We start from the raw sequence: 288,358 nt of genomic DNA on the forward strand, positions 1-288,358 counted from the left end.
CTACTTCAGGGTTCTCTTGTGCAAAGCTGTGTGTAATTTAAAGAAATAACTGAAATAACGCCTAAGCAAAATTTAGCAATAACTACTATGCAAATCAAGCAGATTTATGAATTGGTAACTGGTGAAAGCAGAGCTTTCCAAACTCTTCATGTTGGTGACACACTCTTTAGACAGGCATCATTTCGTGGCACAGTAATTCAGTTTTACTAGAGAACCAGAGGTTAAACTAGCCCCTTTCCAACCCTGGGAGGAGTGGGTAGCATTCACATGACACTGCAGTTGATGAACTAACGTTGCAACACACAGTTTGGGTTAAAGAAGAGGAAGCGGTGAATGGGCAGTTCTCACAATGGAATAATGTAAGAAGTTGTGTCCCCTAATGTTTTGTATTGGGTCTGTGACTTGCTCATCAATGATCTGGTGAGAAGGGAGTAGCAATGTTTGATGATAATCCAAAGTTATTTAGAAAAATAAAAATAGCTGATGAAGAGCTCCAAAAGGATATTTCCAAACTAGACAAATAGGCAGTATAATGGCAAATTCAATTTAATGGAAGCAAGTGTAAAATGATGTACAATGTGGGAGATTCCTAACTTTTAGACTCAAATGGGGCCTGAGCTGGCAGTTAGTGAGCAGGAAAGGGATCTTGGGGTTGTGATGGGTAGCTCAATAAAAGTGACAACACAATGTTGGAACATTGGGAGAGGTCAAAAATAAAATGACCAATAATAGCTGCCCATTATACCTTTATAGAAGTCTGGTGTGACTTCACTTGAAATATTGTGCACAGTTCTGGTCATAGCAGCTCCAAAGGCTATCTTGGGCAAAAGGTACAGAACTAGCTGCCTTTTGCAGATAGTCTGCAACATTTGAGATGACTATAGTTTGGAGGGTGAAAGGGAAATAAGGGTAGATAGGATAAAAATTCATAAAATTATACACAGTACTGAAAGAAGACCGTCTTCCCACATAATACTAGAACCAGAAGCCATCCAATGAAACTGTCCATGTATGTTGAGAAGTACTTATTTTTGTCTGTCTTTAATCTGCACCCAGAATGGAGTTTGTTAGTGCCTATCACTACATCTCGTGTTATATTGTAAACTGCCCCATGATCTTTGGATGAAGGGTGGTATAGAAATTCAATGATGATGATGATGGAAGGGAAGGGCTTGGTAGTTCTACTGTTCTCAGGATTTTGGGGGCAGCAACCTGGAAGAGGATGAATTTTAATGTTGCACAACAGATGCAACTTCACTATACAGGTTTCTGGGTCTGCTGAAGACAAATCTCTTCACCCTGGCCTCTTGACACTTGAGATGTGTGCTTTCAGGAGCAGCGCTATTCCTGTGACCTAATCTAACGTTTTAATTCTGTACTTTAAATAATTGTAGCCTTCCACGGGACCTGCTGGTTTAATAGCAATAGCAGATACCAGTTGGCCACTGTGAGAACAGAATTGGGCCTTTTGTCTGATTTAGCAGGGCTACACCCGTAAGAACATTTTTCTTAAATTTGCACAACTGAATGCAAAATACTTTATATTGGCATTGCTAAATTTGGCTGCTGCTAATAATGGCCAAAGGATGCAACGTCGGAAACTTTCTGCTCCTTCCAACTGAAAGCATTTTGACAACCCCACTGGTTTTGAAGTTTCAGACTTTGACAGTACACTTTAAAGCATATCTGTGAAACTGCAGTGGTAGGTTTGTTACTTTTTTAAAAAGCTGGTTCTATACAAAAGCTGAACTGTGTCCAGTATCTCACTTTCTGTATAATACAGCTGCATGAGTCATGCTACTTCCACAGCTGAAAATCATCCCTACTTCATGTGATGCAACTTCATTAATACATCTTGGCTGGGGTGGAAATTAACTTCCACGATGCCATTTTCCAGACACTGCTCATTTCCAACTTCTGAAAACTAGGGTTGGGCTGTACCAACCTTTTAGTCTGATCAGATAGCAGGGCTCTTATGCTGAAATAAACATTCCTGTAGGGGTATACTTCTGTATCTGCAATCATTCATCCATTTTTACTGAACAAATAGCTGTTGCTTCTGCCCTTTGAGTGTGTGGCAGCAATAAATATTTCCTCATTCCCTTTTTGTCAAACATATGAACAGTGTGGAATGAGTACTTGAAACTAAGCTTCTATACATAATCCTTGTCTGTGTGTCCCTTAGCATTAACCATGAAAATAGTGTCAACACTTCTCTACTTATCTAAGCTACTGTTCTAGTTATTTGTGACCTCTCCTTCCTTGGGTCTTTCCCCCAAAGAATCCCAGATTATTGAGTTGGTGTTCCTAAATGTGTGATCCTGTTTTGAGAACTGGGTCATATTAAGATAAAGTTAAAAGCTAAGGAAAATCAACCCTTTGTTCATGCAGAGGGAAGAATTCTCATCCTGGTTTTGCATATAGACGTATTTTTTTGTCTTCTAAAGGTATAATTCAGCAGCCTAAGTAGTTTACATTGTAGCACCTTTCAAACATCAAAGTGGACAAATCCATAAAAATCACCTAGGCTACCCACTTTTGATTACTCCAGGGGTGGCAAACCCTTTTCCAGCCAAGGGCTGCATTGATCATGGTCAACCACCTGGGGTCCATATGTCAACATGAGTATGGATTAATTGTTTAAAGTGGGTGTTGCCCTCCTTTTTGTTTTTGAGGACACATTTGGAGGGGGTCACAAAAACCTCTTGACATGACAGAATTGCAGCAGTCATCATTTTTAACCATCATAGAATTGGAAGGGACAACAAGGGTCATCTTAAGTCCAACTTCCTGCAATGCAGGAATCTTTTGCCCAACATGGAGCAAAATGTTTTGCTTTATTTATTTTTAATATTTTGGAGTCCTGAAAAAAATCTAGGGCAAATGCAGCCCATGGCCCACAGGTTAGACTGTCAAGAAGCACCTGCAGCTGAAAGTATTAGGGTCAGTCAGTACCCATGTGGTTTGAAGAAGAGGATTTGGAAGTCTTGGTGCTGCCCATCTTTTAATGGAAGTGACTTCTTGTATAGCAGTGCTCAGTAGCAGCCAGGAAAATGGGCCTCATAGGTAAGAGAAACAGTTTTCTGTTGTGCTGCTGTTTTTTCATTAAAGATTTGTTTATTTTACAAGCTGCATAACATTACTTCCTGTGTTCAAACTTTTCTGAGGTTTTAATTACTGTGCAGCCTTTCTCATAATACTTCCTTTCTTCCCTAATGCTTTGGAATCGAGGTGACCTTGAGGACACATTGAGAAATGGTGCTTTATATAATATGTCCATGTTCTTTTATTAATTGCCAGTGGGCTTTCTGAACAGCTGCTGTGTGTTCCTTCAATCAACGATCCACATTTCTAAGGCCTCTTTCTTCTCAGCGAATCCTTTAATTTTAGAGTGTACTGTCTTGTCTAACGTACATGACAGAAACATGAGAGACACTTAGTTTGTAAAATAATTCTGAAATGGAATGATAGCAGGACAGAAGGGAAAGCACTATTTTCTAAATTTTAAAAGTTCATAGAATCTTAGAGTCAGAAGGAACCCAAGGGCCATCAAGTCCAACCCCCCTGCAATGCAGGAATCTCAGTTGTATCTAATATAGTGCTAAATTAGAGACATTCAGTGGTAATCTTGTTTCACTGGCAAAACACTTTACAGCAGCAGAACCTTAATTGTGTAAGAGATTGCAGGTTTCTGGTAACCGTTGCACACCAGATTTGTGCAATCTGTTGCACAATGAGCACAAATGTTTCAGTGGAATCCTCCGTTGTGCAACATTAAAATTCATCCGTCTGCTAGTACAGTACAGTGGTACCTTGGGTTACATACGCTTCAGGTTACATACGCTTCAGCTTACAGACTCCAATAACCCAGAAATATTACCTTGGGTTAAGAACTCTGCTTCAGGTTAAGAACTTTGCTTCAGGATGAGAACAGAAATCGTGCTCCGGTGGCGTGGCAGCAGCAGGAGGCCCCATTAGCTAAAGAGGTGCTTCAGGTTAAGAACAGTTTCAGGTTAGGTACGGACCTCCGGAATGAATTACCGTATTTTTCGCTCTATAAGACGCACCAGACCACAAGGCGCACCTAGTTTTTGGAGGAGGAAAACAAGCAAAAATATATTCTGAATCTCAGAAGCCAGAACAGCAAGAGGGATCGCTGCGCAGTGAAAGCAGCAATCCCTCTTGCTGTTCTGGCTTCTGGGATAGCTGCGCAGCCTGCATTCGCTCCATAAGACGCACACACATTTCCCCTTACTTTTTAGAAGGAAAAAAGTGAGTCTTATAGAGCAAAAAATACGGTAAATACTTAACCTGAGGTACCGCCGTACATGTCATGGACTGGTTGGACACAGAGGAATGGTGGAAGGAACCAGTTGGGGAACCCCCAGGGGAAGAAGGCTCAAAGCCAGGCGAATGATGGTGAGACAACATAGAGAAGACTGAAAGGAGGAGGTGTCTGAAACTGAAGAGGTAACAGGGCTGTGGCAGAGAGAAGTCCGGAATCAGAAGCAGACGCTGAAGCTGAAGCAGGAAAGTGCAATGAGGGAGGTCAAGAGGCAGAGATGAGTCAGGCTGGTGAAGAGGCATGGGAGTCCACCCTCCCTCCCATCCTGTTGTGACAAGCTCCCCTTCCCTCTGGTCTCCCAGAACAAGAAGAGGCATTAAGAGGGCAGAGGAACCTTCGGTCTCAACAACTGGTTCATGGGGGCAAGACCTAGCAGAGATGAGTTGCTGTGCTCATTAGGCCTGACACTCCTGTGCTGATCATGTTTTTGCTAATAGTTATCTCCAATTGCAACAGTGTGATTTACTGCTGGCTAGCTCCTGACATTGCAAGAGCCCTTATTCTAGCTGCAAGAGACCACCAGATACAGCCCCAAAGTTGCAAAGCAATTTTTTAACAAACCCACTTTACAAGGTGATCGCTCTTTCATGTTCATGATGAACAGTGCAATCCTCTGCATGTCTACCTATAAGCAAATCCTATTGAGTTCAGTGGAACTTAACTGTTGTGCAGTGGAAGTTGTTCCATTTGCACAAAGGGCTACATTGACTGCAACCCATTGTTTCCTACTTGGCCCAGACTGCTTGTTAAATCTTACTGGCAGATAGTTCCACTTCACTATACTATAGGCCTGAAATTATAACCCCTTGTTTGTCATTCAACACACATACAACGTACCACTCATTTTTTGTGAAGGATGTGTCATTCTGTGTTTTACTGGAAACGGGGCTATAAGGTCTGAGATGATTACTGTAAGTCTATCAGAACAGAATGCTTTGTTGTTTCCGTGAACTGAGAACATTGGGGATCTTCCCTACAGAAAATGGGGGAAAGCAATGAGGAAAAAGAAGGATTTAAGCACTTGATAGAAAATAAATACTGTGATGTGTACGTGTTCATGCATACTAGTGAACTATTATTTGGTTTATTAAAAATTACCATGAAACTCTTGATAGCTTCAATTGACTATAGGAACACAGAAGTTGTGTTTAAGCTGCTGAACAGCGTGAAACAAATCTTACAAAGTCAGCAGTTCCACATGTGCATGGGCACCTGTTTGGGGCAGGGAGGTCAACATTTATCAGAGACCGTTCTAGGCCAGGGAGGGGTGGAGAGCCTGTGGCCATCCATACATTATTGGACTCCAGCTCCCATAAATCCCTGGCATCGTGGTCCAAGGTCAGGGATGATGTGAGTTGTAGTCCAGCATCAAATGGGAGGTTTTAGGTTCCCTGCTATAGGGTAACAAAGTAAAATGTATTAAATGCCAACTTGTCAATAGCTCCTATGTTTCTTTCCTTTTACTTTGTATCCTCAGCAGTATTTAACTGAATTTCCACTTGGAAGATTGAGTCTTAAGTAGAATATCTCTTTAATAGTGGGTATACATAAATGATATTTTAGCCAATTACCCGTGAACATATTATTCATCCTATATGCAACAGGGAGTCAAGTTTTTCCCTTTATTTACCCTTGCTTGGGTTTGAAATGCATCGTTAGCCTAATAGCTTATTAGTGCAGCTTGAATCAACGACAGTCTTACTCAACCTTATATCTGAGGATTATCCATATCCGAGTAGCTGAAAGAATTAGAGGAGATCATTCTGTTTTGGATAAATAGCAAATAAAGATATTTTAAAATCCCCTGGATTTCCCTGTTCACGAAACATGCACACGCGCATACCTAATCACAGATTGCTTCCCATAATAACTCCACATTGGGATATAAAGAGTAGTGCAAGGCATATATAACTCCTTTGAGAGAACTCTGTGATTTAAATATGGATTCCAAATATGCACAGCAGAGCATAACTCTGGGCTCCTGGGGAATCGCAGAATGTGCTCACTGCAAATATTACAGCTTTACAGTTAGTGCCATTTCTAAATCGAAATTATTAATAATATTGGTCAGGCACGAGATACATTAAAGGGACTGCTCTAGCACAATCAGAACAATTAAGCCATGTTTTCCTCAGTGTTTATTTTCCTTAATAGCTGCCAGTATTGTGCCGTGTATGTTGCTAACAAATTAACTGATTACAGCAAAAGAATGCAAAACCACTCACTTGCATCTGGTTCCTTATTTCCGCTTTATGTGCTGATTTAAAATGTTTGCGGGTCTATAAAAACAACAGGAGAAAATGCAGCCAAATTGTTCCCTGAGGTGAGGAGCCGTATATTAATGTGTGTGTGTGTGCGTGTGCATCTTTTGCTCAAGTAATGAGAACTCTGGGAAATAAGAACAAAGCACTCAATGTAAAGATAAATGTGTATAATTTTATCTCAGTATCCAGGAAAGGTACGTTGCCTCTTTGTCATGTGACCTTGTCAATCAAAACAGCATTGTCGATAGGATGTGATGCAGCTTGGAAAGCCAATAGCCTTTCTTGCCAGAAGACAGATTGGCCGTGGCTTTGTTACAAGTGATCCCAAGAGTGCTTTATGTAGCTTTGTCCTGTGCATGTTTTTACACTGTGTGTAAGATCTGTTGAAGCCAATGGCACTTCCACCCACATGAATGGGGAGACGGTCCAGTGAGTCCTTTTTTTTGTAAGTCCTAATTTTTAAAGGAGTTAATATAATAGTCAATAATTCATTAGAATATAATTATTAACAAATTCTCAGAATATCAGCAGATAATAATTAAACAGAAATTCACTCTCGACCATTACAATAAATCATTCCTAAATTATAATCAATAAAAATAGCAGCAAAGTTACAGTACATAAAATACCACAATACATTAAAAAAAAAACCACCATGTGGGAAGATTGAATTGAGCAACAAGATCACATAACTTATGAAATTATTAAAAGATTCTGCCTCCTCAAGCCCTCTTCTCTCTTCCCAGAGGCTTTTGCTGCTCTTAAAGCTATGGCCTGGGAGAGGCTGTTGCTCAGCTGGACTTGACTGAGGGTGGGGAGGTGAAGCTCTTTCACTCTTCCCAAGCTGGCAAGACAGTGAGGCAGAGTAACAAGGTGTTACGGCTACTCACATTTCTGGCTTCTCTCTCTAGTTACCCCATCCCACTCTGCCCCTTGAACCCTCCTCAATATTCAACATTTCTGTTGGTTGTGGGATGGGGCTAGGGCTGAAAAGGCCTGGTGCTTGTGCAGGAGGCTCATCATGCAAACTTTTGAATCCAGACCTTAGCCTGAAATGAATTGTTTGTGAATGCTGTTAATGCGGAACAGAAAACAGAAAACAGATGTAACCCGACTGTGCATTCTAGCCAGTGTAGGTGTTACTTCATGTTACGTGTGTGTGTTTTCTTTGTGAAACAGCCTTGATTATCAGGTGCAAAACAAATTTCCTCCTCGAATGATGACTTCATGCATTGCAGTTATATTCATGTTTACTCAGAAGTAAGTTCCACTAAAATGGGACGCGGGTGGCGCTGTGGGTTAAAACACAGAGCCTAGGGCTGGCTGATCAGAAGGTTGGTGGTTCAAATCTCCGTGACGGGGTGAGCTCCTGTTGCTCGGTCCCAACTACTCCCAATCTAGCAGCTCGAAAGCACGTCAAAATGCAAGTAGATAAATAGGTACCGCTCTGGTGGGAAGGTAAACGGCGTTTCCGTGCACTGCTCTGGTTCGCCAGAAGCAGCTTAATTATGCTGGCCACATGACCTGGAAGCTGTCTGTGAACAAACACCGGCTCCCTCAGCCTATAGAGCGAGATGAGCGCCGCAATCCCAGAGTCGTCCATGACTGGACCTAATGGTCAGGGGTACCTTTACCTTTACCTTTAAGTTCCACTAAGTTCAATGGGGCTTACGTGCTAGTAAGTGGGCATAAGGTTGCTGTTCAAGTGATGCAGAACATTTTGTTCAAAGCCCTTTTGCTTAAGAGAATTGAGGCATTCAGGCTACATCCATACTCACTAGATAACTTCTAGTGCCCACCTTTCAAAGAAAGATGAATCAATTATAGGAAGTGAAGGGACACAGCTGAAATTGTTTTCTGGGACTGGAAGTTACAGCTATGTTACATCCCATTTTTTTCTACTATGTCATACAGGGTTCTTCTCCCCAATTTAACTTCACAATGACCCTGTGATGTTTGTTACGTGGATCAATAGTGCAAGGTCGCCCAGGGAGTGTTTTGAACCCAGGTCCTAGGTCCAACACTTTAACCACTACATCACATGGGCTTTCTGTGAAGTGCTCCTTCACATCTTGAAATGACACATGTATGCTCACCTGTAATATTACAGATTGGAGGTATGTTCAGATCATATTTACTTCTTGATAAACAATGCAGGCAGAAATTCAATACACACTTTCCTTGCAGTGAGAAGCGGTTCCATGTTTCAAGGTTACGGCTGCCATATAGCTTTCAAGGACACGCAATAGTCTCTATATAGAAAAGTTTGAGATGATGACTGGTGTCCTTTTCTCACTATGCCTTTTTAAACCAGCAACTCTGTAATAGTTGTGAAGGCATAGTTTCATGTGGACTCTTAGTCTGTAATGCATCACACTGGCCTGCTGAGGGCTGTGCAATAGCAATTCATGACAAATAGTGGATTTGTTCCCCTGAGGGTTTTGTTGAGTTCATTTATCTCCCACTAAAAAATAAAGTAGATCAGGCAAGCCTGAAGTCTGCCTGACAGTGCTGCAGAGGAAGGCTGGACAGATCGACTTAATTTTTATTTTTACGTTACTAGAACCAGAAATCTAAAAGCAGAGTGAGCTGCAAAATAGTGGCTAGCTTGTGAGCAGGGACCTGCTCTAAGAGTTAAAGAATAGGGTGCCTCTGAGCATATGCACAGCCCAGGAATTTGTTTTCAGCATCAGAACTGAATTCATAGTCCTGTCGCACACAAATCCAGTCCTGATTTTCCTCCTAAATTTTATTAATTTCATGCAGCCCTGGGCTCCTTTGGGAAGAAGGGTGACATATACCGGTACATTTAATCAATGAATGAATAAACAGACAAATTTAGAAGGGGGAGGAATTCATTCCTTTTTTTGTAGCTACTGTTGTCAAAGGGTTGGGAGGCAAATTCTACTGCAAATCACTCAGAGATCTACCAGTATATCCCAATATATCTTCTATTGCTCATATTTATTCGTACCCACAAATTAATATATTTATTAGAAGTATGTGTGTGAAAGCACAATTGGGTGTTTGTGGTTGTTTGGGGTTCTGCTTGGCATAAACAAATGTGTCTTCGAGAGCCTGGGAAGACAGGAGAGAACAATTCTCCTTCCCATCAAACGTGGTTTAGTGGACAGAGGACCTGGATTGGGGAAGTCTGGACCTGGATTCAGATTTCACTTTTGCCATGGAGTGATAATGTGGTTTTGGCAAGCCTCTCCCCCTCTCCCTCTGCTTTCCTTCTCTAGATGAAAAAAGAAAGCAACACTGTTCTGATGGTGAATGCTGTTAAGAGAAACGGGAAGCCCTTTTGGAAATCAGAAGTTGTACCTAAATAGTAGTAGTAAAACAAAACAAAACCTCTGCTGTTTTAATTGTTCTATTTTGAGGCTACCTTCATATAGAATTTCACCCTCAGCGTCCTACATTTAAGACTTCATGTCCAGTCTTTGGGAGCCTGTGTGTCTGTACATATTGACATCATAACATTGCCAGAAATTGTGATGGTACTCAATAGCACAGAGAAAGAGGCTTGGGGTTCATGGGCATGTGAATACAAAGTTGAAAACTGAGTGACTTGATTTTTCTGCCTCCCTGTAATATTTTGTATGGAATTGTTATTTTGGAATTATGGGCAGGGTACTTTTTAAGTGTTTAATTGCATTATTTTTATACTCTGTAAGCTGCCCTGGGACCTTCTGGTGAAGGGCAGGCAAAGAACAAAATAAATACTACTACTACTATTATTACTAATAATAATATGAACTGTAAGGCCAGTAGAGGGAGTCAGTGTGGCACCAAGTGAAAACTCGGCATACAAGGACTGGAAGACTTTGAGAAGTACTGTAATGGAAAAATGCATTGCCCTTCACATCAACTTGATTAGACTAGACTGTGATTAGTCTAGTAACAAATTCAATCTGAGCAATCAGTTTGGCTTAATTCAGGCAACACTTTCAGTTGCCGTCACACACAATACTGGGAAGTTGCTATTTTATATAAGAGCTGGCAATATGAAGCTGCCTTAGACCACTGCACTCAGTATTGTCTAACCAGTAGTGGTTCACCAAAATTTCAGGCAGAGGTCTTGACCAGCACCTGCTACCTAATTATTTAGGCTACAGATTAATGCCTTCTGCATTGCCAGGCAGGTGCTCTACCACTGAGCTACAACTCCTCCCTATAAATACTTAAATGCCCATTACATTTTGCAGAGGGCTGACCTCTCTTCCATGTCACCTACCATATGTCAACTACTCCAGTTCTTGCCATCTATTTCCATCACCCACTTACTGCCAGTTTCTCCATCCTGGTGAGCAGAGGCCAATATTTGATCTGGAGAAACAGCGCCAGCCCTCCTTTCACAGTGGCAGAATGAATGCTGGCTGGGGAGGTCGCCAACTCTCCTCCTGCCTAAGTTCCCCTCCCCATCACCATCGCAGATGTTGTTTCCACAAGCAAAGCAGCAGCTGTGGGTACATGCTAGCTTATGTAGGCTTGTTCTTGCGCCAGGTTTAGTGCAAAATGATACACGTGTGCTTTTGATGGTTCAGTAGGGCTAATGGGGCACTGCCCCACCAATCGCAGGATGATCCACCACTTCTACCTGTGAGGCTGCAGAAGTGTATGGCCGTTGTAGTTGCCCACTTCCAAAGCCAGTTACTGAAGAGGGCGGGATGCATTAGAAAACTGCAGTCACTACCCAATTCCTTCCCTATACAAAGATGGATGTTTTCCTGGGGTGGGAGAGGAAGCAATGTGTTGCCTGTGTTTGGCTACCCTACTGGTGCAACTCAACTGATGTCCAGCTTCGTTTTATTTTGACTTGTTTCGAGAGTGACAAGGAGACATAGTGTTGGCAGCTGGCGATTACGCAGATAACAAGTGGGTCAAAACGATGGAGGTGCAGAATGCATTCTGATCGGGGTTCCAGCCGGCCACACTCTTTTTCTCAAGATACTCCAGTTTTCAACCAGCAATAATCGCGCTTCGAATTAACTTCACTAATCCTTCATCCCCCACAATAGTCGGCATTCTACTCACTGCAATCTTCTGAAATCTCCCTCCCCCCGAGGGAGATTATGATGTACTTCTGCAAATCACTGAGGTTCCCCAAACCCGGCGACAACTTTCCTTTCGAAGGTGTATGGTGTCGACTTTTCAGCTACAGGACGACCCACGGTCTGAGAACTTAAGTGTGGTACATAGGATTTATTTTTCTTTCTTAAACCCTGACTGAGAATGAGAACCAGTCACGCCTTTTCAAATTCACTGGGGACAAGGACACCATATTCTGTGAGGCATAAATCTCCCTGCTGTTAAGGGACAGGGAAAAGTCCACGCGTGTGCGTGTGCGTGTTTCACGGCAGCTTTAGGATGGGCTGCAACTCAGAAGCAGGCGCCGGATGTCCTCAGGAAGAAGCCTCCGGGCGCCCCCTTTCCTGCCTCTTCTCTAGGCGCACCAGCTGGTTCCTTCGTGCGCCAACCTCAAGCCCACGAGGCCCACAGAGCTCCTCGCACTTCCGACGAAAGAGGCACAGCAGCCAAGGACAGCCAGGAGGAATGAAGCCTACCTTGCAAATCACAATCTCGTACTCCTGGAGAGTTGTTGTTCATTATTCTGCTCTCCCTCCACAGAGCTCAAAACAGCTTACATGGGTTTCCCCCGTTCCCGCCCTACCCCATCGTCACAACCACCCTGTGAGGTGGACTCTGGCTCCAAGGTCACCCAACAAGCTGGCTGAGGATTTGAATCCTGCCCAGCTGGCCCTTGTCGCCCTATTACCCCTCAGTGGCGAAATGGCGCCCAGGAGGTGAACTCTCCTACCAAGGACCCAACTTGCCCGTGGGCGCGCGCGCGCGTCCTCGCCCTGCGCCCCTCTTAGCGCCAGTGCGCTCTTGGCCGCGCTGCGCTCGGCGGGAGCGCCCTCTTCCGGCTGCCGGCGCCGCCGCTTCTCCATGCCGGCCACTCCCTCCCCAGTCTCCGCCCGCGCGTTGCCAGAGCCGGGCAGCAGCTGAGGCGTCTCCTGCGCCTCGACTTCTTCTCGCCGGGAGCCGGAGGACCGAGACCCGGGCTCTCTTCTCGCCTTCGCCCCGGGAGCCCCCGGGAGCCGCCACCATGCCCCGCGCCGCCCCGCTCCTCCTGCTGCTCCTCAGCCTGGCCCAGCGCCGCGCCTGTCTCGCCGGGCCGACCGCCGCCGCCGCCGCGCCCCTCGACAGCCCCGCCGACCCCTGCCTCAGCCAGCCCTGCCGGAACAACGGCACCTGCTCCTCGGCGCTGGCGAAGCTGCCCGCCGTGCCTCACCGCCTGCCGCTGCTTTTCCTCTCGCCTCAGCCTGCCTATAGCTGCGCCTGCCCGCCGGGGGTCACCGGCAGCGACTGCCAGGTAAGCCCGGCGCGGAGACGTGCCTCGTCTGCGCCTTGCTGGCCGCCTGTCCGAGCCCTTTGGAAGCGCCCTGCCTGGCGAGTCTCCGGCTGCCATTTCTCCTTATCCCCCTCGCGATCTTCTTGCCTGCTCTTTCCGCCCGTCTCATCTCTCGCCCTCCCTTCTCCCACCCGTTTCCCTGGGTTTCCATCTGCTTGTGGATTCGCCGGATCCCCTCCTCCTCCCCTCTTATATCTGTGCAATTTCCCCTCTTAGCACTCGCTGGAGGAGAGATCTCTCTCTCTCCCTCTTCCATCTGATTCGTGCAGTCACGTCTGGTTGCCTTATTAAGCCCCTCCATGCAGATCTCCTCCCTGACCTCCCCTCACTCCCAATTTCCATGTCGATTTGGCTTTAAACAACTGCCTCGATGCCCCGGGCCGTTTCTCTCCAGCCCTCTCTAGTAGCGAGATGGGTCCTCGGGCATCTTGTCTGCGCGCACACGGGCAGACCAGACGGCTGGGGCTCTGTGCGCCTCTTCGTCACTGCGGATGCGGGTGGCGGCGCCGGGAACGAGGGCAAAATGCTCGAGGGCTCACGACGAAGGGCATGATGGGCACCTTGAGGAGGTGCGCCCCCCATGGCTTTCGCGTGTAGGTTGTTAGGCTCGGTAAAGCTGAACTTGGTTTCCCCCTTCAGCGATGATGGGTTTTTGTGGTTGTCAGAATCGTAGGTTTCGTTGGGTGAACCTTTCAAGCATTCTGCTAACTGTTGGTTGACTTAAACCAGATCGATGTTTCTGCCTGTGCTCAAGGTTAAATCTGAAAATTTTAGTGTTGCTTTCTCTCGCCCGCCCCCCCTTCTTTTGGAAAGCCATTTCGGTACTTTTATTTACAGATCCTGCCCCTTTGCTTAATATACCAGTGGGTTTTTTTGCCACTATTGTCAAGATCAGGGTTTGTTCTTAGACTTCAAGTCGTTTTGTGGTTTGACTACCCGTTTAGCGGAATTGTAATGGGTTGGTAAAATATAACTTGAGCAGCTGCGTTTTAAAAAAAAATCAATTTCTTATTTATGAAGAATACAATGAAGGCTGAAAACTGCTTTGAAAGGCTTTACTAATAATCCCCATTTGCTCTGGTTTTTATTTTTTTATTTTTAATATACAGCTTTTAATTTTTGGTAAAAAAAAAAGAAGATTATTACTATGTAGACTTAAAAATGGTGTACTTGCATCCCTTCCATGGGGGGAGAAAAGAAAAGAAAATGTCAGTTTGGTTTTGTTTTATTTCATTGGATACAATCGGTTAGAAGCTTCAGTCCTGTTCATACTTACTTGGAAAGACTCACTGAGCTCTGTTTAAAACATGCTTGGACTATTATGGAGAGGACAAATTTTTCTGCATTTTCTTCTTCTTCTTCATTTTAGGATGAACGGTAGAAGGGTCTGTGACCTTTCTTTTCTTTTCTTTTTCCAGAGGGGTAGCTGTTGCAGTAAAAATATCAAGAGTGTCTTGTGACACCATAAAAACCAACTAATTTATTATGTTACATGCTTCTGTGTGAACTACCTTCCACTTCATCTGATACATGAAGGATTATCCTGAGTCGGGTGCCATGATACTCTTTCTCCTTTATTTATTTATTTATTTAGTTAAAAGAAACACACCAGCACCAAAGCTGTAGGATCTGTGGATGCAGGGAGGATGAAAGCGTTGGAGATTTAAAACAAACAACCCCCTGCAACGCAGATATTGCTTATTGAACTTATTAGGGAATAATTCTTGAGAGAGACTGAAAGAAAGTTACGCGTTTTGTTTTAGAGAGAGCATCTCTTGCCTCCTTTCAGCCATGCAAGTCCACCACATTGTGTCAAATCAATTAGATTTAAGTGAATTAACTGGAATGTTATTATTTTTACCTAGCTTAGCAGTCTCATTAACAAGAGTTTGACTGTTCACAGGGTGTCTTGTGTGCTAGGAGAGAGAGAGACCAGTGTGGCTGGTGCTGCCTGCTGATGGCTATATACTGTAATATGTGTGACACAGATAAATTGTTCTTCTAAATGCCAGAACAGCCTAATGCTGATTTGCAAAGGCCTGGAGCACGGCTGGCCCAAAACATTTTGGCACTGGAGGTGAACTGTGAAGAAGGGATGAGTGAAGATCTACAATGAGAACGGGGTGGGATCAAAGCAACCTTATCCGACAGTTGAAGTGGGGATTGAAGTCCATCACTGCAGGGGAAGGGGCCTGCTCTGAATCATGCCAGGTGGGTGCAGAGCCCAAGAGACTCCAGAGGGCATCCTCTAGCGTTGGGAAAAGACCAGCAGTGCCTGCTATTCACCAAGAGCTCTCTAGAGGTTTCATTCCACAGCAGCCTCTTGGTGAATTGGAGGTACTGCTGATGGTCTCTCCCTGGAGACAAGCAGCATCTCCTATTAGCCAAGAGGCCACTGTAGAGGCAGCATTGTGGAGCTGCCATGGGGAAGCAGATCTGATCTCCAAGGATTGTGCCGTAGTCCTTGCCCCATTGCGGAGGCAGTAGCAGTGGGTGATTCTTTTCTTGGAGGCCTGATCTGTTGCCCCTGTGGCTCCTGCCACCTGAGGCAATTACCTCCCTTTGCCTTGTAGGTGGGCTGTCCCTGGCCTGGAGAAAGAGGCATTGCTTTCAGGAATGTCTGTAAGGGGCCAGAAAGGATTTCCAGGTTAATAAAGTCACAAGTGTTTATGAATCTGAGTTAAGCGTAAAAATATATCGGACTCTTCCCATTGAAACCAGAGACCCTAATCAATGGATGGCAGCAGCTAGTCAGTTGGTGGCCGTAGGTATGGATGCATTTCCCCCCTTTCTTTCAAAGATGCATGTAGCCGGGTCAGCAGCGCTTGGATAAACATCACCATGCAGATGGAACATGGTATTCAGATGCTCACCTATTTCAACAGCATAAGTGATGCTTTTGCCTGTGGATCTCTCTTAAATGCTTTTAACTTTGGCTATATAGGGCCCAATAAGTTGGCTTTTGTTTGCTCAGGCTAAGTTTGTCCATAACTAGTAAATCCATGATTCAGTCATCAGGATAGTTTACTTTTGAAGGTATTGATGGGACAGCAGAAATAATGACAAATTTTTATTTAGAAGAAGATGGAAACTCCAATATAGGAATTACAACCTCATTGCAATAGTTAGATGGCATCTCTAGGACAGATAAATGCTTAAATGCACATCTCTCTCGTCCCACCCCAATATCCGTAATAGTATCACAATAATTGTATCTGATTGCAGTTTACTTTTTGGGAACTGGGGTTCAGAGTAAGAGGCAATTTCATCTAAAAATTTGGTAGCTAAAGCTAAACACTCTGCAGTAGGATTGTTAAAATAGCCACAGTGTATTAACTTTAACAAATTTGGATGCATTTTACAGCACTGTCGGAAGGAGAAACAAGAACGATTCATTCAGTATATATATATATATATTTAATAAAGATTTTTATTGGTTTTCAACAAATTATAATCACAACACAAAGTTCTTCTTTGCGGCTCCCCGCTCCTTTCTGGGACAGATGATAAATTTATCATGCCCTGCCACAACCGTGTTTGTGAACTCTGTGGATGCCAGTTGCTGGAATGTTTGTTAGAAAATCTTATGAACAGCTACCATATATTTCAACAAAGTCATTCGCATCATGTGTGATGTTCCAAGATGTGCACCCTTTTTGTCAGTTTTTCTGATATAGCAGTTGTCCATACAGTCCGCCTCCATCATGTGATTTGTAGATGTTCAAGTCCTTTCCAATTCTGTGTGCCATGTTGGGAGTCGTGCTGCCACTGAAAGAAAAGCAGTAAGTTCCTTGTATTGTAAATTGAGCTGGTCTTCTTTGAATATTGCCGGTAAACCCAGACTTGGATTACAGTGTACCTGCTAGTTTGTAATATTGCTTATTTCTATAAATGCTCTCTCCCAGAATGGCTGCACGTCTTCACATATGTTCACACTTATGGAATGTCATACCAACTGTGTTACACCCTCTTCATCACATTGGCGAGGATGCTTTCTTAACAGAGTAAAATGACATCTATATATGAACTTAAAAGTGTGTTCAGAATATTTAAAAAGTATGCAGCTCTTTTCTACCAGTATGGCCAATCTTGCCTGACTTTTTAAAAAAGTTGCAAGCAATCAGTTGCTGTGGCAACTGGTGTCTGTCTAGAGCAGAAGAAAATCCATGCAACTTGTTGCTGCGCATCATTTTTTGGGGTACATGTATTAGGTAGTGTATCCTTTTTTTTAGCTGTGTGCCATCAAGACAAATCCAGTAATCTATTCTTTGCAGGGGGGGGGCGTGTTACTGTTTTTGTTTGTTATTCTGTTATTCTGTTATACATTTTTGTATTTTTATGTTGTAAACTGCTTTGTGATCCTTGGATGAAGGGTGGTATAGAAATTTAATGAATAATTAAATAAACCTAAACCTATGTTTTACATGGTGACATGTGTGAGGAACAAAGCCACCATTTCCTGCTGTACCAAATTACAGTGGTGCCTCGGTTTACAAACTTAATCTGTTCCAGAAGTCTGTTCTTAAACCAAAACCGTTCTTAAACTGAGGCACATTTTCCCTAATGAGGCCTCCCGCCGCCGGTGCCCTTCCACCTTCTGTTCTTAGACTGAGGTAAAGTTCTCAAACCGGGACACTTTTTCTGTTTGTAAACCAAATTATGTTTGTAAACCAAATTGTTTTTAAACCAGACTGTTCTTAAACTGAGGTACCACTGTATATGTTTAAACTCCAGTGCAATTATTTACACGCATTTCCCTCAGGAGGAATGCTTTTAAAAAACTGCTGCTGTGCAGTTGAGATGAGCAGCCTTAGTGTAAAGGCTGTATCCTGGAGGGAAAAGGCTGTGCTTGAATTGCCCCTAAATGATCCAAAAAAGCAATTATTATATACAGCAGCCAGGCAGCTGTGCATGGAAGCCTTCCTGAGACCAGCCTTTCCAACTCATGGTGTATAGGACAGCAGTCTTAATGTGTTAAGTTGGGTGACCATGGTAGTTTATTGCCAAATTAAAATGAGTTGCATTTTCCTATTTCTCATTTCTTGAAATAATTTGATTAAAAAAATAATCATTCTGTTGCAGTTCGTTTCAGACCCATCACTGAAACGTTCAGATTCATTTTCATGTAGCTGATTTATCAGTTGTGTTTTGATTTTATGCATAGAAATAGGCTGTGCAATTAATTGACATCTTCAGCTTTGTTTTGCTGAATGCCTAAACCCTCTCTGCCTTCTGTGGTTTGGCATTGGTACAGACACTGAGGAACTTGCCTCCTGTTCTGTTTCAGAAATAATGAATTCCTGGAACGGCTTTCTGTGTCACCAGCACTTGTCTTTAAGGCTGCAGTCCTCCAACCACTTACTCCATGCCACTGAAGCTTGGCAATAATATTTCAAGTTAATGGATTTGAGTACTACCATGTATTACCATTCTTATGCCCCACCGCAAAATGTGGCAGCCCCTGTTTCCTGTTTCATTCACTTCTATGTGCCATGTCCTACTGACAGATGGTATGCCATTTCTTTGTAGTGGAATGTGTGTTCTGCCTTGCGCTGTTTGTGAATAAGACTCATATACTACAAATGTCCTTTTTTTAAAAAAAGTTTTACTTTGCCAACCATTTTCCAAGATTTCAACCCAAACATGGTACTCCAGGTTCAAATTTAAATTCTTTCTCCTGTTAGAATTGAAACATTGGTTATCTCTCATGTTGTCAGTAACATGTTAAGTATTCGGCTGTGGTTGCCTTCCCATGGAATACATTTCTGTTGGCAGTATGGATCTTCTTTCCTTCCCTCCCACACAGGCCCCTGTGCACCTGGGAGAAGCATTCATGAGAAGAATGGGAAGTCCCATTGTGGAAATCTGCTTGGACAATGCTTGAAGTCTCCCAATGTACTTAATGCACTGTATATTTAATTCAGGCTTGTTTTATTCTCATTGCCACCCATAATGTAGGGTGGCGCTGTGGGTTAAACCACAGAGCCTAGGACTTGCTGATCAGAAGGTCGGCGGTTCGAATCCCCGTGACGGGGTGAGCTCCGATTTCTCGGTCCCTGCTCCTGCCAACCTAGCAGTTCGAAAGCACGTCAAAGTGCAAGTAGATAAATAGGTACCACTCTGGCGGGAAGGTAAACGGCGTTTTCGTGCGCTGCTCTGGTTCGCCAGAAGTGGCTTAGTCATGCTGGCCACATGACCCGGAAGCTGTACGCCGGCTCCCTCGGTCAATAAAGCGAGATGAGCGCCGCAACCACAGAGTCGGTCACGACTGGACCTAATGCTCAGGGGTCCCTTTACCTTTACCTTACCCATAATGTGTTTTTCTGCTTTCCAGTTTTGATCATTTCTGACTCCTGCTTTCAAGTGCTTGCATTTCCTCATAGGAACATAAGTCCATCTAGCTCAGCATTGTCTATCCTGAATAGCAGTGGCTCCCCAGGGTTTCAGATGGGGACTATCTGGAGATGCTGGAGATTGAACTGTGGACCTTCTGCATACAGTGTAGATCAGGGGTGTCAAACTCAAATTCATCGGGGGCCGCATCAGCAGTTTGATCACCCTCAAAGGGCCGGTTGTATCTGTAGGACTATGTGTCCACTCTTTATTATCATAAATTATTGTCACTGCATTCAATTATTGATAATAATAAACAGCATCATGAAGCAAAAATATTTCCTGTTTGAAAACAAATATATTTACATCACTAAATTCTGAGCACATTAATTCTACATGATATATTGTCAAATTATTATAATGGCCACAGATCTTCAAATTCTAAAAACAAAACTTTGATCCCATGCAAGAAAACAAGGTTAGGGCAACTTTAAAACAATTTTAATGTCCAGTCGTTAAAAATATAGCAAAACAGGAAGGGGATGCACAAAACTAATAATTAAAATGGGGGGAGGGAATGGAAAACCTTAGCATCATGGGTGTAGCCAAGGGGGGCAGAGGGGTAGCTGCCCGTCTCTAAATCAATAAAAATCATTCCCTCACTTTCCTCCGCCATGAATACGGAGAACTTCGTGGCCAGCGAGAGGCTCGTGACGCGGCCTACGTGCGGCAGGGGTCGCAGGGGCGCCGCGCGCATGAGCTCCGCTTGCGGGCCTTACTGGAGCAGATAAAAAGCTGGGCTCGTCATTTCTTTCCCCGCTGAGGGAAAGCGGGAGTGGGGGCGTTGCTTCGTCTCCAGAGGCTCCGCCCACCCGCCTGCCTGCTTTTCAGGCCGCGCATGTGCTGAAGAGGCGGCTTTCTTGTGTAAAAAAAAAAGAAGTGAAAATAAAAGGTGAAGGCTGGCGGCCGGCGGCGGCTACACGGGCCACATGACGAGGTCTGGCGGGCCGGATTTGGCCCGCGGGCCTTGTGTTTGACACCCGTGGTGTAGATGGTCTACCACTGAGCTACGGCCCTTCCCCTTCTTGACCATCAATAATTTCTTTTTATTCCATGTTCCACCTTTTCTTTTTCTTTTTAATATACATTTTTATCAGTTTTTTACATATATTTTCCAAACATCTCATCTCATCTCATCTTATACAACATTTTGGCTATTTTATCCTGAGATTTCCATCAACCGCGTCTAATGATTTTCAAACCTCTTCTCTTAATCTTACATTTGTTATCCTAACTATTACTTTTAATAATCCATAACTTAAAATCTATTCTCATGAATCTTTTCTGCAGTATTTCATATAGTTCTCCTTACAAAACTTCTTGTAGTCCTACAAGCGTAGTCAGTTGGTAACAATTGTCTTTCAAATAACTCATATATTTACTCCAATCTTTCAAGAATTTCTGGTTCCGCTGGTTTTGAATTCTCCCTGTCATCTTATCCAATTCTGTGTAGTCCATCAATTTCATCTGCCATTCCTCTTTCGTTGGTAGTTCTTCCTGCTTCCATTTCTGTGCCAATAATACTCTTGCTGCAGTTGTAGCATATAAAAACAGTTTTTTATTTTGTCTTTTAATGTCAGTGCCTACAATACCAAGTAAAAATGCTTCTGTTTTTTTAATAAATTCCAACAGCAATTTATACATTTTTCACAATGTTTTAAATTTGTTATTTAATATTTCCATTTCAAATTTTGACTTAGTGTAACCAAATCCATTTTTCTTTAAATCGTCTTTAAACATTTCATTAATTTGGCAATAGTGCAACCAATCATTTACATATTCTTTTACCTCTTCATAAGGTTTAATTTTCCATTTATTTCCTTCTTCTCTTACTAACTTTTCATATGTGGCCCAATTTTTACTCATATTTATCTTTCGTACACTCATTGCTTCCAAAGGTGACAACCACCATGGTGTTTTTATATTCTAATAGGTTTTTATACCTATCCCATATTTCATGTAGACATCTTTGGAATATGTGGTTTCCAAATCCTTTATGCACTTTTGTTTTCTCATACCATAAATATGCATGCCAACTAAACCTATTATCAAATCCTTGTTCCACCTTTTCTGTCAGTATCCTTTAACTCACCAACTCATAGGAACATGTTCTGTTTATAGCCATCATCCCTCCACTCTGTGTGTTCCATTCATATGCAATACTCTGCCTTCTGACATATGGATGGCTTTATATTTGGGAAACTTCATTCCCAGGGGCTGAACACAGGCCTCTCTATGCTGCCCCTTGGGATGTACCCTTCCACCGGCCACAACGTCTCACTGGCTATGCTCCATGCCTAGCTTTTGCTTGGCTGGAATGTGTTCCTGGACTGGGATAATTCCTCTTGCTTGCTTGGATGGAAATTTGTGTGTTTGTATATAGAAACTAACAGACATGGTGGAGATGGCAAAATTAACATGTTTAATCAGAGAATAGTCATTGTTAACATTTGTTAAAGACTGGAAACCTCTCATAGATTTTTTGTGTGAAGAAGAAGTTGAAATAAAGGTATCTGGATTTGAGGATTAAAGATAATGTTTATTTATAGAAAGTGGCTTTGTTGGGTGTTGGATTGGATGAAGTGAATATTGTTTTTATATAGCAGACAGATGAAGAAAAGGAAGTTCTTTACTTTCTGAATATTTTTTCTATCTTTCTCTTTTAACTTCTTTTCTACTCTCTCTCTCTCTCTCTCTCTCTCTCTCTCTCATTTCTCTCTCTTATTTCTCTCTCCTCCCCCTTTGTATTGTATTTAGATAAAAATCTTGGTTTGGTTAAAAACGGGAAACAATATTAAGTTTTGTATTTTTCTCTATAAACCTTAATAAAATTTATTTTTTAAAAAAGAAACCTCTGACCTCTTTCACATTGCTGCGCCCACTTTCGCTTTTGGTTACACCCACGTTTTGTATCTGGTTCCTCCCGTCACTGGTATGTGGCCCTTTGAACATCAGCCAAAAGGAAATGCAGCCTTTGGACTGAAAAGATTTCTCAAGTGTTAGTTTAAAATCAGTGTTCTTGGTGGTTGTTTTTTAAAAAGAAGTAGTAGTACTGTATAAATCATCACATACTTTCCCCCTTCTATGGTTCGGTATTGCATCTAGAGATGATTTCTGATAGCGGAGTACTGTTTTCATTATAAACCCTAATTTAATTTTTGGATGATAATGGGCTTCATTTCTATTTGTACTTCAAGGTCAGATTGTATTCAAATATTTACACTCTTGGGCTATTCATGTAGAAACTTCTGCAGACTAATGTTCAAAACCGCTAATAATTTAATCTTATGAGAGAGAGAGAGTGTGCATTTCTGGATTACTCATGCTTTTCTATATATTGTTGGACACATCACACTCCTACCAATTGAGAATAGGAAGGATTTAATTTCCTGTACTGACAGACGGACTGTAATCTAGGGGGCTGCTCATTTAACTCCATGGCACCAGCTTTTAAAATAATTTGCAATGCAGTACAAACAGCTGCTGCCAGTGGAAGAGTCAGAATCCCCACTTTGCATATCTTAGCCCTTATGTATGACTGAAAAGAATCTCATGGCTTAAGAAATTTGACTACATTCCTGAACTTTGATGGCCCATAGAAAGACCATAGATTTATTCGATCTCAAATAGGACCTCTTTTGTTGTTCAGTATCCAGCAGATATTTCCTCATTAGGTCTTTTGCATTATTGAGACCTAAAATTAGTGGTGAAAAGCCAAAATTCTTCTTCTTCTTCTTCTTCTTCTTCTTCTTCTTCTTCTTCTTCTGTGATAACTCATAGCCAAGTAAGATTGTCTTCCATGAACACAGTTTTAACAATGAGTCCGTAAGTGACTGGAGGACAATTCTGGATCCACATGTCCTTCCACAGTGGGGACATAGGTTTCTGGGCGGGAGTTGATCTCGATGAGGGTTTGTCAAGCGTGCCTTCCTCTTAGCACATTTCCAAAATAACATAACCTCATGGCTTTTATTCAGTGGCTTTCATGTGAATCAAGCAAAAATACCAGCCAGCCCGTAGGGTCCAAACTGAACTGTAGCCAGGCCTGTGTGAAAATGGAGTGGAGACCAGCTTCAAAATGCAGACTAGCATTCAAAACACATCCCAGTACAGAGAAAAATTGTCTAAGGAATTTGCATGTTCAGACCCAGAGACCTCCCCCCTAAATAAACACACATTTGACTCAAATTTTAGTTTTGGTTTTTGCCAGAATTTAGGCCACAACTTTATTGATTACAGAAAAGTGAGTGGTTGCATAGGCTCTGGTTCGACTAGCTCCCGGCACCCTTGCAGGTAGCGCTGACCCAGGGCACCAGTATAGGTCAGCCAAGGGTGAACACCTGAGGTAGGTGAAAAGCCCGGGAACAGACTATGTTCACTCCCCAGATACTCCCCTGGACTCAGGCATGGGCACAACCCTCTCTCAGGGGTTGACCAAATCAAGTTGAGTCCCTGGATTCTTCTAACGGAATACCCTTCACATAGGAATGGCGAGACCGTTCTCCCATCCCTATCACCTGAACCAGTGCCTGTCCACAACCTTACAAGTTGTGACGATTTGCTACGCGGCAGGCAAAACCCGAATGGCAACAGCCAATCAGCCAAGTGGGGAAAATTCCTGTCGTGCCCCTGTCCCAATGACAGACAGCACATGACGGCATAGCAAGCTCAGTCGCAAAATGCCCTAAATATAGTGAGAGGTGGGCGGGTGTTCTGATGCACGAGCCGAAAGAGGAAACTCTGGGTCATGTGCATAGGTATATATAGGTCCCTCAGTCCATTTAGACTGCACCCCATTGGCCAGATTAAACCCAGCAACAAGGGACCTACCAATTGGGTGTTGTGGCTGTCCAATATACCCATCCACAACCAGGAGGTCAGTCTCCAGGTCTCACCGCAACACGTGCCGTCTTTAGAGAGGACACGATTTAGATTAGATTACACAACTTCCGGTGGGCTTAAATTGGCATCAACATAGATTTGAATCTTGTAAAACAATTGAGCTAAAATAATTGATCTTAAAAACTTTAGGCACACAGGTCTAAAACTGATCTTTTGCTTGGAAAAGGCACATTAAAGTTGCTTTACACAGTGCCCCCCCCAAATGATTAGTGAATCCAAAGTGTTATGTAACACATGGATAGGAGACATGCTTCAAATAAAGTACTCTGAAATGCTAGACACGTGTGCCATCATAATGATTTGTGATTGTGATCTGCCAGATTGCAATTTTGATGAAAGGCTACTGGGTTTGTCACACTGTAGCAGTACGTTGATCACACGCTTCCAAAGCACTCATTGTCTAGTGGTACCAGGCTTAACAATTAGGTTGAAAATGTGATTCTGATACAGTACATTTACCAGTTCCAGACCAACTTAGATTTAACAAGAAACGCTGTAACTGTTTTGAAAGAAATGTAATACAATTTTAAAGTAACATTCACTTAGGTTTTTTTCTCTTGGGAGTTCATTATATCAGGCGTGCCCAGCATAAACTCAGCTCCCTTAATTCTATTTATTAGTTTACATATTGTTTATTAAACTTATTGTCACCCAAAGGTCTGCATGCAACTTATATAAGAAAAAAGATATGCAAATACATTATACCATGGGGGAGGGGGGAAGCCAGGGCGAAGAAATCATCTAATATGTTAATATTCCATACAATGTATCGGGAAAACAAAAAGAGCACACCAGTTCCATAAACAGTAATAAGAAAAATGTTAGCAATACATAAAAACAAATACAACGATTCTGCTACTCACTAACTAGCAGATAAACAAAAATGCAGTGCCTCTCCCTAGCTCTCAGGCCATTCACATTGACCTGACAAGTCCCCACCTGACCCAAAGGTATGGTGTCAAGACCAGCTGCTGCAAATCAGTGGTGGATGGTGGTTCTAGGGTCCTTCAGGAATGCTCTGACATCTCTCTTCTCCCTTCAGCGGGAGCAGCAGCAAAAGCAGAGCAGATGGTGACAAAAGTTTTACCTGCTCTGCAGTTGTATCTACTCAGTGCCATTAAGTTCACAATGTGGCTTACTCCCAGGTAGGTATGTAGGAACTGTCAGCTCTGTTCTTTTGATATTTTAGTGCAGCTTTCCCCAATCTGGTGCCCTCCAGTTGTTTTGGACCACAGCCATTATGACTAATAATTGGGGATGATGGGAGTTATAGTCCAAAACATCTGGAAGGCATCAGGATGGTGAAGTAGACACTTTCCAGTCTTGTGGAACTATGGTTATATTTTAGTATTGCCTTTCATCTCTGGATAATATTGAATTTCTGTGAATTGTAGCAGTGGCATTTGCTTCAAACTCATTCAATTTTTGTTCAGATTTGTGATCTTACTCATTATTTATAGTTGTCTCAGTCCAGGAAGACCATTTCTGTCATTGTAAGATGGAATTCCGCCCCCTGTGCCTGATTAAATTTTAAATGCACCATTTATAGGGGACAAATGTAACAACTTCTTTGTTTAAATAAATCACCATCTTATAGCACTGTCAATATCATTCCCTCCCATTTCCATCCTTTGTCAAGGTGTGTTAATAGCTAAAGGAAAGCTGTACCCCAAATATGTACTTGCTTAGATTCCTACCCCACCTAGCTTGCAAGATTTAAAACAAAGAGTTTAAAAAGTAAGAGCTGTTCAACAGTGGAATTTGCTGCCAAGGAGTGTGGTGGAGTCTCCTTCTTTGGAGATCTTTAAGCAGAGGCTTGACAACCATATGTCAGGAGTGCTCTGATGGTGTTTCCTGCTTGGCAGGGGGTTGGACTCGATGGCCCTTGTGGTCTCTTCCAACTCTATGATTCTAAAAAATAGGTTCTAAAACCACATTATTTTAAGCGCACAAACTGTTAAAATTTCCCCAAAACACTTTGATCCAATCCATGGGTACCAAAACTCAAAGCAGATTGATTTTATTATGCTCCCGAAGGATTATTGGGCTTGAACGGTAGTGAAGAGAAGGAAATTTCAGCAATGAGGTACAACCATCAGGATCACCTCCCCTAGCAGCAACGCTTCTTCCTCAGGTACTGAGTTTATTTGAGTGGATGCACCCACATGGTATGGATTAGCACAAACTTTAGAGATCAAAACATGGCTTGGGTGAGAAGCAATGTCTTTTGGATATAATGCTCCAAACCTATTACAGCCCTGCCAGTCAAAACTGAGTTGTGCTGGGAAGAACATAAGAAGAGCTTGTTGAATCAAAGGCCCAACTTGCCCAGCATCCTGTTCCCACAATGCCTAAGCAGATGCCTGTGGGAAACCCACAAGCAGCACCTGAGCACAAGACCACTCAACCCATCTGTGGTTTCCAGCAGCTGGTATTCAGAAACATTGCTGCATCCGCTGGTAGAGTCAAAGCATAGTCATCATAGCTAGTAGCCATTGATAGCTTTGTTCTCCATGAATGTATCTAATCCTCTTTTAAAGACATCCAGATTGGTGGCCATCACTGCCTCTTGTTCCACAGATTAACTATGAGCTGTGTTAAGAAGGACATTGAAAAATCCGTCCTGAATCTCTGAACATTCAGCTTCATTGGATATCCATGCTGTTCTAGTATGATGAGAGAGACAAAATGTGTCTTTAGCTCCTTTCTCAATGCCATGCAGAATTCTATAAGCTTACATCATGTCCCCTCTTCCTCACCTTTTCTCCAACTGAAAACTCTCAAACGCCGCAACCGTCAGCCCCTTGATCGTGGATTTGTGTAACTATGGTATCGGCAGTTTTATTTTGAATTTCTTTCCAAATGATCCCTTGCAGGGAATTGGCCTTTTTCACAGCAGCTGCACACCGGGTCAATAGATTCACTGAGCTATCTCCTAAAGCCCCAAGGTCTTGTTCCTGGTCAGTCACCTCCTATTAAGACTACATGGGCCCTGAGATGCATCACTTTACACTTGGCTCAGATACAGATTAAATGTAGATACCTCTCCATTTTTAAGCAAAGTGTTTGAAGTGATATAAAAGGATTGCCAGTTAACCTGCCACAATCACAGAAGGCAGACCCTCACAATTAGCCTGTGACAAGGATGGAAGAATATAATTAATCAGTATTTTTACATATACCCCTGAGGTTCAAGAACCTGTATTCTTATTACAAAGCTTACCATTAAATTAACTTTGATTGAGAAAAAATATTCAGATAAGAGCAGCACCTCTTTATACATGCTGCCCCCTAACAGTTATACTCATAAATGATACCAAAAGAATGAATTTGTAACCATTTGTGGCCATTCATTAGCTGGACAAGAGTCACTAAGGGCTCTTGAGGTTTTTTCCTATTTGATTTTGTAATGTTCATCATTGCTTAATAAATTCTACAAGGGTTGCATGGTAGTTACATATCTATGAGCCAGATATGGTAAACGTGAGAAAGCAATAATTAACGGTATAGAAAATATAATGCTTTTTTGTACTAAGGTAAATAGACTGTATCTTAATGATTAGATAGATTTTGCCAGGCATAACAGATTTATCTAGACAATGAAGGTTAAAGAATGGTTGTTTCTGTGGGCAGGGGGAACAAAGAGAATAGAGCTGAAATAGGGGGCATTATTCCATTCATGTTGGATTGAACCCTGTTCTGGAGGATATCCTACGTTCAGGAGTGGAAAATAAGCTTTTGCAATGTGAAACAGGAGAAAAATCAGAAAAGCTATACAATTGAAAGTTTCACAGGAAGATGTCAGAAGAGGAAGTGAAATGACCAACAAATGGCGCTTCCTACAATGGAAGGTCTAATTTCTGCATAATTCAGTTTAATTTTAAAGTGCAACAGAAAGATTTAAGCATTGTTCTGGCAGCTCAGTAAACCTGTCTTTGCTCTGAAGCAACAATTGTAAATGTAGTGTATATTTGAAATGATAAATATGTATTTATATGAGTCAATATTATACTGCCTAATGGCTTTAAATGAAGTCCTTTCTATATATAAAAAAATGTAGGGAAAGAGGTGGACCAAAGGTGGGTCGTGAGGAGTACAGAGAAATATGCAAGACCATAAGAGTAACCTATAGAAGGGATGCAAATTATGCAGTTTGCTGTAAGAATGCAGTAAATAATTAATGGTAGATTGACTAGTCCATATTGGTAGATGAGATTAAGTGGACCTGAGATGCAATGAATTAAAAATAGCTTAACTTCTTTGTCTAGCCTATAAATCCATCTGTCAGGATGTTTAAAGCTGAAAGGTTAGTAAAAATAAACTCGGCTGAAGATCAGGTTATACTTTTAATTTCATGTATCTGTCCTTTTGTCATGTTACTGCTATTCTCTGGAACTCACTGCTTCCTGAAACATCTGCACCTCTTCCTTGAAAACTAAATGACATTTGAAAATGTACCACCTTCTTATCTCTCTTCTGTCATTTCTCCTTCCACCCATTTCCTTTTATGTCCCCCCCCCCTTTCCTTCTCAAGATTGTAAGGTTGCAGACGAGTTTGTTCTTTAATTAGTATTAAATGCTAAGCTTTTGGAGAAACATTATTTTATCCATGCTTAAAATTATAATTAGTAATTTAAGCATGCATGCTTATACACATCTGATTCTTATTAAATAATATTTTCATTACAAAAATGAATTAAACACATGTTCAAACCATAAGCCAATCACTTCTTCTAGTAGTTTTTATGAGAAAGCATCCTTATTCGTTTTCCTTTAAGAAACACAGAGGCCAAGTTCCCTTAGGCCCAGATTACAGATGCCACACCCCCTTCCCTCTTTTGGACTGGAGGAATAAGAGTTTTCTAAAGGGTAGGCACCAGGTTGCAAGTGGAACACAGAGCAGAGTTTAAAGGAATGTAGGGAGCTGTCTATGGTGCTGAAATAGTGCTGGGGTTCTGTACTGTGAAGGAGGGAGCCACTTCTAACAGAGAATAGTTATGTGCACTCCAGGGCTGGGTTTGGGGAAGAGTGCACAGCTTAGTACTAAAACTGTAAGCATTTAGAAAGGTTTGAAAGAGGAGGAATCCCACCAGCAGCTGAAACGGTGGCTCGTACTTTTGAGAAGTGTGTATGAGGAGTACAGAAGGAAGAGGGGACTTAACTGCTTAAAGAAGAGGAAGTTTAATTCTTTGGGAAGAAGGAAGTGTTTTGAAGTAGTTGGAGCTTGTGTGTTCCAGTATATCAAGATGTTATAGTTCTTGTTTTTGGATTGTAATTTCAAATGTGGTCCTAGCAATATGAAGCCTCTTGGTCAACCCTAGTATTGTTGACTTCTTACCCAAAGAGAGTGCTTGTGCTTTCAGCAAGATGCGTATGAGATATTTCTTCAATTTCTGCCGCATTATGATGGGAAATACTTCTTAATTTATTCTGGCTCCTAGGCTGCTATAGGCACATATGCCCCTTTGGGTCTGGAGCAGACAAATTTTAATCAACCCAGAGGTCTTAAAAACATTTCTGGTGGGCGAGAAGGAATTTTTGCACATTCCCCAATGTAGCAGAAGTAGAAGCTTCCCCAAAAAGGAAATTGCCACACAAGGCATTGAGTGAACAACCCCCCCCCATAATATTAAAAAAGGCTTATTGCAAAAATATTATATATACCAGTTGGGGACTTCACCAGAATGGTAATCTTATGAAAATATAGTAAATGCATGTGCAGATATTTCCCACCCAACTCCTTCAACGCACTATCAGGAGAAATGACAAACAGGCCAACTAGGATATGTATGCCCTGGATTTCTGAATCCCTCATTATGATAAACATGGCATACATTCATCCACTTGAGTCATCTTGATGTCCTAATCTCCACGTACCATATCCTCCATCTGTTGCTCCCAGTGCTGACTCCTGCAGAGTGACATTCTGTACACTACAGGAAAAGGGAAAAAAATATCAAAAGTCAGTAGCCAGTTGGGGAGCAGGTCTTATTGAAAAATACTTATTGACCCCTAGGATGACGATCAGTGACATTGAAGGTCCCTGAGAAGGATTAGCAGGGATTAGTACTGTAAATGTTTAGAGCTCTGTAAATGAGATTGCAGCTGGTTCTCAGGGAGAAATAGAATCCAATTTGTGCTTTGTGATGAGTTCGCTTCTCAGTGCTAATATGGGTACAGGTCAGTGTAAACCTATGCCCATCATTCTGTTCAGCAAATGGGATTCAGTATCAATATCTGCAGAGTAAGTTGTACATTTTATGCGATTATTTTTCTAAAGTGATGTGCATATAAGGGGCGGGGGGAGGGAGAAACAATTCTGTAAAGCAGACTCTTCAAAAGTCCACTCAGAGTTATGTTGCCTGAAAATTGGATGATGCTAGTTATGTAGTCACTGGAATGGACACATCTTTTAAAGACAGTCATCTACCTGAGGCTTAATTTACAGACCCCCCCCCCAAGCTATTGATAGAAGAAAATATAAGGCTGGCATTTAAGATATGTGGGTTTTGACAGAGGCAGGCAGAGCAGTAGAACTCTGTGTGATCACCATGTAGACTGTTGGAAAACCTTGGAATTTGATGAGGCTTTCAGTGGGGAGACTGCCGACTGCCAATAATACAACTAAGCTCCACCCTTTAGACCAGGCTCCATTCAGCTGGGAAAAGGCTGGAGGGAGGAGTTTTTTGCTAGCAGCAGCAAAAGCAAGCACATGTTTTGGAAGAGCTGTGGTGTCTTGCTTGGTCAGCCAGTGTTGCCCATATAACTATCTATTGGTGGGGTTCAAAGCACCCTTGAATGTGCTCCATATATGCAAATTCTACTCTTTCCATAATAATAATAATAATAATAATAATAATTTATTATTTGTACCCCGCCCATCTGGCTGGGTTTCCCCAGCCACTCTGGGCGGCTTCCATAGAAACAAAGAATACAGTAAAATATCACAGATTAAAAACTTCCCTGAACAGGGTTGCCTTAAGATGTCTTCTAAATGTCAGGTAGTTATTTATCGCTTTGACATCTGCTGGGAGGGCGTTCCACAGGGCGGGCGCCACTACCGAGAAGGCCCTCTGCCTGGTTCCCTGTAGCTTTGCTTCTCGCAATGAGGGAACCGCCAGGAGGCCCTCAGAGCTGGACCTCAGTGTCCGGGCAGAACGATGGGGGTGGAGACGCTCCTTCAGGTATACTGGGCCGAGGCCGTTTAGGGCTTTAAAGGTCAACACCAACACTTTGAATTGTGCTCGGAAACGTACTGGGAGCCAATGTAGGTCTTTCAAGACCGGTGTTATGTGGTCTCGGCGGCCGCCCCCAGTCACCAGTCTAGCTGCCGCATTCTGGATTAGTTGTAGTTTCCGAGTCACCTTCAAAGGTAGCCCCACGTAGAGCGCATTGCAGTAGTCCAAGCGGGAGATAACAAGAGCATGCACCACTCTGGCGAGACAGTCCGCGGGCAGGTAGGGTCTCAGCCTGCGTACCAGGTGGAGTTGGTAGACAGCTGCCCTGGATACAGAATTGACCTGTGCCTCCATGGACAGCTGTGAGTCCAAAATGACTCCCAGGCTGCGCACCTGGTCCTTCAGGGGCACAGTTACCCTATTCAGGACCAGGGAGTCCTCCACACCAGCCCGCCTCCTGTCCCCCAAAAACAGTACTTCTGTCTTGTCAGGATTCAACTTCAATCCATTAACCGCCATCCATCCTCCAACCGCCTCCAGGCACTCACACAGGACCTTCACCGCCTTCACTGGTTCTGATTTAAAAGAGAGGTAGAGCTGGGTATCGTCTGCATATTGATGGACACCCAGTCCAAACCTCCTGATGATCTCTCCCAGCGGCTTCATATAGATGTTAAAAAGCATGGGGGAGAGGACGGAACCCTGAGGCACCCCACAAGTGAGGGCCCAGGGGTCTGAACACTCATCCCCCACCACCACTTTCTGAACACGGCCCAGGAGGAAGGAGCGAAACCACTGTATAACAGTGCCCCCAGCTCCCAGCCCCTCTAGACGGTCCAGAAGGATGTTATGGTCGATTGTATCAAAGGCCGCCGAGAGATCCAGCAGAACCAGGAAACAACTCTCACCTTTGTCCCTAGCTCGCCGGAGATCATCAACCAGCGCGACCAAGGCAGTTTCAGTCCCATGGTGAGGCCTGAATCCCGATTGGAAGGGATCCAAATGGTCCGCATCCTCCAGGCGTGCCTGGAGTTGTTCAGCAACCACGCGCTCAATCACCTTGCCCAAGAATGGAAGATTTGAGACTGGGCGATAGTTGGCCATACTGGCCGGGTCTAAAGATGGTTTTTTAAGAAGCGGTTTAATGACCGCCTCTTTCAGCGGATCTGGGAATGTTCCCTCACAGAGGGAAGCATTCACCACCCCGCAGAGCCCATCGCCCAGTCCTTCCCGGCTAGCTTTTATTAGCCAGGATGGGCAAGGATCAAGGAGACAGGTGGTTGGTTTCACGCGTCCAAGCAGCCTGTCCACATCCTCGGGGGTAATGGATTGAAATTGATTCCATGCAGCTTGACCAGACAGAGCTCTAGCACTCTCCCGCACCGGCCCTGCTCCCACGGTGGTGTCTAGCTCCTTCCGAATATGAGTGATTTTATCTGCAAAAAACTTTGCAAAATCGTTGCAGGAGATCTTGGGGTCTTTACAAGGCCCCGGTGGTAAAGGTGGTTCCGTTAAGTTGCGAACCACCTGAAAGAGTCTCCTGCTACTATTTTCTGCAGATGCAATAGAGGCGGTGAAGAAGGTCTTCTTCGCCGTCGCTATCGCCACTTGGTAGGCTCGACGTTGAGCTCTAACCTGTGTCCGGTCAGATTCGGAGTGAGTTTTCCGCCACCGACGCTCTAACCGTCTCAACGATTGTTTCATCGCCCTCAGCTCCGAAGAAAACCACGGGGCTGTCCGGGCTCCATGCAATCGGAGAGGGCGCTTCGGAGCCAGACAGTCGATAGCCCTGGTTAACTCCACATTCCAGCGGGCCACCAGGGAATCAGCTGAAAGGCCATCAACATGGGTTAGAGCATCCCCTACCACTCTCTGGAAACCATTTGGATCCATTAAGTGGCGGGGGCGGACCATCCGAATTGGTCCCACCTCCCTGCAGAGGGGAAGGGTCGCGGAGAAGTCCAGTTGCACCAGGAAGTGATCTGACCATGGCACTTCTTTTGTTTCACTTTTACTTAGTGTCAGATCACCCACGTCACTAGAGGTGAACACCAGGTCTAAGGCATGTCCATGACTATGAGTTGGGCCAAACTTATTCAGGGACAGCCCCATGGAGGCCATGCTTTCCACGAAGTCCCGAGCAGCCCCTTGTAAGGTCGTGTCGGCATGGATGTTGAAATCCCCTAGGACAACCAAACTAGGTGTCTCCAGGAGAAAATCCGCCACGACCTGAAGCAGCTCGGACAGGGAATCCTTGGTGCAGCGGGGAGGTCGGTACACCAAAAGGAATCCTGTACTGCCCCTATTGCCCAACTTCCAGAACATGCACTCAGAGAGCTGGATCTTCCCAGTAGGACGCCTGGTGCAAGCTAGTGACTTCCTAAAAATCACTGCAACCCCCCCTCCCCGCCCACATGACCTGGGTTGCTGTGCGTAAGAGAAACCTGGTGGGCAAGCAGCGGCAAGGACAGGCCCATCTGCTTCCTCCAACCAGGTCTCTGTCACACATGCCAGGTCAAATCCTCCATCCACAATCAAGTCGTGGATGGCAGTGGTTTTATTCATCATTGACCTGGCATTGCACAGCAACACTTTCAGGTCATGTGGGTTTCCCCTGTTGATTCCAGTATCCATCCGGTCAAGGCCAGACCCGGAGGCAGGGATAGTCTTCAAACAACGACTAAACCTGCCTCCTCGGTAATGACATGGTCTGGTCTTAGCGTAACTCCGCCTCCTGCCCATGATCACCGAGATCGGATGTCCCAGTGCTTTCCCCCCTGTGAAACTTGTCCCAGCCATTGTGTTGGCTGGGGAGCCACTCCCAGGCAGCCCTGATCCCACCCCTTAAAAACAAAACACAAACTATACAGAACCAATAAAACAACAACAAAAAGGAACAGAACAATTGTACTAAAATTAATCCCCAACCAACTATCCATCCCACCCACCCACCCCCAACAAAGGAAAAAAGAAAAAAAGGAATAAAAATTTAAATTGCCACCGACTGCTTGAGGACATTTTAAAGCACATTAATCAGCTGGAACAGGGAAGCAATGGCAGAACACTTCCCACACTTCCCCAAAAGTTTGTTCCAGATAAGGGCCTGGGCCACGCCCCCTGGGCCAGTTGGAAAAGGCCCTGGAAGGGAGCAGCTTGTTGTTTGCACACTTTTAATAATTTATTGCATCTCAAACTAAGCTTTGTATATGTGGTCTCTAATTTGTAAATAAAATATGCAATGAAGATGGTTGTTGCATTGGAGAGGGGAAACCATTATTTGGCTGTTCATGAATTTTAATAAGCAAGTTGCCCCTTAAGAATTGGGCAGCACTGTTAATCCTTCCACAAATACGCTATCATCCTTTCCTGCAGTATATGTAATTTTGAAAACAGGATATTTCTTTCCTTGTCTCAGATGGATCAATGTGGCAATAAAGTGTAATGAAAACAATTGGGTTTCTCTGTACTATTCCCTCTTTACATTTTTTTCTATTGCACTTGACAAATGAATAATAGATACCTTGCATTGTTGTCTTTATATGTTTCTTTGGGGAAATTACTAGTGTTAGCTAGCTTCATGGCTGAAAGCTTCTTTGATTTCTTTTTTTTTTGGTATTTTTAAGTAGGGAATGATATTTTTTATAGTTGTTACAGACCAACAATGGCCAAACCTTCAATGTTAAGAGACCTGTGCCTTTAATAAATGCAGAACAGGGAATTTCAATAGGTACAGTGTTTCATGTCAGTGTTGTCAGGATTTTGAAGAGAGTTTTCCTAACTTCCTCTACAGTTAGAGCCTTCACAGTGCAATGGTGGTGAAGTAGGATTTCTTCATGGCTATTACTGGCACATGGTATTCATGATCATGTGCTCCAACCTGCTTCAGCCAGCTTCACTGAGAGTTTTGCACCATTTGTGTTCCAGCCATTACCCAACTTCTTTTATTGCCTGAAGCTCACTGGGAAACCAATGTGAATTCTAGTCTCTATAGCAATGGAGAGAGAACTTAGGAACAATCCTCTTTATGTCCTTTTCATAGAACCATAGTAATGTAGAATTGGAAGGGACCACAGGGGCCATCTAGTCAAACCCCCAGCAATGCTGGAATGTTTTGCCCAACGTGGGGCTCGAACCCACTAGCCTGCTATTAAGAGTCTCATGCTGTAGGGAGACCAGGGCCGCTACAGCAGCTATACCATCTGTAAAATGCCACAGATTATTCAGAAATCTACCAGGGCAGACTATTGCGATAGCCCCCACATTCCTACAAAGAGAAATGCCACCCAATTGAAATATCACCGGAAAATGATCAACCATTGTTACGGAACTATGGAACCATTGCCACAACACTCCATTCAAAAACCAGATCAATTGTGTGCCCTGCAACAGCTATGTATCAGGTCAATGATGTACTGAGGCAGTCCCATGGTTGTCACCGAGACCAGATTCAGTGTTTTTAAGTCTCCCATTAAAATTGTTTTGGGGTCCTCCATCTCCACATTAAGGAACACCTAAACCAGCCCAGGCGAAGAGGCTGTTGGGTAATGGGGTGGGCAGTGTGCAGCACACATAGGATCCCTGTTCTGCCTTTATAACCCAGCCACACCAATGGAACAAGATCATGAACATTTTTACTTACCTGTGTAACTACAAATGTGTTAGTCATCATGTGATGGCATGGAAGACAAGGCACACTCTTCCAGTTAAAAAAAACTACTTTGCCTGTTCATGTAGCAACATTCCTTGCTCTGAACATTCCTTGTTCAGACAACCTATTCTTGGGTGTCGGGTTCCATCTACTGGCCCTGCTTCAGGCCTCCACATGTTCATAACTTTTGGAGTTGTATCCACTGGCTCCATCTTGCACCATCCCATAATCAGGCTTTGTTCAGAAGTTGCAGTGAACGTGTTAAGGACTAGGATTTGTCTCCTCTTAGGCGTATTCATTGTTGTCTGAAGACTGCTTCTGTTGTAGATTTCCTGAAAGCAGAAGAACACTTAAAAATGAAGTTTTGAAATGTTTCTCACCATAAAATACTTGTGAAGGGCTGGCATTATTTGTTGTGCATTGTTATTTAGTGCTAGACTATGGTTCTTGATCAGGACACTGGCTCTGCAAGCTATATATAGTTAAGATTTTTACTTGAACTAACAAGTTGAAAGAGAACAGTATTGCTTTTATTTAAGTAGATTTCCTTTGGCATTTATAGAGCAGGAAACAGTGAGGAAGTCAAGTACTTAGGTTTAAAACCCCCACAATTGTCTGTGACACAAACAGTATAATTAAAGTAGTTGGGTGCAGTTAACTAGAGGTGACAGTCTCCAGGTTTTGCAAATATGCTGAAGTTAATGTGAATTGAGCGGAGAAAGCATTTGTGCACATCTACATTAAGACACTGAAAGCTTGCAAACTGACAGTGTATATTGATGAATCAGTATACATTGCCTCCAAGTGAAGTTGGCGAATGGGATACATACAATGGTTTGGCTGCGTTGCTTGATCAGTAAGTATTGTCTCCAGTCAGAGATGATGCATATGACCGAGTGACATTCGAAATTCCGGTCTTATACAGTAAATTTGTACGCATTCTTCATGCTATCTCACACAGTCACCACCATTTATCTTCATTCAACACACAGCAGCCATACAGCTTGCATTGCAGCTGGATCCCAAAGAAGAATGATTAATTTACCACGGGCCCCTTCATTGCTTGGAATTCCTATTGAATTCCCGTGTTTAATTGATTTTTCTTTTTTACACAGGAGGCTTTCAAGATCTGGCATCTAGCTAAAATGCTGCAAAAGGCATTAGTCAGTTTTGAATGAAGGGCAACAACCTCCCTCCTTTTCTTGATTTTCCTCTTTTTTGGCACACACAAGAACCTTGATGTCTCTGAACAGAGCCTATTAATTAATTGCTGGTTTTCAAACTGACTTATTAGTATTCAGAGAAAAGGCAAGTGATGGTGATCCTAAGGTGACTGGCTGCAATATAGGACACATCACCTTACATTTAATAGTTGTATATAGATTGTATGAAAGTCTTAATTTTCCCTTCACTAGATTTGCATTCATTCCTTTTGATAGTTTGTAGGAGATGAAATTTCAGCAGCTGTAGCCTTTGTTACTGCAGTTCATTCTGACATGACCATCTTCAGTGTAAATTGTACCGAAAACTCTGAACAATGCAAAACACTAGGATTTGAGCTGTGCTTGAATACCAGGCAAGTACTTTCCCCTTTCATTTTATTCTAAGACATCACTGGTTGCTAAGCAACAGAGAGGCTGAGTTCTTAAACCTTCCCCTCCCCTCCTTCATGCTACAGCTACTGTCCCATGGGGACAAGAGAATCTTCAGAGAGATAAAAATATTACCAGACACATTTTGATGGTTACCAATTTTAGTGAATGTTAAGGAATAATTCCCGACTACTCAGCACTGACAAAATATAGGAAGTGAAAGACAATTAAAAACATGCTTTTTCTTTTACTCAGCATGTAATTATACATGAATCGAAGATACAACGGTAAGATAAAAAGCAACTTTGTAAATTACAATGAATGTTGAAAGGCAGAAAATGGCAGCAGATAAACAAAACTTTATTCACAATACAGCTCTGGAAGGACCTATGTTCTGACTTTGTGTAAGACAGTTTCCTATCTTCTCTCCCATATCATTTAGAGCTATCCTGCTGCTGGACTGAGAAACTTGACAGACAAGAGTGGTTGACTTCCTCAGAAATGTCTGCCCAGGTGGTAATAACACATGCCAGATCACTAAGTTATCCAAGGCCATAGCTCAGAGGTAGAGCATCTGCTTTGCATGTAAAGAAATCTCCAGGTAGAACCAGGAACAGTTCCTTGTCTGAACCTTGGAAGGCTGCTGTCCATCAGCAAAGGCAATGCTGAGCTTGATGGACTGTTGGTCTGATGTAGGATGAGACAGCGTCCTATGTTTCAGCTGCTGAAGTTCAACCACACAGTCTCCTTCAGTGGCGCATTTTAATAGGTCAATTAACTGCTTCAGAGTTTACAGCATCTTGGTATATATTTTATACTGGCCATGGTGTGCTGTGAAACCAAAGGGACCAAATGTCTACAGGCACATACAGGATGGCATTTTGCCTATAAAATCTGTTTCACGCATGGACTGCTCGTCATGTAATTAGATACTGGGAGCTGATCTAAGAGAAGTAGATTGTACAGCAGTTTGCAAAAGGTTTATAATGCACAGTCATACCTTGTGTTGCGTTTGCTTCAGGTTGAGCGTTTTCAGGTTGCGTCCCGCGGCGACCCGGAAGTACCAGAAAGGGTTACTTCCAGGTTTTGCCGCTCATGCATGCACAGATGCTCAAAATGACGTTGAGAGCCAGCGTGGTGTAGTGGTTAAGAGCGGTGGACTCGTAATCTGGTGAACCAGGTTCGCGTCCCCGCTCCTCCACATGCACACTTCTGTGAAGTCTCTCAGCCCCATTCAACTCACAGAGTGTTTGTTGTGGGGGAGGAAGGGAAAGGAGAATGTTAGCCGTTTTGAGACTCCTTCGGGTGGTAATAAAGCGGGATATCAAATCCAAACTCTTCTTCACCCGCATGCGCAGAAGCGGCGAATTGCAACCTGCGCACGGGTTGCATTCTGCTCATGTTGCGAATGGGGCTCCGGAATGGATCCCGTTTGCAGCCAGAGGTACCACTGTATGTAAACTTTGGCATTTCATAAGGGTTCCATAGGGGGTTGTATGACACTGCCAACATGGGCTACCAGATTGTCCTGGACATCTCACCCATTTCTACCCTAGACGCTGCTTGCGGTTGCAGTATTCTGGATATGTCTGGGAAATTCTGGACATATGGCAACCCTAGATTAGTTTTGTATGGCATCACTTGGCAGGACTAAAAGCTTTTTCAGAACTAGAAAGCTTGGAGTCCTTATGCTGCCTTTTAACTTCTCTGTGTTGCTGTTGTTGCTTCTTTCACAATATAACGATACCGACTGCGGGTTCAGCAGTAGATCTGAATAGATGTTCCAGAAATTGTGTCATGTTTACTAAAGAATATTTTAGGCTTGATAGACTGTGCACTGGGAAAGCGATGACGAGAGAGTTCTGTAAGTTAATTAGCTGAATAAACAATGTGAATAGCTGCAAGAACCTCAGGTGTTCTGGGTAGAAAGGAAAGGGAATGCAACAAAAGACAAAATATTTAAATAGCTGGTAAGAAGTCTGGAGGAGCTTGTATCCTGCTGCAAAATGATTTGATTATTTCTGCAGCCAGATGCCTTTCCTGAGGTTACAGAAGTAAAATTTAAAATGGGATGGCTTTAATAAAAGGCAACTGAAACCGGAATGTTTTAGCAGTGACTTTACAGCAGCTTTTGTCAACACTAGCTGGGTCATTATTTTTTATTTTATTTTTTTAAAGAGCAAATATAAACCTGATTGCAAAGTAGTTCGGTGTGACATGGAATTCTGTTTTAGCAATATATTTAAGACCAAATCACACAAAGCTAATACAATATGCTGGTATAAAGTAGTATAAGGCTGTGTGAGCCAGTGTGGTATAGTGGTTAAAGTGTCAGGATGGAACCAGGAAGAACCTGGTTTTAAAGTATTGCTTAGCCATGAAGCTAAACTTGATTTCTCTGTGTGGTTTTCAGCCATTGCCGAGTGTGTTAAGTGTAGTGGGTTGTTAACCTGATTTTACTTGAAGGGTGATAGGACACTTGGCCAGTGCCTACTGCCATTACTGCTATATACAGAAATAGTTTATTAAATACAAGGTTGGCTTCATCCACAAAATATGGCTCCTGACCTGGGATGGAAATTTAAATGACTGAGTTAGGCTTGGATTGGACAGGCATTCTGGACCCTTTCAGATGGAAGTCATCATGTACCATCTACTGTTCAGCTAAGAGCATTTTCCATACCTCAGTACTGATAAACCTAGAATGCATCTCTGATTGCCAGGCATACAACTCATACCTAGTGCAACATCTTCTGCTTTCCTGAAAGTATTTTTCCTTTCTCTGGTCAGTTTCACCAATCCCCTAAGGACTGAGTTCTTTGCTATATTCCAAAGCTTCCATTAAAGCATTTCCATAAAACAGGATTAAGCCTATCACATTAATTGATGTAGATATAACTGAGTGAAAGACATTGCTTTAAATGAATAACCTTCTTGCAAAAGTGATAGCAGAAACTAAGAAGCAAGAGTGTGAAGCTCTCCTAAATTCATTTTACGTTGAACAATACTGTGTTGGAGTGTCTTATGGAGAGTACATTCTCATTTTGAGTTATGAGTGGTGTGATAAGATGTTAAATTAGGTTTCACTCCTTAAAAGCATATTTATAGTAAGGTATTCTCAACAGCAATTGATGGTACTGTTGCTGCTGACAACATTCTACATAGGAGGATGTTGTTGAAACACTACCTGTGCTTGTACAGTTTGGAGCACTGTAATTAGAATCCATTTTTTCAGCAGATATAATAACTAGGGGAGTCATCTCAAGATACTGAGCTGGATTTTCTACTTATCTTGTAAGCACAGTGCTGATAATTATTGTCACCACCCAAAGCTTACTTAGCACTGTGTGGGTTTTACAAAGAAGACAACTGCCACCAGTAGGTTTACATTCTAAAATACATGACACAAAAGGATTGGGGAGGGAAGAAAAAAATGTGTGAACTCAGGGCACCAATTCCTAAAATTGCAGAGTTTTTATAATGAGTAGCTTGAATATGAGTGGCTCATGGGGGTGGGACAAACCCTGACTACTTTTGCCTATGCTTGACAAACTACAATATTTCTCGTCCATCACCTGTAGATAAATATGTGAAACTTTTTTCTTTCCTCCACTGTAGTCAGCCAGAATCGTTTTCTGATTTTCCTCATAACTGCAGAACGACTCTTCCTGAGCAACCACATTTCTCTAAATTTAAAGCAACATTGTACATTACTGGCATAAATGGAATTGTTTCTCATGGCACTATTTCAGGTTGTGCTAACAGTGTAAATTAAACATTTAGAGGTCATTTCAGTACCTACTAGTAATAGGACCTTCGTGCCTTGAAGAGCTTTGCAAAAGACTTCCAAAATACCCAGCTTCAGATGTTGTCTCCCCTGCCTCTCAATACCCCATATAGCCATACTTGTTTGGCTATTTTATTTTATTTTTTAGTTGTATAAGAATCTTAAAAACCAAGGATAAATACCTAAATAATATACTAGAAAATGGACAAAAGAGAGGCAGCAATGCTGTTTTATGCCATAGCCCAGTTATGGAATTTCATTTTTATTTAGAATAATTTTAAAGCCCCAATCAAAAATTCCTAAAGCGATGTATATAAAAATATACAACTAAAATCAATAACATACAAATGAAATCAGCAAGATTGAAAGACAAGTATATATAACTAGATTATATGTCCTGGCAGGCTTGTTGAAACAAATAGGTGTTTAGCAGGTACCTGAGACAGTACAGCAGTGGTGTCTGCCTGATAATGTTAATAGGCAGGGAGTTCCAAACCACAGGTGCTGTCTCACTGAAAGTTCGGCTCCTCACAGATGTGGAGCAAATCGGGTCCTCCCTTAAAGAGGGCATGTGTTGTGGTGGGACCTGGCAACCTAACCCTGTGTTGTGGGTGGGTACATTTGGATAGCCACAACACCCGATTAGTAGGTCCCTTGATGCAGGGTTCAATCGGGCCAATGGGACGCAGGCTAAACGGATCAAGGGACCTATATATACTTATGCACATGACCCAGAGCTTTCTCTTTCGGTGTCTGCATCGGAACACCCGCCCTCCTCTCCCTATATTTAGGGCTTGCGTGCTTGACCTTGCTATGCCGTCGTCTGTCATCTGTTATTGGGACAAGGGCACGGCAGGAATTTTCCCCACTCGGCTGATTGGCTGTTGCCATTTGAGTTTCGCCTGCTGCATAGCAAATCGTCACAACTTGTAAGGTTGCGGATAGGCTCTGGTTCAGGTGATAGGGATGGGAGAGGGGGGGGGATTCTCTTATCATGCATGGGAATGAACACCTAGACAGATTTTTAAATGACAGTGTGTGAGGGTGAGAGCCCATCAATCTGAAGCTGTTACGATCCAGCCGTGTGCCTTCTCAGTTTCAGTTTTCCCTCCCTGTATCATGCTATGGACATGCTAGCAGTTATAAATATCTTTACATTAATTATTTGTTATACAAATATATTTATTTACCGTATTTTTTGCTCTATAAGACTCACTTTTTCCCTCCTAAAAAGTAAGGGGAAATGTGTGTACGTCTTATGGAGCGAATGCAGGCTGCGCAGCTATCCCAGAAGCCAGAACAGCAAGAGGGATTGCTGCTTTCACTGCATATCTTGGAATATGCCAGCAAACAGTTCAGTTTAATGACCCAATCTCCCAGTATCTTGAGAATAAGAGAAAGAGAAAGATTTTCTTTCTGTGCGGAACTCTTTAAAAAAATGCTATATTGTTCTACACACAACTCAAAGGGAGAATGAGTGCCTGTGATTTTAAAATGGAATCTTAAGATCTGTGCTATCTGGCATGGTGCAGATTTGAGGCAGGACCCTCCTTAACTGATAGGCCTTAAATAAACAAGGGAAAATAAATAGAAGTTTACCTGTACTAATAATTACTGTTCGGAATCTCAAATCCATTCTGTAGAAGCCAGACACACAAATAGCTTGAAATTCATTGACAGTTGACCAAAAAAGTAATGAAAAATGTGTCTTGACTACCAAGGAGGAATGCAGGCTTTATAGATGGATATTTGGTTCTTACTGAGCAGTGATTTATTGAAGAATGGAATAGATGAAGTTTGTTAAATAAAGGAGAGCCTTTTTGTGAACTCCTACTGCTTAAGAAATGATTTTAAATGACAGAAATGTTTGTGGTGGGGAGCACACACACACATACACACAAACATATTGTTAAATTTTAAAACAATCTGACAGCATTGCTTAGATGGTAACTTAATCCAAAACGAATGGGTTGGTTCTTATTAACTATTTGGTTTTACTTTGTCTTGTGACTGCTTGGATTTTTATAATAATAATGATAATGATGATGATGATAATGATAATAATAACGATAATAATGATGATGATGATGATAATAATAATAATAATTTTATTTTTTGTACCCCGCCCTTCTAGCTGGGTTTCCCCAGCCGCTCTGGGTGGCTTCCAACAAAGATTAAAAATACATTAAAATGTCACACATTAAAAACTTCCCTAACCAGGGCTGCCTTCAGATGTCTTTTACAGTCTTTTAACTGTGTACACACCGTATACTTTAAACACTCACCCCAGGAATCCTGGGAATGGTAGTTTATTCCTCACAGAGCCACTTGTATGGTGTGTACACAGCATATATCTGTGAGAGGGACAGATTTATCTAGAACAAGTTGTTCCTTTATGTATCCAAGTCATGCAGACCTTTAAAGTAAGCATTCTCTGAAGTGTATTCAGGAGAAGCAAAGGCAGCTCTTCATGTATAGATGTGAGATTATCCCAAGATCTGACCCCACTTACTTATATCAGCAGCTGCATTTAGCCAGCAAACAGCATACACACTGCCTTGGGTTCAATGACAGAAGGAAGGCTGAATAGAAATGTACGGAAATAAGGTTTGTACTAATTTCAGTTTCTGGCAGTCTTCAAAATGAGCTCCACTAAGAGTTCAGTAGGTTTTGGGTAGGAGTTAATGGGGGTTGCAAGCTCCTCAAGGTGGTATAAGGATAGAAAGGTTAGTGTTTATGGGTAAGTGATATGGGCTTCTGGAAATAATATGTCCAAAGCTTGAGCTCTGAATAGTGAATAGGGTTATTGACATACGTAAGCTGTTTTGCTGTGAAATGTTGCTGTGAAATGTTTCTCTTGTTGGGGAGAAATAAATCCTATGATTGTGATTGAACTTAGTCTGATAGCTGTAAATGGAGTCTCATAGCTGTAAATGGAATCTTAGTTTGGGGCAGGTGACCTTGAAGTATATGAGTCAGTGAACAAATTGCATACAATACACAATTTTGTTTTACTGCGTTTTACTGCGTCTAAAATTATAAGCTATCTGGAAAGAACTTCTGCACTGTTAGAATACATTTGCTGCTACGCAAGTACATATGCTGATTCATAGTGGGATAGCAAAGGAGATGAATACCACAAAACTGTTAATTTCAGGGCCAGGGATATGAAGGCAATCTCTTAGAAGTTGATGTCTTAGCTAGAGGTTGATGCCTTAGTCATTGACTGGGTCATGCCATTTTCTTATCCACATACTTCCTAGCATGCTATCAAAGCAAAGTAGGGTCACCCCCCATGTTGAGAGCTGTCTGAGAGATTTAAGTGATTCAGATATTTTGTATGGGTAGTAGCAGAAGGTAGGGAAATAGAAGCCAATTTTAAAACCTACCAATCTACTTCAATCATCTTTTAGATTTAGGGGAGCTAGTCTCAAGCCCAACGACACATTCTCAAGATGGAGGGGGAGGGAACAGCTGCAGTTGCCTGCGGTTCCTGCGCAATGTTTGCCATCTTGCCAAAGGTTGCAGGCAGCTTTACGTGCAGCAATTGCATGTTGATTGCCCTCCTAAAAGACAAAGTCCAGCAACTGGAGGAACGTGTAGCTACGCTCCAAAGAATTAGAGAGCTGGAGCTCTTCTTGGAAGCAACAGAGCACACCGTCTCCACCAAGGAGGAGACAGGGGACTCCCCTGAGAAGGAGGCTAGTTCACCAACACAGGAGCCCGATATGTGGAGAAACGTGACTCAAAGAAGTAGGAGGCCCAGGGTTCGCTCTGATTGTCTAGAAATACACAATCGCTTTGAGGTCCTCTCCCCTAGCATGGAAGACGAAGAGCAGACTCCATTTGAGGATCTCTCCCTCATTACAGTCGATCACGTATATGAAGATGAGCAGCAAAGTCAGTCCTCAGGGAATGTGCAGGCGACCTTGGAACGGACCGCTCACGGAAGAACCCTGACCAAACCTAAGAGAAGGCGTGTAGTGGTGATAGGGGATTCCTTACTGAGGGGAACAGAAGCAGTGATCTGTGGGCCTGACAAGATGTCTCGGGAAGTGTGCTGTCTCCCCGGGGCTAAGATCCAAGATGTAACTGAACGACTGCAAGGAATCATAAAACCCACTGACAAATACCCCTTCCTCTTGGTTCATGTGGGAACCAATGACACTGCAAGCAATAGCCTCCAGAAGATCAAAAGAGACTACGAGGCTCTGGGCAGGAAATTGAAGCAATTAAATGCACAAATCGTCATCTCATCTGTCCTCCCAGTTGAACGACGTGGCCCAGGGAGAGAGAGGAAAATAGTGGAAGTAAACAGCTGGCTTCGCAAATGGTGTAAACAGGAACGGTTTGGATTCTTAGATCACGGACTGCAGTTTCTTGAGGATGGACTTCTGGCAAGCGATGGGCTGCACCTCACAACGGTTGGGAGGAATGTTTTTGCCAAAAAACTAAGAAACCTCATCAGGAGGGCTTTAAACTGACTAATGTGGGGGAGGGAGACAGTGCTCCTGAAGGTAGGAGTCTATTAATTGATGAAGATGATCATCCAAATGTCATAGACCAAATGGAGCAAGCAGCAAGCAGACCTAGTGGTGGGAGGAAAAAATCCTTAAATAAGAGACACGGGGAAATGACTAATGGACTTCAATGTCTGTACACTAATGCACAAAGCATGGGAAATAAACAAGATGAGCTTGAGCTCTTGGTACAGCAAACTAAATATGACATAATAGGCATCACTGAAACCTGGTGGGATAAGTCCCACGATTGGAATGTAAAAATGGAGGGATACAATCTATTTCAGAGAAACAGACCAGACAAGAAAGGAGGAGGAGTGGCGTTATATGTCAGGGATGTGTATACCTGTGAAGAGATCCAAGATTTAGAACCTCAAAGCCAAAGTGAGAGCATTTGGGTCAAAATTAAGGGAGAGAAGAATAATAGTGACCTCATTGTGGGAGTTTACTATAGATCCCCAAGCCAAACGGAGGACATAGATGATGCCTTCCTGGAACAGATGGCCAAGCATGCAAAAGGAAGGGAGATAGTAGTAATGGGGGACTTCAATTACCCAGATATTTGTTGGATGTCAAACTCAGCCAAGAGCATAAGGTCAAACAGATTCCTCACTGGCCTTGCAGACAACTTCATTGTCCAGAAAGTGGGAGAAGCAACAAGAGGAACAGCCATTTTAGATCTGGTCCTAACCAATGTCGATGACCTGGTTAATGGGGTAGAAGTGGAAGGATCATTAGGCGCAAGTGATCATGCTCTTCTGAAGTTTACTATACAACGGAAAGGAGCAGCCAAGCATACTAGGACTCAATTTCTTGACTTTAAGAAAGCCGACTTCATAAAACTTAGGGAAGTGCTGGGTGAGATCCCATGGACAGTAATACTAAAAGGAAAGGGAGTTCATGATGGCTGGGAGTTTGTTAAGAGGGAGATAGTAAAAGCACAACTTCAGGCAATACCAATGAGACGGAAACATGGAAGGTGCCTAAAGAAGCCAGGGTGGCTATCTAAAGAACTTTTAACTGAGTTAAGATTAAAAAAGGATGTGTACAAAAAATGGAAAAGGGGGGAAACCACCAAAGAGGAATTCAAACAAATAGCCAGCACGTGTAGACACAAAGTCAGAAAAGCTAAAGCACAGAATGAACTCAGGCTTGCTAGAGAGGTTAAAAGCAACAAAAAAGGCTTCTATGGGTATGTTCGTAGCAAAAGGAAGAACAAAGAAACAGTGGGGTCACTCAGAGGAGAAGATGGTGAAATGCAAACAGGGGACACAGAAAGGGCTGAACTCCTCAATGCCTTCTTTGCCTCAGTCTTCTCCGATAAAGAAAACAATGCCCGACCTGAAGAATTTGGAGGAAATGATTCAGCAGAGGAAACACAGCCCAGAATAACTAAGGAGATAGTACAAGAATACTTGGCTAGTTTAGATGTATTCAAGTCTCCAGGGCCAGATGAACTGCATCCAAGAGTATTAAAAGAACTGGCAGATGTGATCTCAGAACCACTGGCAGTCATCTTTGAGAATTCCTGGAGAACAGGCGAAGTCCCGGCAGACTGGAGGAGGGCAAATGTTGTCCCTATTTTCAAAAAGGGGAAAAGAGAGGACCCAAATAATTACCGCCCAGTCAGTCTAACATCAGTACCAGGGAAGATTCTGGAGCAGATCATTAAGCAAACAATCTGTGAGCACCTCGAAAGGAATGCTGTGATCACCAATAGTCAGCATGGATTTCTGAAAAATAAGTCATGTCAGACTAACCTGATCTCATTTTTTGACAGAATTACAAGCCTGGTAGATGAAGGGAACGCAGTGGATGTAGTCTACCTTGATTTCAGCAAGGCATTTGACAAGGTGCCCCATGATATTCTTGTAAAGAAGCTGGTAAAATGTGGTCTTGACTATGCTACCACTCAGTGGATTTGTAACTGGCTGACTGACCGGACCCAAAGGGTGCTCATCAATGGTTCCTCTTCATCCTGGAGAAGAGTGACTAGTGGGGTGCCACAGGGTTCTGTCTTGGGCCCGGTCTTATTCAACATCTTTATCAACGACTTGGATGATGGACTCAAGGGCATCCTGATCAAATTTGCAGATGACACCAAACTGGGAGGGGTGGCTAACACCCCAGAAGACAGGATCACACTTCAAAACGACCTTGACAGATTAGAGAACTGGGCCAAAACAAACAAGATGAATTTTAACAGGGAGAAATGTAAAGTATTGCACTTGGGCAAAAAAAATGAGAGGCACAAATACAAGATGGGTGACACCTGGCTTGAGAGCAGTACATGTGAAAAGGATCTAGGAGTCTTGGTTGACCACAAACTTAACATGAGCCAACAGTGTGACGCGGCAGCTAAAAAAGCCAATGCAATTCTGGGCTGCATCAATAGGAGTATAGCATCTAGATCAAGGGAAGTTATAGTGCCACTGTATTCTGCTCTGGTCAGACCTCACCTGGAGTACTGTGTCCAGTTCTGGGCACCACAGTTCAAGAAGGACACTGACAAACTAGAACGTGTCCAGAGGAGGGCAACCAAAATGGTCAAAGGCCTGGAAACAATGCCTTATGAGGATCGGCTAAGGGAGCTGGGCATGTTTAGCCTGGAGAAGAGGAGGTTAAGGGGTGATATGATAGCCATGTTCAAATATATAAAAGGATGTCACATAGAGGAGGGAGAAAGGTTGTTTTCTGCTGCTCCAGAGAAGCGGACACGGAGCAATGGATACAAACTACAAGAAAGAAGATTCCACCTAAACATTAGGAAGAACTTCCTGACAGTAAGAGCTGTTCGACAGTGGAATTTGCTGCCAAGGAGTGTGGTGGAGTCTCCTTCTTTGGAGGTCTTTAAGCAGAGGCTTGACAACCATATGTCAGGAGTGCTCTGATGGTGTTTCCTGCTTGGCAGGGGGTTGGACTCGATGACCCTTGTGGTCTCTTCCAACTCTATGATTCTATGATTCTATGATTCTATGATTCATGTCTGTATAGTAGGGTTTCACATTCTCAAACACTCTTTTCAAAGCCCCTAGAAAGGACACCCCATTCTTCTTGCCTTTGCACACAGGAACACATTTCTGTGCAGCTTTCAAACTTCAGGGTGCCTGATGCAGCTATAGTTTCTGTTTATCAATTAACTACACCCTCTGGGTGCTGCAGAATTCTGATAATGAATGTGTCATTTCTACACAGGTCACCACAACCTAAAGAACAAAAATCAGACCTAAGTTAGCCTGGATCACATTTCGCAAAACACACTGGATATTTTTTGTCTGCAGGATGCAAATGGCAACATATGCTTACATTTGATGTCCAGTTGGCAGTACTTGGTACAATACTTTCTCGGATGAAATGACATCAGGTCACTTGTTTCTGTTCTGAAGGAGCGCTGCCTTTTTACATACAGGAAAACCACACAGCACCTTTAATACATGAGATTTGGTTCCAGGCATCAGCTGTTCACATTAAGCAAATGAAAAGGAATGCTGCTGGCTATTTCCAGGGAGCTTCTAAAACTGATTCTACCGAATAGGGAAATACTGGCCATTACAGGAACACCCTGTAGGGAACTGATTTGGTGAACACTGAATGGATTTATATCCATATGCAGAAGTTTTAATCCCCGACCCTGACAGACCGGATAATGCTAAAGCTTCATCCTTCAATAACCCACTCAAGTGTTATTCAGTCTATCTGTGGCTGTTTTCTCAGGATTCTTTCTACCAGAGTTGTAGCATCTATAACTATAGGTTTGGGCTGTATTGTGAGCAGCTACACTCTCAATGCTCAGTTGCTTATTAATAAGGTTGATGGCCTTTTTAACAACGCAGTGAATATCTGCCGATGGTCCAGATGTGCCATCAGATTTTCTTATGAGCTATAGTACAGGGAAAGATAAGCTGTATGCACCCATATGAAGAGCCTCTGCTAGATTAGGCCATTGACCCAACCAACCCAGCATCCTGTTCTCACAGTGGCCAACCACTTCTTTGACCCCCACGCAGTGGGGCTTAGTGGGAGAGTCTGAAGAGAGCCTCTGGCAAGGGAGTGATAGTCAAGTCTCTCTTCTCTGGAAGTTGGTTAGCCAAGCCAGTGAGATATGTACATGTTTCAGGGGGGTATTGAACAGGAATTGAGCTGAAAGAGGAAACAGTCACTCATGCATTGTGGATTTTTGAGGGGACATTTCATAGGCATAATAATGCTGGGCACGCTGGTACCTGTGGGTACCACTATGGCGACTTCTGCAGTCGACTATTAGGCCACAAGAGTCAGGGACTAGACTTTCACCAATGTATAGAAGATAGTATGCAACCTTCATTGCTCCTTTGCATATGCCTACATACTACATGAACACTTTTTGTTAGTTTTCCCTGACAATTTTTTTTTAAAATTGTATAGATAGCATTCCATTTTGTTTGAATTCTTTTTCTTCCTACGTCTTTTTAAAAAATTCATGTTATTCTTCCAACCCTGCCTTCTCTTCTAATCCTGTTTTCTTTCAGCCGAGGCTTTCGCCCTCCTGAATATGATCACTATAGCTGTGTATGCAATATGATGGCTGGCTTTCCCTCTGGGTTAATATTGACTTTACAGAATGTTCTGTTTAATCCGATATTTCACTGGAGGAAGGAAAAGGGCAGTACTAGAAGCAAAACAGAGGCCAAGCTGATAGCTGTGCCTGAACCCATCATTGTCAAGCCCTTGCTGTTTTTCATAGATTTCCTGATCAGTCCATAAATTCTTTTGAAGAGCTACACCACACGGTCTCTTGCTTCCTTGGGGAGCATCACTCATCATCTTTTATTGTTTGTTTGTTTTCTGTTTCATGCTATAGGGGTGTGATCTCTCATATCTTTTATGGCTCAGCAGCCTTACTCCATGTGATTCTGAGTGTGTGGTAATGAAATGATGGTCCCAGGAGTGTCACTGAATCCGCAGATGTGACCATACTCTTTCATTGATACAAAAGGAAAACAACAGCTATAATGAAGTGAAGAAGGAATGTTTGGTGATGTAAGATTTGCCTTTGATCTGCAGCATCTGTTTCCGCCTTTTACACTGTGCTGTTCTGTTTCTCTTCCCTCCCCCAAATAAAAGTGTGATGGAAGTTCTATGAAGTCACTTTTCAAAGTTTGTTAGAGCTGCTGAAGCCAGTTCTAGAGCAGGATTGTGTAATAAGGATGAATCACTACCACGCAATGGAACATGTGCCTGAAGACATAAAGTGGTAGTAAATGCTGTTCTTACACAGAGTACACCCATTGAAATCAGTGGGCACAATTAACTTAGGTTTATTAATTTCAGTTGGTTGACTCGCTGGGACTTTGTTGAATACATTCCATAGTGTCAATAAACCTTTACCATAACTAAATGGAGTGACATATTCTAAAAGAGGATCCATGTTTAATCTGTTTAAGCAAAAATAAAAAGTAATGAGACTTAAAACATCTTAATGGCTTGTTAATTTAGGCATCATCAAGCTGGTGCCTCTGAGTCCACATGTGCCTGCCAGAGCCTTCTGTGGTGCCCATAGTAGCACCCTCCTCCCCTTGTTCCATTGCAATTAGGCTTGGGGGGGGGGGAATCCTATTGTAGCCAATAGAAGGTTTTGTTTGAGTTTCATTGAATGGATGGATCACAGCTGAGGTGGGAAGGGTTAACACTCTCTTTCCAGCTGCATACCCTTTGCCATAAAAAAATACTCCCCTCTTCCACAATGAGGCTTGCCCCTCTGTCTCATATTTGCTGCAATAAATGGTTTCCCCCAAGACTTATTACAAGGGGAGATGGGCAGTATGGGGGCTGGAGCTGCAAATGGCTGTGTCAGCTTACTCATTCCAAGTTGTGCCCCCCACTGCCGAAAACTGCTTTTTATGCTTGAAAAGAATTGGTTACAATATAAGTCTTTTTTCTTTTTTTAAAAAAAGCCTAAAGGTTCATAGCTAGTGGGTGAAACAGTTACCTGTTGCCTCCCCAGTTGCAAATCCTGGAATTGCTGTTCTCTGGCTACAGTTAGGCTTGGGGAAAAAACACATTGGCTACAATAGAATGTTTTTTTAAAATCCTAATTGCTGGAGTAGGAAGCACAGGTGGTGGAAATGTAGGGTGGGTAGCGCCCATTATGGTTTATCAGATTTCCAAATGTACTGATGGGCCCCAAAAGGTTGCCTAATCAATTTTGTCATGAGCTATCATTGGCTGGGCCTACTTTTAATAGTCACAGACACTGAATGAAGTTAGAATATGTGACCTTGAAATTAGCAGTTGTCACAGCTCATCAGTGGGAGTCTGAATTGTTGGCAAAATATTTCCCGGTGACGATAATCACATAAGGTGATTGGTAGATGAGAATTTCAACATTCCTTGGTAAATGGTGGTTGGGTTTTTAATGGTGGCAATACACAACATGCACACAGTGCACAGAAATATGCTTTACTAAGTGAGAAAAAAAGAATTGTGCTTGTAACAAAAATACAATAAATGCATTATCCAATCTGTTGTTGCACATGAAGTCTCTACCCTGATTTCATTTAGATACACTGCCATTTGTTGAATATTTTCACGCATTTTGATTCAGCAGTTCCATCTTCTATCAGACCCCTGACATATTTTTGCTGGGAATAAAAAAAAAGAGGCTGAATTGTTCACCAAATAAGTTTTGTAGGTTGCCAATGTGTGGCTTACGTCTATGACATTAATGTAGAAATGGACTTGGTTAACCTTATAAACTGGAGTAGATCATTGTGGCAGAAAATTGCATTTATGACCTTGAAGAATGTGCCGCTGACTTGAGAGTCTGGCTTTGAATCTCTTGAGCACAGTAAAAGGGTTGCCAGGATAGAAATATTGTCATAGGGATCCTCTCCAAATAAAGAAAGAAAAACCTGTCCAAGTTTAAGTAAAACAAGAAATAATATGGTTCAGCACATCTTGGCAGAAGTCCCAGGTGTACTCTTTCCAGGGACAAGTTGCATGAAAAGCAACAGAGAGCGCGGGCGGAGATGTCCAAAGGAGAGAAGGGATTGACACTCCTCCCTAACAGAATCCGGCTCATGGAGCAGGTATATCACATCAGAGTGTCTGAAGAATCTAGCCTTCCACAAGCTATAACAAAGCACACCTAGCCACAGACTTAAGATATGCATATCATATACAATATTATTTCTTAATATTTTATGTCTCTGTTTTGTTTGTAAATTTGCATCTTCTTTATTTGGTGCTGATGAAAGCAAAACAAAAACAGTAGTATGCTGAGTTGGTCATTTTGTGTTAAGCCTCAAGTTGTTACCTGTAGAAGTATGTTTCCTCTGGGTAAATTAGGCCTACAGTTCTATAAACACTTAAGCTGTAAGTAAGTCCCATTGAGCTCAGTGAGGCTTACCTCGTGCTATAGGATTACACTGTTAAGCACACACAACTCTAAAGAGGGAAGTCAGCATTCTCAGGTGAAGGAGTTTTGTCCATGACAGGGTGGGGGAGGGGGAAGTGAATGCAGTTTGGAGGAGGGGATGGGAAACCTTTTTGCAAACTTCCTCACATTAACTTATCAAAACCACTTGTTCTACTTTGTTCTAGTGTCAAACCAATATGGAACATGCTTTAATCTTTTATTTTAAATTAGGCACCTAGTTTGGATACTGAAAATTCCTGTTTTCAGTCTCCTAATTCCTCACATTGCCTGTCACCCTTAGGTCTTTCTCCTTTTCTTGGTTATTTAATTAATGTTTTCATTGGTGTTATTATAGTTATTTTCTATTTTCATTTACTTATTTTCCTTATTTGGTCTTCATATTGCCATCTTCAAATAAAACAAAATAAGCCCACTAGTCTGAGTTCTGACTAATGACATGTTGGGAAACTGTGCTAACTGGGTGTTTGAGATGCATTCCAACTGAGAATGTGGGAAAGCTATCAGAGGCTTGAAGTACATATACAAACCTTGTTTTGCTAAGCCAGTGGGAGTGAACTTTAATTTGTATGGAGAGGCTACAACTTCTGATAAAGAGCTGTATTAATGAGGGAAGATGCAACATGTCTGTCTGTCTGTGTGTAGGTTGTTGTTGTTGTTGTTGTTGTTGTTTAGTCGTTCAGTCGTGTCCGACTCTTCGTGACCCCATGGACCAGAGCACGCCAGGCACTCCTGTCTTCCACTGCCGCCCGCAGTTTGGTCAGATTCATGTTTGTAGCTTCGAGAACACTGTCTAACCATCTCGTCCTCTGTCGTCCCCTTCTCCTTGTGCCCTCCATCTTTCCCAACATCAGGGTCTTTTCCAGTGAGTCTTCTCTTCTCATGAGGTGGCCAAAGTATTGGAGCCTCAGCTTCACGATCTGTCCTTCCAGTGAGCACTCAGGGCTGATTTCCTTAAGAATGGATGCATTTGATCTTCTTGCAGTCCATGGGACTCTCAAGAGTTTCCTCCAGCACCATAATTCAAAAGCGTCAATTCTTTGGCGATCAGCCTTCTTTATGGTCCATCTCTCACTTCCATACATCACTACTGGGAAAACCATAGCTTTTACTATACAGACCTTTGTTGGCAAGGTGATGTCTCTACTTTTTAAAATGCTGTCTAGGTTTGCCATTGCTTTCCTCCCAAGAAGCAGGCGTCTCTTAATTTCGTGGCTGCTGTCACCATCTGCAGTGATCATGGAGCCCAAGAAAGTAAAATCTCTCACTGCCTCCATTTCCTCCCCTTCTCCTGGCAAATAGATTGTGTAGGTTACACAAGTTAAAACATTTATTTGTAGTCAAACATAATTTTCTCCGGATGGACAAAAATGTAACAAAATCAACTGACTTTGGGAATCCAAGTTAAAACATTTATTTGTAGTCAAACATAATTTTCTCTGGATGGATAAAAATGTAACAAAATCAACTGACTTTGGGAATCCATAACACAGTGATAATCTTTATGGATTTACAGTTGTACCTTGGAAGTTGAACGGAATCCGTTCTGGAAGTCCATTCGACTTCCAAAATGTTCAAAAACCAAAGTGTGGTTTTTGATTGGCTGTAGGAAGCTCCTGCAGCCAATTGGAAGCCCCGGAATCTCCGTCGGACGTTTGGCTTCCAAAAGAACGTTCAAAAACTGGAACAGTCACTTCCGGGTTTCAATCATTCGGGAGACAAAACATTTAAGAACTAGGCTGTTCGACTTCCAAGGTACAACTGTACTGGGCTCTATATAGTCTTCTTAAAAATTTGCTTTGTTTGATTTGGAAGGTAACCTTAATTTTAATATTTCAGAAATGTCCAACAAGGTATTAAGGGCTCATTTGGCCTTTGAAATATTCACTACTTAGATAAGATTTATTTACAGAAATGCGTTTCTGTCCTTTTCAACCGAAATACTTGCTTGCACTTAATTGTGCAGCTGTAGCTCATCTGCATCTTAGTATCACCAACCATTCTTTCCCCAAAAAGGAAATCAGAGAAACATAATGCCTCTAGAGCTAGATAAGCTGGGTTTCAATTTGTGTTTCATTCTTGTTTTATACTGGGAAAATGTTATATTTTATCCTTTAGTATTACTAATCATCGAGCTACTATTTTAGGCTCTTTAAAAAGTTGCTGAAGCAATAAGCTCATTTTTATCTTGATGCGGATATGCAAAAAGCAACTATGAAAGTTTAGGCAGAAGCGTGACTGTCAAGGTTGGCCTGCCCATGAGGCGAGGTGATACAGCTGCCTCAGGCGTGCTCTTTTGCTCCCCGCCCCTCTTCCCCTTGTACCAAATGGGAGAAGGCCAGTTTGGCAGCAACATCTCAAATCTGCGAGGTGATGATAATTGACGCAACTAAGCTAGGGTGGCGCTGTGGTCTAAACCACAGAGCCTAGGGCTTGACAACCGGAAGGTCGGCGGTTCGAATCCCCGCGACGGAGTGAGCTCCCGTTGTTCGGTCCCAGCTCCTGCCCACCTAGCAGTTCGAAAGCACGTCAAAGTGCAAGTAGATAAATAGGTACCGCTCTGGTGGGAAGGCAAATGGCATTTCCATTTGCTGCTCTGGTTCACCAGAAGTGGCTTAGTCATGCTGGCCACATGACCCAGAAGCTGTCTGCAGACAAACGCCAGCTCCCTCAGCCTATAGAACGAGATGAGCGCCGCAACCCCAGAGTCGTCCGCGACTGGACCTAATGGTTGGCGGTACTTGGGATGGTTATAGTTCCCCTTCATGTCTACAAATGCGCTCGTCTGCTCCTAAACTTCCACTTGGCGTTTCTCCCAGTCCTTGCTCTGCCTTCCCCAGCTTCACTTCCTGGGATCTCAAAACAGGAACCCACAAAAGTGCACAAGCCTCATCCCCTCATAAGCTTTCTCTCACTCACACAAATAACTCCCCTCTGGTGCTGGCAGGAGCTTGGGAGCACAGCAGCAGGCAACGTTTGGGTGGTGTCAGTGGGCCCGCGTGGTTCAGACACCAATATCTTAAAACGGTGTGCAGACTAAGATGCTGTTATGAAGAGCAGCATGCAAGCAGTGGCTCGGGCTACAGGAGCAGATGATAATGCCACAACAATCCCTGCAGCCAAAGTGCCAGTTCTGTGAGCAGTGGCAGGTGGTGCTGTTGTGGCCCAGGATGGCATTGTGTTAAAATGGGAGGTGCGTTTTGTGAACATTTCCCCTGCTTTTGGTGAACTTGTATACAATAAAAATGTTTGGGGATAAATTTGCAGAGCAAAAATACACCGCACATGCCCCTGAGCATCTTTTGAGCATCTATCTCCTTGGAACAAGGTATTGTAACAGTGCTCTAGGCTGAACCCACTTGGCTGCTGCTTCAGCACAATTTTTTGTTTTGTTTTGAAATAGCTGCCTTCATAGCAATAGTATCCTGTAGCCAACCAGATTTGGTTGTATGAAGACATCATTGAGGGCAAGCAGAACTATTTCAGAGGGCATTGCTCTCACACTGTTGGCCTTCAGCCAGATCTAAAGGACTAATACATGACAGCATAGTTCAGAGGAAGAAGGCTGCTTTGAAACACAACAAAATGGTGCTGAAGCAGCAGGGAACAGCAAACCAGCACAAAAATGAGTGAGGTTTTTGAGAATTTTTTGGGCCCCTGTTTCATACCCAAAGTAATCACTGCTGAATCTCTGATGCAACCCTACATAATACTCTAGCGAGAAGATTTAAAATTCTGGGGCTCAGGTATGCACATTAATCACCTGAAGGCTTTGCACATCAACTTGCATGTTTGAATTAGCCATGGCAGTTGTAGTGTTGCAGAAAGAATTTTAATGTCACCCAGTGTCACTTAGTTTGTCAACCTCATGGTCTGCTAAAACAGTAATGAGGAACTCAGCCAACTGAAATAAATTGACAGGGTATGTTTAAACTTGGATCAGATCAGTCACTTATAAAGTGATGGGTGACGTTAAGGATAGTATGCTCAGTAGTTTGAGTCCCTGAGTCTCCTGGGATGCGAAAAATCTTGCCACCTAAGACCAGTGTGTTTCTCTCCTTTTCAATTTAAGACTAACAGTGTAGTCTCAACCATATTTATTCAGAATTCTGCTGAGATTAATGGAAATTGTGTGTTCAGAGTTGTGACCTTAAATGCCCTTTAAAAGTGTGTGTACTATGTATGTATCCCAGCAGAACCTGCATTTGTGGGTTGGCATCCTATGGATTTCTTAATTACCCATTACAAGTCCATTAGAGCTGGCTTAAGAAGGAATCACATGTGAACAATTTAAATATGCTACTTTCCCAAAGAGCATTACTACTTCAGAGAGCATGCTCAGAGTAATATTGTTCATTTTTGTTTTGTTAAGGGAAGTAACATTAGCATTTAGTACCTGCTGTGCTGTGCTGTGCTGTGCTGCGTTGCGTGGCGCTGTGGTCTAAACCACAGAGCCTAGGGCTTGCCGATCAGAAGGTTGGCAGTTCGAATCCCTGCGACGGGGTGAGCTCCCGTTGCTCGGTCCCTGCTTCTGCCAACCTAGCAGTTCGAAAGCATGTCAAAGTGCAAGTAGATAAATAGGTACCGCTCCGGCGGGAAGGTAAACAGTGTTTCTGTGCACTGCTCTGGTTCACTAGAAGCGGCTTAGTCATGCTGGCCACATGACCCAGAAGCTGTACGCTGGCTCCCTTGGCCAATGAAGCAAGATGAGCACCGCAACCCCAGAGTCGTCTGCGACTGAACTTAATGGTCAGGGGTCCCTTTACCCTTACCGTGCCATTTTCTTAGGGTGAAAATGATACACATCTAAGCCCCATTGTATTTCCACTGTGACCTTTGTATTCAAATTCTAATTTTCAAGACTCATACTAGTCAGGGCTTGCTAGATAAATTGCATTGGTGTCATTGATAGACGTTCTCTATATCTGCAGCTGGACACAGTGGTTCTGGACCTCTGAAGGCAGGATTATGTAACACAAGCAGCCTTGACCTAGAGACTTCATGCTGCTTATACGTTCAATTCAGTGGCATCTTAAAAATGCTATGCAGTCTTATGCAACACGATGTACAGGATGTGCCACTACTAGGCTTGAAATGCTCTCCGCTCCTTTTGGGAGGAAGGGTGGGGTAAGAATGTAATAAACAAACCAAGATGTCTGTTTTAAGAGCATGATTTCTTTTAAGAGATGAAAGAAGTTGCACTTAATGTGTTGCTTTCTATTCAGCCCTTTTCAGTTTTCGAAAAAGCATCTTTGATTTTGATCACCCCAAACAAGTTTTGACGGTCAGTACCAGGATAAAATATTGATGCTGCACTCATGGATGTACTTTTCCATAGAATCTATAAATAGCTGAGTTCTGAGAGCATGAGCTGCATTATCACGTAGCCCTAAATCGTTCCAAGGTGTCCAGTCTGTATTTATTTTTGAAATCAGATGAGCCCAAGAGAGCCACTTTACTCTACAAAACGTATTGTCTTATGTGAACGAGGAGAAATTGTTATAATGGTTTAGACATCTCCAAATAGGTTGCCATCTTTCTGTCCTTGTGAAGCTAGAGTAAAAAGGCTAAGCTTTTGAATGATGAAGGTCACTTTCTGTAGAGCTATACTACTGACTGTGTTTTGGAGTTATTTGGTCGTATTCTTTTTAAACAGCCCTGTATGGGGTAGCGGTACAACAGAAAGGGGGAAATAAAAAGAAACAATATTAAAAGTCTTTCTGAAAGCATGCAAGCCCAGGTGGTATTTGTGCACAGTTTCTTCATGAGAACAATGGACTTCTGAGTGTGCAGTCAAGTGGATGCATTGCTGCTCCAACATCCCATAAGCTGCTGGTTTCCCCAGTGCAAGTATATGATGAACGGAGATTTTGCAGATATTGGGGCACAGATTGATAAAGAACCTTGCCCTACCCCTGATGGAAAAAGCTCAACCTCTTTGTGCTGTAGTTTGGGATTATGTCTTATACAGAAGAGAGTCTCATACAAAAATGTGCAGGGTGAATTTGTCTACCTTAGGAAAAGAGTTATTAATAATTTGTATATTGTTTAATTGTAAAAACAACTAAGTGCTTTACATAAAATGCACATTAAAACTAAATAAAAAGTCAGAAGCTAAACAAGCAGGCCTAAAAAAATTCAAAACATAAATGAGATCAGGTTTTAAAATATATATATATTTAAAATGATTGTATTAATGGAGTCCATAGCAGTTCCTTATAGCATGGCTGACTCTACCATTGGGCAATGTAAACTGGCTGCCTCAGGCAGCTGATTTTTGATGATATAAAAGGGCAGCAGATTGTTAGTTTTTTAGTTTATTATCATTGTATTTTTACTGCCAATGAGAGGGCAAGGTTCCTCGGCTGCCAAAATAACTTCATCCAGTCTCAAGTACTATGTGCCTTGACTTGGTGGTGGTGTCATTTGATGAACAAAAAAGTTTTGGGCCAGCCCTGCCTTGCTTGGCAGGATATTACCATGCATATGACCAGGGAGTGGTAGCTATTTGTGGCCAAGAAATGCATTTGGACAACCCCACCTCAACATGTGGGCTCTGACCAAACATTAACCTAGATAGAGGTCACCAAGGGTAAGAAATGGATTTAACACAGACCACCCCTCACCTATGCAGTGTGTTCCTGTACATATACTTTAATTTATATAAATGAATTGGTGCCATTCATTCAGCATAATGAGAAGACCAAATACCAACATTTTACAAACAAGTTAGGCTGACTTAGGAGGCATGGACTCCTATTGGCCAGTTTTCATGTGAGCTGCACCACAGATATACCCATTTGAAGTAGAAGGCATTAAGAGTGAGTGACGTCCAGCAGCAGCCAGTTCTGGCTACTGTGCAACACAGGCACAAATCATCATCATAATCATCTGGCTGGATTTCCCCAGCCACTCTGGGCAGCTCCCAACCAAATATTAAAAACCCAATACAGCATTAAACATTAAAACATCCCTAAACAGGGCTGCCTTCAGATGTCTTTTAAAAGTAAGATAGTTGCTTATTACCTTGACAATAAGGGTGTTCCACAGGGCAGGCACTACCCCTGAGATGGCCCTCTGCCAGGTTCCCTGTAACCTCACATCTTGCAGTGAGAGAACCACCAGAAGGCCCTTGGTGCTGGACCTCAGTGTCCAGGCTGAATGATGGGGGTGGAGACGCTCCTTCAGGTATACCTATCATAACTCTCTATTAGTGGTAACTCCTTTAGGCTTTCTTCTGTTTATCAAGCATATATTTTGTCACCTTTGACTGTCTCTTCTGAATTGCTCCAGTTCACATGTCAGCCTTCTTAAAATGTAAGCCAAATTGTGAGGGCCCAGGTGTGCTGAAAGGAGGGGTAAAATGTTTAAAACAAAAGCAAAAACTTGCAAATAGTTATAGTAGCATACTGTGTTTTCTTGGAAGTTTTGAATGGTCCATTAGACTCATTGATTAGGTCATAAGATTGATGGTTGCTGTTTGCTTTTGCTGAATCATACGTGTCTCCAGTAACGTTTGAACCAGCATGGCAGAAGCCCCTCCCGGTGGTTGCAATAGTAAAGGTGGCTAGTATAAGAAGAAAACATATAACCAGTCCCTCTTATATGATCTTCAGGTTCAGATATTACCAGACATGTGTAGGATTGTGCAAAAGGGTAGATGATAATCACATCATCCCTAGATGAGCCTTAAACTAATTCAGTGACGCTGTTCTTAGCAAAATAGTGGAGATTAGAATGGCACTGTTGACATCATGGATTCTTTTGCTAATCCCCCTGAAATTTCTATGATAGAAGAGGCTTAGGTCTAAGGTAATGAAGGCAGATGAATTGGTAGAAGCAAGTCGTGGCATTACTTGAAGGGTAAGGAAATGATAATTCGGTCAAGGCAGTGTAGCAACCATTTGAAAGGAAATAAAATATATTTAAGTAAGTGAAATTAAGAAATTCTTCACAGCTAAGGTGTTACTAAGTCAAATGATTTAAGATAATAGAGGGGTAATTTTGAAACAAGTCTTCCAATTATGGATGGAAGGTCTCTGATATATTTCTTAAGCATAAGAATGTACAAATCCTTAAGAAAGAAGATATTATGACCCAATTGGCAAGATTAGCAATTTTCAAAAGCATTATTCTACAGTGTAGCACAAATGCCGTATACATGAACGAGGGAGATATACCAGGAATCCAATTTTAAATGCTGTAAAACAATTGGATAAGTTGCACCGTATTTTTAAAAAATAGACTCAGGAGTTCCTGTTTAAGGCTCATCTGCTGCACTGCTGTAGGTCTCTCTTGTGCTATAAATGATGCTTCAATTGCAGTACAACAAAAAAGGTGATACATATACCTTTTAAAATGCTTTTCTAATTCCATTATCTGCATCTGAGAAATGGTTTTCTGCTTGAAGAATTGGGCATATCATATTTTGTTGGATCATGCAAATGGATTGTATTCAGGTGAGTCCATATACTCATGTGAGACTCTTTGCTCCAGTGGAGATGTTTGGGAATGGAAGAGGGAGGGAGATGATATTTTGCAAACTCCTCCTTCTTCCTGCAGTCTCCCATGCTGTTCCAAAGGGTCTCCAGGGATGGATCTAGACACATCAAAGAAGCAATTCAGTTAAACGCATTGTAAACTCATACAGGGAAATCCAGTAGGGAAAGACGGGTGTCCACAGCTCCATCTGGTGTCACAGTGTTATATTGCATATACAACACATATAAAACACAGTTTCTTTGCCAATCTAGCTGAGTCCCAGTTCTCTGAAGCAGATCTGGAGGGATGTAGGGGGCTAGAAACATAGAAAGTTCCCTTATACTGAGTCAGACCATTGGTCCATCTTGTTCAGCGTTAATGGACTGAAGAGCCTTCCTAAAATACAGTGGTAGCTTGGTTCTCAAATTTAGTCCGTTCAACTCTCGAAATGGTTCAAAAACCAATCGACGGCTTCCGATTGGCTGCAGGAGCTTCCTGCACTCAATTGGAAGCTGTGGAAGCTGCGTCGAATGTTCGGCTTCTGAAAATCGCCCACAAACCGGAACACTCACTTCCGGGTTTGTGGTGTTTGGGAGCCGATTTGTTCGGGAGCCAAGCCGTTTGCCTACCAAGGTACCACTGTAAAGGATACAATTGAACACATGTGTTTACTTTTGCCACATGCTGCTATGAAACATACAGGGCTGTAGGTTCTGAATACTGTTTTGCATTCATATTTGCACAAAAGTGCTTGAGGATTTTGATGTGTAAGTTGCATAAATATTTTTCTTTTACATACAAACAATGGGGGGAAATCCAGGAAAGTACATCCTGTTAGTGCAACAGCATTTGCTTTGCAATGGAATTTATCCCTTCTATCTACCTCACACATTGCCCAAAATCTGTTCTGGCAGCAAGTTCTACCAGAAGTGGTAGACTCACTTCAGAGTAAAAAGAGGTAAGTTTTAGCTGCAAGGGTTACTTCAAACCTGTGAAGACTTGGTTGCTCTGACCTTCTAGCTTGCTGATGTGAAATTTAAGAACAGTCCTATACATGTCTATTCAGAAGTAAGCCCTGTTGAATTCAGTGCGACTTGCTCCCAGGTAATTGGTATAACATTGCAGCCTCAATGAAGCAGAGCATTTTGCTTGACATGTGTTGAGAAAGACTCTCCTCCTGGAAGAGAGGGGAGTGGTTGTGGGCGGGAGCCGAGCTCCGCCTCTAGCAGGGGGCGTTAGTCCCCTGCCTCCCACTCACCTGGCTGGCGCCCACGCCCATCGGCAGGCACCCAACCAGGTGCCTCCGAGGGGACGTGTACAGCAGCCTAAATGCTGCGGCGCCAGCCCCTCCTCGGCCTCACTCTTTGTCATCCCGTCGCGAGTCACCCACCCTCCACTCCCTTTGAGCTCAGGGTCTTAGTTTTCTTTGCCCTTGCTATGGACCTTAGGTTGGTCGCCCTGGTTGTCCAGGGGGCCTGGTAGGAATTTTTCCATTTGGCATTAGGCTTTTTGGTTTTTTCGCCTACCTCGTAGCAATCGTCACAACTTTCGTGGTATTGGTGGGTAGGTTAGGCATTGGAATAATGTGTTGTGGTATGTCGAAGGGCTAGGTGTGGCCATCGCCTATGCCTTCAATTTTGGGGTATTCCGTTAAAGGAATCTGGCGGTCGTGTATTCTGTCTGATGCCTGCTTGGTGGGAGGCCATGGCACGACCCTCGGTGACATCAGGGGAGAGCCTATAGTTGGATTAGCATCAACAGGCTCCACCTACTGGTGAATAAACCCCCCTTGTTTTAGACTCACCCCTCTCTGAGGGGGTGGAGTCAGCTGACGTAATCCAATGCCTAAGCCAATACCTTTTCACTTGCTGTAATCAATAAAGTTGTGGCCTTTTCTTGCCCATTAACCTTATATCACGTGTCCTTGTGTGTTCATTCCACTTTGCGGGGAGCGGGTCCTCGAACCACAACTGATGTCATGCCAATAAATCCTTGTTCTCCCACCTCCTTGTCAACCATCCATATTGCCCTTGTGTCATGAGATTTAATTACAGTTTCTAAATATTTCATCCGCCCCTTTTTGTCTACAAGTCTAGAGACTTCTAATGATGTGAATATGGCACATGAAGTGAAAGCAAACAATAATAGCCAAGCATACAAAACTATTTTTGGAAGGAAAACAAACATCTAGTGAACTTTAATAATTTCTTCCTTATTGATGGCTGTGCACTTTTGGAGACAACTATCCGGTGACGCAAACCATGCTCAGCGTAAGGATTCAGAGGCATAAACATCCACCTCCCCATGTACTTTAAATGTAGGCGGTGGTACTCACTAGGGATGCCTGGGAAATTTCCTCTTTGTGAATTCCCCTGTGAAATGACATGATCCGTGCCTCTTAGACTAAATGTTCAGATAATTTAACTGGGTTTTGCACTTGCCTGACTCTCATGACACAGTTATTTGCAATTTAAACACATTGCAAATGCATTTAAATAATATTTTGAGAGAAAATGCATATTTAAATAGTGCTGAGAAAAAATGCACATTTTAAATGACATATTTACATATTTTGAGAGGATTTTTTTATATAAAAAATTGCAGATTAATGCAGAAATGGGATGGAATGAAATTATGGGTAAAAACTTATGACAGTGGCATGGACTGGATATAAGGATTTGTCTTTCCCTAATACCTGCTGCCGCCTGCTGTATTTTTCTAAGTCACTATCAAAACACTTGTCCTTATGATGGGAACAATATGAGTGAAGGGAAGAATCACACACGTTATGGAAATTACTGGGGATGTAAAGTACATTCTGTGAACATAAAAAGACCCTTCTGGATCAGGCCATCTAGTTGGGTATCCTGTTTTCATAGTGGCCTGTCAGGTGCCACAATGGGAAACATGTAATCAGGAAGGAAGCATAAGAGCACTCTCATCTCCTGTGGTTTCCAGCAACTAGCATTAAGAAGCATTAGTGCCTCACCTGTGGAGGAAGAGCATGGGCATTATGGCTAGTTTCCACTGGTATCCTTATCCCCCATGAATTTGTCCAGTCCTCTTTTAAATAAATTGAAATTGGTGGCCATCACTGCCTCCTGTGGGAGCAAGTTCCATATTGCAGAGAGAGGAGAGGGAGGGGAAGTTCTGTTTCAGAATGCTACCCCCATCGTTCAGCCCGGACACTGAGGTCCAGCTCCAAGGGCCTTCTGGAGGTTCCCTCACTGCGAGAAGTGAGGTTATAGGGAACCAGGTAGAGGGCCTTCTCGGTAGTGGCACCCGCCCTGTGGAATGCCCTCCCATCATATGTCAAAGAAATGGTACCTCGGGTTACGAACAGTCCTGTTTATGAACACTTCAGGTTATGAACTCCACAAACCCGGAAGTAGGTGTTCTGGGTTGTGAACTTTGCCCCGGGATACGAACGCAATTCGCTTCCGGGGCCGCGGGAGGCCAATGTAGGGAATGCGCACCTTGGGTTAAGAACGCTTTGGGTTAAAAACAGACTTCTGGAATGAATTAAGTTCATAACCTGAGGTACCACTGTAAATAATTATCTGACTTTTAGAAGACATCTAAAGGGAACCCTATTTAGGGAAGTTTTTCATGTTTGATGTTTTATCGTGTTTTTAATATTCTGTTGGGAGCCACCCAGAGTGGCTAGGGAAACACAGCCTGATGGGCGGGGTATGTATGTATGGTATGTATGTATGTATGTATGTATTTATAAATAAATAAATATTATTCACAGCCTGAAGCCTTTGTGCTAGCAGAACTGCCTAGATGTATTTTTATATTGTTGTAACCCATCCTGGGACCTTTTGGTGAAAACTGGGTAAGGAATCCAGTAGTCATAGTAGTAACTTGGCTTAGGTGATTTAGGTGCTAAATAAATACAGATCCAAGGACTGATGTATCACTGACCAAAGAAACATGGCAGTGAGCTACTGAGTGCTTCCTCTGGAATAAGCACCTTTGTAGATCTGATCTTGGATGTCCCAATTTCTGGACAACTGTGTTTGCAAATCTTTGCGATACAGGATAAATTTAGATAATATCCTTCATAAAAACCAGTGTTGATCAGTGTAAGAATGTTCAAGTGGGTCCAAATTTTTTGGGGGGGAAAGCTCATGAGCTATGAAGAAAAAACTAGATGAAAATAGTTCACAGCTTAATTTGAGATTTGTTTTGGTTGTTTTTTTAATGAATGGATTTATGTATGCTAGTGCCTCAGATGTAGGCCATTGTGCTTTGGTTCTCAGTTAAATGGAACATTTCTTGAGGCACTTTTTGCTGCTTCACTAGAGTAAGGGAAATGCTTTATGTGCATCTATTACATTTGTTGGCAGATTTTTTATTTTATTTCATGGAATATTCAAAACTCGTAGAAGTGGAAGCACAGCCTGGAAAGAGCCCAGAGTAGTTGTCATATACAGCTAAAATTGATGATTTAAATTATCTTATGGGATGTCGATCTTACACTGGATTAAGTTAGTTATTTTGGTTATTAACAATCTTTAGTTATGTAGTAGGAAGCTGATTCTATGCTTATTGTAAAAGGCACCATGATTAGGTTAGCAGGTTCAGCTGCACGCACATGGGTGTTTCAAGGCAGCTGTACTATATATGTTACACTGACATTCATGCAGCAATTGCAGTTGTCAACTATAATGTGTAGCTGCTCCAAATAATGTTTGGTTTAATACAATGCCAGTATTTTCCTTAAAGTACAATCTATTGTACTCAGAAGTCGGCCACACTAAGTTCAAGCTGAAGATCAATATGTATAGGATTGCAGTCTAAGAGGGGTTTTTTTGTGCAGCGAAATATAGGCAGGTTGCAAGATACAACATATGTCTATTGGAAAATGAACCTCTATTTATGCATGGAGATGGACTGAGATAGTTACTCTCTTTGATATACAAGCAACTGCTGATTTACGCATGTCCAATGGACCAGTTAGACAGAAATGACTGGAGAGGGGGGAGGAACAGAGAGTGGGGCAAGGGTATAACAGGGTGGAGTGGGCTGATGTGTGCTTCGCTGTTGTGCACAACGACGCAAAACACAACCCCTGTGCACATTAGGGGGCACATCCCTGTACAAGAGAGAGGTGATGGGTGATGTTGATCCCAAAGTGGTGGTTCATCATCATCATCATCATCATCATCAAATTTGTATATCACCCTTCATCAGAAGATCCCAGGGCAGTTCACAACAGAAAACTACAAAATGATAATCAGCCAAAGGCCTGGTTGAAGAGAAACATTTTTGCTTGGTGCCTAAGGATATATGATGAAGGCATCAGGCCTCCTGGGGAAAACTTTCCACCAACAGGGAGCCACTGCAGAGGAGGCCTGTTCTCATGTTGCCACTCTTGGGACCTCTTGCGAAGGAAGCACATGAGGAAGGGCATCAGATGATTGCAGGGTCAGTCCTGAGCCGTTTGAGGCTTTATAAAACAAGTGCTTTGAATTGGGGCAGGAAACTACAGTATTTTCCCGCCTATAAGATGCCCCCATGTATGAGATGCGTCCTATTTTTGAGGACTCAGATTTAAGAAAATGCAGGGCAGATGTATCTGTGTATAAGACGCCCCCTAATTTTTGACATTATTTTTTAGGGGAAAAACCTAGTCTTATACAGTGGTACCTCTGGATGCGAACGGGATCTGTTCCGGAGCCCTGTTCGCATCCTGAGCAGAATGCAACCCGTGTTTGCGCGTCTGTGCAGTCGCGATTCACTGCTTCTGCACATGTGTGTGATGTCATTTTGAGCATATGCGCAAGCGGCAAAACCCGGAAGTAACACGTTCCGTTACTTCTGGGTCGCCGCAGAGCACAACCCAAAAACGCTCAACCTGAAGCAACTTTAATCTGAAGTATGACTGTACACGGAAAAATACAGTAATTGGCAGGCAGTGCAATCGGACCAGGATCAGTAGGACTGGAACCACTGCAAAGCGGTGCTACCCACCCCAACTCAGAAAGCTGCTCCAGAAGGACACCATGGTTGATGGTATTGAAAGCCACTGAGAGGTCAAGGAGAATTAATAGGGACACATTTCCTGCCTCTCTTCCAACAGGCGTCATCATACAAGGTGACCGAAGCAGTTTCTGTGCCAAAACCGGGCCTAAACTCTGATTGAAACAGATCTAGAAAATCAGCTTCCTTCAAGAGTGGCTGAATCTGGTTTGCAACCACCTACTCAAGAACCTTGCCCAAGAAGGGGGACCCTCAGCAGCCTCAGCTTTTTCTATCTCCAGTCAGTCTGGGCCCTGCCCTCCTGGACCAGGTGTAAGAGCCTACAAGCCAGGGATCAGAGCCCTCAGGATTCACAGCCAAGATGGTTTAGAGCAGTGATGGCCAAACGTGGCCCTCCAGCTGTTTTGGGACTACAACTCTCATCATCCCTAGCTAACAGGACCAGTGGTCAGGGATGATGGGAATTGTAGTTTAGAGCATTTTGGCCATCACTGGTTTAGAGCATTGCTGATTTTTTTAATTATTTTTTTTACATATATAGAATTCCTAGTTCTTTGTTAAAAGAGAATTCCTACTTCTTTGTTAGGAGATATGGACTATTTAATAGCACTGCAGCAGCAAGGGAGTTTGTAGCATTGCACCTCTTCTTTTCCATTGCTGCACTGATTACCTGCCTTTATCTCTCACCTGCTGAGAGGCAAAATTGAACTAGCTGGCTAAAGCAGGCAGGGGAGCGGAATGGACCAGAGCGATGGCAGAGCTTTTAAGAAGGCTGACTGACCATACATTTTTATAGGAAGGTTTGGCAGAAGGATTTTTAAAAAATTGATTTAGACTGGTCGTCATTACTCCCAGGCAGAAATGGCTTTATAGTTGGTGTGTGTGTGGTTTATGTAATAGTAATGCTGGTTACTCTCTCTTGTTCTGTTTTTTTTTGGGGGGGGTGGGAGGTTAGCCAAACCCCAGACCCCACATAGAAGTGATGGAGGTAGCACTGATGTGACTCACTTTAGGTTGGGAGCTTTGGATTCTGACTCATCAGCTGAAGGCCAGGAGCTCAAAGAAAAATAACTTGAGAGTATTGGTTTACCACATTGTAGGTATGAACCAGCATAACTACCTATTTACATCTTTTTTCATTTTATTAAAAATAGAAAGGGAGTGACTTTAGACTTTTGGACCTGCTTATTGGTGATGGATCAGGAGTTTTCATTCATGGAAACTCCATTGAATTCAGGTCCCTTCCATTCTGGAAAGGGATCCATTTATGACTAGAAGAGCATCTCTGGCTCCAACTCAGTGTGAATAGCTAGAGAAAATTGCTATAGGCAATGTAATTGTACTTTACTCTTTTTTTGCATTCTGTCCACCTTGGAAAAAGAACTTCTTGTGCAGTGTAAGGTCACATTGGTGTGCATTTGTCTGCAAACCTCATATTAATTGGGGTGAAACTTGTCTTGTGATTCTTTTCCCATCCCAGTTCTTGCTTTGTCAGCTAGATTCTGCAGCTGCTGCCTTGTACCACTGTATCTATTAAGTAGAACATGCAAGATGACAGTCAGATGACCCAGGGATACAGAAACAGACAACAGAGCACATGCTGCATCTATTTGTATTTCTGAAAAACTTACGTAGCTGGACTATACGAACATGATTTGCTAATACATTTTGCTCAAAGTGTCTCACAAACCATGCCTTTTGCATATACTAGTGCGACATTCCCCACTTTGAAATGTTTTGAAATGAAAGTCTAAGCAGAGTTTCTAAATGAGCTGAGCTTTGTAATTGACTTGCTAGTTTGCTGGCATTGTGCACAAAGTCAGCCTTGCAAATAACTAGTAGCCCAAATATTTGTAAACTATGCAGCCTGTCCCATACTTACCTACACACCAGTAGCTTGTAGCATATCTGTGTTCTAAAGGAACTGAAAACCCAGAAAAATCAGCCTCAGAATACATCTCAGTAGCTTCTCTGCTTGGTTGCATGGAGGCTGCGCATGACAAGGTGAATGGATTACAAGTCTGGACTAGATAAAGAATAAATAACCTTCATTTTACCAATGCCCTCCCCCGTCAAGTAAGCGAAGAGGTATGAATTAGAAGGATATGCTCTTTGCATCCTAGCAGACATTTAACTAAAGAGAGAGCACAGTTGTGCTTTATCAGCTAGTAAAAACATTTTCTTTCCAGTAGGCTTTTGCCTGCTAAGGTCATTTTTACCTGAGATCACTGCCACTGGTGCTTTTCTCTGTTGTGTAATATATATATATATAACATTTTTTATTGTATTGTAATTTTAAATAGTTGTAAGCTGCTCTGAGTGGTTAATAATAATAATAATAATAATAATAATAATAATAATTTATTATTTGTACCCTGCCCATCTGGCTGGGTTTCCCCAGCCACTCTGGGCGGCTTCCATAGAAACAAAAAATACAGTAAAATATCACAGATTAAAAACTTCCCTGAACAGGGCTGCCTTAAGATGTCTTCTAAATGTCAGGTAGTTATTTATCGCTTTGACATCTGCTGGGAGGGCGTTCGACAGGGCGGGCGCCACTACCGAGAAGGCCCTCTGCCTGGTTCCCTGTAGCTTTGCTTCTCGCAATGAGGGAACCGCCAGGAGGCCCTCGGAGCTGGACCTCAGTGTCCGGGCAGAACGATGGGGGTGGAGACGCTCCTTCAGGTATACTGGGCCGAGGCCATTTAGGGCTTTAAAGGTCAACACCAACACTTTGAATTGTGCTCGGAAACGTACTGGGAGCCAATGTAGGTCTTTCAAGACCGGTGTTATGTGGTCTCGGCGGCCGCCCCCAGTCACCAGTCTAGCTGCCGCATTCTGGATTAGTTGTAGTTTCCGAGTCACCTTCAAAGGTAGCCCCACGTAGAGAGCGTTGCAGTAGTCCAAGCGGGAGATAACTGGAGCATGCACCACTCTGGCTAGACAGTCCGCGGGCAGGTAGGGTCTCAGCCTGCGTACCAGGTGGAGTTGGTAGACAGCTGCCCTGGATACAGAATTGACCTGTGCCTCCATGGACAGCTGTGAGTCCAAAATGACTCCCAGGCTGCGCACCTGGTCCTTCAGGGGCACAGTTACCCTATTCAATAATAATAATAATAATAATAATAATAATAATAATAATAATAATAATAAATAATTATTATTATTTTATTATTTATAATCCGCCCATCTGGTTGGGTTTCCCCAGCCACTCTGGGCAGCTTACAGCACATATAAAAACATAGTAAAACATCAAACATTAAAAACTTCCATATCTTGTGATGCATGTCATCCTCTCACCCTTCTGTCTCCTTTCAATGCTCATCAAATCACCCTGGGATCTCAGACATTATCCTTAAGGCACAAGCCACCTGGACATACCTGATCAAAATGAATGGGAGTGGCTAAGAGCAGTCAAGTAAATTCAGCAGCCAAAAGCACACCGACTCAGGCTTTAAGGACAGAGAAAGTTGCCTTGTCTGTCATATGGTGGAGAAGTGGGAAAGGATACCAAGAGTCTGGTGTCATGGCTGGCTGATGGGTGGCAAATGCAAAGGTTGATATATATTCTGTGTTTGGTGCTTGTTTGGCTGGTAAACGCTGTACATTGGATTTTGAGGTGAAAGCAGAAAGAGGGCTGTGCCTCAGAGCACATGGGTTAGATGAGGACAAGAAGGGCAGGGTGTGTGTGTGGGTGGGTGGGTGGGTGGGTGTGATGCTTGAAATGCATTTATCGAGTATTTGGTCTACTTAAATTTGTGAAATGACAGGAGGTGTTTATATAGGCCATGAATATTTTTCTCATGACAAAAGGTGATGTGTTGGAGGGACAAAAACATAAGAAAAGCCCGGCTAGGTTAGACCAAAGGCCAACCAGATGCCTTTGGGAAGCTGCAATACTCACTCTGCTTGTGATAACCAGCAACAGGCGTTTGGAGACTTGCCGCCTCTGGCAATGGAGATAGAAGGTAGCCCATGGTAGTCTTATCCTCTGTGAATTTTACTAATCCTCTTTTGAAGCCATCCAGGAAATAGGCTAGAGACTTGTGCATGATTCAGCTGTTACTTAATAACTGATTTGTGTTGAGAATAAACTGCTGAGGGGAATATGTGATTAATGCACAGCCATGCCAAAGCAGGACGCTGGGTCATGTGACTTTGGAGGAGCGTCGGGGTGCTACATGCAAAGGAAGAAGGATGGAAAAACAGTATGGAGATGGTAGGGGATGCATAGCAGCTTCTAGAAATCCTCAGAAATGAGGCTGCCTTGTACTAAGCAGCATTGGCAGAAACTGTACTATTTGAGAGAAGTACAGCTTATTATGAGGAGGCTTTAGGTGGACTGCCTAAGCATATTGTACCCTGTAAAGATCTGCAGCTCTTACATGAAGAAATAACATCATTCACTTTTTTCATATTCCAACAGATCATTTTCTTTCTGTAAAATTTAATTATTTTCTCCTTATCCTCTTCCTTAAGCTCCGTAGCCAGGCATAATATTTCCTAATGTTAGCATTTCTGGTGAAATATTATTTATCAGTGCTTGTGAAATGCCCTGGTTCAAAAAGCCTCATCATAAGGATGTTAATGACAGAAGTTTACAAAGTTTCATGCTTACGAGATGAAAGCTGCTACTTCCTGAATCTGAATTCTGCAAATTACCGAACCTGTTTCTGCTCACTGTGATTTTGTGGTGTTTTTTTTAATAAATAAAACCAAAGCAACACCATCTTCAAGTACTTACTGGATTATGATAAAAAGACAGAAGCAAACCATCTTCATAAATCTGGATTACATCTCCTTTAACACTTTTTGTTTGTTTGTTTTCTGCGTAGCAATTACATGGTCTCCAGAACATTAAAGGCAATGGCATCTGCTTGAACATTGCAAATTTGAACTTTTAAATCTCTTAAAAGAGATCTCATGTACACAGAAGCAAAGTTTCAATGCTGAACTGTTGAATTAGACTTTGTTTGGTTTCTAATACATACTTGTGCTGACTGAAGCTCATTCATCAAGAGTTCCATTTATTTATTTCAAAAAATTCCTTGCAATGATAGAACGATTGAAAGAAGGGAAAGCTTTCACCTTTGATGTGAGTATGGAGAATGGATTAAGAGAGAGAGAGAGATTAGGATACATGTATGTGGATCCTACACAATGGAAGAAAGTGGGGGAAGGTACCAAAATAAAGAAATAGGTGGGATGATGCAGAATAGTGCACTGAAAACACTTTCTTTGTTAATTGGTCCCAATGTGTTTTGAGAGCTCTTCCTTAGGGATACGGTGCCCTATATTCTAAGCATTACTAATGAAATTGCTACACTATTTAGAATGGAGTACATAGATGAAGGGTTTTCTTGAAGTGTGTACTGGTGTTGATTCCACAAGAGGGATCAAGTGGCTTCATGACCTGTAAAAACATAGATGAATCAGCTAAATGCACAAGCAGCGTCTATTATCCTTTCAGCTCTAAAAACAGCTTTTATTTTATTTTTTAAAAAATAGGTTTTTAAGCCATCGCAGTACTTTCCATAGAAACAAATATGAAATTTAGCAATTGTTTCATCAGCACCAGTTTTGAAAATGAAATGCAACACAAGGCCATTATTTATTTATTGAATTTCACGCCAGGCAAGGCCGTAGAGTATCAGTGACTGGGTAGAGTCATATCAGTAATATCACTGTGACCCTCAGTTAACTCAGCCAAGAGCGAGAGGGAAGGATACCTAGATGATTTTTCCTTTGGTTCATACAACCAGCACACCTGAAGGAGCGTCTCCACCCCCATCGTTCTGCCTGGACACTGAGGTCCAGCTCCGAGGGCCTTCCGGCGGTTCCCTCATTGCGAGAAGCAAAGCTACAGGGAACCAGGCAGAGGGCCTTCTCGGTAGTGGCGCCCGCCCTGTGGAACGCCCTCCCATCAGATGTCAAAGACATAAATAACTACCTGACATTTAGAAGACATCTTAAGGCAGCCCTGTTCAGGGAAGTTTTTAATCTGTGATATTTTACTGTATTTTTTGTTTCTATGGAAGCCGCCCAGAGTGGCTGGGGAAACCCAGCCAGATGGGCGGGGTACAAATAATAAATTATTATTATTATTATTATTATTATTATTATTATTATTATTACTACATTTTTAGACATTGAAACCTTCCTAATAGTACACGATTCCACAGCATTCCTTTCTTAGGACTTTCCTACCTATCTCAGCCAAATCTTTGTTTGTTACTTTGCCTTATGGCACCCACTAGAATATGGCAACTGATTCACTGAAGTGTGAACAAAGAACCATATGCAATCTCTAATGCAAAGCCTTTGAAGTCCTTTAGGCTACATAATGAGTATTAGTCAACTACCATTAGTGGTTGAACATGCAAAGCTGAGGTGGTGGTATTAATTGATTCATTATATTGTTTCTCTTCAGTTTGTTTCAGATCCATGTGCCAGCAATCCCTGTCACCATGGCAACTGCAGCAGTAACGCTGGTGGATATCTCTGTGTTTGTAATGAAGGCTACGAAGGTACAAACTGTGAGCACTCGTTTTACAGTCCTCCCGTCTCTGGCTGGACAGAGTCAGAGGCACCAATCCAAAACAGGCCAGTATTGGCCACTGTTGAGCCTGACATGGTCTTGCCGCGGTCGCAAGCAACAGTGACGCTGCCTACATGGGAACCAAAGGAAGGTCAGAAAGTTGTGGATCTAAAATGGAATGAAGTAGAGGTAAGACCTTTTATTTCAACAAAAAAAATGCCAAGTCGTTTCGGAGGTTGCATATAAATGGAGGTTGCATATAAATGGAGGTTGCATATAAATGGAGGTTGCATATAAATGACTTTGCATATGGAAAGAGTCTGGAAAGTAGCATAGAAAAAAAATCTTCTAATTAATTCATTTTAATGACCAGGACACTACCAAATGAAGTTAAGTTATAAATATATAAATTCCTTGGAATGTTTTGTTGCATTATATGAAGTGCAGAGTCTTGCTAAGCAAGTGATGGGCTAGGAGTCAAGCAACTTAATGCTCACAATGCCAGATGGGTGCAAAGAGAGTGACTGGGACCAAGGGAAAGAGAAAATGCCATTCTACAGAAAATGCACACAGCTCTGATAGTTATTCATATTGTAATGGCAAAGGCCTGTACCTGATTGAAATCCAATATACAGCCAAGATCTTGTATTTGATTTGAGTCCAGTATGTATAGAAGTTTTTCAAAGAAACCCAATGAAATTATCCTACCCCATTCTTAAATCTCTCCCATGGTATAACCTATCCATACCGCATAGAGCAGTGGCTCCCAATTAGCTAAGTACTGTCCCCCCACCCCCATTTTCCAAAATCTAAGCCACCTCCTACTTTTGAAAATGTGTTTTTGGGCGCCACAATCTGCACCATATTGCTACTACACCTACAATCTGATTGATCAGCTAGTTTTGTAAAATCGTTTTATGAGTAGACGGGGACTTTGGTAATCTTTTATCATATGGTGCCCCAAGACAGGAGCGAGCCAGCAGTAAATCACACCAAGCAAGTTGGAGTTAGCTTTTTATTATCAAGAATAGGTTCTGCACAGGAGTGTCAGACCTAATGAGCACAGCATCTCTGGCAGGTCTTGCCCAACATGAAGCAGTTGCTGAGACTGAAGGTCCTCGCCTCCCCACAGGGTCCCCTCCTCTCCAGGGTTTCCCCCAAGCATTCTGAGAAGGTGCTTGTGTGAAGCTAACTTCTCCTCTGCCCTCTTTATGCCTCTCCTGGTTCTGGGAGACAGGGGGAGGGGAGCTCACTGCAGCTGGAGAGGGAGACACCCATGCCTCTTGGGCTCCCTCTTCTCCTGCTTCAGCTTTTGCCCCGGATTCTGGACTTCTCTCTGCCACAAACATTCCCTCCACGCACTCACTAAGCCCAGTTACCTCTTCAGATTCCCGACACCTCCTTCCAGTCATAGAATCATAGAGTTGGAAGGGACCATGAGGATGATCAAGTCCAATTCCCTGCAATTCAGGAATATGCAGCTGTCCCATACGGGGATCAAACCTACAACCTTGGTGTTATTCACACCTTGCTCTAACCAGCTGAGCTATCCCTTCTCCCTTCTCTCCCTCTGACCACTCATCATCATCATCCCACCACCAGTCCCCAGGCTCTGAGCCTTCTTTCCTTAGGGATTCCCCAGTTGGTTCCTCATGCCATCCTCCGTATCCAATCAGTCCATGACACCCTGTGCAAGGTCAAAATTTTGTGTCCCCAAATGGATCTTCTCAATTATGGATCTTCTCAATTTTGCGCCCCACTTGGCTCAGCACCCTGTGCGGGGGAACCATCCGCATGCCCTAAATACAGTGCTGTTCGGAGGAACAGACTTTTGCCTGAAAACCTGCCTTGCAATGAGATGCACTCATAGGTCATGGATTTATTTCGTTGGCAGGTTCTCTTGGCTCCATTTTTCCCCCTGGTAGAAAGCTTTCTGTCGCTGGGAAAATGATAACAGGCTTCTTTGTTGCTGGGATCAGGTGGCAGAGCATTGCTATCTGTGATTTGTTGAAACTCTATGCGATAGTAAGCATAGCTGAGAGATGCTATCAGCTGTTCCTGCTACAGTTCCTGAAATCCCATGAGCTTCTATTACCTGCTGTTAAAAGGGCTGTGCTGCAATCTCTTTGGTATCTAGCGTATTACAATGTGAAAATCCATTTATGCTTTTCTAAAGGACTGACTGATACCTTATAAAGGCAAAGTTAAAGTTTAAAGGCAATCTGTTAAAGCACAGAACTTCAGACATTCTTTTTTTAAGGTAATATTTCAGGTGAAAATAGTAGTTTCCTGTAGGTAATTAAAACCCGCAGCCCTGCTGCTCTCCCATATCTACACACACACTCACACACACACACACAGAGAGAGAGAGAGAGAGAGAGGGGAATTATATCCACTCAGCTTCCATCACATCTATCTTGGCCCTTAGACCAGAGGTGGAGAGCTACTTTCAGTTAGGGCAGATGTAGAAGTGACCAGTCCTCCGCAGGCCACATTTACAATTGGGCGAGGTCAATCCTGTGACAGCATATGTCAGACATGGACTGACATGATTGGCATTTGGCAATAAATTTGAACTGCATCAAAGGCAAGTCACATCTGAAAGGGAAAAGTTGGGGTAGACCATGCTCTTTTTCAGCCGTATCTTCCATTCAGTGCTGTTTCCATTTGTTAATGAATATGCATTGCACAAGGGACAATTGGGAATGCACAGAAAGGTTTCTACTTGTTCCTTTGCAGCTGCAGGTTTATCTGTCCCATGTCTGTAGTCACACGGTGTCAGGTGAGTGACTGGTGGGCATTGGCTGGCCAAATGGCCATGATGGCCAAATTGGGAAGGCTGGCAAACCTAATTAGGCTTGGGATGGAGGTTTTCCATCACTCCCTTAAACTGTAAGACTTTGTGCAATTTGTTTATGTTGGTGAATACCAATTTCAGTTTTTCTGTGTATTATTTTTACTGTTTAAATAGCATTGGGCATATGAAAAGTCCTGATAAATACTCTTTTCCCCACTTCCAGATAATCCCTGATGTGGCTTGTGGCAATGCTAGCTCCAATAATTCTGGTGGGGGGCGCCTAATCTCTTTTGAAGTTCCACAGAATACATCTATAAAGTAAGAAATTGCTGCACCTTAGAATTATTATACAGATATGCTTAAAGCAATTTTCATTGTCGAACTCATTATTCTCAGGTGTTTTATCCAGGAGTGGTAACAGGTAGGGTTTTTTAAAACTGTTTGATCAGAACACTAGAACACCCTGCTTTATTTTTGAGGTGGGGGATGAGCAAGTATTCTACTGCTATCAGTACTGCAAGATAAGAATATGTTGGAGGTAACAAGAAAATTCACAGAAATTTAGGGAGCAAGATTCATGGTATCTCTGATGTAACTGGTAATAGAAGACTCCTTGCTCACCCCCAGATTAAATTGCTCCAATTAAATACAAAAAAAATTGTTGCTACTCCCTTGTCCCTGCTATCTCCCCTCTTGCTGAAGTCAGAAGATTCACACTTCCGGGGAAGAGGATGGTGGTAACAGAAAGTAGATGGTGTAGTGGTTAGAGTGTTGGACTAGAACCTGTGAGACCAGGGTTCAAATTGCCACTTGGTCATGAAGTTTACTGGATGACCTTGAGCTAATTACTGCCTCTTGGCCTAACCTACCTCACAGGGTTTATTTTGAGGATTAGAGGAGGAGGAGGAGAACCATGAGCTCCTTAGGGGGGAAAAAAGTGTGAGTTAAACACAGTGAATGAATGTATGTCTTTGTGGAGCCCCTTCTCATCTGCAAATTACATGTTCCACTTCTTTAAGAGGAAAGGAGGTGAGCAGGTTACAGAAGGCATCATTTCTAGCTAGGGGTTATGGGATTTGTAGTCAACCAAAAGAGGGAAAAAAAGAGGAGATCAAGTCCCATGATACCCAGCAGTAAAGGATACTGTGCATGGAGAACTCTGCCATCTGTCTCCTCCTTTCTCAATATAAGGGGCTTTTGTTTGTTTGTTTTGGTTTGGGAAGGGGGAAAAGGTGATGGAGGCAAGGTGCATTGCTAGAATTTGCTTGAAGTGGCTGGATCCTACTTGAACTAAGTCCTGCCAATTTGAGCTGGTGGATTTCACCTTTTATAGATTCTCCTTCTTGAGTACTTGTCCCACCTCTTTATATAACTGTGTTTGCAACAGAACCTTCCAAAATACTCATTGATGCACTCATTGTTGTGGAAAAAGTAGAGGAGGAAGGTGAAGTGAAAGGGACAGAGACCCATTGAAAATGAGGGGAATGATTTGATCAAGAATGTCTACAAAGCCCACTTGGCGTAAATAGGCCGCTGGGTGATGAAAGAACGATCAGTTTGGAGAGGGAAGAATGATGAAAAGCAAAAACATTCTTTTCACAAGTGAGAAATTTGACCTTCAGGAAACCTAACAACAATGCAGATGAAGAGCGATTGCTTTTTATTAAAAAAATAATAAACGCTAAATATTTGCATTCAAGCCAAAACAGTATGATTTAATTAAAGCTGTGTTCTTAATCTGCTGTGATTGAGTGACTGTGGATATTACTGTGGCATACTATTGCTACTCCGGAAAAGATGGGCCATTAATTTTTCTGTGCTCCTCAGAAAGTAATTAATTAATTATTAATTGACAACTAGGGACTTAAAAGGAAACATTTGTCAAATTTAGCCCTCTTTCCTTCCTCTCCGGCTCTCTTGCCTACAGTCCTCATACTTCCAAAGCTTCCTTAACTTATTCATTAATTTCCTAAAAATAGCATACGGTCCTTCTGTACTTAGCCTGATGTGACTTCTCCCAGATTCTCCCCTTCTTTCTCCTTCTTGGAATTCATTGTAGCGCTAAGGAGATCTCTCTGTCGGTGAAAGCCTTGCTGCTTCCTCCTCTCCCTGAGTGCTGTTACATGTTACATCACCCATGCTGCTTTTAAAGAGTGCACTTCAACTATTTTGAAGAAATAAACAGCCGCAAGGCCTTAAACTGGAATGTGGTCCAGCAACAGTTCAGTTGCATGTTGAGTATCCACATTTTACTATACACAGTACAGTGTGAGACTGTCTACATTGACTGGCAGTGGTTCTCCAGGGTTTCATACAGGATTCTCTCCCATCCCTTACCTGGAGATTCTGGGAACTGGACCTTGGAGCTTCTGCATGCAAAGCTGATGCTGTACCATTGAGCTGCGGTCCTTTCGGTGTAATCTGCCCCTAGAGATTTGGTTTACTGTAGACAGCACCTTTTGGGGAAAGTAGAAGCTGCCAGAGGGCACTTTGCAGCTGGAAACTGATGCAGCTGGACCCTGATCCAGTTGAAGTGTGAACGATGGAACATGTAGTTTGGTACTAATTCTCAGATTATCTCCCATTGTCTCCCTCTTCTGTCAGCCTTTGCTTTAGCTCCTTATGCTGTTTGTTCATTCCGCTCCTTAACCTATATTTACCAGTAGGACCTCACCCATTTGTTTGTTTATTACACATATTTCTCAGCCTTCTTCAGAGGAGCTCAGGGCATCTTAAAGCATCCAGCCACTTCCAACATCCAAGAACCCTGTGTAGTAGGTTAGGGTGAGAGACAGTGATGGGCCCAAAATCGCCCATTGAGCTTCCTGGCTGAGTGGGGATATGAACCCTGTTTTCCTAGCTAGTCCAGCATTCTAACCACTCATTCACTCACTCAGTTGAAAGAAACCTTCCTGGGGCGGACTTTTTAAATAGTCCAATGCCCACACAAATGGGCCTAAGATTAGAGCTGGCCTAGTTCATTCCCTTCCATTGGCTGGAACAGGAAGAAACATAAACAAAGGAATATACTGGGTGGTTCACCACCCAGTGAGCAAGCAAAGCTTTGGAGGCAGCAGCGACTCCTCTGTAGATCTTTCTCCTGCCTCCAAGTAGGTCGATTGCTCTGTTAATGTTTGCTTTAGTTTTCATTCTGACCTCTTCCAGGACTCAAATGCTTGGGGAAATACATTACAAATACTTATTGCATCAAGTTAGCCATCTTTTGATTCTGGATCATTATTGCCTTTTTATATTATTGAGTGATATACTATAATCTCAGACCTTTTTTAAAAATTCCATGTGTTTTGTTTAGTGTTTTGACTCTTCTCCTCCTCTCTTTAGCATAAGACAAGATGCCACAGCTTCCCTTATCTTGTTATGGAAGGTCACAACAGAAAGATTCAAGCAGTGCTCGCTTATAGATGCCACAAGTGTCACTCTTCTCCAAGCAATGGGCGGACTTGTCCTGACAGAGGAAATGCTTGTGTTAGGAAACAACTATTTCATTGGTGAGTTTTGATAACACTGTATATTTCATATCCCACCTTCTGATCTGCTCAGGATGGATTTCAATACAAATTAAAATAAGTACAGTGGTACCTCAGGTTACATACGCTTCAGGTTACAGACTCCGGTAACCCAGAAATAGTGCTTCAGATTAAGAACTTTGCTTCAGGATGAGAACAGAAATTGTGCTCCGGCGGTGAGGCAGTAGCAGGAGGCCCCATTAGCGAAACTGGTGCTTCAGGTTAAGAACAGTTTCTGGTTAAGAACAGACCTCCGGAACGAATTAAGTACTTAACCCGAGGTACCACTGTATACACTAAAGCAATTAAAAAACAAAACCAGCACTAGCTGTCATCAAAAGGCTGTAGGCTGAATTCCTTGAGCGTCCCTTACAGACAAGGTGCATCATCTAAAGTTACAAATCCAAGTTATTTATGTTTATGCCAGTTTAAGGTGCTTTTTAAAAAATCATGTTTTCTTTCTTAAATCCTTTCTCTCCCATATCAGTTTTTATTTGTGAAAGTGACACGGGCCAGAAACACATTGGTTTGCCCAGCTCTACTGCAGGTTATGAAGGTGGTCTTCTGTCTGACTCTTGGCCTGGGGGATGCTGCCTTTGGAATTTGAAGTTTGTTTCAAAGCTTGGAACCTGTGTACCTAATTTGCAGAGCCTGTGTACCTTTTACTCCAACAGATAAACTGAACTCCTAAGAGGAAACTGTGACTATTTCAGCTGACTATCAAAAGTCAGCATACCTGTATTATTAGCTATGAAGGCCATGGTTGCTCTGGTAGGTTGTGTTGTCGAAAATGAGTTCAGGTTATGGGTTCATACTATACCTTAATCTCAGCCTATTGTGGCTCCCTCTCTGTTCCTTTATCCTCCTTTGCATGCTGCAGTATGCAGTATGGAGTTATGCACACATCAGCAAAGGGGGAAGAAGGCGGCTGCAGAAACTCTCATACGGCAGAGAACTAGAGCAACCTTTCAGCATAGGAGCTCATGGTATCTTTTAATGTCCAGGAATAGCATAACCTTATTCAGGAACACAACCATCTGACCATATAAGAATTCAATTTACAGTTTTGGATTGGATTCCCCACCTCATATCTCTGCCCTCCTCCAAAAAACGCACATAAAGATGGCAATGAATGAAAAAACATATATTTTTCCTTAGCACAAATGAGTTTTGAAAAGCATTTTGCAAGATTCTAACAGTAATTAGTTGATTGTGTAGGAACAGATTTTATTAGCTACTTTTAATCTTTTCCCTCATTGAAATGAGGAAGATGCAAGAGATTAATGCAGTTTTTTCTTTGATCATTGGCCTACATCATCTACTTTCTGATCTATTGCTGCAAAATTTAACCTTTTCAGTCTGATAGCTCTTTTGCAAGTTCTTCCAAATAATTCTTGTGTGCCAAACACAAACCATTCAAGGAAGTAAATTATTTGCTTTAGTAGTGCCTCTTGGTATCTAATTAACTAAATTAGCAATTGCTTAAAGATGCTCAAACACCACTGCAAGAAATTCAACAGGCGTCTGCGCCAAGATGGTAATTAGCCAATCAAGTGATTCAGTGCACAAATAGTATCTGTGTAGGAAATAATGTACTGCATCTAGAAATTACCAGCAAGCATCTTCTGATCTGGTCATGCAGCGTGAACATGTGCACATAACCCAGCTAAGCTATGTGTGAACTTAGGAAAAGAAGGAAGGAGACCACAAACGTGAACAAGGTTATTATTAGTTTTAAGATTGAGCCCAACACATTTCAAATAAGTTCTTCCTCAGCGGTACTCATGAACAACCTGGTGGCATCTGCACACTGTCACAACTTAATTACAGCTTTTTTTGCTTTCTTTCCTCCCTATGCAAAACTGACACCCGTTGCTTGATCTTGGAACTTTTTGTCAGAATGAAGTACCGTTTGTACAACACCTGAATAGCCCCTTATCAGAAGATTAGGCTGTCAAAAACAATAGTTATGTCTATGCAGTGCTTCAAGTTTTAAAGATATGTATCTGGCTACACACGTCTTCAGATGAGGTAGCTTGTTTCAGTTCTGTAAGTCATAGTAATACGTTGTCACAATCTGGTGGCGATCGGTGCACATATCCCTAGCTAGATTGAAGATTGCAAACAGTTTTGCACTGGACAAACTATGCGTCTCCAGAGCTATATGTGAATAGCTCTGTAAGAGAAATAGGAATTGTGCTTAATGAGGGTTTGGGAGCAGCTACAACTCAATGGAGGAGTGCATTCTTGCATACAGAAGGTCCTATATGAGATTTTTGGAATTTCAAGGTGTGGGTGGAAAAAACCCCTGTCTGAAATCCTGGCAAGCCACAGAGATGATACTTCAGAAATGGACCAATAGCTTGACTTGCTGAAAGCAAGACAGGCTGGGTCTGGTTATTTACTATTTATAACAAATACTTACATACCTCTGTTCATAAAAAAACATTAAAGCAGTACACAATAACCATACATAAAACCATACAATAAAAAACATATGTTTAAAATCAGAGATTATATTATAAAAGGATATGTTCTTAATTGCCATCATAAGCTTTGCGGCATAGGAAAGTTTTCAACAGGTGCTTAAAGGTTAAAATAGAAGAAGCACTCCTAACACTGAGGTCCACCTCCAAGGGCCTTCTGGTGGTTCCCTCACTGCAAGAAGTGAGGTTACAGAGAACCAGTTAGAGGGCCTTCTCGGTAGTGGCACATGCCCTGTGGAACGCCCTCCCATTAGATGTCAAGGAAACATCTGACTTTCAGAAGACATCTAAAGGCAGCCCTGTTTAGGGAAGTTTTTAATGTTTGAAGTTTTATTCTGTTTCTAGTGTTCTGTTGGAAGCTGCCCAGCCAGATCATCATCATCATTATCTCAATTTGCAGACCAGGCTGGTGAAACCAAAGGCTCAGTTTCTGGTTGCTAGTAAATGAGCCATGCCAACTTGGGGGATTAGCAATGGTGCTCCTGTAGATGACCTCAATGATCAAGCTAGGATATAAAGGCTGGACCTAAGTTGCTCAGGGCTTTGTGAATCAATACAAAGACCTTGACTTTGACTTAGTAGTAGATGGGCAGACAGTGCAAATGTTTTAACAATAGTGTCACATGTTGTCAACTGTGCGACTCCATCAGCAGTCTAGCCACTCCATTCTGCATTAGCTGGAATGTCCGAACATAGGTCCCACACAGAGTGCATTGCAGTAATCCAGCCTTGAAGCTACCAGTGCGTGGACAACAGAGGTCAAGTTATCCCTGTCCAGAAATGACCGTAGCTGGCAAACCAGACAAAGTTGGTAAAAATGTACTGATGACATCTTGTTCCAAAACTTCATTATCACTCACACAGGCAGAACCTGCTGCTAAATTTTATTTTATTTTTGGAGTAGCAGCAAACATGATATATAAAATATTAGATGAGGTATTGGAGTTCCCAATATAGCTTGGGACTATCAAGTTGTAAAATCTCTTCCACTCTGGTTCTGTCTAAGGGAGGGTGACTATATTTCCTTCCCCATCCCTCCTCCTCATAATCCAATAAACTCAATCACATATTATTTTATGGGACTTCAAGTGTGCTTGTTGTTGCTTCGTCGTTTAGTCGTGTCCGACTCTTCGTGACCCCATGGACCAGAGCACGCCAGACACTCCTGTCTTCCACTGCCTCCCGCAGTTTGGTCAAACTCATGTTCATAGCTTCGAGAACACTGTCCAACCATCTCATCCTCTGTCGTCCCCTTCTCCTTGTGCCCTCCATCTTTTCCAACATCAGGGTCTTTTCCAGGGAGTCTTCTCATGAGGTGGCCAAAGTATTGGAGTCTCAGCTTCAGGATCTGTCCTTCCAGTGAGCACTCAGGGCTGATTTCCTTCAGAATGGATAGGTTTGATCTTCTTGCAGTCCATGGGACTCTCAAAAGTCCCAATGGACTGCAAGTGTGCAGCCAGCACATATAGTTGGATTAGGGCCTATGTATAGAGTTTTAGCAATGAGAATTATTTTGTAGGTCACGTTTAAGGTCCTTAGTAATGCAAAGAATCTCATACTAATAACTCATGAACATTCCCCCTGGCAATGGGCTCTAGGCTAGTTGTGTAGTAAACGGTCTTAGGATAAATGATAGAGGCAGATAAAAAAGAGAAAGTGTGCGAATGGCATTTATTTGTTGAATTCAACGGGGCATTAACTGCAAAGTTAATAAAGCAAATAGTTGCTTTATTAAGTGAGTCAGGCGCAGAAGTAAGCATGTCATGGAAAGTAAGATGTATTAGCTCCTTTTTTCAGTTAAATGAATTGCCATTGTGGGCAGCCATCTATTCCCACTACACACACACATACATGCCATGGGAGTGAGTCTGTATCATGACTTGTGATGTTCCCTTTGGGCATTGTGTTCTAAATTAAAAATTAAATGCTGCTGGGTTGCTGAGGACAGCCAAGCTACCTCCTGAAGTGGTGGCAAAGCTTCCCCACCCCCATTTAAAAACTGAGAGAGGGAGAGGGGAACTTTCAGCCATCTTATTTAGAAGGGCAGGTCCCTCCCAGATTTCTTAGACTTCAACACACATACCCTGACACCAAATCATAAATTTAAGCAGCCATGCTGCACTTGGAAGCCTGCCTGCTCATTTATCCTTCTCCTTGTCCTAGGATATGGCTATATATTGTGCTGCTTATTCATTACAGGCACCACAGCAAATACAATATTCCAGTTACGGAGCAGAATTTCCCAAGAAGTTGAAACACCTGAGAAAATATGGTCTAACTCATTAAAAATGGAGGTGCATTTCCCATGAGTAAAGTTCGAGAATAATGGGGTTCAGGATTAGTTCTACTTACCTTACAAATGTTATTTCTTTGGGACAAAAGCAACATTAGGATTAAATTTAGAAGGGAAGCTAGGGTCCCCCCCTCCCTCATTCAAATGCCTCAGGAGGGGGAAAAAAGTCCAGCTTACATATTTTTCTGTCTCACACTTTTCCGTAATTGTGGTGATTTGCATAAAAATGGAACATTTGTTTCCTTAGAGCACTGGCTGTTAAGTCTGAGAGAAAACTTAATCTCATATGCATTTCAGCAGTATTCAGCACTGCCAAGAGTTATGTTGCAAATAGGTTATAGCTTCAGGTGAGGAAAAACAGCATGAGCAACAGAATTGCAAATTCCGTACTTGGTTTTCTTTAAATGTACACAGAAAGGGGAGAGAGCAAAGAAAACATATTCAGTATAAGCAGCATGATTGTTTTTCTCAGCATGGCTACTGACATCATGCCATTGTGGGCTTCTAAGAGTTCTGCTGCTGCAGCACAACTGATGTGCTGAGTTCTAAACTGTTCCAGGTCACAGTGTAACACATTGCAAAATGTGTGTATTCTTGCTTCTAACACATCTTGATTTCTGTTTGAGGAGCCATTCACCTCACACAGGGCAATCCGCAGATTCCCCCCTTCCCACCCCAACCCCCCGAAGACCAAGTGTGCTCGGTCTTCATTGGCTTGTTACTGTGTGTATATGAGGAATATTTATACTTCTGCAAACGTCTAGGGTTCCACCAAACATCCCTCTTGTTTATCAGTGACCCTCTTTCTCGGGGTGTGTGTGTCATATTCCCTGGCATTCACCACCTCAGCTTGCTACTAGTGTGACTTCTAAGCACACATTTCACATTTGCTGGTATAAGAGAGCTTGGACCTAATCAACAGGGATCATAGGAAGATAGAAAACTGCTTTATACTGACTCAGACTATTAGTTCATCTAGTGTTGTCTACACTGTGTAGCAGCAGCTCTCCAGGGTTTAACATGCATGCACTGAGCTCTAGGAGGTACCATCTCAAAGCCCGGTAAAAGCAGCCATTGGAGGCCCCTGATTGTGTTAACCCTTCCCCTGTACCTACACGACATCTTAAACACATGTCTCTCCCATGTCTGATCTCCCTGGTCTAGTCACATGACAATGATTTGGCAAGTTGTTATTGTTTTAAAAAATAAAAATAAATCTCAATATTTTAATAATAATGTATTTGGTCTCTTTTCCTTAGGTTTTGTGAATGATTCCGTCGCCAAATGCATTGTGGCTTTACGCTTGACTGTGGTAGTAAAAGTCAGCACATGCTTGGCAGGAGAAAGCCCGTCAGATGACCTTCAGTGTTCAGGGAAAGGAAAATGCATCACAAGAGTGTCTGAGGTAAGAGGCATCATTATGCCTGTTGCATGGAGCGGGACAGAAGCTGGAGAGGGCTGAGGAAGGAAGGAAGGAAGGAAGGAAGGAAGGAAGGAAGGAAGGAAGGAAGGAAGATGGTTCAGTATCCCACCTTGTCCATGAGAGGTTCATGGGGACTGATGGATGACCCACATTGGGCAGGTACTAGGCAACACGACTAAATGACTAAACAACAACAACAAAGGCCACAGGAAGTGGCAACTAGCTGGTGGATGAACTGCTAAAGGGCAGCTGGAGAGAACAGCTATTGGGAGAAAACTAGTAGCAGAATACAGGATACCTGTTGGCAAGTTTATGGATAGTTCTGACCTCAGCCAGGATGAAATTGAGCCATTTATATAATTATCTAGGCTCCAGTGTCTGAAGTGAACTCTCTTTTACCCTTGGTGAGAAGTAACCTTTTAGAGGAGCTGTGCTCTGGGCTTAGGATCCGTCACAGCTTCCATTCACTGTGATTTCTTGGGAACTACTCATCATCTCTGGCAAAAAGGACCAGGTAATTGGATGGACCTGTGTAGTTGGGATGGTTCCTCAGAGGCTCTGGGTGCCTGCTATGGGGCACTGGGCTCTTGGTTTCAATTATATTAGTGCCATTTAATTCCTGAGCTTCTGCTCCTGGTTGTGAAGCTGGTTTATTGCAGGATTAGTAGTCCTCTAATATTGCATTTCCCAGTTTTGCATTTGGATCGCCTATGAGTATTTTCTTCTTTATTTTATTTTTCGGCAAGAGTTGTGCTAATTTTAAAAAGAAAAGAATGAGAAGAAGCCAGTAATTAAAGCCTCCCCTACCCAGACAAGAACAGAAACTGAAGGGAAGGATCTTGCAGCAGCTCTGCAAGTTGTTGGATGCCTTCCACCACGAAGTCTGCCCTTAATATTGCTAATGGTTATGCTAATTGTGGATAGCATAACCTCAGTAATGTGGAAACAACTATAGTATTTCATTCTAGGAAGCTATTTTTACAAGGTGGTGTGAATGAATTGTTAGAAAATCAGTACAGAGGCAATCGTGTTGCTGTACTCATCACATAATGTTTTATTAATTTTTCAGTTTTTGGAAGACACTTGAATATGCTCCATGTTTTCCAGATAGTTTTGCGTGTTGTATATGCTCCCTATTATTATGTTGTATTGTGTCAGGCCTGGTTCTGCTCCCAGACTTTGCACAGTTCAAAGCATTATACTTGGGATCTTAGGCTTAATCAAGTCAGATAAATGTTATGTGCTATCAGCCTTCCTTAGCACACTAGAAGGGGGAAAGGTGCTGTTATTAGTGCTCCTGTCACATAGAATAGTTCAGCTAGGATTCCTGGCACAGCAGGAGATTGCAGACATTTGAGGTCTTTGCAGTGACCTTGCCACGAGGATTGAAATTGTTAGATATTCAGAGGTGGTTTAGCCTTCAGTGTCAACATTTATTAGTTACCGAAACTACAAATCTATGAAATCCCCAAGTATTTGGGTAGAGGGGAAAAACCTAGCAACACATTCCTCATATGGGATTTACAAGGACATCTGTCACTTTGGATTTGGAAGCTGAAAATGGGTCTTATTCTTAGATGCCAAAGAGATTGAAGCTGCACTTCTGTGTCGGCTTGCCTGAGGACACACTGAATTCAGTAAGACTTGATTATGAGTAAGCATGCATAGGATTGCACTGTGATTCTGAACGGCAACTAGTTAATTCTGTTGAAAGCTACGTCAGGCTCCTCCTGCAAGCAGCTGAATATTCCATCAGGCTATAGGAGAGTAAAAGAGATGGGACCGCAAGGTCTTTTCATAGTTGTTCCTATGACTTGCATAGACTTCACTCTTGCAAATATTCATGCTCAAATTCATGCTACTGAAACCTCACTTTTGCCTGGGTTGTGTTTCTCCTGGGTCTTACACTTGACAACTAGTTACAAAGCCCTAGAGGAACAATAGCTCAGCAAAACTGCTATTAGCAAAGAGCTCACAATATCGGTACTTGGAAATGTCATGTCATTCTTTCTGCCATCAAGATGTAACCAGTCTCCTTTAAAGTACTTTTTGAGCTATCATATAAAGAGGCTTGTTTAAGATGATCAGTTTTATAAGTGCCATCAAAGTACTGCTAGGTTAGCCACCCAATTGTAAGTTCGCAAAGAGCTTAGATTGAATGTTAGTTTTGCCCAGGCTATTGTTTCCTTTTCCTTAGCAATTCCCCCCACAATTTTATTTTATTCTTGTTTTTTTTTTTGGGTCTGCTAGTTGCAGGGCAGAACTTTAAGCCAATAAAACATGATGCAAACAGTATAATTTAATCAGTTGGCTCGTGGGAAGTGTAGGCTTAATTAGGTGTGAGATCTTTTGCCACTGTTTTTTTCCACCTGGGGTGAGAGATGTCCAGAAATGGCAATTTTCCTATGTATTACAGCAGTTGGCTGCCCAAACAGTATGCTTAATGTGAATCATCCGTAGCGTTGGGTTCCTTCTTTCTCTGATTTTATTCACAACCCCTTCTCAAATGCTAAGCATGTTCCTAAAAAAGAAAACCCAAAAGGCATTTTGCCATAAACAAGCATTGGTGGCAGTGGCTGGTGCTTCCGCTGCCAGAACAAAGATCATTTATGGGATCATGATCTTTATAATTTTGGTTCAAAGGTATCTGAGTACACAGTGACAGACCACCTCTAAGCTTTGTTTACCATTCCATAAACAACTGTGGTATTCTGTAATGCTGGAATGGTCAATAAAAGAATTGCTGGACTGCCTGTGATAAAACATTATAAAATGTTAAAAAGGGGAAAAAATTAAATCCACGCCTATCCTTATACAGTTTTGTTTATTTCCTAAATTTATTTATCATTTAATACTAAGTCTCTAAGTGGCTTCCAAAATAATGATCAAAACTGAAAAGCCACAATGCAATGCAACGCAATATAAAACAATCAAATCCCCCCTGAACAAAAACACAAAACATTGTGAAAACATCTCAAGAGTCAATGATCCCTTCCTTCTTCAGCCATCCTCTTTCCTAGTCATATATTGACTCACAATATACTACACTCACCGCACTAACACCATGCCCACACTCAAATTCTGTTGTGGATTTATACAAATCGTGTAGTTGCTCCTCCTCCTCCAATACCACTCATTCCAATCTAGTCCCACAGCTAACACACATCTGCCAATACACACAAATACATCATTCACCTCCACTCCAATATCTTCCTCTCAGTCACCAATCTATTATTGTTGATCACTTCTTCCACGGTACGAAAAATGCAATGCAATGTTTTTGTTATCTGCTCCTCAGGTGCATCAGTGTCGTTATATATACATTTAGTAATGTTACCTTGTGGTTTACAGTTTGCAATGTGTTGCCTGGATGGCCTTGCAAGGCTGAAGGAGATAAATATATGCAGCATTATTTTATTTATTTATTTTACAGATTGGTAAACCACTTCACTGCTGGAAGCTATCAAAGCAATGTACATTAAGATAATAAGAGTTAAATTACAAAAGATGCAGACTCTTAAAAACAATTTAAACCATATTTGCAAATGTGCAATTAATATTCCATGAAATGATTGGCTCACACTTCAGAGAAAGCCTTAAACAAAAATTGACTTCAATAGTTATCTAAATATCAATATACTAGGTGTCTGCCTAATTTTGTCTGGTAACTGATTCCATGAAACTGGAGAGGCAACTCCAAAATTCCAGATTCTAGTGGAGGTGGGTTGTGGAACCTACATGATCCATACGTTGAAGTAGGCCTACTCAAGAGTAGGGAAGACTTCCTTACCCTTGAATTTGGGCCTACTAAATTTGAGGGAAGCTCATATTGTTGAGCCTCCCCTTTTTGAATATTCACACCATGCCTGTTAACGGAAACATGAAATTAGTAAGTAAATAGCTTTATAAATATTCAGTTATTTGTAAGCAGCTGTTCAGGTTGCCTTTTACAAAGGATTATGACAATCGGTAGTTTTCTTAATTCTTTGCTCTTCAAATAAATGAGTATATGTCACCATAAATGTTAACTCTGTGATGGGAGGAAGATGACAGCTGCTTAGCTAATAACTACTAATGGTGCCTAATCATCTCTGCATAATAAGTTGTCTAAGTCCCAGTGCTATTACCTGTCTGAAATATTTCTCTGGAAGTGTTGAGACATGCTTCATTGTCAATATTTTCTTAAGAATAAATTGTTCTTTCCATTTCTTTGTAAATTCTTACAATGCATCATCTTTTGACAGGAGCACCGCCCTTTTTGAACATGTTGAATTGTCAAGCTAGTTTTGTTTCTTACCTTCTTTGTAGTTCTCTAGTTTATATTTTACATAATCCTTAGCTTTAATTGGAACGAGTTCATATGCTATATTGGTACAGTAAAATAGGAAGCCTCTTTGAGATGTTGCATAAGAAGCAAATGATGATGATGATGATGTTGATATAGCAGTGCTATATTATCATGTCTACTCAAAAATAAGTCGGACTCAGCTCAGTGGGACTTACTCCACATCATTGGGTTTAGGATTTACAGCCTAAGCCGATAAGGCCGTGGGTTTTCTCTGTTTAGTTGGTTGCTTGCTAGCAGAAATCTGAAGAAATTATAGTTAGCATAGCCAATATGATGCCCTCCAGATATTGTTGGACTTCAGCTCCCATCAGTCCTACTTTGCATTGGCATGTTTTTTCTGTGACACAGCAGGAGCAGGGGAGAAGTGTTGCAGGAACTATTGTGCAGTGTGCTCTAGCACATTCCCACTAAACTATGGTTTGTTTCAAACTATGGTTTGATGTGATGAGTGGATTGGGCTGCTGTGTTTTCCCCTTTAAATAGGCACATATTTTAATACATGTTATGTCTTCTCAGAAAACTTTTTCCATTACCTAGCATTTCCCATCAAGAATAGTTTAAAGACTGAAGGAGAAATGTCTCTTTGATTTGCATAATAACCATTTCAACGTTTTTGTGAGGTAGTGCAACAGAAGGACAATGCTTCTAATTCGGCAGTCAGAAAGACAGGTGGAAAGGATGAGAATTAAACATTGGGAAAATGTGATTAGAACAGGAAAATTAAAATAGTTTAATTTGAACTATTTTTTGACAAATGTGTATGATAGTTTCAGACAGGACCAAGAAACTGCTTTGGAAAGGCAGATGCTTCTCATGAGAAATAATCTATATTTGCAAAATATAGGACACTCATGTGATGTGAGTTTTTGCAAGCAAGGCTGGACATAACAAACACCTTATATTTAGCTTTTGGTTTATATAAATGCTTGATAAAGGCAAATGCACTGTGGAGATTTGTGTAACAGTTGCATAAAAAGCGCTGCAGTTTCTAGGACAACAAAATAACTGTTGTGTAAGCTCTCTCCCCCCCCCCCCCCCGCATTTCTAATAGTAGTGGAAATTATCACCAAGGTACCAAATAATAAATGCTGAATATCTGACATACAGGTTCGAAATACGCCACTTACCAGAAGAGTATTTGTACAAGATTATTTTTGCTCTGCCTCTTTTGTATTTCTTCCACATCTCATAGGGCATCTCGTAGCCAAGAGCTGATGTGTTATTCTTTTTTTGCTTATGCTTTGCACTGCATCTTGTAATGTACAAAGAGAGTTTGCATAGGAAATATTTGTGCAGTTTCTTGGAAATAATCTCCACTGTACTCAGTGATGTTGTATCGAGGAATCATCAGCTGCATGAATGTGAAATTCTGGCCAAATAATTAAATTTGTTTTTTTAAAAAATGTGTTAATCCTATCTTTCACTTTAAATTCTCTTTACTCTTTGTGCTTATGAAAAACAAAACTAAACATGATCCTGAAAAAAAAAGTTTAGTCTATGATAAAGCTTGCGTTAGGCTTAGTTGGCAGAAATCTTAAGTTCCGTAGCAGTTTTTCTTGCATAAGTACCTTTCAATTGTTATTTCCCCCCCATAGATCTTTTAAGTTTTCTTAATTGATCATTCTCTGTAACCTTGATCAAGATCTTGGTTTCAAAAGAAGCTTTGAGGTTTCATTTTTATAGTTTGTTTTATAATCTGTTTGTTCTAGGAAACTTTTTTCTGTGACTGTGAAAGTCAGTATTTGGGTGGTCTCTGTGAAGAATTTGATGCGTGTCAAAGCAATCCGTGTCAGAACAATGGAACCTGTGTGGACATCACAGAAAAGCATGATGGAAGCAATTTCACCTGTACTTGCCCTACTGGTATGTTTAACATTGCGCTTGGAATTGTGTCCTTTTGCATAGTGCAAAGGTTTTTCAACCTTTTTGAGTCCACAGCTCCCTTAACCAACCACAATCTTTCCGTGGCAGCCCTGTGGGGCTCAAGAGCCCAGCTATGTCACCCCTTGCCTGCATAATAATAATAATAATAATAATAATAATAATTTATTATTTGTACCCCGCCCATCTGGCTGGGTTTCCCCAGCCACTTTGGGCGGCTTCCAACAAAGATGAAAAATACACTAAAATGTCACATATTAAAAGCTTCCCTGAACAGGGCTGCCTTCAGATGTCTTCTGAATGTCAGGTAGTTGTTTATCTCTTTGACATCTGATGGGAGGGCGTTCCACAGGGCGGGCGCCACTACCGAGAAGGCCCTCTGCCTGGTTCCCTGTAACTTGGCCTCTCGCAGTGAGGGAACCGCCAGAAGGCCCTTGGAGCTGGACCTCAGTGTCCGGGCAAAACGGTGGGGGAGGAGACGCTCCTTCAGATATACTGGACCGAGGCTGTTTAGGGCTTTAAAGGTCAGCACCAACACTTTGAATTGTGCTCGGAAACGTACTGGGAGCCAATGTAGGTCTTTCAAGACCGGTGTTATATGGTCTCGGCAGCCGCTCCCAGTCACCAGTCTAGCTGCCGCATTCTGGATTAGCAGAGCTGGCTGCCTCTCACCTTTGTCAAGTGTTCCCTTAGCCCCCTCTCCTCTGGGCAGCAGCAGAGGAGATCTGATCTCTGAGCTGCTCCCCTGCTCCAAAGAGTGGTGCTTTCCAGAGGCACCATTCGTCTGTGGAGCGTATAGCCAGGGCTGCTGTAATTAACAGTTGTGCAAGCCTTTGGGAGGCAGAGACGTGAGAGGGCATCAAAGGAGGTGGGGAAAGAAAGAGGGACAGAGGCCAGTGTTGCCCGCAACACCCCTGACCATGGCACACTGGTTGAAAACCACTGGCATAGTGTCTTTAATCTTTGCTTTTCAGAACAAAGGCCTGTATTTTTTCAGAATGAGAGTCAACTACATGCTGCCTTAAACATGCACTGTGCAACTCTGTATGGCTTTTTAACTTAAAAGTAAGATCCCCTAATCAGCGCTCCCCTAATCAGGATTGTGGCATTTGTGTCTGGGGTAACGATCTTCCCTTGCCCAAGACCAGCCTGTCTCTAATCCATTGCAACAGCATAAATGAACGGCACTCTAATATTATCTCCTCTTATCAAAAACTTCCCTTAGCCTTGTTGAGTGAAGGGACCACAATTTAAACATCATTAAATGTTGGAAGTGCAGAGCTACCTTTTGCATAAATGGCAGATATTTCATGTCCTGTAGGCTTGATATTTCTGCACTGCATTTCAATCCCCCGCCTCCACTTTATAAATACAGACAAATAGTTTATATTAACATTTTGAACCTGAGTTAAACACCGGTGGTAGGAGGAAATTAACTCTCGATGCACGTATGTCTTAATCTGTTACATTTAATATAAATATGCAAATGCACCCAAGCATAGCCTTAACAAGAAAGATATGTAAATATAGTTAAGTAATGCTTTAAATTCTATTAACTGCAAAGTACATTTGAGGAGATAAATTAGTCTGTAATTGAACTTGAAGTAGAGTTCCTTGAATGAACTGTATAGTTAAGGTCACAAGTGAGTGAAATCTGTTCATTCAAGTAGACATGAATATAGCTTGACCATAACAATACCTGAGAGAAAAATAAAAATGGAACACCACCTCAGTCATTTCAAGTGGGTTTTTCATTTTTGCTTCAGAAGCTATTGGAAACAAATCCAGACTTTGGTTTGAAAGAATCTGGAAGTGATAGTAGCATAATTCTCCTATGCAAGACTCAATATAGAAATTGGGGAGGCTGGAACATGAGAGGAAAGTTTTTCCATGCCCAAACTTCCTCCACCATAAGGACAAAAGATGACCTTGCAGGATTAGATAAGTGGTCCACCTGGGCTAGCATCCTATTCTCACTGTGGTCAACCAAATGCCTGTGGGAAAAGAGTGAGCGTATAAACACTCTTCCCTCCTGAGCACATGAACACTCTTTCCATTAACTGGTATTAATGAGCATAGCCACCATGGCTAATAGGCATTGATAGCCTTACCAAAAGCCAAGCCAGGGTTGTAAACCATGGTTTGAAGTTGGATTGGTTCCCCAATCCATAATTAAGACAAGCGATTGCCAGTCCATGTCAGGTTCACTCCATTCACACATAAGTTAATTCCCCCCGTGTGTTTACCTCTCTCTGGATTTAAATACAGTGGTACCTCAGGTTAAGTATTTAATTCGTTCCGGAGGTCCGTTCTTAACCTGAAACTGTTCTTAACCAGAAGCACCACTTTAGCTAATGGGGCCTCCTGCTTCTGCCGCGCCACTGGAGCCCGATTTCTGTTCTCATCCTGAAGCAAAGTTCTTAACCTGAAGCACTATTTCTGGGTTAGCGGAGTCTGTAACCTGAAGCGTATGTAACCTGAGGTACCACTGTACTTATTTTATCACTATATATAAAAAATATGAATTTTACCTCAGTGTGCACATTTCGAAATGTTTTCCCAAATGCATGCCCCCCCCCGCATTTTTTTATTTTTCATTTGGCCCAGAACTGTATCACAAAATTAGGAGAGGTGCAAAATCTGAAGGATAATTACAGTCCAGTCCAATTATTAGTGTGTGAGGTATAAATCAGGTTGGCTTGTTTAAAAATGCAGACAGGATGAAATTTTCCGTCCCTAGCTAAGACCATCTGCAGCATTCTGCTTGCGTTCAGACCTAACAATAAACTGCTTCCAATTTCTCCTTGTCTCTGTGATTCAAAACAAACCATTCCATCATGCTGAAGGATATACTGGAGTCCTGTGTCAGTCAGAAGTTGACTACTGCAGTCAACAGCCATGTCAAAATGGAGGTACCTGCATTTCTAATGTTGGCGGATTCAGCTGCCAGTGTCCAGAAGGTAAGCAATAAATGTTGCCATCTTTAAGAAGGCTTGTGTTCTCTGTTGGGTATTTATGTCTCTATAGTCCGGTTTACTGACTCCTTAGACTAATTAGGGAAAACCTGAAGCAGCACTTCAGGTTGCACTTTGTCACTCCTTGTCTAGAATTTAAAATCTTATGCTTAATGAATTTCACGGCATATCTTATCCAGCAAGTTGCAATTTATTATCATCAGTAAATACAGTATTTTTCAATGATATCCAATTGAATTTGATGCAGTGTGTTAGGAAAAGATGGGGAATGCAAGCAGGCTCATGAAGTATGTGGTTCCTAGGATCAGCAAATAGGCAGGATAATAGGACTGTGAATAACTCTACAGCCAATGTGTAATATAGAAGACCACCGCCAGAGAACACTGATCTCCTATGGGATGGTCTTCCCTGGAAAGGTGCTATTTTGGTCTGCCTGGTTGGTGTAATATGTGTGTGCCTTGCACACATGCTTGCTTGCTTGCTTATTTATTTATTTATTATTCATTCATGCATTTTTTTTTTAGTCTGTTAGATTTATTATCAACCTTTTATCATAAGGTCCCAGGATAGGTTATAATGATGAAATACACAATTGTTTATTTATTCGTTAAATTTATATCCAACCTTTCCTCCCAAACAAGCCCAGGGCAGCAAACAACAAGTGATAAAACAATAAAAACTTCTTAGAATACAGATGCAGACTGGGAAAGATCTCAACTTTCTCAGTTATAGAACAGTGACAGCCATAAAACAAGGTAAATGTAAAAGCAATTAAAAACAATTACACACACACACACACACACACACACACACACACGTAATAACTCCTCTACTGATTCAGAATAGGATAAAGTTCTCCACGTAAAAGTTTTATTGAAAGAGAAAGGTCTTCTATATACGCTGAAAAACAGCAGGGATGGCGACTGTTGAATATTGTCATGGGAGCGAATTTCAAAGGGCAGGTGCCACCATACTTCAATAAATTTGCCATTGAAAATTGCAGTTTGATTACCTTCAGCAATGATTACAATTATAGCCATGTATCCAACTGAATATGATGCAGTGTGCTACAGAAAGAAAGAAATGCAGCAGACTCATGAAGCATATGTGTCCTGGGATCAAGAAATAGCCAGGTTAATAGGATCCTGACTAACTCTACAGCCAGCTGCTACACACCATTAGTAGTATCTCCAGACAACACAGATCTTCCCTGACATGGTGTGCTATTTTGCCCTGCCTGGTTGGTATGATGTGCATGCACACGCTTGCACTGGATACATGGACAGCCTACGGTCTGTGTTGAGTAGTGTGGGATTGTTGCCATGAAGTGAGTAACCTCATGGTTCCTAGATGGCGGTGGGGTTGCTACATATGTGGGTGCGTCTATCAGTGTTGCTGTATTGGCTTCTGTTTTTATACAACAATTGTGGAGTTGACTGTGCCATTACAAGTGCAGGGGATTGTGATGTAAGCTTTGTCAACGTTAGCCTTTATGTAGCAGCTGTCTAGCAAAGCAGGGCCCTAGGATCACCCAGCAGATTTCATCTTCCTAAATTCATGCCAGAGATGTGTCAAACGGGAACATTGTGTGATGGCAGGAAGCATAATTTTTTGTAGCTTGTTTCTGCCTGGAAATGCCTGTTGTGTAAGTTGATTTGCTCTCAGCTTTTATGGAAGCTTTCAATAATAAAGCCTTCATATTAGTCATCGGTGCTAAAATGTTGGTTCAGAATTTCACCCAGGGCTAAAGACATTGCTGTTTCCAGTCTCTTCCTTTTATCAAAGCACAGCATTATTTTTTGTATACCTGGGCTGTATTGTGGATCAAGACTTCTTCTTTTCTCTTTTTATACCATATCCTGGCCTAACAATTAAAGTGTTCTTTAATAGTTTAACACTGGACTCTTATATCTCGTTGGAGTAAAATGGGTGACCCACTTAATAGCTAGGCAGAGACCTAGAAACTGACACAAGGTCAGCAGTTTATATCTGGCATTTTGAATTATTTTTGTGCCTCCTCTGCTTCCCCCAGTGAGTATATAAATAGTAACAGCACTTGGTGAGACAAACGGATATTGGCACTTAGCCAAACCTGAATTGGCTTCCTAAAGCTATTCGCTCCAAATTTATTTTAACAAAATATATGCTTGTGTTATTACAAAAGAAAATTGGATATACAATTTTTGACCTCATTCAAGGTGGGCTGTGTTCCCCACCCCCTCCAGTTCTACTCAAGAAATTCACTAATACGAGCATCCCTTCTTGACTTATTGTGGCATTTTTTTTTAATAGACTATGTCATCCAGACCCCAGTTAGCTGTGGGGCTTGGTAATGCTGAGAGGGCAGCTGGTGAACAGCACAGTGCTTGCAGGTCAGCAAAACCACTGACAAAAGAATTTCAGAAGGTTCTACCACCTTGGCTCAAACCATTTTCCTTGTTGTTTGAATGACTGTGAGCTAAAAGATACCTAGCTTCACAGAGCAAATCAAAGTTTAAGTTTCTTGGTGGAAACCCTCTATTAGCACAAGCAAGGTTGTATCTTCACCTCATTATTCAGGTAGTGTAGGATCTCAGGAGACCATTAATATCAAACTTCAGTCAAGCATCACTGTATCACGTTACTACTGACTTTGAGAAACCTGAGATCTTAGGTACTTCTTTCTGTAAGTCAAGATGACCCTCTCTTGTTAAGCAATATTTTTGCAGTCACCTTTTGAGGACCTCCCCACTCTTTTCTAAGCTTTTAACACTAAAACCTATTCTTGTCTTAGAATACCAGAGTTCCATAGAATTTCTTTTCCTTTCCTGAATTCTTTCTTGCCTTCCATAGGGCCTCCTTCTCTACAAGCTTTGCTGGCATCCTGTTTCCTCTCCCTATGTCTCTCCTCCTCCTCCTGTGAGCACTCTGTTGTCTTAACTAAATTATTACCCGTGGTGTATTGAGGCCGGTGGTTTTTAACTTGACCTGGAGTGAGCAGTGAGGTGGCCAAGTTTGCTGACGATGCCAGATTATTTAGGGTTACACGGATAAGAAAATGGCTTCTACAGTTATGTTCTGCTTGTGGGCTTTCCACAGGCATTTGGCTAGCCAAACCCAAACCAAGACTGTATTCCAGGGTTGCAGTGGCAAACAATTCCCCCCAGGTCAGAAGCAGATAATGTGCTTTCCAGAAGCTGCTGGACTACAGCTCCCATCATCCCTGACCAACGCCTTAGTAGCTGGGGCCGATAAATTTTGAGTACAGCAACACCTGGAGAACACTGGTTGTTCATGTTCCTGATGTTTTTATTCCCTTTACATGGATCTGCAGACATGTTTAAAGACATGTTTCCAAGCAAACATTGTAACAGCTGCCAGTTATTATTGACTTGCAACAAAATTTTCTTGCAGAGGTCTGGGACAGAGCATTTTTTGTGTTATGGCAGTTACCTGTACAATAGAATGGTGCCACAGGTCTCCTGTTAGCTGCTCTAAATATGTTGCCTAATTGATCTTACACTGCAAAATAGCCTAATCATAGTAGTCTAGTGCTGATAACTGCTAGAAGACAATAATTTGGCAAAGAAAACAATGCATTCAGTCGTTCACACTGGGGGGAAAAATCACATCAGTTTAGTTTCTCCCCTTTTCACCTCTCGTGAGAATTAGCTTTCTCTTGCATGCCATCACCCACTCCATTGCCTTTATTTTGAGGCTTGGGGTGGGAAGTGAGATTAAAATACAGACACATTGCATTTGTCTGAGAGATAGCAGCTTGGAAAAGCAGGTGTGTTAAGTTGCACATATGGCTATTTTTAGACTGCCCTGAAATTTTCAGGGAAAAGGAGCCCTTCTCTGGGGAAAATATTGCTTTCCTTCATTGTGCTTAATTGTAGCTACATGCTGAGAAGAGATTGTGCACTCTGAAATGCTAATTTTCGGCTCCCTGGGAAAACATAGACCATGGGCTAGAATACACTAAAAACCCCTAGAGTTTGGGAGAAGCAATGTACAGTAACTATAAAATAAAATGAAGTAATGACGGAAATACATAACTTTGGGAGAAAGGGGAAAAGAGGAAGGAGGTGCTGTGAGTTTGACTGTCAGGTTACTGTGACTTGATTCCTACAAATGAGTCTCTTACTATAATTTGCATGATCGGCAGTTGAGGACTTGACAAAATAAGATTAGTGGTGCTCAGTTACTGCTGGGCAATTTGTTTGCAGATGTGGGGTCTGGGACATGTGTTTGACAGGGAATTAATGATGAACAACCAGGCTGCTGCTGCTGCGTCTTCTTCTCCTTCTCCTCCTCCTCCTCCTCCTCCTTCTTCTCCTCCTTCTCCTCCTCCTCCTTCTTCTCCTCCTCCTCCTCCTCCTCCTCCTTCTTCCTCTTCCTCTTCCTCTTCCTCTTCTTCTTCTTGCTTGAATTTAGTTGGGAGGAGGGAAGTAGAGAGATGTGGAAGTATAGCTGCAATTAGGTAGAACTGGATGTATAGCTTTCTCAGAACCTGATACAAGGTAAGTGGATTTGCTTCCAACTGAAGGCACCTCCCGATTCCACCACCCCTACTGTAGCCCAGCCACGGCCTTCCCATGTCTTAAAAAAAATAGTGGCTAAGGATGCCATTATAGGATGTAGGGGGACTTGTCTGTTTTCCCCACCATCCTTTAATTCAAATTCTGGTTCTCAGTATTTCATTTAAAATAAACCAGAGCTGCCCCCCTGCTTGGGGAAGTGCAGCACGTAATAGAAGCATGAAATATGTGGTGAGAACAGATGATAAAGGGAGCTAATAAAGAAGTTTTAGTGCATGACCCATTTGCATCATAAAGATCAGATCTGTGGGCAAGGTGCCAAACTCTTGAGCTGCAGGAAATGAGGAAGGCAAGATTCTCAAGCAATTAACGTAGAGAAGGCATTGGAGAGACAATGATAAAAAAGAATTGGTAAAGATAAGTTTCAGATTTAGCAACTCATGCTTAAATACTTCTGTAATTCCTGTTGAGCATTATGTTTCAGTTGTATAATATATTAAGGATACTAGCTGCATTCATTTCACTTTGAATTTCAGTTCTAATTTCTGCCGTTCCATATTTGACCTCCAAGCCGAGCAAGGCTTAGATTTGAATGTGAACTTCATTTTTTAAAATAGTTTTCCACCTGCCATGTTTGATTAGCTAAAATCTCAGGTTAATGACAGAAACCCTTATGAAAGTGGTTGAGATGATTTATGGCCAAATTAATAGTGCTCTCTCTCTCAGAATGCTAGAATGCAAGAACCTCCTGAGTGGATTCCATTGGTTTTGAGCCTTTACAGTATGGGATTCCCTCAGTTATCTTCAAGGTTATTCTATGTCTCTGTGTGCTTGAAATAATGTCTACTTTGTTGCTGCAACATTTACTACAGCCCTTTAATTTTAGATTACCGTTTGTTATGTGGCCGCCACTTGAATGGGTTTAAAAGATTATTATTATTATTATTTTATAGCATAAGATTTATCTCCTGCTTCATTGTAATAAAACCTTTTAAAAATAATAACTAATTTAGACAAGCTCATGGAGAAAAAGGCTGTAAGTGATAACTAGCCATGATGGACTAGGATCCATGGTTTTCCTTCTTCAATATGAGCTATCTTCTCAGGTTGACGAACACGGCTTGATTTCAACTCTAGGCACATATGGGCAGCTCTGAAGTGTCAGTTGCACTCAGACCATTGAATGTTACTAAAGAAAAAGCAAACAGTTCAACTATGGGCACAGTACTCAAGAAGGCCAGCAGTGCCAGATTCAGAGATTTAGGGTGGTGCAGGCAGTTCCTCCGCAGAGGACGTCAAAACAAGCGAGTGCAAAATCATCATCATCTGTATTTATATGAGTAGCTGCTAAGAAGACCCATAAAAAAGTAACTGTGCCAAAAAGAATACTTGTGAAAGTAAGACGTAATTGGTGGGGCACCAAATTTTGTCCTCACTCTGGGTGCCATATTACCAAAGTCCAGAGTGAATCAGGATTTAGATTCAGACAAGCAAACTTTCTTAATGTTTTGAGTTTTGCATTTACTATGGGAATCCGGTGAAATTATAAAGACTTTCATGCTATAGTTTGGGCTAGTTACAAGAACTTGCAAAAATATGATCCAGTGAATATTATCTATGGAGTCCATATATTAGAAATTGGTCAGAAAAAGACTAGTTCTGTTTGATTGCCAGTCCTCTGTGATTCAGAAATAAAAATTTGACACCATGTTGGGTAAAGCTTTCCACCAGTATGCATCCAGTGTCTTCTCACTGCTTAAAGGGAACAGGCAGCTTGCTCATAGCTCAGCAAATTGTCAGTCTAGCCCTGCAGCCATCAGCCATTAATATCCCCCTGCTAACTCAGTTATCCATCTGTTCCTAATGTACTGCAGGCATAACCTGCTGCATATCAGAATTAGAAAATGCAACATTCTTATAAGCTCCCTGAAACAACTTGTGAATATGCAGTATTTGCAGAACACATTTGTATTAGCTAATTATTTACTACTGTTGAAACTCCTCTGTTGTTGTTGTTTTAATCATTATTATTCATTTATATTCTATCTTGTAATTGATTGGTTTGGGGCCCATGGAACCCGGATTCAAAATCCTGCTTTACCATGAGGTTCACTGCATTAAATAAGATAACCTCATGAAGGAAGAGTGGTATGCCAATGTAATTTTCAAAAAAGATAAAATATCGACTTCATCTGGGGTGTATAAGTCTACTCTTTGTTGCTGAAACACATTATCTAGATTGGCTTCCATTTTTCCTTTTAGACCCGGTTCTTGTTCCAGTTTTGATTACTTCTTTCCTGTAATGTGAATTTTGTGTTTCCATTTGACTTTTGTAAAGGGAAAATAAAAACTGTTTGTCTTGTTTGCTTGCTTGATGTACCCAAGTGTGTGTTTCATACCTGAATATTTTATAATCACTAATCCTAGATACTAGCTTCATTTATCATGTGTGGCTATATGTTTCTAGGATTAAATATCCAGTGTGATCACCAGACACTTAACAAAGCAATGCTGCACCCTCTCTAAAAATGTAGTACGCTGAATGATTCCCTCCCAAGGCTATTAACTGCTATTGACCATTACCAAGCCAAATAATTAAGCCCCTTCTTGATAATGAATCTGTACTCATTATGGTGCTCTCTAATCTGTAAAACATTTCCTGGATTCACTTTAGTAACAGTCTCCTGCTGCACTGCAGTTGGATTAGGGTATCACCTTATTCAGTTATTTTACTGATTTCTCCACATATTGCAACTTTAATTCAAATGTCGTGTCAGCAAAAAAACCACATTTCTCCATATTTCTTGAACAATGATATTTATATTTGTTGTTATTTTGCCATTTCCTGTTTGTTCCTTGCCCGTGGTAGATTTGCAGTCTCATTAAACCGTAGTGAGCTTCAAGCTTTCATCACACTTCTTATTACCAATAATATTCTTATCCTGAAGGCTTCCTCTCTCCCTCCTTCCATTTTGCTGGTGAAGGAACTGTAAATATCAAAAGCTGCTAATAAATGCAGTGCTTAAATGTGTTTTTTCCCCTGCAGTTTTTCATGTTTATACTGCGAGGTTCTTCCACCCGAGCATTTATTTTTCCATTGGCTTGACTTGTCTGCAAATCTACTGTTAATTAATTAATGGTTCACTTTCCACCAAACATTAACAATCAAAGCATATAAGTTTCTAATCCAATACAGATACAGACTGGTTTTTAATACTGGTTTTAAATCCACCCGTGGGAGCTTTTGTGGCAACATTGCCAACAGATAGGTATTTCTGTAAATACCTAATCAGTGCATTTATTTATAGTTCAATAAGGCTTAGAATGAATATCGGTGGCAAAGATGGTGGCCAGCATTAAAGAGCATAAGAAAATAACACAGGTCCTATTCCAGTATTGCATCATATTCCCCTATTGTTCCTAGTTCAAATGATAGCACAAGAAACACAATTTTTTTCTTGATGTTCCACAGCGAACTGAAAGCATATGGGAATCACTGTGTTAATACATCAGAGGGAAGAGTGAATGGATATTTCGAGAAAGAATAGCTGAATTCTACCATGAAGTTCAGGAGCACTTAGGGGAGGAGGCCATATTTAGTAGCAGATACATCATTGTGGGGAGAATAAAGAAACTTATCTGAAACAAAGATCAGTGGTAGAATAGCTTGAGGGTTTTATCATGGGCGTAATGCAAGCATATTACACTTAGAGTTAGAATCATGGGCATAATGTAAGCATATTTTAATAAATATTTCAAATGAAGGGCATACTGTGGAAAATTCCATGAACACACATCCTTACGAAGCTAATGTATTTGGTTTCCTTAGCTGAGAGGAGAGAGTGTTAGCTGTGACCCTCCCTTTACATTTAGGTTGTATGGATATTATTATTTATTACATTTGTATAACACCCTTTATCTGAAGATCACAGGGTGTAAAAATACAAAACGAGAACACAAAAGACATAATAAAACAAAAACAAACCAGTAACTTCCCTTCCACAAACACATTTAAAAGACCATAGAATGTTAATCATCCCAAGCCATGGTAATAGAGAAACACTCTCACCTATTCAGTGAAGGCATCAGGCAGGCCTTCCTTTGGGAGAGCATTCCACAAACGGGGAGCCACCACTGAAAAGTCCCTTTCTCATGTTGCTGTTCTCTGGACCTCTTGTGGAGGAGGCACATGAAGAACCTCAGATTATGATTTCAGGGTCCAAGTCAGTTTATATGGGGAGAGGCAGTCCTTGTATCTGTATCTAAGCATGTGTTAGGATAACTCTGGCAAAAAAAAAAATCTGTTTTTAAATGGTGTTAAGGCTCCATGCTTTGACAAAGGTTTGGTAAATGAAATGCCTGCATGCAAATAAGTTCCACTTGTTTTGTTTTAGGGTACCTGGGAACATCTTGTGAGGAAAAAGTAGACGCCTGTGCTTCATTTCCTTGCAAGAACAATGGGACCTGTTACACAGACCGGCTTTCCTATTCTTGCAGTTGTAGCCCAGGATTTACAGGACCTACCTGTGCCCAGCTGATCGACTTCTGTGCTCTCAATCCTTGTGCCCATGGCATCTGTCGCAGTGTCGGAACAAGTTACAAATGTCTCTGTATCCCAGGTTTGTATGGCCCTCCTGCATTCCGTCAGATGCTCTTGGCATCGAGAAACATGTAGGTGGAAATTGCTTCCTTTTTCCTCTTTAGTATATGCATGCCGGCAATACATTAGTTTCAGTGTGCTATAATGATAGGTATTGATGCATTCTATATTTAAATTTTAAAACACACACACAGAATGAACATGCAAATTGTTTTCTGTATAGCTTGTCTGGTATCTGATCTGACATTTTAACAATACTTTTCCAGGATACCAATTTTAAAGTGATAACACTAAATTAAGTAGCAATATGATTTGAAAACACACACCAAAACACCTTACTTTTACAGATGCAGGTTTTACTCATCACAGGAGGAAAAATAGCTGGATGAGGTGATTACAGCTATATGTTATTTGTATTTGCAGAAAATTGAAAAAACACACTTTATAATATGACTATGTTGCACAGTACCCATGAAATAGTAGGTTTTACAACCACTTTGACATGAGAGGCCGTGCATTGTAAAGAACATATTGTTGCACACCACCCCAATCTCTGCGCAGTGTGAGATTCCATACACTTAGCCAGGTTTCTGTTTTCTTGGAATGTGAGACAGCAGAGATGGTGATGCCTTTATGATATGTGGTTTATTTACACATATTTACAGCCTGAGCCTAATATAGATGGTCTCACAGCATTAACAGGCCCCCCCCCCCCAAGTTCTTGCTTTTGTCAAACACAGCCTTGGACTATAGCAGAAATCAAGCATATTTCTGTCTCTCTGGCTGCTGCCTACTTTTAGCCCTGCTTAAACACCACCATGTTGTCTATTGTCCTTCCAAGTATCAGCCAGGTGAGGAGGGGAAAAGGCCCACCCATTTGCTCGGAGGACAAAGAGCAGACTCTTTTGTTATACAGGCAACTCCCTGGGGTGGTTGTGTTCCAAGGCACCACACGTTTAAGTCAAATTGTGTGCATTTGAAACACCATTGAAAAAGCTTGCAAAAAACCATTCTGCCACTGCCTTGCCCTCCCCCCCTTTATGTGTCATTTTTGGGTCACTTCTGGGTTTGGCGCAATGTGTAGTCGCGTACGTGTCTGACGCACGAAATATAGTCGCTACCTATACTATACCTATACTATACTATATACTATACTATATACTATACTATACCTATACTATACTATATTCTTTTTTTAGCTGGTCCTTAGGACCCTTAACTCCCAAAGAAACTTGCCAGACTAGTGCAACAATGGAACCCTTCATTAGATTTTAGCCCTTGCTAGAGGCAGGAGCCCAGGAATTAGAAGGAACTTTTTCATCAATGCAGACTAACTTCCTGCACTCACAACAATATAGGGTAAAGGTGGTGGAAACATGCTGATTCATTGTCTATATACTATATACGGCTTTTTCTGTTCTGTATTCAGCTAAAAAAAGCTACAGTGACAAAATAGTAAAGGTTGGCGCTCTCACAGCAGTTCTACATCGTGTAAAGGCCTATTTTCTAAACCAGCATCCTACTTTTCCCTTTCAGGCTTTAGCAGGGATGGAAGAACTTGATTCTGTGATCTTTGTGGTACTGCTGCCTATCAAATGCTGCCCTTGCTCTCTTTCGCCTTTTAGGATCTGTGGTGCTCTTGCTCTCAGGTCACTGAGGACCATTGAAGTAAAGTGATGAAAAGCAGAACAAATGATGAGTGCATTTGTGTCGATGCTGATCATAGTGCAGACTTAAGGAACAGAGTTGGAACTGACCAAATTCGGTGTGACTTTTAAACTCAGTATCAAGTCAAGAGTGTAGAGTTTCAGCTTAAAAGAGCAGCCAGTTGTCAAATTGCGGCTTTAATTTATTTGAAATGCATGTTGGTGTATAGGGTTTCCAGGGGCATGCATAGTAGCAATTTGAATAATATCTCTTGCAACATACCGTATTTTTCACCCTATAGGACGCACTTTTCCCCCTCCAAAAATGAAGGGGAAATGTGTGTGCATCCTATGGGGCGAATGCAGGCTTCACGCACCTCTCCGCAAGCAGCGGGAGCCCAGCGCTGGCTCCCGTTGCTTGCGGAGAGTTGCCTGCATGCTGAAGCCTGCGCGCGCTGAGCTCAGCGCGTCCAGGCTTCACGGACCTCTCAGCAAGCAGCGGGAGCCAGCGCTGGTCTCCCACAGCTTGCAGAGAGCTGCCTGTTTGGGGGCTGGGGTCGGGGGAAGCTTTCCCCCCTTTATTTCCCCCCCAAAAAACTAGGTGCGCCTTATGGGACGGTGCGTCCTATAGGGCGAAAAATACGGTATATATTTCCTCCTAGCTGCGGAATATTTCTGAGTTTATATTTGTGCTCCTTTTGCGTGTTTCTACTCACTTTGCTTCTTATGCCCATGCTAAGTGTCCCTTCCCCATAAAAAAGGTCCAGTGCTAATTATTGGGGTGGAGGGACAGCTTTCTGAGCAGGAATGGTGCTATAACAACAACAACAACAACAACAACAACAACAACAACAACAACTTATTTATATCCCGCCCATCATAAAATACAATAACCTATTAAACATTAAAAACTACCCTAAACAGGGCTGCCTTCAGATGTCTTCTAAAAGTCTGGTAGTTGTTTTTCTCTTTGACATCTGGTGGGAGGGCCGGTGCCACTACCAAGAAGGCCTTTGCTTGGTTCCCTGTAATTTGGCTTTCGCAGCGAGGGAACCAAAAGAAGGCCCTCGGCACTGGACCTCAGTGTCCAGGCAGTACGATGGGGGTGGGGACGCTCCTTCAGGTATACTGGACCGACGCCATTTAGGGCTTTAAAGGTCAGCACCAACACTTTGAATTGTGCTCGGAAACGTACTGGGAGCCAGTGTAGGTCTTTCAGTGTGACTCTTAATTGTTCTCTCCCCTTCCACACTCTCAACACATCTTTCAGTTTTGCCCTTCTGTGACTTTCATTAAGAGAATATTTGATGGATGGAATAAAGAGTGTCAGGCTCAGTGGCTGCAGGTGTCCCTGGAAAGCAGTGGTTTCACACAAGTCTCACCCATCCTCCCAGATATTCAGGCCACACTGGAGTGGCCCTGATCACCACCTGCATGTGGCTCTCAGAAACTTGGCCATGGGGGAAATACAGCCCTCAGGCTGAAAAAGGCTCCCACATAGGAACATTGGAAACTGCCTCATATTGAGTCAGACCATTAGTCCATCCTGCTCAGTATTATCTACTCTGCCTGGCAGCAGCTCTCTTGGGTTCCAGGTGTGTCTCTCCCAGTCCTACCTGGAGATGCTGAGAACTGATGCTGGGTCCTCCTGCATGCAAAGCAGATGCTCTACCAGTCTTCCACACCCCGTAACAGAAAATAATTATTTGCTAATGGTGTTCCCAAATAGTGTCTTTGAAAGGGCTTTTCATGGGACAGCTGGCTAAGATGTATTGCCTGTGCCGTTTATCATGGATGAATCAGGGAAGAAAGAAGCCTATAAATTCTGTTTAGTTCTGGTAATCAAAAGAACCCTCCGCTCCTCCTGCAAATCCACAGCAAGATATTTTAGCATGTTGGAACTAGTGTTCAGTTGCTTGCTGGCTAGCAGTCAGACTGGTATTTTCTAGGCAGCAAGCAATGGGAAAGAAAGGTGGCAGCATGGCTCTTGTTTCTTTTAGTGTGCAACATACAGCGTCAAGGCTGCCAAGAGAGCAGCTTCTGAGCTTCCTGATGCAACTGTGGTTTCGGAGTTATTTTGTGCGTGCTTTGAGATACTCTCTGATCTTTAAGCAGTTCTTCATGCATAAAGGAAAAAGGTACATGTGCTCTAAAAGTACCTTGGAGCTACTGATAATATGAAATAGTATGCAGGGCTCTGAGTTACATTTGCAGAGGATTTAAGAGGGAGATGTGTTGAGCATCAAAAAGCTCCATTGTTTGGAGATAGAGGAGAAAAAGCAGAAAAGCAAATCCACGAGGTCATTTCCTCTTTTTTACTGCAAAGATGCCACTGTCAAAGAGGCCTGTGCATTGTTCCCCTCCCCCCTTGTAGGCTTCCCTCTTATGCATATTCAAATACGCAGATAACCACTTGCTAAGAAACACTTAGCATGTGCTGGATTTGCAAAGAGTGCTCGATTTGCAAAGATGTCTGCAATCGTTTCAAGAAGCTCTATTGAAATTATGTTCAGAGGTTGACAGGGGCAATGAGAGGCAGTCTTTCCGAAACATGTCTTACATGTGATTCTGTTCTGCCAGTGATGACATCAGTATTTGAGAGCTGGCAATCAGGGACTCCGTACTGCAGCTAAAATCCTGGTTCAGCAGGCTATACTCCCAGACAGTCATTAATTTTAAACCAAAGTCTGGTTTTGAACGTAAAACATGTGACATGGTTTCCGCTGCTTGATGTCACCCTTTTGTGACAAAGACAAAGGACTCCAGCCTCTTGTTCCTGAACATGGAACAGGGTTTCTGGGACCATTCTACATGAAAAGCAAGTGCTGTACCACTGAGCTGCAGCTCTTCTACATAAATAGTTAAATGCCCATGGCATTTTGCAGATGGCCTTGTGGAATTATTCACATGGAGAGATGTGCCTCAAGCCACCACACCTACGGTACCAAATAAGCAGGCAAACCTGCAAGGTTTGCAGGCTATGCTGACTTCTGCATATTTACCTAATTATTATGTATTCATTACGGGGTGGAATTGGTAATATTTAGCTATGTAGCACTTTCCACAAATGAAATATATTTTGCAAGTCTGAAAATGGGATTCATATTTTGGCAGGGCTTTCAGGGATCGTAAGATGAGATGCATGAAAAAAGCTGATGTATGAATTTTTACAGGTGGTTAGCTCAGCATTGGTTGGAGGCAGAATGTTGGTCGTTCCGAATAGTGATCAGGTCACTCATGCTTCTGAATTAATGTGTTGCCTGAAAGCACTAAACTGCGATAATTCACGGAAAGGAAGTGAGATGAACGAGATGAAGGTGAAGGGGATCCATATTAGGAGACATTAACCCTGTTTTCATTTCCAGTTGTGTGTGTGTGTTCGTTGAACCGAGTGAAATGGGAAATGGGTTCACTGGCTCAGCCCATTCATTCAGTGTAAAAGCTTCTCTGTACAGCTGTTTGTGCATAAGTCCTTCCATGTGGTGAGAACCCCCTCTGTGATCAGACTGTTACACTATATACAACTGCACACAGGACCCGTTTCACATATTCCACTGTGAAGATCCGGCCAGTGGGTGCAATTCTGTTCCCTTTCTTAACATGTGATTAAAAGTAAAAACCATGCTCTTTGGATCCATCCTTTCCTGCTTGCAAATGTTTCTGTACTGGCAACCCCCTCCCCCAAATACAGCTGCATTTTATACCTGGACGTGCATTTTATGCCCGGTTATTTATTAATCTGGCATATCACGTGAGAATCATCAACCCCTGTCACCTCTCCTAGTATCACGTTCATAACTTGAGGTTGAATCACTTTCTCACTTTTTCCAAGGCCTCTGGTTAATGGGTTAGTTACCCTCGTACCCTTGCTCATAGCATAACTGGTTTTCCTGGCAGCTGCTATGCAGGGAAGGAAATTGATCATTTCATTTGTGTGTTAAAAACCTATTCCGAACTTGCATTTAAAAAAGAAAGTTACAGAATATAAAAACTTTTTGTTTGTTAATTTAGAGGTGACTTGCACATGGGGGAAGACTCTCCTTTGCCTTTATAGGGCTTCATCTTATTCTTATAAATAGCAGTTTTTTCGGCTGACATCAGGAGAGGTGGAATTGACATTTTTCTAACTAGCTGAATGAAAATGCGGTGTCCTCCCTTCTTGAAATTTAAGAAGTGTGGTAGGTGGAAGCCACCCTCTAGTGGAGAAAAATGGTATTTTCACCACAGACTTGCAGTCTTCAACTGGTTGACCTATAGAACAGGTTGATACTCATTTGTAAAACAAGTCATTAATTTAACATGTAAATCAGAGTGTTTCCTCACAGCCAAGGCTGTTTGGGGGAAGGGGGGGGGGACTTTTTCAGTCAAATATAATTCAGAGGTATGCATATATTGAGAGTTACATGAATTTATTTACAAGAGCATTTTCTTCTTGGTGTTGTTTTATTTTATATATAAGAATTCAAGTTAAGTCTGCATATGGCAGTTTTCTAGTGCCTGCTCCACTGTGTCTTATTAAAGAATGGCCACAAAGTAATGGCAGTTTATCCCTTATGAGGACATGAAATCATGTGAAATCCAATTGATTTCAGGACTCTAGTGAAATAATGAGTAATCCTTTTGTTTCTATGGCACAAAGGGCTGGATCCAGCCTCAGTCATACTTGGGAGTTAATTAGTCATGATTAATGACCAATTTCAATAGGTTTGCTCTTGAGTATGACTAAGTCTTGCTTATTATTTGACCAGAGCCCTAAAAAAACTCATTTGGATTTCTCTTGATAGACAGTGTTCACAGAGGATGTTTGCCACTCAAAGTTTTACTTGATCTTTCACGCAGTGAAAAAGCCTGTGCTGCTGTTTATTTATATTTTTAATTAAATAAATGGGCCGCCCCCATTTATATTTTCCTCAGAGGAAATGAGAACAAGGTAGTAAAAAATAACATTAAAATGAAAACAATTTCTAGAAAAGCCTGTTCTGCTCTTTCAATAGTATCAATTCCAACTTCAAGCAAACAAATTGAAAGGAAATAGGTTTTAGTCTGAACTCTCAACCGGCAGGCAAAGACTGGAATAAAAAACGACAAATGAAGCAAATACATAATGATGGTTATAATAGATAAATTAACGGTTAGTGACTAACAGCAGCTTGGACCCAAGGATGTTGCTGTGTCAGTGGAAGACACTTCTGCTCATGGGGAAGTCCCCACCCCCCTGATTTTCCCAAATAGCTGCTCTAGAGGGTCCCCTGATCTTCATGGACATGAGAAACTCGTGTGTGTGTGTGTGTGTGTGTGTGATCAGTGAGCCTTGCTGTGCGCATGTGGCAATACTTGCACAAAGGGACCTTTGGATCCAAGCCACTGTTACTGAAGAATAATAAAAACAATAATAGCCTATATATATATATTTGCTGCTGGTTATTTTATATTTTGGCCTCCCTGTTATCTAAAAGTCCACACCAAAATGTGCAGCCTTTGAATCCAAGCCAAGATTTCTGTTTGCCTGAATTAGTGAATTAGAACCTGATGGACAAGCTTAGGATGTTTTTGGATGATGCAAATATATGGAAGGTGAAAGGTCTCCCTGGTTTAACAAGAGTAGTAGTGGATGCCTAGTGTTCTAATAAGGAAAATAATGGCTACAATTCACCAGTCATAGTTGCTGCACCTTCTGATTTGAACGAATAAGGCTTAAAAGGATATTGTATGCTAATCTGAAGCAGTCAAATGAAGGTAGGGGCAGCTGCAGTGATTACTCAGTGGCTTCCATGTATAATAAAAGTTTGCTAGAAGCATAGCAGTAGAAGTAAAGAATACATAATTCCTCATTTATTTACATATGCATCGGACTGCAGCTCTGTAGAACACAGTAGAACAAATGATAATGCTTAATCTATGCTGTATTCTATGAAACTGTTGCTTTGTTTAATAATAAAAGGGCACAATGTAAGCTGTGCCAAAATTTTGCTGAGCAGATTGGTAGCACTTACTGTTCATTTAAATGTGAAATGGTGTCCGTCCCTGTTTTACCAGCTTGAATCAACCAAGTATGCTTCTCTGTCTTCAGACTGCCATATCTTTACCCACTTCTGACAAGTGACAGCTACTCTACATCCTGCAGTTTGCTATTTGAGTTACACTTCAGAGTTGTGTGGAGCGAGATCTAGTTTCATTATATAAAGTGGCATTACACATCACTAAGATTCTGCTCGTTTTAGCCCAGTAAACCCACCTAATAAATGTGATCTACAGCCGTGCAAAAAATGAATTCTGAAAATAGTCCATTCGCTTCAGTACTTCTATCGTGCTCCTGGCTTGCTTAGATTTCTAATGAGGTCATTTGGCTGCCTGTTTAGCAGGCAAAAGTGTTTCTGATTGTTCAACGTATGAAATGTATAAGGAGGTCTCGATTCCAGCATAAACTGAGCTCCAAACACTTTCATGTACGTTACGTGACAAAATAGCTTTAAAGGTGCATCCACACATTGTTATTTTCAGCTACTAGTCATCTCTGTCCCATCCACAATTGTGAAGATTTTGCCATATGCTGAGACACATATTCAGGGTATGTTGTGTTTTCTTTGTTACATGTTTTCAGGTTACCACGGACTCTATTGTGAGGAGGAATATAATGAGTGCCTTTCAGCCCCTTGTCAGAATGGAGCTACCTGCAGAGACCTTGTCAATAGCTACGACTGTGTATGTCTTGCTGAATATGAAGGTAAGAGATGCTTTGCGTCAACATAGGTAGGTTTGTGATTCAAGGACCCGCCACCTGCTTGGGGATAAAAAAGACACATGGACACAGTATATTAGGTTAATGGGCTAAAAAAGGCCACAACTTTATTGATTACAGCATGTGAGAGGTATTGGCTTAGGCACTGGATAAAACAACAGAGCGTGACTCCACCCCTCAGGGAGGGGTGAGTCTACCAAGGGTTAACCACCAGTGGGAGGAGCCTGTTGATGCAAATACAACTGAAAGCTCCCCCTGATGTCACCGGGGGTTGTGCCATGGCCCTAGCCACCAGCAAGGGCGTCAGACAGGACCCACAACCGCCGGATTCCTTTACTGGAATACCCATAAAGTGGAGGGGTAGGCGATGGCCACACCCTGCCCTCCAATATACAGACATATTCCAATGCCTAACCGCCACCCAAGCCAAAAGAATATGAAGGTAAGAGATGCTTTGCTTTAACATAGGTGGGGTTACTGTAAATCTGCCTAATAAACGTGATCTGCATCATTTAAGTTTCATTATCTTTGAGGCAAACCTTTTGAAACCAACATTATGAAGCTCATCTGTAGTGTGACGTGCTACTTTTCTGACATTTCTAAAAAGTGCAGCTGAATCTTACTTTGGATTTGCAGTTTCCCCCCTTGCACTATCATGGCAGTAGGACACAGAGAACTATCTTGCTTCAGGGGGGAAAAAGCTTTTTCTCCCAATTATAGCCACCCAACCTCATTTAATATATGTCAGTGAAGTCGTGATATTCGACAAGAATTCTTGTCAGAGCTAGAGAATTTTACTCCAAATGGAAAGAGTGAATTGGTTATTTGAAGGTGCAGAAGAAGCAGGGCATGCTATTAAAATATATATTGAAAAAAGAAATGGTTGGAGTGGTTAACATTGTTATTCCGGGGCAGCATGATAAAAAGAGGATATACATATCTTTTACCCATGAAAAAAGAACAACCACCTTAAGGAGGGAGGGTGTGTTATCCATGAAGTCACAGTGAGTATCCAATAGATGCCTGCAGTACTTGTCCATGTATTTATTAAAGAACTGTTGGTTGTGCTCATGGGGAATATTAAAGTAAATATCATTCTGCTGTGGGCTGCCAGTACCAGGTTCATGTATCCTATAACACAAGGTTTAGGTGCTGAGTGCTTTAGCTAGATCAAGGTATCTGTACAGACCACCTCCACTTGTCTTGTCTTTTAGCTAACCCTTTATTAAGCTCTGAGAAGGGTCTCCCTGGCTGTGAACAGGCCTTGGTGGTACAAAAAGGTTCAGTGGTCCCATCCAGATTTAGTTCATGGATAGCCAATGCTTTGTTTACCTTGCATTGAGCATCATCAATCATGAAGAAATGAGGGGCACTACTCACCACACCTTCAAAATGGCTCAAAACTGTCAGTAGGGGATGGGTGATTATTATTATTGATTCAATTTTGATGCCAGCCTTTATCCAAAGATCCCAGGGTGGTGATTCAGGATACAAATTAATTATTTGGCACCAATGAAATTTCCTTTTTTTTGTATATCCCATCTTCTATTAATCAGGTTAAAATTATAGGACTTGGCTGCCATTTTGTTTCCTTAGAATTCCCAAGCAACGCTGAGTATGAGGCTGCTAGTATTCTTTATATTCTGCTTCCACCTGCTCCAGCCCTTAAACAATGTACAATTCTAACATCATCTATTATCACTTAATATTCCCAGGAAGGCACTGTGAATTATACAAAGATCCTTGTGTTAACATCAGCTGCCAGAATGGTGGTACTTGTGACAGTGAAGGGCTAAATGCTACGTGTATCTGTGCACCTGGATTTACAGGCAAGTTACTTTGAAATTACATAATATGCATAATTATTAATCAGACTATACAGAAGAAGACAAATGTCAACTGAATGCATTTGCACCTGCTTTTCATCTTACTTTGCTGATGCCCAGTTTAGATACCAGATATTTTACTCCGCTTTTTTTTAAAAAAATAATTATCACTAATGATATTCATTGCCTTTCTGACAAAGCAGGAGAAGCAGAGAAGATATTCTATAAAATGAACCTGGCTCTCTTTATACATGTCTTTCTTCCTAGGCTTGCAGGCTTAAGTGCCTGTCCCCTTTTCCCCCCCATCAAGGGCTGCATTATTCAGGGATGAGCTGTCAGGGGCTGCTGTCTGGTGGTAGGCAGAGCCAGAACCAATGTTTGGTGGCGCCAAAGACAAATGTTCTGGGCTAACAACTCCTGAATAAAGACAAATTGAAATAAACTAACCCAGAATGAAAGCGTAAATTTATTTTTAGCAAATAAAACAGTTGCCCTTCCAGTTTGTTCTGAAATTACATAGAAGGGGGGAAAGGGAGTAGAATGGTTATTTTTATTTATTGAATTTATATACCTGCAGGTCTCAGGGCAGTTCACAGAGTAAAACCAGAATATAAAACCACAAAATACATTTAAAAACTGGGGGTGAGGGTGGAGGAAATGAAGAAGGAAGGGAGGATGTCTGGGTAGTATGGAAGAATGTGGCAGCTTCAGGAGGTGATTGTCGTGGCTGCTGGTTGCTCACCTGTGCTTTAGGTAATGGAAATATACCCTGAAGCAGTGCTATTTTTCTAGAAAAAGAGGTGCCAGAACTCACCATGAAAACCTCCCTCGTTCTCTTATAATGGCAATGGCGCCCGCCCACCTGAAAGGTGCTGTAACTGAGTTCCATCTGGGGGAAAAGCCCTGCCCTGGAAGCTGCTGGGACCAGTAATCATTTCATGGAGGCAGAAATGACAATCAACATCTTGAAACTTGGACAGCAGGAGAGGGTTTCTTATATCTCCCTGGCCATGTTGGTTAGAAAAGATGCTTCTTCAGACTCTCAACAGCTTGATCATGAGGAGCCTGTGAAGCTTGAGGTGCTGGCTATTGCTGTCCCACAGTGTGTGAATCTCTTTCCAGCTAGAAAGACATACAGTGGTGCCCCGCAAGACGAATGCCTCGCAAGACGGAAAACCCGCTAGACGAAAGGGTTTTATGTTTTCAGAGGTGCTTCGCAGGACGAATTTCTCTATCGGCTTGCTTCTCAAGACGAAAATGTCTTGCGATTCTTGAGTTTTTTCCCCGCTCCCCACCCCCTTTTTCTAAGGCGCTAAGCTGCTAATAGCCTTTTAGCAGCTAATCTGCTAATCCCTTAAGCCTTTAATAGCCGCTAATAGCTGCTATAGCGCTAATAGCGCTAATAGCACTAATCCGCTAATAGGGTTGCTTCGCAAGACGAAAAAACCGCTAGACGAAGAGACTCGCGGAACGGATTAATTTCGTCTTGCGAGGCACCACTGTATTAAGATCAGGTGCCCTAAAGCATGACCTGAGTTCACAGAGCTGCTGTACTATTTCCTTAGCTCAAGCCCGGAAAGTAGTGTCTGAAAACCTACTGCTGAAATGTATATGCTGATCGATGACAACCTAACAGAGACTACATATTTCAAACAGTTTACAGGTTGCTGTTGTTTTTTCTCTCCTTCAGGCTTCCTTTTAATAAGCGCTCTCTTTAAAAACACAAAGATAAGGGACCAATGTATGATAAGATAGTAAGTTCCAGCTCTGCACTGTAGCAAGCTGAGAACAAGACCTGCAGGATTTAAAACAGATACAGGAATCAAATGGAAGAGGATGGGGGAAGATATTGCCATGTATTCATTCTAATTTTAAGACCGCATATATAATGCACCACTTAACACAGTTTGTTTCTCATATATTATATCTCCCTTGCAGGCTGTATCCCCTTCATTCAAGGTGAAAAATGTATAACACTACAGCAATCTGGAATAAATGCCATACTATGATTCCGTTATCACTACAATGAATTAGAAGTGCTCTATGTCTAGAAAACACATTCCATGATCTCTTAGTACAGAATAGGGAGTCTTAATGTATACTGCAAATGTTCTCATTTGTTCACACCATCTAAGTATCTAAAGCATGATAAAATAGAATATTTTCCACAGCGGAATCGCTCTTTTTAGCCATTTACTCTTGCAATCCTGTCTTAATCCATAAATTTTACGTTAGATTAATGGCCTTGCGTGTTTTTCACAATCTCAGTAACAAAGCAAGAGAAACAGGTTTCTCAGAATCCCTCTGTTACTTTTACAGGACGGCATTCCTGCCATTAGTGGGGGAGAATTTGCTGAGAAAACTTGGGATAGACTCATCCAAGAGGGAATGAGAAGGTGAACATGAGTTAAAAGAGAGCTTTCGAAATGGTCCATTTAGTAGGCAAGCAGTTTAAGATCTTGTGAGCACGAATGTATAGCAAGAGAGTATGGCCCAATTAATTTGGGTTTGTTGAATTTAGCTTTGACAGAAGAGCTGTTAATATTGGTTAGAAGTGATTTGATATTGCGACTTTCAGAAGTAAAATGTGTAGCTAATTAGAACTTGGCAAGGTAAACAGCTGCTAAACCATTACTTAATCAATATCTTTCTGAAACAATATGCCATTTGAAAACAATATTTGAAAAGGCAACATGCTAATTGAATGGTGCTACATAAACCAAGTTAGCATCATGTAATCTGTACCAGTAAAGTGAAGACATTTCATTGCTTTATCTGATAGTTGTACGAATGCCTTGAAGGGATAGCCAGCTTTGGGATTCTTGTAAGCCAATTTATTCTCCAGAAGTGGTTTGGGGGCCAGAAATGTACTCTGCTGCACAAAGAGTGGTATATAAAGATAGGCTGTCAAGGACAGCTGGGGCATTACATTCAAAACCCAAAAATGAATGTTGACATTGCATGCAAAACCCAAAGAGAAATGTGGAATACCTCTCTTCTGCATTGCTTTTTGCAAAACCTTTTCTTTTCCTTACAAGTGACAAACTGGACATCCTTTAAAGGTCAAATATCCCATGCCCCATCGTGAGTTCCCAATTAGTCCAGCCCTTCGGTGCTTAAATTGTTTCTGTAGATAGAAGCCCCACACTTCACCCCTTCTCCCTGAGTCACCCCATGAGTCTGATACTTTCCTTTTTTAACAGCCCTATTTTTTATCACTAAGAAGTCTATAGTATCAAATTGTGTTTCCATAATAACAATAGTAAACAAAGGGTTTACTATTGTTCATACTTCTCCCAGGGATCACCAGCTTTAAAGTGGCCCTACTTGTTAGATATTATTTCTCTAGGATTTTATTCTATAGACGTGTAAGAGCATTTTTGAAGTCCCAGGTGTTTCTAATCTTAAGAAGACATGAGCATCTTCAACTCCATGTTCAGAGTTCTAGTAGCAAAGCAAGACATTTCTTTGATTCATGTGGTTGCAATGATCTAATTCCATTGTATATTCCAGCCACTTCTTGCTGAAGTTTGATTGCTGCCCTGCATCAGTCTGTGTTTTGATTGCTTTTTAAATACTGTTCATTCCTGTGCAACCCTGAAGAGACCTCATTCCATTGTTTTAATAATAAGTAGCATGCAGGGAGTGTGGTTGCAGTTAAGAACTCCTTGCAGAAAAATGTAATTTTCTCCTTACAAAGAGCCCATTATCTCTTGTATCATAGATAATATGACTGCTTAAATTAATCTTTTGAGAGTAAGTTACACTAACATGTTGATTATTGCGTGTCTGCAGTCGAAAGGGATGAAGGCATTCCATTTTGCTTTCATATCTGCAACACATAACTATATTTCCTTCCTTGTTTTAAGGTGAAGAGTGTGACATTAATATAAATGACTGTGAGAGTAACCCCTGTCACCATGGTGGAATGTGCATAGACCAACCCAATGGGTATACTTGCCATTGTCCACGTGGATGGGTTGGGGCAAATTGCGAAATACGTAAGTATTTATTACCATTTGGTTTTCTTAATTAACCAAGTCTAAGATGGTCATTAGGGACGCGGGTGGCGCTGTGGGTTAAAGCCTCAGTGCCTAGGGCTTGCCGATCGAAAGGTGCGCTCTCGCTGTTCGGCCCCAGCGCCTGCCAACCTAGCAGTTCGAAAGCACCCCTGGGTGCAAGTAGATAAATAGGGACCGCTTACTAGCGGGAAGGTAAACGGTGTTTCCGTGTGCAGCTCTGGCTCGCCAGAGCAGCGATGTCACACTGGCCACGTGACCCGGAAGTGTCTTCGGACAGCGCTGGCCCTTGGCCTCTTTGAGTGAGATGGGCGCACAACCCTAGAGTCTGTCAAGACTGGCCCGTACGGGCAGGGGTACCTTTACCTTTTTAAGATGGTCATTGTTCACCACAGGACATGTTAATTATTTTCTTTTCCAATACAGTCTCTGGTCAAATGGCCTTTGCAGGTTTTTGCAATTTTTGAATTATATTGGCTTGGGTCCTAAGGTAAGTTAAAGCAGTTAACAGAACAAAAGTATTCTCCCCATCTGCTCCTCCCTGAAGCTGCCCGTACACCTATCCCACATTATTCTGGAAAGCCCTATAGCCCTCCAGAATCTCTTCAGGGCTTACAGGTGACTGAAAGAAGAATGAAGGAATGGGAAACTTCCATTCTATCCATTTCCTCAACACCATAATCCTGTGCATGTCTGTTCAAAGTGGGTCCTATTAAATTCAGTGGGATTTACTCCCACGTAAGAGCATATAGGATTACAGCCTTAACTATCTTAGAATACAAGCCATTATTTTAATATGTACTGGAAGCAATCAAGAGGATATTTATTTATTTTTAGTTGAAAAACAGGATGCTAAATATCTAAATAAAATAAAGGCATAAGGTCTGCTGAAAGCAGAAAATAGTAATGACTAAAATAGGCATGCATAGACTTAATTGAGGGAACAATCCATGTGTGAGTGACAGCCTCTTTAGGTGGTAGACAATAGGCTGTCTGGCAGATGGATTTAATATCCTGAGACATGCAGTAATCCTTTAAAAATGCATTCCATGCAGTGCCCACATATTATAATAATATGTAATTTAATGGCTTTCTATGAAAGGCCTAGATTGTTGGAACCATATGCTTTTATTACTTGCTGTCGATTATGTGGTATGATAACAAATATCTCAGAATGATACTTTGATTCCAGAATTGTAAAGGAGCTTGGCTGCAGGTGCAGGTTATAAACAATGATGGAATATAGCATCCCTAGCACCAAGCTGTCACCTTAGTTCTGACACACAGAAAGAACAAGTGAAATTTGAGCAAAATATAATTCAGTTTATGCTTGTTTGAAGAAACCCACACCTGTGCCAGGGGTGGGGAACTTGTGGCCCTCCAGATGTTGGTGAACTCCAGCTTCCATCAGCTCCAGCCAGAGATGTTGGGAGTTGTAGTCTAGCAACATCTAGAGGGCCACACGTTCCTCATCCCTGGATTAAGGAAATGTGTTCACCATCCCGAGGGACCCAAAACCAGAGAAAACCATTGACTGGTACCAAAGGATAGCATGGAACCTCTTTATGGATTAATGTAATGTAAGGTTACCAGACACCCCTGTTTCCCGGGGACAGTCCCCGGATTTACAAATCAATCCCCATACAAAATCCATTGAAGTTGAAAAGTGCCCCCAGATTCATTGAAAAAAATATCTGGTAACCTTAATGTAATGGACAGTATGAGCTAATAACAAATCACGTAAACTAAACAAATGTTGATAAAATTTAGGATGGGAACTGGTTTAAAAATATAAGATGCCATTCTAGTGTTAAACATTTGGGCTTGCAAGACTGGTGTAAGATTGATCATATTACTTTACAGAAACAAATGCAAAACCAAGAGATGGGACAGTGCTTCCAGTTCACTGCTTGGGAGAATAAGTATTATAAAAATTAACGTGCTCTTCAGGGTTTTATTTGTATTTCAGAATTTGTTAGTTTGTGCCAAAGTGGTGGTGGCATAATTGCAAAAGAAAATAGATACTTTTCTTTGGCAAGGAAAGAATCCATGAGTATCCCAGGTGAAGCCTGGGAATTCCAGCTATACGTTGTTACATTAAAACATTGGGAATAATTTATCGCATGGTTTGATATAAAACAAAGCTATAGCAGGCCAATGGAAGAGCATTGTAAAGGCGAATATTAACTTTCAATGAATCATAGAATCATAGAATCATAGAGTTGGAAGAGACCACAAGGGTCATCGAGTCCAACCCCCTGCCAAGCAGGAAACACCATCAGAGCACTCCTGACATATGGTTGTCAAGCCTCTGCTTAAAGACCTCCAAAGAAGGAGACTCCACCACACTCCTTGGCAGCAAATTCCACTGTCGAACAGCTCTTACTGTCAGGAAGTTCTTCCTAATGTTTAGGTGGAATCTTCTTTCTTGTAGTTTGTATCCATTGCTCCGTGTCGCTTCTCTGGAGCAGCAGAAAACATCCTTTCTCCCTCCTCTATGTGACATCCTATAATGTATGCGTAAGGGAGTCAGGAAAAAAGTTATACGGGGGGGGGGGTGATTGCTATATAATTAACATCTGTTTGGAAACCTAGAACCGTTGGCAGCATGTTTTAGCACCCAAAACACCTTCATTAGCTTTTGGAATAGAAGACAAAAGGTTTAACTTGGAGGGGTGACTGAAATTTCCAACTGTGGAAGGAAAATCAGCTAGAAACCTCTGGCAGCAAATACAAACGTTTGAGCATGTGAAATGCAAAATGAAGAAAGTGCCATCTTTCTTGATCAGTAGAGAATACAGAAAACACTTGGAGGCAGAGGCAGAAGGAACTTTTGAAAATGAAACCTTTTGTGGCCAGCTGGAAGGGAAGCTAACTTTTTTCAACTTCCAGTTCTGCTTCTGCTACCAGCGAGTTAAAAGAGGCAGGCACTTTGCTTCTGTATCTCTGCACCTTTCTGTGTCTGCTCTGTCAGGAATAACCATTGGGAATGGGAATCAAGTGTGGGGTTAATGGTAGAAAGGATCTGTTTTGCAATAGTTTCACACCTTCTAACTTCAATCTTCATGCGACTCCATTAAAAGTACAAATATATATGGTGGGAGTGAATGTGTCATGTACAATTCATCAACAATGCCCATTATATTTCTTGCTTTTAGATTTACAGTGGAAGTCTGGGCACATGGCAGAGAGCCTGACAAACATGCCACGGCACTCTCTCTACATCATAATCGGAGCCCTATGCGTTGCGTTTGTCCTGATGCTGATCATCCTAATTGTGGGGATTTGTCGCATCAGTCGGATTGAATATCAAGGCTCATCCAGGCCAGCGTATGAGGAATTCTACAACTGCAGGAGCATTGACAGTGAATTCAGCAGTGCTATTGCTTCCATCAGGCATGCCAGGTTGGTTTGGAGTAAAGGGGGAAATACAGGCCTGGTTGTAACCTAGAGATGTAATAAGGCATGGGTAGGCAAATAAGGCCCGGGGCCTGGATCCGGCCCAATCACCTTCTAAATATGACCCACGCACGGTCCTGGAATCAGCGTGTTTTTACATGAGTAGAATGTGTTCTTTTATTTAAAATGCATCTCTGGCTTATTTGTGGGGCATAGGAATTTGTTCATTATTTTTTTTCAAAATATAGTCCGGCCCCCCACAAGGTCTGAAGGACAGTGGACCGGCCCCCTGATGAAAAAAATTGCTGACCCCTGTAATAAGGCATTGATTTCTAATCTGTCCTGTGTTTGTTGCATGCAGCACTGCTGTCGCTGTGCCAGTTTCTTTCCTTCCTTCCTTCCTTCCTTCCTTCCTTCCTTCCTTCCTTCCTTCCTTCCTTCCTTTCTTTCTTTCTTTCTTTCTGCAATGTAGGAACATAGGAGCTTAGCTGTGTGCCAGTTTATAGGAAGGTTATCAGATTTTTTTCAAATAATCTGGGGGCACTTTTCAACTTCAAAGGATTTTGTATGGGGACTGATTTGTAAATCTGGGGACTGTCCCCAGGGAACAGGGACATCTGGTAACCTTAGTTTATATAGTCAACAGTAGCCTAGTAACAAAACCTGTCCTGGATTGTACCATATCAGACTGCAGGTGGAGAGTTGTGCATTAGAATGGTCTCCCACAAAGAAGGATTTCCCCCCTATCCATAGGAAAATGCCCTACCATTTTCAGCGAAGCTGAAACCTCATCTTTAATGTACTTTTTTTTGTATGCATAGGGACTAAAGGAAGGGTATTGAGATATTCAATAATTCCCAGTCCTACCTGTGACCAGAAGTGTTACCATCTAGGAAAAACGTCACCATCTGGTGGTTCTGCTGATTGCATAAGTTTGCATTCTACCAGTTCACTAGATTTAGGTCCTTATTTCATGAATACTTGGCACTTGACTACGTATTTCAAATGAAGCTTGAAGTTTCTTTGATATTCTCTTGGGACAGTGGGTTACTGCTACAAATGTAAATGTTCAACCAATCTGCAATTCCACTAAATCCTTCTTCTCCTTTTTTTTTTGTGGCGGGGTTAGGTTTGGAAAGAAATCTCGACCTGCAATGTATGATGCAACTCCAATTGCTTATGAAGATTACAGTCCTGACGACAAACCCTTGGTCACACTGATTAAAACAAAAGATTTGTAATCTACTTCAGGTCTTTTCTTCTTTTTTGGATTATTTTTCAAAAGGATGGGCTACCGAATTAATTCAAATATTTTTAAGACGAAGAAAGTGTAAGAAATTTAAAATGTTTAGCGGCTCCAGAATTTTCTGTAGATTATTTAAGAACAAGTTTTCTGCAGCTTTTAGTTGGGGAAAAATATTTTAAAACTGAATTTGTGAAGTTCATGGTTTTCCTTTTAATGTACTTTCAGCTTTAGAAAACTCTAATCTTAACAATAGTGTGTGCTTTTACCAAACTCAGATGATGAACCTCTGTGGTTATTACAGACAGAATGCAATATGTTAAGCAATGACATAACAGTGCCAGCATTCTCAGTAGACTTAGGAAAAATGTAAAACTTGATATATCCATTACTGAAAAAAATGAAGTCTAAAATGTTTGTGTTTGTGAAAAGGAATCTAGTAAAAAATATTATTCTTAAACTGAATGAATTAGCTTTCTCCCTGTTTTGTGCATGGATAACTAACCTATTTCTGCATTATGTTCCTGAAACTTTTGCTGAAACATTCTCTTGAGTTGATGTTTGTCATTTTTTGTAATAGTATTCAAGGTAAGCTTTGTAAAAACGATCAATTGAAGTGCCTATTACGGGCAAACAAAGGATTGATCCTGCTGCCTTTGAAGTGAGCGGATGATATAATTTCCATTGATTTCACAGTGTTCAGGATCAGGCCTTTATATTGGATCTATATTTTTCTTTAAAAAGTCAAGTTTTTTATAGTGCGAGTAAGCAAACCCTAATTTGAACTGTTTGTCTCTCAAATGTTGTTACTGTACAGTATTATTTTTGTTTCAATATTGTGCATTTCACATAGTGTATCTTATTTATACGTGTGCGTGTTTTTGTGGCTCTATTTGATTGCTGATGTGCTACAAAATTCTTGCTTATTTTGAAGAATATTGAATAAATGTGATCAATTCAAGGTGGCAGCTGATCTTGTTTTGCCTTCAGCTGATGTCAAAGGATGGAGTTCTTTTAACCACTTTTGGAGGAGTGCCCTTGAATCTGAGCCATGACCATAATATATACCTGCTGTGGCATTTCTAGAATCGGCAGTGCTTTATTTACACCCTTGGAGTGCTTTCACGTGTGACACCAAGAACGCTTTTGTATGGTGTTGGTGTGGTTGGTGTGGCTTATTGTATGACAGCAGCCACATGACACAAATCCTATCTTCTCAAAGGCATTCATTAAAGATGGACAACTATCATTTTCTGCCATAGTGTCCAGCTTTCCTCCTTGTACATGATGCGCTGAACTGTGGGCATAGTTTTTTGTAAGGGCACCAATATATGTACCATTCGCCGTCTTCATATATTAAAAGTAGTTGGGCTCAGGTTTGTCATGACTGAAGGACCTTGGGGGCTTGTTCCCATCCTCCTGCTGCCTTTATTGCTTCAGATTCATACTCTCCTGCTCTCTGAAGGGGAAATTAAGCATCTAAGATGGGGGCATCAACAATGGCCACTTGATTAGATGAAACCTTCTCAGGGTGAACCGTGGGAATGCTAGACAACAGCACTTTCTGCGGTGCACTTTCAGTCTGCTGAGGTTGAAAGAATGTGAAAGTGTTGGATTAGGAGGACCTGAGTTCAGCAATCAAGTTCGTGTGATGGCTTTCACCTAGTCATTGACTCTGTCTTCCAGGGCCTAGCTATATGTGACACTTACAAAATACTATCCCCACAGTTCAGTGCATTATGTACACCAGGGATAGCGATGGGAGTCCAACTCCCATCAGCCCCAGCCAACATGGCCAATGGATAGGGATGATGGGAGTAGTAGGGGGCTGGAGTTTCATTGCTTTTCAGGAAGGATTTTGAAACAAAACTAATCCATATTTCACCTAAAGTGAAAAATAAATCTTACAGGAAATTAATATGGAAAAACAAGCAGCACTGGGCTTGTTCCCTGGTGCAAGAGACTTGGGGCTCATCCAGACTTCCTTTTGTGCCATATTTCTAGGCACAGCTCTGCTCTTTAAAGCTCCATATCTGAACATTTATTATTATTATTTTATTTTTGTCCTGGAGTTTTCCCTGGGCAAACCCATGTTATACCTCTGAATCAGAGCCAAGAACTATTGGGTTGTGTGCGGATAGCCATTTCCTCTGATTCGGCAGTAAAATTCAAGTTTTCCTGGAGAACGGACTCAGACATGGAGCTTTAAAGTGCGGACGGACCTGTGCCTGGAAAGTGTTGCACAAAAAATTCTGCATGAGCGTCCCTCTGGAAAGGGAGATGGGAAATCTGTTGGGTTTAAGCAACTTTGCATGCCTCCAGTCAGCAGAGGGCAGGGTTGAGACTAATAGCGAGAAATACACCTTGTGGTTTCCTGCCAAAGCCCAAAGTTCCACCCCTACACCTTCATTGACTTCGCCCTCTTCCCTCTCACCTGCTTGAGGCAGCCATGAGAACTAGCTTAGAATCTAACTAGGTTAGAATCTAACTATGAAGAAGCTCTTCATAATATCTTCATAAATCTTCCTTTACCATGGAGACCAACTATTTTTTTGTTTTACTCTTTTAAATTATGCTAGCGGTGTGTGAATGAGACAGAAAGAGTGGCGGTGGGACTGGGTAACTCCAGGTAGCCCCAGCTTCCAAGCTGTTAACTCTGCTATGAATACCAAGAATCTTTATGTTAATCCTGCTGTTGCATTTCCATGTTTGAGAAGTTGAGCCGAGCAGCCACCTAAAGCAGAGCAGCCACTCTGCTTCAAAAACAGAGCAGTGATTATTCTGTGGGAAAGCATCTTGTTCCTTTCTGACCTTGGACAGAGATGTTCTGAGACTTCCTTTTGATGAGCCCCAAAGCCATTCACAGCGATGCCATTTCATCCCCTTGGTTTGCTGAGCCTGAAAGCAACGTGTGGCTTCTGCTTTGTGTGTTTTTCTTTTCACAGCATGAACAGGATGCTTGATATCACAGCAGCCAGATAGCCTGTGAATTCTGTAGCAGAACAAACAAGCCCTGAAATCCCACTCTCTGCCTTTCTTCTTCCTTGTTCTTTTCATATATGTTCCTCCAAAATATGTGAAGCATAGCCTTCGGGTTATCAAAGGACACCCACCCACACCCCTCATTGCGAAGACACAGGTGATCTAGTGCTGCACTGCATTTTCATAAAGTTCCATTTTCACAGCAAAAGTTGATGTTGCTTGTGTAAAAATACTTGCCGTTCCCCTTCAGCTCTTTTGTACTGTTGTTTCCCAGATTAAGGTATGGGAAGGCTTTGACCCTCCAGGACCCTCCAGATGTTGCTGAACTCCCATCAGGCCCCAGGAAGCATGGTCAGTGGCCAGGGATGATGGGAGTTGTAGTTCAGTCACATCTGGAGGGCCACCAGTTTCCCATGACTACTGCAAGCCTACATCTCCTTCAGTGCCATTTTTAAAAACAATAAATGGATTCTATCTTGCATGATCTTAGCTAGGGCATTTTTGTTCAGTTGCTTTATTTTTCAAGTGGGTATGGCAAATTCCACTGCCATATTTGTCAGGAGGTCACTGTGAACAGAACAGTGGTTCTTTCCTTCCTTTTGAAAACATGCCGTCTCAAATGTTTTGTGCCACCCACAATGCTCTGGATGCAGCATTTGGGGGGCAATCTCTGCCAGTTCCAATCTGTTGTCAATACTCCAATGTGTAGTAATAACAAAAAAGGGGCATTCTGAGGGCACATTGGGAGAACCCTTGGATCCACAGCCTCCCTATTCTGCTATGCCACCAGAATGGAGGGAAATACGCAAGCACTGGAGCTGGCATTCTTATTTTCCTTCCGGCTTCCCAATCCCCTTTCACCATGGGAAAAGGTGCCTGACTGGGAACAGGCTGTGTTTGCAGCACCACACAGCTGATCTGTAGATGTGACGCTTCCGGTTCAGAGTCTCTGTATCACAAGCACTTTGTGGGCAAGAGCTGCACAATGACAATGGTTGCCTTGTTTTGGAATTCTCTGTAGCCACAGTTATGTCCTAAACTGACCTATGCCCTCATATGAGGCTCACTGGTAGAACACACGTATTGCATACAGTAATTTTCAGGTTCACTCTCTGGCAACACCAGCAAGGGCTGGGACAGGCTCCTGTCCAAAACTCAAGAGAGTCACTGCCAGTCAGTAGACAAAACTGCTGGAGAGGCCAGTGGTTTGGGTTGAAATAAATCAGTTTGCTATATTTCTACATAATTCTGCCCCAAATTTACAAACTGAACTGCCTAAGTTTAACAAAATATGTGAGTAACTTGCTATATTTATAAAGGTGGTTGTTGCAGGGCTGTCACTTGCTATATTTACAAAGGGCTGTCACTTAAAAACCAGGTTTTACAGCTGCTCGTTCTGACTGCTGATAGAATTATGACATTTCCCCCAAATGATTTAAAACCTAGCTGTTCAGCAGGCAATTCAGCATTCAAGATACAGACAAAGCTTAGGTCAAGATCATCGGCAGTCCTGCATCTTCTCTATTCAGTCGTTTCCCCATTCATTAATACTGCTGCCATATGCAATTCACATGGTGTTTATTAATCACTTAAATCAAGAGAGATAGCCAGGCTCAAGCTGTTTGCCCTTGAAATCTTTTCTCCTCTTCCAAAATGACTGGGAGCTTACTGTACTTATTCAGGAGTAAAAAAGTAAGGACCTAGGACCTTCGTAACTGACTGAGGGATTTATTAGTTGCTGTTTTTATTACATTGCCAGGGCTGAAGCCTAGAATTATAAACAGGTTGCAAAGCCAAGTCCTGAACCCATCACAAAGTGTGTGTGGGTATTATAGATGTATGTGTGTATTACACACACACACACAGAGAGAGAGAGGGAGAGAGAGAGAAAGAAACGCACACGCAATATTCAATTAAGGAACAAGATACCTTGTAAGGAGACAGTAGAGACAGAGGGAGGAAACAACCATTCTACCCATTAGTTAACTTCAATAAAAATACCTGAGGTTTTTTTAAAAACTTAATTGCCACTCTGAAACTAAGCAAAGAGGTGCCCATTGTGGGAAGAAGTAAGTGTACTACTTCTATTAATAAGATTGCCAAGTTCTTGCTCCAGGAAGGTACATTTACTTAGAGGCATCAATGGAGGGTACAGATGCAAAGCATCCTTCTGAAATGTGCCCTTCTTTTATTCTTTATTAAATATGTATATTGCCCTTTGCCTGTAAATCTCAGGGCAGGTCACAACATAAAATTACAAGATAAAAACATAAAATACGTAATGGAAACAAGAACAACAACGACAAAACCCCAATAAACCACCTTCCTCAATAACTGAAACTGTCTTCATATAGTTTGGCTATTCCTGTCTGTACACCAGCTGTGATGTGAGAAGGTTTGGAAAGATCCAAGTTAGGAAACTGAAATTAAATCAATTGTGTCCTTCTAAAATAGCTTTTCACCTGTGCTGTTAATTTCTGCATCTGCTGCTTTACTCCTACAGTATTGCTACTATTAAATGTAATATTTCTGCCTACCTGTGATTGAAACCACTAGTTTGCTGGAAAATAAATTATTGCTTACTGGGATGGGATCTTCTCTTTCTGTGGAATGCCTGAGTCATGATTGTGTCACCTTGTCTCTGCTGTTGAAGATAATCTCATTTCTGCCTGCCATTCACAGGTGGTCCTTAATGCTTTTAAAAACATATTGACAAACCGTTCTGTTAATTCATGCAACCTACAAGTTGCCATTCTATTAAAAAAAATACTAAAAAGGAAGTGTAATTGAAACATGCATATTGAAACAATACAAATGGAAAGATTGAACAAGACAACTCTGAAGAAAACAGTGGAGAGAAAGAAACAGAGAATATCCATAGCAGCCATGAGGAATGTTCAGTTAAAATGCATTTCTGAAACTGTGCAAAGGAAACCTGCAAGACCTCTTTAGGAAGATGGAGCTGCAGCAGCAGTGATTCCACTGAGAAGCTCTGCCCTTTCTTGAAAGTAGCTAGAACAAAGCCTCCTCAGCAAACATCAAAAATCAAGATGATCCACATCAAGGATAGAGAATCTGTGGCCTTGCAGATGTTGAACACAGCCAGCCTAGCCAATGCTCTTGGATTCTGGAAGTGGTACTCTCAACAACATCTGGAGTATCATAGGTCCCCCCCTTTACTGGTCTACATTAAGTGAAATATTTCTGCAGCTATTCTGGGCTCAGTTTTTAAACTTTAAACTTGAGAACATTACTAGAAGCTGGACAATGTAGTTCATACTCACTCTCCTTTGCTTAACATGCTTAATGAACGTGCCTGAACCGAGTAATTTGATATCTGTGAATTGTAAACCAAAATGACATGATCCACATGTCTCAGACCAATGTGTGGGATGGAGTTTACCTGCCCACTGGATTTTGTTATTTTCCAAATGTGATGCAGCTTAAAAACACAATGCAATATGCAATTAAAGGGACAGATAGGGCTCGCCAACCTGAGAAGGTAGCCCATGTAGGAGAAGGAAAACTCTGGCCATAAAACTCGGCTGTCTTGCGGGATATTTTCAGGAGAAGATGAGGCTAAGGAGTAAACCCTACACAAATCCAGAGTGGAGTCCCTAAGGTGATTGGATGTACCTTGTATGCCTCCTTCCAGCAATTCCTGCTGCCAAGTTGATGCAGTGAGGGCAAAGGGGAATCTCTTCATCTGGACAACCCAGGACCTTCATACACACTGCCCTGGCTTGCACATCATGGAAGGTCATTTGGTGCTGCCAGTGCCATGGTTTGGCTTCACCTCCAGAGGCACACTCCATTGTCTCAAGACAGACAGATGCCAACAACACAGATTAATGGGCAAATGAATCGGAATTGTGGCAAAAACATTCAAAACAGATGCAGGATGGAAAGAGAGACAGGTCAGAAACTCACTGATTTGCCCATCCTACTATAACCCTTGGTTATGCATAAAAGGTAAAGGGACCCCTGACCATTAGGTCCAGTCGTGACCAACTCTGGGGTTGCGGCGCTCATCTCGCTTTATTAGCTGAGGGAGCCAGTGTTTGTCCGCAGACAGCTTCTGGGTCATGTGGCCAGCATGACTAAGCCACTTCTGGCGAACCAGAGCAGTGCATGGAAACGTCATTTACCTTCCCGCCTGAGCGGTACCTGTTTATCTACTTGCACTTTGACATGCTTTCGAACTGCTAGGTTGGCAGGAGCAGGGACCGAGAAATGGGAGCTCACCCCATCGCGGGGATTCGAACCGCCGACCTTCTGATCGGCAAGTCCAAGGCTCTGTGGTTTAACCCACAGCGCCACCCGCATCCCTTCTTGGTTATGCATAGGTTGGGGCTAATGGTTAGTACCAAGTGGAATATCTCAAAGTACTCTTTAGGAATCAGAGGCATTACTAATGCAGCCAAGCCTGTGTGCCTCTTGACACAGCCATCTGTATGCCACCAACATTTATAACACATGGCAGCTTTTCAACTTTGTTGCCTTCCTTCTGTCATCTGCAGGATTCAGCCAGCAAGCACGAATCATGTTGCAGAATCATAACCTCTTAAGACTTTCCCCCAGATGGTGTAGTATCCCCAGTGCTATTGGTCTTCAGCTGTCTTTATTTACACACACACACACACACACACACACACACACACCAACAGATATATTTTTAGAACTGGAATGATTTAAGCATGTACATGCAAGGTCCTGATTACTCTACCTTGCGAGCTGCATGCCTTGAAATAAATCTGGCACAAACAATTGAAAACATCTTACAAATTAGGAACACAACTCTAGTTGTTATGAAGGCTACAGTAGGCTGACTTTCTGGTTTCTTCTTGTCTGGTATTCTATATTTAAATTGTTAGAGCACTGAAATCATGGTGGTTAGCAAATATGTCTTAGCCTTTCACATTTTAGCTTTCCTACCAAACAAGATAAATGAATTATTAGAGAAAGATAAAGCTTGGATGAGATGTTTTCAAAGGTGACAATAACTGTGCTGTTTATCAGCTTTGCCTTCACCATTCAAAAGCATCTGTTTAATTTTCACACACAGAATACTTAATGCATGCACTGAGATGACACACCCCTGATGTTTTGAAGGGTTTTGTTTGTTTTTCTTTTTGGCATGTGCAGGATTTAAATTTTGTGATGAGCTAGTTGTTGATTGAGCTTTCAATCAAAATGTCTTCCAGCAGCTCGCTGCAGCTAAATTACTTGCACTGAGAACTCCACGTCATTTATTTTGGAAAGGTTTCCTTAGAAATAGCCCCCATAAATAGTGCATCATTTTGAAGGCTTTGCAATTTCTTGCCGCAAATTAGAAAAGGTGCAAACTATTAAAGTGTCAAAGATTAAGCGCAAAATTATTTTGCATCAAGCAAACAACTTCTATATACAACTGACTCTGAGGACTCTTCCAGCTGCCCTTTTTATTGCACGTTCACAATTATTTGTGTTCATGATGCTAAAGGATGGTGATACGTGATTCCACTTTCAATACTGTTTGTGCCTGCAAAAGTTTGGGAGAGGTCACACCGCTTCATTTCCAATCAGTGCATATCCTGCTGAAATCCCATAACTTGTTTATAGCACAAAACGTTTGCTTTTGTCCCACTTTTGTTGCACTAAAGCCCCTCCAGAATACAGCAGTAGCATCAAAGAAGCATCACATAACAAACTAAAACAGAATCAAATAATATGCACTCGTCTATATTTCATGCTTTGAAAGGAAATAGTTTGATAATTTCCATTGTTCCATGTTACCAGATTTTGTATCTACTGTTGACTCAGGTACATGCTGGACATTGCCCCTAGAGTGAGTCTCTATATCAGCACTGTGTTAATTCTCATTTGCTTTACTTACACAATCCTGGGTTCTCCCCCTCCCCCACACCAGCAAAGGACAGAGATCATTTGACATTTTGTAAATGCAGTTTGGGATCCTTCACAAGCATGAAGATAAACAGAATATCAAACATGCAAAATTTTGTGTGTGTTTTTAATCACTGCCACAGCGCTCTCTCTCTCTCTCTCTCTCTCTCTGTGTGTGTGTGTGTGTGCATCGACTTCTATGACATTTGTTCCTAAGTGTGACTAGGACTACAACCTTAATTGGCTTTATTTGCATCTCTGGTCAGCTTCCAAATTCATGCTTCTGAAGGATACTTCACAGGAAAAGATAGAAATTAGTAGGCCCTGTGGCATTCCTGAATAAAACAGGATTCCAGCTGAATGGACACTTGAAACATAAACTCTTTTGGCACAAAGATGGGTCACTGAGGGATACCTGGTTGCCATAGCAACTCAGCCTATGATCATGGGAAATAAGAGTGCACAAGGGTTCCGTGAGTTATATTCTGCAGCCCTAATGTAAGTGCTGTACAAACTACACAGAAGGCTGAGTGTCTCTAGGTGTTTTGAGAGCTGCACCTCTGCCTCTGTTTCACAAGTCCTTAGCAATGTGTTCTTCATGCATGAGAAAGCTACTTTTCCATTTTAAGGACTCTGACCCAATTTAAACAGTACACTCATCATCACCATCATTTATCTGCATGCTGCCTTTCCATACTAAACTATGCTCAAGATGGCTCACAACACTGAAATGTCTTACATATTTCACCAATAGTTGCGGGACGTAATGAAATTTCACCCATTCAATTTACTACACTCAATAGACTAGAAATAAAACAAATACATACTGTTCCCCTGAATTTCAGAGTGAAACAGATTCAAAAGTGTGACTTAATGACAGCTACACAGAGGTACTGTCACCTCTAGACAAGTCCCCTGAAGATAGCCCTTCCAGATTTACATGACAAGTTTTTCTCCCGTTTTCACTCCTCCTGACAAAATGCAGTCATTATCAGCGGCATCCTTAGGATTTTATTTTCCATCAAGTGGAAATAGAGTTGACGTTCCTGGTAATTTGGTCAATAAAGGACCAATCAAATGCTGTCAAACTCCAGCATAAAAATTACCAAAAAAAGGAATGCCTTCTATAGATTCTGCCTACTTTTGAGGAAAGAGGGGTGGCATCATATCTGCTACAAAACATCTGGGATGGGAGAACATTGAATTTGGCCAGAGTTCAAGCTCTGTGCAATAGGTCATAATAACATGCGGATTCCAGAAGGAAGTAGTTAACTGGAAAGGATCAAAACCACAGAGCCTAGGACTTGCCGATCAGAAGGTTGGTGGTTCGAATCCCCGCAACGGGGTGAGCTCCCATTGCTTGGTCCCTGCTCCTGTCAACCTAGCAGTTCAAAAGCACGTCAAAGTAGATAAATAGGTACGGCTACAGCGGGAAGGTAAACGGCGTTTCTGTGCGCTGCTCTGGTTCACCGGAAGCGGCTTAGTCATGCTGGCCACATGACCCAGAAGCTGTGGCCGGCTCCCTCGGCCAAGAAAGCGAGATGAGCACCGCAACCCCAGAGTCGGCCACATCTGGACCTAATAGTCAGGGGTCCCTTTACCTTTACCTGAGAACACAGCTCTGCTTCCATTTTGAACATAAAGCTCTTTAGTAATGGCTGCCAACCAAGCTCTTATCTCAAAAGGGCACTGCCCCATTTCCAAGAATAGAGCTGCGTCAGGAGCCCATCCTGGGATCTGCAGAAGGGCTTTGTTTGAACCAATTGAAATAGCGGCTCCATAAAGAAACTGGGAAGTTATCCTAGCATTTAAAAAGTTTAATAGCTCCAGAGATCTACTGACCCCCTTTGGTGTAAAAAAAAAAGAGGGAGCACAGCATAAGCAAACTGCTTAGCCTGAGATTTCTGGGAAGCAAAAAATCTATGATGTAGAGTATAGAACACCACCTCCAAGTACTAGAAGCTATTAACACGTTCCAAAAGCACAGTTCAAAAGCACAAAGATACATAACATAACAAACCATAACTCCCCCCACACCCAACCCACTTTAAAAGTCTGTAGCTTGCTTAACTACCCCAAGGCCTGGGTGAAGAGGAATGCTTTCACCTGGTACCTAAATATATGTAATGACGAGTGGTGCTGTGGTCTAAACCACTGAGCCTCTTAGGCTTGCCGATCAGAAGGTTGGCGGTTCGAATCCCCGCAACAGGATGAGCTCCCATTTCTCTGTCCTAGCTCCTGCCTACCTAGCAGTCCGAAAGCACACCAGTGCAAGCAGATAAATAGGTACTGCTGTGGCGGGAAGGTAAACAGCATTTCTGTGCTCTCTGGTTTCCTTCATGGTGTTCCGTTGCACCAGAAAGCTGTCAGTGGACAAACGCCGGCTCCCTTGGGCTGAAAGCGAGATAAGTGCTGCAACCCCATAGTCACTTTTGACTGGACTTCACCATCCAGGGGTCCTTTACCTTTTAATATGTAATGAAGGGGCCAGGTGAGCCTCTCTGGGGAGAGCATTCCGCAAATGGGGAGCCACTGCAGAAAAGGTCCATTCTCGTGTTACCTCCCTCCAGACCTGGGAAACAGACAGAGTTGCCCACACTCTATCCCTAGTAACACCATATGGGTGTCTCACGCAGTCTCAATGTCACTTCTAAACTGGACCTGTTTCAAAGTAACTGCAAAGTTGAATTTGCTTCTAGCACTTGTGGAATCTATTTAAATCCATTCAAATACATTAACCACATGCTTGCTCTTTTCATTATTCTTTTCTTTGAAACCCTTCCTCCATAAACTAGAGCTGAGCTATTCCACTACTGTGGCTTCACTGGTGTAGAGTTATATTTCTCTCCTTCACCTTTCAGGTTTTATTCATAACTATTCTGATCGGAGGAACCAATACTGCCAGCTATTGAATAGCTTGTGCTTCACTGCAGTCAAGTGTGATTAATAGACAAGGAACTGAATGACTTGATTATAGCATGTAGTGGAAGTTCTTCCTCTTTGCAAATCAGTAAGGCACCTCACTTTTGGGAATTAAACACTGAGAACACCTGCTCTTCTTGAACTGCATGGCATCATTTAGTGCAGGGATGTCCAACTCTCAATAGACTGCAATCTACTCACAGTATTAAAAAAACTGACAGTGATCTACCCGTTGTCCTAAAGAGACTGGCAGTGATCTACCCAAAGTTGTAGAGCTTTTTTTTAGGAAGCCAAAATTGGGTTTTGTTTTGTTTTTGTTTGCTTTTTTGTAAGGAGATATCTGAGGGGGCCAGAGATCAACAAGGATCTACCAGGAACACCCTGCAATCTACCAGTAGATCGCAATCTACCTGTTGGACGTGCCTGATTTAGAGGCCCACCTACTTGCCTGCTTTGATAGGTGCACGAAATCCTCAGGAATGCATGGAAGACAAAACTGATCCCAGGGAGAAGAGTAGGCAAGTAACAGAGAGCCAGTGAGCAAGGACAAGAAGACTGCTGCAGTGGGAGAAGGCAGCTCTCCATCGGCATGCTCTGAAGGCACTCCTATGTAGAATGGGGTAGGCAGGACACACGGACAGACAAGAAGCTCCATCATTAAGGAACCAGGTATACATCCACCCATTGCAGCCAGGACAGTCACAGCCTTAGAACTACCTCCCCCCATCAATTATGAGGTGGACCCTTCTCACCTTGGAGTGTTTTAGCCACTAGAAAAGGAATTCGGTACCCAACCAGTGTAGTGGTCAGGGCAGTTTCTTCTGAAGCAAAGTGAGCTTGGTTGCACCTCACACAAAAAGATAATCAAGTACATTATTTGCTTAACCCGATACCCAGCTAAACAAAAGCCGGTGTTCCTTGTTGGAAAAAAGATGGGTTAAATTTGGTTCAGAATGACTTAATTTTAATGCAGTGTATTTGCCTTTCTGTCTTTCTTTCCATCATGTTCTCCTCCTGTCTGTTTCCATCCTTTTCACTGGTCCACCTCTGGACTCAAAGCTACCCAGAGAAGAGATTTACTTTCATTCTTGTCATGAATTCTGATGGCGCATTAGAAGTAATCATAGTAATAATTTGGTCTGTTGTCTATAGGACCTTGATTTGCTGATGGAACTGAAGCGGAAATGTGTGGAGTGTGATAGTGGCAGGATGAAGGATCTCACTAGAAAGGCACTCCAAAGAATGAATTATAGACTATGAGCACTTCTTATTACGAGTAATTGTCTGGAAAACTACAGGCAGGAAATGTGAAACGATGCAATGCATTGGAAAAAAAAGGGAAGAAATGGGCAGTTTCTTATTGGCTGAAAGTATGAAATAGCAATGGGGTTTCCCTCCCCAAGCCAACAGAATTTTAAAAAAAAATTGTTTGTGACTGTACTCAGTGATTAGGACATGAATGAAATTGAAGCAACAGGAAAGAGAGATGCAGGCAAAATTGCCACACTAATAATATTGAAAACTCAGGTTCTAAGTGTTGTCTCCTCCATTGTAGCTGCGGTTCAAAATTCCTACAAATACATAGGAAAATGGGGGTTATGTTCCTGGCCATTGTGCGTTGTGTAAAGCCAGGAGTCCCTTGAACTGGGCCTCCTGCAAGGTGGAGGGCTGATTGCCCAGCTTTGGAAAGGTGGCGTAAAGGCTCTAAGCAGAGTCCTAGAGTCCTCCCTCTTCCCGTAAATGTTTGCCAAGCTTTGGGAAGAAAGCGAAAGGGCTCTAGTATTCTGCCTTACCTGGCTTTGGGAAGTTTTGGAAAGTGTGTTTCCTCCACTCTCCATCCCGCCCCACCTACACAAAACAGTGACTGCATAAGTAAAATAAACGCAAGATGGCAAGATATGTGTGTTGCTTTCAATATAGTAACGAAAGGAGCTAATGAAAACTTTAACAAAGTTGCCGAAGGTGCTGATAACATGATTATTTACACTGCTCTGAAAAAGTTATTATACATTTATTTATGTATATGTATAATCATGCAAATTTCAAGGTGATTTACCACCATACGATAAAGCAACTAAAATAGGTTTTCAAACACAAACAAAACCCCAAGGCAGCAGGATTGCCCCTACCAAGGCCACTATGTCAGCTTCCCTGCTGCCTTCGTCTCCCTCTTCTGTTGCCCACCCTCCTGTGATGGTGGCAGCAGAGGCCCCTTTCCTGGCTTACTTGTCATTGATTGACTTGCTACTGCTTTAGCCCCCCCCTGCCCCGGGTTAACATTTTCCCTTTTGCCACTGCTTTAGCAATGGCAGTGCTGGTGAGGCTCTCCATCACCTTACTCCCTTGGTCTAGGAAGGGAGGAAGTGGAGAACCTCACCGGAGTCACACCCGCACTGTACATTTAAAGCAGTATTATACCACTTTAACCATCATGGATAATCCTGGGCGCTGTCGTTTATTAAGGGTCCTGGGAATTGCAGCTCTGCGACGTCATCCGCTTAACAAACTATGGTTTCCATGATTCTTCATGATGGTTAAAGGGGTATAATGGTGATTTGGGGTGGTGTTTGGGGTTTTTTTTTGTTGGGCTGGAAGTTGTCACTGTTGCTTGTCAAAACAAGAATGTTTTCAATCGTTTCTGGGAACTACAAATGGCGAGGGTGCATTGTATCTCAACAGGGGTGATGTTCCAAAATCAGAGAGCAGCCACACAGTTCTCTCCAGATCATGGGAAAACCCCTTTCTCTGCAGATGTTGACTGGTTTATTAGTCAGTGTAACACAGAAAAACTTTTACATGGGGCAGGCACTAGTGGAGACATGCTAAAGAAGTACCTTAACATTTGTGCAAGCACTAATCCTGCAAAGCTATGATCCCACAAATGTTGTTGTGCTTTGGCTAAAGACGCAGGAAAGGTGACTTCAAACTGGTACTAAATCGAAAGATCAGAAATGGTTTAATTTCGTCGTTGTTGCAGATGTTGCTGCAGTTATTAACAACGATAAAAAAACTAATTTGTCACAACATGTTGTCTTAAGTTTAATGTATAATAGCAGTTTTACAATGTTGTCAATTCATTGTGAGCTGAACAAAGCAATTTTGGCATTAAGCAAAAGGTCTTGTTCTTTTCACTGTATTAAAACCTAAAAGCTGAACTTGGCCTCCCCACTGCCCCCCTCAAAAAATAAATATGAAGAGAATTAATAATTAAGAGAACAGTTGCCACAATCAACACCAGACGAGGCTTCCTGTGCCAGATTGCTGCTTATTTCCATGTGTGGTCTGAAGTGTGGTCTAGGGGGGAAACAATGAATTTTGGGCCCTGAACTAAGTCCTGCCAAATAAGGGAAATTGCTGCATCGCTTACCAGCAGATGTCTCTGTTACTCTCACCTACTAGTGCAGATTGCATAATGAAGGAGAGAGATGGGAGTTTTTGTTGCAGATGGGTATCAGAAAGCTCCTAGTTCTCTCTCTGCCTTTGTTCTTCTGTCCATAATGTTTCTGAAATAAAGAGGAAGGCCAGATGTAACTGATGCATGTTGCTATTCTTGCACGTAAATCTTGTTGAATCCAGGGGCATGATTTTTAAATGTGTACTTGTATATATAGATGCTCTTATGCCTGTGTACAGCAGCTTCCCTAACGAAAATAAGATGTAAGGGGGGAAAAACCTGCAATCTGCAAATTGGAATTCAAAATACATTTTTGAGTGGATTTTAACTGCCCGAAGGGGGTCCTTTGTTTTAAAAGAGGAAAGGACACAGCAACTCTCAAAATAAAAACTCACGAGTAAACCAGACATGATCTATAAACACTGTATTGACTTGTCAATAATATGACTTTTGTCATAATGGTGATTTTTATTTTTTAGATGCTGTTGTTAATCGTGTTTTATAGACTGTAATTCTTTTATTATTTGTTAATTATTTTATGACTTACACTGTATTTGTGATTGTTTCATTATGTTATTATTATTTATTCTCTGTAAGCCACTTTTGAGATTCATTTGAATGAAAATTTGCATATAAATACAATAAATCAAATCAAATCAGTCAAATGATCTCAACATATATCTGGCTATATGTTATACCCACTTTAACATGTGCCAGCAAATCAGAAATGAAGGGTTGTGTCCAACTAAAGCATACTCTGAGTAAATATGCTGAAACTAATAGACATTACTTAGATCCATTCATTTTAATAGGCCTACTATGAATGCAATTCAGTGGAATACAACTCCAAATATTGGTGTTAAAGTGAAGAGGATGGTGATATCTCAAAGCAGAGTATTACTTGTCTCCACCCCACACTTTTCTAGACGCTTGGTGTCATGAACTGGCTGGACAATGGGGAGAAGGAAGAGGATCCTGGTGAGGGGTGTAGCCGGGACTGGGACACACTAGGGCAAGCTGAGGATGGGCAAGGAGAGGTTGGTGTAGGAAGTACGGGGTGATGGAAGATGACAAGGGAATGGGGGGTCAGTGCACAGGAACCAGACCATCACCATCACCAGAGTCGTATCTCCATGAACATGGCAGACTCTGAGGCATGTGGAGCAGTGGGAGGGGTGCTCCAGGAAGCTGAGGCAGGCAAGGACCCACAGCCCAGCTCCCTAGCTGGCCAGGTGGGGCTTGCTAGCTTTGGGAGGAGGGGTGCAACTCCTCAGCTGGAGTAGGCTTGGAACAGGTGAGGGTCACATCCATCATCAAGCCCAGATGTTGCAATCAGAATGCAAAGTACAAAAGGGCAGCAGAGGTGAGGTGCTGTGTCTGCTCAACTGCCCATGTTGAGGGACCTCAGTTTGGATGCTGCAGGATCTCTGCGGGACTGAGCTTCGGTTAGGACTTTGGGCATGGGGATTGACCCTGGACTGGGGACATGACATACTGGCTTGTTGCCAGGTAGGCCAGGGGTTCAGGACACTTGGGCTGGCAGTAACTGAACCAAGAAGTCAGCGATTTGGAATCCCTCTGCAATATACAGAGTGAGTCCTTTAGAAGAGGCCCCATGGATACAGAGTACACATGTTCCACAGGGCCTCTTTTAAAAGACTCACCTTGTACAACCTGCAATTTATGTGCATTTAACTTGTGCACATTGAAATTTACATGCATGGCATTTGTTTATTAAAAAAATGGGGGGGCAGGGTTCTTGAAAAAAATGACTTTAGCAATTCGACCCGCCATTGAACCCAATGTGTTTTGATTATACATGATTTTGGCTTTAGGCAGGGTGCCTGGAATTAAGCCCCCACATAACTGGCAGGCTTACTGTACTGTGGAGAGGAAAAATAAAGGAACTTTATACAATTCTCAATGCCACAGTGTGAGATAATAATAATAATAATAAAAAATAGTGGGAATGTTTGGACATGCTCAGAAATATAAAGGATCTGGATTTGAAAAGTTGGGATAAGAGAGGTGTGTTGTTGCCGACCAAATATCCTTCACTCGCATAGTATTAAAATAAAAGGTTGAGAAGAATTCTGTCCCCTACATCCCTCAGCCAGTGCCTTTCGCTTATCCTGTAGGGTCAAGTTCCAATACTTAACTGCATTCTCTTCTTTGGCAATCACTCAAAGCCGAGTAAGATAAACACAGTTTTAACAATGAGTCCGTAAGACTGTGGAGGCCAATTCTGGATTCACACGTCCTTCCACAGTGGGGACATTGGTTTCCAGACGGGAGTCGATCATGGTGAGGGTTAGCGAAATGTGCCTTCCTTTTAGCACGTTTCCCCCTTGCGTCCTGAGTTCGAGTGTCTTCAAAGCCCATGACACCTTTGGTAAAGGCTGTTCTCCAATTGGAGCGCTCGCAGGCCAGTGTTTCCCAATTGTTGGTGTTTATACTACATTTTTTAAAAAATTGTCTTGAGACAGTCTTTAAACCTCTTTTGTTGACCACTAGCATTACGCTTTCCATTTTTAAGTTCAGAATAGAGTACTGTAGTTGCTTTGCAGAGAGAGCTAAACTGCAAGTCCCAATTCTGATGACGGATTAGACCAGACCTTGGCTTAGGTCAAGGTGGTGCAGCAATAAAAGCCCAGGAAGCAGCAAAACTGCTCCATGCAACCCCCGGGATAGCTTATCAAGACGATGCAAACATGAGGCTATCGTCTGGCCTGCTTTTATCATTGGTAGCTGAGGCCCATAATGATATTCCAGGGCAAATGCAGCCTTGAGCACATTCTGTGAACTATTATCTAGGGACATTTTAACAACCTGGAAAGGAGGTCCATCATGATCAGGGTAGAAAGTTGGGGTTTGTCTTAAAAGTGGACCCCCCCAGTACAGACAGGATCCAGGGCTGGAGCCCTTCTTTATGCACCCAAGTGTTGCACCAGCTCACACCTCCTGTACTCCCCCCCTCAACCAGAAAAGCCAAAATTACAAGACGAAAGGAGTGTAACCGTGGCTGCAACCCAGAGGCGAGACCGAGAAGCCACCGCTCCGCCTGCATCGGGCTCTGGTGCCATCAGTGCGCAAAAAAAGAGACGTCTCTCTGCTACCAGACACGCGTGGCCTTTGCCCTTTGAGGACCCTAATATGGATATGGAACAACTGATTGGATATGGAACAACTGATTGGTTCAAAATTGGGAAAGGAATACGACAAGGCTGTATATTGTCTCCCTGCTTATTTAACTTATATGCAGAATTCATCATGCAAAAGGCTGGGCTGGATGAATCACAAGCCGGAATTAAGATTGCCGGAAGAAATATCAACAACCTCAGATATGCAGATGACACAACCTTGATGGCAGAAAGTGAGGAAGAATTAAAGAACCTTTTATTGAGGGTGAAAGAGGAGAACGCAAAATATGGTCTGAAGCTCAACATCAAAAAAACGAAGATCATGGCCACTGGTCCCATCACCTCCTGGCAAATAGAAGGGGAAGAAATGGAGGCAATGAGAGATTTTAATTTCTTGGGCTCCATGATCACTGCAGATGGTGACAGCAGCCACGAAATGAAAAGGCGCCTGCTTCTTGGGAGAAAAGCAATGAAAAACCTAGACAGCATCTTAAAAAGCAAAGACATCACCTTGCCAACAAATTTCCATATAGTTAAAGCTATGGTTTTCCCAGTCGTGATGTATGGAAGTGAGAGCTGGACCATCAAGAAGGCTGATTGCCGAAGAATTGATGCTTTTGAATTATGGTCCTGGAGGAGACTCTTGAGAGTCCCATGGACTGCAAGAAGATCAAACCCCTCCATTCTGAAGGAAATCAGTCCTGAGTGCTCACTGGAAGGGCAGGTCGTGAAGCTGAGGCTCCAACACTTTGGCCACCTCATGAGAAGAGAAGACTCCCTGGAAAAGACCCTGATGTTGGGAAAGATGGAGGGCACAAGGAGAAGGGGACGACAGAAGACGAGATGGTTGGACAGTGTTCTCGAAGCTACCAGCATGAGTTTGACCAAACTGCGGGAGGCAGTGGAAGACAGGAGTGCCTGGCGTGCTCTGGTCCACGAAGAGTCGGACACGACTAAACAACAAATGAACGCCTCCCTCCCCTCAGCCCGCTTTCGGTCCCTGCGCGCCTGTGGGCAAAGCAACCGGCCGCCGCGCGACAAAGCAACTCGCGCGTCACACGCCGCGCGCAGAAGCCTCTTGCAGGCGACGAGCAAATCCAGTCAGCAGCGCCCGAGCGCGGCCGGGCTCCCGAGCGAAGGGTGGGCGGCGTTGGCGGAGCGAGGAGGCGGGCGTCGGGGCGGGGCCTGGAGAGCCTGGTCGCCCCCCTCCCCACGTCGCCTCTGCTGCGCTGAGGGGCCTCCGGCGGCGACTAGCGCAATAGGACGGCGGAGCTCGCCTCGCTGAGGAAGCCGGCGCCAAAGCTCGACATCTTGGTCGCGACCCAAGTTCGTAGCCGGGGCTCCCGGGGCTCCGGAGCGCTCTCCCTACCCGTCTCCCTCGCCTCTCGCCTGGGCGGCGCTTGCCCTTCGCCCCCGTCGCCCGCTGGCGGCTCGCCCCAAGCTGACACACGCCGAGCAGATGTGAGCGAGCCTGGCCAGAGCCCCGCAGCCGCTCCGCAACAGCCAGCTCGTTAGCAACAGTGTCCCGCCAGGTCCCAGCGGGAGAAATATGTGGCAGCCGGCAAGCGAGAGACTGCAGGTAAGCGAGGGGAAGCGGCTGCTGCCGCCGGTGCCGGAGGCGGCGGTTATTAGGACGGGGAAAGTGCGGGGGGTGGGGTGGGGGGTGAGACGGAGAGACTCACTCTTCTTGTCATGTGATTGCAATATTTGTGGCGAAGTGAGTAAGGGGCAGCGAAAACAACAACTTGGCGCCCTCCTCCGCCTGATCCTGCCTGGCAGATCCTTCTCTCGCAACTTTCCTCCTTCGCTAGGCGCATTCCACAACGGACTGGACGGGGCTGAGATGGGGAGCCTTGACTCCAGATGTGCTCCTTTCTGCAAAAAGCGCAGATGACTTGCAGATCGTGGATTCTGGGGGGCGGGGGGGGGATCCGTCTCTGGCTCCGAAAGGAGCTTCTCTTGAGTGAGATGTGTAAGGAAGAATCCTTCCTGACTCTTTATAAAGAGTCCTCTGCCCCAAATCGTTGAATTCCACTTCTAAAAGGTTTTTTTTGTTTTTAATAAAGAAACATACTGTTAGTGTGTGTGTGTGTGTATGTGTGTGTTTGGCCGGGGAAACGAGGGACTGACGTTTTGTAGGGCGCGCAAGAATTTTCATTGACATCTGCTTGCAAACGACGAGTTGATGGGATCTGGTTTGGAATATAGAAGAGTAGACTGTTATTGCTCAACCCGCTCCCTCTCCTCCCACCCCCCGTGTTGGCTGAACGTGGTGCTTTTTTTTTTTTTGTAGAGGAGTCATTAACAAAAACGAATCGAGGTCCCTAGTGAGTGTGCGTTCGTGCGCGCGCGGGAGGGGGGGGGAGTGGTAAAGCAGGGGTGTTCTTGCTTGCAGGTCTCTCTCTCCTCCTCTCTCTTGCTCTGTCTTTTTTTCTTTTTCGCTCTAAAATATTCTCCAGATGGTCAGCCAGAAAGACTGCCAGATAAATTTACAGAATCCCACAGACAAACTTTTTGGCAGACCGAAGCTGCATTAAATCTCAGAGTAAACTTTGAAGAAATTCTAAAGTGGCAAAACAAAACAGTATTGGAGGCCGAATGGTTTTGAAGGCATGGGTGGAAGAAAATATACTAATGCAGAATATTTATTTGGAAGGGAAGGGCCAGAGGTTGGCAGGCATGTGTAAGGACCTGTATACTGGATGGGAGACACATGCTGGTGTTTTCTTGCTGCAAGTATGATCTGTTTTACAGTGGTGGGTTTAGAGTGTGAGTTTAGTCTTGATGGTGCTGAGTTGATACGGGGACAACTTTTGAAAGTTGCTTCTGTGGTTTTACTATGATTCATCCAGCCGTAATATGAGGAGTTATTGACTTCTCCCTGCAAATATTTGGGAATAAAAGCCTGTCGTATCCCTCTGAAGATCATTCACTGGTAGTTGCAGTAACTCTTTAGTGTGCTCCCCCCCCCCATTGAGTATTGGTCTCCTGAATGCACAATAATTAAAATCCTATTGAAGCTGTTCAGATGCTGTATGCTTTACTTAAGGTAGTATGTGTGGGCTCCAAAGCACATGTCTCTTGGAAAGCAAACTGTTCTGGCTTGCTTTCTGCGTTGTGATTTTTCCACACTAGAAATATCAGCTTTTTGTTCAGGGAATATTTGGCTATAATAACATTGGCTTAATGTTTTACATTGTCATTTTAGCAGTGTTGTTTTCTAAAATTGGGCTGTTATGTAAAACTGCTGGCAAACTAAAGAAATGAGCAATAGTTCAGCAGACTTTTATAAAAGAAGTCCATCACCTACCATTATGAAACACGCTCTTAAAATAAGGTTCTTCTGCTCTCCAAGCTGAAGTCCTCAAGCCATTTATTTGAGCATGTAATTATCTGGAGTAGATAATAGGTATAGATCTAGGCCTGGCACCAGGATCTTAAAATGTAGAGATAAAGATGCCATTATATTTTGCTGAGTTGTAGTACAACTGACTATATTTGTGTTGCTCTTCTAGATAGGTGTTATGGTTCAAACACTCTTAAAAAAATACTGATGTTTCAAAGAATACTGACATTTCAAAGGTATCTAACAGTTATGATTATTTCCTTTTAAAACGGAAAATTGTCCTTGTGACAATTCATGTCTTTGAAACTTCTTAAGGGATCTTGCCTTAAAACTACCTGTGAATTGCAACTTTGTATTTGCAGAACAAGAGTACAGTAATAGAGTGTGTCTACCACTCTTTCCGTTCTATTGGCCTTCCTAGATAGAAGCAAAGTACATTTCTGAATGCTTCGGTAAAACCTCTTCCTTTGAGGCACTTTCATGTTAAGAGAGAAAAAAAACTTGAGTAAAAGAAAATACTAGTATTTCTTAAGTTGCCCCCCCCCCCCCAAATCAGACAAACATAGTAGAGTTTTTATGGCGCAAGCGGTATGTGTGTTTAATTGACTGGGGTCTTGGATTATTGGGATGTGTCATCTTAATCTCCTGCTGAGTACTTTGCATAGTTTCTGAAAATAGATTTAGAGAGCTACAACTCCCAGAGTTCCAATGAGCCGTGGAAGATATGAGTATGCTCTAATGTCCTCACTACAGAGAGCTGATGCTCCTCTCTCCCCCATGTCTTTGTAAGAATGCTACAAAAAAAGTTCAGAGATCCCAGCCCACCCACTCCCAGTCAAAGTGAGGGTGTTGTGGCCATCTCTATTCAGCAGAGCAAAGAGCCTCCGAAGAGAGCTTCAGTACATGAAATAGACTGTTGCTTTATTGCTGTGGGAAAGACTGGGCAACATGGCCAAGGTAATGGGTCACACTGATCCCTTTCAAAAACACTGCCTTGCTCAGGACCACATTAACATAATGAGTTTCTTCTTAAGACCTAGGTGTTCAAGGCACATAAATGCATACCATTTCTCTTGGTCAATGAGCTAGGAATATTTTTAAAAAAATCTTCCCAAAGTTCATTTTTATAGTGCAGGAACACCACAACTTGATAAACTGGAGAGTCAGCATCGGAAGCTGCCCTATTTTTCACATTTTCTTCTCATCCATCTAGTTTAGTATTGTTTACACTTCCTAGGATTTTGGTCTGGGGTGTCTCCCAATCTTCCCCTTCCCTTTCTCTCCCCACTGCAGACCCTTGCCTACATCCAAGCTTTTCTAGAACAGTAGTCTTCAAATTTTCAAACCTGTAACCAAACCTTGTAGACCCAGTTTCATTTTTCATTTTACCATATGGAATCACATTTTTTGGGGTGGGGTGGCATGCAGTTGCGTTATATTGAATTAGGCTATTGGTCTAGGTCAGGCATAGGCAAACTCCGGCCCTCCAGATGTTTTGGGACTACAACTCCCATCATCCCTGACCACTGGACCACTGTTAGCTAGGGATGATGGGAGTTGTAGTCCTAAAACATCTGGAGGGCTGAGTTTGCCTATGCCTGGTCTACGTGCTGCAGTGTTCTATAATCTAGCCTTTGCTAACATTACTGCCTCCAGATGGTTTGAACTGCAACTGCCTGATAGGAGTTGTGATCCATAATATTTAGAGGGCACCAGTTTGGCAAAGTCTAGCTTAATCTGACTAGCACTGGCCTCCAAGGCAAAGTTCTTCCTAGCTGCTCCTTTAACTGGAGTAGGCAGAAGTTAAACCTGGAAACTTTAAATATCCTAAGCATGGTTTGCTGAATATTTTACATAGAGTAAAATATTGAAATTAATGACTCTAACTTAGCCATGCTTATTACTTTCAGTGGGTCTGCTCTGATAAAACATAGTTTAATGCCTTCCAATTTTTACAAGCCATACACTAACAATAAAAGGAAATAAGAACCGTTGATCTGGATGAACAGTCAGATTAAAATTGGATAAATTAAATTGCTTCAAATCTATAGATGCTCTCTCATCTGAAGATGATAAAATATAGAAAAGTATGTTTTAAGGATTTTTTGTTAATAGAAAAATGGAAAAAGCTGTCTTTTAGAAGGTGAAAATTGTCAAATGCTTCTGCAAACCATACTCATAGTGAGTGTATCTAATTTAAAGCCTACTGTTCTGAGTTGGCAGAAGTTTTCCCCCTGCCTTTCACGTACTTCACATTTTAAGATAATAAATATACATGGGAACATGAGACCCACAGAAACTAAGGCAAAACAAAGCTTGCTGTGCCCTTTCACTATATCAACTTCATAAAGTTTCTAAAACAAATACCTAGAAAGAAATATCTGAACATATTAAACACAGGTATTGGTCTCTGGCAGATATTGTGCCTTGGAGGTTATATTATTTCTGCAGCTGGAACTGAGGGATTGATTTCAAAGAAAAGAGCAGAAAATTTGGAGACTTGAACTGATGCAGTTTAGCCAAGTCCGATTTGGTCTCTCTGAATTTCAATATTTTCAGTTTACTGATCACCTGCCTATTTTCAGACACAATTTCCTCATTCTAATACATGATAGCCTATGGACCACTGATGGCACTGATGTAAAGGCAAAGTATACCCAACTGGGGCAGACTGGTTTACTATCATCATGTCCAAAATGTGGGTTGGAGACCAGATTTTCAGAGCAAAGGAGCACATTGTTGTGGGGTGTTCATTTCTACTGTCTTCTGTTTACACCCAAATGCATACCCTACCCTGGCAGGCTATGATACTGGAAATAAGTTTGACCAAGAGAAAAGTGCTGTGTATTGGGAGGGGGGGCGTGTTGTTCTAAAAAATGGACCTCCCACTTCATATGCTCACACACTAGGTGGAGGCCTTTGAAGACTTTGCTTCCACCCACAAGTAGAGAACTCTGCAGCCTTAAAGGACCAACCCTCTGTCCTGAGGACAGGAACTTCACCTCTATTCCACAGTCTTCTTCCTGGTGCATTACCTGCTTCTCTGGACTGTGCAGTGGGCGCCATCTGATTCTTGAGACTCGGGAGACTGTGCCTGTGAGGGTCGTGAGTTCTGTCCCTATAGGCCCTGGTGGTCTGAGAGGTTCCACAAGCTATTGCTGTTCCTCAGCCCCTAGTGCAATGGTCTCCCTATCTTGTGGCCTTGCAGCCTTTTTGTTCAGATAACTGCTAGATTCAAGGCTCATGACATGGTTGAACAATGAGAAGGATACAGGACAACAAACTGTTAGAATTCCTGCTCCATGATTGCAGTCATGGGATTTTTGTCTATCACATGACGGTATATGTTTTGACTCCACAGAGTGGGAAGTGGGAGACAGGATGTTTGTGTTACTGTGTTCCGTGAAGTGGGACTATTGTCCTTTGTTCTTTTTCTCTTTGCTGTCTGATGATAGAGAGAGAGGGAGCCATGTTGCAGTGCTCCATGTGTGTTTATATGTAAATAAAGTAGATTAGCCAAAATGCTGAGTTGCTGAGGTCTGTCACGCGCATGCTGTGCAAACTCTGTGGATCCCTAAGTGTGCTGGTGTCAGTTGGCATCGGTCGCTGTGATGTTTGGGCTGAAGAAAGCTTTTGAAGCTCCCGAACAAAAGACCAGGAGGGAGAGAACATGCCAGTCGAGTGTAGGCTGAACTCCTAACACAAACCATCTTTGCAAATTATTTATAGAACTGGTTGAGATATGCATATCCACCACTTTAAACACTCACATTTGTGAAAAGCTCTTCATGGATGACCTCAGACAGTGACCAGTGCCAACTGAGTTGCAATATTTTTCTCTGGATTCAGTTCTCACATTCAGCTGTCAGTCATTGTAGTGGAAAAAGCGAAGTGCTGCTTCAGTTTCACTACTGCTTGGGATGCCATAATGTCTGGACAACAGTTCTAGAAACATCATAATATCCAGGGTACATCTACACTGAACTTTGTAGTGTTGCCAGGGCACGAACCACATGGTGGCTCTGTCATTGAAAACTGAGGTATTCTGATGAGCCACAGCTTCATTTCTAACTTTGCAGCCAGCTGTGATATTGGCAGCTAGCCAGTTCCTAGTCCCAGAAGGAGTGATTGTGTTTGCAGTGCTTTGCTACAATGGTAGTGTTAAAATGGACATAAGTGCTGTAGCCTTCATTGGAACATAGTAAATATTGCATTAGAACAAATTAGTTGATGGTATATGTGTTTGTATCTTTTTTAGAAATCTGGCACTTGGTTTGGAATGAGAAAATATTTTACTAGAGGAAAACAGGTGATGAAAACAATGTACAGAACAGTGTAGTAATTGTAGTATAAGATTGTAGTTGCTAGCACAGTTATAGCTCAGAGAATGGGCTTCTTATAACCAGGATGGAAGCAGTGAATTTTGAAAAATAATAGCAATTCAGTCCTTGCTGACTGATATAGGTGGATTCAAATTCTTGTCTAGAATGGCAGGGACTTTTTATTTTGGAGAAAAATAATAAAGATATTACAACTGATACCACTGCTTGAGAGTTTGCCATATTCTTGCATTACGTTTAGACTTATTTGGATCTTGAGTGCCTAAAATGAAGTTTTTGATAACTTGGATGATTTTGTATTTGTGCATGGATGTTAAAGGTGAGGGTTTCCTTTCTCTAAGCTTGTATTTTCATCTCTCTTTTATTAATCTGTGAAAAGAAATACTAAACAATGTGCAGATGCCTGTTAGAGGTTCTCATATTAATATTGGTAGTATGAAGGAATACCCATTGATGGGATACAGAGACACATGCAGAAACATCCTTACTTAGGAAATACCAGTAGCTTTGCATTTAATCTTGAACTTTCGCATGTGTGAATTAGCTAACTATGGCAGTGTATGGATTGAAGTGCATTATATATTTATGGTGTGATGTTAACAGAGTAATCACTGTGCTGGCTGAGAAAATACTACCTTTGTTTTTGCTGTTGTTTCCTATTTAGTTTCATAGTATCTAAGCTGTAAGACAAAAGATGAAATTGAACATGTCTGCCTCTCACCCTTAATTAGATCTTAAGTCCCACACAGTTTTTCTCTCTCTTAAGGTTGCATTTGTTCTTAATTGAGATGATGTGAAGAGTGGAGGAATGTTTTGAGGAAAAACCTTTTTCTTTCTTGTGGCTCAAACATACAACTTGGATTGGGGGCGTGTGCAGTGGATTGAATAATTTTACAAAAAAGATATTTCAGAATTTTACAGGATTCTTATTGATTTTGTTCTCAAAACATGAGTTTTAAAATGTATAGCCCTGTCTGTGTCAAAGGCCTGAGACAGATAGTATCTCACTGCTCTGGAGGTTGCGTGTAATAAGACTAGTTACTGTAAATGTTAGATTGGTTTTCATGGCTTTTGGAACAGATGGCTCCGTGTTCAAAGCTAGCAGATGTTAGAATTGTATCTGTGACAGCTTAGTGATGAGTTGTTGACATACTTGCAAAAAATACCATTTTTCTTATTGGAGAATTAACTTCATTACTAAGCTATGTTTTCTGTGTCTCTCAGCACTACATTACATTTGATGATAAATAAGCAATACTTACTAATCTTCTCAGGTAAAATGGGATTTGTATGATACAATCCTCTATTTACTGCAGAACACCCTAATTGGCTTCAAGAGGATTATTCCAGAGTTACTTATCGGATCCACCCAGCCATGGCAAAACTGTCATCTGAAATCAATTAACTGCATACTGATCTTCAGATTTTGCTCATCCAATGCAAATTCATCAGTATTATTAATGTGATAAATCTGTCACAGGCACATATAAAATTCGTTTCTGCCCTTCTCTGGGCACAGGCAATCCATGTTCTTAACATTCATTTTACATGTTTTTATATAGAATCTTAGACAATTTAAAACCATTATATTTAAAGCACATTATAATCAATTAAAATGCAGCCATACATTTTAAAGGTGGCAAACCTGTGGTCTCCACATCATTTATTCCTGCATTGCAGGGGGTTGTCAACCTGGTCCCTACTGTCCACTAGTGGGCATTTCAGGATTCTAGGTGGGCGGTAGGGGGTTCTACGGCACAAGCTGAATCCTCCTTCCATCGAGCACTGGTGGGCGGTAAGGAAATTTTACCATCAAGAAAGATGCATTAGTGGGTGGTAGGTATAAAAAGGTTGACTACCCCTGGACTAGATGATCCTCAGGCTCCCTTCCAAGTCTACAGTTCTGTGATTTACCATCTTTTCCATTAGACTTGCTTGTTACCATTCCACTGAGAAAGATATGTTTGTATCTAAATTTCCATTTCCAAGCTATCTTCTAAGACCGCAAGTAGATCAGACCAACATCTATCCAGTCCAGCACCCTGTTTTCTACAGTGGCCAATTAGATGCCTAGAGGAAGCTCATACACAGGACATGAACACAGTAGCTCTCTCCTGCTGTTGTTCCACAGCAACTGGCATTCAGAGTCATACTTCCTCTGAACCTGGAGTTACTATACAATCATCATGCTAGATGTTGTTGTTGTTTAGTTGTTTAGTCGTGTCCAACTTGTCGTGACCCCATGGACCAGAGCACGCCAGGCACTTCTGTCTTCCACTGCCTCCTGCAGTTTGGTCAAACTCATGCTGGTAGCTTCGAGAACACTATCCAACCTTCTCGTCCTCTGTCGTCCCCTTCTCCTTGTGCCCTCCATCTTTTCCAACATCAGGGTCTTTTCCAGGGAGTCCTCTCTTCTCGTGAGGTGGCCAAAGTATTGCAGCCTCAGCTTCAGGATCTGTCCTTCCAGTGAGCACTCAGGGCTGATTTCCTTAAGAATTGATAGGTTTGATCTTGCAGTCCATGGGACTCTCAAGAGTCTCCTCCAGCACCATAATTCAAAAGCATCAATTCTTTGGTGATCAGCCTTCTTTATGGTCCAGCTCTCACTTCCATACATTACTACTGGGAAAACCATAGCTTTAACTATACGGACCTCTGTTGGCAAGGTGATGTCTTTGCTTTTTAAGATGCTGTGTAGGTTTGTCATAGTCACTGATAAACTTTATCCAACATGACTTTGCCATAATTCAACTTTTAAATTCAACTGAATTCATTGCCATTACCACATTTTGCGGTAGAAAATTTAATAGTTTTAACTTTGCTTCCTTCTTGCTGCCCTGAATTCCCCACCATTTAGTTTCATTGGAGGACTCTGAATTCTATTACTATGGAAAGGGGGAGAACAGATTCCCTGTGTTCACTTTCTCTACACCATGTATTATTTTATATATCCAGGCTCACTTCTACCATTAGGTAGAAAGAGACAGTCCCCTTGGGGTTAGGGTTGCTATAGTCCCAAAAGTGAAAAAATCCAGACAGAGTTCTCAAGCTTTTTGGGGGAACACCCCCCAAAAAAGATTGGAGACTCTTCTTGGGTTTTGTAAAGGATTTTTAAATAAAAGCAAAACCCCGCACTACCCAGACATTTTGCCGATTCAGCAGAAATGAACCCGGACGCCACTTTTGCAGCCTGATTACTGGATGTGTCCAGGAAAACTTGGTCTTACGGCAGCCCTACCTTGGGTAGCAGTTGCTGTGAGACAAGGAGCAGCAGAAGAATACTGGAGGACAGCACTGTGTGTGCAGTGTGACCTGCCTTTCCCACTCTGAGCCAACTCTTGTCCTCAGGTGTGTTGGAGGATGCTGTGCAGTAACCAGTGTTGAAGTAAGATTCAAGTACCAGTTCTGTGGAATCCCAAGTGTTGACTTGGAGTAGGGGGAGATTTTGGTCTTGCTTTAGGTAGCAGCATTGTGTTGGCCCTATATACCTCTTAGTCACATCATCTTTTTGTCTAAATCAAAGGTAAAGGTACCCCTGACTGTTAGGTCCAGTCATGGACGACTCTGGGGTTGCACGCTCATCTCGCTCTATAGGCTGAGGGAGCCGGCTTTTGTCCGCAGACAGCTTCCGGGTCATGTGGCTAGCATGACTAAGCCACTTCTGGCGAACCAGAGCAGTGCATGGAAACGCCGTTTACCTTCCCGCCAGAGCGGTACCTATTTATCTACTTGCACTTTGACGTGCTTTCGAACTGCTAGGTTGGCAGGAGCAGGGACCGAACAACGGGAGCTCACCCTGCCACGGGGATTCGAACCGCCGACCTTCTGATCAGCAAGCCCTAGGCTCTGTGGTTTAGACCACAGCGCCACCCATGTCCCATTGTCTAAATTAAGAGGTTCCAAATGTTGTAGCCTTTCTTCACAGGGGAGTTCCTTCAGCAACCTAATCATGTTGTTTGCCTTTTCCTCACCTTTTAGAGCTCTGCAATACACTTTTTTGAGGTGCAGTGACTTGAACTGTACAGTTTTCTTTCTTTCTTTTGGATAAAGTTTTATTAGCGCTTTTCACAATACAGTAAAAGACAAGCTAATCTACACAAAGAATAGTAAAAAGAAAGGAAAGGAAAAAGAGAGAAGAGAGAGAATAATTCAGAATCCTCTCTCACAAGTCTTAACTTTTGTCCCATACATAGAAAGGTTTGTCCTCCCAGTTTTCACCTGAAAGCATCCCAGGCTTCTCCCAGCCTCTCACACGGAGAGATCTCCACTTCCCGGTCTCTCACACAGGGTCCAGACTGAGAACTGTACACAGTTTTTGAAGAGAAGTTGAATCTTGACAATTTCTTCTGGGCGCTTTCTTAATGATCCTTAACATGGAATGCACCTTCGTTACTGATACTGCAATGAAAACTTAAGTGTTGCTACAATTTGTAGCTAAAAGATGAAAGCAAACAGCTCTTTAACATCGATTTTTGTGTGTGGGACGTGAGGGAAGTTGATTCTTTGTTTGACTACTCTCACAAGTTCAAGGGACTTTATTTCCTAGACTGTTCTTGCTATTTGAGTTAGTATTGGGTTAGGAAACTTGAAAACAAAGCTCTGTGAATTCAGAGCAGCTCATCTGGCACCACTTAGGTTTGGGCAGTTCCCTTTTTCTGTGTTGTTTATACTTTGCAGAAAATGAACAGCTCTGCAAAAGTGCTAAATTTGGGAAATGCTGTGTGACCAAAGAAAATGAAAGTCTGTGGGTCCTTTGTAGAAAGACTTTTGAGAAGCAGATCTTAAGAGATTCATTTAAAGCATATTGCCTTATGAAGTTCACAGTTCATCTAATGATTGAAATCAATGGTTTCTTTGAAAGTAGCTAATTAAAGTTCTGAATAATTTATTGTCTAAGGCTGCAAGCTTTCACATGGGAGTAGACCTTTCTCTAAGTTGTAGGCATGGAGAGACTTGGACTGTCAGTTTGTAGCAGTTTAAAGTTTTGGTTTGTTTATTTGAATATCGAATGGCAAATACTTTGAAACCATAGGAACAATTTGGTTGCAATATCTAAGTATTTTTAAGAGTTACCACAGTACTTCGTGTAAAGAGGAACTGCTAAACAATTCTCTGTGCTTTTGTACAAAGGTAGGATGTTGATTTCCACCTGGGCTCAGTGTTTGAAAGAGCCAGCTTGTAAAAGTTCACAATTACCTTACATTCTAAAGTCTCATGCAGCAAATACAACAGAATCATAGTACCCTAAAGACTAGCAATTTTATCCCTCAAGCTTCTGTGTGCAAGAACTTGCTTTACTTGATGCATGGATAAAGTCTTCTGCAGCTTGATCCCAAATGCCTTTCCTTGTGTTGTCACCATTGTCCTTCTTTGAGTTCCCAGTTCCACACCATGTCTGATCATGGTGAGAAGCTAGGCTTTTGGTAAGTTTTTTAAAGGCCCTGAGGACTTTAGTTCTTCTTCTGTATTGTCTCTCAGGAGGTGGTGCAAAACACATCTTTTCTGTTTGGTCTTTAGTTCTGGCTATTTTTTTTCTTTTTATTGGTGCTATTCCTTCTGGGCTTTCCCCCCTTAGATTTGTTCAGTTTGGTTTGTTGTATATTGCCTTAAGTGCTAGAAAGGCAGCTAACAAATGCTGATGACAAAGATTTGGACAGTTGAGTGAAGAATATAAATAGAACCAACCAACTTCTGTCTCATTCTTGAGTTATCTTCCACCAGCTCTTTAAATTGAGTTGGTAACTGATCATTCCTCCTGTGGGCAATTTGTGGGCTCTTACTCTAGTTATCTTATGCAGGCTTTTATTTTCTATCCAGAATTTGATAATGCTCAAACCGAATTCCTTTAAGCACTTCTTTAGCCTACTTTAAACATACATTTCAAAATAACTTTGAGTATTTAATCTGGTAATTACTAGTTGGCATTGTATGTCTGCCAGTAGTTATACCTCTTTAATCTTCATAAGTGTGGTCCTTGCAAGCCTAGTCCTATGTGCAAAGAAAAGAACAAGGATTGAGCAACTCTGTTAACACCCTCATTTTCCTTTTAGTAAACAGACTCATTACGTAATTGTGGATTGTAAAGAATTGTGATAAAAGTGCATCTTTGCCTTCACACATACGGACACAGGGCTATCTTGCTTTCTTCATTTCTCTATAGTATCTGGTTTATATGAAGAAGGTAGGAGGAAAGCTTGTGTTCTTTCCCCCCCTTTCTCAGACAATAGTTTCTCATTGCTAGAATATTTGTTTGTATGCCAGTTTTCATTAGCTCTTAAAGCCCTAATTGAGCTTCACATAGAATCGTAGAATTGTAAGGTTGAAAGGGGCACTAAGGGTCATGTAGTCCACTGCGCTGCAATGCACTGAATTCAGAAAGAGGTCATTTGAAGTCAATGCTACAATTGTGTGTGAAATAATGGTGTTTGTTAATTTAGAAGTCCTTGACTTCTTTTTGTGGAGAGTGTCTTCAGTGATACATTGCCTTTCATTTTTTTTATATAAAAAAAAGTCATGTGTGGCCTTGAGATTAATTATCTGAATCTGTTAAAGTTTTCTAATAAATGTGGTTTTTATTTTGAAAGAAAAAATATTTTGTGAGGGTTTTTGGCATGTTTATTGATGGAATGGGGACGCGGATGGCGCTGTGGGTAAAACCTCAGTGCCTAGGGCTTGCTGATCGTATTGTCGGCGGTTCGAATCCCCACGGCGGGGTGAGCTCCCGTCATTCAGTCCCAGCTCCTGCCCACCTACCAGTTCGAAAGCACCCTTAAGTGCAAGTAGATAAATAGGTACCGCTTTATAGTGGGAAGGTAAACAGCATTTCCGTGTGCTGCGCTGGTGCTGGCTCGCCAGCTGCAGCTTCGTCATGCTGGCCACGTGACCTGGAAGTGTCTTCGGACGGTGACGGCTCATGACCTCTAGAGCGAGATGAGCATGCAACCCTAGAGTCGGACACGACTGGCCCGTATGGGCAGGGGTACCTTTACCTTTACCTATTGATGGAATGCCAGTTTCCGATGTTGAGTGGCATTCTCTATAAAACTAACCAATTTTTATGATGATGTATGTTGAACTTGTCTCTATGCATGAGAAGATGTGCGTCCAGAGAATATTATATTCCATTTTATAATAGAAATGTTGGCCCTCAACTATCACGGTTCCAGCCTTGACCTCAAGATATAGCTGAGTTGATGCTGCTGCAGCCGTGGTTGGGGGATGACCTGGCTTCCTGATACTAAGCCCTAGGACTGGTGTTTAGGAGCCAGTAGAACCTAAGCCCAGACTTTTATGGATGCCCTTCCCTGAGTCCAAGTCACTTGATGGGTCAAATACCTCCTTCACACCCTACCCAACAGCATGGGAAGCCTTCTAATGGAAAAGTGCTTTATTTAAGGCCAAGAACTTGGCACTCATAAGAGTTTGCATTTTTTATACAAGAGGGTGGAGCTTAAGTGGAGTTGATAGGATAGAAGGATTCACAGGGTCCTGGCTACCTCTAGCCTTTCTCAGAGCAAGTTGTTCACTTGGAGCTTTCCATGGTACTGTAACTGTCAGGCTGTCTTTCTTTGCAAGTGTCTGCATCAGATGGTTCAGACCATCTACAGTGTGAATGGCTGAGAGGTTTCACTGTAAATAGTTTCTCTTGTTTAGTCTTTTTGGCTTTTTTATAACTGAGATTCAGCAAGGGCTCTTTAATCTTAGCATTAAACATGACATTTCCAAATATCAGAAGGTCATCTCCGTTCCTTTCCTTCTCCCTTCCAACGGGCAAAGGAATAACATGGAAGCAGTCAATGGACATTTTGAAATGCTTGCTGCTATACAGCTTGATCATGTTGACATATTATCCAGTATTTTATAGGATTAAAACAGGTACACATGCTGGTTGTCTTAAAAGGCTCAAGCAAGCAGCATTTATTAAGTAATTTTGAAAAGTTAAACACAGAAAAATAGTACCTGGAAATTATACCTGTTTTTTTAAAAAAATCAAACCAGTATCCTATAATTTTTTAGTCTATCATTTAGTCTTTAGCTCCAAAAAAAGTCACAGTGCTTGCCTCTCCCTCCTTTTCTCCCTTCCCTCCCTCCCTCTCAAATGTCCAAAACTTGGATCATAGGTTTCTCTGAGTACTTACCTATCTCTACTGTCTTTGTTACATTATAAAAACAACTCATCTACTTTGACGGGTTAATAGAAATAACAGTAAATATACACAGATAGCTGCTAGCAGTTCCAGAATTTCAAAACTTGGGCTATACTACAAGGTTATTGTTGGATCTAGTACTTAAGCAATAATATAGTGTACCAGCCAAATGTATTTGTCAGATGATGAGCTCCAGAAGTAGATACATTTCATAGATAGAGGTACATAGTTTAAATATACAAACATTTGGATAGTGTGTAACTCTTGCTCAGCTCCGTCCTCAACAAAAAATGTGGTGGGAGCGGCCATAGATGATGTCTTTTTTTAAAAAAAGTATTTTCAATTATCAGGTACTGGCCTGATTTTACAGAAGTGAGTATAATTAACCTTTGATTTCCATAGACAGGCACACAGGTGAGTGGTGGCAGTCCCCAGGGTTTAAGACAGGGGTCTTTCCCAGCCTTGTCTGGAGATCCAGGGACTGAACCTGGGATGTTTTGCATGCAAATATGTGCTCTACCACTGTTCTGTGGTCTTTTTCTAGATTCATGCCAGTTCCTACTATGGGTGTGGAAACTTGCTGTATCTTGTAGGGTGTTGCTTCTGTAAAAAGTCTTGTTCTGTACTGACTCTTGAACTGTTTCCTATGTTGTCAGGGTCTGGGGGAATCAACAACGGCTGTACAATTTTCTTTTTCTTACCAAGTTACTGGGATACAGGAGTAATTAAGGGGTTGTTACCTTTGCTGTTGGTCATGATCTTGTCAAGTGTTAAATATAGGTTGTTCATACTGGAATGCTTGTTTACTTCATAATTTTCATTTTTGAAAAACATTTTAACTCATAGGGATAGTGTATTCAGTCAATTCTTGTTTCTCTAGGAAGACCCACCAAATTGTTGAAAAAAACTACTGGGATCTTGAAGAAGCCTGAGCTATTCCTAGAGTGGCCTTATAGTACATCTGTTTCTTCATCAATCCTCCAAGAAAGTTGGAGTGCTGCCCATTCTACCAGGAGTTCTTCACCATTGTTTGCTGAAACTGAGTTGGAAACTTATTCCCAAATGAAAATGGGTCTTTTTGCTACTCAAGCTGGCAAAATAGTTTGCAGATTTGGAGTGCTGGTCTATAGGGAACTAGTGGAGTCAAACATCTGATGAAAATTGAGGAAATGACCAATGGACATTACATTAAATACACCAAGGACTGCAATCCTGTGCATAGTTAGTTGCAAGTAGGTTCGATTGAATGGACTGGGCCTTATTTTTAAGTAATTCTACATTTAATGTTGGAATGTCTGTGCATTATATTCTTGGTATAGCATCAGAGGCCTTCCTTGCAGAAAGTTTGGCTGAGAGGACGTGGTTGCATTACTGAATAAACAAAGTTATGTTCTCAGGTAGGGATGTAATAGAGAATTTTATATTTGATAAGACAGCTTGCTTACATCAAGCTTCAGCTTAAGTGGGTGTATTGTGTGTGCATGCATGTGTGCACCATAGGCAATAAAAGACAAGGTATCTCCAGCTTTTCTTGCTCTAGAGTTTCTTCTGTTTGTCTGGAGAGTAATAGACTGACCTTTTGTTTCTCTGTTATGGTTTGAGGCTTTTGGCATATCTGAAGCTTTCCAAGATAAACTAAGTGAGTGTGGCTTGGCATTGGAAAAGCTTATGTTGAATGAAACTAAAGTTTCGGCAGCAATTACTGACTGAATTAAAATGTTATCAACTGAGTTATGGATGTGGTTGTGGTCACTCGGGGATAAACCCTGGCCTCTTGTATATGAATAGTTCAAATGTTAATGTTGGTTTTGCTAGAGCAAAATCAATCCCACTGAAATAAATAGCTGTTATCCAGAATTTGCTCCTCCAGAAGATTACACAAACATAAGAGTTATTCATTGTGTTAAAAAGTACAGAAATAGGTTAAAATAGATGACCAATCCTTTCACATCACACAATATGGATAGATTTTCCAAGGGAAAATTCATATAAAATATTTCAGAAAAGGAGCTTACACTAGTTTCTCCACTCTTGTGATGTTCAGATTCCCTGGAGTCCCTGCTGGAATATGCACATGCCTATCTGAAGAATGGAATATATTATAATAGCATGTACTACATGCTGGTCTTGCATATTGTCATTGCTTGTCAATATATTATACGGTAACTAGATATGTGGCTGAGAGATGTAGCTGGACTTTGCAATATTGCATTACAGTGGTACCTCGGGTTAAGTACTTAGTTCGTTCCGGAGGTCCGTTCTTAACCTGAAACTGTTCTTAACCTGAAGCACCACTTTAGCTAATGGGGCCTCCTGCTGCTGCCGTGCTGCCGGGGCACGATTTCTGTTCTCATCCTGAAGCAAAGTTCTTAACCAGAGGTACTATTTCTGGGTTAGCGGAGCCTGTAACCTGAAGCGTATGTAACCTGAAGCAAATGTAACCTGAGGCACCACTGTATTAATTAATGCTCTTTGCTCCTCTCCTAGGTTTTCAGAACTCTAAATCTCAGGGGATCAATTGCTCCAATTATAATGCTTGTTCTGGCTCTGCAGGTAGAATTCTAGTAGGTCTTGTATTCTTTCCTAAATATTAGAGGTTTGATCCAGACTTAATAATGCTTAGGGTAGACCCACTGAAGGCAATTGGACTAACATGTTGATTTTATTGGTTCTGTTCTAAAGTTGACCAAGCCTGGGTCCAGCCCTAGCAGTCTTTGAGGCAATGTGCAAAGTTCTCTTTGATGACACAGAACACTGGCCCTGGCTGCATCAATAACTCAACACAGCATCTCCCAGTTGAACTATACTGAAAATGCCCTAGAAAAGAAGGCAAGTTAAAAACAACCACCAGTACAAATTTCTTTAGCAGCACAAGCAACCATTTGGTTTCTGAGATTTCTTTTTGTTTTTTCTCATTTGCTGGAATAGCCCATTAGCTGATACTGTAACATCTAGTACAGTGCAGCTACAGCCACTAAAGCTTTCAATTAATACATTTATTTGAAATGAGTACTCCTTGACTTTCAAGGACATAGCAGGAGCTCCTGCCTAGTTTTTAATGTATGAAGTTTTATCCAGAGGGTAGCCTAAGTGCTTATTACCGTGCATCGACAGAGAACCATATAATCAGAAAATGAAAATTACCAAGGAATGTCTGCTGCACCAATGGTTTGGAATGGCTATTCTCTAGCACAAAAGCCTGAGCAGGATTGGCTTTTCCCTCTGCATGCTCTTATTTTCTTATAAAATCTGTAATAGGTACCACATGTCTATGGAGAGGATTGAAGCAGAACACAATAGCTCTGCCGCTCAAGAAATAACCAGCTTCTAAGGAAAGCTAAGATATAGTCTTTGCAGTTACATGGCATGGTGAATTTTGTCCAAGTATAATATAGTAGTGTTCTCTCTTCAAAATTTCTGAAGAGCTCTCTTATAACATCAGTCAGGAAAGTAATAAAATATGACAGGTTTGGGGGAGAAAAACATTGTTGTACAGTAGAATGGGGAGGGAATGTTAGCAGGCACAGAATCCATATCTATTACTTTACTTTTGACTTCCTTCTTTCTGTCTCTTTCTCATTTTATTACATCCTATTCTATTTTTAATGTTTGGAATGGATTTACAGGCCTTGGTTTAGGAACAGCACTGGTTAGTGCCATCCCCAGAATGCCTGATAAAAGTTGTACCAAATGATAAAACTTCTAAAAACAGTTCAAATATAGATGCAGACTTAGATCAGATGCAGATTCTGATTAAGATGTCACAACAATTTAAGATGCTGGCAAAGCAGAAAATTGGCAAATGAGAGACAAGGAGAAAGCATATAAGTTTGAGGCATGCTCTTGGTTCTCCAAACCAGGTGATGTCTGAAATGAACCTATCTATCTTACTGAAGGCACAGGAGAAGATGGCTATCTGAAAGCTGAACAAGAAAATAATAACGAGAGCCAGTGCAGCATAGCAGTTGATGTTGGACTAGGAGCAAGCTTAAGATCACCGCTCAGCTGCAGAACTCACTGTGTGACTTTGGCTTAGACATTCTATTTCACCCTAGCCTATTTCACAGAGTGGTTGAGGATATAAAATGGTTGGGAATGAACCAAGCTCATTCAAGGAAAAGTGGGATATAACTAAACATCTAGAGGTCTCTCTTAAGAAAAGCCTTAGAGATGACTTGATCTTAAACTAAGGAACAGTTTCAATCCTATCAAGCAGAAAAGATTAAAGACAGTTTATTGAAAGATGGAAAATCCAGACATTGAGAGAGCTCCTATGCTTTCAAAAGTTGCACAGAAATTGATTTGAGCTTGCACAGCTAAGCACAGGAGGAGATATGCAAGTTCCCCTGGAGAACTGCCCCCAGCTGGATATGAAGTGATTTAATTTCCCTGGTGATGAATCTTCATAGCATCTGAAACAGATCTTAAAGGCATAGGAACATGAATTCTCAGCAGCTTATCATATATTCTGTGGAGTGCAGTACAGTGTTGGACATGCACAGTATTGCTAGACCTAGAACCATGGTTTGAAATTGGCTTAGTATCCTGGCTTGTTATGAAGCTTTTCCTGGTTTGAACAAAATGGGAGACTACAGTTAATTAGAGACTTCCTGGCTTAATTGTGGCTAATGTGAATGGAAGAACAAAAAGATTGCATGCAGGGGTGCTGCTAGGAAGTTAAAAAAACGTGGGGCATGAGTCAATGGTCCAAACTTGCATGTGTTAATTTATATATAAAGATGAAATATAGGTTAACTTTAGGAGGGGGAAAAACATCTGGCTGATGCTGCCATGATGTGCTCTGAATATGGGATGCCTACAGGATTTTCTGGGCTGAGTACATATGGACCTTCTGCCACACCCATAAAAGGTTTGGAAAAACTGCTGCTCATGTGCATATTGAAACCAAAATGAGTCTTACCCAACATCTGGCAAGACTCCTCTCTTTGCCCAACATGTGTGCATGCCTGCACACACATGCAGTGGGCTACTATGAAATATGGTAAACTTTGGCATTCCATTGTAATTAGTAAATTCATATCAATAAGTACATGTTTTCCCCCCGATGTCTGCTATTTATTTGCTTTGAGGGTGGTAGAGGCCTTAGGAATGCAGAAAGGCACCACAGAACTCAATGAATAGAAGATGTGAAAATGGCTTCTGTTGGAGGAAGTCATGGTGCTTCTAAAGTTTAATTTGAGTCTGTTGAAGTCAATCAGTGTCTTTGTACTGGCTTGAGCTGGCACTGGATCACATCCTCTCCTTTTAAAGACTCTGCTTGTATTCAGTACATCTGTGAGAAAAATAAATATTTACAGTGTATTTCCCTTCAGCCTTTATTAGAACATAGGGATAGGATGGAAGGAAGCATTATGGGCATCTTAACGTCATATGTAGACTGCTTCTTAAACAGAAGCTGGGAGAGAAAATGGAGCAGCCAAGCTCTGTTGTGCCTCCTTTTTAATTACATGCTAAAAGAATGAAAGGGAAAAGGCAGACTTCCTTTCGCCACTGTGGATTTGCATTTAGAAATGTGCGCACACTGGTCCCTTTCACTCTTTATTTACGTGAAGGGGTAACAAGTGAAGAAAGGAGCTGAAGGATGGCAGCTGTAGTCCCATCCCTGTCATCCACGCTTGAGGTGTGGAGGTGTTTGTGCAGGGTTGTAGAACAAGAATGGGGAGCCACTGGCCTTCCAAATGTTGTTGGACTCCAACTCCCATCAGCCCTAGTCAGCATGGTAAGTGATCAGGGATGATGGGCATTGTAGTCTAGTGACATCTTTCTAAAACTGGAGGGAGGCACTACTTGTAGAGGTCTATGTGTGAATGCTCCCCTGCCTCAGACCTCCACACAAATGTGTGGATGGCTAGACTGGGAGGAGCTTTGTGTTGGGGTGGAAGTAGACTTTATAACATTTATAACACTTTTGAAAGGGGTACTCAAAAAACCATTTCCCCCAACAGTTTGTAAGTAGCCTCGCTACACCAGTACTGACTATGGAGATTGGAGAATTCCAACGAAAACTGTAATGGAAACAGAAATGGCCATGTTTGTTTGCTTGTTCCATGTCCAGAACAGAAATCAATCCAGTGAATATGATTGGTATTTGCTGCTGCTGTTGTTTGCAGTATGTAAATGATTCGCAATTGATTCCATTTCTATCCACCTCCCAATTTGCATTGTGTTTCCTTTGCATTGAAATGAATGGGGTGGAATAACGTAATGTAATGACAGCGTAACTTATGTAGTTTACATAATTAGTTACGTAAATTATGTAAGTTAGTAATTCCGCCACAGCAGGCAGTAGGATGAATTATGCAGTTTTGGGTGGAACAAAACAGTGCTGCATGCGATGAATAAATGGTGGAAAGGAAAATGATGCCTTCTTATATCCCTAATGGAGAGGCTATTAAAATCAGAAGATACACAAGAGTGCTTTTTCAGGAAGAAGTCTTAATAGTATAACATTTGTTTAGGCAAGTGCTTTTCTCAAAGACCCTGAATTTATTATTTTACTGAGCTAAATATTTCTTTGCTGGATAGGTTCTATCTCAAACCATCTAATCAGTCTACTAGATATGTATGTTTTTCATTTACAAACAGTATTATTCAACACTCTGTTATTTTTAAGTAGTTGAGAAATGGCCATTTAAACTGAACATTGAAACTTGGAGTTACTATGACTGGGTTCAAACTACCTTTTTGTACAATAGGTAAAGTAACTTTTTATTTTAAAGGGTTTCGTTTGTTTGTTTGTTTTGCATTCTAATCTATGAAAAAGCACGTTACACCAGTTCCCACACTTCCTGGAAAATGCCCCACTCATGACCAAAACACAGAAGAAGGACAGGCAGCAAAGGGGAGGTCCCAGAGATGCCTAGAAGTGGAGAAAAGAACAGGATGTCCTCTGTTTAAAGATGTGGGAAGTTTTGATATTATGGCAGCATGCTACTTGGTTTTTGAGATCTTTGCCATTTTTTCTTGTGAGAGATCTTTAGGTAGTAAAATTAAGAAGAAGAAAGAGTACACATGGAAATTGTGTTCATTGATCCTTTAATCCAAAGTATAACTCAATTCAGAAAGTTTGCCATGATAATATCACAGAGTATACTTGGGATTTTAGCAGTTGAACTGTAAGGACTGCCACAGGGATGTTCTCTTATATGACCCCATTTGGATCGAGTGGGGAAGTGTGAAGTGCACGGAAGAGGTAACTTGAGCAGGAGAACTTCCTGGCATCTTCCACCCTTGATAATGAGGCCGTTGTTTGTGTGCAAGCTGTTCACACCGACCACTTTCTCACAATACATAATTTGTGGTCTTGTTCCTTGAAGATGGTTTATATCAAACAAAACTGCCATTCATAAAGGGCCAAGCAAATGTAGTAAAACATGATCATAGCTGGGAATTGCTGCAAACTATGGATTTATGTCAAGAATGTTAATGATTTGTTTATGAATAAGTGAGCCCATAGTATTGTGAAACATTCTCAGAATTGCTGAATGGACAGTTTAAACTGAACTGAGACAATTCCTGAGCTAAATAAGCTGTATTGGTTGTGTGTGTGAAAGAACTGGTTGCAGCTAAGTTTATGGTTTTAATAAACAGCACTTTCTTTTACTCAGTCTGTCCAAATTATAAGTTGCTGCTGCTCACATATAAACATGGGTTTTCTATCTTTTGGTTTCTCAGCCCATAAGGAATAATTATGAACATGTACCCTTGCATATTGTAGATGATTAAAGCTGCATTTTAAAATCTAGCTGTTAAGAATCCTAGCATTTTAGAAAGCCCAGTATGGATTTGGCTACTAAAGCAGTATTCCAGAACCACAGTGAAGATATCAGCTTTGAAGTTTATTAACTAATAAATTATCATAAACTTTTAAAAAGATTATGAACTGCAAATTTCATTAAAGCAACTTGGAAGTCTTCCAGGGCAGAAATATTCTATTCTATATCCAGGAGCTATGGCTATGTGAGCCAGTAAGCAATGGGGGCAGCACATTCCAGGAAATTGGTTATTTCAGGAATATATGTAGAAAACCCCTTATGTGGTTGGCATAATCATGAAACCCTGATGCAGTTGTAACTCTATATATAAAGCCCTTCTCAGTGAGGATTTTGCAGAGTTTTGCAGCTCACTTGCCAGTAAATGGTTACATCAGAGACGTGCTTTACTGATTGGAACAGCTATGTACAGATTGGAAATGAAGCACAACTTGTTTTTTCCTATATGGCTGTCCTGTAAATACTGTTTCCGCACTTACTAAGCTGATGGTTCCTGGAGTATGTCGAGATTTGAATGGTTTTCAAATATGTATAACTTTGGCAAACCATCTAGACAACATTTCCGTAGCCTAGATGAGGACAGGGGGTAAGGATATTAGATGCACAGGCAGTGCTCTGAAGTAAATTGGCTAACTATGAAATACTTTCTTCTTTCGGTGCCAAAGACGAGACATTCTGGAGCCAGTTTTAATGCATCCACTATATTTGAGCAGGCCAGCATCCAGAGGCATCAGACTGTCCCTTCTAGTCTAGATTCTACTCATAGTATTGAGAGCTTAATTTTAAAACATGCTGAAATGAATGGAAGCCTGTCCATTGATTTGGACCTTTGAACTGGACTCATTAATAGTACTTATGGATAAAATAAAAATAATAATGTTTGAGGTTATTGCTGCAGTAATTTCTAGTGGCTGTTAGCGGGCCACTTACCAGAAACAACTTCTTATAAAAAAACTTTCATTTCAAAGTGTGTAAGAGCTGCTCTGCTGCATCAGAGCAAAGGTCTATTCAGGCATGCCTGTTTTCTCCCAGCCTGAAAGATGCCCATGGGAAACCTGGAAGCAGATCACATTCTATATTTAGCATTCAGGCCTTTAAAATGCTTTCCATCAATTAAGTGAGGCTCACAGGTATACAGCTTCCCAGGCCCTGCAATCCTTTCTTAAATGTTCATGTTATGCTGGCCATTTCCTTTGCTATAGGTATTGGGACATTTCCTGTACAGTGAACCCTTTAGTTATGTACTGCTCTGGATACGTAACTTTCTTGTTACGAGCGTGGCAAACCTGGAAGTGTATACTTCCGGGTTTTGCCACGCGCGCATGCGTAGAAGTGGTGCCTCTGCCCACGGACTTTTCGGGTTGCGGACGGACCCCCGGAACGAATTTGATTTGTATCCGGAAGGTCCACTGTGTATGATTCATTCAAGTACAGCAGTGAAACTCCTCCAAGACCCATTTTGCTGAAGAATGGTATACAAATTCACAAAATGTGTGGAACCTGTAACAGAATGTAGCAGCATGGCTTGCTGATGTTCAGTGTTCTAGCCGCTCTATTCCATTTCCCTTCACCTGCTCCAATTTTGGCTGTTACTTGTGTATCTTTCTTTTGATACCCCCTTCCCAAAATAAGTGAATTTTTTTCCAGAGAGTTCAGAGTTGCCTAGCCTTGTTTGCTTTTAGCAGCAAGTTCCTTCCCACAAGTACCTGGTGAAGAGACAAATGTGGACAGGTCGTAGTATTCTGGAGAGCTGATTGTGGTCTTTGGAAAAGTCAACAAAATACAGTTAAGAGAGCATTTTTTAAAAATCCACTTTAAGATACTTTTGTTCTGTCTTCCTACTAGCTGTCTCTTGAATATCCAGAAGTGGCAGTGGGTGATCAGAGGTATGCAAGTCGAAGGTAGATTGTATTTATCACATAACTCAATAAATGCCACCATGTTTTGTTTGTGCATTCACAGCAATGAATGTTCCATGTTTTCTGGCACTTCTGTCATGGTACTTGCCACAAACTTTTCAAGGTTTGTGTTAAAAGACTTTGCTGTGTCTGCTTAAAGTGCTACAACTGCTAGGGGGACAGAAGGGCTGCAAGGTGGAATCCAACGCCATGGAGCGGCAAGAGTGGCACCTCCCTGGAACAACTGAATTTTGCAGCATTTTAAGAGACTCACCTGAGGAAAAGGGTTGCAGCGTTGGTTCATTTAACGAGAAAGGACCTTATTATTTATTTATTGCACCTATATCCCACCAATTCTCCAGGGAGCTCAAGGACCTGGTGTACATGGGTCTCCCTGCCCTCATTTAATCCCTACAACAACCCTATGGGGTAGCTTAGGCTGAGAGACAGTGACTGGTCCAAGGTGTGACCTTCATGGCTGAGTGGGGATTTGTACCCTGGTCTTCCAGGTCCTAGTTTGACACTGTAATCACTACTGCACACTGGTTCTCCAAGGTGTGCTGTGTTGGCTGAGATACAGCCTTGTAAGGGCATTCATAATAACAAAGGTGTTTCTATGGGCTTCCAAACTCCCCTCTCAGAGTTCGAACTTGGAGTGGACCTTTCACTAGTTGCACTTCAGAAACAGATAAACTCAGACTAAGATTTAAATAAGTCTACAGCTCAGTCTGGGTGGTTAGTTCCACCCTCCACCCCAGCGGATGAGGTGCTGCTTGTTTCAGCAGTTTGATACTCTTAAGGCATGGGGAAGACATTGGTCCCATCAGCATTTTGGGACTAGAGTAAGTGAGTGGCAATGTGACCTCAGGTCAGGGAGGTGTTGACAGAATGGTCTTCTGTGCAGGAGCTCCTGGTGCAATTTCCTCTAGTCCTTTGATTCTTCAAGTTAATGCATCATTCCTTGAAAAGGGGAAGTTGGGACACTTGGTGACAGGGACAAATACAAGTTACACCACTCGCCCACCCAAACTTTTAGTTTCTTTGAAGTCCAGGATCATAAAACATTATTTTTTTAACACATTTTTAATGATTTTGAAACAAGTACAATAACTATTAAACACTTATCTGCAACACGCAGTACCATAAGCTCATGTTCTCACTCATTGAACCATAGCCTTCACTTGAGTTTACCAGGATGTTGTTATTTTATTTTTCTCAGTGGCTTGGAGAGCAGTTGACTTTGAGAATGCTCAACTTCTTGTGCTGTCAGTTTCTTTCTCTTCTTTTATCTTTTCTCTGACTCTGGATCCTAGCCAGTGAATTTCTTTATAGAAAAAGACCCTCCTAATATAATACAATACAGCCCCAGCTGTTAGGAACTACTCTTCCCTCAGCAGGTTTTCAGACACCCAAGCATATCTTGCAGCATCATATAGCACAACTTGTCCCTAGACTTAACAGAGATGTAGCCTTACATCTATGTTAGCTAGAGTTATTTGATCTCTGCGTGATTTCCTAATTTGGCTTCTTTGGGAGGCTTCTGAGAAACTGTAATCTTGACTAGCCTGTTAACATTTTCTTTATCCCTCCATGCTTCACATTGCTACCTCCATTTTTAGATGGTTTTTCAAAGTCACCAGCAGAATTCCATAAATTGTTTTCTGGAGCTGAGGTGGTCTGTCTTCCAGAACTGCTAATGCTTAAGGTTTAAGCCATCGCTTTAAATAAGGACCTATTCATCTTCATGCACTATTCCCACAACCCTGTTCCAAGAAATACCAATGTGAGTGCTGTACGTATGCTGTGCAATTGAAACTTGTATGGCACAAGAAGTAAAACATAGTTGGGCACTCATTTTTATTTTACATTATTTACCCAAGGTTTTGCATACTTATTTAAGCTGATCGCATACTTATTTAAGCTATTTGGACCTTTGCTGTTCTGCAAAATGGTGAAGTGTTATATTACATCAGGCAAATATTAGACCATTTTAGAAGCATGGGGCTTTAAAACAAATGAAGTCTGTTCTTCCTTGAACCTAGATAGTCAATATAATTTCATTTCCCCATGCTTGAAAAAGTGATGGTTTTACTTTGTGATGACTAGTAAGAGATGCATGAAGAAGCTTTGAAGAAAACAGTTCATTTGCATTTGTTTCCAATAGCAACTTCATTGATAATTTCCCCCCGCCCTGATAATCAGATGTGGTTGTTCTCAGCTGATACTATAAATGCTGAAATAAAATAGTTGAAAATTAAATCAATGTTACGTAATGCTTGTAGCTGAGAAAATATGAAATTGATATTCTCCCTGGGCCAGAACTCCACATAACATGAAACTTCTTTTGCATTAGTCTATCTCTTTCCCCAAACTTTTTGCTCACTAGTTCAGAGAGATTCATGACTCTGTATGGTAAAAGATCTGATCCAGTAATCTTTCTATATGCATGTTTAGAGGATTTACAGAAACACTTTGGAAAAGCATGTATATTTCAAGACAATCAGAATTTGTTGGGCAACTTTACACTCCAACATTTCATTGAATTTGATAGAGTTGTAGTTATTGTTCCTGAGTGATACGAAAGCATATGTATCTTGCAACATGTGCTGCACCAGATTTTGGGCTTGTTTAAGATTAACTCACTACTTTAGATTATTGCCAAAATCTATAGAAAAGTAATACAATAGTAGAAACTTGCTTCTACCCCGCTGACCCAAATTCTGATGGTGAACTGAGGGATTAAAATTAAGGCATCCAAGAAAATATGGATGATGCATCTAAAATCCATAAAGACCATAAAGTAAATCTACCTTCTAATGGGAGTATGGGGGGCGGGGAGATGGCTTTAACTTTGATGAGAGGCTGGTTTTCAGTAGTTTTACATCCTGAATTAACAGCTAGTTTTCTTAAGAAGCTGGTCTCTCTTTTTCTGTGGAAGCTGGAAGACACCTCAGACTCCATTTTAGTGTTTATATGGAGTAGCTTGGCAGCTCTGCCTCCCTAATCTCCTCAGAAAGCATCTCCCTCTTCCTTTCCCCTCCCTAACTAAAGTTGTGCCATGGTTGCCTTGGCCATACTCGAATCTGCCAAGATGAAGCTATATAGCTGAAAAGTAAGCATAGCTATACAAATAGCTCTCTTCTCTAATTGGCTACACTTATCTGTACAACATATTACCTGTCTTCATTTGTGGCTTTATAACATTGTGCAAGACTGTATTGGTTGGAACAGTTTCCCTTCCAAATATCTTTGGCTGTGATATTGGGGCTAATAGTTACATATCAAAGTAGTAGCAAAAGACCAAAGTATGTGAAATGTGATCTGGCTGAGTCGATAACGTGAGGAAGATGAAACACTACGTAATTTAAAAAATGTACATATTATTATGTAAACATTCTGTTGAACTGGTGATTACTTTATCATTGACTATCAAGGTAAATGGACAACTTTTCAAAGTCAGAGTTAAAGTCAACACATTTGCTGTGGGTAGTAACCTACAAAATAAGTTAATATTCATGTTTCAAATCTCAGACATCTGGTTTATACTAATGCTGAGCAGCTGCTGCTTTTCTTCCTGGATTGGAGGAGCAGGTGTATGCCCGTTTCTGGTGGCAGAAAACTCATTCTGAATCGGACCGAACACGGGTTAGAGCTGAACGTCAAGCCAGCAATTGGTGATAGTGATGGCGAAGAGGACCTTCTTCACCGCCTCTATTGCATCTGCAGAAAGCAGCAGCAGGAGACTCTTTTAGGTGGCAGTCTAATAATGGAACCACCTCCACCACTTGGGCCTGGTGAGGACCCCAAGATCTCCTGAAATGATTTTGCAGTTTTTTTCACATAAAGTCACTCAGATTTGGAAAGAAGTAGACTCCACTGTGGTAGCAGGGTCAGGGCAGGAGAGTGCTAGAGTCCTGTCTAGTTAAGTTGCATGGGATCAGTTCCAATCTGTTATCTCTGAGGATGTGGACAGGCTGCTTGGATGAGTGAAACTGACTACCTGTTTCCTTGATCCTTGCCCATCCTGGTGATTGGGAGTGGCCACCGGGGCCATATAACACATGTCCTGAAAGAACTACATTGGCTCCCAGTACATTTCCAAGCACAATTCAAAGTTCTGGTGCTGACCTTTAAAGCCCTAAATGGCCTCGGTCCAGTATACCTGAAGGAGCGTTTCCACCCTCATCTTTCAGCCCGGACACCGAGGTCCAGCTCCAAGGGCCTTCTGGCAGTTTTCTCACTGCGAGAAGTTAGGTTACAGGGAACCAGGCAGAGGGCCTTCTCGGTGGCACCCACCATGTTGAACGTCCTCCCATCAGATGTCAAGGAAATAAACCAACTATCTGATGTTTAGAAGACATCTGAAGGCAACCCTGTATTGGGAAATTTTCAGTGTCTAATGTTTCGCAATTTGTATGTGCTGTAAGCTGCCTTGAGTGACGGGGAAACACAGCCAGATGGGTGGGGTATAATTATTATTATTATTATTATTACCGTATTTTTTGCTCTATAAGACTCACTTTTTCCCTCCTAAAAAGTAAGGGGAAATGTGTGTGCGTCTTATGGAGTGAATGCAGCCTGCGCAGCTATCCCAGAAGCCAGAACAGCAAGAGGGATCACTGCTTTCACTGCGCAGCGATCCCTCTTGTTGTTCTGGCTTCTAAGATTCAGAATACTGTATTTTTTTCTTGTTTTCCTCCTCCAAAAACTAGGTGCGTCTTATGGTCTGGTGCGTCTTATAGAGCGAAAAATACGGTATGTTTAGTAATTATTTCCTCAACTACGGTATGTATTTCAGGTAGCATATAATGCATGTGCATCATGGGTACTGTGACAGTGTCCCATCTGCACAATTTACTCCCCACAGAAAATGTTTTTGAAAACTAATGTTAGCATTTTGGGTGTGTGGCTTGTCTAGGGTGCAAAATAGCCTGGTACTGGCACTGGTCATAGGTGCATATGCTCTCACCATACAGTCTCTAATGTGCACATCCACTTTCACCACAGCTAGAAGGAATCCTCAACAACTGAAGTTTTTAAGCAGGGTTCATAAGATTACAAAAATCATTCAATGGGCAAAATCAATTAAAATCATAATAAAACAGAAAGCTTACTTAAAAATGCCTGCTGAAATTGAAATCTTTTTGTCAAGCACATGAAGTTCAACAAGGGACTAACTGATAATATAAATGTGCTTGTTTGCTTCCGAATCGTCTTCCATATAATTTTTATAGTTTAAAACTGGGAAAATAAGAGAAGATTATATTAGCAGTTATGCAGCCTAGCTCTGGCAATGGCTGCTCTCAGTCTTATGAATCATTACCAAAGTTAGGTCTGGTCTGGACATATAAGTTAAGATCAGAACAAGCCAAGTGTATGAGAAAAGGATGGCAAGCAAAATGTGTGACAAGGAAAGGATTTAGTACCAACTGCTGACTTGAAAGTTTGATGGGAAATATCTTCGAACTAATTTCAGTGTCTTGAATTAACAGCAACCTTAATCATTTCCTTACTGTTGCGGACGTTTTTTGGAAACTGAACTGCTTGTACAAACAGTAAGGAAATATTGGTGCATCTATGTAGCACAGGGGTCAGCAAACTTTTTCAGCAGTGGGCCGGCCCATTGTCCCTCAGACCTTGTGGGGGGGCCGGACTATATTTTGAAAGAAAAAAAACGAATGAATTCCAATGCCCCACAAATAACCCTGAGATGCATTTTAAATAAAAGCACACATTCTACTCATGTAAAAACACCAGGCAGGCCCCACAAATAACCCAGAGAAACATTTTAAATAAAAGGACACATTCTACTTATGTAAAAACATGCCGATTCCCAGACCATCCACGGGCCAGATTTAGAAGGCGATTGGGCCAGATCCAGACCCCGGGCCTTAGTTTGCCTACCCATGATGTAGCATGATACATGAGTAGGATGGCAAAGCAGCTATTACTTATGCACACTTTTCATGTTTATGGTTTTTCAAGTGTGCAACCACTTACCATTATGATAGCTTTATTTATTTTGGTCTGTGGTTAACTTTTCATTCAAGAACTTTTCATACTGTTTTGCCGGGGTCACCAATATTGTGTTTATGTAAAGTATGCTAATTGTTTGTTGCTGAGAACTTCTCGTGAAATTTGTATAAAGAATTCTTATTACATGGCTTTTGTAAATAAAGCATCCATGGGACATCTGTGATTACATAAAACAAAAATAGATGGGGGACACTGAAAAAAGTATATAATTGTGTAGTTTGTAGACTTAAACTTGAACGCACACCAAAGTGTGGATGCTGCTTGCTGGGGCTGCATTGCTTTTAGTGAAATGCACACATTGCACATTGAAGTGCATATTCTGTGGAAAATTATTCAGTGCAGGTAGATTGCATGGGCACTTAGACACGCAGCATGCCTTTGATGACCTGTGCCACAAACTAGATATAATGAGCACTCATATCGGAGTGCTCTGTAGACTGATAACTGTGGTCTTATATATACTAGCCTTTTGCTCTCTTTCACTCTTGTCTGATGTTTCTAACTCTTCTTTTAGACTTTCTTTGCTTCTTTTGGATTCTTATGGACTTTTATATATATTTTCTGTTTTAACTCATTTTAGTGGTTTTTTAAAAAATAGATTTTAAATTACTATACCCCTCCCTCCTTATGCTGGTCTGCGACTGTAATAAAGTGTTGATTGGTGATGGATTGATAGTTTAAATTCCCTTTTGAATGTTGGGAAGTTCTTGGAGAAAGTGAACCTGAGAATGCATAGTGTTATGTGCTTACCACCACCAGTGCCGGATTTACATATAAGCTAAACAAGCTATAGCTTAGGGCCCTACTCTCTTGGGGCCTCCCAAAAAAAATTTAAAGGAGAAAAATCTGGATACTTTTTCTTAATTGTATTTCAGTTCAACAATTACTTTGATAAAATACATATTTGTTATGTGCAAATGGCTTTAGATACCTGTAAGGTCCATAAATTACCATGTAGCATATATTCAACACAAAAAGCAGTGACAATTTGTTGTTGACAAAGGACAGCTGGACCCATTACCTTCAGTAGCTTAGGGCCTCATCAAACCTAAATCTGGCCTTGACCACTACCATGAGTGGTGAAAATCTTGAGCTTGACTTCCTTTTGGAAGAGTGATTGCTGGAGACATATGGTATTTTGAAATATTTGATTTATCTACAAATATACAGTACACATGGGACACGGGTGGCGCTGTGGGTTAAAGCCTCAGTGCCTAGGGCTTGCCGATCGTCAGGTCGGCGGTTCGAATCCCCGCGGCGGGGTGCGCTCCCGCTGTTCGATCCCAGCGCCTGCCAACCTAGCAGTTCGAAAGCACTCTCGGGTGCAAGTAGATAAATAGGGACCGCTTACTAGCGGGAAGGTAAACGGCGTTTCCGTGTGCGGCTCTGGCTCGCCAGAGCAGCGATGTCACGCTGGCCACGTGACCCGGAAGTGTCTTCGGACAGCCCTGGCCCCCGGCCTCTTTGAGTGAGATGGGCGCACAACCCTAGAGTCTGTCAAGACTGGCCCGTACAGGCAGGGGTACCTTTACCTTTACCTTATACAGTACACATAGACCATAGAGAGAGGTGGGAAGCTCCCAGTTTTGGGACCAGATGCAGCCTTACAGGGCTTTCTTGTTTGACTTGCTAACCTCTCCCTAGTTCCCAGTCTTCTCAGGCCCATTTCCCCCGCTGGTGAACTGTTTCCCGCTGATCAGAGGAATGGGGTGGGGATGCGATGGGGGAGGTCATTGGAAGGGCTGCTCAGCTGCTTAGTGGAATCACCTCAGAAGGAAGGAAACAAGGAAATGGCAAAGTCTCTCTGCAGAGCTACCAATGGAGTTAGTCTGGTTTTCCTGTCCCTTCTTCCTCACTAAAGCTTTCTGTGGCCCCAGAAATGTAAGATGTGGCATAACAATGTAAGATATGGCATAGAGGACTACAGAGGTAAGGGGGAATTGATGAGAATCAGAGGGCTACCTTCCATGAGCTCAAGAGCATTCTACTTTCACAAGAGTAGGCTTGGATCCAAACCAATCTTTCCAATGTCCTGTGTTATGTATTTTCTCTCTTCCTCTCTCTCTTTGTAATTTGAAAAATGAAAAAGAAAAGCATATATTTCAAACCTCCCTATCTTGGATTTTTACATGAACTTAAAGCAGTTTTCATTCCCTCCAGCATTGTTTCCATGTCACTGCACAGATCATTAGAACAAGTCAGGTAGAAATATTGACCTTCACGTTCGTTGTCTTGAATTTAAACACATAAATTCTGCAAAATAAAATAAATTCTTCTGTCTTTTTTTCCTTCTGTTTTCATTTAGCACTTTCAGACCATGTTGAAGACTAAGCTAAATGTCTTAACCCTTCGGAAGGAACCTCTCCCCACAGTGATCTTCCATGAGCCAGAAGCCATTGAGCTGTGCACCACAACTCCATTAATGAAAACCCGGTCACATGCTGGATGCAAGGTATCTAATAATTCAAAATCCAGGCAACATGCCTGTTGTGGAAATATTCTACACCAATAGAGAGACAGTTGAAAAGGGGTGAGAAATTTAAACACTTATAGTATTTAAACAGCAGTATTCAAATATTATTCAAGGTGTTAGATCCAGGCTAAAGTTATGCTTAGAATATGCCCATTGAGTATCCTAAGTCTTGTTGATTTCATTGGGTTTGCTCTAAGCATGTTATGGGTCTTAGTCCAACCCATTAAGTTCCACAAAATTAAAAATACTCAGTCCCTGAGTAGATGGGCTGCGGAAGACATCTCTACCTCAATACCAGGAAAGTGGCTGCTAACCAAGTAGAAAATGCTGGGTTATGTGGACACAGGTGAGAGTGAGGTTTTCATCAGTAGAATGGAGAAGGAAGCAACATGCAATGATTCCCCCTCCCTCTGCACCCCCTGTAAATCTGTTCTGGAGGGCCCTTGTACCTTTTGGAACAGATTCAGAGGTTTATATGGGAAATGGTCAAATAATGCTTCTCTCTTAGTTCTGTTAATGCAAGCCTTATTGTCAGCTGAGTGACATGTTTGGCTACAACCCTTAGCTGTATAAGCCAGTTTCTTGCCCCAATTTTTATCCTTTATCCTAACAAATTTCATTTGGTTGGATCCTTACATTTGGGGTCTCACTCATGGAATGGAGGGGAATCTGTAGCTCAGTAGGTGAGACTGTTTGTAGCTGTGTGGTAGAGTACATGCTTTGCATGCAAATAATCCCAAATTCAGTTCACAGCATCTCCAGGCAGGGCTGTGAAAAAACCTTCTTTCTGAAACCTTGGTGAACTGTTGGCAGTCTGACCAATGGTCCGGCTATGTACAAGGCATCTTATATCCTATGAGAGGCAATTTTTACCACTTGCCCCTGCAGCCTCTTCCTCCACAAACATCTGCTCTGGAGAACTGGGGACCCTCCAGAACAGAATGGGAGGTGGCACAAAAATTGCAGGGTGACGGGAAAGCTCTCTTTTCTTTGTGAAGAAGTGTATTGGATATAAGCCACTAACTTGAGTCACTGTTTTATTATTGTGTCTTTACTTTCTCTGTCAAAAATAATTTTAAAATCTCACGTATTAATGGGAAAAACAATTTATGTGTTTATACAGTCAGCTCTGTTTATAATATTTAACTCTCCGGAGACAATGTAACTGTGGGAATAGGATCAAGAATTTGTTGAGACTTGTACCGTCTTAGCAAAAAAGGGCTCTTACGCATTAGCATGTTTGCAGAGTCAAACATACAGTAAAATGTATTGTATCTTCTGCTATTGAACTTGAATTCCACATTAGCATTCTTCATAATCCACACCCACTTCAGCTGACCACACCCACTTCCTGGCATATGGCCCGTAGGAAGTTGTCCAAGACTGAAAGCAGCCCACAGACCCAAAAAGTTAGCCACTTCTGCCCCTAGGAAGTCTTGGATTATTAACCTTTCCTTCTGGGTCCCTGAATTCTGCAGTTTGTGAACTGCTCATTTCTAAGGAGAGTTATATTTATTGTATAGTTGGGTCCTACTGAGCTTTGATGTTCATGGGGTTCTTAGGATTGAGCATTTCCAGAAGAAGACGTCAGAGAAACTGAACATATAAATAGTAAAAGATAAAACAATAGGTGTTTTCATAGCAAAATATGTTGACCTTGAAATCAGCTACCAAGTTGGGGTTATCTGTTTCCATGGGGGGAGGACTTGAAGGATTTCTCAAGCTCAAAACGGTAAACATAACATATTCCCTGGACTGCACCAAGCAATAAAATCACTTTGAGCTATTGTGGTGGCAACACTGGAGACCAAAATGGCTACTGGATACATCATAAAGAAGGATACATTTATGGATACATAATAAAGAAGGAGGTCCAAAATGGTGCCCATTATGGCAGAATGCTTCTGTGTGTCTGTCAGAGTAGCTGAGTTTTCTCTGTAGGTACATATGGATTAGCTAGTTGCCCAATGCTTCAGTCCACACTTAGTCACCTTTTGTTGAAAGTCCTTATACTCTTGTGGTTACCCATCACTATGGGATTGCAGGTGAACTATGGAACTATCACAGCTACAAAGAGATGAGCCCTCCCCAAAACAGTTTGGTTGTTGGTGCTTGACATGGGATGGGTTGGCTCTTGTTTCAAAGCAAACTTTAAGCCATATGGTATGGCCACAGAGATCACTCCAGTCTCAAAGAGGGAGCATTTGTGATAGCCACCAACAGAAGAGATTTGGGGTGGTTGGGAAGAGAAGCAAACCATCATTTAAGTGAAACAAATCATAGTCTTTGAGCTACGTCCTGGCTTGTTAAAACAGATTAAGGCTTAGCATTTTATTCAAAAGCAGTCAAAACCTATGTTGCTCGTGTTTAGATGCATTTTATGTATGGGATGGTTTGCATCATAAGATTAAGAGCTAACCATGCTATACTCTTTCTGTTTTTGGTACTGAATCTTCTTTTTATCATGTAGCTAAGTCAACAAGCTTGGCCCTTTCCCCTTGTCTGCAGTTGTTTCCAACTGAAGTTTTAAACTCTGTTTTTTGACACTAGTAGAAGAACAGCACAGGTTGCTATGAAGACAAAAATGGCAAAACCTGAACAGTGAAACAGAACATACCAATTCTTCATGCCCCTATAAATAACAAATCTCCATGCACAATATTCTGATTGGGAAAATGGCCAAGGAGAGAACAGGTGTTTTGGTGTGCCTATTTGGCTTTGACCAGCATCCTAATTATTTATTGATTTCCAAAGTGTCAAAATATATTGTGTGAAAATTGCTGGCACAGTTTGTTAATTTTCATTAGAAAACACTTTCCTTCTACTTCAGAGGCGCACAATTATATTTAAATTTGACGTTTGAATTTCTTGATATTAAAGGTAGCATGCTCCACTTATAGTGTTCATGCTAGTTTCTAGCAGTTTCTTTACATTAGACAAGAACTAGCACATATTTACTATAAATAGCAGTGAATAAATTATGGTTTGACTCTGAGCTGCCACCTCAAAAGTGCAGCTTACAGGTTAGAGAGTGGTTCTGCATTGTGTCCCCTTGCACCAGGTCTGGCATTCACAAAGCTGTTGGCATTTTCCATTAGCACTTCTATACTGGTCTCTTTCCACAATACTCCAAACTGTTTGGAATGTTTCCAAATAGTTAATCCACTTGGGAGACTTCTAGAATTACCAGCAACAGACATTGTCAGGATATGCTAGCCCTATGCTACTCTGAAAGCTCAGGTGATGTAGTGTAAATAGTGTTGACATTCTGTAGAGCAGGGAAAGTCAATGTGTTACCCTTCATTTTCCTTGATCATTCATCATGCTGGCTGGGCCTGATGGGATCTAGAATCTAGAAAACATATTGACGGCACTACATTTAATTTCCTTTGCTTCAGAGCAGCCTTCTTCAAGCTTGAATTCCCAGATGTTGTTGCGTTACTACTCCTATCATCCTCAGTCAGCTTAGCCAGTGGTTGGGGATTATGGGAGTTGTTGTCCAACAATATCTGGAAACCCACGGTTAAAGACACTACTATAGTGAATGTTTGTCTTGAAATTGCTGATCTGCCACTAAGAGTTCATTGGGCAGGCTTATACAGGTTATAGTCTTTCAAGCTAACCTACTTCAACAGTGGTTGAGAGGGTGAAAACAGCCCCAAGTATGCTGCCATAAGCTCCTTAGTGAAGGGTGCATTGCAAATAAGACAAGTAAGTACTTTGCCATTTCTCCACAGTTCAAACAGACATCAAGATATCTTGCTTTCTCCCCCTTCCCTCTCTGAAGTCAGGAACTTGTAGGAATGATTCTTGTGAATTGTTATTTTCAAACCACTCATTACTCAAATGCAAAATGACAGAGGTTAAAAAGGTTGCCTGTAACTTGTGGGGTTGTGTCGCAAGTTTAATACTTTTCTTAAATTCTTCAACGTGAAACCACTTCAGTACAGTCAGTGATCAGAGTCAGTTCTTATTTCAGTCAGATGTTTAGTCGTCCTTTTTGAAAAACAAGTGTTGTTTGTCTTGTTTCCACCACACTGCCTGACATCTTCATTTAACTTGGACTGACCCTTCTGTCTTAAGCTTATGATGAATGGTGCTTGCATGGTTCAGGTGACAATCACTCTAGCATATAGTTTTGCAAAATGGCATTTGCAATTGTATGGTGGTGCGTCTTCTTAAATTGGAAGATTGCAAACTTCAAGTTTTTATTTCCTCTCTGCTCGACATGTCATATTGACTAATTTGGGGAAGCAGCTTATTTTACCATTATTACAATTGAAGTTTTGGATGTGGAATATTATTTCTGTAGCAGGAATTATAATGTTACCCTTGGAGGGGAGAAAAGACACCCAACCATTATTTTAATTGCTAGGTCACCACCAGCAGCAAAAAAGCATGAGTTAATTAAAAATTGGACATATTCTGTGCCTACAGAAGAAGTTAAATCTGAACCCGGAGTGTACCTTTAGCTGTACTTACATATCTACATTGCTTAGGATTTACATTAAGTGTGTCATAGCTTTTAAGAAAATCAAGCCCACATTATAAATAAAATCAATTAATCACTGCACATGGAACACTCCACTTTATATGGAGCTTGACTTCCTAGAATCAAGTACAGTCTTGTTGTGAACTATATCCACATTCACTTGGACCAGGCAGTTGCATTAATACATTACTGTGCTTGCGTGTTTACTCAACATCTCAAGTTCTTACCATCTCAAGACTTCTCCTTTAATTACACATCCTCACATGGTAAAACTGCCAATGCAATCATTTGACATTCATAGCTGACCTTGTCTGTTTCAGCCACAGTTGGTTAGCTGATGCATGCATTGCTAAAGCCACTTCCTTTTGTGACTATTGTGTGGTAGCAACCCATTCTCGCCAGTACAACTGCATTTCACAAAATATGGAAAGCAGTTAGCAAATTCTTTCAAGGTTCTTTGCCAGGTTGGTAAGTGGTATGGCGGTAAGCTGACCACAACCACTTCCCTTTTCAAAAAGGGTAAATGCAGATTCCTAAACAAAAAAGGCCCAATTCTCAAATGGAGTGGTTTAAAGGAAGATGATGCAGCAATTTTGCTAAACGTAATCAGGTCTAAACTGGTTCAGTGCCTGGATGTGAGAATTATATCCATGCAACCTTGACTTCTTTCAAAGAAAGGCAGTGTATGAATGAAATAAATGTTGGTAATGAATCTATAATTTCCTCTTGCCATCTCATTTCTCTTGATTAAATGTTGCTGAATTCATTTCACCAATTGACACAGTTCCTTATTCCCAAATTGCATTGCTTGGCTTCCTCTTTCGATGTTTGTGTGTGCTAAAAGAGAAATTTGCAGAGCCCTTGAAATCCCCAAACTGTTTTTGTAGTCCAATATATGAAGGGCACCAGGTCAGCTACCCTGGGACTACATCAGCAGTCCTCAACACAATGATATTTGGTCACCTGAAGAATAACAAAAGGAATGAAAAAGGCAAATGAAAGGTTAGAGGCAGAAACTCCCTGGATCCAGCTAAGTGGAGAAATTAGGTCAGTTAGCTGCCTGAAGTAGAGGACAATTAGGTTTGGCTGTGGAACACCCAGTGATGTGTACCATGATGGCATGAGTATAGGGGTGAAGACTGTTATGTATCCCACCTACACTTCAAATGATGTGCACTGTAATCATATGTCAAGCTGGTATCAATGGTGTTGAGAAATGTGAAGACATTTTCAGTCACATCAGGGAGACAGGAGACCGGTATATCTGTGTCTACATAGCTTTAGAAAAGCTAATAGTCTCCAAAAATTGGAATGAACAATACATATGTGATTGTCCTGAAATGAAAATGAATCTTTGAATGCAGAGCAGCTGCCAAGTCAACAAGCATCCATGTCTCACTCAACAGAATAGCTAGTTTATCATCTCCAAATCTTGGAGAGAGCTGTGTCATATGCTGATTTACTTATTTCATGCTTAGGATGATCCGTGAAACCCAAAGAAGCTTGTTCTGTGAATGGATGCAAAAATAGATAAATGCAATAAGAATGAAAAGAGGAGAACATTATTGGATTAGGACATCACGATAAGATAATTAGTCTTCAGGGAAGAAATCTCAGCTTTTCAGTACTGAACTGTTGGAAAAGTTTAACTGAGCCAGCTGAATTCATAGTAAGGAGACCACAGTGTGCGTATCAGGCTGCATATACACCATACGTCAATATGTACCATTATATGCATCTTTACAGCAGGTTAGCCCTTGAGTCTGCAGTTGCTGATAATTCAGTGCTGTTGTTCTCCTTGTGCAACAGACTGTCATTCCGACAGCTACAGAAGGAAAACCAAATCTATAACTTTTGAACTAAATATATATTGGTAACATGTTTTTGATCACTGTAAATGCAAATGGCTAGATGGTTTGAATACAAGAGCATTTTACTTCATGGGAGCAGCAGTTGAAGTTAGGAAGAAAGGAACTTCCAAAGTTCCTTTGCAAATGTGAAATAGTGAGTGGCCCAAGGGTATTAAGTAATTTAGTAGCCAGGTGACATTGTTGTGGCTGATATTCAGGTATATTGATGTTCCTGGTATGTTGTCAGCATCATAGTAAAGGGAATTTAGAGCCAGTTTATCCTTACAGTGTCCTCCATAATCCAGAGAGATTCTGTTTCTCTATTGATCCAACATTACATTTTCAACAACTGGGTGCTACCTGGTGTAGAGTTCTGGTATATTTGTGTGAAGGGATTTGGTAACCCAGATCTTAAATGTGTTGCAATATAATCATTACAAGAAGAAAACTTTCTGCTAAGAACTGAGTTTGGCATTGTACATTTAGGTCCAACATTACACACAACATTGCTACTTGCTCCACTTTCATTTGCAGGGTCTCATTTGCATGTAGGGATCTGAACCAGATCTCATGCTCTGAGAGCCGGGGCCAGCCCATGACATTTAGCTTCCTGAAGCAGAGGACAAGATGGTCCATGTAGAGAAGATGAGTGGACTGGTTGCTGAAATTTATTTCAGTATAGCCAACAGAATAATGTTTTTCACTGCACCTGAGGGCAGCAAGCTATTTTATTGGAGTGCATGACACATACAGTTGTGCCCTCCAGCAGAAGGGCATGGCCAGGAGGAACAGCCAGAGGACTGCTGCCACCATCCAGAATTGGCTGCTTTTGGTGGTTGCATCACTTTACATAATGATAGGTCAGACCCCGATTGATAGACCCCATATTTGAGTTCTGCATCATTAACCTTACTGAGTGTGGTGTGTTACATCCTGCAAAATTTGATTATATCAAGTGGTATGTGATGCAAGGATATTAGACACCATAGATTAAGGATAGCCAACATGGTGTCCTCCAGGTGTTATTAGACTCAATCCAGCATGACTGGATTGATCAAAGACGATAGGAACTGTGGTTCAACAATTATGTTGACCACTTCCACTGATTGTCTGTTCTATACTTAGAAGGAATGTATTTGAGCATTAAAATGTATCTATACAGACCAACTTCTTCACGACAGAGGTCTTTAACGTCTTGCACTTTAATATGATTTTCAGTGTAAACCCAGGACAGTTTAATAAAACTGAACCACGTTGAGGGGGCTGAAATTTTAGTATACAAATACTCAAATAAATTACTATCCTATTATGTTTTGAATATTCTGTTTAAAATGCAGGGATTAAAACAGCAATTTGTGCATACATACACATATAGACACACACAACTTTTCTAATCTGAACACTTGAAATCACTTTTATGCCAGCTACTTGGTAAATGAAAACAATGTTTCCCTTGTTTACATGGACTGTTAGGGATTCACAGCTTTAAAGACCTTTGTGCAACTATTCACACAACGCATGATATAAAATTTCTCAGTTTTTCCATCTCTTTGTGTGCAGCACATACTGGGCAGTTCTATTACTAGAGATAATCAGTTCTATAGATACAATAAACAGGGTTCACTGGATACCTCATGACACTATGATAAAGCAAAATTGAAATTTATTGTGGTGGTTACTGTGAGCAGATTCTGCTGTCATTGCCAATCGGCTTGCTATGAAACGTCCTTGAAAAATGTCCTCACCTTTATGTGACCACTTTGGCTTCAGGATGGATCCACTAGAAACGTCTCTGGTGTAATTTGTATGAGTGATATCTAGGCTGGGTTGCTATGGTTACTTGTCTATCCAACAGCCAGTTGGCTCTTTGTGATAATTAGTGCAGACACTGCATCTTTGACTTGAATTGGCTACAGTAGATGGAAGAGCTCTTTATTTCTAACTCTTGAATCACATCTAACATATTAAGAACCCCTTGTGAAATAAAATAAAATAAAATAGTGTATATGTATTATTCTTTCTGTTACAATGAATGAAATGCCCCCCCCCCCAAATGGTGTTATATATTATATAAGGTGCATTGATACTCTTGATTTCACAGATGAGAATGGGAATGATTTTGGACCAAAGCAAGTCTGAGAATGAGTAATCAGCAGCTGATTACAGTTGCTAGTACCTCGTACTAGAATTGAAACTCCTGAAATGGGAGCAGCTGAAATTAGTTCCATAGGGTGGAATTCAACATCGCACTACTACAAATGTTCCATCTGCACAAGCATATTAGCTTGCTAGACAGAATGATCTCCCTTCCTTCCCCCATGTACTATTCTGCAGGTTCTTCTAATCCCCACTCAAACCAGTCCACATGAGGGGTGAAAAGGGAGGGAAACCCCTGCTGTAGATAAGCATTGCAAGTTTATATGCATCTTTGAATTCCAACGTTAAAAAAAAAGAAATTTCCATTAAGGATGGGGGCAAACATTCAGTGCAGGGCCACTCAGTTATGGGATCAACCCTGTTTGAAGTGCAGTACACAGACTCAAGGTCGGCATAGTGTCTTAATTCTGTTCACATCCAACCTTCCGTATACCACAGTCTATTGCTTTCCCTAGGAAAAAACAGCCTTATCTGTTGGGCGACTGATGGAGGGCTCCAGCAGAGAGAAGAGAGGCCCAGTGAGCTTATTCTGTGGCAGGAAATTATTCATAAGAGCAGCGGTGATCATGGAACATCATTTCCTCTGGAGAGGCCTGATGGGCCTCCACTGGGAACCTCCACCTAAAGTTGTTTTTATTTCTTCTTTGGAAAAGGGGAGGGGGGTTGTGCAGCCATTACACTTATAGTATGAAGCTAGACTACTTGGAGAGTTTGGGGGATTTTCAATAAGTTGATTTGGGGGGCAAACATCTCACTACTCAGCAGAGTTCTTACCCTGTTGTTTAGCCCTGGGACTCTTAGATCAACTAACATTAATTAAAAGGGGTAATAAAGTTAACCCTCCAATAATTCCTTATTTTTATAGCTCTTAATATGTGAAAGGAAGTCTGTAGCTGGCTAGTTCAAATCAATATGTGAAATTCAGCATATTATACCACCCCACTGCCTGCTTAGCTTTTCCAAATTACACTGTTCCTTGCAGAATTCTTCCTTCTATGCAACTCATAAAGACCAAGAAAGTTCCAGAGTCTTGAATGGCAACCCTGAACCCCTTAGGTTCCTAGCCCTCAATGCCAGGGTCTTTTCCTCTAGTCTCAGTCTCTTTTAATTGCCCATGGATTAAGTTCCTATATCTCATGGGTGAGGCACTGGATCCAAGCATCAGGCCAGATGTTGGGCAAACCATGACTGGTGGATGGTGCAATCTCAAAAGATCTTACTCTTAGTGCTGATGAACTGATTGGTGTTAACAGCAGGTCTTCAAAGGACTCACTCTAAGCACCAACAGAATGAGTCTCAATGAGTGTACTAGGGAGTTAGTTCAGCTGATCTCAGTGGGGTTTTCTGGCAGCACCAATTAGCTGTAGGGTCCTGGCAGCAAGTCTTGCACTTTAAGCTCCTGAATGTTCCTTTGTAACTACGTCTTTACCTGCCAATCACCTGATATCACATATGTCATCAGGGATGGTGCAGCTGGGCATGGATTGGGGAAAATGGCCTTGTGAGCCAAGGGGGCCTGTGGGTGGGAGACTGCTGCTTACTGTCAACTCTGTTCTCACCGATTAAGCTACTTTGCTTCTGGGCTTCCTGGCTTTTTAGGTTCCATATCTTCTGGTGTGTCAACCAAGTCAGCTTTCAAGTTCTTACCTTACACGAGGTGGTAATCCCCAACAGACTGACAGCCCTTCTTTTTCTCATTTCTCAGCATACCAGCATAATTGTAGAGTGAAGGTGAATGTGTTCACATGCTTTTCACATAACTGGAGCTACCTCTTGATGGGACCATGCTATTTTTGATGAGTTACAGCAGTTTTGACTGTTTGGGCCTAGGACGTAGGGCCTGAGAACTGAATCTAACTTGCTAAGACTTTCCCTCCTAGAAAAGCTTTCCTTTGCTTTTCTGGAATGACATGTCCACAAGTGAGTTGCTACACAAGAGCAGGGTGAGGCTTTGTTTGGTAGGAATAGCCTTGGTGAGTTTCCAATTTCCCATGGTCCTGCATTGCCTGTTTTTGAGTTTTGGCCAAAGTGTGCAGTGATGAGCATATCATATTTGCCCCGTGATTGTGCGATAATTCAAGTGGCATTAATGAAATTCTAATTCTTGAAAAACGAGAAAGGTGAATCATCTGTTAAATCACATAAATGTCATATGAATTGATGTAGCTCTCTTGCCTTCAGCAGCACTTGTGCCTGTTTATGGGAGCAGTAAAAATGTGGACAAAGAGTTCTGTATAAATACAGTCGCCTTGCAACGCGCGCACATTTAACTTGCATGATTGCAGCTTTATGTGCTTGGCAGCTGACCAGCTGATATCACAGAAGTTAAACGCATGCAAGGCGCAGAGCTTAAAAGCTCTTTCCTGGTGTGGAAAGCACTTTTAAGCTCTCAATCTTGCTTACCAGGCTCTAACTCTGGGAGGATCCCATGAGATCTTGTGAGAGCCCAGTAAGCAAGACAAAAAGCTTAAAAGCTCTCCACCGTGTGTGTTGGGGCGGAGGCCAAGGCCTGCTTGGCACACTGGCTTTGGAAAGGTAGGGATGGTCACATGGGGGCAATTCCAAAGTTAAAACAATTTTGGCTTTATACACTATCCTCTGGAACACAACCCTTGCATAAGTTGCAATCCCACTGCCCTGGATTTACACAGCAGGGTTTGTTGGTTCTCTTCCTGTAACAGCTGTGTTCCTTCTAAGTTTTTCTTACCCACAAGATTCCAAAACTATGGGAAACCTCAAAAGAGAAAGGTTTGGGATTTTGTTGACCTAAGGACTAGTACACACCTAGAGGTTTTTAGTGGCCCTAGGTTCAGTTAATAGTATTGTAAGTGTTTGGGGAGAGACATAGCTCATTACTTCAGTAATTAAGTGTTTTGGGGTTTTTTTTGTTTTTTTAAAGGGCCCAGGTTCAGTCTCTTGCATTAGCAGCTTCAAGGATTAGGGTGCCGGTAATATGGAAGACCTCACCCAGGAGAACTGCCATTCATAGTACAGAATACTGTACAGTGCTAGATAGATGTATAGTCTGACCTTGTGACCTGTGTTTCTTGTTTGAGATATATTCCTTCATTGATTGTGGAACTGCTAGTAGGCTAAACTAACTGGGGTAATAAATGTGATAACAAGCTTGCTTAATTATCTAGTTCTCATTTATTCACCCGCAGAGTTTTTAAAATTTATGGTCATGGATATCCCTAAATGTTGCACTGTTCTTGAGATTAATGGAGCATGCCATCTCAGTAGCATTTGATAATTACTATACTTCTTAGGTTTGGGGTATGATCAGTAAGCATGCTGTCAAGGCCAGGAAAGCATTCCTTAGCCAGGGTCTGTATTTGGAACTGAAAAGGCATAGACTGGCTCTTGTTTGGATGTTAAAGAATTCAATAATGTATAAACTCAGTGTTAGTGACACATCTGTTGTCAGATGTCTATGTTGTTGAAACATTTTCATTGAATAACTGTATACCTGCCTTCTCAGATAAGAAGCCATCCAGTTTTTGTTTAAATCTAGATTTTGCCCAACGTATTGAAGTGATGAATAATGAGTTTCAGTTTTTTAAGAAGAACACAAGGATCAAACAAAAGAGAAAGGCATTTTCAGATGTGATTAGCTAGCGACAGAGTACCATTATCATCCTGTGAATATGTTATGGTGTAGTAAACTATATATCTTGCTTGAGATCACAGAGGAAAATACCCAGCTATTTGCTTGTGTCTGTCTGCTAACATCTTAGATGATGTCATGTCTATTGTTTCTAATGTCTTCTAAAATATCTGTAAAATACTTTGCAGGTACTTATTCAGTGATTAATGGTCAACATAGAAATACCACTTGGCAAGTAGAACAGTACCGTATTTTTCGCTCTATAAGACGCACCAGACCACAAGATGCACCTAGTTTTTGGAGGAGGAAAACAAGAAAAAAAATATTCAGAATCTCAGAAGCCAGAACAGCAAGAGGAATCGCTGCACAGTGAAAGCAGCAATCCCTCTTGCTGTTCTGGCTTCTGGGATAGCTGCGCAGCCTGCATTCACTCCATAAGACGCACACACATTTCCCCTTACTTTTTAGGAGGGAAAAAGTGAGTCTTATAGAGCAAAAAATACGGTAATTAGAATCATAGGATTGTAGAGTTGCAAGGGACCCTAAGGGTCATCTAGTTCATCTTCTTGTATGTAAGCCTTGTGGATGTATCGTGGGATTTTCAGCAGTGATAATTGCTGGTGAGATTAATGCAGTTTTTCTCAGGATATGCGTAGTGCTAGCATTGTATATCCTGGATCTCTTCTTGTATAAGAAACCACTTGCATAAGAAACCATTGTAACAGTCTGCTCATGGTTGAGCCAACATAGAAGTTATGTTCTAGGTTCAGGTATAATATATCATATAATTATGTAACACATACATTGCTATTGGTATTTTATATATTGCTGACTTTGATATCAGTGGAACTTCATCACCATAAAATTAGTTCAGCTGTTCAGACCGCAAAGCATAAATCTTATGGAATTTCATTTAATTAAGCACTTGCTCTCAATTACTTGGAAGTGCTAGAATGCAGCTGATGAGAGCAAATCTTTTGCTTACCATATATCACTAAAAATATTAAATAAACCATGCAGTAAGTTTTATAGCATAATGCAGCTTGACAGAGAATCGAAGACCACAGAACCTGCCCTTTCTCTCTCTCTCTCTTCATCCCCAAGCTGTGCTTCTAGGACTGTTTGAAGTCCTAAATAGGAAAGATGACTTCAATTCTGTCCCAGGCAGACATCAGTGTATACATAATTTAACACAGTTTGGCACAATTCACAGTCATCATCTAGGAAATGCCCAGAAGTGAGTCAATGCAACAAAATCAGTTCCTGACAACTTCTCGATAGCTACCCTTTGAAGGCTTCATTTCCTGTGCATTGTTTTGCCATTGCTTGTATATTCTGTGACTGGTGTGCATCAAGGGATGTATATGTCTACCTGAAAATACAATACTACCAGTATTGTCATTGTTTCCTATATTTGGTGGTGGGATTGGTACAAAATCAGAACTAGGAACTCCATGTTCTCTCTCTCTGGGAATCATAGTATTTTGACAATATTATCAGTTTCCTTTCTTCCTTTGCTGAGCAGAAATAGAGTGAAACTGTGTGCCATTTTCTTATGTCTGTCATTTTTTATGAAGCGTTGAATTTTTAGAGAGTTGTTAAACCCAGACTTAACATTAATAAAAATGAATAGAGAATTATGCTGTGACACTTTGTGCCAACTTCCACAAACCATGAAGCTTTCAACACATTAATGCTAGCATTTTTAGATAACGATGATTAGAGGAAAATGTGTATCCTATTCCCCCCTGCAATGTGAGAATTCTGAAATAAAGTATAATAGTAAACTGCTATAATACCTTTCACAACAGCAGGAAATACATCTTGCATGATCATCATGTTCTGATTGTCTTATTTTTTGTATTATTTCCTTTTTGAAATCCATGTTTTTTAATTACACCACTTCTTTTGATATTCTGGAGGTTTTTTGTGCAGGGGGATCAGAGTTATCTTAGTAGGAATTGTCTTAGCTTGGGGTAGCCATCATAGTGCCCTCAATATATTGTTGGACTACAACTTCCATCATCCCTGACCATTTGCCATGATTGCTGAGGCTGATGGGAATTGTAGTCAACATCTAGAGGGCACAACATCTAGAGGGCTTGGCTACTTTGATGTCATAGAGGGGCCAATCTTAGAATTTGAATGTTAGTGTCTTTGAGCAATTTTTGGCAAAGTAATAATGCTTTTCGTTTCCAGTGCAGACTGGAGACTTGCTAGAAATAGACAATGCATTTGCTTCTAGGTATATGAAGAAAACAGGTATTATTTGCTTGTTTATTACCTACGCGTCACAAGGTTCCATGGTGGGTCACAACATTAAAACACAATATTAAAAACAGTTTAAAACAATGCTGGCTTCTTATGCCTGGCTGTAGATTGATGTTTAGAGACATGAGTTCAAATATCAACTTCAGCACTTGTTTCAAAATTCTAAAGAGGCAAGCAATAGAACATGGAAACAAGGCCTTAATTCTGTGCACTAACATGTTGTTTCTACAAAAATGAAACTGAACCATGGGCAAGGGAGGAATTCTGTTGGTACAAAGCAGGGAAGTAGTAGGAGTCAGCTAATAAGGAGAATGTGCTTGCCACTGGCTCAGGGGATTGCTGTAAAACATTAGGAAGTACCGTCAATGCTGAGGGTTTGCTCTAGGTCCCTCCATCTGTACGCAACAGCAGACTTCCTTCAGAATATGCTTAGGCTAGTCAAACTAGTTCTCTGTCTCTCCTTTTTTCGTCCTACTTAAATGGGGAACAAGTGCTGTCTGATAGTGGCTTGGGATTGCAATCTGCTTTGTAATTTGGTGGCATGGGCTGAAGCTTTGCAGTTCCTCTTTCCATTCTTGCTGAAAGAAGTTTGTCAGATTTCACTCAGAGCTCAACCCATTGTGATAGCATGAAGACCATGAATGAGAAATAGGAAATGTAAAACCACAACACCACTTGTTGTTCCATGCATTTACCACTTGATTTGGTGTAACAGCTGACTTCCCCATTGTATAGAATTTTGATTAACTCAGCAGCTTTTTGGGGGGTGGGGAGCTGATTACAATGATTCTACTCCCAATCACCCCATGCAGCATAAGAATAGTGTTGTTTGTCTTCTCTAACAATGCTCACATACCTGATAGATAACCCTACAAACACCATAAATTAGACTACTGGAACATTTTGCGAGTTTCTGACAGTATGTTCCTGTTCCTGTTGTTGTTGTTGTTTAGTCGTTTAGTCGTGTCCGACTCTTCGTGACCCCATGGACGAATTATCCTAGGGACTAGCAATTTTATGTTATCTATAGGGTGAGAAATGGAATAGCTTGGGGGAGGGGGTTAAACTGAACATTTCCCCACTGCCAGCATTGTCAGAACTTAGGAATGGTTTCAGAAAAACTGTTTTCCAGAATATTTTCCAAAAATGCAGACTTGGGCAGGGAGACTGTCCTGAGGGGATCAGAATAACTTTGTTATATCTGTGTTTTTATGTAAAAAGAGAACCTATAATTTACTGCGGGAAAAAGAACTCTGGCCAGTTTTGCTATAAGGTAGATGTGAAACCTTTGTTTAGTTTCAGTACTCCCAGCCTTTTCTTCTTGAAATATTTTGGAAAACATTTTTGAGAAATATGTACTTGAGGCACCCTGAACGACTGTCTATAGCAGCTGGACGGCAGCTGTCTGTTCCTCTCTGCAAGTTCAGCCCACCTAGTGGAACACATATTTCCTATTGCTCTACATATACATTAAAGAGGATAGTTTTCAAAGTTCTGTTTTTCCATTCCCTTCAAAATTCTGTGCTTTTGGGCAGAAATAACTAAAGCAAGTTTGTATCTTCCCTGTTGCCATTTGCAAGCAAAGCCTGCAGTTTTGTATTTCAAAATAGATTGGGAATTTGAGTCTTCTCTGCATGCCTCTCATGATGTCAAGTGTTGGCAGGGGAAAATTATAAAAGTGGCCACTACATACCACACACATGACCGCTACGTACCACACTCATGCCAATTTGGTATTTCTGAAAGGTTACAAATCAATGAGAAGAATTTTATGCAAGTGGTCTATAAAATGAACATAACATAGTAAGACCATTCTGTGATCTGCTCTTGCTCTTTAAATTGCTTGAAAACAATCAGCCGTCAGTCAAGCCAGGAGGGCAAGACGGGCAACCTTCGATATATTGAATTGTGTGATGTACAACAAGCTGGGCTTGAACCTATGAGGCTCAAAGCGTTTCGTGATGTACTTAAAAGGTGAAAAAACAGGAAAGAATCTTTTCAGCTCTGCAGTGAGATTACTACAAAGTATTCAAGCATAATGTTCATTCTCAGTGAGATGATGGACTGCTGCAGGCATAATGTCATTCCTTAACAGTGATTAAGAGGCTGGGACTGGGAAATGGGATCATTTCAAATCCTGGGCTAAGAAGGAACTCCGATTGCCCTTAACATCAGTTAACTGTGATACCAATGTAGTGCTTAACTGAAATTTGAAGGTGGAGGGCTGAATTAATATGAACATGCAATTATGTAGCCCAGTTGTCATCTTTTAAATATTTTCTTTTTAATCAATCATTGTTAAGAGACTGACTGTTATGTCTGCACAAGCCATGTTAGAGTTAGGCAGTTTTGTCGGGATGGGAAGAAAGAGTCAATGGTATATCATTATGGAAACATATCTAGGAAAGATTCAGGTGCTTCGCTTCACCCATCCCCAGCATGATTGGGAGGAGAGTTCTGAATGTTTTCGTTTCTGTTTCAGACTAACTACAGCTTAGCATTATGTCTGAACCTAAGCAAACTGTGGTTTGTGTTAAGTAAGGTTAGTTGGAACAAACCAGCTTCATGCTATAGACAACTTGATTTGTTTCAACCAACAAGCCATCTAACCATAGTTTAAGAAACCCACTGTTTAAGTTTGGGTGCAACACTAAACTGTGGTGAACTGAAATTGGAAATGAAAGATTTTGATCTCCTCCCAGCTACACTGGCTGGGGCTTATTGGAGTAGTAGTCCAAAACATCTGGAAGAAACCAGATTGGCAGAGGCTGGCTTATAGTTACATCAAAATGCAAAGTGCAGAAGTTTAGTTTTCTTTTCTATGTTCAAATAATTAAAACATGTGTAAGAATATGACAGGTCATATGGCTGCATATTCTCTGAGGTTGTAGAATGTATCAGCATAACAGCCTGCAAGCATTTCAATTGCCCGGATAATGCCTGGATAATGATTGATGTGAAGCAGGAATATTTGAAAGAATGCAGTTGAAAAAGAAACCCCATATGTTATCCAGTTTTCTTCAAGCTTTTTCCCCTGCACAGTCTGATATATTTTTCTTCCAACTTGTAGCCTTCCCAAACTTTTACTGACTTAGATGCCTGCTATTTTGAAAATGTTTTGGTATGAAATGTTGTCTTGCAAGATGCTGATAGAGCATCTGTTAAGCAGATGGAAATGAGAATGTTTCCAGCTCCTAATGACAAACACAAGCAAAGGGAACTATTCCAAGTGTTGAGCAACTCACTGGAGCCTTACGTTCCTTAGTATCCTAAGCAGGGCAGGATTTGAACCTCTGCAGCTAAATGGCTTTAGGAAAAGCATTTGCTTGCAGTTGTGGAACTAGTTTTCTAAACATATTTGCTTCTACTGAAGCTGGGTCAAGTCACTGCTATTCAGATCTCTGCTAAACCTAAAGGTCAAAAGTACTTGCAGTCAATGTATGCCTTTTAGCAATACTTCATAATTCTTTTGTTCTTATTTTTCAAAGGAACATGTTGATGTTTATGAACATTGACCTGGACCTGGTGTTTGGAGGTATATATCTAATATTTATGGTTACAGCTCTATGAAATGGGCAGCAGAAATTGAAAGAATTCATAAAGGTTCTGGAAGAGTACCCATGTTACCCCCCCCCCCCAAAAAAACCCCATTTGATACATTAAAATACTTAATTATTTTATTGCAGTACAAGTGTTCATGTACAAATATTTTTTTACATCAGGTATTTCCCTTCATTTCTTCCTCTTAGGCTACACTGAGGAAAAATCTATGCATGCATGGTTCAGTCTAAAGAATTTGCTTGTCTACTGAGCGCTAGATGTGCTTGACTGGCCTTAAATCTTTCAATTTTTACCATGACAACTTCTAAAATGAAACACTACAACCCCGCTATATTACTTCTTTGGGGCTTAATTTTAAGATAGGGATTATTTGGAATTAGTTTAAATCTTACAACTAATCTCCAGAATCTGAAAAGTGAAATATGTTGTGATTGCATTACAAGTTCCTGGTAGGATAGTACATAAAAACACAAAAGTCCATCTGGTCCAACTTCCTGTTTTTGCCACAGTGGTGAAAGAGATGCTTATGGAACGCTCACAAGCAGGAAGCAAGGGCACTCTCACTGTTGCTCTCTAGATTGGGCTGGTTTCTTTTGTAAATTGATTTTTTAAATTAAATTCGTTGTTCATACACACGGAAAGACAGCCAAAGGATTTCTCAGTTTGTGCATATATGATGCAAAACATCAAGTGTGATATCTTTCATAAGTGAGATGGCTTTATTTAAGTGTGGTTTGAGACTACTGAAAAAAGATTGCATCTCTTTTCTGTTTACCCAATGCTGAATGATGTCTACATTTGTGTTTTAGTGCTAGAATAATATGAATTCCAAATATATAGAGAGTGCCAGCCAACTACATATCTTCACCTGAGGTGTCTAATGGGTTCCAAAAATGGAGTGGGAAAGAATACCATAACAAAAAACAAAACAAAACCCCAACTTTCTTGTGTTTCTTTTTTATTATGCTTGGTGAGAGTATGCACAAAATGAACATGCTTTTTGTGTTGTCCTTCTCAGGAATGACACAGCACGTTTCACTGCTTGAGGTGAAACGAAGTGCCGCCCTGCCCTGCCACTGCCCCTGCTGCTGCCACCAACATACCTGCCCCTGCAGCAGACACTGTCTGCTCTGATACCGCCACATTCTCTGCAGCATCTGCTGCTGTTGGTGAAGCACCACCACCATTAGTGCCAACAAGATTGCTCTGATTTGGGGTGAGATCTCACCCAAAATGGTCATGATCTTGCCCCAAATCAGCGCTGTTGGCAGTGGCACTTCTCTGCCACTGGCGGAGGTGGCAGCACAGACAGGGCACCTGTAGGGGTGCTGCCTGAGGCAGCAGCCTCACCCTGCCTGATGGCTGGGCCAACTCTGGTCCTTCTACACTTGGTCAGTTCCTCTTCCCAAGACCTTGCACACCAGTGTGCAAGTTGGACTACAGATATCTCTGATCTTAAGAATAGAGAACTACATGTGAAGGCAGCAAGGCTGCCTATTAGGGTGCAAGTATGAATGTTAGGTGACTTGCAGGAAGTTGCCGTTAGTGCCGATTTCAGACAAGATTGTGCTTCCTCTCTCATAGCACTAGCAGTCATGGGACTCCATTGAAAATGAATGCTGGAAGTTTCAGGACACATGAAAGCAGTGTCCTGGGGGCGTAGCATGCTGCCCGCAGGGGCGTGATGCATGTCCTGGGGGCGTGATGCGCCTGTGGGGGCATGGTGCCCAGTGGGGGGGGGGGTGCGATGGCACCCTACCGGGATCATGGTGCCAGGAGTGGTGTGCTCTCCCCGCCCCCCTCTTCCTCCACCAGTGCATGAAAGAAATGTTCCTTCATATAGCTCATAGTCAAACTATGTAAATGATGGCCACAGTATACAGTAATGACCACCAAACGAGGTGGGAACAATTTGTGGATGTTGTCGTTTCAGGTTATTCCAGTGCTAATTGAGAAACAGAATATGAGGTCAGAATATAGGTGATGGGGGGATTTGAAAATGGTCTACATTGAAGTGCTTAGCTGGGAGCCAGTAACCCTTTTAATATTACTTCAGGCCATTTTTCTGACACTACTTGATAAGCAGAAGTTCAAAGAAAATTGTTGTTAAATAGAAATATGCTATAGATAAAGAGGACCAGTTGATTAGGTGTGTGTTGAACTATTAGTCTGTTTTTGTACGATAGCCAGAATTTTAGGAAATATTTAAATACAATGAGGTAAAAGAATTGCATTTAGACTAATAAAGAAAATTGACTATCTGTACTGCAGTAATAAAGAAAAATAGCACAAGGCATACACATGCCAATATCAATGTGCATTCAACTGCATTCACAAATGTTGGAGATCCTTATTGGTAAAAGCTGCTTTTATTCTGGAGAGGATGCTGTAACTCTTTGTCTCAGCCTGTTTTTATCCCTAATCCCCAGTCTCTCTGTGTGTGTCTCTTCCCCTGTCATTATTCTTCTGAGTCCAGACAGGGAACCTGTTTTTAATTTTAATCTGTCATGTCTGTCTCATAAAACATTCACCGTATCATATGACTGTTGTGCAATGTTCAAGTGAATATCTCATCATAGGAAAAGCTTGTAGAGCTGCCTTGAAATAATATACACCAAACCTTAAAACTAAAAGGGCAATAATTTTATTCAGGTTAGGGCTCCAAATTAATTAGGAAAACTACCAGACAGCCTGGTTTGGGAGATATCAGACCTGACTCATTGCTGAATGTCCATTTTTTGTTATTTTAATTTTGCACTGTATGTACAGTACTGAGCATAAGTGGGTGCTCCATTAAGATGGAAATGACTGGGGTGGCACTGGGCAGATTTCATGCTGCCAGTGGCCTCTGGATTGGGCCTCCTCATTGTAAGTGGCAGTGAAAAGGAGCCTGGTTGAAATGCCTGGCTTGCTCATGAATGTTTTGAATTAGTAAAGAACTTTGAACCTGGCTCGGTAACACATTGGTAGAGCCAATTCAACAGTCCTGATGATTTGCTAATTTCCATTTGCTAATTTCACAAATAGCATCTCATCTTAATTTGGCCCTTAGCTGCAGTATTTTGTAAGAGAATTTGAATTGGATGCTGTCTGTTCTCCTGAGAATTGAGCACAGTGAATTTGGTGGGCATATTTAAAATCTCTGTGTGGCCAATACGACAGTGAGTTGAAAAACGAAGAGGTGTACTGTATAGCACACAAAACATGTGTGCATCTTTGATCGATTGTTTTCCTTACAGTTGCTAAAGCACTGTGAAACATTTTAGGCTGGAGAGTTAAAAGATAGAACATTGAAAAGGGAGCCAAGCCAAATATAAATACCATGTTAACTCTGATTATTCACACACTGATGCTTTTCTTAAAATAAAAGCATCTTGTTTCAAGGCTGTCACATGGGCTTGATCAAACTGAAAGAATGTCAGGGTTTGCTGATCATGTCTATGATGTATTTATATTCCAAAGAGTTCCAGAGCATCAGGTAGCATAAATCGTCATATAATGGACGGGAATATTCCCTATCATTATGCAGTGTGCTCCAGTACAGGCAGCACACAGCAAAGTTGTCTCCTCTCCTCTAACCTACCCCCAATAACCAGAATGCAATGAAGTGCAAAGGCAGCGAGAAGGTAAAATGAGTTGGGTAAGGGGAAGAGAAGGGGGGGGGGGAAACACTATTAGAAATGTATGACATTCTAGCAGCGCAGCAGGAACACTGGCCAAGAAAAGCAATATTTTGAACCTCCCATGCATGTGGTTTATGTGTAAAAAACCAGAGAAGGAAAAGAAAATAGATTTTAAAAACCTCAGTGTTTACGTGAATGCTCAAAAGATGGCAAAAGGTTTTGCAAGTAACAAGGTGATTAATGATGGGAAGCAATGAATGGAGACTTCTAGTATAATTATTGTACTAGCTTTTCATGACCAGCACACTGCCTAACAGAGGGCAGTGGGGACCTTTGTCACTGAAAACATAGTTGAAAATGTTAATACTAACCAATGGCTAGCTACTCAGTAGTTTGCATTAGTAGTGTCCCATAGATCATTTTTCACACATGTTTCTTTTCTTGTTATGATTTCCCCCCCAAAGAACAAAACAGTAGAATGTTATTATCCAAGACCTGCTGAACTCTTACACTGCTGGAACTCTGCTCTGTGGGTATTAAAATCTTTATTACACAGCTTCTCAGCATGCTCCATATTTTTATGACAGAGTCTGGCATTATTCAGTTAATCTTTCTTTTAGTTCTTTTATCCAAAATACTGAGGGTTGTTTTTTTATAGTTTAGATAAGCTTTTGCACAGTGTTGCATTTGTGTTTGTTCCTGTTTTGATGCTTTTCTAGTCTAAAATATGATAAAAAGAAAATACTTTTCTGATATTAGGGGGTTGTTGTTTTGTGTGTGTGTGTGTGTGTGTGTGTGTGTGTGTGACAGGCATTGATATTCATATTGTTACACACATGGAATATGGAATTAGAACCTGCCCACTTGAGAAGGCTCAGAGGTTCCTCTTGCAACATCTTCTTCTGAGAAAGTGAGCTTGTGGTTCAAGGGCCCGACCCCCGCGATGTGAAATGAACACACAAGGACACGTGATATAAGGTTAAAGGGCAAGAAAAGGCCACAATTTTATTGATTACAGCAGTGAGAAGGTATTGGCTTAGGCATTGGATGTCTAAAACAAGGGGGTTTATTCACCAGTAGGTGGAGCCTGTTGATGCTAATCCAACTATAGGCTCTCCCCTGATGTCACCGAGGGTCATGCCATGGCCACCCGCCAAGCAGGCATCAGACAGAATACACGACCGCCAGATTCCTTTAACGGAATACCCAAAAATTGAAGGCATAGGCGATGGCCACACCTAGCTCTTCGACACACCACAACACATAATTCCAATGCCTAACCTACCCACCAATACCACAAAAGTTGTGACGATTGCTACGAGGTAGGCGAAAAAACCAAAAAGCCTAATGCCAAATGGAAAAATTCCTACCAGGCCCCCTGGACAACCAGGGCGACCAACCTAAGGTCCATAGCAAGGCCAATGAACTAAGACCCTGAACTAAAAGGGAGTGGAGGGTGGGTGACTCGCGACGAGACGACGAAGGTGAATGAGGCCGAGGAGAGGCTGGCGCCGCAGCTGTAAACGCCCCCTCGGAGGCACCTGATTGGGTGCCTGCCGAGAGGCGTGGGCGCCAGCCAGGTGGGAGGAGGAGGCAGGGGGCTAACGCCCCCTGCTAGAGGCGGAGCTCGGGCTCCCGCCCACAACCACTCCCGTCTCTTCCAGGGAGGAGAGTCTTTACAGTGAGTTACGGGAAGTTACCCTTTGGATCACTGTCTTAGCACTTTGCACATTGTGTAGACGCAAACATGTGTTTGCCACTTAACTGGAGGCTGCAACCAATTGGCTGTCTGATCAGTATACCTGTATGATGCATGTTTGATTTCATGTATATTTAAAACATCTTAGATGTGTGAAGCGGCCTTTTCCTGATATTTGTAATTCTTGCACAAGGCTCCCTTTCCTTTCCCTTTCCCTTTCCCTTTCCCTTTCCCTTTCCCTTTCCCTTTCCCTTTCCCTTTCCCTTCCCCTTCCCCTTCCCCTTCCCCTTCCCCTTCCTTTCCTTTCCTTGATTTAGGATGCAAGTCAAAGTGAAGTCATGTAGAGTTGAGATCAGTTGAAGATTTCTTATGCTAAGGTGTGTATTTTCCCCAGTAACAGCTCTCTGAATAATGTTGCAATATGACCAAGATTAGCTCTGAATTCTCTACTTTTGTTTTTGTCAATAAAATAGATATTACCTATTCTTGTTGGCATCCATCCATCTCAAGCGACAATGCAAGAGTATGCCATCGGGAATAAATTCAAACTGTTGAAGAGTAACAGTATCTGCTGTAGCTGTTGAGACCAAAATGGGAGAGACATGTTTTATTGCAGCTGGGGCAGATTAAGGCGTCTGGTTTCACTGATACAGATGTACCTATTCTAGGTCTTTTTCAGATTCATGTCGGCCCCTGGTCCCTGGCCCCGAACACTGTTAAAAGAAATTGTGGTTTCTAAATGTTATTGTACTAGCACTGGGTTGCTGCTTTGTTTTGAAAATGTGATCCAATTCCAAGCTGTGTTAAATGTGATTTTGTGCAGCCTTTGAGTATTATGGTGATGAGTAAAAATTAAAACATGCCTATTGCAAATCAGTGTGCTGCATTCTGATCACAGTACCAAAGAGACACACAACCACTTTGGACTTTATTGTCTGGTTGATTCAGACAGGAAAAAGGTGAAGTGAAAGAACAAAATCTGAATTAGCAGAAAGTGCAAACATTTGTGATTACCCAGTAAAGAGATGAGAAGTCCATTTTGAGATTGGAGCTAGATAAGAGGAAGCAGTTCCAAATATAAGGGAAGAAATTGAGGGAAAGCACAGATTTGGAATCAAGAGAGATTAGTTACCCATGTATGATTATGGGTAATCTAATATGGATAATCATGCTTTATGGGTGTTTCATTACAGCCTAGTTGTTTGGGTAAGTTGTAGAAATCCTGCAGAGAGTTCCCATGCGTGGTTACTGTTGTTTCTTCCAGAACAGAATTTCTCCCCCACTGTATTTGCTTTTACTGCTTTGGGGCCTGTTTTGAAGACATGTTTGTGGTTCATTCAAGTAGAGCAGAGGTGGGAGTTCTGTAGCTTTATGGAGTGTTTCATATATTCTTTCTTTGTCCATATGATACTTATGTATTTATTTATTCATAACCATTCAGCCAAATGGGTTTTTGATGGAGAGCAACACATCTTGCATTTCAAAATAGAAGTTGTCCTGAAGGGGACTTAAAATGCACTTGCAGTCAAGGTTCTGAAACTGTTCCCATTTCAATGAAATGCATGCTTGTTTCTTTCACAAAGTGAAAGTGCACAGCTATTCTAGTTAGCCTGAAGGGAGGGTGGGGTGTAAGTCCAGATGCTCTCATTCTCTTTCACAACGTGTCCTGTCTTTATGTAAAATATTGTACATATATAATGTTGATTTATAAAAATACTACAACCTATGTTATTCATGTTCAAAATAAGTGGCATGTTTTGAAAACAAAGGTAAAATATGAAAACCTACTCCCAAGTAAATCTATGCCAATTTAACCACAACAACGGCTAGCCCAAATAAAATGGTCTTGCATTGGTTCTGGGTAATTAAATCAAGCTGAACAACCCTAGGAATGCTATGAATTATTCTGAAAATAAGAAGGACGACTGCTTTGGGAAACTGTGCTATTCACAAGGGTGATTCTAGTGTAATATCAAATCATGATTTGGCAATTGAAAAAACAGGAGGCTATGGGGCTCCTGTGATACCAACCCCCTGTTCCCTTATGTGTGTTGATTCCCTGAATCTGATTGTAGTATGAGGCAAACAGTACTTGTGTTTACTCTGCAAACCAACATCAGAAACCAAGGTTTAGAATGTTTGCCTCCAACTTGGTGGTGAGTCCCTCTGTACAGTAGTCCCTTCAATATACAGGTTAGTGTTTGAAATTTCTCCAGTGTATCTACTCCTTTAGAGGTGGCCCACCACTTTCCTAACCAATAGGAATAAGGGATGTTGATGACCCACCATCACCATTCCATGGGATGATGGATGCCTTGACAAATAGGAGCAAACACTAGCCTGTACATTGAAGGGAATACATCTACGGAGTCACTATGTACAGGGGCACAACCCCCAAACATTTTGAATTAACACCTACCCTGTAGATTGGGTGGGTGTGTCTGTGTGTCATAAAACCTGCTCCATCAGATCAAGAACAATGCGATGGTGACGTTGTGTAGGTAACAAACTATCATTGAAACAAACTCCCCCCAATAATATAAAATTCACATAAAATTCAAATTATATATCAAGCTATGTAAAATTTATATTAAAAGGCAGGACTTCTGGGGGAAAGAATAAGGGCTACCCGTAACTTTATTGATGACATAAACTAGGTAGTCTTTTTGTACATCACCTTGGAGGAAGAGTGATGAATAAATAAAATATTTACTCTATAAGAAGTACAGTAGGAAGTGGTGTATGTCCTCCCCACCTCCAAGGTATTTTAATTCAGACAGTTTTCTTTTTAATATGAAATCTTTGTCAATGTTTGTCAAAATCATGTTCCACGTGAAGGATATTTACTAGGTTATAAAGTAATCTTAAAATCACAAGGATACATTGTTAGAAGTATTTAAAACACTTCCCAGAGAGGACCTGCATGAGTCTAACATGCGCCAACCACGTGCCTATGCAAAGCCTGCAAGCAGAATCCTAATGCAAGAGCCCTCTCCCCTTCAGCTAGTATTCAGAAGCTGGCTATAGTTAAAACCAATTATATTAAAAAATCTAATATAGCAGACTTGACCCATTCACATTTAATTTTAGTTTTATTAATATAGAAACATAATTCAAGGCAAGGTTTAAGCTATAGTCTATAACTGGCTAGCAAAAAAAAAGGGGGATAAAATTTAAAAAACCCAAATGAATTAGTCTTAATAAAAAAAAATGCAGAAGCAGAAATTTACAGCTCTATTCCTGCCACATTTTCTTAAAAACAAAATAAACCAATATATATGAAGCAAATATAAATTCATTAAATGTAATTATCAGTGTCATCTGGGCCCTAGGGGGAGGACAAGCAGCAACTTTGTGGGATTTCCATTGGCATCTGCCTGCCCATTGTGGGAAACAGAACGCTGAACTAGGTAGGACTTTCATACAGCAGCATTTGTCTCATGAACTTGTGTTTACGTTAACTTCCAAATCCCTGCACCATGCAGGAAGGAGATCACAGAATTTCCATTTCATCAGTTTTATTGACACACAGGAATTAGGTTTCACATTTGCACTGATTGACAGAATAAGCTTTAGAAATTGCATGTTTTTCATAGTCCTGTCCCCCCCATTCTGAGCCATTAGTGCTGGGAAATCCACAGGAATCTCCATTTGCTGCACTGTGCAATCATGTTGCTCTTACTGATGAGCATACATATGGCTCTTATTCCTTCTTATTTATGCTTCTTAGATGTGAAACATAATTCTGTCCTGCCAAGACCTTAGGCCTGTGCTGAAATGACTAACAAAACAGACACAAAAAGTTTATAAATTCCAAGAAGTGAAAAGCAACCAGCACAAATTTAGGGTCGTTTCTTGATTAGGCAAAGTTGAAGTACTTTTAAATCTCAAAAACATTTCTTTTTCTTGATAAAGGAGGGTTCTGCATCTTCCAAGTACAACTTACTTCAAGTAACGGCAAACATCTTGGTTTGTGCTCAATTTCATCTGGCTGGATTAAGCCCATTGATTCTATTTATATCGCCGAAACAGAAGAGATGGCCAACTTTACTTAACCATGCAGTTTCTGACGGCTAATTAACTACTGAAAGACCTTCTTGGAAATGGTTCCATTGATGTCTCAAAGTTTCCTGTAGTGTTTGATTTAAGATCTAAGTCCTATGAAGTAAACTAAGTCTTCCAGTCTCCTCCAAACCAGTAATCCCCCCAAATGCAGTAATTTTCATTCCTCTTCAAAACCCCAACTAGGTAGGTATAGTTAATAATGAAAGACAAACTCACTCCTTTTTTAGTGCAGCAGTCATAGTCACATTGAAGATCTAACTTGTAGTTCCTAGTCACATTTAAAATAGCTGCCATATGGATTGTGGGGGGAAATACAGATGGAATTAGTTGTACATGAGTGGCAAGACTGCTGTAGGTGGAAGCTTGCCTGCGTCAATCTTTAATCTAATGTTTGACCAGGAGATGACAGAAAAATAAAGCAGCATATTCTGTGTGGGCACTATACTGAGCTTGGTTGGAGCATAAAGCCTTGTTACGTGTCCACCAGCACAATGTAAATATTTAAAGGTCCCCGTTGGACAGAGAGTTGTTTAAGAGCCTTCTGTTTGTAATCATTCGTTAAAGTAAACGTTTCTTATTATACATGGAGCTGTGGTAGGTTTCTGCACTTAAAAGCTTGGCTGAAAAGCTGAAGTCATGTGCAGTTCTTTGAGCACATTGTCATCCTCCCATGTAGATGAGTCTCTCTTGCTTTCTATGGTAGCAAATTCTGTCATACTGATTTGGTAAAAATGTATATCACTGGCTTGCAAAGGTAGCTCAAACTACAGTTTGAACTTTGGAACAGGGCCATCGCTATCTAGACTCCAAAAGTCTACCATCTCCTCTGATATGGGCACAAATTATTTGTGACTGTTAGGAACCCAGTCTTCTGCCCTTAAATTCTTGAGCAGTTTCCTGAAGCAGAACCCAAACAGAAGCAAGGGAAATGTGCCCAGGGGAGGGAAAGGGAGCAAATGAAACAGTAGCTAGAGGTAAGGTGAGCAATGGAAGGGATGGGATGAAGATGCAGAGAGTCTGAAGGATGAGAACTGGACTAAGTGGCAACTAAAAAAAAGTCAAAGCTAAGCAAGCAGAAATAAACATGTCACTTAAATCATGTTGTCTTCACTTTTTACCACAATCTTTTACTCGGTTAGCACCTTTAAAATGTGTTCTTTATAAACACAACATTTAAACTACTGGACCATAAAGAAAGCTGATTGCCGAAGAATCAATGCTTTTGAATTATGGTGCTGGAGGAGACTCTTGAGAGTCCCATGGACTGCAAGAAGATCCAACCTATCCATTCTGACGGAAATCAGCCCTCAGTGCTCACTGGAAGGACAGATCCTGAAGCGGAGGCTCCAATACTTTGGCCACCTCATGAGAAGAGAAGACTCCCTGGAAAAGGCCTGATGTTGGGAAAGATTGAGGGCACAAGGAGAAGGGGACGACAGAGGACGAGATGGTTGGATAGTGTTCTCGAAGCTACGAACATGAGTTTGACCAAACTGCGGGAGGCAGTGGAAGACAGGAGTGCCTGGCGTGCTCTGGTCCATGGGGTCACGAAGAGTCGGACACGACTAAACGACAATACATTTTTCATGGGGCTACCTTTGAAGACTGTTCAGAAACTTCAGATCATTCTGTATTTATTTGATTCCATTTATGAATTACTGCTCAAGAAATTTATTGAAGTGATTTCGCAGTAAAAACATGTGAATTCTGCAGCCAGACTATTGACTAGGGCTACTTGTAGGGAGCAGCCCCCATATTAAAACAACTTCATTGGCTATCAGTCTGTTTCAGGATGCATTTCAAAATGCTAGTTTTGACCTACAAAGCCCTACTTGATTTGGAATTGAGTTATCTTTTTTTCCAAAAAAGCTGCACTTCTATGCTCTTCTGACTTGGGTTTTATTATCTTTGGGGCTCATCTGTCTTTCTTTCCTGCCAGAATTTGAAGTAGCCTGTTTGGGGGAAATCAGGTTTGTCTGGGGCACACCTCTTTGGAGAAGGCAGGTTTAATGTGACATGAGAACCAGGCTATTGTATACATCATGAATACAAATAAAATATCTTCCCAGAAAGCTTTCTTAAATCAAGATCTTGGTGTAACATAAAAGTGTATGTCAAAAAATGTCAATATTTGAAATAAGTGAGCTAGGGAAAAAAATCTTGTTGAACAATAACTGCTTCAATAGGCAAAACATTTCCTAATAACTTGAGGCAAGGGAGCTGCAAATTATGAGTTCCTTTCCCTTCAGTTGCAAAATTCCAAACACAACAACAGTAACAGTGACTTAGGAAGTGAAATCTCTCTCACATTAAAGGACCAACAGTCTTAAAGGCACAGAAGCACAAACTTATATAGCACTAAAACCAGACAATATTAATGAAATATCTCGTGTTCATTCAGAGCTCTAGGACGTAATGTATGTAAGGGAAGGGTTGTAGCTCAGTGGTAAAATGTCTGCCTTCAATCTCCAGGTAGGGTTAAGAGAGACTCCCTGCTTGAAATCCTGGACAGCCACTTCCAGTCAGTGTAGACAGTAATGGATCAATAGTCTGACTTGGTACAAGGCAGCTTCCTGTATTCCTGTGTGAATCGCAAAAGCCTCACATCGAATTAACAAATTGATTTATATTAAACCAAAGGATTCAGTTCATCAATGTTAAAAACTGAGAAGTTGAATAAGACTATGTTGTTTGTATTCCTGCTTTTACTTGTCAAATCCTAAGTCTTACAGGTTGAATGGTCTTGCTAGCATAGTGTAAACTGTGTTAACACTTCAAAACACAAATAAGCTAAGCAGAACTGAAATTAGAAAAATGCCTTAATGTGAACATTCTTGTGTTTGATTTTGTTTTGTCTAATATAAGATCAATGTTGTACAGTTTGCAGGTTTGTTCAGTGATGCAAAGAATATATTTTCATTTAATTTAATATATTACCTGCTTTACCTGGGGAGATGGATACAGAATCTCCTGGAGCTGTAAGCTTCTGATGATGTAGATGGTATACTTGTATGGGGTGTAGGACAGCAACTGCATTGACTTACCATTTGCTTGCAGGAGATAATGGTTCAAAAGGTACCAGCACTGCCTCATTATTACGTGCGTCCCTTTTTTCCTGCCTCGTTAATGGCAATTTCAAGTTCAGTTCTCCTGGGAAAATCTCCTAGTTAATTGAGGTAGTGACATTTTTCTGTGATTTAATATAATTATTTTATCAAATCCTGGAAAAGATTAACTGGCAGCTCAATTAAGTACACTTTAGATAAAATGTTGAAGGTGGATGTAGTTTGTTGAGTTGGTGTTTCTCTGTGCTTATCACCCACATTTTGCAGACATGCTTTTCCTTGGCAAGTAAGGTTTTCCATCTGTTGTGTTTTATCAGAGAGATGCACATCTTTGGTGTGCTTTGATCTGCTCAGCTATGATTAGCTGGGAGTGAGGGCCTAATCCATCATGATTTGCTGGAGGGAAAAATATGATCTCTGACGTTTTTCTGTACCTACTATATAAGAATCCATGCAATCAATCTTTCTGGGGGCAAAACTGGTCCATAAATATATCTTAATATCCCTGGGCATCCCAAGGTATCATGAGCAGAGATTAACCATGCCAGTGGCTTTGGACATGAATTACACCAGTGGAGTCTCAAATTTCAGCAGCACCCAGCCACATCTCACCTTCCTTAAACATCATAGTTGTGACGTCCCCTGTGGTGCCCTGAGGCTCCTTGCCCTATGCGACCAGTCCCCTAAATCTGGTTCCATGCCCCCTATAGGACCGGTCCTATAATTATAATGAAGTGTAAACCTTGCAGTTCCTCTCCCTGTGCTTATGTATCCTGTGTGCATCCTGGATATATGGGAAGAGTGTGAATCTTTTTGGGTGGGAGAGACAAATGCACATCTCTTGACATAGAACAGTCTTCACCAGCCTAGTGTTGTCTAGCTGTTCTGGATTACAACTCCCACCAACCCCAGCTATTTGGATCTATCTATCAGGTTATAATAAAAATAAAAGATCCATCAATCTGATTTTTTTGTTAGAGATATAGGCACATGGTATGTTAAGAAATGGAACATTAAATAGAAGTCCCCAAATTTTATGTCCAGTATTGTTATTTAGATGTGAAGTGCTAAAGAGATAAGTGAATTCCATATTGTTTCATTATTATTTCCACACCAGTATGATCTCATTAATTAGGATTTTGTAGGGGTACTATAAGCTGTAGTTCATCCTTTTTTAGTTCCTGTGCAATTAGGAAAATGCACAATTCCATCAGTGCATGCATTCCTTCCACATCTGTAGCTGTAGAATCACTCCATGTGGGGAATGTAACACACATAAGTTTGACCCATATATAAATCTGTTTCCTTTCCCCCCAAAGTTTAGTTTGACAGAAGCCAGGATTTAGATGGAAGGCATACACTCTGTTCTGTTGAATAGTTCTAATAAAAATTTACACCACGCTTCATTTTGGCCCACAAATGATTAAACAGTAATGCAATGCTGCCATGTACCATCCATTAGACTCTATGGATCAAATTATTTACAACAGCTTTTTCATTACAAAATTTATTTTAGCTCATAATATAATTGTTGTTGACAGCTAATGCTATCAATCAAATGATATTTTGCCCTTTTTTTGCCCAGTTGATGGATGGCTTTGGTGTCTTTGCATTACGCGTTAAACCGAAAAGTTCCACAACAAAATATTTGTGTGCTCAAAACCTGCATTCATAGGGCACAGCTAAGAAATTGCTTCTTTTTGGAGTCTAGAGGTCATAAAGCACTGTTCATATAAAATCAATTTCTGGATGAAGGAGGTTCAACAGCCTTGATGTCTTATATTTGTATGTATGCTCGTTTCTCGCCAAATTTCTCATAGCAGTTCCCATTAAATATTAAGCAAGCCCAATATAAATGTTGTGGACATCTACTGTTTTGTTACCAAAAATGTAATGCCCTAGCCCCTAGATTTATGAAATTTATTATTTTGTAGCTTTGTCAAGCAGGTAGGGTGATAAATCTATGAGTCTGTGCATTGCACCTGCTTTGGATGGGAACTGACCTTAGCTCCCATTCAGAAGGACCACCATCCATCCACTGATGAAGCATGCCCAGAAGCATGGTGGAGGACAGTGGCTGCCACTACCACAGCAGCAGTGGCAACTGCTGTTTGGACCACCACAGCTGGGCTCCCCTCCCCCACTCTGGTTGGCAGGGGAGAGAGAGCTCATCATCAGGACCCTGCCAAGGGCCCCCTACTTCTCCAAAGCCCTGCTCCCTTGTCACCAGGCCGAATTAAGGCAAGGAGGAGAGAGAGAAATAGCAGTGGAGCAAGACAGAGAGAAATCAAAGGAGCTTCAGACCCTTTTCACTTATCTGTTGGGTAAGTGACTTGCATGGGGAACACCTTCTAGTGAAGTCAGAATTTGAAAATGACCCAGTCTTTCACCAGGAGGACACACTTTTTGGGGGGGAAATCAAAATCTACGCGTTCTCCTCTGTAGAGAACAGGGCAATGGACAGATGAAAGTGAACATGTAATACACAGGAAATGAAAGGAACCACGGAGCATTCTTCATGTCCTTCTTGTTGGCTTTCCATTGGCCACAGTGGAAAACAGGATGCTGGACTAGATGAACTTTTAGTTTGATCCAGCAGGGCTCTAATGTGGCCATTATGGACTTGAAAGACAATCTTCAGTGCTATTTCAGGATAATGATTTTTGTAATAACTGAAAGAGCTGAGAGTTAAACTCCTGCTAGGAAGCATTTTTGGTAGGTGTATTAGAGCAAAGCCATATGGCGCATGACCTGACGTTTCCAAAGGGGTAGCAGTTTCTTGTAGCAAAGGCAGCAGTCTTCTGGCACCTGAAAGGCTAACACATTTGTTATGGACAAGCTTTTGTGGACTACAGTTGATGTTACCAGATGCATGAAGGGTTATCCTGAGCTGTAGGTATGTGTGTGTATCAGCCATTTGTAACCCATCCTGGGCATTGACACTACCCTCTCACATCCCTTGAATGGCAGGCCTGTAGTTGCTTAAAGATAGCGCTCTCTCTCTCTCTCTCTCTCTCTCTCTCATACCCACTCACCCACCCACACCCACCTACCCCTAAAAGAGTTGCACAACAACAGGTCACACAGCAGAGAAACAAGTAAAGTGATGGGCAATACAGTGGTACCTCGGGTTAAGTACTTAATTTGTTCCGGAGGTCTGTTATTAACCTGAAACTGTTCTTAACCTGAAGCACCATTTTAGCTAATGGGGCCTCCTGCTGCTGCCACGCCGCTGGAGCACGAGTTCTTAACCTGAAGCATTTTTCTGGGTTAGCAGAGTCTGTAACCTGAAGCGTATGTAACCTGAGGTACCACTGTACTACAGAACCGAATAATGTCATCCAAAACTTCAAGTTATTCACCTGCCCATCTTCCAGTGTGATGTATGCCATTATCTGCCAACCACGCTCTTCTGCATTCTATTTGTGACAAATAGGCCTGTCTCTGTGCAAACAAATAACACAAATATGGCAATATTAAAACAAACAAACAAACAAACAAACAAACAAACATGCTGTCCTACCAGGACAGCCTGTAACCAGTATTAAAGGAGACATATCGTAACAAAGTAACCTCAAAGGGAGACTGTGACATGAAACAGCTGAATAACAATACATCAAGAGGTTCAGTGCTATAATTTGTAGGTATAATATCTATCATCTATCATCTATCTATCTATCTATCTATCATCTATCTATCTATCATCTATCTATCTATCTATCTATCTATCTATCTATCTATCATCTATCTATCCATAACTCAGGTTAACATTTTGTGGATATTTTATGTAGTCCACAAAGGTTCCACAAATATCTCTGTTCCTTTTAGGCAGAGAGCATGTTAAATCAAGGTGGGGGGACATAGCTGGTAGTTGTAGAACTGCAAGACCTTCACTTAATAGATTCAAAATAGTTAACATATGTAGCAATGGATAGAATACAAATCTTCATCAGAGGCGGATTTTGAGCATATGTGAGTGAAAAGATTTTAAATATTGGGCAAGCCTTAAACTTGAACCTGGCTCATATCACATGAAGCATCTTTCAAAATGAAATCCTCTTTGCTTTATTCCAGCTGTGGAAATGGTATTTATGCCTGGGCTACAGAAGCTACATATTCCTTACTTATACTAAGCATGTGAGATTCAGTACTATACTATGAAATGCTCTGGCTGTTTTTAAAGCTGTATATATTTTGAGATCTATAGCCTGATAACTCATCTGTTGGATACAAAAGTAGTCTCCTTCTACAGTCCTTGAAAGATAACTCACCATAAAGGTCAAAAAAGCTGCCTGACTCATCTGAAGAAAGAGAGCCTTTTTATGATCAACAGTGTTCTTAACTAGGCTTTTATCATGCCGGAATGCTTCAGAAGCCAATTGAACAAGATTTTGACACCCCCTTTTAGAGATATGTTATGATGCAGCTGTTACAGCTGAGCTTCAACTTTTGTTAATGACAAGCAAAAGTTATTTATCTTGGCTCAGCTTATTCTTTGCCATATGGCATTACAACCTCTACTCTATATATTATATGAAAGAAAAAGCTATCCATGTTCTTTGGTGTTTCAACCCATAATGTTGGACAGATTGTGGCTTTGCCTTAGCAAAAAGTGCTTCTGATCACAGAGGTTGAGACACCCTTTTTCTTTTTTGCTGCTGCACCTGTGTTGCTGTTGCTGCTGTTTGCTGCACTCCACTGCTCCAAATCCCATTCTGTTCCAGGGGTCTCGCAGCCGTTGGGAACAGTTTTGGGGGGCAGATATGGTGGGGCTGAAGATGGTAGGGAAAAGCAGCGAAAACCAGGTTCTCCAACTTGTGAGACTAGGAGCACTTTCCACTTAGGCAAAGCCACCATTGGACACACCTCAGAGTAGTTTTCTTTGTATGTAGAATCCTTGAATCATGGTTGTGGGCAATATTTTACAATTTCTGTTTTCTAACTTTAAAATGCGTGTAGTGTCCTGAGCTTCCTGTTTTAGTAAGTTTTCCTTTAGCTTTTCTGGAACCACAGAAATTCTGCAGCTGCAGCAAAAGATGGAAGGAAATGGGTTCCAAAAAAGACCCCTCCATTAAAAGTTGTGGGGCTGCTGCAAAAAACATACATCACGATTGAATCAACTGACTTAGATTGTTACTGTCTGTCTTTTGTGCCAGAGGTTAAAGTGGTAATTGTTTCCTTTGCTTTCTGCCTAGAAGCCACTGGTGGCCCAGTACAGATCTCCTTTTAGAAATGACCCAGTTAAGTGAAGCATAGAATATGATATATTTCAGATCTAACCGGGGCTGGCAATATGTTGGATGTTTCACAGAATTGCAGCCAGCTTCTTGAGTTTCTTATATTTTTCATATAATTTAGGTCATCTTACTTATGCCGTTAATAATATATCCAAGAGACAGTGTTCAGCTATGTAAGTTTGCACATTTAAAAACTTGTTTAAAGTTTGCTTAGTTAAAAGTTTGATTACTATTTATCAGTCAAACATTTCCCTTTTTAAAAATAAATCATGCATTTAATTCATTCCTGTAGGTTTTGCCTAAACATGATTTTCAAATTTTGCTAATTTCTCTTAAAGTGAACCAAATACTTTCAGCTCTATAATGTTTGTACATTTTGTACTGCTATTGAAAGGTTTACTGAGATGGATATAATATATGTAAAATGCTTTGAATTCTTGATTCTATATAAATTCTAAGTACCGTTACTGTACATGTTTCTTTCTAAATAGATTTTCTTTCATTGAATTGGAACCTGATGAGGACCACATGGTCAAATCATCTACAAAAAACCAATAAGTATATTTAACTAGCTATAAATGTACTTAATGACTGGAGTGGACAATTAATTGCTAACATAACTGAAATATTCAAGAGTGACTATTACCTTCTGCTAATAATGGAGATGAAATCCTGTGTTATCAAAGAGACTTGATTTGATTGCTCTTCTGTGGTTGTGATAAGAGAGAAGGCATATTATTGTAAAGATGAGGAGGAAGCCATTTTAATCATGCATGAAAATATAAATTCCATATGGGCAATGTCAACCTTTTGTTGTTAGTGACCTAAAGAACCAATTGAGTCAATAAGTTACACCTTTAGTAGCCAAACTGGCTGCTCTTTGAATAATTGGCTGATTTCATGGTGCCTTGTTGACTCTAATTTTCTAGCCATTGTGACTAAACAGTTGGTTTTGCTATTTCTTTTGTTCCACTGCCCTGTATTGGATAAAAAGTACAGCTCCTCCAAACCTGGTTTAAGCATTTTGAAGCTTTGATTTAATTAGTTAGAATGTGTAAACTTGGCAGCTATAGCCAGTACATTATGTGAAGTAATTCTCCAGGAATCATGGTGAAGAGAAAAAGATATTGCGTTGTCTTTTGTGGCAAGGATCTGAATCAAAACTATTATGTTCTTCTGCAGAACATGTGGAATATCAAAGAAGCTAAAACTACCATTTCCTAATCATTTGCCAGAGAGTTTATTAACTGTCCACATGACAACAGACTAAAATAAATGCAGAGAGTTATGCTTCAGTAGACTGAATTCCTGTCTTTTCCAAAACCTTTGTTCCAAACATATCTTAGTATTGGAAAGAGCCAAATCCAGTGGCCTGCAATTTGAAACATTTAATATCTGTATAACTGAATGTTGTTTTTTTACACACAGTTGAGTTCAGTTCCTTTTAATGTTCAAAGCAAGACATTTTTACTGTTCATGGAAATTGCCAGTGTTCCTATACCATCCTTTCACTGTGCTGTTAAAAACCATTCTGGCATCACAGCATGACATCACTGATACCATTATGGCATCAGTGGCAGAGGCCACTGATAGGAGCAGCCCATGTTTAGTCTATTTCTTATATAGAAGTTGCTGCAAGTGTTTGTTTCCCCCTTACTGTATGAAGGTTAATACTGAATAGTTTTACAGCTATAAAAATTCTGTTAATGACTAATCATTCTAGAGTGATCTGCCTAAGCTGTTTGCAATAATGAATTTCAAATGAGTGTTGTTTGTCATGTAATTACTGTCCAGTTTCTTGGCCTTTACACTTTGGAACAGCAAACTGAAAACATAAGGCACCATCTAATGGGAACATTTCCTACAGAAGTTCATTTGAAATGCCAAGGCATTATGCCCAGAATATTAGGGCTAGCTAAATCCAATCTATTCTTACTGGGGTGGGCCAAAAAAGTGTATCTGTTGTTTTGTGGGGTTTTTAATGTAAACTCTGCATTAAAGTACCTAGAATAAGTTTGATTGTTCTATATTAAATAGATTGTCTCTTTTTAAATTAAGGCTTTGTGCCCAGTTGCAACAGAAGTAATCATTATATGGAGCAAATAGGTATAATAAGGGAGATGCTTAAATTAATGTGTGCACTCATAATTTGTAGCACTGCATTTCACTTTAGTTCTAAATCAATGCAGAAGGTTTTGAGCTTTCTTTTATTTTCTCTGCCATCATAGATCTTATATAAAATAGTCATAATTTGCTAGAAGCTATGACCATAGTAATAAACAAAGCAGATCATTACAATGTTCATCTAATGGTCAGGCATGGGAAACCTTAAAAGAAATCATTCTGTGTTTGTAACATGTAATGTGAATCCTTGCACCTTGTCTTTCTCATGTATCAAAGGTACAGATGCCCACAAATTTCTTTGATTGGCCAGTACAATCCAGCTCAAACTTCAGTTGGTTTGTTTTTGTCTAAAATCCAAGAAATAAAGATCTCCATTCCCGCCCCCCCCCCGGTAAGCCAAGTATCAACTTAATGAATCTGGTTGTGCGAAATCTTTAATGTATGCACATGTGATGTATGTTACTAATTTTCCTCTATGTCCAAAATCTCTAATATGTTTGCTTCCATAACTCGTGATGCATGTAGTGTTGATCAGATGCAGAATCGACCGGTGAACTTCCCTGCAGTTGAAATTGGGATCAGACAAAACATGAAAATGAGTTTTCAGTCTCTTGTAAAGCTAGTGACCTCCACAATACCAGAGAGATTAGTTTATTTGAGTATGAAAAGAGTGTTCAGAACATGCTGTGGGGTTAGAGAGGATGATGATTAAATCTGAATGGCAGAGTCCTGACTTATGCTGTGGGAATGTTACTATAACAGATGACCCGGTTCCATAGACTTACAGCTGTGCTAGGTATTGTTATCTCTGGAACAGATTAAAGATGAATATGTTTTCTTGGTCAGCCCTTCTATTTTAGGGGTGAGCTTGGTGTTCTTTAGTAGTTCATTCTGTTTCAAACCTTAACACAGGAAATTCTCATAATTTCTCTCTTAATTGGTGTGAACAACTGAATTGGACTAAATGCACTATTAGTAGCAAAACACAGGAACTGGGACAGTTAGCTGTTTTCCCAGATGGTTCAGATTTTGTTAAACCCATAAGATAATGAATTCATTTCTTCTTTCCTGAGCTATGTTACTTAAAAATAATAAGCAGCCCCATTTGCTCCATTTATCTAGTGTTTTAACTATGACATGACCGTCCTTTACTTTGTAAAATATTTGTGTGAGAGGTGTTCAGGGCAATTGAGGCTGGTCCATTAGGGTGAAATCAGAATGTCTCAGTGTTGCTTTTGTAGAACACAGCATGGAGGAGGATGGGAATACAACTAGAATTAGTTGGCACTGGCTCCACACAGTATTGGTCTCCCTGCCTTCTGCCCTACAAGTCCCTGGGGCACCAGCCACCAAAGGTCCTGAGGGTGAAGTTAGAAGGCCAAAGATGAGGCCTTGGCTGAACCATATTCTGAGATCACGTACTGCAGGTCGTTGCTCATAAATACCATTTTCTGTTCCCTGTAGAAATATGATTTTGCACAGATGTACAGCCTCTTGCCCAGGCTTCTCCACCCTGTCCTATAATGTTCTTAAAATCTTCTGTAGTGCAGAACATAGGCTGCTTTCACAGGCCAGGTTCCTAGTATTAAATTAAGCTTTCCTATTGCTTCAGATATGGAACCTGCTGTTTTGTGATGAGGCGGCAGCCATCATGATGGAAGCTGTTGGGCTGTGGGAGGGTTTGAAAAGAGATGGGAAGGCAGGAGGAGGGGAACGTTGCTTCACTTCTCTATCATCAAAGGATTCCAGCAGGATTTCCTGGATCTGGCACACTGTATGTAAATTGCCCCCACCCCCTCAATATATTACAAACTGAAGCTGGGTTTCTAATGTACAGCTTGCCTGTGTGGTGCAATATTGCTGGTTCTAAGATAAACTCAATGTCAACTCGATCAAGTTCTTTCCCCAAATATCTCCATTCTTTTGAGCACATGAAGTCCCAACAAAAATATTGGGGAATATAGTATTTTAATTTAACATGTGAATCAGGATGCTTTGTACCTTCAGGTGAAAGTTTAAAGGAATGAAATCAGGAAGATGCGGAATGAAATTTAGATGATTATTTCCTTTCTTATTATAAAGATCACACACAGTTCTGCATTTTAGAAATCTACCTACTGAAGTTTTAATGTGTGATTATTTCTGGTATCTTTGTTCACATTAACGTAAGGGGAAATGAGCTGATTATACTTCTTGGTTTGTATGTGTTCTCTTTCTCAGCATTATTTTCTTGTCATTAGTGTTGTTTCCCAAAAGTCTATGGACTGAAAATGTTTCACAAATTCGTTGATCCTTCCTGACATCGTTCAGCATGCAAAGTACCAAGAGGATGTTGTGGGTGTCACAAGTTGAGTCATTTATGTGCTGTGAGAGTAGCAGCCCTTTGTTTTGACTCAAAGCTAGACAAATTTGGCAACAGAGACAAAAGGAGAATACCTTTGTATTACTGAGGTGTCGTTTTTATAAAGTGCCTTTGTCTCCCGCGCCACCCTCTTAATGCCTCAGAAATAAATCACTTCAGACTTCATCACTGACAGCCACAATATCTACAGTCTTCACACATCAGGAGCCTGGCTGACATGGCAAATTATGTGCTGGTGCCATTTGACAAGAGCAAAATGAAGAGAGGGGCTGGGCTTCCTTGCTGTATATCAGTGCAAAGTAATAATGTGTATTCTGGATACAGAGGGGGTGTTTGAACGCTTAATTGTGTTTGGTAGTATAAGTTGAAAAATAAGTGGAATAACAAGCTGGGGAGAGGATGTGATGGGACTAAGAAAAACAATCTAGGCACCTGATTCATTGATGGAGAATCGCTTGCCATTATTTGAAACACATCTGCATTTGTGCAACAAATCTCATTACCAATGTGCACATATAAGTGTTCATCTGCAGTAGTTGTGTCCCGTTTTTAAAAAGATGATGCAGAACTTGCACGATGAGTATGCTACTTATTTCACCAGCAGTCTCCAAAATCCCTTTGCCTAGGCTGCGGAAGTGCATATCCAGATAACTCCTTGAGTAAAGTAATCACTTTGCCTTCCTCTGTTTATAAGATAAGAGTTGTTTCCTCTTTTGAGTTTGTTTTCTTGTATCTTTTCGAGTGGCAGTGCCTCCACCTCTTTCTCATCCAAATCTGAGAATAAAATAAATATTTTGTTTAAAAAATCTCACTGGAATTGTGTTAAGCTCATGATTCAGATAAATGAGGGAGGAAAAGACTTGAGCTGATACAATTAATGTCTTATGCTGGAGATCTCACCAGCTGCCTTAGAAAAATTGCTTAGGTGCTGGGCTTCAGTATAGTTTCAAAGAAACCAGAGACCAGTGGGCTTGCCTTACACAGCACAAAACTTTCCAAAGTGCTTGGTTTTACTGTTTTACTGTCTTCAGACCTTGTGACACTACTGCAGATGATTATTAATACACTGGATCTGGAATTTCAGGCAATATGGCTCACTTTCTTTCTTTGCTACAGTACTTTATATGCAAAGTGGATAGACTTTCATCCATATGCAATTACTGCAAGACTATAAAATATGATATGGTTAAAGAAAGCAGTAGATTAAAACTACAGTAATTTCAAGAACTTGCAACAGGAACTAAAATCAAGTTTGAATGTGTTGCACAGTTATGAAAAAAAGCTGAATTGACAACAAATAATTACTGCCTGTGGAAAGTAAGGGACTTTGCTACCCAATAAATAAGCAGCTCTTATTCTCACTGTGTAGAGAGATGCACATGTTCAAGCGATGCACATATACCAGCTATTCTTATTATTTCATTGAACATTTCATAAGTGCTTGCTTGATGTGCAGAATAGTGTCACACTGAATGTTAATCACTACAAGTCAAGAAAAATGAAGTTACCTCGAAGTCCACTTTCAAAGTCTTCATTTATAAACCAACATGTCCTAGAGGTATGGGAGGGTTGTATGGGGTGAACCAGCTGGGTAACTACAGACAACCAAAACCCAGCAGTGACGGAGTTCTGGAATTAGATTTTGTTGCAACCACTTGAAATTCTGTGGTTGCAACTGTTTGATCAAGCCAGTCCAGGCAGATCAGAACATATCGACATGAACAAAACCAGTTCAGCCCAGCAATAAAAGTAGGCACAGGCTGGCTAAAAGCTGCAGCTGCAGCTGCATTGCAGTTACAGTACAGATACATTCCACAATGGACAAAGAAATGTGTAAGTCATCTGTCTTACAGTCACTCTTTGACTGCATACATTTTAGTAAAAGTTCCCAAGGTCTCCAACTGACTTGCCCAGAGCAAGGTAGATTGAACCTATGAAAATTTAAAAACAGCAATCAGGAACTAAAGATCAGTTTTGAGCATCCCTCTCCCTCTGCCTCCCTCCCTCCCTCTTTCCTTTAACAAAGCAGAGGTGGTGCCACTGATGCGCTCCATCTTAGCTCCAGACACAGCACACCAGTTGAAGACTCCTTCGGCACATAATTTCTAGTTCAAACACTTTGTCAATAGATCCATGTTTTTTTTTTAATTTTAAAGTTTATGATGTAGCTATTTATTATACAAAACCTATTATTGCTGTTCTTCAATTACAATCGCCCAGTCCAGTATAACAGTTGAGTGTAGAACTGAAACCAGTGCAAAGCTGGGAGTGGAGAGGGAACAGGAGCACCGTGGGTTTCTTGTACTATATTGTGTTAAAGCAGCCAAACCCTTTAATACTGGCAATGCAATTAGTGATTCACGGAGTAAGAAAATCAAAAAGATGGGTCCCTGCCATGAGGAACTTACAATCTATGCTTCAGCAGTGGAGGAGATAGGAAGGGGAAATAACAAGGGCTGCATGTGAGCAAATAAGCTACGTGTACTTAATTAAGCTTTGTGTCAGCTGGGAACCAAATTTGATTTGTTTCAACAATTTATAGTTTACCCATTTGGCAAGGCACTCTAAGCAACTGAAAAGACAAATGTAAGCATTCACATATACAGATTAAAGCAATAAATTAAAGCTGGAAGCCTGAGATTCAACTTCTAGGTGCCAGAATCAAATGTGTGGGAGCCAACCTTGTGACCCCAGTCCAAGCAAAATTAGTAATAATGACCAAGCCAAGCAGTAGGAATTAATTTGGCTGTCAGAAAGGGAAACAAGTTTAATCTCCTTAACCCTTTTAAGTGTTTTTTGTCAACTTACATCTCCATGTTGAACCTGAAATTAAAGTTGCATTCATTTAAATTTTCTTCTAAGAACTGTGACACAGTACCTATGACAAAGAGCTGGGTCCAAACTATGAGTAAATATGTTTATTTCTTGGTTTGCCTCCCTATTCAATTTGTATCCTGTCCTCCTTCCCGTGAGATAAGGCTGCTGACATGGAGGTGGGCTTTTTCAGTGATGGCACTGAATGTGATACATTCCCTGCTGTGTTGGCATTCTGTTAGCTCTTGAAGACGCACCTGTTTGAACAGGTATTCCCCTGACCTCTTTATCCAAGTCTCATGTTTTAATTGCTGTGTTGTTTTAACGACACTTGTTACTGCACCACAGCATATTGCTTCCATTAATGCCATTGCTCTAGCAGCTTCTAGAAATAATAATAGAATGTAGAGACCTTGAGGGTAATCTAGTCCAACGCCCTGCAATGCAGGAATCTCAACTAAAGCATCCATGACAGATGGCCATTCAACCTCTGCTGAAAAACCTCCAAGGGAGGAGAAGGGCCTCCCCCAAATATCAATGCCAGTGACCAAGGCATTGAACAGGAGTCGTCGTCCCCAGCACCATCTTCTGAATTTGCTTCTCCAGGAAAGAATGGAACCACTGTAAAACAGTGCCTCCAAGTCCTGTCCCAGCAAGGTGGCCTGGAAGCAGTGGTGTAGCGTGGGGGGTGCAGGGGGGGCCGTCCGCAACAGGTGCAACATCTGGGGGGGGGCGCTCGCACTAGCAGCTCTCTGCCCCTACCTGGCTCACTCACTCTCTCTCACTGCAGTGATGGCTGTGTGAATCCGATCCGAGCCGCCGGGTCGCCGCCCACTGTGGAGGAGAGGCTGCCAGGTGTGCGGTGCGGTGCGGAGAGAGAGCGAGGGACTATCTGGGGGAGGGACAGTGCAGCGGGGGGGGGCACAAATTACTTGCCTTGCCCCGAGTTAGGGGGCGCAAATTACTTGCCTTGCCCCGGGTGCTGACAACCCACGCTACGCCACTGCCTGGAAGGATACCATAGGCAATGGTATTGAAAGCCACCAGAACCCAGCAGAACCAGCAGGAACACACTCCCACCTGTCCAGTTCTTGGCGTTAAGTCATCCACCAAGGTGACCAAAGCTATCTCTGTCCCATAACCAGGCCTAGAACCAGATTGAAATGGATCTAGATAGTCAGTCTCCTCCAGAAACCTCTGGAGCTGAGCTGCCAGCACATGCTCCAGTACCATATTTTCTATTTCTTCTTCCAATGTGTAGTAAGTGATCCTGATTCTGCAAGGAGTTTTGATCCAAAATGACACTTGTATTCTTGAAACACTTTGCAAGAATTCCACAGCCAGCAGGCACTAAAGGAAGGGCTAAAAGTCAGTGCTTTGCATGCAGCGAGTGTCAGGTCCAGGGTCCAGCATCTTCAAGTAGTGCTGGGAACGTCCTCTGGTGAGCCACTGCTAGTTGGTGTAGAATTGGAGACAATATTGAGCTTCTTTATAAGGCAGCCTCCTATTTTCACTAAGTACCGTATTTTAAGCCCCATAAGGCGCACTGGCCCATAGGACGCACCTAGTTTTTTGGGGGGGAAATAAAGAAAAAAAATTATTTCCCCCCCAGGTGCGGGGCTGGGGCGGGAAGCTGTCCCCCAAGCTTGTGGGGCTGGAGGCGGGGAGGAGCAGGCTTCTCCCCCCGCCAGCCTTCTAACCAAGTCGGGGGACAGCGGGAAAGGCGCTCTGCGTCTCTCCCGCTCTCCCCCGAGTTTGCGGGGCTGGCGACGGGGAGGAGCAGGCTTCTCCCCCCGCCAGCCTTCTAACCAAGTCGGGGGACAGTGGGAAAGGCGCGCCGCGCCTCTCCCGCTATCCCCCGAGTTTGCGGGGCTGGCGATGGGGAGGAGCAGGCTTCTCCCCCCGCCAGCATTTTAACCAAGTCGGGGGACAGTGGGAAAGGCGCGCCGCGCCTCTCCCGCTATCCCCCGAGTTTGCGGGGCTGGCGATGGGGAGGAGCAGGCTTCTCCCCCCCGCCAGCATTTTAACCAAGTCGGGGGACAGTGGGAAAGGCGCGCCGCGCCTCTCCCGCTATCCCCCGAGTTTGCGGGGCTGGCGATGGGGAGGAGCAGGCTTCTCCCCCCCGCCAGCCTTCTAACCAAGTCGGGGGACAGCGGGAAAGGCGCGCCGCGCCTCTCCCGCTATCCCCCGAGTTTGCGGGGCTGGCGATGGGGAGGAGCAGGCTTCTCCCCCCGCCAGCATTTTAACCAAGTCAGGGGACAGTGGGAAAGGCGCGCCACGCCTCTCCCGCTATCCCCCGAGTTTGCGGGGCTGGCGATGGGGAGGAGCAGGCTTCTCCCCCCCGCCAGCCTTCTAACCAAGTCGGGGGACAGCGGGAAAGGCGCGCCACGCCTCTCCCGCTATCCCCCGAGTTTGCGGGGCTGGCGATGGGGAGGAGCAGGCTTCTCCCCCCGCCAGCATTTTAACCAAGTCGGGGGACAGTGGGAAAGGCGCGCCGCGCCTCTCCCGCTATCCCCCGAGTTTGCGGGGCTGGCGATGGGGAGGAGCAGGCTTCTCCCCCCCGCCAGCCTTCTAACCAGGTCTGGGGACAATGGGATGGCAGCGTTCCGCCTCCCTGCTCTCCCCCGAGCTTGTGGGGCTGGGGGTGGGGCTCTCCTGAAGCCTGGAGAGCGAGAGGGGTCGGTGCGCACCGACCCCTCTTGCTCTCCAGGCTTCAGCGAAAGCCTGCATTCGCCCCATAGGACGCACACACATTTCCCCTTCATTTTTGGAGGGGAAAAAGTGCGTCTTATAGGGCGAAAAATACGGTAACTCAGCAGACAGTGGCTCATAGTCCAGCTGTGGTACATATTCTACCTTCTGCCCATTCATGTCTTTAAAAAACCCAGTGTGTCTAGCATTGTGTATGTCTGGTTTTGTCCTCTCTACAACAAATAGTAAAATACCCAATTACAACAGAATGGCCTCGAAGCAGCAACATGAAATTAAATAGTACATGAATTGGTAGCATTTTACCATGTTAAAATATCAAGGATCAGCTAAAACCTTTGACTTGAATAAGATTTCAGCTTCTAGACATACAGGAAAATAATTTAAATTAGGCCATTTCCCCAATTCATGTCATTTTCTTTCTTTCTTTTTTTTAAAAAAAGCACTCCAAACACTGAATGCTGTCAACTCTCATTGAACCATGAAGAAGGTGTTCAGAATTCCTTGCTAGACTGAACCGTATCTCCTTGGTAACCCACTTCCGATGCATTATGTGATGTCATTGGTGCTGTTAAAAGCAGGCTGTGTTACTTTGTTGTCATTGTCCCCCCCCCCCTCCTAATTTCGAACATATTTTTACACATTTCTTTTTTAAATGTGAAGTTCATTAGATTTTCAGAGAGAAGTTTTAGTGCACTTGTATGTATGCTTTTGGGAACACCGAACGAAAGCATGTATTATGATGTACAAATGAGGCAAATTATGCACCTACCAGAATCTGTACTGGCCACAGGTACCACTACTTTCCTTGAAGTTGCATGTTTATTCTGGAAATTTATGAGGCAGGTATGTGCAACATAGGTAAAGGTAAAGGGACCCCTGACCATTAGGTCCCGTCGTGACCGACTGTGGGGTTGCGGCGCTCATCTCGCTTTATTGGCTGAGGGAGCCGGTGTACAGCTTCCGGATCACGTGGCCAGCATGACTAAGCCGCTTCTGGCGAACCAGAGCAGCGCACAGAAACACTGTTTACCTTCCCGCCAGAGCAGTACCTATTTATCTACTTGAACTTTGACGTGCTTTTGAACTGCTGGGTTGGCAGGAGCAGGGACCGAGCAATGGGAGCAATGGGTTGCGGGGATTCGAACCACTGACCTTCTGATCGGCAAGTCCTAGGCTCTGTGGTTTAACCCACAGCACCACCTGCGTTCCTCATGTGCAACATAGATTGCACCTATTACTTGTCTGGAGGCCTCTGGCATGCAGAGGGAGTGCTAAGGGATCATCTCCCCCATTCCATGCCAAGTATCCTCTTGCCTTTCTGTGGTCTCGCAGAACTCTAATATTGCTGGAAAGCCTTTTCTGAGGTTCCTCTCTGTCTGAGATCTCTGATGCACTGCACAGCGACCCCTCAGTTCCTCATCGGCCCACTCTTCTCTTCACCGAAACCTTGCATTCAGAAGCTCTGTATTAGTAATTTGGCCCTTGTGCAATCATACAAAATAATGGCGTAGTACAGATTAAGTTCCAGTGTAAGTGTGACTATGAAAGCACATAGGAAGCTGTCTTATACTGAATCAGACAATAGGTCCATCTAGCTCATTGTTGTGTGTACAGGCTGGTAGCAGCTCTCCAGGGTTTTAGACAGGAGTGTTTTTTCCAGCCCTACCTGGAGATGCTGAGACCTTCTGCAGGCACAGCAGATGCCCTGCCAGGGAGCTATTTGTTCCAGACTCACTGAAGCATACAAATTTACCCTATACCAAGTCAGACTATTGATCTATCTAGCTCAGTATTAACTACTCTCCAGGGTCTTTCCCAGCCTTACCTGAAAATGCCTAGATTTGAAGCTGTGATCATTTTAATGCAAAGCCTGTGCTCCACCTCTGAGCTACGTCGTTCCCCAGCTACTCTAGTGTAATGTAATAAGCCCTTCTCTTGGTGATTGCTATTTCTGAATCTCATCTTGGTCCAAAGTGAGCAGTATTTCCTCTAATGACAGCTTAGCTAATTAGTCTGCAAAGGCAACCAACGTTTAGAGGAGTAGAATAAACAAATGTTTGGCTAAGTAAATTATATATTTTTGTTCCACATTTTAATTCTGCCCCCAAATGATTATAGGGCGAGCCACATTGAACTGGGTAATGTAAAAAAAAAGTCAACCAGTCATTAATCTTGCAGTAGGCTAAGGAATTCACACTTCTGACATTGTTAAAAACTAGAAGCTACTGAAAATAACCTAAAACTGTTTTGCCTAAATAACATAGACAAAATGAAAGTCAAGTAGCAAGCAGGGGTACTAAAAAGAAGTATAGATTATGAAACTGTTCAGTTGAACTAAAAATGCATTTGTTTCAATCCAGAGTCCCTTGTGCATTGTGATTCATTTAAGTCTCTCAGGGTGACATGGAAGAGCTATATCAGATATCCTTCTGTTTTTAACACTTGAACAGCAGCTGGGAGATGAATTTAATCAGGAAGGGGTTAAACCTTCCACTCCCTGCTATTTCCACAATGGAAATTGTTCCCCAATCTGCTATTTTTTAAAAAAATGAGGCTGCATTTTAAATGCATTTTAACCTGTATTTTAAATTTTTTCCCTATTATGTTTTTATTGTAATTTTACTGGTATTAGCCACCCTGAGCCCGGCTCTGGCTGGGGAGGATGGGGTATTATTATTATTATTATTATTATTATTATTATTCCTACAGCAGGAACGTCTTCCTCCACTGGCAAATATCAGCTTTGGGAAAGTGCTTTTCATAGGGAAACTGCCCTGGAGAACAAAGGGCTAGCTTTTTACCCCAACACTGTGATCCTGAACAGATTTGCCCCTTATTAAAATATTCTAATTGCTATTTTTTTTATTATAAAGCCTGGGGAAATGAAAATACTGGATCTCCTGCTGTTGCATCCAGTTTGACCCTTAGTGTGTGCATTAAGTCTCTGTTACTCACAAGAGACTAGTGGTTCAGCGCCTCTTTCTATGGACTCAGCTACACTGGTAAAGAAAATGCGATTTATATGTGTTGTATTGCGATATAACATTGTGCCACCAGATGGTGACATGGAGTCCTGTCTTTCTCTAACTCTTTTCCCTGTTTAAATTTACAACACTTTAAACGCTTCTTTGTCTAGATTGAGCCTATATGTAGTGATTGCCTTTGGGAGTTTTGTTTGGGGGTTTTTAAACTGATGATTTCATGGAAAAAGTTATGCAGGTGTTGCAAATAATAGGTGGGAACCACTGGCACAAACAGGTGGAATCTGTGGCAGCCGCATGCAGAACAGGAGGGTCTATGGGCCAGATTATTTAAAATTTTAATCGGAACTGTAGGAAAGACTCACTGGGTATCGTGGGAATTAAAAGCTACAGAAAAGCAGAGTTTAAAGCAATAGTCTAAAAGCAGCAGAGAAAACACTTAAGACAGCTTCCAAGAACTTGAAACCATTTCACCAAAATCCTGCTCAAAAAGGAAAATCTTATACAGTGGTACCCCGCAAGACGAATGCCTCGGAAGACGAAAAACTCGCTAGACGAAAGGGTTTTTCGTTTTCTGAGGTGCTTCGCAAGGCGGATTTTCCTAAGGGCTTGCTTCGCTAGACAAAACAGCCCTGCCTCTCCTGTCATGGCGATGGTCACTGCACGCACGCTCGCTTCCCCGCTCCTCCGGCTCCCTCCCACCTTCCAGCTGACGACGACTCCGGCTCCCTCCGACCTTCCGGCTGACGGCCAACCTTCCGGCTGCCTCGCGCCGCTGCCCACTGCCCTCGCGCGCTCCACTGAGAGCCGCTGCCGCCAGAGCAGCCAGTGTTGCAGCCGGAGTCGCGCTCCTGACCCCCGCGGCCCTCCAGCAGCCGCGTCGCGCGGTGGCCACAAGGCGCGGGTGAGTCTGAGGTACCGGCTGCGGCAGCTGCCCTCCTTCTCCCCGCCCCTCCCCACCGTTGTTAGTGTTTAACTGCAGTGGTGATTTGCAAGACGAAAAAACTCGCTCAACGAAAAAACTCGAGGAACGAATTAATTTCGTCTTGCGAGGCACCACTGTATTGTGGTTAGAGGCCAAGAGAGTGGTCAGCAAGGCAGGCTTCTCTTAGGACTTTTAGAAGACTTTTAGAAGGCATCTGAAGGCAGCCCTGTTTAGGGAAGCTTTTAATATTTATTGTATTTTAATATTCTGTTGGAAGCTGCCCAGAGTGGCTGGGGAAACCCAGCCAGATGGGTGGGGTATAAATAAATTATTATTATTATTATTATTATTATTATTAGGTGTGCCTAAAGCCTAGTCACAGCTTCTGAAAAGGTATCTGTGGCATTTTGGGGATACACAAGAGACTCTATGTCAAAGATTAGAATAAAGAGACATGATTCACAGTCAGGTCTGTCTTCTAGCGTCTCTTAGTTACGTTCTGCTGAGAGCTCAGCAGTGTGGAAGCAAAACCACATGAAGCCACAAACTCTTCACATCCTACTTGCATGGACATGCAAAGCACATAGAATGCATCTTCTGGGCTATACCTCTGCCTTCATCCCCAATGATATGTGACTGCCTCCTCTGTTGTCCACATATTAGCATGGATGACAAAAGCAGGAAGGCCTACAGATGTAGGTTTCCCACATCGTGGAACTCAGTCATGCAGTCTGCTCAAAGGCTTTCCCTCCTTCTCAGATGGTGGGGTGGGGCAGCGAGGGTGGAGAGCCATGCATGAGTAATAATCTTTACCAAAGGATCCCCCTTCGCCTCTCCCAGTGGGACTTGGGGTAGGCACCCTCAAAATTGTAGGCCTTTGCCTATGAGCCCCCTCTGCCCCCCAAGTTCTGACCTGTGTATGAGTGGTGGTAGGGCCAAGGGTGCAGCTTCACAGTCCCTTTCCACACCCTTTGCCTTTTCACATGAGTAATGCAAGAAGGAGGCCACTGAGATGCTACATAGGAATTGTAGTGTGAGTTATGGTCGTCCTCTGTTTGTCAAACGTATTGCATACAGGTTGATTTTGATGCATAAATCATGTTATTGTTTAAATTAATAGCAAATTCTCATTAATTTCATTTAGGTTGAAATTTTACCCTAAGTCTCTGTAAGCCAAATAGCCTTTTCACCAGTCCTGCTGGAAAAGAACAACAACAAAAGCTCTAGACACTGCAGTCTTTTTGCAGATTGCACCTTGAGTCAAATATTCATACTCTGTTACAAGGTTTACATGAGAAATGAAATCTTCCTTGACATGGATTTTGCTTTCCCCCTAAAGGTTAGCATATTCACATGCACCTAATAACTATTAATAGTTGAAAGTGCAGCTGTGTTTGAGATCATTGTAGAAGCTTGCCAGTCGGGAAAAGACTTGGATAGAAAATCCCATTTGACAGGAGAAAGGGCAGAAAGAATATAGACAACTTTAGTATGCCAGGAAAGTTGCGTGGGATGCCTTCTTTTTACACACCCTTTGAAAAACTATATGGAGATCTCAAACTACTACAGGATATAATAAAGCAATATTTTTATATGCGCAGAATAGTGAGATAATAAAAAGCTCTTTATTACTGAAATTTAATAAAATGCTGTTTAGGTGTGCCCCGTCAGTTTCCTATAATATGACACCTATCATCTACTAAACCTACTAAGAGATGGTATAACAGACAAATAATCTCTCAGAGTCTCAAAGAAGTCAGTGAGAGGTTTGGCTGTTCGCCCACATGAAATTGACATTGGTTGTACACCAAGGCTGATGACTAGGACTTTATCTCTTTCTGAGAAGTGTGATACAAAACAAAGCAGTCCACCATTGCCACCCTCCACTGATTATCCTACTCCGTTGAATTATGACTTGTGGTTCCAACAGTACCATTAGGCAGAGAGATCGCTGGGGAGGGCAGCAATGGGATCATCTAGCTATTCCCATTCTTTTGAGCTGCTGCCCCAGCATCAACACTAATGGCTTGTTGCTGGCTTGTGCTAGCTGGCTCAGCGAGTTTTCTCCCAATGCATCTCAATCAGCACTGTTGCAGAGGAGAAATCTTGGCTGAGTGGGCAGGCAGATGCATCCAGCACAGGCCACCCACTCCAGCTGGCATGCCCTGTCTTGCTTGGCTCATGTGACACACACCGCCATCATGTCTGCATTGCAACATTTGTTGGAGGGAGCAGGGGTCAGGAGGAGCGGGAAGTCACTGATGGCAAGGTGTTGGAAAGCAGAGCTGTTTGTGCCATGCAATCTGCCCTATGCTCCCCAGCTCATATGCTGCATTTGAGTGTGGATGAGGGCGCTATCTGGTTACCCAAAATGAAAGCAGATTCAGCTACCAGTCTGAGTGGTTATTGTATGTGGGATGGAGAAGGGAAACAACTTACTTTCCTTCTTCTCTGGCAGCAAAGTGTATTGCAAGGGCTCTGATTTTATATATATATATAGCTTACCCGCAAATGGATTGCCTTGTGCAATTGCTTGTCATACTGAACCAAACACCTGTGGGTGTTGGGGAAATGGATATCATACACTTCGGATGATTCTTCTACCTGGTGACTATTAAATTGTGCTGGCTTCTGTCGTTTTTACTGGTTTTGAAGAATTAATCTTGCTAAAACGCAGCTCTCAATATTATTTTATGGTGTGTTGATAGAATATATGTATAACACATGGATATTTTATGTGTTTTGTGCTTTTAAAAAAGTATTCCCTCGCTATATGAAATTCATGAGTTGTAAGAACAAAGCATTACAGAAATCAGCAATGGTGGCTTATAAAATGCTAGCAGCCTCATACTTGGCACTGCTTGGAAACCAAAATAAAACATAGAAATCAGTGAAATTTTGGAAGGTTCTGTCCACATGGATTCAAAATGGCTTCCAGTTGCAGGTAAACATAGACCAACACCTGCTCTTGGGAACAGGTGCATGCAGTCAGAGAGCAGCATGGATCTGTTTGAATGCCTTCTTGCAAACAGTCCTGGACTTCCCTTTACAGAGGTAATGTGCCTCTCATTTGACTAAGTACAATCTGAACGGGGATAGACTTCACATATTAAGGCTTGGGTTTGTGTACAAAATAACAATGACAAGTGGAGTAAAAAAGCTTTATTTTTCTGTCTGTTGTATAGTATACAAAATAAAAATATTGCTACTTCAGGACAGTGGAGTTTGCTTGAGTTCTTGAAGCAATGAGGTTGGGTTAGTAAAAAATTGGCAAACCATAAATAAAAACAAATATTTCATTTTAAATAGTGGTGATGGGGGAGTTCCTTTGAATATAAGAGTAACCAGACTGGATCAATCCAAAGGTCATCTAGTCCATTATCCTGCTTTCCACAATGTCACCAGATGCATCAAGAAACTTATACACAGGGTATGAGGCCAAAACCCCTGTTCTGTTGTTCTTCTCTCTTCCTTCAGTATAATCAAAGGTAGACGTCATCCAAACCTGGAGATGGAAAGCTTGTACAGTCGTACCTTGGATCCCGAACGCCTTGTGAATCGGACGTTTTGGCTCCCAAACACCGCAAACCCGGAAGTGAGTGTTCCGGTTTGTGAACGCTCTTTGGAACCTGAACATCCGACGCGGCTTCCGATTGGCTGCAGGAACCACACCTTGGTTTCTGAATGTTTTGCAAGTCGAATGGACTTCCAGAACGGATTCCGTTCGACTTCCAAGGCATGACTGTATATGGAATATACAAGTATATAGCCAGAACTGTATATAGAACCTCCAGGTTCAGAGACAGTCTCCCTCTAAATCACCTGAAGTTGTGGAGGCTACAACAGGAAAGGGCTTTGGGTCTCAAACCCTGCTTTGCTTAAACACGTTTAAAAGGGTGTGCAAGCCAGTGGCCAGCACCACATGAAGTGCTGTGTGAAGAAATTATTTCATTTTTGAACCTACTGCTCCCTTTCAATTTCACTGGAAGATCCATATTTCTGATGTTACAGAAATGAGAAAAATCTGTGGTAACATGCAAACATTTGCAACTTGTAATTTCTTATGTACTCAATCTGTGTCGTGCCACCCCTTGTATGCTTACTCAGAATTAAGTCCCACTATGTTCAGTGTATGGGACGCGGGTGGTGCTGTGGATTAAACCACAGAGCCTAGGACTTGCCGATCAGAAGGTTGGTGGTTCGAATCCCCGTGACGGGGTGAGCTCCCGTTGCTCGGTCCCTGTTCCTGCCCACCTAGCAGTTCGAAAGCACATCAAGTCCAAGTAGATAAATAGGTACCGCTCCGGTGGGAAGGTAAACGGCGTTTCCGTGCGCTGCTCTGGTTCACCAGAAGCGGCTTAGTCATGCTGGCCACATGACCCGGAAGCTGTACGCCGGCTCCCTCGGCCAATAAAGTGAGATGAGCTCTGCAACCCCAGAGTTGGCCATGACTGGACCTCATGGTCAGGGGTCCCTTTATCTTTACCTTTATGTTCAGTGTAAGAGCCGTATGCTGCATAAGATAGCCAAAATGTTTCTTGTTTATGTTTCAGAATTTTTAAACTCTTCAGTCTCAAAAGTAATTTTTTTTGTAGCCCACAAAACCTTATGCCTTAATAAATATTTTAGTCTGTTAAGATACCTCAAGACTAATTCTGTGGTACTGTATTTCATGTGCTCCTTTTGGGGGAGAAGCTGCCTTATTTTGGCAATTGGACCAGCGGGCCCCACCACCTTAATCTGGCCTTGCCTCTGAGGTCTGAGTCCTCCATGGTCAACAATTGTCATGGACTTCAGAGAAGGCTTCCAATGCATACTGCTGTTTGTAGTATCAAACTTCTTTTGGGTAACTCGTGTAAGAATGAAATGTATTGGATTGGCTCTGCAGAGAATAAGCTGAAGGTTACAAACATGGCAGTTTATAGATTTATCTTATTTTCTAAACTATAGATTCGAAAACCTACAACAACTTCAGCATCTGTGAGACTGTTCGGAGGGGACAGGAAGGGAACCGCTTGAACTCTTAGTAACACCATAAGGCTATGGAAGCTTAATTGATTAGAGTAGCGATAGGAACTAAAGATCTAGAGCCTTGTTAACAATTTTAGCTGTTGCAATTCCCTGTGTTGCCCCAAATGTAAGATGTTTATAGGTGTGACGTTACAGAATACTTTTTAAGGCTTTTCATTTTGTGATTTCCTTGCATTTTGGCAGAGAGGGAATGAACCAGGATGAATTTCCAATAATATTTTGTAAGCTTATTCTTAATTATTTGGGTCTCTGAGTGTGACACGAACAACTCCCGCAGAGAGTTGTTTTCATGCTGAGTCCTTGTATGTTACATTAGTATTTAATGATTTTGCACAATGTAAACACATTGCTGTTCAAAGCTATTTTTATAATGAGGAACTTTTTAAAGCCAAAAAATAGAAAAGGAAAATTTATAGTGAACTCTTACAGCAGTTAGTTGCTTGGGATGTGGAAAAAGTAGACCCCATAAAAAAGAGTAGCAGTACATCTATGGACCAAACCAAACATTATGCTAATTACATGAATGCAATTAATGTGCACATTTTTAATATAGTAGCCTCTTTCTGCTTCTGCTGTGGTCTGACAAAAATTGCTTCTCCAAAAATGTTGTTTGCCTTTCAGGGGATTTTTTCAGGGACAGAAAAATCCCCCTCCTCTGCCCTAATGGTCCTAAAACTACTCTAGCATCACAAAGGCTGCTGTTTACTTAACCCAAAAAACCACATTAACTGTACTTGCACAATTATAGTGTCATGTTTGGTTCAAAGCTATATGGCCTGGCAAATTGTATTTGGAGGCACAATGTTAGACTTCAATAGCTTTTTGTCACCCTCACTTTGCACAAAAATGTTATTTGTAACTCATTGTTAAAGAATACGATTTCAAAATTTGGCCAAGACTGGATAGGTAAATGATGCCAACCACTTCCCACCATTACAAACCTCTTCCAGAGATGAAGCAGAACTCTTGGCCATGCATGTATCTCTGTGCCCAGCTCCTGTTCTATCTATACCATTCTCTCTCACCCTTTTTGACCCTCTCTCCTCCAGCACTAGCTATGGCTCTATTTCCTTTCCACTTTGCTTTCAAAACTCCCAGTGAACTCTGTCATATGCAGCATCTGCTATTACTTCACTGATTCCCCTAAGATTCTGGCACCCTAAAGCAACTGCTTAGGTCGACTTTGTAACTAACTAGTTCCAAACTATATATTTTAGAGTTGTGAACTGGGCTGTTGTAGTAGTAGTAGTAGGAATAATTTATTTCTACCCTGCCCATCTGGTTATTTTTACGGATCATATTTTAATTTGAGATCTTGAAAAAGACAACACAATGTACATAATAATAATTATTAGCATCTGTAGAGCACTTTTAACATCCTTCTGTGGTTTTTATAATAGCCCTGTGAAGTGGATGAGTATTATCCCCATATTGCTGAGACTGAAAGAGAGCAGTTTGCCAGAGACCCGCCTAATGGGTTTCTACCTGGTGGTGGAAACAAGAACCGAACCACGAGCGTTCAGATTTGCAGCTCTTTGTAGCTTGTTTAGGCATTACCTCTGAACACAGAATACCAGCATGAATAGGAAACATAGAGCTGTGTATGCCATTGCTGCTTGCTCTGACTTTCCCATGTTGAGTAAGAAGCTTTGAAGGGGGTTTCTATGTGTGTTTGACTATCTTCAAACCTTCCCACTCAGTGCCTCTGATTACCTGTTCAAGCATAATGCCTGACTAAGCATGTCTTAGGCTGCAGTCCTAAAACACTTCCCAAGTAAGTGCAAGCCCTCTTGAACTCATTGAGCCTTGCTTCTGATTAAACATGCACAACATTGTATCATTAACTCACTGTGTTACACCAGTTCACTTGGAATGTATTATTTTAGCACTATTACAGGAATAAAATTTGAGAGCTAGTAGGAACAGAGTGCTTATCTTCTGTTGTACTACTACATTTAGAAGCAATCATTGGAAGATAGGCAGACATAAGTTCAGACTTGAAAACGCTGCTTCAGATCTTTGTATTCTTGTATGATACATACATAAGCCTAATTGGAAGACAAAATAGGCACATTTTGATCATTGCAAAACTAATATGGATGTAAGTAGTTTAATATTCAGCTTTTTAATAGAATTGTCAGGTGATGCAATATTTGGATGTACTGTGAAGTCAGTAGTTCTAATTCAACATCACCTAGACTTTGAAAATCCCAAGCTAAAAATTGCTTGAGCTGAGATAGGTCTACAATTTTCAAGTGATGCTAATGGTGTTCTGTGTAAAGATCACAACATGTTGAAATTGAAATTCCAAAGACTTCCGTTGACAAACTTTCTTTTCCTTTCTATCTCTTTTCTTAGGTTACATATTTGGGTAAAGTTTCCACAACAGGGATGCAGTTTTTGTCAGGTTGCACGGAGAAACCAGTCATTGAGTTGTGGAAGAAGCACACGCTTGCCAGAGAGGACATCTTCTCAGCTAATGCCCTTCTGGAAATCCGCCCCTTCCAAGTTTGGCTTCATCATCTGGACCTCAAAGGAGAGGCCACTGTCCACATGGATACCTTTCAAGTTGCACGTATTGCTTACTGCACTGCCGACCACAATGTCAGCCCAAACATTTTTGCTTGGGTTTATCGGGAGATCAACGATGATTTGTCCTACCAAATGGACTGCCATGCCGTAGAGTGTGAGAGCAAGTTAGAGGCCAAGAAGTTGGCTCATGCCATGATGGAGGCCTTTAAGAAGACTTTCCATAGCATGAAGAGCGATGGACGGATCCACAGGAATAGCTCATCTGAAGAAATGTCTCAAGAATTGGAATCTGACGACGGCTGACTTGAACTCATTACTGGTTAAGCAAAAGCAGAAAATGGCCCTGGGAATAGAAGCATATAGATGAATAAGCAACAGTTCAATGTGGGGGTGATGGGGCGCCCAACATGTGACTGATCAGCTTTTCAAAATAAAGAAGCAATTCAGTAAATTCCCTAAAATATATGCATCTTTATAATAACTGCACCACATTGAAATCTGCTGCTGCTGTTTAGAAATGTGACAAAACATTTTTACTTGTGTTTCCATTTTACCACAGCTTCCAGCCCCATTTTGGCCCTCACAGTTCAGGCTCGTCTCATAAAGATAATAAATTATTTCAGTTTGCTTGTTGAAACAAGTGAACAATTCTCATGATAGAATCCTCTCGGATTTGTTGCTAGAGTCTTAATACAGTTGCAAATGGGATCCATTTCTAGAGAAGAAAATACAATTTGGTGGCCTACTGCTAATCCTGTTGACCGTCTCCAGATTGAAGTAGCTACCTGCAGTCTTTTAGATTAACAGCCTGAAAATCTACATAAACTCACATTTCACAGTTTGAATATTCAAAGATGCTTATATTTACACACTATAATCATATGCTATATTTTATTTTATTTTACCTTTTTAATGTACCTGCAGCCACTCATTTTCCACTTTAGCCCTATAGTTTTTAAATACAAACTTGCAGGGATACCAGAAGTCAGGTTGGGGAGCCGGGGGACCTGATTGTGAACTGTTTTTGAATGCCTGGGACGACCGAACCACTGCTGAAGATTGTGAGAGACTGTAATTTGGTAATTAATGATAAACTTCGGTAATTAAGCAGTATATAAATAGCTTCAAAATAAAGATCCTGGATAGTTAATAGTTAAGCTGCCTCACATGCTTTCCCTCAGTTCTGGCATGGTATGAGACCCTTAGTTCCACAGCAGTCTTGCCACCAGCTATGTCCATATTGCCCCCACTTCCTTGGGTATCATTTCTTAGGTCCAGTTTGATCACAGGGTGTCTTACAGTGGAAAGGGATCAGGTTTGAAAGCAGATTATTTGTTGTGATTCAAAACCTCATACTAATATTTCCAGAACCCTTTTCTGGTCACAGATGAAAGGGTTCATAACTTGAGAAAGTTGTTTATTTGTTTCTTTTTTTAAAAAAATAATGTTTAAAGGCCAAGCGCTGATTAATAGGTTGCAGATAACGCTGCTCCTTTATACATATAGTCTTGTTCATAAATCGTGGTAATGTTAGGGGCACGAGGGCACCTTACAGAAGCCTTAAAAGAAAGCTAATCAAAGCAGATAGCTCTAGCGGTCTGTTCCATTGTGTGTGAATATGTATACTTTGTATGTTTGTGTGAGTGTGTGTATGTGTGTCTGCGTGTGCGATCAGTGTCACAGCATGTAGATTGATCATGGGAACATACTGAGGAGGACTTGCACCTCTTGAAAATAATATGCTTATTGCTTTCCAATGTATGTAAACTATTCTGCAATGTAAAGGCATTCATACTTTAATAAAAAAAAGGTTTGAATCAAAGATAAATAATTTTAGGCTCTTTGATTTTATGCATACATTCCTGTTTTATTTCAAATACCATGTCTCACTTTTAATATGCCATTTTACAACAGTAATATTCCATTAATATGCTGCAGCATATTAATGGAAGCTTAATATGACTAAAATAACCCTCTTACCCTCTAATTAATTGCAATAGTTATTTTATCGTTTTCCACTGAACATTAAATCTCAAATTATTGCATTTTAAAATGAGCATATACTTTTATTTTGGTCTGTGTGGACCCTCCTTCCAAGTCCCTATTTTGGCATTCAGAGCCAGAGCTGTAAAGTTTCTCGGAACTGGAGGTAGTGAGATGCTCTTTCTGATTTGCAGAACTCTAAGAGGCTGTCCCTTGCTCCTTTTTCTCCACCTCATTTCTGTGGAAGGACAGCAGCCTATCTTTCCTACCACCATCCTTCTCAAATGGTCTGCTGCTGACTAGGAGGGCAAGGTATCTGAAGATGCGTGCTCAAACACGGAGGTACTTTACATGTCATGTTAAACCATAGTTCATTTTAAGCTATGGTTTCATGGCAATGTAGCCAATCAGTTCCCACTGTTTCCAGGAAGCTTTCTGAGAAACCAGCTTTGCAAATTCACCCTTTGCCATAGTGCCCACATTTGTCTACATAATTGTCTGGGTGCCAATTGGTTAAGCTGCTTGTGAAGGTCTTTTTGCATGAATCACATTGCTAAAATGGATATGTGTTTTCTTGGCCCAGAAAGTAGTTGGATTCATAATGGTTCTTTTTATTTAAAAAATCCACTTTGTTGAATAGTAACGATATATTTCTTTAAGAAAAATGCCTCTCATTTCTGACCCATACTTCTCCCCCTGCTTTAATTCTCTATGGATTGTGCTTCAGAACTTGAGTATATATTTTTAATGGCTTGCTAAAGCAGAAACAAAGGTCTGGCTAGCTCAGCCTCTCAGCCCCCTTGACTCCAGCAGTGGAATCTAACCACCCAGATTTCTCTGGAAGGGGGATAATGACGATAACTGCCATTTCTCCTTGGTGTTCAATAATTCTTTTTTTTTTTTTTTTTGGAGGCGGGGATGAAGTTTCTAGTGAATATAACTTTTGAATTATTTGTTTCCAAAATAAATTTCTCTAGCATGAGAGACCATTTGTACTTGTAGCACAGTTATACTTGGAGCCACCTTTGTCATTAGAAATGTGTCATTAGAAGCTAAAATGAGTTTAATAATCATAATTGTAAACGTAGGAGCATGGGTTATTTTTCAGTAGGACCACAGCATGTGGTTAACCTTTCCCTCCTTAGCTATGATCTATATCAGGCATATCCAACTTTCAAGAGACTGAGATCTACTACCACTATAAAAAAACTGGCAGTGATCTACCAAAGTTGAGCTTTTTGGGGGAAGTCAACATTCGGGAAGGGGGCCCACGATCTACCACGGACACCCCACGATCTACCAGTGGATCACGATCTACCTGTTGGACAGCCCCAATCTAGATGAAAATCACCCCCATGCTCTAAGCCTTAAGGGCGGGTGGGGAAAGCTCTCTCCCATTGCTGCCAATGGAAGCTGTCTTTCAAAAGTGAACATTACTGCAGGGGGCAGGCAGATTTCATCAGGATAGTGGCTGGGAGGAAGGGGTTAAACCTTCCTCATATTCTACAGTCCGGATGAAAACCAAGAGTTTCCTATGACCTTTAATTCTTTTTTAGCCTGCCATTGTTTCTAATGATATATTGAGCATCCCATCCCATTTGATCAGTAATCTGACTGGTAGCAATTTTCCAAATTGGGGCCTTTCCTAGTCCACTACCCAAAATGTCACACATTGAACTTGAGGCCTTTATATGTGCGAAGCCAGTGCCCTTAAGTAGCTGTCATGGTAAAACTCAGAAACACCCCTAAAACTAACTTCAGCAATTAAATGTGGATCAGCTTTTGACGAATTAAGACCTCATTATCTTTGTTCACTAAAAGGCACCATATATAATATGAAATGTGAAAGCAACTAATATTTCAGAAAGTTCACAGCAAACAACAAACTATGTCAGTCCTGTTTCCAGTTGAACCGCTTTTCATCCTTCGTCTCTAGCTCATTAATATGGAAGGCAGGGGGGAACTCTGAAATTATCAACACAGAGAAAATTGTTTTCTTATTTTAACTCAGAATACATACTTGGTCTCACACCAAGGCTGCTTGAGCTGTAATTCAGCCTACTTCCTCACAAAGCTATATCCATAAACTGTACAATTCCTTTTAATGAATTTGATTTTTAGTCTTGAGATCCAGTTTCCCACCCCATTCAAATAAGGTTAAGTGGCCACCTCTTGAATTCCTGTCAACTTAAGACTGCTGTGACTGTCCTCTGAATTCAACCAAGTCCTCATCTTGCTATTCAGAGATGGTACCATTTAATATGGAAGGTGAACAAGAACGGAGAAAATAAACACCACTGACAGACTCATTCCTAGTATGAGATACTAGGAAAAAACAAGCAGTGACACAAATTAGATTGAAGTCGCTTCATCTACAATCTGTCACTGCTGATAGAAGGGAATATTTCTGAAAAATCCACATGGTGTAAATTTACATGGAGTAACGCTCTTGTGACAGGAACCAGAAACCAGGAAATAAGAGGCAAGACACAGAGTAGAACATGGGCCACATTTTATTTAAACAGCTATGTTGATAATAAACAGTGTGGACAACCAAACTATATCAGATGCCAAATTGTGTCCCCAAGCAAGGGACACAGAGAGGGCGATGATCCCTTTACCCGGACTATTAGGGTGCATGGAGAGCTCGTTCTGACCTCCAGGCAGGTGAGGCAGATTAGCCTCAAATATGTTCCATATCCAGGCGAAGGGCCGCACAGCTCCTAGCAGTTGGCCTCTGGGGACACCCATCAGAATCTGCCTCAGGGTGCACCTGTTTCCTACACTTTCCTGCCAAATGTGATTAATTCATCTGTTTAAAGACACTGCCCCATTGGGCCCTTAATGCCCTCTGACATCGAGTACAGGGTGAACAAGGGTGGGGTGGGCAGTCCCTGATAATCCAAAGAGACATGAGAGGAGCCTGTCTGGGGTTTAAATAGCTCTATGGCTCATCCCAGCACCACTGTTGCACATGTTTGTGTATCCTGACACCTGCCTGTCTCATGGCTACAAAAGATGCTCACAGGCCTTGTTGGGATTTGCCTGAGCCCTACCTGTGGATTAAATGAGTGTCTGTGTAAAAAAGAAAAAAAGAGAGAAAAGAATACTTGTTATAGGCATATTCATATGGAATCTGCTTGTTCCTCATTTGTTGGTATATTGTATTTCTTAGGAAAGATCTTTACAGTGGTACCTTGAGTTAAGAACTTAATTCGTTCCGGAGGTCCATTCTTAACATGAAACTAATCTTAACCTGAGGTACCACTTTAGCTAATGGGGCCTCCCGCTGCCGCTGCGCAATTTATGTTCTCATCCTGAAGCAAAGTTCTTAACCCGAGGTACTATTTCTGGGTTAGCGGAGTCTGTAACCTGAAGTGTCTGCAACCTGAAGTTTCTGTAACCCGAGGTACCACTGAACTGCTCTTCAACATCAGCTTCCAGAGCAGTTTGTAAATAAAATGGTCAATATTACCTGCACTTTTTTTTGTAAGAGTGCTGTGAGTGCCAGTGCACAATAGGGGGAGAACCTAGTGAGTACCTGCAGACACAAAAATCACGGAATAGAAAAATAACAAAAATATATAAGTAGCATTCCACCAAAAAATAAAAAACCGATTGAGGCCTTTTGAAAGTCTGGGAAGAATATAAAGGTATTCACCCAGGGCTGAAAACATTCAAATTGCATCCATGTTTTTGGGGTTTGGTTTGTGTTGTCATTCCTCAAATGGAGTACCATAATGAAACCAGCAATCCAGTATGCAGTAAATCTGCTTTCCGGGGCCCTGTGTACTTTTAAGGCGAAAATGGTGCTTACTTATTTGCAATTCAGTGGTGGGATACAGTGGCGAAGCGTGGGTTGTCAGCACCCGGGGCAAGGCAAGTAATTTGCGCCCCCTAATCCGTGGATTTGTGCCCCCTAACCCGTGGATTTTCGCCCCCTATCCCGTGGATTTTCGCCCCCTAACCCGTGGATTTGCGCCCCCTAACCCGTGGATTTGCGCCCCCTAACCCGTGGATTTGCGCCCCCTAACCCGTGGATTTGCGCCCCCTAACCCTAACCCCCAGATGTTGCGCCTGGTGCGGTCGGCCCCCCCTGCACCCCCCACGCTATGCCACTGGTGGGATAGTTCCAGGTGCAAGATGTCTGTATAGAGTTTCCACCTAAGTAAAAAGGAAGAAGAGGCCCTTCTGAGGCCACTGCAAATAACTGGATTAAGGCAGCAACATGTAACTGTATAGCAATTTTGCAAGCAAATAAAATGAATTGCACTCAGTTTTATACTAGCTTCCTTTGTAAATATTTATCACTAAAAATCCCCAGAAGTTATCCCATGGAAGCTGCTTCAACATTTCCTTGCTATACTGTCAAGTGGTTCCATCAAAGGGCAAGGCAGGGTTTAAGAGGGGAAGCTCTTTGATCAGCATGAGACAAGGCTGTGTTTTGACCACAGGTACTTCCAGGGCTGCACTTTCTGATATCAAAAGTGAGATTGCAATTAATAATGACTGTGTGCCTTTTCAAGGACCCTACAGATTTAATTCTAGTGGGCAAAATATTATCAAGCCATTGAGATACTGAAAGAATACCATTGCAGTTGCTTGAGCACCACTTCTGTTTTTCTGCCTTCTGGATTATACATCTTTTCTGGGTCATTTACTTTCCTGTAAAAAAAAACAAACCACCACCATAATGAATCACAAATTATACTTCACAGCAAGTACCTGAACCAAATCCTGTGCCAGTGAATAAATTGATTTCCCATAACATGGGGAACTAATTGTGCATTCCTAATATATTTCAGTCAACATATTTTTAAAAAGCAAGCACATCTAGGCCTTTGGGTCATAGCTCTTAGCTTGATATTCAGCTGTTTATGCCAGACATCAGAGAGAGACCAACCTCCATTTATCACATTCTCCTGAGCTTTAGGATGACAATATGCTGGCATGGCCACCACATTTTTTCCTTAAGACGTTGTCCTTAGCATGGAAACAATTGGACTTTGAAGTTAAATATGCTGAGGTACTTTCTGGGTTGCAAAATGTGTGCAGATTTGTGATGGGTTGCCTCTCCTGGCTCGCCTCTTAATGAGCTTGGCTTTCCCTAACTTTCTCAGAAAGCTCTTGGAAACCATCAAGTGGTGGTGGCTGTTGTTGATTTTTAACCAAGAATTTTCCAAGGAAGCTTGGAATGTTGTCCTCACTGCCAACTTTTCCCAATGGGATCCTTTGAGATGGAGGATGGGATACAAATTCAATCACCTGATTGATCCATCTGAAGGTTTAACCCATAGCAGGGAAAGCAAGATGTGGACACAGATGCTTTCTACATTTCATCCTGAATGCCTGGATACTAATGCCTGGATACTCTTGAGCATTCACTGCTGCTTTACAGTATGAGAATTGTAGTTTCCCTTTGTGCTTCAGTGAACTGGGCCAGCAGACAATGCATTTCAGCCTTGAAGATGTCTATCATTACTAGCCAGACTTTTCTGGCTGTTTATTCTTGGAGGAATAAATATGTGTCAGGCACCAACTAGGAGAGCTGTGAGCCCACTATGAGTTGGAAGTGAAACCAGTAGAGTTGGGACTTTGATTTGACTTTGGAAGGGTAGAAGAACACTAGTTTGCTATTATGAGTCATCCACCTCACTCCAAACTTCAAATTATGTGAAAGGCAGATTTCAGGATAGATATGCCTAGCTTAATAATGGATTTGCAGGGAAACGTAAATGCCCCATGCGTGAGTCCCTAGCTGACTCCAACAACATCAGGTACACATGCATAACCTTTAACGGAGCTGAAGTCCCTGTGGCCAACAACTGAGATACGAAAGGAAGGATGTGAGTTCTGTTCCCTTCTTCCTCCCAAACAGTTGGCCGGCCCAATTCCTAACTATTCTTAAGGGGTATGTGCCCACAACAACTCACTTCACACTATGATATAGTGCAAATGACCAAACATGTGAGGTCCCAGAGGGAAGTTCTTTGCCCTCCTCCTGTCTTCCTGGTGCTGCATGGATGTAAGCTAAGCCATGGTTTGATTTTTTTGTTACATCCGAACCCAGGCTTGTGGTTTAGACAAGCCAAAAGCTGTAGCCATAGTTTGTTCTATGGCTTACTGCCTGCAGTTTGTTTTGGGGAGACAAACCATGAGCTTGGGTTCAGTTGTAACGCTAAGCCAAACCATGGCTTATATCAGAAGGAGCACAGGACCGGAGGGGGAGTGAAAAAGTCTTGTCTCCAAGATTCTTCCTGTTAACTTTGTTATGGTTTGGTTTAGCATTATGTGTGAACTGGGTCAATTTCTCAGTAAGGCAGAGCATGCATACAGCCATGCAAGCTGGGGGAAAGAGCAAGTTTTTACCTTAAAAGGAGAAGGAAAGTAGTTTGCCTGTTTAAACTACTTCCTTTTTTGATTTACAAAATAGCACATCCACTATATCAGATGCGCCCCAGTTCCTTCCCCCCTCCTTTCGAAGTTCCAACATTTCTTCTTTGATCAATCTAGGATATGGCCTTGTATTTGCATAAAGATCAAGACTGGGTCATAATTGTCTTTCATTTTCTGCATAAATTTAAGAAGCTTCTCAAGTGTCTGCCTGTTGTTTCATGTAGCAGATTTATGACTTCAGGACCCTGGGCATTCAGATAAGAGCATACCCCTAGAGCTGAGAAGCTGTGCAGATATAAAAATAATTTACAAACGAAATTTTCCACACTGCCGTAACTCATCTTGTTTTCATAAAGGTCAGTCTTTTTACTAAGTTAATTAGAAGATATTTTTTCCCTTTGATGCGCTGGTTACAATTAATCACTTCTAATTTTCCTTATCAGTTTATTCTTTTCTCCTACCCCACTCTACCCTGCAAGAACCCAGCCCAAAAGGCTTTCTTTCCCACACTTCATTGGAGAAAGTTTGCTTTATAAAGTTGTCTAGGTAAGTAAACTACTAAAACACGCTCTTCAATTTTTGCAGTGAAAATGCTTAGCTAGATTCTTTGCATTTATAGTGGCTTCTGTGTGCCTTTCTGAGATTAGAAAACTGCTAGAATATATTTTGAAAACAACGATTGGGATGATTTATCCGTCACCATCTAGAGGAGGAGCAGCCAACATGGCAACTTGCAGATGCTTATCAGCCCTGAGTGCTCACTGGAAGGACAGATCGTGAAGCTGAGGCTGCAATACTTTGGCCACCTCATGAGAAGAGAAGACTCCCTGGAAAAGACCCTGATGTTGGGAAAGATGGAGGGCACAAGGAGAAGGGGACGACCTAGGACGAGATGGTTGGACAGTGTTCTCGAAGCTACCAGCATGAGTCTGACCAAACTGCGGGAGGCAGTGGAAGACAGGAGTGCCTGGCGTGCTCTGGTCCATGGGGTCACAAAGAGTCGGACACGACTAAACGACTAAACAACAACAACAACAACAGATGCTCATGGAGTTCAAATCTCATAAGCCCCAACCAGCATAGGCATTGGTCAAGGATGATGGGAGCTGTGGTCCAAACACATCAGGAAGGCACATAGTTGACTATCCCCAATTAGAGTAATTCAGGTTTCCTAGTAAGGTAGTATAAATGGACCTGGAACAAATTGTTGCATTGCCTCTGTCAACAGCAGTGCTCCTGTTCAGGGACTACCTTTCTCCAAAATACTCCATCCCACCTCCTTATCCAGTTTTCTGATTATCTGTTTATGAAACTCATTATCCCTTGGCTTGTGAGCATGTTCAGTTCTCTTTGGGCTGTGTTATTTAAGGAGTTGCTCAATTAGGTTTTTTCTTTTGTATTTCTGCAAACATTTTGGATTCTTCTGCCCATGCTGACAACTCACTCCTGTTTCTCAGGGGTCCTGTTTTTAGCTCTCGTCATCAACACATGAGTCTGCTCTTAGAGGGAGGAGGGAGTGATAGCCAGAGACAGTCCATGACCATTAACAAGAATTTATTGTCTTAAATTTCCCCCATCTTTCTTTCATCTGCTTGGCCGTGAGTCCTGGAAGACCTTGCAGGCCTTTTCCACCTGGCCTGGGAGGGCAGGGCCCTGACGGACTCCAGCTACAAAAGCTGAGGCTGCTGAACAGAATCTAGGGCTGGGGTATGATTTAGGGGTTTTTTGTTTGGGCAGCAGAGAGGACATGGTTGTTGCTTTTTTTTTGTAGCTTATGATTTACATGGAAATTGTTCAGTTTGGTTGTGTACTTTTGGATGGTTTGTTTATTGTTTATGACTACCTTTGCTATGTTTGTAGATATGTATTTTCATTTATATGTTGTAAGCCGCCTTGAGCATGGTTTTAACTTTGGAAAGGCAGCGTACAAACAAAATGATAGATTGATAGATTGATCATGGAATCCAAGTCAACCATCCAGGTACTGGCCAGACCCAGACCTGCTTAGCTGCAGCAACATGGTGGTATCATATGCCTTCAGACCATTTTCTTGGACAATACCCTAAGAAGAAACCCCAGGCCTAGCACAGGACATGGTTTGCTGAAGCTTTCTTTGAACAGGCTTTCTCATATGTTTGCGTAATGACATCATGACTGCATTCATCTAATCTGCTGGGGAGCAAAAACTAAAGCTGGTTTGTCTCAGTGTCAGGTCAAAAACTGTATGCGGGCACAGCAAAGCCAGCCAAGTATCCTCTGTCTCACTACTGACAATGGGCTCAACGTGATCCTTTGCTGTGCTAACTCAGAACTGATGTAGCAAAAATACAGAATTTCCTTGCCCCTCTGCTTTCCACCCTTGCCAACGTGAGTGGTGGACCTTCAGAGGTAGTGGTGGCTTCCCTACTCCATTAAGTCCCCTTGCTAGCCCCCAATGACTTGGATTTCATGTACATGTGAGAGGGCTCTCTCAGCAGGGAAACCCCACTTGCTGAATGCCGTTCTCAAAGAGCTTTGCATGGCACCCACAAAACTAACCTTTAGACATGACGCAAAAACATTTTTGTTGAGCCAGGCATTTAAACAGATTTTAATCTGAGAAAATCGCTGTCTTGTTTTAAGGTTTTACCTGCCGTCTTTCAACAATGATCTTGTGTTTTATTGTATTGATCCCCCCCCATCCCTAAATTTTAAACTGCCTTGAGTTCTGTTAAGAGGAGAGTGACTAACCTCTGTGGCCCTCTAGATGTTGTTGGAATCCAACATCAGCCCCAGCCAACATGGTCAATAAATAGTCAGGGATGATGGGAGCTGTAATTCAACTACATACATAAGGAGGGCTACAGGTCAGCCATCCCTGAGCTAAACCTTTTCACAGTGAAACAGGCATCTCGCAGACAACACACTGAGCTCACCACAGAGTTCTGGTCTCAAACTGAACCCTCCCGCCTTCTCTTCCTTGTTTTCTTTCCTCAGAATGATGCATCACATAGATGGTATGGTTTCCTGTTGACCAGCTGCTCTGCATTTGTTGACTTGCCTGCAGGAGACCCATGGAATAAGGGGCGCAATGGAAACAAAACACAAACACACACAAGCTCCCTTTTATCTTTTCATTTCCTCCTTTTAAACATTTTCTTTATTTTCATCTTTCTCAGATAGTCTCACCAATATCGCAGCATTATACTGGACAGAAGAAATCAACTGCAGATGAAATCATAGCTACCTAACTAAGTGGTATGTAGAGAGGCATGTGCACAACAATACAGTGAACATTATTTCTGTATCCTTTCTATTGCAGGGGTCCAAGTCACTCTATCTGGCCTGCAGGACTCTCCCCACCACCACACAATTTCCCCATATGCCATGCCCTTAACTGGGCCTGCTTTGCGCCCTCCTTGAGTGCTTTTGCTTGGCAATCCATTAGATCCAATATCTTTGAATCGGCTGGGTTTGGTCCTGCCTGACATTCTTCTTATGAATTCATGTTAGGCCTGTTGTCCTGATTGAGAAGACTACAGTATATTTGATTGTGATCCACATGCTCCATTCATGGATTTCAGAGAGTGTTCTTTATAATAATAATTGAAATTTATATTGAAATACTTTATTGTCACTTGTACAACTTGTATACAGTGAGATTACACGAGCACACCCCACTCAGCTCTCTTAGTCTTAATTCCCCTCGTTTACTGACATACACCCACCAAACCCGAAAGTCAGTTGCCCTGTTGTTATCTTTTCATTCAGCAGCCTAGCAGCCCACGGATAGAAGCTGTTTTTTACCCTGTTGGTGCAACTAATCATGATTCTATATCTTCTGCCTGAGGGCAGGTGCTGTGTTCACCACCCTCTGTAGGTACTTCCTATCAGTTGATGTCAAACCAGTGTACCACACCGTGATGCAGTATGAAATGACACTTTCTATTGTTGACCAGTAGAAGGAGATTATCAAATGTTGATTGACATTGTTCTTCCGCAATACTCTGAGAAGATGGAGTCTCTGTTGGGCTTTCTTAACTTATATTTCTGAGTTCCCTGAAGCATCCCCATTCTATGAGTTGCATGGGTTGTATCCCAATCAGAGATAGACAAATTTGTTGATTTCAGTTTCCCTCAGTTTCTTCTTCTTCCAATCTTAAGTTTAATTCTCTACATTTCCACATCAGTTTGTGGGCAGTTTTATTAATAATGTTATGTGTGCATCTGCATGTGTCTTTTTTTTCATAGTTAACCAATTGTGTAGCTCACTTGACAATGCAATATTCCCAAAGCATCTATAATGTCATTTTCTGATACAGTTTTCTGGCATTGTAACTATTTATAATCCTTTTTCCTATCTCACCCCTACTCCTAGTTCTCATTTTCCCATTCTGGGATATTCTGATATCTTAATGCTGAGTTATCCAAAGGAAGATGAGCAGGGTTAAGATGAGCAGCTTTGTGTGCTGACTTTGCTTTGACAAAATGGTATGTTACTGAAGCATGCTAGCAAGTTTTGTGTTGATCAGATATCTTATAATGGATTATTCAGTAATTTGAATCACATGAACCCCATTGCTTTAACATGTGTACTGAATGAAATACTATAAATTCACTGACCACACCTATAAATTGGACTGATGGACACTCTCTGAATATAATTGCATGCCACATTCCCTTATTCTCCAGATACCAGATCTATCAATATCTGTATGTATTTCAATATTTGTCCTTTTTCGCATTTCCCCCTTAATATTACATCTTTTAAACATTAATTTAGCACTGGATGGAAAAGGGGTGGGGTTTGTTTGATGGTTCTACTCTGCTTCCTATTATTAAGTGTCGCCTAAGTCCTGTTCTGTTTATGATCACACCCCTAGGATTTTCTTTGAACATGTTGCCTCTGGTGACAGACATTATCATACTCCTCTGTGATACAGAAATAACTGAAGAATTGTAAACTCCCTGAGCACTTTGCATAGATGTAAAGAAGCATCTATTGATCAGCTCAGGGGCAGGTCTACATGGCCCTTCCCCACCATCTATTTATTTTTCTTTACATTAGAAAATTGATATACCACTTGATTGATAACAGCTAAACAGTTTACATTGAGACTCAGATTCCTGACGCCCACTCCAAAGTAACTTGGAGCACAGTACAATCTAGTATGGCCATTCCTGTTCTGTGAAACAGCAGTCCTGTTGAGTTACGGCAGGCATCCACTATCTACGCTTTCCAGACACAACTGAAGACATTTTTTGTTCTGACAAGCTATCACAACAAGATGAATGTGTCTCTGTCTTCTTCTTCTTCCTCTTCTTCTTCTTCTTCTTCTTCTTCAGCTTTCCACACACACATCCCAAGGCAATGTACAAAATGCAATAAAAACAGCCAAAAAACAGCTAAACACAACACAAAAAAGAGAAGCCAAAAAATTAAAAAAAAAAAATACAAAGTACACCCAACAAGATGAATAGGTCTCTGCCTTGGGTGTACTTTGTATTGTTTTTAAATATTTTTGGCTTCTGTTTTTTTGTGTTGTATTTAGCTGGGGTTTTTTTGCTGTTTTTCCTGCATTTTGTACATTCCCTTGGGATGTGTGTCTGGAAAGCTAAACAACAACAACATATTAATTAAAATATAGCAAACGTTAAAAATGAGTTGACATAAAAATTATCAAAATATAAATAAAGCCAGCAGTTTTAAAATAATTATATTTTATTTTGCATTTAGTTTGTTTTTACTCTTATGTCTTGCAAACCACCCAGAGAACAGGGTGCAGCACACAAATGTCATAAACAAATTGAACTAGTGCCCTTTTTTGTGAAATTCCCAGAAGCATCTCATTGGCGATTGTGGAACGCAAGTTTCTGGAGAAGATGCCTATTTTGTCTTTTCCGTGCAACTCTTCTTATGTTCGCATGACTTCTGTATCATGACTTCTGCATGTCAGCGTTACTTCATTTGTTTCATTAAAGTTGTGGCTTATATTTCTGGTCCATTGTTTGTTATTTACCTGTAGCCTTTGTTACCAGGTTTATTTTAAATAGCTGATTCACCTTTAAAATTTGGATGGATGTGCACTGGGTCCTTTAAATGCTTCCATTAGTGTAGTTGCCAGACTGATCATGCATTTAATAGATTCTAGCTTCTATGGCACTTCAAACAAACAAACCCAGGAGAATAATAAGAATCTGGGGAAAACATCAAAGTTTTCCTTTTAAAAAGCTGAACTGATTAACTGCTGTCTATTTTTATAATCATCAAAGATGCAAAACCATCTCAAAAGTATGAACTAGTGAAACCTGAGAACTGTAGCACAGTAAAGCTCAATTAATATACTGAGAATGACAGCTATTGAATATGAATGAGGCACACTTAAAACCTTGGGTACAAAGGAAAGGAGATTCAGTGTGAAGCTTGACGGGTTAGCCTTGATTTTATTAACAGCTGTACAAATGGGAGGAGAATAACTTATTTATGTGTAACATCCTTACTCTGGGGTATCTTGATGTTCCTTCCTCATTAATTTGAAGCAGAAATGTTCAACAACAGTAAGTTGTTGTGCGACCATGCTTAGATACTTGTGCAATTGCTTCACCATTGTGAACACTTCTATTTGAAATCTGGGTCTCACTGGAGAGGTTTGTTAACCATCATTTCAAACAAAAATGTTGAATGGAGACAAGAAGGTGCTTCCAAAGTGTTGTCATGCTCGACAATAAAGTGTTTTCTATCTCTTTCTTAGTTTACCTGAGTATATTTAGATAATAGGAATCTGTTCAACTACAGATGGGTAGGGTGTAAATAATAACATTGTGATTATGATTATCTGCTTCCAGTTCTGGATGCCCCAATTTAAGAAGGATATTGACAAGCTGGAATGTGTGCAGAGGAGGGCAACCAAGGATCTGGAAACCAAGCCTTATGAGGAATGGTTGAGGGAGTTGGGTATGTTTATCCTGGGAAAGAGGAGACTGAGAGGAGATTTGATAGCCATCTTCAAATATCTAAAGGGCTGTCACATGGAGGATGGAGCAAGCTTGTTTTCTCCTGCTCCAGAGGGTAAGACCTGTACCAATGGCTTCAAGCTGCAAGAAAGGAGATTCCAACTAAACATCAGGAAGAACTTTCTGACGGCAAAAGCTGTTTGACAGTGGAAGAGACTCCCTCAGGAGGTTGTGGACTCTCCTTCCTTGGAAGTTTTTAAGCAGATGTTGGATGGCCATCTGTCATGGATGCTTTAGTTGAGATCCCTGCATCACAGGGACTAGATGTCCCCAGGGTCCCTTCCAACTCGATATTTTTATGATTCTATGATTGCTCACATACCTTGGAATATGGAAGGTATGCTGAACCTGTACTCCTATTAGCCTGAATAAAAATATCTTCTTCACTCTTGAATAAGAGCTGCTGCTGTGAGTTTGGGGCATGGGAACCTGACAGCTTCTTTCTAGGGCCGTTTTAATTTTCAGTTGCTATATATGCCAAGAGTAACCATTTAAAATGTAATATCTATTTCCTTCTTGAGCAGCATTGTTGGAATTCAATTTTTTAAATCAGTACAAGATCATTTGAATTCTCTGAGTAGAGCTGCATGCATCTTAGCAAGAACGAAAAATAAGTTTGGAAAGTGCAATGAAGTTAATTAGGCAAAATAGGCAATTTATGCCAATATAGTAGACAAAGCGATGTTCAAACATACTGGGTGTTAGAAAATTTTATGCCAGAGGAAATCAAATATGACTAACCTGGCACCTCTGATTCCAGACCCTATGTTCCACGAATACCAAGATTTCCCCAATCATTAAGTCCACTTCTTCACATTGCCACACCAGTCTGCATTTTTTTAAAAAACAAAAGGTCTATGAAAATCTATCGGCATTTTAGTGTGAATTCCTCCTAAGATACACACGTTTATATGCAATATAATATCCATTCTTAAGGAAATCAGCCCTGAGTGCTCACTGGAAGGACAGATCGTGAAGCTGAGGCTGCAATACTTTGGCCACCTCATGAGAAGAGAAGACTCCCTGGAAAAGACCCTGATGTTGGGAAAGATGGAGGGCACAAGGAGAAGGGGACTACAGAGGACGAGATGGTTGGACAGTGTTCTCGAAGCTACCAGCATGAGTGGAAGACAGGAGTGCCTGGCATGCTCTGGTCCATGGGGTCACGAAGAGTCAGACACGACTAAGCGACTAAACAACAACAAATATGCAATAATGCCTAATATACACTTTCTGCAAAGCAGTCTTCCTAATATAATGTACTGTATTTTTGTATGTTATTTTCACTAATGTATTAATTTCTATACAGTCAAAAGCTTGCTGAAATGAGCATGTTGTTGCTTTCCTTTTTAATGTGGGATAACCAGCTTCACATAACAAACATGCTTAAGTCTAATTAATACAAAGTATGCTGTTCTGCCAGGCTTAGGTACAGCATTTCCCCTTATGTTGATGGGGGAATACATAATCAAGCCTATTGTACACCCCAAGTTTACCTGAAAAGCTCTGCATGTGAAGAAGTTTGAGCTGGTTGCACCAGCTTAGCTGCATGGCTTTCACAAGCCATTCTTGTGTTCCTATACCACCAATTTAGGAACTTCTACCACTTTATAACTAGGCCAAGTTTTACTGCATGTGCAACTTTTACGACTGACGTATGGAAAAGCACATGAACCAGGCCTTTGAAGAGTTTGCAAGTAAACCATTTTTTAACTTACCAACTTTTTTCTATGCTAGGGGAAGTGGGAATCTTTGGAACTCATTTGGAAGGGCGGATTTTCAAGGTCTAACACCCTATATTTGCAAGCTTTAAATTGCTGCATATTTTGTGACCTAAAATCTCTGCTAGAGTTCTCTCACCAAAGAATGTTGTTGTTGTTTAGTCATTTAGTCGTGTCCAACTCTTTGTGACCCCATGGACCAGAGCACGCCAGGCACTCCTGTCTTCTACTGCCTCCCGCAGTCTGGTCAAACTCATGCTGGTAGCTTCGAGAACACTATCCAACCATCTCATCCTCTGTCGTCCCCTTCTCCTTGTGCCCTCCATCTTTCCCAACATCAGGGTCTTTTCTCACCAAAAAGTACTTGCCCCAAAACTGGATCTTGGCTTCCCAGAAATTGTGTGTGTGTGTGTTGCACCAACACTAAAAACTTTGCATTACTGGTCTTTGTCAGGATTTGACTATCTGAAGTGTCATTAGAAAAGCCCTTGTTGGTGTCCCCATCCATCCCAGCCATCCAGTAAGAAATTTTGGGCCCAGGACTTATGGTTAATCAGCACAATGAAATATTTGATGTGGAGCAACACAAGAGACAGCCATTGAACACTAAGGACCCCCGGGAGAAAGAATGGGACATTAATTGGCAGCTGGTACAGATAATAACATACTAGAGTTGTGCATTCTGGCTACCCAAGGCAACTTTGCCAGCCGCAATTCAAACTCAGAGTTCTCTCCTTGTAAATGCTATCTTTGGAATCTCCAGCACAAATCCAAATTGTGTTGATGATATAAATTGGTTTAGTCCAACTAATCCAGCCCAGTGGTATTGTGGAGAGCTTGTCGTCCTATTTTATCTGCCTGCATTTCTAGTCTGCATAGCTTTCTGATTATGTAACAAAATGGGACAGATGTTGAATGTCCACTTCTGGCATCCGCCCCATCATTGAAAAAGCATTGGGCCTTGTACACTGCAGCCTGAGTGAGTTTTCTTTGCACTTGACAAAACTCCAAAGCCATTTGTCTGTGGCCAGCAACTTGCACTGAAACACAGTTTTATTTATGGCTGCACTGAAAGTTCAAGCAGAGAGCTCAGCTCTGTGGCCGTGCATTTAAATCTTTGCAAATGAGAGTTCTTGAGTGTTCTTTCTTTCTTTTATCCCTTTGCGTGTTCGCTTTAATTTTTATTTCACTTAGAAGATTTTTAGGAGGCAAAAGGGATACGAGGGTGAAGGGAAAGCTCTTTTATTAACCTTATACTGTCACACATAGGAGGTTCTGTTCTAAAGAATCACAATTAAGTTACTGCTTCCTTCATGTAATGACCAAAGAATTGGCCTCTTTATGTGGAACACAATGGACATGATGCATTCCACTGTGCAAATGGAGGTGAAATTTACTGCTGTACAGAGAATTTAAAATAAACTCCTTTGCTATTTAAGCTCCATTCAAAACCTTTACAAAATCTAGACGCATGCCTATATGTAATAGTGGAGTTCACAATGCCTTTTGACATTCCATCACAATTTAGTGTGACCAACAAACCAAATGGACAGATTTAAGGGTCAAACCAGATGTGTGTTTAGAAATGATGACAGGTTTCTGAAAGTTAAATATTAGGCATGGGTGGGGAGTGATTGCCATTGGCACCACAACATGCAGGGGGGGTGGGTTAAATCTTTGCTCTTCTGTCATGGTATCATTAAAAAATTTTAAGCCCCCAATGTGATTGCTAATCTAACAATAACAATAAGTTATTTATACCCTGCCCACTCTGGGCGGCTCCCAATAGAATATTAAAAACACAATGAGACATTAAAAACTTCCCTTCAGATGTCTTCTAAAAGTCAGATAGTTGTTTATTTCCTTGACGTCTTATAGGAGGGCGTTCCACAGGGCAGGAGCCACTACCGAGAAGACCCACTGCCTGCTTCCCTGTAACCTCACTTCTCACAGTGAGGGAACCGCCAGAAGGCCCTTGGCGCTGGACCTCAGTGTCTGGGCTGAATGATGGGGGTGGAGACACTCCTTCAGATATACTGGGCTGAGGCTGTTTATTATAACAGGTCATGAGACCCTAAGCAGATCAAAGAGTAGGGCTATCCATAAAGATGCAGGCCTGATTCTGAATTAGTGTGGTTTTTCAGGGCTAGTTCGGTCCTGCACTAACCTCTTGCTGTTGTCCCTGAGTCTCCACAAAGGTTGGCTCCAATTAGGCAACTGAAACACTAGTCTCAGACAGTGGATAGAGAGGAGCAGTGGATTGGCACCCCCAGTGTATCACAGGGTCCTTACTCAGAATGAGACTGATTACTCAGAGTGGCAAATACAATTTAAACATCAGAAAGCATTTGCTGTTGCAGAAGAGTGCTCCTATAGACCACAACAAGGCCATTTCTGCCTGATTGGTCCAATTGCTGGGTCTCAGGAAGGCCTCTGAGGGTCCTTCTTCAGAGTGAGGCATTGTTGGGGCAGGAAGTTATAGGTGCCACTCCTACAGAGACAGTAAACCCAACAGAGTGGGAGGAGGAGGAGGAGGAGGAGGAGATGGTGAATGGCATTTAATGGGATGCCTCAGGCAGTTGTATCTATTCGGCTGGCCTCCACCTCTTTACTCTTGCTTGTATAAACGAATGTTTGCCACTCAGAGCTAAAGCAGAGGTGACATTAGATGTGTGAAGGAGTTTAACATGGGTGGGTGGGTGTGTTCTAACAGGAGCCATTACAAGAGGGGAGTGAGTGAGACTGGTGTCGTTGCAGTCAAAGAGGCTTTTAAATATCCTGCCAGCCACCCATGATGTAGTTCACCAAAAATCCACAGGCAGAAGGTGGTAGGAGTCCCAGGAGAAAGCTTAAATTTGCACCAATTGCCGCCACTCCTGGGGGGCTAATAGTACGGGGGGGGGGGGGTTGTCAGCAGGGCTGTGGTGCAGGGGAAAGAATCAATTTGCCCATGGCCAGCAGACTAGTTTTGGGACCTCACATAAGAAGAGATTTTCTGGAGGATTGCGCTACAGAGGAAAGGGTTACATTCCCAATCCTAATCTGCTGTGTTCTTGATAATTACCACCCGACTACAGCTGATGTTGTTTGCATTTAAAACAGTACATTATATGCAAAAATTAATTTAATGACACGCCAACTTGGCACCTCTTTAACCACATGCTCTGTCCCAACTGATTAAGTTAGTACTGCAATTATTTCTGGGAACACTGAGGATACTTAGCCACTGGACATTCTGCCCACATTTAAATGATCAATTCTTCGCATAATATGTCACATTATATGATTAACCACAGTTTCCTGTTACATGTGAATCAGGAAACCATGGTCAATGGCTTTCAAACAAGCCAGTAAAAGGAAGCAGCTGTTTAAAGGTGACTTACAAATCCTGGTTTGCTTGGAAGCCATTAACCAGTTTGCATATAACTATGGTCAGCTTTCATGAATAACTTCCCATTGCATGTAATAAAGGCTATGGAACACTAACTCGAAATTGCTATTAGTAATGTGCTGATTAAAACAAAGCCAGATTCCTTCCTGTGGTATAGTAGTGACCCCTCCATGCATTTTTACTTTAGTCTACAGCAGGGACAGGGAACCTATGGCCACCCAGATGTTGTTGGACTGCAGTTGCCATCAGCCTCAGGCAGCATGACCAATGCTCAAGGGTGATGGGGACTGCAGCACAATGTCAGCTGGAGGACCGCAGGTTCCCTTCACCTGGTTTGCAGTTCCACAGCACCACCATCTTTAAACTAATACAAATGCAGAAACTAATACCAACAAGAAAAAGCACATTAGAGATAGAATTAAAATATAGCTACATACACAATTAGCTGCTTACATGCTAAAACGGCTTCTAAATGGCTTGCAAGTATAAAATCAATTGTGAAATATCCACACATAATTAAAATACACGATAAAACAATCCATCAAGACATTAAATTACAATGAAACAAACCCATTACAAAGCTTAGCAATTAAAGCAGGAGAAAACATTTAGAACAATTAGATTGAAAAGTTCAAGTTCAGGGCAAAACTAACTGGGTTCTATTTGCTGATCTTAATGCTCTTACCAAGGAGGGTAATATGGTTTTTCCGGTAACCTGGTCCAGAATTGTTCAGGGCTTGTGTGTGTGTGTGTTCCTGTATTAATACCTGGTAAAACCTGAGGTCATTAGCATCAATGACAATTCTTAGGCAACTACAGTCTAGATCTTTAATTACAGCAGACACACAACATACACAGGGGTTACATTCTGAGGATTGCGACTAAAACCAAAATCACACATAGTCAAAATACATTGGGCATATCTGTGGGTAAAGTCTTTTTTCCTGGACATCTGCTAGGATGCCCCCTTTTCAATCTCTTTTTCAATGATCTTTTTGCCAAGCGCATAAAGCTGAATGCACACAAGTTAAATGTTAGTTATTTAATGTTAGTTAGTTGCAGGCTTACTGTATGTTTACAGCCATGTAGGAGGCTGCAATTTCATGAGTTCGAAAAGGGCTCAAATATTTATGAATGAGAGAGATGTGCCTTGCACAAAGCAGCAATACTACATGTTAAAGGGGACCCAGTGAACTATTTATATACCGCGACGTCTCCACATCAGAGGAAACATACATCAGACACATTTTAGAGAGTTCTAAGAATTTTATTGGCTATGTGTTTTTGTGGTCTCCCAATGCCTGTAAATCCAGGAATTTTATTAGTACCTTGAATACTGTTCAGGACTTCAAGGGCATGGAAAATTATCCCTAATAAAACAACTGAAATCTCCCAAAGAGATTTGTGGATTTAATAGTGTTCTTTCTGTACGGTCTGATATCTTGGAACTGTTAATCGCCACTGAAAAGCTGAGAACAGCCTTTTCCCTATAACACGTCTTTCTTACCCTAGGTGGTCATGAAGTAGCGAAGTTAAACTATTGAACCGACGCATCAGGATGGAAGTTAATTGGTGGAGCTGTTTTCTCTCTATTCACCATGAAGACATCAAGGAAACATGAGACCCCATGTATCTGAAGCACTTGGCAACCCCTCAGGAGACCCTTGCAGTTATTTGCCACAGCCAGTAACTGGCGCCTTTGAAATCCTACCTCATCATATCCTATTAATACAACGAGGAATGCACTTTTAACTGAATTGTCTCCATGAAATGAGTTCACTGTATAAGTGTCTAATGGTGCCCAAATACAATGGTATCTCAAAACCTAAGTAAAACCAAGTGAATATAACAGTGTTAGTGGAGAGGGAACACAGGGGGAGGCCGTTCCAGACCTTTCTTTCAGAGCTCCAACAATGGTGTTGGCATGCTGGGGTCTTCCTTGTTTTGGCAAGTGTAGGAGATGATAATGGGTATATCAAGTTTGTTTGTGACAGATTAGTGTAGAAGAAGTCAGAAAAAGAATGAGGAAAATCAGTAAGCAGAGGCTAGGTACTTTTGTGTGTGTGTTTGATGTGCTTCTGTTTCATGCTGGCAACTTAAATGGTGACACTTCTTTGCAATATTCTTTGCGTTTTTAGTTAAAAGATAAAGGTCACATTTATGCTAGATGAAGATCTTTTGTTAATGGGCTTTACCAGTTCAACCTGTAGAGTAAGAAATAAGCACTTCTCCCTGGCGCTTATTCCCGGGACAATTGGATGCCATTGCAAAAATGGCAATCCTAATAAAGTTGGCATTTGGGGCATCCCATGCCTAGCTCCTTCACTTCAAAATGTACCACTGGATAGATTATTATTTAAATGGCAATTTAAAACGTTCAAAATACTTCCCAAACTTAACTGATATGATCATCATAACTACACCATCTACTTCTGTGGTGTCAATTTTAATTAATTGTCTTGGTACATGTAACTGCCATATTATAATTACCACTAAAATGTGGATTTATAGGGGTAAATTTTGCATACTCTGTGTGCAGAGATATCACACAAGAGACCAATGCATTCTTCCTTGGATATTTGCAGCAATTTTTATTGAATATTTGAGTGTCCTGAGTCACTTCAGTCCTGTGGATTTCAAAGAAGCATAGAATTGTAAAGTCTGAAGGTACCCAAATGCAGGAATCTCAACTAAAGCAACCATTACAGATTTGTCCTTATGTTGCCACAAAGAATCCTTACCTTCCTGAGACAGCCTTCCACATTTATGGAATAAAAAGCTACGTCATTAAGAATTAGTCCCAAGGCACTGAACTGCTGCCATTATAATAAACAATGTACCAGCAATAAACTCACTAGGTGATTGGCTTGAGAGGCCTGGAGGCAGCAGCCCCTGAAATAGTTTTATCAGTTAGCCACAGATTTGAGGAGCGGTGCTCTTCTCTTTGACTGCCACCTTCTCACAAATCCCTTGACATGGATTTCCCCATTACCATACAAGACACTACATTGCTAGTTTTATAATTTATAATTCCATTCCATACCCAAAGCAAATTGTTTTATAATTCTAGCAAAATATCAAACCTAAAGCAAATTGTTCGGTTTTGAACGTTTCAGGGAAATGAGCCGTTAATCCTGCCTTCATGTAAAACACAGCAGAACGAGGTTCTATGGCATTCCTTGAAGCATGAAAACACAATAATAACAAGGAATAATAACAAGGAAATATTGTGCTCCCCAAAAGCATTTCAGGGAATTGGGGAGTGCACCTACTCTACAGATACGAAATTATTTACATCATTTTTACATATGAAATCATTTCAATGGTTTTCTTTATTCAGACAACTAATGGTACAGACTCTTCAGCAGACACAGGAGTAACAATTCAGGAGTTCAAATGCAGGGCAAGAAATTCAGAATTCAACAGAAGCACCCAAGATGTCCCAACAAGTTTCCTCCTTCTCCTGCCAAGCGTCTAAAGATGAGGCATGATGTACTCACTTTCCTTGTGGGAATATCAGGGTTGCAAGTGCCTGCTCTGTCAGTGTGGGTAGGCTTTCTCCTGTCTGCAAAGGTGGTTTATGATTCTGGGCAACGAGATCACACCTTTCCCTTCAGGCTCCTCTACATTCGCTGCCATCTCTGGTTCACCCTCAGCCCCCCCCCCCCAGCCTCCACTGGGGGCTCTGTAGGAAGGTCAGAGGCAAGAGCATCTTTGCTCCCCCTTCCAAAGTCCAGATGGAGAGAGGAGATTCCCCACCTCCTCCAGTTCATTTCCACTGTCTGCCTGTTTCTTCTTCATCCACCAGAGCCTGTCACTATCACCATAGCACTGTGAGGTCATGACAGTGCTTCATTTTCTCCTGATTCTCCCAACAGTAAGCTTCATTAGATGACCTCTGCTTCTAAAGTTATGAAAGAGGGAGGAAATCTTATCACTACCCACTGCTGCAGAAGGTGATGGGCTGTCATTCACAGAAGGTGGATGGTGATTGGTCAGGGTTGTGGTAGGCAGGGCCGGATTTAGGTTTGATGAGGCCCTAAGCTACTGAAGGTAATGGGGCCCTTTATATGTCCAGCTGTCCTTCGTCAACAACAAATCTCTGTTTTTTGTGTTGAATATATGCTATATGGTAATTTATGGACCTAAAGCCATTTGCACATGCAGAATGTAGGCACCCTATATATAGAAATGAGCAAACCAGTGATATTTTAGGGAGCAGGCTAGCAGGTGGGGCCCATTACTTACATCTTAGGAGACTACACAACACAAAACACTGTTGCTGTATGTAGGTTTTATTTTATTTGTTTTTTATCTTATATTTTGGAAATGTAAATCCAGTGTTTTCCCTTTAAATTTTTTTGGGGACCCCAAAAGAGTGGGTCCCTAAGCTATACCTTGTTTAGCTTATACGCAAATCCGGCACTGGTGGTAGGTGACACCCACACTATCCATTTAAAACACTTTTATACCACTTGAACAGTCATGGCTTCCTTCAAAGATCCTAGGAGCCATAGTTTGTTAAAGGTGCTGGGAATTATAGCTCTTTGGGGTGGGTGGTAAGCAGCAGTTCCTAGAATTCTTTGAAGGAAGCCATGACTGTTCAAGTAGTATAAACGGATGTGCTTTAAATGGATAATGTGAGTGTCCTGCATGGTGGATTCTGCACTAAGCAGGGTCTGGTCAATATGGCATCTTGAGCAGGTCTCTTTCAGCTCCGATTCCACCACATCATACATAATTTTTAGAAAACCTGACTCACATTCCCCACCCCCTTGCATGCCTTTCCCCCCTAATTAAAAGGGTCCAGCCCTCTAAAATTTTTACTTTTACTGATCTTCACTAAATGGGTAGGGTACCTGCCTGAACTGAACACATTTTAACCAGAACTATTACCATTTTAAGGTAACCTTGCCTCGCGCATTGCACAAATCCACACTCTGCTGTTCTACACAAGTGAGCCTGGCTTTGAGATCAAGGGTAGTTTCATGGAGTCTCCTGGCTGGACTCTGGGACTCTCTCCAACTAGACCATTTCTTTGTCCAAGGTGTCAAGGTATTTTTAAAAGTCATCCACTATAATGAATAGCAGTCTTCTGTTCTATCACTGGCAGGCAAACACTTAATCTGGAGTATATTATTTTCTACTCGGTTTGGCACTTATTCTTCCTTTTTTTTAAAAAAAAACACAGAAAGAAAATCACATTTGGCCTTTTTAAGAATTCAAATAGCTGTGATGCATAGGGGATAAATGTGTTGCGCTATTGCTTCTTGTAAAAAAATAAAATAAAAATAAATTCTCGGCTTAATACCTCGTTCTTAAGTAGCAATTGCAGATTTAAAATGTATCAAATTGCCAGAAACAATCTGGGGATAAACTTTAATAATAAAAGATTGCTATGGAATACATTATTTGCTCTCTACACTGCTGCTGCATCCAGATTCTGGTATTGGTCTCAATGGAGTAGAACTAAGCCCCGTGATTTCAAAATAGTACAAAGAAGGTCAGGTCTGGCTTTTTGAACTAGGGAAAGAATGAGGAACCTGTGCCCTCTGGATGTTTCTGTACTAAAACTCCCATGACCATTGGCCATGCTGGCAGGGGCTGTTGGGAGTTGGAGTCCAACAATAGCTGGAGTCTACCATGTTCACTATCCCTGAGGTTGGGATATGTTTCTCACTAAAGATAGGTGCTATCCTGAGTACATCGGGACAAGCCACTGTGTTTTTGGGGTAGGGATGGATGTGTTCTTCAATGTGTTCATTTATAAGTCTTTTATGTTCCATTTCTCCATTAATATTCTTTTGTTAATTAAAAAAACATGCTTAATCTTACATACATATTCAAACATGTATTTTAGATCAGTGTAAAAAGGTAAAGGGACCCCTGACCATTAGGTCCAGTCGTGGCCGACTCTGGGGTTGTGGTGCTCATCTCGCTTTATTGGCCAAGGGAGCCGGCGTACAGCTTCCGGGTCATGTGGCCAGTATGACTAAGCCGCTTCCGGTGAACCAGAGCAGCGTACAGAAACACCATTTAACTTCCCGCCTATTTATCTACTTGGACTTTGACGTGCTTTCGAACTGCTAGGTTGGCAGGAGCAGGGACCGAGCAACAAGAGCTCACCCCCTTGTAGGGATTCGAACCGCCGACCTTCTGATCAGCAAGTCCTAGGCTCTGTGGTTTAACCCACAGCGCCACCCGTGTACACATCTCTAAACACATCTCTCCTATCACATTTTGTTGTGATCTACAGGGATGACCATCACCAAGGAGGTTGATGGCCTAAGCAAGAGGAAGGCAGCAATTCCTGCTTCCGCAGCAGACAAGACAGCAAGGCAAAGTGAGGTGACACAAAGTCAGCACCCTGCAGGGAGAACAAGGACCATGGACAGTGCCCCTGCAGGTGAGGCCAAATGTCCAAGTTGTCTCAGCAAAATGCAGGAGTATTTTTATATCAGGACTTGTCTAGGTAGTCATTGGCCAGAGACCCTAACCTCTGAGTGCCACCTCCTGGCTATTTAATTCCCCAGAGCATTCTTCTGTAGCTACTGGCTTCTTCAAGATAAGGTGGTTTCTGGCTATAGGGATATTTCCTCAGGTGTCTCTTGATCCCTAGGTAGGGCTTTCTTTTCCAATTGAACCTTGCTAAGCTCAGGCATGTTCTTTTGGTCTTTGATTTTCTTTGGCTTGTTCATCAACCTTCCCTCCTAATTTGACTTTTGGTCTTGGCTACCAGCTGGTCCCATGGCTCCTGGTTCCCAGCTCCAGGCGTATTCCAGTTGTCTGCTTATAGCCCATCTCTGACACCTTCATGCCTCTCCAATAAGGAAAGCCCAAGAATTGACTGGTACAAGAATGATCGAGCCTGGACTTTGCAAATAGCAGTAAGATAAGGGTTCCCATTGCGGTGTCTGCGGGCAGCCAGAGAGGCCTTCTCTTTCACCTGCAGGGTCTCTCTCCCCACTAGGTTTGAGATGTGTATATGCTGCCTGTGAGAGTTTGTCCAGTTCACAAATGTACCCGCAGGCTCCCCAAACATTAGCAACCCCCTGCACTAAGAGGGCAGGCTAAGACTCAAGGCAGTTTCCTTGAGTTTCATTTGCAGAATGTGTATAGAAAGTGCGCCAGCTCTTCAAAACCCAGCAGCCAAGGCTCGCTCACAGTCATGCAAGAACTCCCCCCTTCCATATCCTCAAATAAAATATACAATTCCTGACAAACACTTGAGAAACCACTGGTTTCAACCCCCCAGGAATTCCTTTGGCCTATTTCCCTTCCCCATCGGAGGGGAGTGGGGGTAGGGGAGAGAATGTTGGGCTAAGAAAAACAACATACATTCAGATTAATCTTGGTGCCGTGTGTAATTTGTTGCTGCTATAGATATGGACTCGGAATGTCCACCAGTCACAGATTTGTTACTTGGAAATCATTTTATTTACTTCCAAACAATAAATCACTGGTATCCGTAAGAAAAAGCTGCTGCAAGGATGCCGGCTGGAATGTGCAAGCTATTTGGCACCCCTCACATCAAAGCAGGAAACGGCATTCAGTTCAGCACATGCATGAGGTAATGTCAGCTCTCTGCAGTCTTGAGGATTCAGGTTTAATGGATATCATATGGTGGAGAAATGTGCTTTAAAGTTGGCCCCCTTTGCTTGCTCGCTTAATAACTAATAACTCTTGGTGGCTGTCCAAGATATGTATACAAAATGCCCTTTAGGCTGCCAGGATTTTTACTGCTTCAAGGTTCCCCGCCCCCTCAAAAGCATGGAATTGATACTAGTAGCAAGTAGAACATACATTTTGCAAAACGAAGTACTGATACTTAGAGAAGCTGAAACCAAACACTGGCTCCGAAGGCATGACTTTGATTCATACAAAAGGCTGATGCCATCCCAGGAAAATTTATCATTACTTTTTCAGACAACTGACCTCATGCTGTTTGAGAAATTGCATTTGAAACTGGACTGGAGTGGACTAGCAGTTGAACCTGGATTCATTCGTCCCAGTATTGTATAAGGAAACTTGATAAAAGGATGACCACTTCCACTTGGCCACCTGCTTGATGTGTATGTGCACAAGTGCATGAGGACACGGGTGGTGCTGTGGTCTAAACCACTGAGCCTCTTGGGCTTGCCAATTGGAAGGTTGGCGGTTCAAATCCCTGCAACAGGGTGAGCTCCCACTGCTCTGTCCCAGCTTCTGCCAACTGAGCAGTTTGAAAGCACACCAGTGCAAGTAGATCAATAGGTACTGCTGTGGTGGGAAGGTAAATAGTGTTTCCGTGCACTCTGGCTTCCGTCACCGTGTCTTTTGTGCCAGAAGCACTTTAGTCCTGCTGGCCACATGACCCAGAAAGCTGTCTGTGGACAGACGCTGGCACCCTCAGCCTGAAAAGTGAGATGAGCTCCACAACCCCATAATCACCTTTGACTGGACTTAACTGTCTAGGGGTCCTTTACCTTTGCAAGTCCATGCGCCCACATGCAGCTGGATCAGAGTGTGAGCTTGAATGTCGACTGCATTTGAAATGACTAATTGGTTCAGTAAAAGCATCCTTCTGCTCATTCTATATTTTCTTTAAGAACAGAAAATTGTTTGCTAGGAAAGTAATAAATAAGGCAGCCAGCACAGATAGATAGGAGTGTTTTTCCCTGATAAGAATGTTATCTAGGCAGTAGACAATCAGTCTCAAGATACAGGAACTGTGACTTCTCGGCTTTTTGTCTTAAAACTGTCTGGCTAACTGATCAGTAAGGTCTACATATTTGTTTTTGTTTTGTATATGAGCATGCACATTTACTTTTACTTATTCAAATATATCATTATAGTTCTGGGTGAAACTCTCTGGCAAAGATTAAGAAATGAAAACCAAATAAATATTGTTACTCACTCTCCACTTCCTTGAACAGTGAGAACTTCCAGGGACAGATCTTGTGGCAGAATGGTGAAGGAAAGTTTCCTTTGGACGAGATATTGATGCTGTCTTTGTAATATTTGCTTTATTCACAAATATGCAGCCAGAAGGGGAATAAACTCCATCAGCAATCATATGATAATTTCAGATGTCTGGATTTGGTGGCCCACGAAAGACTGTGGGTTCTAGTGTGCTACACACCATGTACACCCTATAATAGGGCCACCAATCTGCAACAGGTCTATATTGTAATCAGAGGAAAGGATTTTAGCATCCCAAAATCAATGTTAAGCTCCGAAACCTGTTTGTCTGCAGTTTGGCAAGGTTCTTACCCAGGGCATCTCTCACATGTCAGCAATTTTCACACCAATTAACCACAAAATATTACGAGAAGTTAAGTGATTCCTTTTTTGCACACCCCAAAACTATAATGGCTACATTTGTAGGAAAACCACAACAGTCTTCCTTCTAAAATTTGGCAGGATTCATGCTCTAAGGGGGCAATTCTGCTTGCAAATTTCATTCAATTACATCCTAACCTGGGCATTTTCAAAAAAACAAAATTAAAGATGCCCAGCAAAAAGGAAGAAGAAGAAAGTCCTAGACCAATTTACCTGTATTTGGACAGGAAATTCTGCTTATAGTCCTTCTATACAGTCAATTGAAACAAGAAAGTCCCTGCTTACAGGCTTGCAATCTTAAAAAAGGAAAAATGCCACACAAGGGACATTCTCTGTTCTGACCACCCTCCTTCTCCTTCAACTCCACTGACAACCAAACCCCTACTTAAAATGGAGCGGACTTAAAAAGAGGACAGTCCTCTGTAAACTACAATTCACAGCTGCCCCAAATAAAACACTGCAATGTGGAGTGCTTCTGTTCCCTGTTCTAGCCAGCCAGTCTGCCCCTGTTCCAGAATACTCCATTCCGTTCATTGGTTGGCATGTCTGTCTCAGGAGACGGTGGAGGAATGCACCTTCATGGGTGAAGTCAAACTGTCTGAGAGTTATAGCACCTACCTTTACTGCAGAGTCTGATATGGGAGAGACGTGTTTTATTACCACTGGGGCAGATGAAGGTGTCTGGTTGTGCTGACATAGGTGTACCGTGGTGTTTCTTCTCTCTCCACTCCTCCCAGCAGTCATTTCTCCTCTAGTCACTCGTGTGGATACATAACCTGACTGTCTGCAGGTACTGTGGTCGTCTGCAAGGGATTTCTACACAGCGGGGTTAATATTGCCAGCCTTCGTGTCATGTTTGTGCACATCTTGCCAGCTCCCCATTGAGCATGACCTTGAGAATCCTGCCCATCTTCCATTCTGTGGACATGACCATTCCATTCATTTCTCAATGATCTTCCATTCTCTGCAGATTTATGTCATCACTCTAGAGCAGGCATGGCCAAACTTGGCCCTCCAGCTATTTTTGGGACTACAGTTCCCATCATCCCTGACCACTGGTCCTGTTAGCTAGGGATGATGGGAGTTGTAGTCCCAAAACAGCTGGAGGGCCAAGTTGGGCCATACCTGTTCTAGAGCCTCTGAGCATACTTAGTCCTCACTAGGCTATTTTTGTTTTTATTGTGGGGATCTCCCTGTCTTAGGGTGCTTTCCTAAATATTTTGTTTGAATTCCTAAAACCTTGGGGTACTCCAAGCCTGCCACTTGTTCATGAGTGGTGCCGTTTTGGCTACACAAGGCATAGCACTTATGCATGAATGTTGGAAAGAGATGGATTGACTTTGAATTGAACAGCATTCAGTACTCCAAACAAGAAAAAGAGAGAGTATGGTATTTGATGAGAGGAAGTGAAATAATCCAAGCCAGCATGAGACACTACCACAAATATGACAAACTCAATAGGAATCTTAATGGAATCATGATTCTATTGCCACCAGTTCCTCAATTAGTGCAAGCAGGTTTTTCCCCTTAAATTAAGATAGCTCCAGATAAATATTTCCAATTTTCCCACAAAAGAATAAGAATTGTGGTTAGAATAAGCACGCAAAGAAGCTGTTAAAGAAGTCTATTAATTTTTATGCATAGTAAATGTAAACCACAAGTCATTTTAAGTATCCTATAAAGCATTCCTTCATAAATCCAAAAGATTTAAGATTTAAGATTCTTCCCAATAAGGGACTCTAAATCACTGCTATGTATATACATGTAACATAGAAATAATTTTCTGGACACAACATAGGCTTCAGACTAGCTTACAGTTATGTTATAAAGCCTCCAGCCACTCTAGGGAAATTAGGAATGAACTTTAGAAGGGGGAAATGTAAACGTTTTAAGAAAAGTCACTGTAGAGTAGCAAAGAAGACTTTGACTGTTTCCAGGAATGCTTTCTTCCAAACTGCCTACCAGGCAAGATTGTCTCCAACTGATTGCCTACATGATGTGAGCATCATGAGCAAACTTCCCCTTCCCATTCACCTGGCAACTTCACTCACCTGTGATATCACTTGAGTGACATGGTGTACCATGCTCAACTCTGTGGGTGTAATGTTCAAGAGGACATGAGACAGACTATTATCAGAGGTGGTATGCCTCATAATACCTGTAATACCATAGGCTTTCTTTAGGCATCTGGTCAGCTACTATGGGAAAAAGGACACTGGACTACATGGATCTTTGACCTATCCAGTGGAGTTCTTATTATTATCTGGCCCACTAGAGCTCATAGAGATGACCAAACGATTCCAAATTAAGTTCTCTCACCAAAGAGCAGGAACATAGGAACATATGATCTCATACCATGTCAGATCCTTGGTCCTTCTCAGTATTGTCTACCATGGCTTGCAGTGGCTCTCCAGGGTTTCAGGCAGACAGCTCCATTAGCCGTACCTGGAGACGCCATGGATTGAACCTGGAATATTGTGGCCATCACTGTTAGCCTGGATAGCTCAGTTGGTTAGAGCATGGAACCGGTAACACCAAGGTTGCAGGTTTGATCCCTGTATGGGACAGCTGTATGTTCCTGCATTGCAGGGGGTTGGACCATTTGATTCTCTGAGTCCTTCCAGTTCTATGATTCTATGATCCCATAAAGGATCATGACCATAACACAACTGTCGATGAGTAGCGGAATGGTCCAAAGAGGTCTGCTGAAAAGACTTTGTTGTGGCAAGTTGCGTTTTTCATTCTAGGGTGTCAAAAAGCAGACTGTGTTTAGAGATCATCAGGTTCTAATTTCTTTGTCTCTGGCTACAGACAGTAGATTTTAAGACAGTTTAATGTGGTACTCTCATTGCCCATGATGTACACAATCATTTCTTTCATTCAAATTCGGGTCAAATGGATTTTGCAGGTTTCTGAAGCACTAGAACTTCAAACACTTAGTCCAAAGATGAAGGTAAGACAGAAAAACAAAACAAAACCCGAATGCTTGTACTGGCATGAGCAGCAAAGGCCCTATCACCTTTAACTCTAAAAAAAAAAGAAAAAAAAAAAAGAGAGAGAGAGCAAAAAATCTGCCTATTGCAGCCTTAAAAATATGGCTGCTACCTTAGACTGCACCTTAACTCTTTAGTAGCCATTCTGAATTGAAGCACTAGTGCAATCCTTCAGGAACACTGTACAGAAGATAGAAAAGGAGAGACTTTGCTGGATCTCCCACTTTCCACAGAGGAGGCTTGGAACAGGTGGCTGGGATTTTCTATTCAACTTACGCTATGAATATTTTATTGAATGATAATTTTCTTCTTATGATTCAGCACCACAGTCTACTTCTGTAGCAGGTTCCTTCACTTTTTTAAAAAAACTCCTTTATACCCAATATCTAAGCAGGAAATAAATCAGCTAAATGTGAAATGTTCAGAGTACTTGTAGTAATCAATCCACCCTCCAGATGCTGCTGGACTACAATGCCTATCATCCTTGACCACTTGCCATGCTAGCTAGGCTGATGGGAGTTGCAGTCTGACAGCTGGAGGACCACAGCTTCCCCATTCCTCTTGGAAAGTATTTCTGCTCAGAAGCAAGTTGCATTGAGTCCAATGAGACTTTATCCCAGGTAAGTTTGTATAGAGAGCCAGCCCACTCATGAGGTGAGGTGAAGCAGCTGCCTCAGGTGGTGGAAGTGCAAGAGGCAACATTCCCATGGGCGACCTGCCACACCAGCACTTCTGCCACTGCTGGAGCACCCCTGCTCTTGCTGAGAGAGACCAGCAGCAAAGGCTTGCAGAATCTCAGTAAGAGGGAGACATTCTGGTGCGCGGTGTTGCTGCTGGTCTCCCCAACACCCAGGGATGGAGAGAGACCAGCAACAAAGCCTTGTGGAATGGGATAGGCAGCCCCTGTTTGTATAGGATTGCAGCCAGATAAAGTTGGTTTAGACCACTTCCCTACACAGGTGTTGAAGATGCAAAGAGTATACAGTAGAATAAGAGAGAGGCCTGAATCAGAAAAATATGCATAAGGACAATCAATATATTCACTTCATCACTGGCAGACTAGCCTTCATCATGGGTCATGTCTCATTTGTTAAAGAACATTCAGCCACACAGACTGAAGAACTCTGGGGACATACTAACAGCTGCAGGAAGTGACACTTCCCACATCGTTAGAGCCCTACGCATGTGAATAAGACAGAAATGAATTTGTTCCTTGCATTGAACCATCCTGGTGGTAATAGGCTGTAATATACATTAAAGTCTTATATTCGTGGGGGTCCTGTCTCTTATAGGAGATGTAAAGCAGAGGTTCTGATTAAAATGGGGCGGGGGGAATAGATATCCACCACGTTTTTCTTAGCATCGTGGCTGGCTTCCAGTAATTACTGCAGCTGAGTAAACACAAGAACTTTTTGGGGGGACATGATAATCTATTTTGAGCACAAATGTTGGTTTATTCACGTTTTTGATGAAAACGCCGGTGGTTGAACGCCTTCCCTCATTCTTTCTTTTGGGTTCTGTCCAGTATGAATCATGACTCTAATATGAAAATAATTGTTTCAATGTTCATTTATAGACTCATTTAAATCATATCTAAAGAAGAAAGGAAGGGCAGATTTACCAAAGATGTTTAAATTCTCATTGTGGGGTACCAAGATGAAGATCATATGGCTAAACGCCGTTGAGAATTCAGTTATGTGGTCTACTATTTGCAGTGATATTTTTTGACTCCAGTTAAATGGAAGCTTTAAAACTCAGTTGGAGTTTGGTTGTGGGTGACATCTCCTTACCATGTGGGACCTGAGTTTCTGAAAGGTTTGAACACTTGAAATTCTAGCTAGGTTAAATGGAAACACATTAAAATGCTTTGCACTATATGTTGTTTGTTTTTTTAAACTGGAAATTTTTAATTAGGCTGGAGCTAAGATGTGTGTGAATGTGTGAGAGACAGACAGAGATAGAGATAGAGAGAGACACTAATATTCTGGACTACGGTTCCCATCATCCCCCATCAGCATGGGTCACAGTCAGGAATGATGGAAGTTCTGTCCATAAAATACAGAGGACACTAGGTTGGGGAAGTGCTTTGAACTGATTGCAAGATTAGGAAAATGAGAAACTGTGAAAACTAAAAATTTGTTCATGTGTCCATGAATTGGAGGAGGAAAGCTTGGAGGGTGAATGTATTTACAGTGTACTATGAGCCACTCTTTCCTGCACGTGATTCTAATAGAAGATTGAATGCCAGAAAAGGGATAGTCTCTATATTGAAACCACATACGTCTTGCTTTTTTAAACTCTATTTAATCTGTCAGTGTGTTGCCTGGGCAAGACTGGAGCCAGAAACCCTTGTCTGCTTTGAAGAACTGGAGAACTTTTCTTGCACTTTTATGCTGTGAACCACCCTGTGATCTTTGGATGGAATGCGGTATACAGATTTAAGAAAGAATTATAATAATGTCATTTACCTTCATTTAGTTCCTACTGTTTTACCAACTTGTCTTTCCTGCAGCCTTTTTGTATTTATAGCCAGATATGGCAGAAGGTCTCTGCTTGAAGGGATGTCCATATCAAGTTCATTTTAAAGAATCTGTGTGCATGTGTGTCTGTCACCTAGGTTCTAAATTGCACGGATAGCCTACACAAGGAGATGAGGCTCCCTGCTGAAGAAGTTCTACTTCCACTTACCTGCGAGCACTCCAGTTGGAGAGCCAAACCAAACGTGTCATGGGCTTTACCAAACGTGTCATGGGCTTTGAAGACACTCATACTCAGGACGAAAGGGAGAAACATGCTAAGAGGAAGGCACGCTTGGCAAATCCACACCATGGTCAACTCCCACCCGGAAACCAATGTCTCCACTGTGGAAGGATGTGTGGATCCAGAATTGGATCCAAAACCGTGTTTATGGAAGACAATCTTACTTGGCTATGAGTGATGGCCAAAGAAGAAGAAGACTTCCACCATTGGAGGCAATGTTTGAATCACAAATGGAGAGAGTGCTGTTGTGCTCAGATTCTGCTAGTAGGCTCCCTTGAGCCCCTGATTGGCCACTGTGGGTGTCTGATCCAGTCAGAGTCTTCTTACATTCTTACATGTGGAGGGCTGTGGGAGCAGTGATGGATGGATGGTGGAGGGGCAAGAATAATAGAATCATATGATTGTAGAGTTGGAAGGAACCCCAAAGGTTATCTTGTCCAACCCCTTGCATTGCAGAAATCACAGCTAAAGAATAGGTTTGCCATATGTTTTTATTTTCCCAGATATTTCGAAGGCGGAACTGAAGTCTGGGGGGATTTCCACAGGGCCTTGCAGAGCCAGGTAGAGGCCCAGGCCAGGTAGATAATGTGCAACCCCTTTTTTTACCCTAGATATAACTGAAGTCTTGTAAATAAGTAAAGAAGTATATAAATAATTTTCACAAAAGTTAGGCTGACAAATAATTTTATTTCAAGGCTTGAACCGTATATGCATATAAAGACAAAATGGAAAGTATAGATATACAATAGTGCTTTTTAAATATACATGGGGAAAAGGATTATTTTAAGTATTTACATTTTTAAATGCTTTCCTAGCGAATTCTTGAATTACGCAGGAAAAATCAAGCAACTTAACCTTATCATGGTTTATGTTTATCATTGCCAAACCATTTAGGTGTTCTTCAGCCATTGTTGATCGAAAGAAAGACTTAATTCGTTTTAATATATTGAAACTTCTCTCATTGGAGGCCACTGTAGCGCTGCCAGCCATGGCCCCAGGGAATCCGCCCACCGCCACCACCGCCTTTGTACCTTTGCGTTCACCCCAGTGCACCCCCTGCGATTGTGAATATGCTGACCGAAGCCCCCTTTGGAATCAGAGGCTCGGGTCAAGTGGCCCATATGGCCCCCGCTCTGTCTGGGCCTGGATTTCCAGTACAAGGCAGTGCTTTGTTCTGGATCTTAGGCAAGATCCTCAACAACCTTTGAGGAGTCCCAAAATATGGCCATCCAATCTCTGTTTAAAAACATCCAGCGAAGGAGCGTTCACCCCCTTCCAAAGTAGTCTGCTGCACTGTCTAACAGTTGTTACTGTCCAAGCACCCACACTCTTCCCCCTCATGTAATTTAAATATAAAATATGCACATCAGATCACACTTGATTGAAAATAATTGCAATGCATCCTCCACCCCCCATTCTAAACGGAATCAGTTCTCACTCAGTAAATTACCTCTTTATTGCTTTCATTGGTTACTTGATCATGTCCATAACAGACTAACCAGCTAGAGTAATAACATTTATCCATGGTTTGGTCAAATACAAATGGAAACATATTGGAAGATTTGTAACATTTTTGTTTGGGGATTCTATTTTGTAAATGATACCATATGTTAGCACAGCTGTTAGTATCATCACATTCTCTCTCTCCCCCCCTCCCCCCGCCACCATGCTCCTAATTATATTGTTCATATACTTTATTTTTATGTACTCTGAATAAACAGTGATCCGTATGAGAAAATTTCAGGGAATTTTGTGCTTTAATGCGGCTGGCATAAGTGGAATTTTAGCCTCTCTCCTACCCCAAGATGCATCAGTTTGCATGACCCAGGCTGGTGCCGGCATGTTCAATTTGCTGAATTGCTTTCATAGGCCGGTAAACAAACAACTATCCACATGTGACTATTTTTTACAAGAAAACTGTGGGAAGGATTCTTCTGAAAAATTCTAATTGCTAGGGAGTTCCACTTGGCAATCCAATAGCCTCTTGTGGCAACGTCTTGACTTAATTAGGAATGAGCGGAACCATTAACATGCTTTCTGTTTCCCCTTTCCACCAAAATTCTGGATCAGATTGTGTCTAGATGTCTCTGCACTTGCCTGGAGGTCTCCAATGTGGTGGGTGCAAGGACTGTCCTAAGCAGATCTACAATAAGCTCAGACCCTTTTTCATTGGAGGGCCCCTTGTTATCTACTTAAAGGGAAGCCTGGGTGGAGTCCAGTTTAATGACACAGTCATAAGAGACCAGGACAGCAGACTGAGCAGGCACACAGGTCACCTGATCAGAGACGCATTGCATTTTTATTAAAATCACAGTAACCATTTCTAAAATGGCACCTCCAATTCCAAATCTGTGTCCTCATTTGTTATCTTTTTTGTTTGGGGGCAGGGAGGAGATGTATTCCCATTAACATATAACCCAAGGAAAAGCTAAGTATGAAAATAGGAAGTGCTTTTGTATTCCAAGTCAAGACAGCAAAGACACATAGCTGTAAAATTTCATTTTTCTCTTCATCTTTTTATGGTGATGATTTTTCAGAGGCCTATCTATTTTTTAGAAAGTCAAGACAAACACACACATTTTTTTTAACACCCCCACATAAAACAGCACCAATTTATCAATCTAACATAAAACATACATGTTGGGTTGAAATAAGCGACAGACGAGTTGCGGGTGGGAGGCATCTCTAGAAATACATACTCTACATCTTCCCCTTTTCTTTCTTATATACGAGGTTTTTATTATACGAATGGAGGTAAAAGTACATACTCTACACATACACCCTGACCCATAAAAAGGAAATAACAAAAAGCTAGCACAATACAAATTCAATAATCAAAGGTCACCCAAAACTGATATTGAATAATTAGCAGTACATTGCTTACTAGAAAATGTCTGGGAGCAGAGGAAAATGGTAACCTGTACCAAAAAAAATACTAATGTCAATCCCAGGCACTGGGAAGAGCATTCCAATATGGAGGGGCCGCAACTGAAAAGGCCCTCTCCTTTGTTGCCACTTTCTGAACCTCTCTCATATGTGGCAATTGGAGGAAGGCTCCAGATGTTCATCTTAAGGCCTGAGCAGGTTCAGCCCAGGAGAGACGTTCTGTCAAATATTGTGAGCATTTTTTTATGAACTGTGGCATGGGTATTCATAGATGGAAGAATGTGGCTTCTGGAAGCTGTTAGCAGAAATTTGTTGGAATATCTTGTGTATTATGGATCAGATGTTTTAATGGGATTAATTGGGTAGTTTATAAGATTTAAAACTCATTTCTACTTGCCCTAAAACTTTAGGATTGAGTTGGCAAGAAAGCAGAACAAACAAGTCCTTAAAAACATTTTTGAATGATTCACAAACTGACTTTACTCACATACATGTTAATGTTTGGGATCGTTCACTTGCAATCTTTACAGATTTATAGCAGTCAGGATAATATTTAATTCTCTACTAGAGTGAATGTGCCACTGTGTGGCTTGGAACGCCATGACCTGATTCATTGGAGACCATGGCCATTAGTCAGTCTGAGATGGGAGTTTTACAGTCTAGCCACAATCTCTTTCTCAAGCCAAACTGCATTACACAACACCCTGACCATCACCAAGAAAATATTTAATAAGGACAAACAAGCTAAGGAAACTGGAGGAAGAAAAACAAGCCATTTCAAAATGAAAAGCTGTGATACGTTCTCTCTCTCTCGTTCCTTCTTACATTTGGAACAAAATCTCATGGTCTGGAATTTGTCTCTGCTCATTCTTGCTGCTGAATAATATTCTTTTGTCTGTCTCAGTTTTTCCATGGGTGTGTTTAAAAGTCCTGCCAGTGAGAGCTAAGCATTTGCAGAGGAGTTTGCAGGTGTCTGTTTCATCTTTATTTTCAAAGCAGGAGATCCCTGGTGACAGGAAGCACCATACTGAGTCGAGAGAATAAAATGGCATATTTTAGATCTGCAGTTTCAGAGGCATGAATATCTCTCTTTGTGAAAAAAGAAGAAGAAGAAACTTGGATTGGGTAACAGTGCAGTCTGAATGTGCTCCTTCCTAATCTACAAAAAAAAAGTTCAGTTCTTCTGTTCAACACTACAAAAGAAAAGAATAAAGGAATGAAGCTGTGCAACCAAGAATAACCTTTTGTAAACGAATCCTGAAACTGGAGAGTGTCTAAAATGCAGATGCTGAAAATATTAAATATTGAAGGATGTTTCTTTTATGAGCATCCTATTTTCATGAAGTGCTGAGTGCTTGAGAAAACCAGAACAACAGTGGCTGGTTGTTATGATATGCACTGTGGCTGCCATTGAAAATGGCAACCACGTGTTACAACCTGCCTCTGTTCTCATCTCAGGACGTACCATGCATTCTCAGGCATTTGTTGTTGTTTAGTCATTTAGTCGTGTCTGACTCTTCGTGACCCCATGAACCAGCGCACGCCCGGCAATCCTGTCTTCCACCGCCTCCCGCAGTTTGGTCAGACTCATGCTGGTAGCTTCAAGAACACTATCCAACCATCTCGTCCTCTGTCGTCCCCTTCTCCTTGTGCCCTCCATCTTTCCCAACATCAGGGTCTTTTCCAGGGAGTCTTCTCTTCTCATGAGGTGGCCAAAGTAATGGAGTCTCAGCTTCAGGATCTGTCCTTCCAGTGAGTACTCAGGGCTGATTTCCTTCAGAATGGATAGGTTTGATCTTCTTGCAGTCCATGGGACTCTCAAGAGTCTCCTCCAGCACCATAATTCAAAAGCATCAATTCTTCAGCGATCAGCCTTCTTTATGGTCCAGCTCTCACTTCCATACATCACTACTGGGAAAACCATAGCTTTAACTATCAGCAAACAAGCAGAACAGTATATCTGGATTGGATCAACTGTTTCAAAGATGAATCTTCATCAGCAATGATTTTTTAGCATATCCATACAGGTAAATATAATATAATAATAATAATATATATATATATATATATATATATATATATATATATATATATATAAAATACTTGTGGATCAGAGCTCACTAACCAGTGTAGCAACACAGGGGTTTGTTTTTGTCATTACTACATTGGAAGCAGCTGTTATCACCAGATGTGGCAGAAGCGCATCATGCAAGGCTTTCTTTTTATGGCACATAATACTTGGCTGTGCAGCATCATAAAGGTATTTTTAGCATTTGGCATGATATAGCCCACGGTTTCCACACTGTCCCTAGATGAAGTTTAGGAGGAAACTCTTATAACAGATTTCGTTCTTCGCACAAGACACAATTAAGTCATTCCTTTTGTGTGCTTCTCTACAACTATGCACACCTATGGCAGCAGTGACCAAACATTTTGGAAATGGTGGTGGGAGTTCAGCACATATCAAGGCACACATGCAACCACCCGGTAGTGCCCTAGCTCAACAGGACTGCCCTCCTCTCTTCCCCCTGCACACACCCCACACCGTCACCAAATCCATTCTTGAAGATTGGGGAAAACCCCAGAACAGATCTGGGGAACAATGTTTCATTCAGCAAGGAATAATCCTTAGGCTGATGGAACCAGAACCGTAGTGCTACACTGAAGCAAGTTGACTGAATCAGGGATCAGGGCCCAAGCTAGAGAGGAAGACAGGATGGCAGGGAGACCAGGCTCTATGTCATGGGCTACATTTCTCCAGTGTAAGGATGCTTTAAACAATGAGGATGCTTTAAGCAATGAGGGCCACCCATAGTCCATATGATCAAGATATTAGTAGACAGAAAACCCTGCATTCTTCCTTTCTTCCCTCATAGTTCTGTGAAGACAAATATTTAGGAGAGGCAGGGGCAGCCCTTCCAATCTTTAGGCTTCTATTTTATTGATTGATTGATTGATTGCTTTTTAAAAACAACAACAACACGCCACTTCCATTGAAAAGTGGGCTTTCTTCCTAGCCCCAAGATATATGCTATCAATTAAAGAAAGTTGAGGGCAGCAGTTTTAAGAAGAGTTATAATTAACTTTTGGCAACAAGATATAAAACACAGGCTCTAGCTACCTTTTCTGTGCCATATAATTACTTGATAAATCCCAGATTCAGCTGGCATTTAGGGCCATAAAGAAGTCGTGTGATGCACTCTGTTTCTGCCTAGGCTGCAAACATGGTTTATACCCCTGGCTTAGAATTAGCACTAATGAAATAGGCGCAGCTTCCGGCTGCATGTGAAGGCATAAGTCAGCAAAGAGGCCGTGCTTGTCTCCCGCACAGTGAGATTGATGTGGAAGCTGCTGATAAATGGCACTGCAAATCCTTCACCAAATTATAGCCCCCGGAGCTCAGGCTGGCTCTACGGTTTGTTACCAATATTATTTAGAAACTGATTACCATATCAAAGTGGCAACGTGATAATCATCGCCAGTTCTGACAGCAAAGGCAGGGAAGGAAAGATTCTGTGCCTTGTGAATGAATGAGATAATAAAACTCTTCGAAGAAGGAGATAAACCATGGAAGACATCTACGGAAGAACTGCAGGAAGGATGATGGCATAAAAAAAATAAATGATATTTATGAAACTGGGCTCAACGGATGCTTCTAAATATTGCCCCTCATACCAATGACAAACAGTTGGATCAGATTATACTGTTGTGCTTTTTTGGGGGGGTAGGCAGGGGGTAGGCTGTATGCCTGAGCACTTTCTAATTCCTGGATACAGGAAGGATTCAGTTGGTAATTGCCCTCTAAGTATGGGTCATTAAGGTGACAAAGGAAGTGGCTCTGTGCCAGAAAGCAAATGGGTGGGGGCCCCTCCCTTACCTGGCTGTTAGTGTGGAGGACAAAGAGTAGAGTTTTGTGTGGGGGAGCTACAAGCAGGCTGGGCAGCTAAGAGGCAAAACCATGCCTGATTTCTGCTGGAATCCAAAGCTGTGTCCATGGGAGGAGCAGGACCTTCTTGGGGTGTTAATGCTGTGAGCCCCTCCATCAGAAGGCTCAGATTGTATTTGCTTTTTTAAAAAACAAAAACAAAACCCCTACATCTTAGACGCAAAGTCACATTTAACATCATGTGCAGTTTGGCTCTGATATGTGGCTTAGGAATGGGTATAGTAGGAGTCAACTGTGTATCTAAGCATGTGACTGAGTGTTATTGATCTAGAAATATATTGTAAAGACATATTTTCACCCATAAGACCCGTAAGATTGAGCCCTGTTTTATGTGCTTGAATTCCATGATTTCTTGATTTTTATTATTTGCTTTTACATGCTTATACATGTTTTTATACTGGTGCTATATTTGGTTTAGGTTGCATTTTTTGTTTTAAGAATATTGTTTGCTTTTTATATTGTATATCACTTGGAGATTAAAAAGTGATAAATGAATGAACGAATGAATGAATGAATGAATGAATGCATATATATATTCCCCCCCAATCCAGGAATAATTTTTCAAATAATATTTTAAAGCAACCATGTGGCATTGAGAATATCATATTCCATTTATTTGTAAGATGGCCATGAATAATTTACAGCCCATTAGCTGGTAAATGCAAAGGCCTTTTTGAATCATTAAGCTTCAGTGGCTTGCTTTTAAAATCCTTTGGCTGGCTCTCCTTTTAACAAAGTTAATTAGCTCGTTCAACTGGAACGTACATTTTACAAAAACATTCACACTGGCATCCTTGGCTATTTTTCATAGGGTTGTCTTTGAAACCGTCACATTAAACCTCTTACAGAGGAAATTTCATTAACATGCAGAAATGCTACGTTCAAACATAAATTGTATTTGTTCTTTTTTCCCCCTTTTCCAAAATAAAGAAGTGTCAAGTGAGTGGTAACTGTAGTTTATGCTTAATGATGTGATGATAATGATTGCCATTTTTAAAATAGTACTTTACGAAATAAATACCAACAGCAACAAGGAGGTTGCTTCCTGTAAGAACTTCCTGGTTTGTTTCAATGGAAGAAGCAGATCTGTAATTGCATCCCCTTTTTTGGTTTGAGCATGAATCTGGTGTCAGCTTCGGCTTCAGTGATTTTTATGGATGTGATAGTATAGTACAGTGATGCGGAACCCATTGCCTTCCACATGATGTTGGACTTCAATTCCCATCAGCCCCGGTCAGCATGCTCCATGGGCATGGTTGATGGGAGCTGGAGTCCTGCAGCATCTGGAAGGCCATAGTTTCCCTTCGTCACTATGAACATGAAAAAACGATGAGCTATGGGCCAGTTGAGCACAATGGGATCCTGCTCCCACTCCATGTACTGTGCCTGATGCTTCATGAAGAAACACTCTGTTTGCCCAAGAACAGTGGTACCGCGGGTTACATATGCTTCAGGTTACATACGCTTCAGGTTACAGACTCCACTAACCCAGAAATGGTACCTTGGGTTAAGAACTTTGCTTCAAGATGAGAACAGAAATCGCTCGGCGGCGGCAGCGGGAGGCCCCATTAGCTAAAGTGGTGCTTCAGGCTAAGAACAGTTTCAGGTTAAGAACAGACCTCCGGAACGAATTAAGTACGTAACCAGAGGTACCACTGTACAGTATCTTACCTCTGTAAGCAGTGTAGACATTCCACGAGCAGCAGGAAGCATTTAATCAATAATCAGCAGAACCTATCATAATCCAGCTCTCCTAGAAAAATAGATATGTTTTTTGCCTAGCATTGAAAGGATGCTAATGAGAGCACCAAGCCGATTTCTGTGGCGTGAGAATACCACAATTAGAGAGTGAGAAAGTCTTCTTATCCTCTGAAACTCCTTTAGAGGGGGCACCCAGAGGGCTCCTTTGGGAGGAAAGGCAGGATATAAATTCAATAAAGAATAAACAATAAAGATGCAAGTAGGTACATATACTAAGATATGTTCTTGTTTTAATAATGAGTGATATTCAACTAAGTTATATTCAGAATAAACCCACTGAAATCAACTGTGTGATTAACATTAGATATCATCCAATATAAGCTGTATTTAGAAAAGGGGTGTGAAGATTATTTTGCAGCAGTCTTCTCCATTATTTAGTTTTGCTAAGGAGCTATAAACCATATCTAAAAGTGCATTGGTTTTGTTTAAATGTGGTATGTTTGGACAGGATCCACGGCTTAAACTGGCTGCTTACTTTAGTGCAATTATTGCCTCTTTTCTCTGGGTACATACCTATATTATCTGCCTATTATTCTGAAATGCTATTGTTCTGATCAGTGATTTACCTTGATAGGATAAGACCATACAAAACATGACATAACATACACATACCAGAACCAACAACAATGGCAGAATCTCTTTACTTATTTCTATTAAAGTTATCCATTCTGATTCATTTATTGGTTCATTTTTAAGCAGCCAGTCATGGTAATAATTACTGGACATCATCATCATCAATTTATTTATACCCCGCCCTCCCTGGCCAGAGCCATGCTCAGGGCGGCTAACAGCAGTAAAATTACAATAAAAACATAAAGGGGGGGGGGGACCCAATTTAAAATACTGGTTAAAATGCAATTTAAAATGCAGCCTCATTTTAAAAGTAGCCCAATGTCTAAGCTGAAAATTTAATGCTGCCTTGATATGAGCTGCAGAAGAGGTAATAGAACAGAAGGATAAATAGTTTTCACTTTCATCTTATAAAAAAATAATCATTACATAATGCATCTAAATGCTATGTTGGTGCTGATCTGCAAGAAGCAATTGCACCATAAATCCAGAGGGGTCACACATTAGATTTGGCAATGGAGAAATGTGCCAATAATACTGTGAAGCAAAACCACTGGTTGCACAGTGCTTCTAAGCTCATGGTATAGAAGGTACTCTAGAAATTCCAGGTGATCATTATGTAAAAAAATAATACTTGTTAAACTGAATATGATTAGACGTCTCCCACATTTCTGAATGGATGCCCATTTGGATTGTGCTAAAAGAAGCTTTACACGTTACAAGAGAAGCATGTCATACTTCTTTTACTGACAAGTTTAACATGTAAAGGGAGAGATCTACACATCTGCCAGTGTGGTGTAGTGGTTGAGACCAGTAGTCACGTAATCTGGGGAACCGGGTTTGCGTCTCCGCTCCTCCACATGCAGCTGCTGGGTGACCTTGGGCCAGTCACACTTCTTTGAAGTCTCTCAGCCCCACTCACCTCACAGAGTGTTTGTTGTGGGGGAGGAAGGGAAAGGAGATTGTTAACCGCTTTGAGACTCCTGAAGGGGAGTGAAAGGCGGGATATCAAATCCAAACTCTTCTTCTTCTTCATCTGGTCTGCCATGAAATGTGTACATTCTTCTCACGTTTGCAGAATGTGCATATCTCACTTGAGGGGAGTCCCATGAGTCCTCTATTCTCCTGGCTGTGAGAAATCCTGTTTGTTTGAACTGTGTTCTAATGAACATTGTGTGGTGTGTTTTCTCATTTGTACTGCAATGTACATTGTAATATCAAATCAAATATCTTTAATACGGTCAATGACCAGCAAGGTACATTGTAATATGTTTGGTAGGAGAAGTCTTCTGTTTGGTCAAGTAAAAGTCATTTTAAGTGTCAATGAGGGACCTTAACTGACGGTTGAGAAGGGGATGGAATCGGAACTCTTAGTATGCAAAAGGACAGTGTATATGCTAATTTTGATTGGTGGTTGCAAGTTTAGAATTCTTTGTTAGACCTTGTGATTGGCTGAGGCTGGACGGGGTGGGGCATAAGAAGGGTATATAAGGCAGAGTGCTGGTCAGCAGTTGTTAGTTGTGATTAGTTGGCTGAGAAGTCCATGCTGGCTGGTGCTTGTGGATAGCCAGAAGAAGAAGACAGCAGAGGAAGAGGACTGAAGACAAAAGACCCAAAAGGAAGGCAGAGCAGTTTGGTGGCTGAAGTCTTGTTGGAGCATCTTAATCACTTGGGTTGAAGAGTCAAGGGGAGAACCTGTCTCACAGGGCCATGGGAGAGGCAGTTTGGAATGCTAGGCTTTGGTGTCTGATAGAGTTGCCAGAGAAAGATGCCAGAGACATTAGAGCAAAAACAGACCTGTGCTTCAGTAGGTCAGTAGGAGTTGAAACAAAGGCGTCAACGAAAGTCCTCATTTATAGTGTTAAGGACTCTTAACTGGGATGGAGTATATACAAGAGCAATCTGGCAGAAGGGTTTGAATAGGGTAACTGTCTCCTCAAAGTTGTTTTGACTTGCTAATAGTAGTGTAAAATAATCTGTTGGTATTTAAAACTATGGTAACAAGCTAACAAAGTGTATTCTCATTTCCAGAGACAGTACTATATTCAAGTAGCCACATAATCTTGTGCACTACATACTCTTGTAATAAATAAACGTTCATATATTGGTTTAAAAAGTAACTATATCTGGCTTTGTACCTTGCCTACATCCCACAATTAGCAGTGTTATTGGTAAGTTAAGGATGCAAAGGGTCTAAGTGTTATTAAATCTTGGCCATGGTACAAGTTTAGGAAAATCATTGCAGTGGATACAGTGGTACCTTGGGTTACATACACTTCAGGTTACAGACTCCGCTAACCCAGAAATAGTACTTCAGGTTAAGAACTTTGCTTCAGGATGAGAACAGAAATTGTGCTCTGATGGCACAGCAGCAGCAGGAGGCCCCATTAGCTAAAGTGGTGCTTCAGGTTAAGAACAGTTTCAGGTTAAGTATGGATCTCCGGAACGAATTAAGTACTTAACCTGAGGTACCACTGTATTGGGGTTTGCTAATAAAATAAGTAAGGAACTTCCCCCATCCATATACAAAGAATCTCACTTGATCTTACCCTTCTGCCATTTCCATGTTCTCTGTGAAGCTGCCTTCAGTGATGGGGCTAATCTTGTTATGTAGCAGTCCTCAAAAGCAAGGCAAGTATCGTGCTAAAGTGAGCAGAATGAGATGATTTAGCAAAATCTGCGCAGTAAAGTTTGGTCATTAACCTTTTGTGTGTGCGTGAGTGCTATAAAACCTTTAGAAGTCTTGATCTGTAATCCTAAATCATCCATTCAGAGAATTCAGGTTCACAACTCGGGTCTTGCATTTCAAAAGAAAGGTCATGTGAGGTTGAAACTGCTCTGAAAAAGAATCCAGAGCAGGCCTATATATGTGCTGCTGATGGTGCTTGCCAATCCCCTGGCCGCTGCGCTCTTTTCTGTCCATTATTTTCTACCTCCTCCCTGGCAAAGAGTAGCCAACAACAACTGTGGCCACACAGAGGGAACTCTAGTCTGCTGTACAGCTGCCAGGCTTTGAGGTATTTTTCCAGGAATGGCATCTGTGTTTGCGGCTGACATCTTGGCTGGTCTCTTAGAGTCTTTAGTTTGTACTGAGGAACTACTGTTGGAAGTGCTGCGGTGTGCTGTGTGCGTACACAGAGAGAGGGGGGAGACGACTGGTGAAAAAAGTACAGCATAGAGGTAGATTTTGGGGAAATATAAGTTACAAACGCACAAGATGATGATGCGGAACATGGAGGAAATATTTAGTTTCCATAGTCAGTTTTGGCTCATGCAGTGGGTGGTTCCCTTTCATGTGTGATTGATAGTTCGTTGTTCTAGAGTTCAGCCCAATGTTTAACAGTAACCTTGTTAACAAGAAGTTGGAATGGTCCTCTGAGGTCAACTGGTCCAGACCTCTGGTCTGGCAGGAACACTCCATCCAAACCACTTTTGACGCATGCTCAGTTTATGCTTAATAACTTTCACAGCAAAGAGACTCCACAACGTGCCTAGGCAACTTTTTTAGCACTACATTGTTCTTTACTATTGAAAGTTGAGAAGTAGGGGATGGAATAATAATGAAACAGAGAATAGATGTTAAAAGAAAATCAAGGTTATGGCAGCAAGCCAGACAGCACTGGTATTATAAAGATATTTTTTTGAATCTACCACTTCATTCATAACAAATTCTAATAATTCGCAGTGAAAGCTTTATTGATAACCTCCAGCCACATTCTCAGTCACTTCTTACTCTCTCCTTGTTTTTCAACTACTTGGTGCTGCTAAGGACAAACGTTCTCAAAAAGTCAAACTCATAGTTAACAGAATGCAACAGTATTGTCATAGGGTTACTATCTGATTGCTGTGAATGAATGTGGAATCGGGACAAGAAAGGGTTAAAGGGCCCCTAGGACTGCTTAAAGTTCCTCAGTGCACAGTGGCCAAGTGTGTTGGTCACTTTTCATAGGGAAATTTGCAGGTAAGAAGCGCAGTAGGTGGAGACAACTCTGGAAGACATTTTATGCAGGTGACAATTTTGTGCAAAGGGCAAGCTAGGGCGTGTGTATGTGTGTGAAAAGGAGCAAAAAGGAAACTTTTCATTATGTGGGGAGAGACATAAAATGAGAGCTGAACTATGTGTTAAAAGTATCTAGGACTTTCTGAGGACTCTGATGTGGGTCAGTGGATTTGCTACTTGTAGGAGTGCGGTGTTGTTTGCCTCCACAAACACACAAAGTGTACATTTGTAAATAAAGCACCTCCTTCCTTCAAGACCCTCTTGGTTGTTCTGTTGCCCTTGGGGTGGTAGCAGCTGTGGATATAATCCATTGGAACAGTCAAGTGCAATATTCCTTATTTCCCTAGAGTGGGCACAGGCAGGGGGATGTTACTCCAGTCAGTGTAACTTCCTGTTCCACTGGTCTGGAGCATCCTCCCCCTGCATGTGATCTGGGAGATGGGTGTGGCCCTGGCTGACTCCATAAAAGACCTGAGTCATGCAGCCATTTTCCCTCTCTTGCTTGATCTCTTGCTTGCTGCTCTCTTGCTGCCATGCTGCTCTCCTGCAGCCATTTTGTTCTCTGATGTAATTTTGCTGTCTGCTGGCTCTCAGCCAGCAGCACCTGAGCTCAATCTCCATGTGAGATGAACTCACAGTTATGTAACTGCTAAGTAAAGTCTGCCTTTCAGGGATCAAATTGTGAACTGAAATGTGAGTAAACGTCTTGTTACTTTTAAGGAAAGACTCTTGTGTCTTCATTCTTTTACAAGGAAGAAAAGGGGACACCAGAAATAATCCATCTGGGCAAGCCAGATTGGATTACTTAACTAAAGAGATTCAAACGAATCTGCAAACCAGCTTCCTGCTATATTGAGGGGAATATGCTTTGCTGCATCACTCACTAGAGTGAGTGAAGGAAGGATAATACTTATTCAATATATCCTTTCCCAATATCGTCAACATTCCCACAGCAGCCTGGGAGAGGGTATTCTCTGTGGCAGCCCCTAAGCTGTTGGATTTCCTTCCTACATGGGTTTTCATCATATGCTACAGACATACCTCTTTACTCTGGTCTTTGACACCATATATATATATATATATATACACACACACACACACACACACACACACCAAACTGCGGGAGGCAGTGGAAGACAGGAGTGCCTGGCGTGCTCTGGTCCATGGGGTCACGAAGAGTCGGACACGACTAAACAACTAAACAACAACAACATATATATATATATATGTGTGTGTGTGTGTGTGTGTGTGTGTGTGTGTGTGAGAGAGAGAGAGAGAGAGAGAGAGAATTTAGGGTCCACCTTATTATTCTGATTGTTAATTGTTTTAACAGATTTTAAGATTATACTGTTACAATGTATTGATGCATTACACTGGTGAAGGGTGCGTAAGAAAATACAAGTAACAACAACCAACAACAACATAAATTACAAAATTGCAACCCTGTAAATCTCTGGTGATCCCTTCAAGCAAAGTTGAGGAAAGGCTGCCTCACCACTTGGATGAAATTGAGAAGCATGTAACAATATTTTCAGTTTGTTTATTCTTCATGGCAGAGAAAAATCTTGGGTTATTCATCAGAAGGTTTCTAAAGGCTCTAATCCACTCAACTGCATGTGAACTTTAGGGTGCATGTAACCATGGAGCCGTTTTGGAAACTGCCCTCCATTTGAGACCTCTTCTGTGCAGCTTTGGAAAGGGAAGCCCTTAAGAGAGGTATGTATGCCAGAGGAAACAGCACAGCACCAATGTTTAGCCACTGTGCACTAGCATAAAGATCAGGAGTTGGGTTCTTTCCACCCTCCCTGTCTTTGGACTCCAGTCAACTGAGAAGTCGATGGATTCAGCTGGAAGCAGCCAGCCAGATCTGCAGCTGAAAGAGGCCAGCTTCAATTCATTCCACACTGCTCTGTGTGCTGTTGCTTTGTTGAGGACCCACAGGTTATTTTTGTTCTGAATTAGAGCTAAAATAGGCTCGCAGAAGCCCCATGTGATATGTCTGTTGCTAGTCTGGACCATTTCAGACAGCAGGATGAAGTCCAAGGATATGAATATTCCCCCCATAACATACACTACACATAAGGTGGCCATGTGTCTTATTTGAAAAAAAGAACAGTCCTCTGTTTGAAGGGCTGTCCTGTCCAAATCCAGTTCAAAGCTAAAGATCCACAAGAAAAAAGAGGAGGGGCCTTGAAGTTGCCCAGCAACAGTTAGCAGCTGGATAGCAGATTTAGCAGGTACACAGGTCACCTGGCAACAGTTTCTCCCCACTACGGTGAGATGTATTGTATTTCTGTGTAAATGACAATTATTTCTAATTTCACATCTACACATATAAATGGGCACATACACATTTTGCACGAATATGTATTTTCCTTCTTTTTAAAAAGTGGTGTGTTTTATTCTTTTTTGGCCATGTGTAAGAAAATTCACATCATGGAATTGGCTATTCTCTTAGCAATGTGCTAACTGCCTATGAATAGGAAATGCTTCACGTGAGCCCAACCTGCAAAGATGTAAACTCCAATCTACAATTTGAAATGATATAGTCCAGGAGCAGCAGAAAAGATAATCGATAATTTTGCGTGAAGGAAATGTTGAAGAAATCACATACAATTTTTTTGACTATATGAATATTTTACAGAAAACTGAATTGTCATTCATTTTGTATCTTTAAATAAAGCTCATTTGTAGATGAAGACTTTTTTAACCTTTCTATATACTTATAAGGGACGCGATGGCGCTGTGGGTAAAAGCCTCAGCGCCTAGGGCTTGCCGATCGAAAGGTCGGCGGTTCGAATCCCCGCGGCGGGGTGCGCTCTCGTTGTTCAGTCCCAGCGCCTGCCAACCTAGCAGTTCGAAAGCACTCCCGGGTGCAAGTAGATAAATAGGGACCGCTTACTAGCGGGAAGGTAAACGGCGTTTCCGTGTGCTGCGCTGGTGCTGGCTTGCCAGAGCAGCTTCGTCACACTGGCCACGTGACCCGGAAGAGTCTCCGGACAGCGCTGGCCCCCGGTCTCTTTGAGTGAGATGGGTGCACAACCCTAGAGTCTGTCAAGACTGGCCCGTACGGGCAGGGGTACCTTTACCTTTACCTTTATATACTTATATCATTAATTAGAAACAAAAAGTATGACTAATAATACAACACATGTTATTAATAACCCATGCAGCCCTGTATAGGGAAGCTTTTTAATATGGAATGTTTTATTATGTTTCTATATATGTTGGAAGCTGGGGCAACCTAGTCAGATGGGCGTTGTACAAATAATACCATAACCATCACTACTACTACTACTACTACTACTACTACTACTACTACTATTATTAAGGAACTCATTCATTTAGCTCCATCAAATATTTGGACATAGTCACATTCATGAATGAACAGGGCTCCCCAAAAGGCTTCACACAGAACCCAGTAGACCATAAATCATCTGCTGAGCAACAGATTTTATCAGGTGGGGCAGTGGTCGACTGCTTTAGCTCTTAGTATGTGTGATGCAGATTAGCTGAAAGTAGTGGAGAAAGTAAACAATGAAATATACTAGGGTCCTAAGTCTGGCGTCTTGAGTTATGCCTAGAGAAAGTCAGTCAAGAAGCAAGGTCTAAATTGGTTAAGAGTCTGATTTAAGTATGAGAGATAGAGGGAAGGCAAGACACTCTTTTTGAAACTTCCAATCAAGTTTAAAATTGAATTGCAGTTTAAAATAAATTGAACATCTTGCCTGGAGACAAAACTGATCATCCAGGGGCAACCACCAAGCTTACTTTAGTCTTCCTGATCTTCATTAGGGGGGTGGAAAGCTTTGGTAATTGGGAGAAAAGTTAGAATTCAAGAACAGTGTGACTTTCCTTGAATGATTAATCTGCAAATTAATTAATGTTTAGTGTCTGACGAGTGCTGTAGTTCCATGAACACAATCCATCATGTCAAAAGACCAAGAAATGCTGGCAATATTAATAAGTTTAAAATTATTCAGTGATTGTCTTGCGGGTGTTTAATCATTTCCCTTACTGTACCTTAAAGGTGTGATAATTGGGGGATGGTCACCTTTTACCTTCTCCTCTGGCTGACCCATAACTAGGAAAATTTATTCCCAGTGGCTAAATTCTTTCAGTTGTTTTACAGTTCTGCACATGAAAATAGATTTGAAATCGTGTTTTGAAACAGAGGCAGGGAAACTGTGGGCCTCCTGATGTTGAAGTTTACTATACAGCGGAAAGGAGCAGCCAAGCATACTAGGACTCAATTTCTTGACTTTAAGAAAGCCGACTTCATAAAACTTAGGGAAGTGCTGGGTGAGATCCCATGGACAGTAATACTAAAAGGAAAGGGAGTTCATGATGGCTGGGAGTTTGTTAAGAGGGAGATAGTAAAAGCACAACTTCAGGCAATACCAATGAGACGGAAACATGGAAGGTGCCTAAAGAAGCCAGGGTGGCTATCTAAAGAACTTTTAACTGAGTTAAGATTAAAAAAGGATGTGTACAAAAAATGGAAAAGGGGGGAAACCACCAAAGAGGAATACAAACAAATAGCCAGCACGTGTAGACACAAAGTCAGAAAAGCTAAAGCACAGAATGAACTCAGGCTTGCTAGAGAGGTTAAAAGCAACAAAAAAGGCTTCTATGGGTATGTTCGTAGCAAAAGGAAGAACAAAGAAACAGTGGGGTCACTCAGAGGAGAAGATGGTGAAATGCAAACAGGGGACACAGAAAGGGCTGAACTCCTCAATGCCTTCTTTGCCTCAGTCTTCTCCGATAAAGAAAACAATGCCCGACCTGAAGAATTTGGAGGAAATGATTCAGCAGAGGAAACACAGCCCAGAATAACTAAGGAGATAGTACAAGAATACTTGGCTAGTTTAGATGTATTCAAGTCTCCAGGGCCAGATGAACTGCATCCAAGAGTATTAAAAGAACTGGCAGATGTGATCTCAGAACCACTGGCAGTCATCTTTGAGAATTCCTGGAGAACAGGCGAAGTCCCGGCAGACTGGAGGAGGGCAAATGTTGTCCCTATTTTCAAAAAGGGGGAAAGAGAGGACCCAAATAATTACCGCCCAGTCAGTCTAACATCAATACCAGGGAAGATTCTGGAGCAGATCATTAAGCAAACAATCTGTGAGCACCTAGAAAGGAATGCTGTGATCACCAATAGTCAGCATGGATTTCTGAAAAATAAGTCATGTCAGACTAACCTGATCTCATTTTTTGACAGAATTACAAGCCTGGTAGATGAAGGGAACGCAGTGGATGTAGTCTACCTTGATTTCAGCAAGGCATTTGACAAGGTGCCCCATGATATTCTTGTAAAGAAGCTGGTAAAATGCGGTCTTGACTATGCTACCACTCAGTGGATTTGTAACTGGCTGACTGACCGGACCCAAAGGGTGCTCATCAATGGTTCCTCTTCATCCTGGAGAAGAGTGACTAGTGGGGTGCCACAGGGTTCTGTCTTGGGCCCGGTCTTATTCAACATCTTTATCAACGACTTGGATGATGGACTCAAGGGCATCCTGATCAAATTTGCAGATGACACCAAACTGGGAGGGGTGGCTAACACCCCAGAAGACAGGATCACACTTCAAAACGACCTTGACAGATTAGAGAACTGGGCCAAAACAAACAAGATGAATTTTAACAGGGAGAAATGTAAAGTATTGCACTTGGGCAAAAAAAATGAGAGGCACAAATACAAGATGGGTGACACCTGGCTTGAGAGCAGTACATGTGAAAAGGATCTAGGAGTCTTGGTTGACCACAAACTTAACATGAGCCAACAGTGTGACGCGGCAGCTAAAAAAGCCAATGCAATTCTGGGCTGCATCAATAGGAGTATAGCATCTAGATCAAGGGAAGTTATAGTGCCACTGTATTCTGCTCTGGTCAGACCTCACCTGGAGTACTGTGTCCAGTTCTGGGCACCACAGTTCAAGAAGGACACTGACAAACTAGAACGTGTACAGAGGAGGGCAA

The 288,358-nt window shown here is 41.8% G+C and overlaps 2 protein-coding genes across 2 annotated transcripts; both read left to right on the forward strand.

Annotated features, from left to right (window-relative positions):
• Positions 1 to 12,580: 12,580 nt before the first annotated feature.
• On the forward strand, positions 12,581 to 128,518 carry DNER (delta/notch like EGF repeat containing). Its single transcript, XM_083442726.1, has 13 exons — positions 12,581 to 12,991; positions 74,364 to 74,660; positions 77,492 to 77,586; positions 80,611 to 80,777; positions 86,834 to 86,979; positions 93,055 to 93,208; positions 96,073 to 96,186; positions 105,116 to 105,340; positions 113,569 to 113,691; positions 115,422 to 115,535; positions 119,402 to 119,533; positions 122,710 to 122,956; positions 124,080 to 128,518. The coding sequence occupies exons 1-13, from the start codon at positions 12,725 to 12,727 to the stop codon at positions 124,189 to 124,191; spliced, it is 2,193 nt and encodes a 730-aa protein (XP_083298852.1). The 5' UTR covers positions 12,581 to 12,724; the 3' UTR covers positions 124,192 to 128,518.
• Positions 128,519 to 143,687: 15,169 nt separating this feature from the next.
• Positions 143,688 to 235,477, forward strand: PID1 (phosphotyrosine interaction domain containing 1). The gene is made up of 3 exons (XM_083443036.1): positions 143,688 to 144,093; positions 176,380 to 176,526; positions 233,482 to 235,477. The coding sequence occupies exons 1-3, from the start codon at positions 144,064 to 144,066 to the stop codon at positions 233,956 to 233,958; spliced, it is 654 nt and encodes a 217-aa protein (XP_083299162.1). The 5' UTR covers positions 143,688 to 144,063; the 3' UTR covers positions 233,959 to 235,477.
• Positions 235,478 to 288,358: the final 52,881 nt, after the last annotated feature.

This window comes from Podarcis tiliguerta (genome assembly GCF_965153285.1).
Source record: "Podarcis tiliguerta genome assembly, chromosome: 5".
Lineage (NCBI taxonomy): Eukaryota > Metazoa > Chordata > Lepidosauria > Squamata > Lacertidae > Podarcis > Podarcis tiliguerta.

What these genes read in the sequence shown, in the direction of transcription:
- DNER (XM_083442726.1), top strand. Translation starts at nt 12,725, where the DNA reads ATGCCCCGCGCCGCCCCGCTCCTCCTGCTGCTCCTCAGCCTGGCCCAG. An exon ending in CACCTGTACTTGCCCTACTG is followed by an intron (nt 93,209 to 96,072) that starts GTATGTTTAACA and finishes ATCATGCTGAAG; the next exon opens with GATATACTGGAGTCCTGTGT. An exon ending in GCTTCCATCAGGCATGCCAG is followed by an intron (nt 122,957 to 124,079) that starts GTTGGTTTGGAG and finishes TGGCGGGGTTAG; the next exon opens with GTTTGGAAAGAAATCTCGAC.
- PID1 (XM_083443036.1), top strand. Translation starts at nt 144,064, where the DNA reads ATGTGGCAGCCGGCAAGCGAGAGACTGCAG. An exon ending in CGGCAAGCGAGAGACTGCAG is followed by an intron (nt 144,094 to 176,379) that starts GTAAGCGAGGGG and finishes GTTTTCATTTAG; the next exon opens with CACTTTCAGACCATGTTGAA. An exon ending in GGTCACATGCTGGATGCAAG is followed by an intron (nt 176,527 to 233,481) that starts GTATCTAATAAT and finishes CTCTTTTCTTAG; the next exon opens with GTTACATATTTGGGTAAAGT.